This window comes from Marmota monax, unplaced genomic scaffold (genome assembly GCF_021218885.2).
Source record: "Marmota monax isolate L192 unplaced genomic scaffold, Marmota_monax_Labrador192_F-V1.1 WCK01_AAM20220418_F8-fsc00029, whole genome shotgun sequence".
Classification (NCBI taxonomy): domain Eukaryota; kingdom Metazoa; phylum Chordata; class Mammalia; order Rodentia; family Sciuridae; genus Marmota; species Marmota monax.
Genome location: NW_026693024.1, coordinates 8629738 through 8912165, shown reverse-complemented (window position 1 = coordinate 8912165; position 282428 = coordinate 8629738). Strand labels below are relative to the sequence as shown.

Here is a 282428-nt window from a genome sequence, read left to right as displayed (position 1 = left end):
TTATAACATCTGTAACTCATGGAATGAGAGTCAGAAGGCCCAGTAGACGGCATGGGCAATGCATCTGAACGGAACCATGGAAGACAGCATCCACATGGACCTTGGGCACATGAGATGGTACCCAGTCTCATAACCATAGGCAATGAGGCTAAAACCATGATGCGTTACTGTCACATATACACATGTGCACCCCCACACCAGGAGGGCTTCAATCAAACAGACTGATCAGGTCTTGATATCTGAAGCTACCAAGAAAAAGTTTAGCATTATCTACTAAAGCTGAGCATTGGTCTGCCTAAAGACCTAGCACGTCTCCCAACAGAAATGTGTGCCCACATGTGTCACAGGAGACATAAAGGACTATTCAGAGGAGCACAACATGTAAGAACCCCAGATTGGAAAGAGCCCAAATACCCATCAGCAATAGAACAGATCAATAAATTGTGGCATGTTCTTCCCGTGGAGTCCCATTCAGCTCCCCTAAGGAATTAACTCTGCTCCCTACAATGACATGGTGATTCTCATGAAAATAATAATGAACAAAAGAAGTTGAAAATAAAATTAAATATTCTATATGCTTCCATTTATATAATGTTCAAAACAGTAAACCGAATATCTGGTGATAATAAAAGGGAAAATAGTGTCTACCTTTGAGGAGGTAGAAGGGCTCCAGACGGGGTGTCTGGGATGCTGGTCATTTTTAAATTCTTGACCCAGGTGATAGCTGGGTTTATTCTCTCCAGGTAACTCATTTCATTGGGTATCACACTTTTTCAAAAAGATTTAAAAACATTATTCAAACTATGATTTAACATGTATTGAACTCTGGCAGTAAATGCTAGACTTGAAAAGGTAAGTCAGAGATGGTGTCTGGCTTCCAGGAATCCAGATTCTGGCTATCAACCAGGATTTAGAGGGGAAACAGCTTTGGTTTAATGCTAAATGTCCTTTGAGGATCGATATGCAGAATAAGAGTCCCCATAGGAAGAGGATTGGTTTCTCTTGAGGTGTTGACATATGAACTGGGTCTTAAAGCACAGTTGCCCTTTTCACAAATGAAGAACATGGAGAGAGATGTTTTAGGTCAAATGCACACAAATGTGAGCAAAGTTTAACAGAGCAGGCTTGTCCACTTAGCCGCTAAATAGATAATGAGAAAGCTCAGTACTTAATAAATTTTGCATTAGTGCTAAGGACTGCTAACAGGACTGCTGAGAGAATGGTCTGCTTCTAGTAGATATGAGTAAAAAATGAATCAAGGAAATGCTGCTTGCTGATGTTAAACTCCATACCAGGTGCTTTGGACTAAATGTCTGTGTTCCCCAAATTCATATGCTGAACTCCTAATCTCTGTGCTTGTGGTATTATGGGAGTTGGGAACTCTGAGAGGTCAGTAGGTCATAAGGGTGGAGCCTCATGAGCAGGATTAGTGCCCTTATAAGAGAAGCCCCAGAAGGCTCCTTCCACCGTGTGAGAACACAACAAGAAGTTTCCATCTACAAAACAGGAAACAAGCCTTCTCCAGACATTGAATCTGCCGGCCTTGATCTTGGACTTCCAGCCTCCAAAACTATGAATGATGATTTTCTGTTGTTTATATAAGCCTCCAAGTTGTGGTATTTTGTTATAGCAACCCAAATTGACTAAAACACCTGGATCTTAACTTCTTTAGCCTGGATCTGTTCAATATGTTTGGTAGTGTCCAAGTACTAATAGAAACAAATGTTATATTTTTAAAAGTGTGTATACCCTTAGGGAGAAAAGTGTTTCCATGTCCTTGCACTGGGCCCTCCAGATGTTGATCATGCTCCCCAAAGCACACAAGAAGCGTGTCTACCACAAGGTTTTGTGGATTTCCATTGGCTCAGACTACCAGTGCCAACATGACACCCCAACTGGGACCTCCCCTGGCAATTCTCCACACGAATGAGCAACTCTTCACCACCCTGCAATTGAGAGGAGGCTCTGAGGTCCTATCTTGTGCATGCTCTGCTGTCTCTGTCACACAGGGAAGTGGTCATCTATTGAGGTATCTGTCTCTGACTAGTCTGAGGCCTGTGGTGACCATCATCATGTTCTTATTGTCCCCTTTGCTGAGCACAGTGGCACTAACAAGTGTTCGTTGAAACCAGATTCAATAAAAGCCCAGATGGGCAGCAGCCCTCGAGGTGTACCTGTGGTATAGGGAAAGCGCATCTTCATCTCCATCAGGTGTGGACTGATAAGTGGGTCATTGGTCACCCAGATGAAGACGCTTGAGCATGAAAGAGGGTGTCAGTAACACACATGTCAGGACAAAACCTGAATTTTCTGGAGGAAACTGAAAGATTCCATCAAAATCAATGATCCTGTTGCCGCAGGATTATTATAGGATATCCCTGAGTCACCTTAGAAAGTCCCATCTCTCCAGTGGTGCCACATTAGGGTGTCTAGCGCATGCAGCATGGCTTTTGGACACCCCTGTTGGTTCTAGGTCCCTGTTTCCCCAAGAAGCCTGAGAGTGACACACTGTATTTTCAAGAGTTGAGCTGTCCCATCTTGTGGGTCCTTTGGCCTGGTGTTCAGCTTACCACGTTGGCCATCTCAGAGACCCCTGCGGGTGCTGAGAGGTAGGCAGAGGTGTGCTTCGCTCTGGGGTGCCCACAGCCAGGGTTGAGTGTCCAGACTCCTACTGTGTTTGCAGGGGATACGTGGTGCAGCCTGCTCCCACTCTGCCTCTGCTTCAGGGACAGAGCCTGCCCCCAGCGGGACTCCCATCCTGCTTCTCTGTCCACCTTAGGAGCAAGCCCGCCCCTTTCACCTCGCTGCAGGTACTTCTGAGGCCACCGTCTGGAGGCCTCTCCCTGATGGCCCCGGGAGCCAAGCAACATCCTGGTAGACTGAGGATTTCCTAGAATATGGAGTCTGACATAAAAGAGAGATGAATGACAGGGAGAAATTTGCAGCGAATGAAAAACCGTATCCCTGGCACCACAAAAAAAAAAAAAAATACTTTCCGTGCTATGTCAGTCAAACACAAACATTACAGCTGATTCACATTTGATAAACTGTTCACTTCCCCATTTCTTTGATAGGAAGGCTGTGGGGCGAGATAAAGCCGGGCTGAGCTCCGGAGGACAAACATCTTGGCATCCAATAAACTTCAAACTGTTTCTTTTTTTGTTTTCAAGACTGGTTGCTATTTCCTCCATGCCTCTTGTTTATTAACACTCTGGCTGCTCTGGTGTCCAGCACCCTGTTTTCCACACCACAACGATGGACAAGCACCTCTGCCAAGCCGAGTCGGCCCGGGAGATAACAGCCATCGACAACAATGGTCTTCCTCAGTCCCTCGGCCAAGAAAACTTTTGGCATGGAGGACTGAGAATAACTTATCATCAGTGTCCTGGAAGGCTCTGAAGTTCTGGAAGCACCGAGCGGTGCTTTGCCAGACAGAGATAACAGGCAGGGTGCCACCAAGAGCCAGACGTGCTCTGGAAGTCAGGCCCCACCTGGCAGACAGAAAAGGAAGAAGAGGGAGCAGCCAATTTTTTTTTTTTTTTTTTTTATGCACTGGGTTTCCTGGTCACCCAGTCCATGCTGTGAATATAGCATATAAGTTATCCAAAAGGGTTTTGTTTATTTCTGGATCCTGTAAAGAATATCGACTCCTTTGTTGTTTTTGTTGTTAATGCAAGAAAGTCATCTGGAAGACAATGTGTGCATTTTCTTGGAATGAGACACAGGATTGTGTGATCAGGTGAAGCTTTGAAGGTCAGACAAGTGATCCTCTCAGTGGTGGACGCACTCTTGATTCTCCAAGGATGGGGGTCAACAACTCAGAGACGAAGCTGTCCACTGCCTGGTGATGGGACTTGCTTCTTGCAAACTGCCAAAGAGCATCTCAAACCAGTATGGGCTGTTCTGCCCGCTAGCTGGAGTTTCAGTGGAGAGACGTCGATGCTGAAGCTCAGAGCTGGAATGTCCCCCAAGGCCCATGTGTGCCAGCCTTGTTCCCCAGAGTGGTCTTTGGGACGCGGAGGGAAGTTTAAGAGGTGGGAGACTTTAGGTCAGTGGGGTGTGGCCCTCCAAGGAGACTGTGGGATCTGGTCTCTTCCTCTTTGTCTCTTTCACTTCCCAACAATGAGATGAAAGTTTTATTAGTGTGTCCCCACCCACCCACCATTGCCATCCTGCACCCTGACCAGAGGCCTAAAAGCAATGGATTTTCCCAGTTAAATTGACTGAAACCTCCAGGACTGGAGCCAACATAAACCTTTTTTCTTATAAGTGGATCATCTCAGTTATCTGTTATAGTGTCAGAACACTTATCATACACACTGTTTTGCAAGCTTCTTCAACCTAGATACCTAGGTAAGCATCATCTTTGACAGTTTCTGTTGTAGACATGTGATAAAAATGCTCCTTATGGTCTCATAGGTCTTTTTAGAATAATAACTAAAACGGTGACAAAGGAATGATTTTAGTCACAAGCTCCACACTGTACTCTAAATCACTTAAACTCTGATGTGCTTCATAAATCCTGCACAGCCACATCAGTGCTACTAATCACTGTTACTTGGAGAACAGTGGAAAGTAAGAAAACAAGCTGTGTTTCGTCATGTTTTCCAAAGTCACAGAGTTTGTTCTTCAACGGTGACTCAAGACAAGTGTCCCAGCCTGCTGAGTGACTGGAATTTTGATACATAATTAGTATTTACATAATGAAAGCACCCATGTCAATGATAAGTAACTTAATCACAGTGTGTATAAATACAGTATGTTCTTTCCCCACATCTGACACCTACTTATTTCAGGCAGGTACTGTAAAATAATCAGCCACCATCTCCACGAGTATGGAACCAGGCGTCTGTCATGGTCTTGTGACAGGTCCTCTAAAGAAAGACAGAACATTCTTCCCTTCAGATTTTATAGCCTTCCTTTTACCTAGGATAGATTTGTCATATGCTGATCACTTAAATCCCCTGAAGAGAGGGACCTCATCAGACATGAGTCCAACCTTCATCAAAGCCAAGTGCACTAGATTTTGTTCATGTTTCAGCAAATTTTTTTTTTTGCAAGTAAAGGTGAGGCTCTGCTGCACTGCTCAGGCCTGGGTGGGGACCACGGTGTTTGGAGGTAGTATTTTTATCACTTCGGTCTAATCAAGATCCGAACTCTTGAGCCAGTTTCTCACACTGAGCAGTTTACTAATTTCATGTAGGAACCTGAAAGAAACTTTAAGAAGGTCAGAGAGACATAAAATCGACTTACTTGTGAGGAGGGGATTTTCATCCACGGAGTCCTAGAAATACAATCGGGGATCTCTGGATGTTGCCTCCTTTGGGTCAGCCATCTGGAGGACAGGTGGAAAGCCATGGAGTCCTCTGGAAGCCCGAGGGCTGCAGGTGGCTGATGGCCAGGGGACCTGCGGTCTGTCCCCTGCTGTGTCAGGAGCAGGGGCAGCAGCTCTCCTCCCACGCACCTGCTGCCTGCCTGGCTCTGTGTTGTTAGTCTACCTTGCCACCAGCTTCTGCCTGAAGGGCTCTCTCTCTGGGTTCTTAGAACCTTAACATTGGTCCCCACTTTCCCCCCTATCTCTGTGTCCATTAAACTGATACCAAATCAACAAGCATCTTGTTTGCATTTTCTCCACATAGTAAAACAGCACCATCAGAGTAAAACCTGCTTGCTTCACTAAGGCCTGCAGTTTAGGTGGACACATCAAATGAAGCCGGTTTCTGTCAGCATGGACAGCACTAAGGTGTGGTTAGTGAAGAATCCTTTCCCAAGATTCAGTTAGTGTGAAAATGGAGTATTCAAAAACATTGTCGAAGCGCTTCTTATGGAATGAAAGAGGCTCTTGTCCTACCTCAGCCACTTTTACCCTCAATCTGGATATTTTATAATAAGGACAGATATGCTTGGAGACAGTCATATTTTTGGAACAGAAAATTTTAAGGAAAAAGTAGTTGTATTCAACATATGTACGGCAAATTGCTTGAAAGTTAAAGAGAAGCAAAGACTATAAAATATAAGATGCCCTTTTCCTTAACATTACCTTTCTAAAATGGGGTAACATGTTATAATGGATCTGTATGTAGTTGGGCCTCCATAACTGCCATTTGCAAGAGGAAAACCAATCATGGATTGAAAATATTTTTTAAAAATTGCATTTGTATTGAACCTGTGCAGACTTTCTTCATGCACAGTTCCCTACACTATGTAGTATAACAACTACTTACATAGCACTGTATTAGGTATTGTAAGTCACATAGAAATTGACTTAAAGCATACAGGAGAGAATTCGGACACCTATAGCACAAGAGTTAAAATCAAGAATCAACAAATGGGACTTACTCAAACTAAAAAGTTTTTTCTCAGCAAGAGAAACAATAAGAGAGGTAAATAGGGAGCCCACATCCTGGTAACAAATTTTTACTCCTCACACTTCAGATAAAGCCCTAATATCCAGAGTATACAAAGAACTCAAAAAAATTAAACAATAAGAAAACAAATAACCCAATCAACAAATGGGCCAAGGACCTGAACAGACACTTCTCAGAGAAGGATATACAATTAATCAACAAATACTCGAAAAAATGCTCACCATCTCTAGCAGTCAGAGAAATGCAAATCGAAACCACCCTAAGATACCATCTCACTCTAGTAAGACTGGCAGCCATTATGAAGTCAAACAACAAGTGCTGGTGAGGATGTGGGGAAAAGGGTACACTTGTACATTGCTGGTGGGACTGCAAATTGGTTCAGCCAATCTGGAAAGCAGTATGGAGGTTCCTTGGAAAGCTAGGAATGGAACCACCATTCAACCCAGCTATTCCCCTTTTCGGACTATTCCCCAAAGACCTAAAAAGAGCATACTATAGGGATACAGCTACATCCATGTTCATAGCAGCACAATTCACAATAGCTAGACTGTGGAACCAACCTAGATGCCCTTCAATAGATGAATGGATAAAAAAAATGTGGCATTTGTACACAATGGAATATTTCTCAGCACTAAAAAATAACAAAATCATGGCATTTGCAGGGAAATGGATGGCATTAGAGCAGATTATGCTAAGTGAAGCTAGCCAATCCCTAAAAAACAAATGCCGAATGTCTTTTTTGATATAAGGAGAGCAACTCAAAACATAGCAGGGAAGAAGAGCATGAGAAGAAGATTACCATTAAACAGGGACGAGAGGTGGGAGGGAATGGGAGAGAGAAGGGGAATTTCATGGAAATGGAAGGAGACCCTCATTGTTATGCAAAATTACATATAAGAGGATGTGAGGGGAAAGGGGGAAAAAACAAGAGAGAGAAATGAATTACAGTAGATGGGGTAGAGAGAGGTGATGGGAGGGGAGGGGAGGGGAGAGGAGGGGAGCAGGGATAGGAAGGACAGCAGAATACAACAGACACTAGTATGGCAGTAGGTATAAACGTGGATGTGTAACCGATGTGATCCTGCAATCTGTACACGTGGGAAAAATGGGAGTTCATAATCCACTTGAGTCAAATGTATGAAATATGATATGTCAAGAGATTTGTAATGTTTTGAACAACCAATTTAAAAAAAAAAGAACTCGGTAGCAGAGCATTCGCCTACCATGCGCGAGGCCCTGGGTTCAAGCCCTAGCACCACAAAAAAAAAAAAAAAAAACAGAAAGATGTACAGGAGGATGTGCATGGCTATAAGCAAATGCTACTCCATTTTCTGTAAGGGACTTGAGCATCCATGGCTGTGGGCATCTATGAGGGTCCTGGAACAAATCCCATATGCACAAGGGACAAGTGTATTTCTGATTACAGTTGTATTATAAAGGAGATCGTGTGGGGCCAGCCAAATGGGAGAGACACAAAGGGTGAGGAGGTCTGGGAGGGTTCTGGATGCAGAGCTTCTGAGCCCTCTTTCCGTAGAGCCTGGTCCTTCACCTTTCTAGTGTATCAATGTGTTCACCAACCAGGAAGCTCCAGAGCGTTTTCTTTCTTCTTTTTTTTTCAAACTGGGGTTTCATTATATAGATATGGCTGATTAAATCATTGCTTCATGCCCTCTTTCCTCTGGAGATGTTACTGGCCCCAAATTCCAACTCTCTGATCCTGTGGTGGTCTTTTCTGGTGCCCAGTCCCCATCCTGAAGCTACTGAGAGACCCACCAGGGCCACCTCATTGGTATAACAGGACACCCTGCTCACTTAAGAAGTCCAAGTGGTTTTTGAAATTCTGTGCCAGGAACAAGGTCTGAATATAATCTCTATTATATAGAGCGGGGCAGGGGGAGTGTATCATCCAGATTTGCAGAGGTTCTCTTCCATGTCTCCAACTCTTTCCTTTCCACTGACTGACTAACAGAACACTGCAGTCTCTGCAGGGTGGCATTCTGTAATCTGAAGCTCAGCAAGGTCAAAATTCTACTTAGCTTTATCCCCCAAATCAGCTTGTCCTAAATTCTCCAAAGTGGTTAATATCCACTGTGCTCCCGGCCATTAAGCTCCAAATTCCAGATTGATCCTTGTCTCTGTCCCATTATTAAGGTTTCTTGTAAATATTATCCGATCACATTATTTAGAACACTTTCCAGCTTTTTAAAACATAACCCTCCTCCCCAACAGTATTAAAATCATTAGAGGCAGCCCATCTTAAATTCCATACACTTCTTCACTCATCCTTCCTCCCAGAGATTCCAGCATGTCCCCCCTAGACAAGAATTTCTTGGCTAGATTATAAAGAGGCCCCACAATTTGTGGTGGAATTACATCCCAATAGACCCATCATAAGTCGAAAGTATTTTAAGTTGAAAATGCGTTTAATCCAGCTGACCTCCTTACCCACGGCGCTCTGTGGGGTGTGGGTTGCTTCACCTCCTGCTCATGGGACTGGGTGGAGCTGGACCTCTCGGATGCAGCCCAGCATCTTCAGAGAAGATCCATGGCAATACTCGTAGCTAGACTGGGGAAGGATCCCTGTGTTCATCAGCGTTGCCTTGCTGTGACCAAAATACCCGACCAGAGCAACTTAGAAGGGAAAGTTTATTTAGGCTCATGGTTTCTGAGGTTCATTCCATGGTGGGCCAAGACCACCGGCTGGGCCCAAGGTGTGGCAGCACATCATGGCAGAAGTGCAAGGTGGAGGACTGCTACCAGCTCATGGCAGCCAGAAAGCAGAGGGATAGAGAGAAAGAGAGAGAAGGGACCTCAGGGAAGATGAACCTCTCCTGTGACCCACCTCCTCCAGCCACGTCCTCCCCTTGCCTACAGTTATCACCCAGTCAGTCCATTCAAACTAGGATGGGCTCATTGGATCCAGCTCTCATGATCTAATAATTTCACCCATGAACATTCCAACATTAACAGGAGTTTGGGGACAGGGAAGACCCCATCTCCAACCCATAACAATCCCAACTCAAAATATGGTTTCTATTGATGGCTTATCACTTTTGCACCATCAATAAAGTGAAGTAATAAAAATAAAGTAAAATCATAAGTCACACCCTGGTAAGTTGGGCACCCTCTGTAGTTGAATCACAAATGTGACTTTAGTCATCCCGAATTGAAGTTCATCAGTAAGGTTTTGAGGGAACCAGCCCCCTGTGTCCTGCAATGAACTACCACTAGGTAGCTTGCAAGGCAGGTTAGGGGATTTAAATCTGTGAGGTGGCTTGTGGTGTGGGCATGGCCAGGAGACCTGGCAGACCTCAGGTGACTGCAGAGCGCAAAGGAGCTGATCTCCTCTTTCCTTTGCCCTCAGAACAAAACTTCCTGACCCACATCTTCAGTGCATGCTTTCTTCTATGTGATCGCTGAAATGATCCTTTATTTATTCATTCATCCAGTATGTCTTCTGGGCCAGGCACCTGTGGCGTACCAGGATAGAGCAGAGTTTAACAAAGCAGAGGTCCTGCCCTTGGGGAATCCCCAGACCAGGCGCTTACAGAAGAGGTCAGCAAGCAGATACACACCCGGGGAACTTCCCACTGTGAGCGCTGCTAAGAACCCAGTAGTAAAATGGGTTAACATGCCGGGTGCGGTGGCGCACGCCTGTAATCCCAGTGGCTCAGGAGGCTGAGGCAGGAGGATCACGAGTTCAAGGTCAGCCTCAGCAATGGTAGGTGCTAAGCAACTCAGTGAGAGCCTGTCCCTAAACAAAATACAAAATAGGGCTGGGGATGTGGCTTAGTGGTAGAGTGTCCCTGAGTTCAATCACCAGAACAACAACAACAAAATAAATGGTTAATGTGACAGTCATGGGGTGGCCTGGGACTTAGGTTGGGTGTTCGGACAAGGCCTCTCTGAACACGCAGCATTTGAACCCAAACCTCAATGATTTGCATCCATTCCCCAGAGTCTTCACTTCACCTCTCTGTAAAGGGAGAAGAGAGAATTTTAGGATCACAGGGCAAGGAAGCCGGGGTATGTAGTATTGGAAAACATGGGTTTTAGAGATAGACAGGCCGGCCCAGGGACCACTAAAGACTACCCGATCCTAACCTCAAGTTCTGAAATCAGAGACACTGGGCCAAAATTTGTTGAGTTTGGTTTTGTATCAGTTCACATCAGGGAAGCCCCTCTCTCTGAGAAAGCCCTGACGTCCTTTCCTGGAGGTTGAGTGTAACAAAACCACATGATCAGTCACCCCATCCTCCTGCTTCACTCCCCTGAGTATCCCCCTAAAGAACCTGGGGTGGCCGGGGGAGGTGGGGCTCATGCTGATTTCCTGCTCAAGTGCCTGCTCAGGACTGGGGCTCTGATTCTGCTCCTTGATGTGCTGAGATTCAATCTCTGGCTCCCTTTTCCTCCCCACTTCTCCTCCCCTCCCTTCCCCTCACTCTTCCTCTCTCCTAAATAGAGTTTATTTGGGGCGGCCAGTGAGTCCATCTTTGTGGCACACAAGGTCACGGTCGGCCAGGGGCCCTCCATGAGACACGCTGCTTTCAGGCATCTTGGTGGGAAGCACACCTCTGGGGACTGACGGGAACCAGCATGTCACAATGAGACCTGAAGACTGTTCGGGGGTAAGCACTCTGACTTCACATGGTCAGGCAGCCCCCAGGTGACTGAGCGCCTTATCATGAAGTCATGAAGGAGGAGGAAGGTCACTTTTGGACTGAGACCGAATGTGGAATCATTCAGTACCGAAGGCAAGTTTCTCAGAAATTCTATTTCACAAGGAACCATTTTTAAAGACTCAAGTCAATATAATTGCCTGGCTTAAAGATACACTTCTATGATAATCCTTAATTGCAATTCCTCTGAAATACACCAATTCCCACTCCTCTGCTTTGAGGCATCCAGATGAAATGTCTAATCCAAATTAAGTTCATAGAGTATGAAATACTTTTACAGAAACCCTTGTGTCTCAGCAGGTCTGAAGGTTCATTCTGGCTTCCTTTCCTTTCTCTCCACCCACCTGGGGCTTGCTCTCTTTCCATCTCTGTCTTCTTTTCCTGCCTCATTCTTTACTCTGAGAAATGGAAGTGGAAAGAAACAGAAATCAGCAGAGCAGAGCACTGGTGTTTCCCAAGGAGAGCTGGGATTCTCTACAGGTGTTTCTCCAGGTTCGTGCTAAATTGATGACCATGTCCATGATGAATCTGCAGAGGACATTAAAAAGTCAGCACAGGATTTGACTCTGCAGAGTAAGTCCCTCACGATTCTGTGCTCACTTTGTAAAGACTTCATTAAAAACTTTCCAGGTGTTCTCAGGGATAATAAAAAGTTACCCACAGAGAGAGAGAGAGCATTACCCCCAAGACAAGTAGTATCAATGCTAGAAATAGAATCAAGTGCACCAGCAAAATTTCAAAGACCTCTCTACGGACAGGGTGCAAAGCCTCCAAGTTAGAATCCAAGGTCTCCGGGTTCTTTAGCTCTGGTTCAACATTGGACAGCTCTGACTATCATCTTTCATTTACTGAGCTGGAAATCACTTCATGTCCAGTGGTGGGCATACCAAATCAGCCCATTATTTCTTTTGGTTAAAAATAACTGTTGAATAAATTTGCAGAAGGCTGTGTGTTTGGACTGGCCGCCTAGGCGGTACCCAACCCACCAAACCAATATAGGGTTGAATCCCAGTGACAGAGCTTTGATTGGTTGCAGAATGCCCTGTGGCCAACCCTTTAAAGTGTGACCAATTGGCTGGTTGGTTGACTATGCTGTGCTCAGTTCTTCTCTATGTCTCACTTCCATTTTCTCATAAATCCTATCTGATCACGATGTTGGTAGGAATTCTTAGAACCAGCTTTGGTTCTGGGAGCTTCCTGGTTTGTGAGTTGTTTTTAAAATTTTTTTCTGCTCAGATAAATCTTACTAGATTTAATTGGTCTAAGGAACTTCCCTTTTAACACAGCTTATTTGGTCTTGGTGGTGGTGGTGTTTTTGCGGTGCTGGGACAGAACCCAGGGCCTCGCACATGCTGGGCAGGCACCCTCCATCACTGAGCAATAGCCTAGCCCCTCCATTCAGTATCCCCACGTTAAACACACCGAGTTAGCTGGGTGTGTGGCTCAGTGGTAGAGCGCTTGCCTAGCACACATGAGGCACTGGGTTCGATCCCCAGCACCACATTAAAACAACATAAATAACAGAATAAAGGTTGTAAACACACCGGTGTAGGGGAATGATTTTCATATCAAGTGTTCTCAAGTTCCCTCACCCACCTGCCTTTTCTCCTTCTGGATCCTTTCGAAGGTTTCTCTAAATCATTCTTGTATTAGTATAGGCTAGACCTCTTCTTTGCTGTCCTTTCACTTTATTCCAATCTTTCTGTCCCTTTCATCATGAACCTTTCTGGCCTCTTTTCCTCTGAAGAGACACAGGGATAGAATCAACTGGGCGCTCTCCCTAACTGTGACGTTTGAATCTCCGGCTCTACTTTTTTATAAAAACAACACTTGTATTCATAAAGACATTGATGATGATATTTTTAGCATGGTCGGTAATTCATAGGTATTTCTCCCAGTATTTAGAAGCCCAGGAAGGGCCAGCCGTCCACAGGACTGTGGGGCCCCAGGACAATAAACTTCCAATAGTCACAGCCTTACACATTAATTTTGAGTTTTTTTTTTTTTCAATAGCAGACGCTGTTCTAAAAGCTTCACATGGATTTCCCACTTAATTTAACACTCACAGACTAACAAGGTAGAAAGGAAGCCCGGGCTAGGCATATAGAAGTTACATGGCTTTCCCAATGCTCTGCAGCCAATATGGCAGCATCAGAATTAGAACCAATTTTTAGAACCACTGTGAAATTCTGCAGCCATTACTTTGGTTTGTATTATGGTGTTGTCTTGGGCAGTGCCGTGGTTAGAATGTTTATCCCTTCCCAAACTCAAGTTGAAATGTAATTGCCACTGTAACAGTATTAAGAGATAGGTCCTTTCAGAGGTGACTAAGCCATGAGGCTTCACCTCCCGGGTGGGGTGGGACCAGTGCTGTTATAAAAGGTAAGTTAGGTCCTCTCTCGCTCTCTCTCTCTCTCTCTCTCTCCCCCATGTGATAATGCAGCAAGAAGACCCTCACAAATGCTGAAAACTTGATCTTGGACTCTCAGCCTCCAGAAGTGTGAGAAATAAATTTCTGTTGGTTATAGATCACCCAGTCTGATATTCCCTGATGATAGTGTAAAATGGACTGACAGTCAGTTTAGGCTACCATGACCACACACCAAGACTGGGTGGCTTTTAAACAGCAGAAATTTATTTCTCACACTTCTGGAGGCTGAGAGTCCAAGATCCAACCTCCGGCAGATTCAGTGTCTGGTGAAGGCTGCTTTCTTGTTCTTGGATGGTGCTCCTCCTGTGTCCGCACATGGTGGATGGGGTGAATGAACTCCCCTGACACCTTTTGATGAGGTCATTGATCCTAATTATGAGGACTCTGTCCTCGTGACCTAATTACCTCCCCAGAGGCCCCACTTCTTAGTACTATCACATTGGGGATTAGGTTTCAAACTACAAATCTGGGGAGAAGGCACATCCACTCAGACCACACAGCAGGTGTCTAGTACAAGTTATTTACCAGTTCACTAATAATAAGAATCAAAACCTAACCTGTCTTCTAACTTTGCCCATTTTGAGTATTCACCTCATTAATTTTATGCAAACTCTCAAGAAATTTTAAAAGGCAATTCATTGGATAAAAATCCAAGGATTTTGCCACGTAAGCACATATGCTTATTTTCTTCTTAGCAGGGTTGTATTTTAGTTTTCATAAATACATCAACACTGCATGAATGTCTGTTCTACTGTAAGAACCATAACAGAGTGGATGCTTTTGTGGTTTTTTTAAAAAATAAAATTTATCATAGTACAATAAAATGTGTACACTTAACAGTTGGATAAATAAGCACATAAATCCATGGAGCATCACCTCAGTGAATATTTCCATTAATCCAGAAATTTACCATAAGGCAAAATCATGCACACCTGGGTAGAATCTGTCATATATGACTTCTTTCTCTCAGCCTGTTTTTTTTAATATTTGTTTATGTTCTGCCTATCTTTAGTTCACTCCTTATTGTTGAGTAGCATTTTATTGTACGAACACACTGCATTTTCTTATTTATTCACTCACTAAAGAGTTTCCACCTTTTGGCTATTTTAAATAAAGCTGCTATGAATATTCATGAGCCAGTCTTTTACGGCTCTGTGTTTTCATTTCTCCTTTTTAAAAACCCAAGAGCAGATTTGATAAGTCTGGTTTTCCAACAAATAATCTTCTGTGCATGCTTCACTTTTTAAGAAATGGCAAACTTGACAAGGTGGTTGTACCACCTTGGACTCCCACAGCAGTTCATGAGTTTTCAGTTGCTCATCGCTGACACTTGGAGTTGAGGGTCTTTTACTTTTTTCTTTTCTTTTCTTTTTTTTTTTTGCAGAGTATAAAGTATGCAATGAAAGATGGATCAATATTGATAGAGAAAAAATGGAATCTGATCACTGTAATCGTAGTAATATAATGATTGTACATTATGGGAAAATTTGAAGTCTTGGAAGAAAATTTCAGGTGATAGAGCAATAGCACTAACAGCCTTTTAAAAAGTGCATTTAAATATGTACCAATGTATGCTTTGCCTGGGGGAGTGTCATGACCCAACAAATAATCTAAATACACACATAGGAAAAAAGTGTATGATTTTCCCCAGCCTTTCCAATTTGCCTCCCCTCAACAGAGGGTACTGACTTCAATCATTTAATTTCTTCCTCTCAGTTACTCACAATGGGCTCCTCCATTTCTTGGCCAGATATTTGGACTTTTTTGAAGTTCAGGCAGTAGGAAAAAGCTGTTGATTTGAGGGGTCAAAGTGGCACTGGAGAGTAGAGCATGATAGAATTGATTCTGAGTCTATTTTAGAAGGAGGAAGTTGTATGTAGGTAAAAGCAGATGGCAGAAAAACTATTGCGGCAGATTCTGTACCTGACCTTCCCATCATCTAAACAAAAAATACTCATTTTTTAAAACATTATCTTTCTGTGGTGAATGTGACATATTTTTAACCAGGCATTGCTTTAACAACAAAGGAAGGCTGTGTCCTATCTTCAAAAGGAAATCTATATGTGCACATATTTGTGTTTGTGTACTCTTCCTGAGTCAACTGTTTATCATCCTGTAATCCCAGTGACTCGAGAAGCTGAGGCAGGAGGATCACAAGTTCAAAGCCATCTTGGGCAACTTAGTGAGACTGTCTCAAAATAAAATATAAAAAGAACTAGTTAAGTGTCCAATCCCTGGTACAAAAAAAATTGTTTTTCATCTATCTTCATATTCATACTCTTGTACATATCTATATTCTATACCCCTAACCTTGTTTCAGCTTTAGTAAGTTAAAATTAACAAGTTATATATATATATATATATTTAAATTGAATATGAGTTATGCATATCCAGTGCCTCATGTATTTACTCTGTGTGTGTGTGTGTGTTTGTGTGTAATGAGAATACTTAAGATCTATTCTTTTAGCAAATTTCAAGTATACAGTACATTACTATTAAGTATACTCCATGGTGTGCATTAGATCCCCAGAACTGATTCATCTTACAAGTGTAAGTTTGTACCCTTTAACCTACATCTCCCCATTTCCCCCACTCCCCAACCCTGGGTAACCACCTTTCTACTCTCTGTTTCTATGAGTGGACCTTTTTTAGATTCCAAAAAGGTTACTGGTAGTCTTTTTTTTAAAGCTCTTCGAGGTTGTGGGTCACGGGATCTCTTCGTGGTTCTCAGTTGCATTTCTTGATGACTAAAGATATCGATCATCTTTTTCATGTTATTTTTGGTCATTTGTGCATCCTTTTAAAGAAATGCCTATTATGCTGTGGTGTTTGTCTCATTATGGCGTAGTAAGAAATAGAAGTGCTTTATTAGATTCATTTATTACCAATAATAAATGGGTTGGCGGTTTATTTTCTCCATAATGCATCTTAGTTCAAATTTTATTTAGTTGCCCCAGTACCTTTATTTCCAATTCTCCATCACACCCTCATTGACATATACATGAGTTTTGACATATGGATGCTGTTGAAACCCTCACCATAAATCAAGATGCTGAGCATGTCCACCTGTGCCCCAAAGAGCAGTTCCTTTGGAAGCACAGAAGTTTTTAAATTTGACCAAATCCTATTTATCAGATTTTTCTTTTATGGTGATTTTTATGTTCATTTTAGAAAATCTTTGTTTAAGAGAGCCAAATTTGTCTCCTATGCTTTCTTCTACAAATTTTATATTTTTGGACTGCCAGAGAACCATCATAAATTAACTCTTGTGATAGAGAGGTAGGATTTAAGGCTCATTTTCTCCCCCACATGAATATCCAGTTCTTCAAACACTATGTTGAAAATGCTATCCCCTACCATTACACTTCCTTTGTGATTTTATAAAAATCATGTGTGTATGAAATTATTTCTGATTTTACATGTTTAGCCTTATATCAGTACCACATTGTGTTAGTTGCTACAGCTTCATAGTAAATATTAAAATTAAAAAATATAACACCTTCAACTTTTCTTTTCCAGAATTATTACATTTTTTGTAGGAAATTATAGAATTTAGGTCTGAGGTGTGGTTCAGTGGTAGACCACCTACCTAGCATGTGTGAGGCCCCAATTCCATTCCCAACACTGCAAAAACAAACAAAAAAATCTTAGAGTTAGACTCAATAATTAAAGAAAAAACCATCTGCTGGAATTTTGTTTGGACTTGGGTTGATTATGTAGATCAATTTGGAAAGAACTGATATCTTAATATTCCACAAATGTGGTATATTTCTTTTATTCAAGCTTTCCAATTTACTTATATAAATATTTTATTCTCTTAATAATTTTTTGTGAATAGATATTGTATATGTCATTAAATTTATTCTTATTGTATGGTTTTGATTCTATTTTAAATGTATTTTCTTAAAGTCACCATTTGTTGCTTGTTTTACTTATCTTTGGCTTCACTATGACCAAAATACCCAATAAGAATAACTTAGAAGATGAAAAGTTTATTTTGGGCTCATAGTTTGAAAGAACTGAGTCCATATACAGCCAGTATCATTGCTCTGGACCCAAGATGGGGCAGCCTGTCATGGTCCAGCTCAAGGTGGAGTCAGGAGAGAGAGAGAGAGAGAGAGAGAGAGAGAGAGAGAGAGAGAGAGAGAGAGAGACCGACAGACAGACACTGAGACTCACAGGGAAGATGCACCCTTCCACGGCTGGTCTACAATAACCCACCTCCTCCAGTCATACCCCTCCTGCCTATAGTTACTATCCAGTCAATCCATTTAAACTAAGATGGACTGATGAGGTAACAACTCTCACAATCTATTCTTTTTACCTCTGAATATCCTTGCATCAATAGGAGCTTTTGGGAAACCCCTCATATCCAAACCACAACATTCTGTTCCTGGTCCCCAAAAGCTCAGGTCCATCTCACAATGCGAAATGCATTTAGTTCGTCTCCAAAAGTTCCATAGTCTTAACAGTTTTAGCATCACCCCAAAGTCCAAGTCCAAAGTCTCATCTGTGCAAACTTTTTGCTGTAAGCCCTTGTAAAAATCAACAGCAAGTTACATGTATCCGATGCACCATAGCCACAGAGTAAACATTCCCATTGCAAAAGGAAGGCATAGAAAGAAGGGGTGCGCCAAAGGAAGAGCGAAACCCAGCTGGACAAACAGGTTCCCCACTCCACCTGAAGCGCCCAGAACATAAAGGCTGCGGGAGGTTATTTCCGAGGGCTCTGGCAGTCCCGCCCCCTGCCCTTGCTGGTTGGAGGGCAGCTGGACTCTCAGCCTGGCTCTCTCTATAGCCAGCAGCTTTCCTTGGCAGACAGTTCCCATTGCTGGCATCTCTTAATTCCTGGGACCTCCATCCCAGCTTTGGCTTCACCTTTGTGACTTCTCCCATCACCCTTTCAGGGGCATCCTGTGGGCTTCCCGGGACTTTCTTTGAAATCTTGGCAGAAGCCTCCACGACCCCCTAACTCCAGGAACCTGCTTTCCTGGAAAACCAACCCCACATGAATGATGCCATGGTCTGCGGCCAGCTCATGTAATACCTGGTGCCCTTGGAATTATGACTCAATATCTGGGTGCCTGAGTACCCTAAAACAACTTCTGGTCACCCCGGCACCATGCAAGCAGGGTGCCCCCATGTTCTCTAAGAATTTTTTACTTTTACATCCTTGAGCCTATAATGGGTGTGGTCTTGCCAATTCCTGAGCTGCCCTTAAGCCATCTTTCCTATGGTCTCTGTGTGAAATATTTAGCAGCGATTTAGTGGCTCTCATCTCTTCAACCACCACTCCTTTCTTGGCCGCACTTTTACATGCACTTATCTCACCAAACTGCAAATTTTTAAAACCCATTGGCACCATTTTCTGCTCCCAGTTCTCACAGCAATCCTGGCTAAAAGTTGTCCAGAATCTCCATGTCACTGTCTGAATGCTGTGCTGCCTTGAAATTTCCTCTGCCAGATTAGCCCATCACCTTTAAATCTAGCCTCACACAAAGTCTCAGGACATCAAAATGTAGCCAAGTTCTTTGCCAGAATATAACAGGAGTGACCTGGAGTCCAAGTCCCAAGAGAGCCCTCATTTCCCTCTGAAACCTCAAGGGCACAGTCTGCATTTCTATCAGCATTCTGTTTTTTTTTTTTTGAGCTTCAATCTAAACTGCCCGTTAAACTGCATGTACAACATTCTTTGCCAGCTTGCATCTCTAAACTTTTCAAAATTCCTCCCACCTACAAGCTCCAAAGGCTTCTGAACCACATGGTTAGATTAATTACAGCAATAGCCACACTTAGACGACCGCTTTCTGTTTTAGTTGCCTTTTGCATTGCTGTGAACAAAACACCCAACCAGAACAACTTAGAGAATGAAGTCTACTGGGGACTCATGGTTTCAGAGGTCTCAGTCCTTAGACAGCCAACTCCATTGCTCTGGGACCAAGGGGAGACAGCACGTTATGGGGGAAGGGTCCAGTGGAGGAAGATGCTCAGCTCATGGTCAGGTCAGCAAGCAGAGAAAGAGACAAGAGACCACAGGGAAGATGCACCTTTGTAGGGCAGGCCCGGTGACCCACGCCTCCTCCAGCCACACTCCACCTACCTGCATTACCATCCAGTCAGCCCATTCAAACTAGGATGGACTCAATAGGTTACAGCTCTCATAATCATCTTACGGCTGAATATTCCTACCTTAATGAGAGCTTTTGGAAGGCACCTCATATCCAAACCATAACATTGTTAGGATATGGAAAGATAACTGACTTTTATATATTGAAGTTGTATCCTGTGCCCTTGATAAATTTACTTATTAATTTTACCAAATTTTTTTTTCAGATTTCTTAGAAATTTTTCAATGAAGACGATCACATCATATGTAAATGCAGAGAGTTTTACTTCTTCATTTCCAATGCCTATGCTTTTTATTTCCACTTTTTGCGTTTTTTTACTGGGGAACCCCCTATACAATATTGAAAAGAAGTGGTGAAGGTAGACATTTGTGCTTAATGACTCTTTGGGGAAAATTATGCAATATTTTACCCTTATGAGTCACACTCATTACAGGGTTTTCACTGATGCCCTTTATAAATGAGTTCCCTCAACTCCATATTTGCTTAGAGACTTTTTAAAAATAAGTAGTGGATGTTTATCTTTGTAAATGCCTTTTTGCATTCCTTAAAAACATGTTTTTTCTCCCTTGCTTCCTAATATATTAAATTGTTTTGATTGATTTTTTAAATATGAAACAAATCCTTTCATATTTGAGAAAATACTCATAGAGTCATGGTGCATTACTGTTTTTCTATTGCTGGATTTGATTTATTAGTGTTTTGCTAAGGATTTTTGCATCTATGTTTTATCTATCTATGTTTTATTGTGTTCTGTAATCCTTTTGTAATCTCTTATCAGATCTTGGTGTCAGAGTTATGCTGGTTTCATTATATGAATAAGAAGACTTCTTTTATCTGGAAGAGTTTGCTTAGGAGTGTTATTATTTCTCTCCTGCATGTTTGATAGATTCCACCAGTGAAACATCTGGGCCTGGAGTTGTCTTTTTGAGAAGATTATTATTATTATTAGATTGCATTAGTAGACACAGGACTATTTCAGTTTTCTATTTCTCCATGAGTGAGTTTTGGAAAGTGTGTTTTTCAACCCCATGGCAGCTCCTGTCTGGAAATTCTTGTGTAGTCTGACTCTGTACGTACAGTCCTACCCTCAGCAAAGGACCTGCAGGAAACTCTCACACTGATATTAACACCCTTCCCCAACAAACACTCAGACCCTCAGTATCCTCCTCTTCTTTTGTGCCCTACTACCATAGATTCCAACCACTTTACCAACACTAAATTCTTGATCTCCTGTTCCATAGCTCAGGGGTCTGCCATGCTCCATGGGGGCATCAGCTTCCTATACTACAATCAGGAAATTGTCCCTGGGAAATAGCCAAAGCAATCAAAAGTGAACCCCATTAATTTCTCTTCTTTCAGGAATCACAGCCTTGAAACTACCTTTTGTCCAAGGCCAGAAAACATTTGCTTTGTATATTTTGTCCTGCTTTGTAACTGTTTGCAAAGAGAAGATTACTCTGATTACTCTGGGTTCTCTATAATGGTCAGAAGCCTAAATTACCTCTTGTGTTTTTTTTAAATAACAAGTATTAGCAAAGATACTTAGAATGAATGGCCTCTCATGGCCTGGTTGATCTGCCCTGTCTGCTCCAATCTTATCTACTACCATGATACCAGCACTTTATGCTTGAACAATCTGTTCTACTTAGTTTAATTCTTTATGCTGCATGTACCCATGTAAGCTGTTGTGCTTGCTCCTAAGAACTCTTGACTCTTAAACAAATATTGTCTTTTTTGGCCTCAGATGTCCCCTTGCCCTTCTCCTAGCTGACTCATGCTCTTTCTTCACAGTTAAAGGACCCTCTCGAGGTCCCTACAGACCTTCACAGTGCATCATTTTCTCTCTAGGCTTATTCTCATCACTGAATGAGCACAGCACATTAGAACTGTGGTCCACTCTTTCCCACCTCCACTTGGGGGAAGTAACTATTTCTTATTTGTCACTAGATGAAAAAATATCCACAAGCTATATGCCACCTAGAGAGTCCTTAATAAGTCCTTGCAGAATGACTAATGCACTAACACCACTAACGCACACTTTAACTTAAGGCCTATTTTAAAGTGTTTTCTTGTTTGAGATAATAAGCATTATTAACCCTTTTGTGCTAGACTGTGGAAATAGCGCTTCTTCACGCCCAGCTCCTGCCCTTCAACCCCAGTGAGCCACATCTTTAAGAAGCAGGCATGTGGGGGAAGGGTGCTATCCCATAGGTCATACGTCAGAGCAGCCTGGAGAGAGGTTTTATGACTTGCCACTTTAATATGCTTCATTCATTTGATCTCTTGATTCATGATCTCAGGGATTTTTTTTTCTCTGACAGATCACCCAAGAATCAGGCCACATGATGCTTCTGCTGGCTCTGGTGCCTTGGGTTCTAGGTCGGCCACACACTGCATCCTCCACTGCTCTAAGCCCTACCCAACGGCAGGATTCCCCAGCTGGAGAATAGATGTCAGAGAGCAGAACACCAGGCTTCCGTTTTCTCAGGACACCATCTGTTTTTATTCTATTTTAGTGTGCCTTATTTTTCCTATAATCTTTATCCGAGAGGATGTGATTTCTTTCATGAGTGAACTACTTTCTCCTTTATATAAGCATTTTTTACAAAGGACTGGAATATCTTCTCTCAGAACTACTATAAATATGACATTCTGAGAAGCAGATTCTGACACTGAGACTAAAACCTTGTTAGGATTGTCACTCAGCCTGTGGAGACAGCTTGACTCTCTGGAACCTCAAAGTTGGGTCCTTACTCCACAGGAGAAACTTTTTAAGACACTGTGTCAAGATATGCATGACACAGGGGCTGGAGTTGTGTCTCAGTGGTAGAGCACACGTCTAGTCCGTGTGAGGCACTGGGTTTGATTCTCAGCACCGCATATAAATAAATGAATAAAATAAAGGTCCATCAATGTTATAAAAAATATGCATAACATAGAATCTGTATTCTTAACCACTTTTAAGCATACAGTTAAATGACATTAAGTGCATTCAACAATCAACAGAACTCTTTCATTTCGTTTTTGGTAATTAAAACGCTGTACCCATTCATCAATAACTCTCCATTCCCCTTCACCCCGGGTACTTGGCATCCACCATTCCAATTTGTACTTCTGTGAATTTCACTCTAGTACATCATATATAAGTGAAATCGTATTTGGCCTTGTGTAACTGGATTCATCCAAGTTTCAGCATGTGTCAGAATTCCTTCCTTTTCAAGGCTGAATAATATTCATGATGTGTATGGCAGATTTTGATTGTCCATTCAGCAGTCAATAGACACTTGTGGTACTTCTACTTTTTATGTCTACTACAAATAATGTTGCTATGAGCGTAGGTTCTCTAGGTATCTTTTCAAGTCCTTGTTTCCAGTTTATACTTAGAAGTGAGATTGAGAGAATACATTCTACTTTTAATTTTTTGAGTAGTTCTCCAGTGTTTTCCACAGCAAGAATTCTCACCAACAGTGGATAAGTTTTTCCATATCATTTACTTGTTATTTTCTAGTTTTTTTATAGCAGCCATCCTGATGAATATGATTTATTACCAACTTTAACCTGCTGATACTTTTCTATTTTAATTGCACCTGCAAGCTACTGAACACAGCCCTCTGAGAAAGAAACTGTAGCAAACTAATCCTTGGAACTAAACTTCGTGGAAATAAAAATTAATTTCATTTACAAAATGAAGTTCAATGATTTTTACCATATATTTTTCAAAAATAGCCATGATTTTGTTATTAGTGTTATGCTTGCTTTACAGCCATGAACAAGTAGCTCTGTATGTTTTTCTATATTCTGGAAGAGTTGACCCACTGTAGAATATTTTTTCCCCTATGAGTTGGATAAAATTCACCTGTAGAAATAGTAGAACCTGTTGAGAGAATTGTTCTTAAAATTATCTAAATTTTTTTTCTTGACACTTGGGGTATTCATAATTTCTTTGACTTTAATACCCTTTTCCCCAGAATTGTTTTCTGTTTCAGTGAGTTTGTTGCAAGGAGTGGGCGAGGGGGGGGAGGTACTGGGGACTGAATTGGAACAAGATGTATTCCATGCCTTTATAATTATGTTAAAATGGATCCTAAAAGAACCATTAAAAAAAAAAGAATCAACAATTATTTTTCGAAATTGACAGAATAGAAGGAGATGATTTTTAAGTTTGTTTTGATATATGATTTGACTCTGGAAACCCAGAAATCTCTAAATCTGGCCTTGGCCTAGGCAGCTCCCTTTCCTGAAAAGACCCCAAAGGAATTCGAAGACCAAAGTGCAACAGACGTGACTCTCACTCAGAGCCGCAGCGTTGAACGACAGACAGGCTGAGAAGAGGCGCCGGCACCACATGCCCCTGGTCACTCCAAGACGTCATAACCAGAGCGAGTGAGAGTGTCACCTTCCACCCGGAGGATCCAGACACCCACTTCCAGCAGAAAAGCAGCTAGACCCCAGAAAGCATTGGCCCAGCGGCCAGCGTTGAGCTCGCCCGGGCTGTCTGCCCCAGGACTGGGAAGGACTGGCTTCCGGCCCAATTGCTACATTAGAGGAAAGACAAAGAGGGGGGCAAAGAGATGAACAGTGTCCCCAGACACAGAAAACAGGGTCGGGTGCATTGTGAGCAGGTTGTTGAAGGGATGTAGGCATAATAAGGGGGACATAAGAATCCTCTATGCCCCGAATTGTGCATTGTGTTTTGATATTTCCTATCAGCACAGCTTTGGTATTACACACTCTAGTTTGTCACATTGTTTTGGAAACATTAGAGGTAGCAGTTCCGTGGCTTCTCAGCCTTGCTCTATGTCACTACAATGCATACTTGAAATAAAAGTGGACTCACTCCTTAAATGAGGCCAGCAAAGGAGTGGAGACTTGGAAGGGGGACATTCTGCCACCCCCACATTTCCTTCTTCATTTTTTATATTGCATCTGGTTCATATATGATCTATTGTGGATGGTAGTGGACCTGAGTCAGGGGTCTCTTTTCTTAGAATTGTGAAGTAGAACCCAGCCAGGTGGTGCACACCTGCAATCCCAGCAACTCGGGAGGCTGAGGCAAGAGCATCTAAGTTTTGAGGCCAGCCTCAGCAACATAGCAAGGCCCTGTCACAAAATAAGGAATAAAAAGAACTGGGGCTGTAGCTTGGTGGCAGAGCATCCCTGGGTTCAAACACTTGTCAAAAACAAAAACAACAACAATAAAAAATCCTGAGGTAGAAAATTGGACATTTTGCCTTTAGTTCGTCTCCTTAAGACACGAGAATTGCTAAATAAGACTTTCCCTTGGTTTCTGGCCTGAGTTAAGTCAGCTTTCCATAGCTGTGTCAATTCTTGAGTAAAGGGACTTACCGGAATACAGAGTGGGAGGGCTGGCCAAGCAGATCTGCTCACCTCACAACACCAGGCAGCAGGTAGAGGGCTTTGTCAGAGTCCCTCCCCAAACCCACTAAGCTGTGGATCCATCCATGGATTGATCCATTCACAAGGTCTTCATGATCCAGTCCCATCCCAACCGCCCCTCCTCTGAACACCACTGCCCAGGACGAACCAGCCTTCAACACCTGAGCTTCAGGGAGACCTTGAAGACCCAAACCATGAAAGAGACCAGGTGGAATTTTTTAAAGAACCTATACTTTGTTTAATATTATAAATATTCGTATAAAAATCACTTCTACGAAGAACAGTTATTATCCCTACTTTTTGCTTTGTATTATTAGAGAAAACCTTATAAAATGGGTCTGCTAAAAATGGATTGATATTTTTCCTATAGAAACCTACTTGATAGAGTCTCATATAATTGTGCCAATTGTCACTCTTATTCTCTATTTACATAACTTTAAATTTTCTGTTGTACATAAATATAGTTTTCACAAACAGCATTAGTTGGAGCATTTTACTATGATGTAGCAAATATATTTATGATTTGACTGACAAGACATTTAACCTATGAGGCATATAAAAAGTTTTCATCTGAGTTTTATTAAGTGAATATCAGACATTAAGGTTAAATTGGACTGGCATGCCTTATTGTGAACTAATGTCATTCTAATTAGAAATTTTGGGGGCTGGGGATGTGGCTCTAGCGGTAGTGCACTAGCCTGGCATGCGTGCGGCCCCGGTTCAATCCTCAGCACCACATACAAACAAAGATGTTGTGTCCGCCGAGAACTAAAAAAAAATAAATATTAAAACTCTCTCTCTCTCTAAAAAAAAAAGAAGAAGAAATTTTGGTCACATGGTCACTGGTTACTAAGTTACAGAAGATGAAAAATGAAATATAAATCAGTTATTTGGCTTTCTAAATGATGAAGATGAACATGATTAACAGATTTTGGCCAGTTTGAAGTCTGCTGCCAAGATTTGGTGATTCTCAATGTTTTCTCACATTTTGCCTTACTTTTTTTCTAAATTGTAATTATGATATTTGTTTCTCTTTAGCCACTTCTTAGTTGGGAGGTAATTTTTTTAAAGTTTAAGTTGTTCTTTTGACCAACATTTCTTACTAAGGTTTTGACTTTTTATATTAAGATTGAATAATTTGTTTATTAATTGATTGACTGATTGATTGTACTAGGAAATTGAACCCAGAGGTGCTTTACCACTGAGCTACTTTCCCAGCCTTTTTTATTTTTTATTTTGAGAAAGGTCTCACTATGTGGCTGAGGCCAACTTTGAAGTCGCAGTCCTCATACCTCACCCTCCTGAGCAGGATTATAGGTGTGCAGCACCATGCCCAGCTGATTTCATTTTTACATTTTATGTATTTCTTTTTTTAAAAAATTCTAATTTGTTACATATGACAACAGAATGCATTACAGTTTATATTATATATATACAGCACAATTTTTCATGTCTCTGGTTGTACACAAAGTAGAGTCACACCATTCGTGTCTTCATACATGTACTTAGGATAATGATATCCATCTCATTCCACCGTCTATCCTGACCCCCATAACCCCCTATTTTATGTATTTTTTACATACTAATTTATATTTTTGTGAATTGAGCCATAAAGGCTAATATAGGTAGGTTAATGTGTCTTACAGTGACTTTTGCTAAATTTTCTTTGCATCTTTTAACTAAATGTTTCTATGTATGTTTTTGATTCTTTATTATTCATGAATAAAATATTTATTCTACCTTTGTTACCATGCAAGTTGCTTGTGACCATGGCTTTTATTCTCTGAGCTTCACTTGCCTCTTTAATGTTCTATTACATTCACTTTTACAGTTCCTCCCACCCACCCCCAAGGAAAGGATACAGACTAACATCAACCCAGGAAAGAGACACATAGGACAGAGTCTGGGGAAGTAGCAAACAGAGCTTCCATTGTCCCCCGTCTCTTCAGTGTCAGGATATGTGTGTGTGTGTGTGTGTGTGTGTGTGTGTGTATGGAATATTGACAACCAGAAAAAGTGACAAGCCCCAATGGTCAGAATTATTATTGGGATCCCACTTTGTAAGCCTGGTTGATTTCCATATCGTGTATCTTGGCTCCAACTCCACTGTTGGTCTTTCTGGTAAAGCCAGACCTCACCTACTCTAAATCATATTATTACATCTGGCTATTCCAAAGCCCCCAAAAGACTTTAAGGAAAACTTCCCAGAAGCTGAGAGCACAGATCTTCTATGTTAAGTCAGCTTTTCATCACCGTGACAAAGTACCTCAGAAAAGCAACTTAAAAGAGGAAAGATTAATTTAACCTACTCCTGTTTCTGCCACCTCCCACTAATATTATCCAATTATTAATCCATCAATGGAGATCAAAACCTTCATGATTCAGTCACTTCCCAAAAGCCCTAAACATTGCTGCATTGGGGACCAAGCCTTCAACACATGAGCCTTTGGAGGACATTCCAGATCCAAACCATAAGGATATTAAGTTTGGGGGGTTAGTTTGTTACATAGAAAGAAATAAATGTATACTGTCCTTTATGTAGATATTCTGTCCTATAATTATCTTTTGATACTTTCTCTACCTTTCATCAAGTGTACGCCTATGTGCTTCATAATTTTGATCATTCCATTTTTGTGTGTGTGGTAAAATCACTGAGCAAGAGATTTTCCCTCTTAAGGTGTTTCCAGGGCACACGTGGTCTTATTACCAATAGCACAATGGTGTACAGCAGATCTCCAAAACCCAATCATCTCATAAAACTGACACTTTATCCCCTTGAAAGGCATGTGGTTCCTTCTTTTATGACCCAGGGTAGAATGATTTCTGTTTCATGTATTGGAAGGATTAAATGAAATTATTTGAGTGAAGTGAAAGAACATGATTGGTAGTAGTCATGACTTCCTCTTTGCATGGTGCATATTGTATCAATGGCACTTTTTATTCTACTTAATGCCTTTTGAATTCTTCCTGGGGGAAAATTAATATTTTTCTCTCTTTCTTTCTTTTGATTTCAGTTAAGTTGAAACATCATTGCCCATTATTTATTTTTATTGTGGTAAGATACATATAGATATGTGTACATATACATAAAATTTATCATTTTAACCATGTTTAAGTATAAAATTTCTTATCACTAAGTACCTTCACAATGTTATACAACCAGCCCCACTTTAATTCCAGAACATTCCCTCACCTCAGGAAAGCTCCATACCTGTTAATCTACTTTCTGAGTAACTGCCCATCTACTTTTTATTCTATAGATCTGCCTATTTTGGACATACTGTATCAGTAGAATCATTAAATATGTGATCTTTCCTGACTTATTTTCCTTAATGTAATATTTTCAAGGTTTATCCATCTTGCATGTATCAGTGCTTTAATTATTTTTATGACTGAATAATATTCCATTGTATGGATAAGTCACAATTGATTTATCAATTCATTAATTGAGTTATGTTTGAATTTTTCTATTTAATTATTACAAATAATGTTTTTTTTATTTTTAATTTTTTATTGTGGGTTGTTCAAAACATTACAAATTTCTTGACATATCATATTCCACACTTTGATTCAAGTGGGTTATGAACTCCCACCTTCACCCCATACACAGATTGCAGAATCACATCAGTTACACATCCATTGATTTACATATTGCCATACTAGTGTCTGTTGTGCTCCGCTGCCTTTCCCATCCTCCACCCTCCCCCCTCCCCACCTCTCCCCTCCCCTCCCCTCCTCTCTCTCTACCCCCTCCACTGTATAACCCTGAGGGTCTCCTTCCGTTACCATGCAATTTCCCTTCTCTCTCCCTTTCCCTCCCACCTCTCATCCCTGTTAAATGTTAATCTTCCTCTCCTGCTTTTCGTCCCTACTCTGTTCTTAGTTACTCTCCTTATAGCAAAGAAGACATTTGGCATTTGTTTTTTAGGGATTGGCTAGCTTCACTTAGCATAATCTGCTCTAATGCCATCCATTTCCCTGTAAATTCTATGATTTTGTCATTTTTTAATGCAGAGTAATACTCCATTGTGTATAAATGCCACATTTTTTTTATCCATTCGTCTATTGAAGGGCATCTAGGTTGGTTCCACAGTCTTCCTATTGTGAACTGTGCTGCTATGAACATCGATGTAGCAGTGTCCCTGTAGCATGCTCTTTTTAGGTCTTTAGGGAATAGACCAAGAAGGGGAATAGCTGGGTCAAATGGTGGCTCCATTCCCAGCTTTCCAAGAAATCTCCATACTGCTTTCCAAATTGGCTGCACCAATCTGCAGTCCCACCAGCAATGTACAAGTGTACCCTTTTCCCCACATCCTCGCCAGCACTTGTTGTTGTTTGACTTCCTAATGGCTGCCAATCTTACTGGAGTGAGATGGTATCTTAGGGTGGTTTTGATTTGCATTTCTCTGACAGCTAGAGATGTTGAGCATTTTTTCATGTACTTGTTGATTGACTGTATGTCCTCCTCTGAGAATTGTCTGTTCAGGTCCTTGGCCCATTTGTTGATTGGGTTGTTTGTTCTCTTATTGTCTAATTTTTTGAGTTCTTTGTATACTCTGGATATTAGGGCTCTATCTGAAGTGTGAGGAGTAAAGATTTGTTCCCAGGGTGTAGGCTCCCTATTTACCTCTCTTATTGTTTCTTTTGCTGAGAAAAAACTTTTTAGTTTGAGTAAGTCCCATTTGTTGATTCTAGTTATTAACTTTTGTGCTATGGGTGTCCTATTGAGGAATTTGGAGCCCGACCCCACCGACTGTAGATCGTAGCCAACTTTTTCTTCTATCAGACGGCGCGTCTCTGATTTGATATCAAGCTCCTTGATCCATTTTGAATTCACTTTTGTGCATGGCAAGAGAAAGGGATTCAGTTTCATTTTGTTGCATATGGATTTCCAGTTTTCCCAGCACCATTTGTTGAAGATGCTATCCTTCCTCCATTGCATGCTTTTAGCCCCTTTATCAAATATAAGATAGTTGTAGTTTTGTGGATTGGTTTCTGTGTCCTCTATTCTGTACGATTGGTCCACCCGCCTGTTTTGGTACCAGTACCATGCTGTTTTTGTTACTATTGCTCTGTAGTATAGTTTGAAGTCTGGTATCGCTATACCGCCTGATTCACACTTCCTGCTTAGCATTGTTTTTGCTATTCTGGGTCTTTTATTTTTCCATATGAATTTCATGATTGCTTTCTCTATTTCTACAAGAAATGCCGTTGGGATTTTGATTGGCATTGCATTAAACCTATAGAGAACTTTTGGTAATATGGCCATTTTGATGATGTTAGTTCTGCCTATCCATGAACAGGGTATATTTTTCCATCTTCTAAGATCTTCTTCTATTTCTCTCTTTAGGGTTCTGTAGTTTTCATTGTATAAGTCTTTCACCTCTTTTGTTAGGTTGATTCCCAAGTATTTTATTTTTTTTGGAGATATTTTGAATGGAGTAGTTGTCCTCATTTCCATTTCAGAGGATTTGTCGCTGATATACAGGAATGCCTTTGATTTATGCGTGTTGATTTTATATCCTGCCACTTTGCTGAATTCATTTATTAGCTCTAATAGTTTCTTTGTAGAGCCTTTTGGGTCTGCTAGGTTTAGAATCATATCATCTGCAAATAGTGATAATTTAAGTTCTTCTTTTCCTATTTTTATGCCTTTAATTTCTTTCGTCTGTCTAATTGCTCTGGCCAGTGTTTCGAGAACTATGTTGAACAGAAGTGGAGAGAGAGGGCATCCCTGTCTTGTTCCAGATTTTAGAGGGAATGCTTTCAGTTTTTCTCCATTCAGAATGATGCTAGCCTGAGGCTTAGCATAGATTGCTTTTACAATATTGAGGTATGTTCCTGTTATCCCTAGTTTTTCTAGAGTTTTGAACATAAAGGGATGCTGTACTTTGTCCAATGCTTTTTCCGCATCTATCGAGATGATCATATGGTTCTTATTTTTAAGTCTATTGATGTGGTGAATAACATTTATTGATTTCTGTATATTGAACCAGCCTTGCATCCCAGGGATGAATCCTACTTGATCATGGTGTACAATTTTTTTGATATGTTTTTGTATCCGATTCGCCAGAATTTTATTGAGGATTTTTGCATCTAGGCTCATTAGAGATATTGGTCTGTAGTTTTCTTTCTTTGAAGTGTCTTTGTCTCGTTTAGGTATCAGGGTGATGTTGGCCTCATAGAATGAATTTGGAAGTTCTCCCTCCTTTTCTATTTCCTGAAGTAGCTTGAAAAGTATTGGTATTAGTTCTTCTTTAAAGGTTTTGTAAAATTCTGCTGTATACCCATCCGGTCCTGGGCTTTTCTTAGTTGGTAGTCTTTTTATGGTTTCTTCTATTTCCTTAATTGATATTGGTCTGTTTAGGTTTTCTATATCCTCCTGACTCAATCTGGGCAGATCATATGACTTAAGAAATTTGTCTATGCCTTCACTATCTTCTAATTTATTGGAGTATAAGGATTCAAAATAGTTTTTGATTATCTTCTGTATTTCTGAAGTGTCTGTTGTGATATTGCCTTTTTCATCCCGTATGCTAGTAATTTGAGTTCTCTCTCTTCTTCTCTTCGCTAGCATCGCTAAGGGTCTGTTGATTTTGTTTATTTTTTCAAAGAACCAACTTTTAGTTTTGTCAATTTTTTCAATTGTTTCTTTTGTTTCGATTTCATTAATTTCAGCTCTGATTTTAATTATTTCTTGCCTTCTACTTCTTTTGCTGTTGTTTTGCTCTTCTTTTTCTAGGATTTTGAGATGAAGTATGAGATCATTTATTTGTTGGTTTTTTCTTTTTTTAAGGAATGAACTCCAAGCAATGAATTTTCCTCTTAGAACTGCTTTCAATGTGTCCCATAGATTCCGATATGTTGTGTCTGTGTTTTCATTTATCTCTAGGAATTTTTTAATTTCCTCCTTGATGTCTTCTATAACCCATTGATCATTCAGTAACCTATTGTTCATTCTCCAAGTGATGTATGCTTTTTCCTTCCTTCTTTTATCATTGATTTTCAGTTTCATTCCATTATGATCAGATAAGATGCATGGTATTATCTCTACTCCTTTATATTGTCTAAGAGTTGCCCTGTGACATAATATATGATCTATTTTTGAGAAGGATCCATGTGCTGCTGAGAAAAAAGTGTAACTGCTTGATGTTGGGTGGTATACTCTATATATGTCAATTAGGTCTAGGTTATTAATAGTGTTATTGAGTTCTATAGTTTCCTTATTCAACTTTTGTTTGGAAGATCTGTCCAGTGGCGAGAGAGGTGTGTTGAAGTCTCCCATGATTATGGTATGGTGGTCTATTAGACTCTTGAACTTGAGAAGAGTTTGTTTGACGAACATAGCTGCACCATTGTTTGGGGCATAAATATTTATGATTGTTATGTCTTGTTGGTGTATGTTTCCCTTAAACAGTATGTAGTGTCCCTCTTTATCCCTTTTGATTAACTTTGGCTTGAAATCTATTTTATTTGATATGAGTATGGACACTCCTGCTTGTTTCCGAATTCCATATGAGTGATATGATTTTTCCCAACCTTTCACCTTCAGCCTATGTATGTCTTTTCCTATCAAATGCGTCTCCTGTAGGCAGCATATTGTTGGGTCTTGTTTTGTGATCCATTCTACTAGCCTGTGTCTCTTAATTGGTGAGTTTAAGCCATTAACATTTAGGGTTATTATTGAGATATGGGTTGTTCTTCCAGCCATATTTGTTTATTTCTGTTACTAAACATGGTTTGTTTTCCTCTTTGATTATTTCCCCCCCCCCTTTACTGTCCTACCTCCCACTGTTGGTTTTCATTGTTATTTTCCATTTCCTCTTCCTGTAATGCTTTGGCGAGGATGTTTTGAAGAGATGGTTTTCTAGCTGCGAATTCTTTAAACTTTTGTTTATCGTGGAAGGTTTTAATTTCATCTTCCATCCTGAAGCTTAATTTCGCTGGATGCACAATTCTTGGTTGGAACCCATTTTCTTTCAGTGTTTGAAATATGTTATTCCAGGATCTTCTAGCTTTCAGAGTCTGTGTTGAAAGATCAGCTGTTACCCTGATTGGCTTACCCCTAAATGTAATCTGCTTCCTTTCTCTTGTAGCTTTTAAAATTCTCTCCTTATTCTGTATGTTGGGCATCTTCATTATAATGTGTCTAGGTGTGGATCTCTTATGATTTTGCACATTCGGCGTCCTGTAGGCTTCTAGGATTTGGGGTTCTGTCTCATTCTTCAAGTCTGGGAAGTTTTCTCCTATTATTTCATTGAATAGACTGCTCATTCCTTTGGTTTGGAGCTCTGTACCTTCCTGTATCCCAATGACTCTTAAGTTTGGTCTCTTAATGTTATCCCATATTTCTTGGATGTTCTGCTCATGGTTTCTTAACAGTCTTGCTAAGCTGTCTATGTTCTTTTCCAGTTGAAATACTTTGTCTTCATTGTCTGATGTTCTATCTTCTAAGTGTTCTACTCTGCTGGTAGTATTCTCCATTGAGTTTTTAAATTGGTTTATTGCTTCCTGCATTTCTAGGATTTCTGTTTGTTTGTTTTTTATAACCTCTATCTCCCTGTATAGTTGATCCTTTGCTTCTTGGATTTGTTTGCATAATTCATTGTCGAAGTGATCTTTCATTGTCTGATTTTGCTGTTTAATGTATTCCTTGATACTCCAGATCATCTGAAGCATGTATATCCTGAATTCTTTATCTGACATTCCATCTGCTGCAGCTGTTACCTCTTCTAAAGTTGCGTTGACCTGCATTGCTTGTGGTCCTTTCTTTCCTTGTCTTTTCATACTGCTTGCGTATCTTTCCTGCAGGTGCGGGCGGCGGCTCTGCTCTCTCCTTATTCCAATTGGGGTGTCGTGGCTACCACGCCGGCAGGTCACTGGGCCTGTTCTGGGCGCTGGCGGCAGCTCTGTTCTGCCCCTACTCCAATTGGGGTGACGAGTGTACCACGCCGGCAGGCCACCGGGCCTGATCCGCCGGTCGGTTGCAGGTTTGCCTACCCTGCAGGCACGGGCGGCGGCTCTACTCTGCCCCTACTCCAAATGGGGTGACGTGTCTGTCGTACCGGCAGGCCACTGGGCCTGTCCCGCTGGTCGGTTGCAGATCTGCCCACCTTTCGGGCACGGGTGGAGGCTCTGCTCTGCCCCTACTCCAATTGGGGTGTCGTGACTACCCCGCCTGCAGGACGCTGGGCCTGTTCCTGGCACGGACGGCGACTCTGCTCTGCCCCTACTCCAATTAGGGTGGTGTGTGTACCACGCCGGCAGGCTCCTGGGCCTGATCCACCGGTCTGTTGCAGGTCTGCCTACCTTGGAGGCGCGGGCGGCGGATCTGCCCTGCCTCTCCTACCACGCCTGCGGACCCCTGGGCCTGATCCGCAGGTTGGTCACAGGTCTGCTCACCCTGTGGGCACGGGTGGCGGTTCCGCTCGGCCCCCACTCCAATTGGGGTCACGTGACCACCACACCGGCAGGGCCTGATCCGGGCATGGGAGAAGGATCTGCTCTGCCCCTACTCCAGTTGGGGTGACGTGTGTACCACACTGGCAGGCCACTGGGCCTGACCCGCCAGGCTGTCACAGGTCTGTTTACCTTGCAAGCGCGAACGGCGGCTCTGCCCTGCCCCTCCTACCACGCCCATGTACCACTGTGTCGCGGGTCTGCCCACCTTGCGGGTGCGAGTGGCGGCTCCGCTCCGCCCCCTCTCCAATTGGGGTCACGCAGTCACCACGCTGGCGAGCCGCTGGGCCTGCTCCAGGCGCTGGCGGCGGCCCGGCTCCTCCCCTCCGGCTCGACGACAAATTGAGGAGACTCGGGTGACTGTGCCTCACCCCCCCTACCAGGAGACCAACTGTTTATGTCACCGCTGGTATTGATGAAGTTCTCTCCTCCGCCGCTTTCTGATGACATCAGATCTCTGCCATGTTGGTATCCTATGCGAATGGCAGCATTTCGTTCCCCTTGCCGGGCAACCAAAGCAATGGGTGAGTCCTGACCGGCCCTCAGCAGGACCCGGACCGAGAAGCAGTTTTCGCGGGCTCCTAGCCCCGGGCCAGGGAAGTTCTGGGAGCCGGAACTCGGCCGCTCTGTGCTCGGTGTAAGCTCCTATAAGTGTAGGCTCCAAGAAGCAGTCCCCGCGGACTCAGTTCCGGGAGCCGGAATTCGGCCGCTTAGTGCTTGGTGTATGCTCTGATAGGAGCAGGGTCCAAGAAGCAGCCTCCGCAGGCTCCGCAGCCCTGGGCCAGGGCGGTTCCGGGATGGTTCCGGGAGCCGGAACTCGGCCGCCCCGCGCTCGGTGTTCGCTCCGATAAGATCAGGTTCTAAGAAGCACCCAGGCACTGAACCCTAGCAATCTGTCTGCAAGCCGCAGGCGAATTGCAGCCTGAAATTACCTGTTCTATGGCTGAATGAGCTGCGGTCAGTCGAAAACAGGGATGGTGACGTCAGCTTTCCAACATGGTGGCTGCTGGCCTCCTCTGTGGTCTGACCGGTGTGGAGAACCGAGATGGACCGCTTCCTTCCCCCGTCTCGAACCCAGAATTCAGCCCTGAGTACGGTGCTTGCACGGCTGGCAGAAACTGCCACAAATAATGTTTTATAAACATTTATTTGCAAGTTTTTGTTTGGATGCCTGCCTGCCCTCACTTCTCTTGAGTAAATGCTTAGGACTGCAATTGCTACATCACCCAGTGACTCTTTCTTTAGTATTTTGAGAAATTGTCAAACTATTTCCAAATGGTTTCATTATTTTACATTCCCACCTGCTGGTAATGAGGATTTCAATTTCTTGACATCCTTTCTAACACTCGCTATTATTTGCCTTTTTGATTGTAGCCATCCCAGTTGGTGTGAAGTGGTATCTCATTGTAATTTGGATTTATATTTCCCTAGTAGGTTATGATGTTGAACATTGTTATCTTTCCATGTGCATGTTAACCATCTGCATCTTTAGAGAACTGTTTTATTAGCTATATTGCCAGTTTTATAATTGGGTTGTTTTTTGGTTGAGTTGTGTTCTTTATTTATTTGGGATACTAATCTCTTATCAGATATGTCACAGATATTTTCTCCTATTCTTTGTGTCAACTTTTCATTTTTACTATGATGTCTTTTGAAACAATTTATCCCAATAAAGTCCAATTTGTCAGTTTTTGAAATCTTGTTGCTTTACCTTCTTGGTATCATATCTAAGAAACCATTACCTAATTGAAAGTCATGAAGTTTTATGCCTATGCTTTCTTCTAAGAGCTTTATAATTTTAACTCTTACATCTTTGTTCCATTTTGAGTTATTTTACATGGTATAAGGGAAGTGTTCACCTTCATTTTCTTGCATAAGAAAATCTAACTTTCCCAGGACTGTTTGTTGAAAAGGCTATTCTTTTCCAATTAAATTGTCTTGGAGCCCTTGTGAAAAATTAACTGACCATAAATACAAGGAATTACTTTTGTGCTCTTTTTTTTTTCTGTTCCATAGATCTGTATGTATAACCTTATTCCAGTACCACATTGTCTTAATGTCTATAGCTTTGAAATAATTTTTGAAATCAGAATATGTATGACTTATGACATTGTTCTTTTTCAATATTGTTCTAGCCATTGAGTGTTCCTTGCAATCTGTATGAATTTTGGGATCAGCTCGTCTATTTCTTTTCTAAAAATCTCAATACATTCATACCTACAGACAGCATAATTTGGTTTAACTCATTCCTCCATACATCCCACTTTCCTCCCCTTCTCCCTCCTCCTAATCCCCATCCTCTACTGGTATCCCTTCTATTTTCATGAGATCCCTCCTCCCCTTTTCTCTCTAGCTTCCATATAAAGAGAAAACATATGACCTTTGACTTTCTGAGTCTGGCTTATTTTCATGAGCACAACGTTCTCCATGTTCATAGCAGCACAATTCACAATAACCAAGCTATGAAACCAGCATAGGTACCTGTTAATGGAAGAATGGGTAAAGAAAATGTGGTGTATCTACACAATAGAGTTCAACTCAGTCATTAAGGAGAATGGAACTACAGAAAAATCAGGTGCAATTTAGATAGGGATGGAATTCAATCCAGAGGTAATAATGAAAGTTCGTTCATCTTAACAAGATTGAGTCTTTCAATCCATGAATGTGGATATCTTCCATGGATTTAGGTCTTTAAGATTCTTTCAGCCCGGGCTGGGGTTGTGGTTCAACGGTAGAGCACTCCCCTAGCATATTTGAGGCCCTGGGTTCAATCCTTAGCGCCACAGAAAAATAAATAAATAAAATAAAGGTATTGTGTCCCACTACAACTAAAAAGTAAATCTTAAAGATTCTTTTAGCAATATTTTGTAGTTTTCAGTGTACAAGTCTTATACTTCCTTTGTTAGATTTATTTGTAAGCATTTTATTCTTTTGATTCTACTTTAAATAGAATCCTTTCTTAATTTTATTTCCATATTGTTCATTGATAGATTATAAAATTACAACTGATGTTTGTATATTGATCATTCAGTGCCATGTTGAATTTACTTAACTTGTGTAGTTTTAGATTCTTTTAGGATTTTCAACATATAAAATCATGTCTTCTACAAATAGAGTTGGTTTTACATTTTCATTTCTCATGTGGGTGCCATTTATTTGTTTTTCTTACCCAATTGCCTTCTAGTTCAATGTCAGAAGAACAGAATCCTTATCTTGCTCATGATATTAGAAGGAAGCTTTTAATATTTCATTAATATAATATTTGATGTGGGTTTTTTGTGGATTCTCATTAGCATATTTCAGAAGTTCCCACCAATTCCTAGTTTGTTGAGTATCATCTTGCAAAAGTGTTGGAATTTGCCAAATGCTTTTTCTGGATCTTTTGAGATAATCATGTGGCTTTATTGTCCCTTTTTTTCTATTTATATGATATATTAATTTTTCATGTGATTTTCACTACTGGCTTGAGTCTCACTTCATCATGGTGTATGATCCTATTTATATGTTGCTGGATTGGGTGTGTAATATTTTGTTGAAACTTTCCTTACCCATATTTCTGAGAGATATTCCTGCATTGTTTTCTTTCCTTCTGATGCATTTATCAAGTTTTTGTTTGAGTGTAATTCTGGCCTTATACAGTAACCTGGGAAGTGTTATCACATCGTCTGTATTTTGGAAATGTTTGTGAGAGATTGGTGCTAATTCTTCTTCAGACGTTTGGCAGAGTTCACTAATGAAGGTATTTCATTATGGCCTTTTCTTTGTGTGGATAGTCATTTGATTCCAATGGTCTACTTACCTGTTACAGGTGTGCTCAGATTTAATATTACTTCTCAAGTCAGTCTTAGTCATTTGTCTCTTTCTAGGAATTTGCCCATTTTTATCTAGGCACATAGTTATAATCCATAGCATTTTCTTGTAATCCTTTTTATTTCTGTGAGATAAGTAGCCATGCATCCTCTTCCACATCTAAACTAGTCATCTGAACCTTCTCTCCGTGTTTTTCACTTTTCTTGATCTTAAGTTCTAAGAACCACTTTTTGGGTTTGCCCATTTTCTCTATTGTTTTTCTATTTTCCATTTTATTAATTTCTGCTCTTGCTATTTCCTTCCTTCTGCTTGTGATGCATTAGTTTTATCTCCCCCCCCCAGTCTCTTAAGGTTATTAATTTATTTCTTTTTTTAAGTCAGATGTTTAAAACTATAAATTTTACTCTACGTATAGATTTCTCTTTCAGATTTCATTCTAAGATGCATCCCATAATTTTAATGTTTTCATTTTCATTTATCTCTAGGAATTTCCTGATTTTTCTGGCTTCTTCTTTAACTCAAGGATAATGTTGTTTAATTTTCACATATTTATAAATTTTCCAGATTTCCTTTCTTTATTGATTTTTCTAGTTTCATTGCATTGCAGTCAAAGAACTTGCTTTGTTGATTTCAATACTTCTAGCTTTTTAAAACTTGTTTTATGGCATAATATATTATTTATCTGGATATTTCATGTGCAATTGATAAGAGTGTGTATTCTGTTATTGGGTGGAGTGTTCTATTGATATATGTTCACTCTAAGATTATTCAAGTCTCACTAACCTTCTGTCCATTTTTTAATTCATTGCTTAAACTGTGCTAGGGCCACGGGTGTTACTCAGAGATAGAGTACTTCCCCAGCATGCATCAGGATCTGGGTTTGATCTCCAGCACCACCCAAAATAAGTAAATAAAATCAATAAAGTAGGCTATTGAAAGTCTCTACCTATTATCATTGGAATTCAGTTCCAGTTTTTGCTCCATATGTTTTGGGTCTCTGCTGTTATATCTTTTTGATAACATGATCCTTTATTTTTTGTTAAATATCTTTCTTTGTCTCTCATAACATTTTTGTCTTAAAATCGATTTTGTCTAAAAATAGTGTGGACACTCACTCCATCTCTATTTTTTTTTTCATCAATTACATGGAATATTTCCCCATCCTTTCACTTTGAACCCATTCATGTCTTTGAATCTAAAAGATATCTTTTAGAAATAGTATGTAGTTGGGCCTTTTTTTTGTTTTTATACATTCTGCCAACCTTTGCATTTTTAGTATTTTGTACTTTTATATTTAATGTAATTTCTGATAAGATTTAAATGTTCGTTTTCTCTTTCTTTTCTACATGTATTATGTAGAAATATGCCTTGTGTCTTCTTTGTTCCTCTATCCCTCTATTAATGTCTTCTTTTGTGTTAGACAGTTTCCAGTGGGCCATTTTTATCTTTTGTTAGTATCTACAGGTGTTTTAGTTATTTCCTAGGTTTAGTTATTTCCTATTGCCTTGGGGATTGCAATCCACATCTTAATTTATAATGCTCTTGTGCGAATTCATTCCAGTTGAATTTTAGTAGAGAATAAAACTTTGCTTTTACATAAATTGCTCCTCTTCCTCTGTGCAATTATTTTCACATACATCTTTACCTGTCCTAAGCACCTCAACACAGATATGTAATTGTTGCATTTTTATGCAGTTATCTTTTAAATCATATGTGAAGAAAAGGGTTATGGAAAAACATTTATAGTATCTTGCATATTAACCTGTGTTGTTACCTTTATTGAAACTCTTTTTTTTTTGGTATTGAATTTGAGCTATCTGCTCTCCTTTCATTTCAACCTACAGGACTCCCAATTTCCAAAGTATTTCTTAGAATAGGTCTCCCAGTGACAATTCTCTCATATTGTAAGGCATGTCTTAATCTGTACTTAACTTTTAAATGACAGCTTTGTTGGATGTAGAATTCTCATTTTTCTCTTAGCACTTTGAATATCATGTCCTACTGCCTTCTGATCTCTGTGGTTCCTGATGACCGACCAACACTGAAGATTATTGAAGATCACCTGTACATGGTGAGTCACGTATTTCTTTGTACTTTTAAGTTTCTCTCTTTAACTTTGACTTCCATCAATTTGACTGTGATATGTCTGGATGTGAATCTCCTTGAATTTATTTCACATTGTGTTTGTTGCATTTCTTAGATATGTATGTTTATGTTGTTCATCAAGTTTGAAAGTTTCCAGCCATAGTTTTTTCACTTATTCTTTCTTCCCCTTTCTTTCCTTTATATATATATATATTATATTATATACAAAATAATAAATTATATTATATATAATATATAGGAAACATACAGTATACTATATATTATATAAAATGTATTATATAAAAATTCTTATGCATTATATATTATGTATAAGAATATATAAATTGCATACTATATTGTATATGATTATATAACTATATATCACTAATATATAATGTGTAGTATATATGATATGCATGTTATAGTGCATATGGTATGCATATATAATATATGTATGCATGTTATATATAACATATATTTTATATAATATATAATAAATGTATATATATACTATAGTATTACATATTAATAAAAATTAATTTAGATTATATCATTATATATCAATTGATTTATATATTAATTATATAATTAATTAATTATACTATATTATTTATTCATTATAATACATATTATATGCTATGGTATACAGTATTATATACTATAGTATTATATATATTATAGTATTATATAATATATAGTATTATATATATTATATAGTATTATATACTACAGTATATAATATATAATAATTCACACACACACACACACACCATTTCACTCTTATTGACATCCTAAGGGTCTCTCAGGCTCTGATCATTTTTCTTTTTTTTCTTTTGTTCCTCTGACTGGGATTTCAACTGACCTGTTTTTATTTTTTATTTATTTTTTTTTCAAATTTTCTTGTTTTTAATTTTTATTATTTTTCTACCTCCTCAAACCTGCTGTGGACCTCCTTTAAAGATTTTTAAAGAATTCTTGCTACTTCAGAGAATTTAAGTAACTTTTCACTGCCACATACATGGTAGCAGAGCTGAGATTCAAATGTAAGTCTGTTGGCTTTATGGGACCCGCAAAGATGGTGGAAAGTACAGGTAGAATGAGAAAGGGTGGAGGAGTGGGTAGAAGGGATACTGGGGTTATGCAAGCAACAAAACCAAAGGTGACTGTGCTAATGAGGGTGTTGCAGTGGTCCCAAAGGATGATGACAGGACTTTATTAGGACTGCCCGATTTGTTGGTGCTTTAGGATTTGTGTATGCATTTGCATATCCTGCCACAGTGAAAAGTCACATTCACAGGACCCTGAGGTCCCACGTGTGAACAGGGTGAATGCTCTGAGCATTATTGTTCAAACAAAAAGACTTACATTGATTTGAAAATGAATCTTATCTGCTTCCTCATGGTAAATCTTTCTCCAAAAGATAATCATTTTTTTAACATTTTTATATATGTATATAGGTTTTAAAAATTAATTTTTGAATTTGTCATACATATACTTTGTCCTTTGTTAACATAAATTTAAATTGTAAGCAACATTTTCATCTGTATTTTTCATTTGGTGGCATATCTACCATGGGCAACATCCCCCATCAGAGTGGTACTTTTGTTACAATCAATGAATCTACATTGACACCCCAAGTCCATAACTAGTCTTGGGGTTCTGTTTTGGTGCTGTGCATTTTATAGGCCTGAACAAATGTACAATGACATGTATTCATCAATAAAGCATCATACCATTTTCAAGAAAAAAAAAAGAATTCTTGCTGATGTGCTTTTCAATTTTAGGATGTCTGTTTTCTTCTATTTTATAATTTCTATCTCATTGGCAGTCTCCATTTGGTGAGACCTCATTCTCGTGTTTTTATTTAGTTCTTTGGTGAAAACATAGGGCCTTCTCAGGTTTCTTCTGAGCATGTGCCCAGCTTTTCAGAGTCCCAGAATTTTGTCCAAGATTTAAAAAATCTCCACAGACATCTCATTTCTCAGCTTCTCTTTCTTCAGTTTTGTGGCCGACCTGCTATTTACTCTAGTTAACTATTAGCCGTGGATTGTTTTTCACAAATACTCCCAGAGCTCAGAGAAAAGACTGTTCATTTCTGTGAGCTCTGATACAAGTCAGATAGAGACAAATTCTCAGAGTTAGCTTTTCCAGGGAATTGCCTCCAGGTCAAAGGGTGGCTATGTTGTAGGAGTAGAGTCTTTCAGATCCCCAGTCTTGTGTGCCCCCTTAGTGGTGCCTGGCTGCTGGACCCTGGCCACTGGTTTTCACTGGAATTGTGGGACTGTCGGTTTTCAAGATGACTGTGGAGGAGACAGAGGAGAACGGGCATGCAGCAAATTAAAACATCTCAAAGTTTTGCTGTTTTAAATGAAATTCAGGCATTTTTCTTGAGACAATGCTCTCCAGATTGTTGTAAACCCTTGGTTAACTTCTGGAATTTTGACTTGTACACATTTTGCCAGTATTTGCTTTTATGGAGGATAGGACTTTCAGTGTGTGTGTGTGTGTGTGTATGAGAGAGAGAGAGAGAGAGAGAGAGAGAGAGAGAGAGAGAGAGAGAGAGACAGACCCTGGGGATTGAACCTAGGGCCTTGCATATGCTAGGCAAGTACTCTACTACTGATCTCCATCCCCAGTCCTCTCTCTTAAATTTTGTTTTGAGACAAGCTCTTTCAAAGTCATTGAAGCTGGCCTCAAACTTGTGATCCTCCTGCCTCAGCCTCCTGGGTCTCTGGAATTGTAGGCATGTACCACCCTTCCCACCCACATCACTCCTTCTAAAACCTCTAGACAGAATATATCAAAAACCTCTTGAGGGGGCTTCTCTTTACAGTTAAAATCCTAGTCCTTCACCAAGGTCACTTAGTTCCTACATAATTTTACTCCTGTTGTCCCTCTCATCTGGTCACCCACTGTTCTTGTGCCCCTCCCTATGCAGCCACCCTGTCCTTTCGTTCCTTAAGTACACAAGGGCTGGTTCCATCTGGTCCTTCGTATCTCAGCTTACTTTCACCTCCTCAGGGAGGGAACGCCCTCCCACCTCTCCCTCATCCCTTTAGCACTTCTCCCTACTTTGTGATTCTGTCCTTGGTGTTCTTTCTTATTTGGTCTGGGGTCTCTCTCTGGAGAGTGGCCATAGAATAAGTGGGGGACAGGAGTGAGGAGTCAGGCCTGGGGGTGTCAATCAGGTGGGACACGAGCACATGAAACAGAAATACCTGAGACAGAGGAAGTGTATTGCTCACAGGTCCCCGAGAGCTTCAGGGTGCCCAAAAGGACGTCCCTGGGAAGTTCAAAGGCAGCAGCTGAAAAGCGAGAGGCGGGCATCTGTAGGACTGCACCTTCGTGGAGATCCATGAGCATCACCCCTGGGCTTCCTGTGGGCGTGTGGATCCGTGTGCACAGGGGGACTTACTTAACCAACTCTGATGGTGACCCTTCGGCTTTATCATGGCCAATACACCAATATGTAGGGTGTGTTGGGTTTGGGGGGCTGTGGGATGATGGATAAGTGAGCTACAGATCACAACTGACCCCACAGCGAGAGAGAAATTCAACCTGACCAAAAATGATGAGTTATAACTGAGTTTCCAATAACTTATGCATGCCCCGAGGTGGGTGTCAAGACAGCAACCATTCTAGACAAATTTGTGACAGCCTGGCTGATTTTGTTTACAACAATTGTCACTGTCTGATGAGGCTTTGTACCTCCTTATTGTGTATTAACAGTCTCCCTCGCTGGACTGCAAACCCCAAGAACAAAGGCGTGGTCTCTTTGCTGCTTGCCATGTCTGTCTAGGGCATCCTGGGCACTCAGCAGGTACTCACTGTTGAATGAATCAAAAGCTAAGTTCATACTCTCTACAACTAAAATGACCCACTACAGTTCTTAAATAAATTTAAAATTGACGATTTCTTGCTTTAAATTTCTCAAATCTATATTCTGTTAAAATTAAGTCAATAAAATCTCTCTTTAAGGACAATTTTCCTGTTGTTTTGTAAAACTAAGGGTAGTCTGTCTTAATCATGCCCAATGTAAATCCTAAACTCTTTTCATGCCTGACCTCTTCAGACTTCTATTGATTTCAGAATTCAACTGTATATATTATCCAATTCCAAAGATCATTTTCCTTCCCTTAACACTAGAAAAAAAAAATAATCACAGGAAATTTTGAAGAATTTCCCTCAAGTGGGAAACCCATAAGACCTGAAAGGAAAATGAGCTATTAAAAAAACATAGAAAGTGAGAACCTGTGGAAGCTTTGGTTGTAAATGAGGCTCTTCAACATACACATCTATTCTTTATGCTATCATTTAATAGACTTAGGGCTGAATCGCTTTCAGAGTAACCAAACCAAAACTGAATTTAATAAGAAAATTTTCCCCTGAAATTCTCATTTAAGCACCATTATTTCATCTCATGGCACTGCTTAGTGAATGGAAATCTGTGAGATTTCTCTGCACCCTTTGTTAGTATCCCAGAGGGGAGCCTGCGAGGTGTGGCCTAATAACTCATCTGTGTAACTAACTCTGCTCTCTCCAGGAACTGAGCCGGATCTGTGTGTGTCTAAGAGCTCCAACACCAGATGTCAAAAAGTTAATGTTTATTTAGGAGAGGGAATATGTCATTGAATGATTAACTTCTAGAAGGAATAGCCAAACTTCCGAATCATCTGCATTTATTTGAAATTACCACTATTCTTCTTTCATTTGGAGTGGGGATGACCTATGAGACGCTGGGATCTTCAATGAGAAAGCAACCTGGACACTGCCCACATCCGGAGTTTCCTTTTGATGGTTAGTGTGTCAAGTTTATCTGAGAAATTCGGCACCCAAGAACTTCCGGCTCTGGGAGGAGCTTCTGAGCCTCACCAGGATTGCACCTGTGTGGATTCTGCTCGGGCACGTGCTCCTAGAGGAGGGACCACCCTGGATGAACAAAAGCATGCAGGAGAACAGAAGCCAGGATGTCCTGTTGGCTCAGCACACACTCGTCACAAGGTGCTGGCATGTTGCTCAGTTGGTTCAGCTGGTTACAGCACAATGCTAGTGGAACCCAGTTTGCTCAGAATCCCAATGGCCACAAGCATGACCCTTGGCCAGTTCACCTAAACCTAAAACACTTAACATTCTGTTACCCATTCTGTTATATCCTTGGTGCTATAGAAGGAGACAATGGTAAACAGCCCATAGAAGTCACTTTCCAAATACGATCTTTCCCCCTAGATTTATTGAGATATGATTAACAGATAAAACTTGTATATATTTCAGGCACACAACATGGTATTGGGGTCTAAGTTCTTTGTTAATGATTCCCACGAGCAAGTTAATGCACACATGCCTAGCCTGACATAGTTAGAGTGTGAGGAGAACCCTCAAGATCTACTCTTGTAGCAAATTTTAAATGCACAAAGCACAATTATTAACCACAGCCACCCTGTTGAACGTGCACGCCCAGAACTTCTTCATCTTTCAACTGGAAGTTTGTACCCTTTGGTTAATATCTCCCTATTTATCCACACCCCAAACCCTTGGCACCCACCATTGTACTGTTGCTTTAAGTTGAATTCTTTTTTAGAGTTTATATAAAAGTGATAGCATCATAGTGCCCTCCAAGTTCATCCATCTGTCACAAATGGCAGCATTTTTTTTTTTTGAGGTTGAATACTGTTTCACTGTGAATACTATCCTCTTGGTTTGACTGACTTTCAAGCTTATTTCTAAACAACAGGATTTTTTATTTCAGTGCTGGGGATCAAACCCAGGGCCTTGCACTACTGTGCTCTACCACTGAGCCCTCAAGCTCATCTCTAGAGAGAAATGTCTCTCAGTGTAGCTGAAGGTGTTTCAAGGGCTACACAGTGGGGCATCCTGAGGATTGCAGAAAATATATTTAAGTATTTGTTAGGCTATTCACTTCACCATATAGAGTAGTTGTTTGGGACCAGTTTCTAAGAATATAAAGACCAAAAAAGAAAAATCATTCCTGTCTTCCCAAAACTCACAATATAAATTAATATGCAGTTTGAGTTGTTCAGAAGATAGAGTCTCTTTGAGGAGGAAAATGATAATCTAAATTCATATAAAATTCAATTATTCTCACCAAAAACTGGGAAATAAATATTAAAAAATTCTCTCTCTCTCTTCTCTCTCTCTCTCTGTCTCTCTCTCTAAAAAAAATTCAATTACACAGTTCTGCAAGTAAGCTTTTTATTTTTTCCTTTTTTGGAAATATCAAAATCCTTTCTCCAGTTTTTGTAAAATAAACAGTGAATATCTATTCTGAAACTTTTTTCTGATAAACATTATGCACAGAGAGACATAATTTTATATATAAATTAATCCCAGGTACTTTTTAAAAAGGCATCTATTGTTGTTCCATATAAGTATGTAGTTCTGGGGAATAGTGATTTTTTATTAGTGTTTCATTCTTGTGTGTTCATTGTAGAAAATTTAGAATATACAAACCAAAAAGAAAAAAAAAAACCAAAATTTTTCAGAATCCTATAACTAAATGATAATCACTATTATATTTTGGTATATATCTTCTAGCATTTTATATATATATACATATATATATATATGTATATATATATATAATTTTATTTTATATATGTATATATATATAAAATTTTATTTTATATATATGTATATATATATAAAATAAAGATTTAGTGTATTGTTATATAAACAATAACTCACATCCAGCATGTGGATAAGGCCATCACATAAACTATCTTATTTAATTAATGGGCTCAGATTCTGCATGTGTTTCCTGGCAGTTTTTAAAGTAATAAATAGTATGACATTTTTCTTTTCACTAACTATCCCACTAAGATATCATTTTAAGTGGCTGAGTAGGATTTTATTTGATTTAATTTTTTTTTAGTTGTAGATGGTCACAATATCTTTATTTTATTTATTTGTATGTGGTGCTGAGGATCGAACCTAGTGCCTCACACATGACAGGCGAGCGAGCGCTCTACCACTGAGCCATAACCTCCGCCCTTGACTGATTTTTAAAGAGATGTATCTAACCAAATTATTCATTTTGAAATTCTTTTGCTAATGGTAAGAAATGCTAGTGATGAGCATGTGTTATTTTTCAAAGCACACAAAACAAAACTCAACAAGCGAGAAAAGGTTCTATCTCCAAGATTATTTCCTAAGGATAAATCCTTAGAAGAAGTTCTGAATTCAAAGGCTTGGACAAATTTTTAAGGGCTTTTAATAGATATTGCCAAAGGAGTATTCCTTTTGCAACCAATGTTTATATTTGTAGAACAAAATGGACTTTTTGATTATTGGATATTTTCCCGTGACGTGAACAGTTAACACAGGACTCAGAGTGAACAGTGTGACTCCTTGCTACCATTTTGATCTGGCCTGTTCCCCCAAAGTCTTGTGCGTTTAAGGCTTGGTCACCAGGGTGGTGCACCTGGGAGATGGAGGAACCTTTAAGAGGGTGGACCTAGTGGAGGGCCCTTATGCCACTGGGGGACATGACTTGAAGGGAGATGTGGGACCCCAGACTCTTCCTCTTTCTCTTTTTTATGTCTGGACCATGAAATGAAAAGTTTGCTTTACCCCATGTGCTGCTTCCCTAGAGGCACTAAAGCAAGGGGTCAATCCACTGTGAACTGAAACCTCTAAAACTGTGATAATAGAGAGGATTATCTCAGTGATAGAGAGCTGACTCACCCACCCTCTCAGCCAGTCCGTCAGCAACTTCAGAGTTTGAGAAGTTGGAAGCTTGTCTGGCAAACTCGTGGGACGCTTTATTGGGCTCAGGATGCCTCCTTAGAACCCTGGGGAAGAGGATGCTTTTGTCTTTCTTTCAGTTTAAAGAAATGGATTCTCATCAGTTTGGGGAGCCTAAACACTTGATGAAGGTTTGTACAGGTAAAAACCCACATTGAAAGGATTTTTCCCCTCCCATAGCTCCTTCCTAGTACCATAACATCCACATTTTGAGACTTGTGGCTGAGGAATTATAAAGAAAGGATATAGGGAGAGGTACACCTAGCCTAGCAATGTGGGGATGTTTGAACACATCTTGGAATTTTATTCTTTTGGGTGTCTTGAAACACACAATATCCACTATCAGTTCTACAAAAGCCCCAGAATGTTCTGGTTGCTCTCAACATTGGCATCAAAGAGATCACTTATGTATTCTTGCCAGTGTCTTACAATTGTTAAAATAGTACCAAGATCACAAGACAATAGTGAGGATATTAATATACCCTTGCTTAGCCTGTCTTACATTGCTATAACAGAATTCCATGAACTGGGTACATTATTAACAATAGAAGTTTATTCAGCTCACGATTCTGGAGGTTGGGAAGTCCAGAGCAAAGTGCTGGCATCTAGCAAGGGTTTCCTTGCTGCATCACAACATGACAGAAGGTACCACACCGTGACTTCCTCTTCTCATAAAGCCCTCATGACCTCCTCTAATCCCAATGACCTCCCAAATGCACCTTCAGACGCCACCCACATATGAATTTGACAATGACATTTCCAACACATGAACTTTTGGGGAACACATTCAAACCACAACAACCCATGACATGAAGGGACATTCTATACATATTTTAAGACCAAGGAAAATGCCAGTCTTGAATACATATTGCAGAACTATAAAATTTCCATCTAGGAAGACAAAAAGAAAAAGTTTGGTCATGCACATTTGACCCCAGACTCCCCCCATTCATCATTCCTAGCTCCCTCGTGGTTTGAATTTTATTCTGAAAATTTTATACTAACTGGTATCATTTAGTATCACATTCATGTCTTGGCTTCCTCCCTTTAGGATAAAAAAATGTAGCATAATTAGAAACTTAAATTTTTTTCTCACAAAAAATATCATGCACGTAGGTATTTAAAAAGAAACAACTAATGATTTGAGAATCTTTTTTCTATCTCTTAAACAATTAGACCCACTATGGATTCTTCAAAAGAGAAATTAACTGGTAGATGATGGCTAATATGGGTCCTTCCTCTTTGCAGAACCAAGCTGTGATAAAATAGTTAACTACCACCAGCACATTAGTGGGCTTATCAGTACTTTGAAACACTCAGTTCTACTCCCTGTGTTAGTTTACAAGGTGGGGAAGAAACCACATATTTACTTTGTTCTGCTGTGGGTGTTATCAAAGTCCTATTTTGTTCCACATTGTGTTCCTCTCAAGTCATCTATCATGGGATTCCTGAATTCATTTCTACCTACATATTTTTTAAAAAGTTACACAGAGTCGCTTAGAAATATGTTCTTAGGTAATATTTTTAAGGCGAAAAAAAAAATCTTGCGCTATCAACGTATGGGATGCTATAAAAGTCCTTTGATACATTTGTGGTTTAAAGATAAGTTTTTGCCTTGAGATAGAAATAAATTCATGAATTTAATTTAAAGTAGGACACATTTCCAGCTTCTGTAGAGACAGTAAGGCTCAAGGGAATAGAATCCCTGGTATAATGTTTTGTTTCGACATCAGACATTGAGTTATAAATATTGATGCGGCTTTTCAAACAGGATTTCCATTAAAAAGTGTGACTTTTTCAAATCTGTCTCCTCCTTCACTATGATTTTTTTTGTTGCCCTAATCATATCAAAAGTGGGGATGTACCTATAAATTTATAAGGAAAGTTAATGATGATAAATTGAGCACAGACTTATTTTCTCGCCAATTCTTATAGAAAACCACCATCCCCTTGGGTCAGACATGAATCAGCAGGTGTGAACTTTCAAAATGTGATGTAAATAAAGTGATTATATTTAATATTTAGCAGTGGTTATTAGTCTTCAACTTTTTACTCTTACCAATGCCATATTTGTCTTTTGCAATTGAAAACAATATTTTAAAAAGAAAACATGATTGGCATACATTCAATAAGAATATTTATCAACCTTGTGTCAAATACTACCCTATGCCAAGTCCTTAAGAATATCCTACTCTGGTGGGAATAAGAGTAACTGTCGAAAAATCCTCATTTGGCCCTTTTCAATGGCGATTAAGCATTCAGCTTTAAAATGACACTTAAAACTGCTTTGGTTATTTGCAGGTGCTTCTGTTTCTGAAGGCAGCTTTGCTAACAGTTTTCAGGATACATGGAAATGCTTCATGCAGGTTTTCCCAGTTCTTAACACTGCCCTCTTAACATTTTTTGAACTAGTAAGTCGACTGTGTGCGTGCACGCGTGTGCGCTCGGTCTTTCCGTTAGCTTCAGTTCCCCTTGGTTGCTCGTGTGTGCCAGGGCTGTGAGCCGTGCCATGCCTCTGGATGTGACGGTGGGGTTGCAAGCACCTCTTCATGAGAGTTCTTCGTTCTCTGATGAATTTTCTTCCAAATTCTCTCCTTTAAAGATACCTGCACTTGACTAAATAAAACTAGGTGCTGTGGTTTGGATGTTGAATGTCCCCCAAAGGCCTATGTGATAAAGCCTTGGTCCCTGCAGTGTGTACTAGAGGTAGAACCTTTTAGAGACGGGGCCTAATGGGAGGTCTTTAGGTCACTGAGGCCAGACTTTTGAAGGGAATTGTGGATCTGACCCCTTTCACTTCCCCCTTTGCTCTCTTGATAGTGATTTAAGTGGTTTTGCTGCACCACGTGTTCCAGCCATGATGGGCTGCTTCACCACAGGCCCCAAACAATAAGCCAACAGATCACGGCCAACCTCCAGAAGCCTGAGCCCAAGTAAACCTTTTTTTCTTTAGAAGTTGATTATCTCAGGCTTTTGTTATAGCAATCCAAGGCTCACTAACACGCTAGGACTTGCAAGAACCATGAAGGTAATTGAAAGAATCTAGAATTTTAGCTGGGTGTGGTGGTGCTTGCCTGTCATTCCAACAACTTGGGAGGCTGAGGCTGGAGGATCGCAAGTTTGAGGCTAGCCTCAGCAATTCAGTGAGATCCTGTCTCAAATACAAATAAAAAGGTCTGGGAATGTAGCTCAGTGGCAGAGTGCCCCTGAGTTCAGTGCTCAGTACTGCAAATAAATAAATAGAGAATTTAAAAATGGAGGTGTGCATGTTTTTAGGCTCTGCCTTCTTTCTTGAGTACATCTCTCTTCTGTCACTTTCATGTGAAAACCGCTCATTCTCCATTGTGAGGGGAGGAGGGTGGGAGGCCTCCTTTGTCTTGGCTGCTGTTTCCAACAAGGAAAAGGACAAGGAGTGAACTAGAAGCAAACTTTGTACCCGCAAGCAAAAGCCTTGTCTTCCTTTGAGATGGGAGCAATGTCACCTTTGTCATTAATTAACACACTGTGTTTTGTGGGGTTTTTTTCCCCCTTAATTCACATATCTTTATCGAGGATGCCAGACGGTGTTAGGTCTCAGGGAAACGAAAGTGAAGAAAACAAGATGGATTCTCTAGACAGCCACAGGGGAGAGCGAGGGAGCGGAGAAGCGTCTGGAAATCGGGTCCAGTCCTGGAGGGTGTGCTCACCTGAGCCTCACCAATGGAACTGGCCAAAGAAGAAGGGAGTGCTGTGGACAGCAGCCTCCATGAAGAGCTGGAAGTGAGAGAGGGCCCTCTGCCTCAGGTCGGGGAGCTGGGGGTACCCCTGGGAAATGGGGTGAGGCTGGAGGTGAAGAAGGCAGAGGCTGGGGATTGGGGGTCCAGATTTTATTCTGGGACAGTGGGAAGGCTTGACCAGTGTTTGGCAAGGCTCTGGTGGATACTGTTTGACCGTCAAGGATGGCAGGGGGCAAGGCCAATGGTGGGAGATTGGCTGGAGGAGGTGAGCACCAGCACTTGGGTAAGGGAGGCCCAAGGTTCCAGCCAAGGTAGTGGGCCAAGGGGGTAGCCCAGGAGGCATCTGGGAATCCGTGAGGAGGCTGGGTGAATAGGCTAGGAGCCCACATTGTGCTCTGATCTGCAAACCAGAGAGCCCACGCTCAGCCCAAAGTTTAGGCTTTCCAGATGACTTGCCCTTCGACTCTTCCATCTTGCTAATCTACATCTTTCGCTGGCTTTCCGTCTCCCGAGTTATTCTTCTTGGTGCTGGGGATGGAACCCAGAGTCTCATACACACTAAGCACGCGCTGTCCCACTGAGCAACCTCCTCGGCCTCCCAAGGTATTCTCTCAGAGTGGCCTCCAACCTGAAAACCTCAGGACCCTGCTCAAAGCCTCCCTCTGCCTCCACTCCACCTCCTCCTAGTCACCAAATTTTATTCACGATACCTGAGAGCTTCCCAAATCAGAATCTTCTCTCAAGACGCTGCTGTTTTGACCCAGGTCTTGATTCACCTGTGCTTACATCCCTTCTTCCTGCCATCTTTAAATGCTTGTTGGCACCAAGTGTGGTGGTGCATGCCTGCAATCCCAGTGGCTCAGGAGGCTGAGGCAGGAGGATTGTGAGTTCAAGGCCAGCCTCAGCAACTTAGTGAAAAGTGTCTCAAGATAAAAAAAATAATAAGAAATTTAAAAAGGTGCCAGGGATGTGGCTCAGTGGTAAAGCGCCCCTGGGTTCAATCCCTGGTATCAAAACAAACAAAGAGGGGCTGGGGTTTGCTTCAGCAGTAGAGCACTTGCCTAGCACATGCGAGGCCCAGGATTCGATCCTCAGTACCACATAAATAAATAAATAAATAAAATAAAGGTATTGTGTCCAACTCCAGCTAAAAAATAAATATTAAAAAACCAAATAAACAAATAAATAAATCCTTGTCTGCCCTGATCAATGCTAAGAATAAATAGCTTGGAGACACTAAAACTTATTCCACTTAACTATTTTCAATTCTTTGAAGATGTCACTTAAACAAAATATCAATGATGTTTAGAGTTGATTCATTCCCTTTCATTCTTTTTTAAAATATATTTTAGTTATAGACGGATGCAATATCTCTATTTTGTTTATCCATTTTTATGTGGTGTTGAGGATCGAACCCAGTGCCTCACACATGCGAGACAAGCGCTCTGCCACTGAGCCACAACCCCAACCCCTCCCTTTCATTCTTTCTTTCTTTGGTGCTGAGGATTGAACCAAGGCCCTTACACATGCTAGGCAAGCACTCTACCATTGAGCTATACCTCCAGCCCTAGGAGATTATTATGATTATTATTACCATTATTACTTATGGTACTGGGGATTGAACCCATGAGAGTTCTACCCCTCAGCTACATCCTCACACTTTTTTTTTACATTTTATTTTGAGACAGAAACTCTCTAGGTTGCTCAGGCTGGCCTTGAACTTGGAATCCTCCTGCCTCAGCCTCCCTAGTCATTGGGATTACAGCCACGTGCCACCGCTCGAACAAGATTATTTTTTAATAAACAACTTAATTTACCATTTTTGAGTTTAGTAAAAATTGGTTTAGTCACAGAACTGTTAACAACATTGTCTAGAACACAGTGAGTTATATTAACAGTAGTTCCTCCTCTAAGATATCCAATATAGAAGCTACCTGTCCTTCCGTGCCTGCCCACTCCTCCCTCAAAGAAAAAGCTAAAATATTTCAATGAAGAAAAAAAGACTTGTATAAAAAAGTCATCCTGATTTTATAAGAGAGTTTTTATACATTCTGTATTAAGATAAAATGGTTGTAAGGGATTGCTCTTAAATAAGGCGACTAATTCAAATATACTACACCATTCATTTATTCTAAATATAGATTATTAAAATGAGGAGTAGCTTCCTAAGGACAGTATGACTAATACTACTCTTCAATTGTTCTGTGGAGGTGGGATGAGTTCCTTAAGAGCTCTTGACAAAGAGTGTGTCCTATATAGGACAGCCACTCATACCAGATTCAGTTAATATGTACTAATCTCCTTTTAAACAGATGGCATTTGATACCAGATTAATAAAACAGGCTCTCACCTCTCATGATGACTCTTTGTTCCTAAGCACCTGTTTTTACCTGCCTCAAAGTTGTAATGCTTGAAAACTCTTTTACTTCAGAATATATAATTTCCCCCTCGTTATCCATGGGGTGATTGGACTCCTCATGGATGACCCAACTCAAGATGCTCAAATCCCTTATATAATTGGCATAGTATCATGTAGATATACAACATATACACAGTTTCCTGCATGCTTAAAATCATCTCTAGGTCACGTATGCTACCTAATACAATGTCAATGCTATGGGGAAAGTGGTTACACTGTTGTTTAGGAAATAGTGACAAGACAAAGTCTGTACCTGCCTGTTCAGAGCAGAGGCAATTTTTCCCCCTGGCATTTTGGACTTGGAGTTGATGGCAGGGTGCAGAGCCCATGGTAGGGAAGGACTGACTTTATTTAGAAAACTTTATTCTTGTGCAGGAAAGGCCTTCTATATTGCTGACCAGATGTATCTCCGGAATGGGAAGACACAGATTGTGCACCAGGATGTTTACACAGAGGAAGAACAAGAATACCTACTCCTTCCTCTTCGAGACCCAAAATGGGTGCATTGCATGCCCTTAGGAGAATAAAATGAGAATTTTAGAGTATGTGAAATGCCTAGGGGAGAGGCGACTGTGGAGATAGCATCTGATGTTATTAAAGTGTCTGAGACCTCCTAGGAATTTGTGAAGCTCCCAGTGAGCTACATCCCTGGCCCTATTTTGTATTTTATTTAGAGACAGAATCTCACTGAGTCGCTTAGTGCCTTGCTTTTCCTGAGGCTGGCTTTGAACTCGCGGTCCTCCTGCCTCAGCCTCCTAAGCCACTGGGATTACAGGCGTGTGCCACCACCACACCCAGCAGGAGGCTGCTTTTTAAGTGAAAACTCACCTATGCTTCAATGGCCCCTTTTGTCCCCCCCCCAGACCTAGACATGGTATTAGGAATTTGCTTCATGGTAGATTTGGGGTTGTAATGGGAGAAACGTTAAGAACCTTGAGAGTCAGAACTTTTAGGTTCTTTTCTTCTTTTCCACTCATAAGTTCCATCACATTCAGCAAGAATCTTGATGTTCTTAACTCTGATTTTCCTCACTTCTAAACCCTGGGAATAGTACGTTTTTCCTTCTGTGCCTCCAAAGGTGTAATAAGGAAGGGCAAAGGGAGAAGATGGAGCAGGGTAACTCCTAACCATTCTTGTCAAAGGCAGGGGGTTGCTCTGTGGTTTGCTGTGTGCAGGGAGCTTCCAGGTGGCTGAGAGAGTGAGAGGAGAACTCAGGTCAGAGGGGGATCACCCAGGACCTCTGCTCTATCTTATTTACTTGGAATTTTAAGTACGAGCAAGTCTTCATAAGTCACTTGTAAATTTTTTGAAGTGAAAAAGTACAGACATGAAACTATGTAATTTTTAAGAGGAATTTATAGGAATCTGATGTAAGAGAAGTAACTCATTTGTTTTTACTTTGGAATATTTCTCCACTATCCCTTATTATTCTGAAATCCCAAAAGCTTTGAAAGCAGACTTTTAAAATTTGGTTTTCTGCGAGTTTATTTCATGATAAAACATACCTTAAACCAGTGTGAAGCTAATTATTTACTTCTTCACTTATCCTTTTCGTAAATATACATACTGATAAATGCTACATAATCCGTTACACTAGAATAATATTATTTTTGAAAATTTGAGTGATTATTGAGTGATTATGTCATTTCTTAACCCCACAGGTTTCATATAAGGAATTTCATATAAGGAATGCCATACCTGGATATGCATATGAAATGTATGTATAAATCCAGTATTCTGGTGTCTCTTTCTAGAAATTTAGTCAAGATAAATCTAAGAATCTCAAATTCAGTTACTATTTTGAACATAGAACCAACAGTTACTGATTAGGTTTTTTGTAGGGGGACATAAAGCCATGATTAATGTCCCCCAAGGATTTCATTCTATAGTGGTAAATATATTTCCATTTAAATTTAATGCAAATTATGTTAAGCTCAGTGCTGTAACAGGACTATAATTAGAGAGCAAGAAGAGGGAGAGAAAATTTGTTTAAAGACCTGATATTTTAATTCTTTTTTTTCTTTCTAAGCAATATAGTGTGTTGTTGACATCCTTTCTGAGTGCTAAGGGGCCCTGTGAAATTAGCATTCCCAAAATGTTCCCTGGCTGATGAGACACTGATAGCTAAAGCCCTGAGACCTGGCAATCCAGTCATTTCTAATGATGGTGGGCAGCAGTCAGGAGTCTTCCTCACCAGAGGTGGCGCTGTGGCAGAGGGGACTTATTGCCCAGATCAGGGGTTCCCAAATGTTAGTTGTCCCCACTTTTTTGGTGGTTGATGTTGAAACACATTTTGGTTGTAAAGCCAAGAGAATAGAAGAAAGAAACTGATGATTGACATGTAATTAAAACCAGTTTTTCCATGACCCCGTCTCTAGGCTAGACCAAGTCCTGAGAATGAGTTAAGGAGAACACACAGGGATTTTTTTTTTTTCTTCCCACACCTTATTTGTGTCCAGAGTACCTTATGGCTTGGGTGCTGCTGTTGCTTTTGTAATTTTTTTTTTAAATTTTCACTTTTATCTCTATATTTAGAGATAGATATAATAGCATATGCAGAATGACAGTGACTTAGTCCCTTTTCTGCTACTACAACAGAATACCTGAGGCTGGGTAATTTATTACAAACAGAAGTTTATTTGGCTTATAGTTCTAGAGCATGGCACTGGCCTATGGTGAGGGCCTTTGTGAACTGAGTCATGAAGAAGGCAGAAGGTCAGGGGAACATTGCAAGAGACAGCAGAGGGGCCCCAGTTGACTTTTATAGCAAGTCCACTCTTGTGATCAGTAACCAGTCCCATGGCAAGGACATTATTCACCTCTCACTAGGCCCCATTTGCCAAAAAAAGTTGCATTGGGGCTGAAGTTAAACATAAGAGCTTTGGAGGACACATTCAAACCAGAGTGGGTGGTGACTCTAGAGTTGCTGATAGAAGCAGCCCCAGGTCATGTAAAGAAGGTGTGTGTCCTTTAGTGGAAGAGGATTTGAGCCTGGAAGAATATGTCCAGCATTCCACCAAACACACCAGGACAGGTGTAGAAGGAGCAGGCAGGGACTCTCTCTTTATGACCCAGGACGACTTCAGTCTATATGTGGTGTGGACAAGCTCCAGGGGCCTCAGCCCTGCTGACTAGCAGGAGAACAGGGAAAATTGCATAACAGCACAAATGCACACGCCCTTCCAATCCCCCCCATCCAGAGCCCATGCTGAGAGGGGCTAATAGGAAATGGCCACAGATCCCCCATCATTCCATGCAAAGGGACCTGTCAATCATGACTCCACAGGAAGTTGTTCCTTGTCATGGGGGTTATTTTATGGTACTAGTGGTTGCCAAACCGAAAGAGAAAATGGAGAAGAGAATAGCTTTTGATGAAAAGATTTCCAAACTTGTCAACTTAGCTGGAGTTGCGTTCCTTCCAGCATATGCCATCCTCTGGGCTGCCGAGCCTGTGTAACATTTGTGGGTGGCAGGTGATGTCATCTGTAGTCAGCAGCTTGGAGTAATTTCCATTCCCGGCTCTGATCAGAAGTTGAGATGATTGCTGCAACTAGGATCTGAGCTTGCAGATGAAACTCCCACTTTTCTTTTCCATTGAGATCACAATACTCTTCTCTTCAGCGGGATGACAATTGTGCTGTCACCAACATTACATCATGCTGTCTCCCTTGAAATGGCATCATGGAAGCGGAGGAGCACAGCTGTGAAAACAAGACCTATTTTGCTGGAAGCATGGTAAATCCTCCAGGCACATACTAATTGGTTTGCTCTTTTAAGAGTAATAACAAAAATGTACTTGGAAGGCTGAGCAGAAGGATCACAAATTCAAAGTCAGACTGGGCAACTTAGTAGGAGCCTGTCTCAAAATAATAAAAATAAAGAAAAAAAAAAAGACCGGGGCTGTGGCTCAGGGATAAAGCAAGCCTGGGTTCAGTCCCCAGTCCTCCCCTCTCCACCAAAAGTAATAATAATGTAACAGGTTTCTGCCACCAGTGAACCAGGAGAAGGCTCAGGAGCTCAGGAGGTACCAAGAGATCAGGCCTGGGCTCCCGTCCTGTTTCCCACTCCTGTGTGGATCCCCACTGCAAGGCCAGGTAGACAGGGACAGCCCAGGAGAAAATTCCAATCCTCCTTCCTAATCTACATTTCATCCACATGATCAGGGCTGGTGCTGGGGCGGGGGCACTATGTCACCAGCTGTTAAGCAAGAGAGTTATCGAGTGTTAATTTCAGTCTACAGACAATATTTACCATAACTACTGTCAAGGTCTGAAAATTTGAGTCCCTTTAACAACTAGTGACCCAAATGTAAGGAAACTTCACAACAGATAAATAAAACCAAATGCACAACATTTTCCCCTAAGAGGGGCAAAAAATAAGTAAATAAATAAATAAGCTCCTGGTATTGTCAATAAGCTCCAGGTAATGCTACACAGGTGGATAGGGAAGGATCGGAAATGACTTGATGTGAATTGAAATATGGAGCAAAATAAGGTTTACTTCCTTTCTTCTTTTTATTTTATTTTATTTTTATTTGTTGTCTTTAGATACACATGACAACAGGGTGTATTTTGACATATTATATCTACATGGAGTGCAACCTATTACAACTTTAAAAATTTTTTTCCTAATTAGTTATACATGATGGCCCAGTACAATTTTGATCCCATTCTTGTGTTTGAAGGTGATGTGGAGTTAAACTGATCGTGTATTCATATGTGAGCATAGGAAAGTTACCTCCGATGCATTCAATTGTTTTTTCCTATTCCCATCCCCCCATCTGTTCCCTTCATTCTCCTCTATTACAATGAACTTCTATAATTCCCTTCTCTACCCCCCCTTGTAATGGGTTAGCATCCACATTTTAGTGAACACATTTGGCCTTTGGTTTGGAGAGAACTGGCTTATTTCACTTAGCATGATAGTCTCCAGTTCCAACCATATGTTCCAAATGCCATAATTTCATTCTTATTTATGGCTGGGTAATGTTCCATTGGGTATATAAACACATTTTCTTTATCCATGCATCTGTACACATGCCAAAACTTGTCTAATTTACAGAAAATGCACATTTGGTGGTTACCAAAAGTGACTTCACCCATAATTTTTGTACAAAGTGTGTCTCCTGAGAACCCTGGGACACTCACCTGTAGAGTGTCAAGGGTCCTAAGCAGTGGAGGCCTCAGGTCTCTCCTTTCACAGACAGACAGGAGAGTGGCTGAAGCCACTATCTTAGCCACGTCCATAGGTCTCATTGTCTTTTGTTGTGTTCAGAAGGCTCAGAGAATAAAATAAGAAAAAGTTCACTCTGATAACAGACCTCCTTCAAAGAGCTACGTATGCACAGGCAGAAGCCATCAGCCAACCTCAGTGAACATCCGTGCCTGGATCCCATGGCTCCTTCCAAAATGGAAGGTGATCTGAGGCCCAGTGTCACCAAGTGAGGGAGGACTTGGCCGGTGGGTTACCTTGGTAGGGCTGTCCTAACAAAGCACCACAGACTGGGTAAACACCAGACTTTCTTTTCTTACCCTTCTGGAGGGTGGAAGTCCAAGTTCAAAGTATGGGCAGGGTTGGTTTCTCCTGAGGCTTCTCTCCTTGATTCCCAGATGGCCACCTTTTCCCTGTGGCCTCTCATGGTCTTCCCTCTGCGTGAGTCCCACTGTCAGCCCAAGCAGGCAGGATGGCAGTGATGTGACTAGAATAGACCCCCAGGAATCCCAAGGATGCTTCCATGAAGACATATTTGCAGAGCTCTACTGTAGAATTCAGCCAACAGTCTTCTTTGCATTCAAGAAACTGTTCTTATTATGTTACACAAGAGGCAAAGTTTGAATTGCTATAGAAAGTTCCACCCACCCCCAGGGCAAGAGTGGATTTCTTCCTTCCCTTCTGCCAACATAAGTTTCCAGGGCATAAGGCATTTCTTAAAATCCATATGAGGTCCTCATTATTGTGTCTATTTTGCAGACAAAAAAGAAAAAAAAAAACAACAACTCTGCCAGCAAATCTTTGGCAGAGACAACCCTGTAACTCAGAAATTTCTGCCTCTTTGAGCCTTGGTGACATAGATACGAGCAGCTATCTCTGCTGTCACATAGCTATCTCTGGTGGGATCCCAGCGCTGTCCAGGTGCATCCAGCAACCCAACACCTCAAAATACCTTTAGTACCACCTTTGATACTAAAGGGAGGATGCAGTAGGTCTCAGGACTGGGCTGGACCTGCAGCAACCACGCCACTGGGTTTATGAAAAACGCAGGGATATTTTAACTGAGCAGAAAGATTTTTGTTACAACACTGAGGTTTGCCACCATTAAATACATTCAGCATGTTTTATGTCATGTCCCACCTATGTGTAAAGCTGTGGATGCTTCTATGTTTAAACACTGAGCAAGAATTTATAACTAGGCATTCAGGGCTTATGATATTGGCCAAAAAGTGCATGATTCCACAATTCTCCCATTATTGGTAAGTCTTATGGCCTTAAATTGATTTCATTATCTTAATGCAATCACTTCTTAAAGTGGCTTAATCTTTGGTCTTCACACATATGGATTAAAAAGAAAAACCAAGAAAAAGACATAAACAGAAGGGATCAAATATGGACTAAAATTTTTCATAAGATTTTAATTTCCACGGAGACACAGATGTACTAAAAAAATCTAAAGAGAAGAGAATATGTACTTGTGTACGTTTTTTATTTTTACTTAATAATTTTTAAATTTTTCCCTATGGGGTCCTATTTCTAAACAAATTTAATTTCATTGCCTTAGGTACCAGAAATTTGAACTCCAACAAGGGACGTTTGGATGAGCTCACTAAATGAAGTAGATTCAAGAGGAATAAATGGATGTTTCCTTACACATTTGAATGCATATTACTGAGAAGTTTTAGTTTGTAGAGATAGCTGCTGATTTACTCTGAATCAGTACAATAAGCAACACAGTCTTTCTAAATCATCTACTTATAAAATAAAGAAAAAACAAGGGTTTGAACGTCTCAGTTTAAGGTGAACAAACTCTCAAATAGATTCTCTTTCACTGTGTAGGCAATGTCTAGTTGATAATCCATCTAGTCTGTAGTTCAGAAAGAGAATGAAAGTTCTAATAGTTTAAGGGTAGAACATGTTACTCGGAAGGGCCGCGTTGGTTAAGAACAAAGCGAGGAAAGAAGCTGCTATAGTTACTACACCTGGGCAGTGTGCTCTCCTTTGAAAAAAATGTTCTGTGGCATAAGTTATATCAAAACCCTCATTCTCCACCAATCCTAAATAAGTAATCTAAGAAATCTAAAATTAGGAAAAGCATCCATTTACATGGAAAGCTAAGGAAATAATTCATCAGAACGACAGAAATAAACCCTTCCCAAAGCTTGCTAAGGCCTCCCTGGAAATAAATGAGTAAAGTTCTGGCCTCCAAGGGGTCTGGACACGGACAGCTGAGTTCTGGAGGGAAGGGTGGGTGTGAAGAAAACCTGGTGGTGTGGATCTCATGCTTGGGTACCTCTGGAGTGCAGATGTGGAAACCTCATCACCATGAGCTGGTATTAGGTGGTGGGACTTTGGGATATGATTAGTTCATTAGGGTGGAGCACTAATCATTGGCATGAGTGCCCTTTGAAGGGACCCCAGTGATCTGCCTCACTGCTTTTGCCATGTGAGGACATTGGGCAAAGGTGCAGTCCATGAACCAGAAAGTGGGCCTCACCAGATATTGAATCTCATGGCTCCTTCATCCTGGACTTCTCAGCCTCTAGAACATGAGCAAGAAATTTCTGTTGTGTACTAGCTACCGCCTATGGCATTTTGTTATAGCAGCCTGCATATACTAGGACACCTAGGAAGTGCCACGTGCAGCCTGTCTAGTTGTGTGGCCTGCTAGGGTCCTATGGTCAGTGCAGCATCCAGAGGTCCAGGTGGCTACAACCAGTGAAGAACTGCGGTTCTGCAGTCCAGAAAAGAAGTTTCCCATGGTGTAAGGTGCCCATGACTGTGGTGATGAACAGTGGGGTATAGCTGGGCTGGAGAGGGGGAGCAGGGCCACTACAAGAGGGGGCTGAGGGTGGTGGGAACAGCGTCCCTGGGTGGGGGCCTAGGGAAAGGGCCTGTCTTTGTGGACACAGTAACAGCTATGTAGAAAAAATGGACTGAAGAGCAGGTTTGGTGGCAAAGAGCTTGGGACCAGAGAGAGCAGCTTCACTGTCAGCAGAGGGGAAATCGCAGAGGGACAGAGGCCCACAGTCAGCATGGCCTGTGGCTCAGATGCTCTCTGCCATTGGATTACTGGGCTGATAACCATCCGTGAGCAAGAAGATACAAACACAACATGTTTATCACAAGTGCTCTTTATCACAAAACCATGGTAAGATTCAGAGAAATAATTTGCTTTGGAGAACTTTTTTAGAAAAAAACAACAACAATGAATTTCATGCTGCAACTGGTTTTTATTCTCAAGAACATTCAAGAAATAGCGTCTCCATAAAATAAGATGAACTTCAGGATGGCAACAGGGATTGAGAGGAAGAGTGACCTGAACCATAAAGAGAAATCAACAAGGTCTCAAAGACATGTTTTAGAACTAAGCAGATAGCATCCGATTTTCAAAATACATTAGAATAGCAGCCAGGATCAATTATGACAAAATTAATTCAGTAATACAGGAGATAGCCTAGAAATCATATGTGATATATATGCAATAATGTGTGTGTATATACATATATGTGTATATATACACATATGTGTGTGTGTATATATATATAAAATCATAGTACATCAAAAAAAGCAAAAAACAATGTGGGTGATTTCATGGTCATACAACAGATAGCCCACACTTGGATAATTAATATTTTTTAAGAAGACTCCAGAACAAATGGAAGAAAAACAAAGCAAAACTTAAAGACATAAAATTCCCTAAAAACCTAAATCTTTCAATTAAAATAGTCCACTGAGCAGTAGACAAAACGAGGAGATTCAGATAGCAAAATGTAAGTGTAAATAAAATTCCGAAATTTATGTATAAATGAAGAACTCTATCAATACCCTAAAAGAAGTTTATATGCAAAAAAAAAAAAATCAGGGTGGGGGAGCAAAGGAAATGCAGACTGATCTCAGAATTATAACATAGAGGCCCTATTTTTTTTTTAAATAATACCTTTAGCGTTTTGAGAGAGAACACTTGTGACCCAAAATTTGTTATATGGCCAAGCTGTCTTTCACCTGTCAAGAGCAGAGAAATATTTCAGAGATTCACAGACTCGTGAATACACCATCCACGTGTCTTCATGGAGGGAAGGGCCGGCAGAGGACCAGTCTCTTGCTCCTCAATGTGTGTTCCACCATCCCATGGAATCACGTCTCCTGGGAGCTTGTTGGTAATTCAGCATCTCCACCACCTCAGACAGACGGAGTCAGAATCTGCATCTAACAAGATCTCCTTGTGATTTCCATCCACATTGAAGTTGGGAAAGGACTGCTTTAGTAAATCAAGCAATCGATCAAAACGTGAAACTCATCAGAGGCCACAGTTGGGGATTGTAGTGAACCTCCAATCAAGTCACCATAGAATCCAATCTTAGCTTGAAGGTCTACAGATAACTTTATATGACTGCAGGACATCCTGCAGGTGGCCTTGGCCTAACCTAGTTTCTACCCTTTCTAGCTTGTAGCTCTCAAGAGTAACTGTAGAATGTTCTAGAATATCTCTGAGTTAGGGAAGAAATGCCTGAAATAACCTGGGCCTTGTTCCTTACCCCTTCCCCAGTTGTAGAAGATCAGTATTCACATTGCATATGATCTTGGACTCAGAACTCTTTTCTGCCCTTCCTCCAGGGGAAGGTAGTTTTCATTTCCCCTTGCCTCCACTTCTCCTGATCTCTAGCAACCTAAAGTTAGTCTTGATAGGGGAGGGGAATCCCATCCGGACTTTGTGTCTTTCCTATGTCAGCCGCCCTGTTTGCACCATCAAAGCAGGTTTTCTTGGTCTCCTACCCTGTGCCCCTACCTTGAGCAGCCAGTGGAGGCTCATGCAGAAGATCCTGTGTGTGAGTGCAGACACCCTTCGTTTGAACGGCTTTCGGGGATCCTGTACTCTCAGGCCACTCACACTTGCCTTTTGCCATTTTATTAGAAAATTTAGCTGAGGTCTTCCTACCTCCTACCTCATGTGCTCCAAGCATCTCTTCTTTTGGTGTTCTGCCACGGGGGAACCAGAGCTTGGACCCCATCTTTCCCTTGGGGGTCCCTAAATTTCCTTGAATTTTAAGATAGTTGGTTGCCCTCTGGTCTCAGCTCACTGGTAAATTCATGAGAAATTATGTTTTTCTCTGTTGTTGTTATTTCTGTTGTAGTTTATCCCTGACATTGCTATTGTTAAAGGGGGAATATTTTTTTTCCTGCTTTCCATATCTTGGAGGGAACTAAGCATGGTTTTAAATGCCTCATATGTAATAATCTGTCTCTTTCTTAAAATAAATCTCTGAGGTCTCTGTTTAACAGATGCAGAAACTTAAATACAGAGACTTTTAACTACTCAAAAGCTAAAGCTGAAATTCAAACCTAGGTAGTCTGATGGTCATGGCTTCCCATGAACCCCTGAAATATACTATCATGCACATTAAACCTGGTCTAGGTATGCCATATTTATTGACTCAGTCCTCTCCTAGAGGATATTAGTTTGCTTCCAATGACTTGCTATTATACACAATGCTGAAATGAAATTGTGAAGTTATCTTCCAAATATAAGCTTCTGGACCTCTCCTTGGATCCAACAGTATACTTATTTAAATTTAAAATACCCACAACCAAATAGCAGCTGGGGACTATCCTTTAAAATTAAATTTAAAATCTCTCAAGTAAAAAATTACAAAAGTGCTATGAAGACATGCTTGTCACAAAAAATGAAATGCAAATGTTAGTTGTGTGTTGTTTGTGCATGCATAAATATTTGTGTGTGTCCTTAGCCATGGTCTACTCCCATCCAACTCCTCTCTCTGTACCAACTGCTGTTGCTGTTTCACATGCATGGTAGGTAGAATTTTGAAAGGCAGAGAAGAGAGGACTTTCAAGTAGAAAGCATTGCATGAGCTCAGGCAGAGATGAAGATAACACAACATCTGTCAGGGGCAATAAAGAAATAAGTCTGTCCAGGGCAGCAGAATTACATCAAGTAAGAGACAAGTCTGCCAGAACAGAGGGAGCTATGAATGTCAAACTGAGGATCTGTGATAGGACATATAATTAGAAATACAGAGAGATTCTGTATTGGGGGAGAGCAGAGACATGATAAACCTATTGTCTCAAGATGACCCTGGTCAAAGTAAGTGCCCCTTGTTCAAATGGGAGAACATGGAACCAGGAGTCATTGCCAAGACACGGGAGATAATGCAGGTCGGATGTGGAGAAGCCCCGAGATACACCGTGGTGTTGGAACTAGATCGGAGGGCGCTCTTAAGGGTCCCCCAGTGTTTCCCGTGTTAAAGGTCTGGTCCCTAGTCTGTGGCCCTGTGGAGAGGTAGTGGAAATTTTAAGAGATGGGGCCTCGTGGGAGGTTTGTAGGTCACCGCGGTACTCCCTCAAAGGGGACAGTGGGACCCAAGCCCCTTCACCTCCTAGTCATGCAGTGAGTGGTTTTTCTTCACCACGTGTTCCTGCCATGATGTGTGCCAAGGGATGAGGCTGATGAATCTCAGACTGAAACCTCTGAACTGTGATCCAGAATAAACTGTCTTTTTATAAGTAACTAATCCCAGGCATTTGCAGTAATGGAAAGCTGAATAATATACATGGAATATGACTTCTCAGTAAACTAACTGAAAAGCGGCCCATTGGAAATTATTAACAGATCAAAGAGGCGATGAACTTGTGAATGGCAGGTATACATAGCTGTGTATTACAATTCCTTAAGATATTGTTTTATTATTTAAAATTTCATCGGGAAATATTATCATTTCCCCCCTCCTACATATCCTCCCTGTCTTTGTACCTCTCTTGGTCAAATCACAAGCCTGGCAAAATCTGACTCCTTGCTTGCTCTGTGGCTGAACCACACAGGAGAACATACCATGTAGCCCCCATTGACTTCAGGCCACCAGGCAGTGGTACTAAACTGACTGAGTCCCTTCACTATCCTACTGTTTTCTAGACCTCGATTGTCTGTGCTCTCCCCAAACCTCCAATACTGACCCCTTCTTCATTTTCAGTTCATGATACTGTAACGCCAGATTCGTGGGACCCCAATAGACCTCCAGGAGCCGAATCCGAAGCAATCACACAAGAGTCTTTATTGCAAGCTCGAGCCTGGACTCAACCGTTCCCGATGCAGCGGTCCCAGGGAGTGAGACCCGGTCCTTTGTTCATTGAGATTTTATAGGTTTTGGGGGGATACTCCTTGGGTCACGACATCACACAGTAAATCATTCCACACCGCGGGAAAGTCAAACAACAACTCTTAACATTGATTAGCACATTCACTGGTGGGAACAAGTTGGGTAAGGGTGATTGGCTAGTACAAGAGGGGGATTCCTTTGAACTGATTGGTTTAGGCCATGAGGAGTGTATGTGCTAAATTCCATGGTTTCCCAACATGTTATCAACCACCATAAACTACTGGGGGGTCATCTGGCATCCCAAGTATTTTCCCTGTCCCATGTTGATTGGTGGTTGCTAGGGGTTGCTATGGGTCACCTAGCCTGACTGAGTCAGGGACACCTGGTGCCACAGATCTCTCCTGTTACTTGCAGACAATCAACTCAGCAGGGTGGTTATCTGCCTAGAAAGGCTCTGTGGGTTTTTCCTAGGACAGGGGTCACGCCCCCTTCCTTAGGACAGGCCTTGAGGTAGAAGCTGTTGTTATTTATTTTCAAAAATGGAGTCACATCAGTTTCTCAATACTGCCTTCCATTACAGTGATAAAAATGGAAGCCACCCAGAGGACCCTTGCCATCTCCCACCCCCCACACTATCCACCCACCTCTCTGGATCTGTATTCTCCCCTAGTGCCTGCGTTCATCACAGACAACTGTCCCTCCTCCTTTGAAGGCTAACCTGGCTTCCTACTCACCTGGTGACATCCCTAACACGCGGGCACATCACTCCAAGAATTCTCCCTCTTCCTCTTGTAGCCCCAATGTGTTGACTTTTCTTAGTTAGTTGGCTACAGGGCTAGTTAGCTGCAAACAGCCAAAACTGTGACTGTAAGTAAACTCCACATTGGTTTGGCCTATTGGGCCAGTACAAGTGCCTAGTCTCAAACTATGGCTTCCTGTAAATCATATTCAATCAACCCAACTCTGTGGGGTACCCTGGAATTATCCAGGGAAAAGCAAGATTTATCAGCAGATTTGAAACAGCTGTTCATTTCTTACTCTTGGAAACTTTTCTGTGCTCTCTCTTTAGGACAATAGTCACCGGTTTCCTCTGACCTACCTGGCTTCTCCCTGTCAGTCACTTTCTCCTGTTCCTCCACATCTTCTGGTCTTCAAAACAGTGAGATGCCCTGGGGCTCAGCCTCAACCTCTTCTGTACACTCTCCCAGTGATCTCATTCTGTCTCATGGCTTTAACTACCACCAACATGCTACTGACTCTCCGATGTCTATCTAGCCCACGTCTCTCCCCTGGACTCGAATACCCAAGAGCCTGTCCTGTGTATCTGTGGACGATTCCAATGTACTCTGTCCAGTGCTGGGCAGTCAACTATCTCCTCCACGCTGCTTCTTTCCCATGTCCGTGAATGACAACTCAGTCTTCCCAGTTTTCTGACTAAAAGCCTCCAAGTCATCCTTAACTCCTCTCTGTCTCACAACCCTCAGGCCTCATCTGCTCGATCAGCAAATCCTGTTGGCATTTACATCAACGCAGATGCAGAATCTGACTGCTTGTCACCACCCTGTACCTCCACCCTGTGTGAGTCACGGCATCTCTGGCTGGGATGACTGTGATTGCTCCCTTACTGGTTACCTGACATCTGTCCTCACTACAGCTCTGAGTGACGCTGCTGACATGGAAGCCAGATCATGTCATGACTCTGCTGACAACCTCCAGTGACAACCCCTCTCATGCATGAAAGCCAAGGTTCTTGCTACTAACTGCCTCCTTCTCTGCCCTTGACCTCTCACCGCCTCTCCTACTGCCCTCCCTTTCATTCATTTGGCTAAGTCCTTTGCCCTTGCTATTCCCTGGGCTGGACCACCCTTCCTCCAATATTCACATGTGGTACCCCCCCACACTTTCTTCTCGTTTTTACTCCTGGTCCAATGAGCCCTTCCAAACCCTGACCTCCCATCAGAACCCTGATGCTCTCCTGCCTGTTTTCTTCTTAGCATTGGCCACTGACAGAGTATCTCCTTTATCTTCTTTATTGACTATTTCCCCACCTAGTTCTGAAGTTCCACTAGGGCCAGGGTTGTTTATTTAGTTGCTGTTGAATCCCCAGCACCCCAAACAGTGCCCAACGCAAACTACATCCAATAAATATTTTTTCGAGTGAATTACTTTGCAATTAAATGTGTAAGAGGGAGATGTTGAGCTACATAGCAAGCAAGGGAGAACAGGCATTTAGATTTTCATGGAAAATAAGACTCAACCTACACATAGCAATTCACACAATGTTCTTCAGAGCATCTACAACACACGAGCCATCATGAAGAAAAAAGAATCCATGACTAAGTAAGTTTGGATATTTTGGGGTGACTCAGAGGATGCGTTAACATATAAAATGCTGAGGAACACTTCAATGAATACACTTGTATCTTCATTTTTTTCTACGCCCACTCCCCCTTCAACTGGTCAACGGCTAAGCATTCTTCAAGATCCCTTGTATCAACATTTGACATTCCTGCTGCTACTGAGCCTCTCTGCACATCTTCCCTGTGTTTGTGGAACTTCCAATCTAACCTTCCTGAGTTGGAATATAGCCCAGACCACTCTGCCCTAAGGCAGAGAGACTTCCAAGGGAAGCTAGTTTTGTGTAGAAGCAAGCTCAGGCAAACCCTATTCCTGCAAGGGTGGTGGCAGGCCGGAAGTCCTGGTAGTTGTGTCCAGTGTCCTATACCAGAAGTGGGACAGATTTTGCACCCAGAAGTAGCAGCAGTGTGGCTCCATCTGAGCAGAATTGTGGTATAATTTGGGGACTATTCCTGGCTGTTCTATTTAACTCAATGTTCACCAAACACAAATCAGAACTCTTTTCTTAGGAAAACACCTATTAACTTCTAACAAAACCCAGAATTCCTTGGCTGTCAACTCCAGGTTTATACTCTTGGATCAAGCTGTGGCCTTCTCCAGGAACACAAGGGACAGAGATCCTGGCTATGCATCATCTACTGCCAGAGCTTATAAGCACTGGGATTCGGGCAAGGGCATCTACACAGTTTTCAAGACCCAAACGATTCCCATAGGCAGCCAGAGTTGAGAACTGCCTGGTTAGTTAGACCATTTTATTGCATTCTGCATTTGGAACAGTGTTCTGGGATTCAGGCAGCCAATAAGACCCATGGCCAAGGCCATCAATGCATGGCCAAGAGAAGAGTGGAACTGCTGAGGGAGCAGCCTTCATCCTCCGTAGGAAGTCGACTCTCAGGTGCTTTTCAGGGTGAGCTTCTGCATCAAGCTGTTGGCCCTGCACTACGGACTCTGTGGGAGAAGGACAGAAGAGCTCCCATAACCGCATCCAGCTGACAGAGCTGGGAGAATGGTGGGGGAGAAGGAGAAGAGCCAGCCCTGCCTGAGCTGGTGAGGGATTAGAGCCAGCTAGCTGTGGACTTTGAGAAACAATACAAATCTTTCAGCTTTTTGGCCACAATCCACTCAGTGGAGGAACTCAAATCTTTATCTCCCCATCTGCTGTCCTGCATAGATCCCACATGGATTCTGAAAGCTTTTATCTCCCAAGCACCTGAATCTATTATGTGATAATGTGTTTTTGTGTGCCTATTACTTATTTAGTAGGCTGTGTTGTCCAAGAGCTTATGTGGTTAGTGAGTAAATATCAAGTTTCCATTAGCCATTTAAAACTGATATTGGCTCTACTCCCCTGGCTGCCTGGGTGACTCCAGGCTGAGAAATGGCTTTGGTCTTTTTCTTTAGATTTTTTTTTTATTTTTCCTGATGAGAGCAATTTTACTCCATTTGCTCCTTCTCAACAATCACATCTGAACAGTCACAGAAGTCACAGAAGTCTTTAGAGGCACCTTCCAGAATGTTCTGACAAAGTTAGAACAACAGGATGTATTTACTTTCAGCATCTGCCTAAAATTAGCATTTTTTAGCCCAATAATAACAACTCAGGATGCACCTGTTAGTGTGGTTCCAAAGATGGCATTTCTGTTTCTGAATTTTCTGTGGGGTCCCCTTTCCAGAGTGATGACATCTCAGGGCTCAGAGTTATTCTCAGGAGATGGAAAATGAAAGCAGCCTTTCTTCCCAGTCAGTAGCAGTTCCTCCTGCCTCGGCTCTCATGATGCTCCCGGGGATGCGGACAGCTTTAGAAACAAAGGTCTTCTTCGATCTCCTCTAGGGCTGCTGTGAGAGGGGGTGCAGCTCCTTGAAGTCTCTGGATGTGCCGCTGGGCAGTGAGGTGACACTGGGTGGTAAATGACCACACTGACCCCGACACCGGTTGCATTATCTGTTTGGAACAGGGCTGTGATTTTGAAGGGGTCTTTCTCAAGGAAGCTACCCTCTGTGGGCAGACATGTGACTTCTGATTCATTCCTTCATGCACTCACACAACAAGCACGTACTAAATACCTGTGGTGTGCCAGACTTCATGTCCACACCCTCCTCACATGGAGCTCACAGGCCAGAGGAAGCTGACGCTTCAAAACAACAACAAACTGTTCTACTAAGAGGAATGGAGAGAACGGATATGATATTATGAAGGCAGGGAGGCCTAACCCCTGCTGAGGTCAGAGAAGTCTTTGCTGAGAAAGTTGTATTTACTCCATTGCTTATAAAAATTCAGTTGTTTCTCTATTTTTAGGGCTTTTTTTTTTTTTTAAGCTGGAAACTAGGCTGCTCAGAGGCGGGTATCTAAGCAGGGCCACTTGTAGCAGCCACCATGTGCATATCAGCCTCTTGTGAGGGCTGAGAGTCCAGAGGAAGAGTAGGGTCCACTGAGATGATGCTGGGCAGTGTTGGGAAGAGGGAGTTGGAGGGTCCTGCAGGAACAAAGCACGCTGATTGGTCTGGAGAAGGTAAAGGCTGTGTCAGGTAACAGCCCCAAGTATGTTTGGGAAAGAGATATGATTAGAATGAGGAAGTCCTACATCCAGTGCTTGTTGAGCATCCATTATGTGCCAGACATTTGGGTTCTAGGGAAAGAATGGGAGCATGACAGACACCCTCTGGCCTTCATGGAGCTTCCTGATGGGGAAGAGGACCAACTCACTACCCAAACACATACATCTGCAACAACATGGCATCAGAGTATGAAACGGGCCAGGCAGAAACTCGATAGTGCAGGGGTAGAGAGCTCAGTGGGCAGAGGGAGGCTGCTGCAGAGAGGTGGCACCCGAGGTGATGTGGGGGCCAGAGGCCTGGAGGTGCAATAGGGCCAGCCACAGAAGATAAGGGAGGGGAACAAACAGCACAGCAAGTGCAAAGGGCCTGGGGAGGGAAATGCTTGCAGGGATTTCAAATCATCCGACATAACTAGCACGTAGGGGAGCATGGGTCGAGGTGGCACTTTCCCTCGAGGACTTTGAAATCGAAGAGTTGGAATTCTACTCTATGTGAAAAGGAAGCCACAAATGAAAATTGAGAGAAGAAGTGTGATGATCAATTCCAGTGTCGTATGAGGGAAGGATTTGAGTGATTCAAGGGTAAGACATAACAACTGGGTGACTACCATAGTGGACAAGATGAGAAGTAAGCAGGTGGCAGGAGAAAGGAGTAAGCCATTTGGAAGTGACTGGGCTTGCTGATGCGGGTATTGGATCTGGGAGCATCAAGGCACTGCACAGGAAATAAGGGGGGTGGAGGAAATAAGAAAAAGGGGAATAGAGTTTGCATCCAGCTTTCTGGCCTGAACAAACAGTAAGAAAGCAACTTACCTAGGCACAGAAACCGCAGGATGAGCAGATCGCCCTGGGGCACCAAGCTTGGTTTTGGCCCAGCCTGTATGGCAGAGGAGAGAAGAGATCGAGTAGACAGAGCTTGGAGAGAGGCCTCAGCAGATAATTCAAATTGCGGTGTCGTCAACATGTAGATAATGTTCAAAGCGTGGCTATGTGTGGGGTCACCCAGGAAATACGCGCCTTTGGACTTTGTAGAAGGAGAAAAGTGAGTTGGAGGTTAATCCTGGACAAACAAGATTGACAGGTTGTGTCAAGGAGCCTGGGGAGTGATGATCAGGTAGCAAGCCAATCAGAGAAGCTGAGAGGAGGGTGAGTTTGAGCGAGGCCAGCGCTGATTGGTCCAACACTGCGGAGGGGCCCGGTAGGATAGCGGAGCAGAGCGTTTACCCAATCTGCAAACGTGGACATCCCTGGTGACTTTTGGAAGAGCAGACTTGGTGCATGGTGCGTCTGGAATCCAAGTGGCATGTGTTAAAGGATAAATGGAAAATAAAATGCAGTTAATTATTGAAAGAAATTTTGCTGGGAAGGAAAACGAATGAATTGGGATAGTAAAGGGGGGGGGGTGAGGTCAAGGGACTTTAAAAAGTTTGGGAATTGGGATACACTCAAGAATATTTGTGCATTGCTCAAAATGATCCCACAGGAGAGTGTAATGGATAATTCATGCAGGGAAGAAAGGGTATTTGAAGGAGCCAAGTGTTTGGGCCAAACACATACGTCTGCAACAAAATGGCATCATTGGGATGGTGGATTAATGTCCTGTCACTTCTATAACAAATACCTACAGACTTGGTGGCTTAAAACAACCTGCATTTATTCTCTTACGGTTCTTGAGGTCAGAAGTCCAAAAATCAGTTTCACGGAATTAAAGTCAAATTGTCAGCTGCACTGAAGGTCCCTCTGGGTGTTCTAGGGAAGAATCTGCTTCCTTGTCTTTTCCAGCACTTTCCGAGAACAGTGCTCCTGTTTACTGCACAATTCCTCCTTTCCCCAATCCAGCAGTGTAGCATATTCAAATCTCTCTGCTTTTGTTAACCTTGCTTCTTCCTCTGTAGTCAGATTTCCCAGCCTCTCTCTTACAATGACACTGTGATCATATTTCAGGGCCACCCAGATAACCTTGAGTGTTTGCCCCATCTCAAGATCCTTAATCACATCTGCAAAGTCTCCACTGTCATCTAAAGTTAATAGCCCGATGTTCTAGGAATCAGGATCTGGATACCTGAGGGAGGCATGATTCTGGGGATCTGGTCTTTGCTGGGCAGGGAACACTTACTCCTCTGGGAAGAGAGGCAAGGTAGCCATTGACGTGTGTAAACTTGCTGAGAAAAGTATGAAGCAAACACTGATGGCTGAGAGGGTATGGGGATGGGAGTAGAGGGGAAGTGGAAGCATCCAAAAAACAGTCCGTTGAACTGTCCAGGGAAAGGGGGTCCATTTCAGGGCAGGGATTAGTAGTGACCCAAGGCTTATTTTATGAAGACTGTGATATTTCTGTAGCTGAATTTGGCCACATAGTTAAAACCAGAGTTCACCCGTGTTTCTGGGAAGAACATGGCAAGGCTGTAAGCAAAGGATGAGAACCGTGGGGTCTAGTTTGTCGACAGGCAAGGGAAGATGTGGCAGCCTGAGGGACTGTGGGCAAGTGGCTGCATCAGCAGCTCAGGTGTCAAGGGAAGGGGATGTGCTGCAGGTAAGGTTTCTAGAGCGAGTGAACTGTAAGCCTAGGAGGCCTGGGCAGGCTGGGATGCCTTCTGTCACTTGAGGTAATCAACTCAAAAAAAGAAAAGGTTTATTTTGGAGGTTCCAGTCCATGATCAGCTGGTCTCATTCCTTTTAGGCTTCCAGTGAGGCAGTACCTCATGGAGGGTGTGGAGGGAAGAACAAAGCCAGGAAGCAAAGAAGAGAGAGTAGGGCTTGGGGTTCTGCAATCCCTTTCAGGGGCATGCCCCCAATGGCCTAAAGACCTCCCAGTAGGCCCCACCTCTTAAAGATTTCAATAGTGTCATCCTGGGGAGCAAGGCTTTAACACATGGGCACTTGGAAGACATTCAAGATCCAAATCATAACACTTTCACTTCAGGTTTTGGAGACAGTGTATATTCTGTTGATGACAAATTCTAGGGTTTCTCTTTATTTTTTATTTTATTTTATTTTAAAGAGAGAGAAAAGGAGAGAGAGAGAATTTCAATATTTATTTTTCAGTTTTCGGTGGACACGACATCTTTGTTTGTATGTGGTGCTAAGGATCGAACCCGGGCTGCACGCATTCCTGGCGAGCGAGCTACCGCTTGAGCCACATCCCCAGCCCCTAGGGTTTCTCTTTAAGAAGAAGTTACTGAGGGACAGATGGGCCATCCCCTTAGATGCTGATAATTTCAGGAATAAAAACAAGAAAAGCATGGCAAGGAATTTTGAGAGCCAGGAACCACAGTCTTCAGTGAATGAGGGGAAGTGACCTGGAGCAATGACCAAACTGGAAGGGCAGAGGGTACCAAACTTTATAACATCAGTTTATCAGGAGCTGAGGGTTTGTAGGAAGAAATGGTTTGGAAAGAACGATGGGGAACAAGGACAGCGACTGACTTCCTTCCTGCCCTGAGGAACTCAAGGTGTGAAAGAACAAGCAGCCAACACTTGAGAGGGTTCCTAGAGCTATGTTTTGTTAAGATGAAAAATAACATTGGTGCTATAAGAAGACCATGTGGTGATCCTTTGTTGGAATTTCCCAGTAGCACATTGGAAGGGTATGGAGGTGTGAGGTTTAGAGAACATAGGATTCAAGTCTGGCAATTGCAGAGTACTGGAGAAAATCCTAGGATTTCTAGCAAAGGTAAGTTTCACAGGGACCCCAGACATGATGGAACCACATCAAATAAGATCTTGATTGGCAGTCTAAGGAATTTGCACTTTACCCCCTATGCCAAGACCACAGAGGCAGTGGTGTGTTAGCCCAATTTTGAGCATCAAATTCTCATTGTCAAAGGCAGACTGTAGGAAAATTAACTTTTGAGCCATGTGAAAGAAGGAGACTCTTAGAAAGCGATTGCAATAGGTCAGGCTTTGAGTTTGTTTAGCATATGAACACTGAGACTGGTGAAAAGAAATGAGGGTTGCCAGAAATGTGATTTCTTTGGATTTAGGGATATGGGGAAATGAAGGAGCAAGTTGGAGATGTCTCACATATTTCAAACTTCAGCAGTTTGAAGAATAGGTTTGGAGGGAAAATGATGGGTTTGTTGTTTGGCAAACCATGGTTAAATGTTCACTTGCAGAGGAAGAATAAAGTCAATGGGTGTTTCCCTTGTAGCTAACCCAGTGTAACAGCCTGGGTTTTCTTGGGTTCAGGATAAGCAAGAACCTAGCAGGATCCCAGGAAGTAGCTGGTGATTTTCTCTCTAATTTAGCTTCAGATCCTCAGGGCAGGGCTGGAATCTTTGATTACCATCAGTCCTAAAGTGCAGTGAGCCCACTGTAGCACTGTACATGTGGGCGTAGTAAGATACCACAGTAAGATACTGCCCAGAAGATACCGCTCAGCCATCCACAAAGCCAGTCCACCTAGAACACGGCTGTTGTCATTCATTTTTGTAACCAGGGTGATTTAGGGCACACTAGGACAACAACCAATGCTCCCAGGAGGAATTGTTCTTGACCAGAGGCCTCTTTGGCCTCTTCTCCATTTCACCCTAGAGTTAAGGCAGTACAGGGATAACAGGCCAGGGGCTCACTTGGGATGTGGTTTCATCACACTTCTGTCTGAGCCCAGGTCCAAAATCACAGTTCAGGTCTGGCCAAGAATCTGACTCATACAGGTGCAAACCCCACCCACTTTTGCCCAATTCCCTACGTTCTGCTGACAGCAGCTCTTTTCTTCCTTTGGCCTGAAATCCCCGGGGTCTTTGTGTGCCTAACACCGTGGAGGCTGACTCTGCCCTCCAGGGCTCCCCTGCCCGGCCTCCTCCTTCCATCATCGGAGTTGATCTTCGCTGTGGGTAGAGCGGGAAGGCTCGTGAGGGGCCCGGGTTTGGGGAGGGGCAGGAGCCTCGCGGGATGGACCGGAACTTTCCGAGGAAGTGCGGGAGGCCGCGCTCGGAAGGCTCTCCCGGCCCCAGCGCCCCAGTCTCGGCTCCCAGCCTCGCGCTCCCCGCGCGCCTACCCAGACCTGGGCCGGGCAGCGGCGCGCGCGGGCGGGACGGGGCGGGGCGAGGAGGGGGCGCGGCGTGTCCGGGGCGTGTCCGGGGCGTGTCCGGGGCGGGGCGGGCGGCTGGAGGCGGGCGCGGGTGAGGGGACAGGCCGCCGCGGCGAGAGCGCGCCCAGCCCCGCCGCGATGCCCCCGCGCCCAGGACGCCTCCTCCCGCCGCTGGCCCGGCTGCCCGGCCTCGCCGCGCTGCTGCTGCTGCTGCTCGGCCATGGCGGCGGCGGGCGCTGGGGCGCCCGGGCCCAGGAGCCGGCGGCGGACAGGCCCCCCGCGGCCGACGGCGGGGACGGGCAGGACCCGCACGCCAAGCACCTGTACACGGCCGACATGTTCACGCACGGGATCCAGAGCGCCGCGCACTTCGTCATGTTCTTCGCGCCCTGGTAACTGACCGCGTCGCCCTCCTCCGGGCTCCAGCCCCGCACTCCGCGCGCCGGGAGCGGCTCCAAGGGCCGGGCAGGAGGCGTGGAGCGCGTAGGCGCCGCGGGCTCCGAGCTGGGGTGCGGGGACCCCGGCTGGGGTCGGGGCCGGGATGTGGGTAGCTGGGGTTCGCAGCCCCGGGGTGGGCACTACGGGCTCGGGGCAGGAGGCGTGGGGCGCCTGCGAGGGGCCCTGGGCCAGGGGGCGTGGGCGCCACGACTCGGACGCTCGCAGCTGACGTGGCGCTCGGCAGCAGGGGCGGTGCCGAAGGAGGAGGCGGCTCCCGACCCGGGGAGCCTGGAAGAGGCCGCCCCTCTCCAGCCCCTTGCTCTCGAACCTTCCCCCTCCCGTCCCCGGACTGAAGAGCAAGATTGGGGTCCCTTTGGTCAGGGTTGCCGGAGCCCAGACATCACCCTGCCGGTCCCCTGCCCAGCGCCCCAAACTTCCTGTGTCTGCCGGACGCAGCGGGCTGCGGGTTGGCTGGCACACGGGGGACACGTGCACTCGCCGGGAGGAGCCTGTCTGCGGGCCAAGCTGGCCAAGTAGACGTCTGGCTAATCACCTTCGTGAGAGTTTAACTGGAAAATAAAAACTCATCATACGTTTTGTGGGTACGAAGGGGTAGACGGGGACGGCAGACGGGGACTTCTGTACCACGCTAGTAAGGGACAGTCTTGCAAATTCTGAGTGTCCCGCTGCAGCTTGGAGTGGATGTGAGCCCTGCTCTTGCTGGCCCACAAACCCAAGGCTGTCACTTCCTCCTCTCCCTGTTTTGGGGGCCAGGTCATTTGGAAAGTGTGAGGTGGGAAAGTTGCTGGTTGAAGTTACACCTCCTGCTTGACCCTTACCCCGGGAATTATTTTGCACACAAGCACACCCAGTGCTCTCCTTGGGGGCCTGGCTGGAGATTACCCCAGGAAGGAAGTTCCCATGGGCCAGGGCGGAAAGCCCCCAATCTTGGTGCACAAGGCAGTTTGAGATGTGCTCCGGCTGTGTGCAGAATTTACATTGTTTCCCAGAGCTCAGAGAGGCTTATTAGGAAAAGGGATGTAGGATGAGTAAGATGCCTAAAAATGGCTTATTCAGAAATGAGGCCTTTTTGAAGTTGGAAAAAACTTTTTTCTTTTAACTTCACAGTAGTGCTATGGTTATATTTCAGCTCCTTTGGTGTTAAATCAACTGTTTTGGTTTAGTCTGGCTCATAAGCACTATTAACAATGTATATATGAGATACATTGTATTTCAATGTATTGAAAAACTCTTTAATTTTTACAACTATTAATGGTATGGAAAATACATTATAGCATGAAACCTCAGTTGATGTTCATAGTTACTTTGTGCAGTAGTAGTCTCCCAGTAACAATTCCAATTAAATACTCTACTGTGCTTAGTTGGAGCCGATTTCAGTGGAATAAATCTGGTTTTTTCTATTTATTTTATTTTTAAATACTTTTAGTTGTAGATGGACACAATACCTTTAGTTTGTTTATTTAGTTTTACATTGTGCTCGAGATTGAACGCAGGGCCTCACACATGCTAGGCAAGCACTCTACCACTGAGCTACAACCCCAGCCCTTCTTTATTTACTTTTAAAGAAAAATTGACACATAGACATAGTTGAGTCTCCTGTAGTGCTAATGTAGTTTTAATTTTCAAATCTCTGCAATGAGCACCAGCTAGTCCTGGGCTGAGAAGGAAGCCTGTACAGTCTGGGTAATAGCTAATTCAGTTTTCATTGTGTGTAGGTTTTGGACATCTAGATGGATGTTCTTGGAAGAAGGAACAATGTACATTTTTATTTGTTCATCTTACTAGTCTGTTACAACTGTTTATAGAGGAATGTGTGGGTTTCTGTGATAGCCTTCAAAAGTTAGGCTTTTAGGAGTAACTTGGAGCTCAAATAGAATACACTGTTCCCCACCCCCCACACATTTATTTCCCATTTCAGAGGCTGGGAAATGTTGGAAGCTTATGTGTGATTTTGGGGCAAGGATACGATGTAAAAAAACATGGATCTGTATTCTTTTGCCCTGTACTTGGCAGCTATAGGGTTGGTCAACTGCTGTAGATTTTGTGCCAATATCAGGTCACAGCTTCTCTATGGCCAGTGTGTGGGTCACAGTGAACCTGATGACATTGAGTTCAAGATTAGGATCAGGTGGCTTTGCTCTATTACTTGACCACAGGCTACCCTCTGAATGCAGCTGGCTGTTTCAGAGGTGGGGCATATAGCCACAGGGCCTCAAACCAGAAGTTCCGGCTAGATGGTTCCTGTGGCTTAATCAGTAGCTGGAGTGGGAGGAGCATGCCCGGCTAGCCTGGTGGTGGCTCAGGATGGTCTGTTTTGATTTAGTGCCCAGTGAACTTATTCTCCTGTTGTGAACCCAGGGATTTGTGTGTGCGAGGCAAGTGCTCTATAATTAAGCTACATTCCTAGACATTTTTAAAAATTTTTATTTTGAGACAGGATCTTGCCAAGTTGCCAGGGCTGTCTCCAACTTGCAATCCTCCTGCCTTAGCCTCCCCAGTTGCTGGGATTACAGTTATATGCCACTGTGCCTGGCCCAGTGAACTTACTCTTTAAACTTGTTCTTAATGTTTGTGTTTAATGTCTTGTGTTTTTTCACAAGAAAACTTGTCAAGGATGCATGTCTGACCAAATTATCCTGGAGTCGGAACTGCCATTGAAAACCCTTTAGGGGTGCCTTGCTGGAGACCACCCCACAGTCCCTCACTAAGTCCTCACAGCCAGTTTTTCTTCATGGCTTTTTAGATTAAGTACCAAATGAACTGGATGTCAGATCTGTGTCTTCAGACAGCATCACGCTCGGTGTGATAAGATGCTCTTGCCATAAAAAGGAACATGCGAAACCCTCATTGGATCCCCAGAAACTGAATCCCAAGTACAGTTCCACTGTGTTTCTTTCCATTCCTTTTATTATTCATTTAGCTAAGAAACTGTCAGGTGCTTTGTGGTGTGTTCTGGGAATGCTATCAGTGCTTGCTTTCTCGGAACTTGGGCCACAGATACTTAAACACAAGGTTTTCCCGCACAAAGGTCTTCTTGGAAGGAAGGAATGATGCCATATTTGAAGCTCTTATGAAGCAGGGATTCTCTTAGCTGGCCAAGAAAGGGCTGCTCAGGGAAGACACCTTTTCTTCATTTGTCCCTTTAAATGCTTATTGTTGGGGTCATCTGTCAGAACAGACCAAGAGGCTTAACAGAGTTTACTGAGAAATTATTTTGAGGAAGAACTCACAATTGAAAGGGCTGGGTGTTCTCATGAGCAATTTTTGTTGTGTTTTTAAGATCACTTTAAAAAGCAATATAGTGAGTGGTTACATTGTAGACAGGAACACGGTACTTACTGGATAAATTAAAAAATACCCACGTGCCATAATGCTGTGTGATTGTACTTGAAGCTTGGGATAAAGTTTCCAGTGTGGTCTCATTCAGAATTCAAGTGTGACTCTGCAGGCAGCTGAGAATACAAGATGACCATCAGCTGTGTGACTCCGAGCGGATCTAGTGACCGGAAGATACGGATGCTGTCATGGAATGTGAAGAGTGGCGGGAAGCCATAATCCCAGCTAACAGATTATTTTAAATGATAGGCAATTTTAAAATATTTGTATATAACTAAATTCACACAATGAGTATTACAAATAGATGTTTGATTTTATCCATGCTAGAAAATGGAGTGGTCACAAGCTCCTTTAAAAAAAATATATATATATATTTACTAGCTTTTCATTAGAGGAAAATGCAGAATTGATTTGATTTTGAGGTAGCCTTGATTTGTGCATATTTGGCTGTGTAATAGGGAGACCTGACTAATAAAGGAGCAATTCTAAGAAGAAGTGCTAAGCTGCTGCTGTACTGGGAGAGAGGAGATTTCCAGGAGACCACAGAATGGATAGCGAGCAGCCTGGGAGGCAGGGTAGGCTTCTTGGAGAAAGTGACTGTCAAGCTAAACCTGAAGAGCAAATAGGAGTTGGCCAGGTGGAGGTGAGGGAGGAAGCATCAGGGAGGGAGAGACTGTACCAGGCCCCAGGGGCAAGCCACGCTGTGACCCTTTTGAAAAACGGCAAGTGCTTCGACTGCAAGGGAAGAAGGTGGGTTGGTTCTGCCATGGAGGTCAGATAGGGAGATCTGGGCACGTGCCTTGCTCAGTTTTGATTTAGGGCCTGGAATGATGTGACACTGTCCTGAGGGGAGTTGGGTCCTGGAGTAGTTGTGAGCTGTCCGTCTGTTGCAGGTACAGAAAGGACAGAGGGCCCATTGCCCAGTGGAAAGGGCTGAGGTGGTGGGCCCGACACCCCTGACCTGGCGCTCTGTCCGACTCCTCCTCTCACCCTGTTCCAGGTGTGGACACTGCCAGCGGCTGCAGCCGACTTGGAATGACCTGGGGGACAAGTACAACAGCATGGAGGACGCCAAGGTGTACGTGGCGAAGGTGGACTGCACGGCCGACTCGGAGGTGTGCTCTGCCCAGGGTGTGCGAGGATACCCCACGTGAGTAGGGAGGAAGGGCACGTACCCCACGGTGCTGGGCTCTCCCAGACTCCGTGCCGTCTCCCTCCAGCCAAGGCAAGGCCAAGTTGAACTTTTGGTCATTTCCTTTGTAGATCGGAGGAGGGAGGAGAGGCTGAAGTTAAGCAGGCCGACCTGTGGCTAGGGAAAGATGATATTTGACACTGTGTCTGTTTTAGAGGTTTTTTCTGTACTTTGGAGAAGGCCTTTAATCAGCATCGGGGTCTTCTGCTTATGAGGGGATGTGTTCAGGGGACAGTAGCGGGGTTCTGCCTGAGATCCTGCTGCCTGCGGTGTTCCCCAGGACAGCGTCCACACTGTCACCAACTTGGGTTTGAATAGTTGGTGACGCTGTAATTCTAAAACACCTTTCCTAGAGTGACATCCCACTGCACAAAGACTGTGTCTGCTGGGAAGAAGGGTGACAAACCAGAGGACAGTGGTCTGACCTTGACACTGCCCTCGAGGGAGTTGCTACTTTATTCCCTTACGGCAGTGTTTTTGGTTTTATTAAACCAATTGTAATTGGCTGTCAGGGTTGGGATAAATGCCCACCAAAGCTCCCTGTTTTAAAGGCTTGGTCATCAGTGTGTGGCACCTTTGGGGTAGTGGGAACTTCTACGAGGTAGGGCCTAGGGGGAAGTTAGGTTGTTGGGGTGTGCCCTTGAGGGGGATTTTGGGGCCCGCGCTCCTCCTTTCTCTCTGTGTGTGTCTCGCTTCCCATGAGCAGCCCCCCCCCCCCACTGCTGTCCCCGTGGTGTGCTGCCTCGCCGTGGGCCAAAGGCAGTGGGTCCCAGGGACCCTTGGACTGAAACCATGAGTCAAGTGAACTTTTTCCAGTGAATCCCACTATTATGCATGGTTACAATGAACCAATTAAAATAAATACATAAGTAAACCTTTTTAATAAGCTCATTATCTCAGGTATCCATTACAGTAATAAGCCAACACAGTGGTTTATTAAACAAAAGATGGTGTCTCAGTCTGTATCCTGTTGCTATAACCAAATACCATAGACTGGTACTTTATATGAAAAATAAAGGTTTATTCAGCTCATAGCACTGAGGTCCAAGGCTCGTGGGCTGTATCTGGTGAGGCCTTCTTGCTGGTGGGGATGATGCAGAATCCCAGGGTGGCCCAGGGCAATCCGTGCTGAGACAGAGCTTGCTTGTTCACTTGGGTCTCTCTTATCAAGCCACTAATGCAGTGCTGGGGGCCACACTGTCACAAACTCATCTAATCTTAATTACTTCTTAAGGGTCTTACCTGGTTTTGCCTCTTAATACGTGTAATGGAAACTTAAATTTCAACATGAGTTTGGGTGGGGGCTTTCAAATCATGGTAGAGAGGGTGAATTAAAAGGCTGGGGGGCGGGCAGGGGGGGGGCTGTGACACTCAGCCTCAGGGACTTGGGTTGTTTCTGCTGTGCCTCCCTTTAAGTGAGTGAACTTTCTAGCTCAGCATCTCTCTGTTCTGTGGAAAGACTTGAGCTGTGACTGATGGCCATGCTTGAATGGAGCGTCTGGTCCAGGAATGGTCATCGTGGTGGGGGAGGCAGGCTCTTGAGAAGAAGACAGCCCCATTCAGACCACACTTGGAAGGTTGGAGGGAAAAGCAGTTCACTAGGAGGGAAGATGCTGTTTCCACAGGAGGTGGAAGGGTTGGCCCCTGCAGATCCCTGCGTACTTGCCGCAGTCGAGGAATGAAGTCAGTCCTATGTAGTTCTTTACTTAATTGAGTAATGTGGGGTGCCGTAGAGGCAGGATGAAATCAGAGCTGATCTTCAAACCTGAGAGGCAGCGTGGAAAAGGGTTCCCTCGACCCCTGGGCTGGAAGACAGAAGCCACGCTGGAATCCTAGCTCCACCCCTCACACATGTCATTTAGCCTCGGTGGGATGGTGACGCTCATCGCACCCTCCTTTCAGTGTGGGAGTTCAGCAGAATAATGTGCCTGTAAACACTGGTCTGAGCGTGCTTGCTCAATGAGAGAGGAGTTCCTACACGTGGAAATTTCGGCATTTCCATAGAGGACTCTGGAACTCTTGGTCTTTGGTGCTTGGTAAAAACCCATTACTTCCAAAAGGCAGGGGCAGCAGAGATGGACCAGCGTGTCCAGTCTGACCGAGGGGGGATGGCGTAGGCCACCCACCATGCTACAGGGAGGCTGAACCAGAACTCTGTCCAGGCTGAGAGAGACGCATCACCAGGCTTCAGAGAGGGAAGGAAAGGCTTCCCCCTGGACTGGCTGGAAACACTATCCATTGCACTCCAGTGGCTCTGTAGATGCTGTTCACAGACTTAACAAGACCCGTTTTGGATCGTATGTCCTGAGTTTGATTTAGAAGATCCAGACTCCCCAGGTTAACCAGGAACTGGTTTTATGTTGTAAAAAAGAATGAAAAGGAGCTCACCCCATGGTGAGTGTGGGCTGGGAGGGAGCCTCCATGATGGTCACGGGCCTGCAGAAGTGCCTGAGAAGAGGCTTTATTTTTTTTCTTTCTTAACAGTGTGCAGGAAGCACAGCGTTGTGTACGGTGTGTGGTTGCATTGAGGCATTTGTAGATTTACCTGTGTGAGCATTTACTTTCTCTAAACATGACTCTCATAGAGGCATTCCGAGCCTGAACCAGATGATGAATGTAGATGCCTGATCCCAGGGTGTGTGTCAACATAAGCTTTTACGTCATTCTTTCCCTGATATATTTAACTGGAGTAAAAGATCGGAGTGGGAGGGAGTTTGGGCTCTCGGAGCCTCTAGGGATGGCTGACTATGCTCAGGAAAATGTTTTCAGGGCTTCTTCTCGAGCCAGGAAAGAATCATTATGTCTGGGAAACCCTGAGCAGGGGCTGGACTGAAGGGGAGTCACATCATCTGCAGAAGTCTCCTGTGGCTGCGGAAACAAAGAATTACACACCTGGGTAGCTGAAAACAACACAGACATATTGTCTCACAGTCCTGGAGGCTGGAAATCCAAAATTAAGGAGTCTTCTAGGCCACTCTGAAGCCTGTAAGAGGCTTCCTTGCCTCTTCCTGGCCTCTGATGGTTACTGGTATATTAGGTTTGTGTTACTGTCACAAAATACCTGAGATAATCAACCTAAAAAGAGGAAAGGTTTACTTTAGCTCACATTTTTGAAGGTTTCAGCCCACAGTCTGTTGCTTTGGGGATGAGGATGAGGCAGCGTATCTTAGCAGAAGTGTGGTGGAGCAGACCTCTTACCTCGTGGTGGTCAAAAAGCCAAGAATAAGAGAAGAGATAGGGTCAGGGTCTCACAGTCCCCTTAAAGGTCACAATCCTTGATGACCCAAGATCTTTCATTAAACCCTCTTCTTTAAAGTTCTAGTACCTCCTGATAGCAGCACACTGGGAAATGACCCCTTAACATGAGGGATATTCCAGGTCCAAGCCAAAGCAGCTGGCAATCTTGCATTCCTTAGCTTGAATGTGGACCACTCTGACCCCCTGTTTTCACATGGCCTCCCTGTGTGCATGTGTCCAGGTAGGAATTCCCCCTTCTAACAAGAACACCTGTTAGGCCAGATTAGGGTCCACCCTAATGACCTCGTTTGAACTTCACCACCTGCATAAAGATCCTGTTTCTATTTATTTACTTACTTTTGGTACCAGGGATTGAACCCAGGGGCGCTTAACCTCTGAACCACATCCCCAGCCTGTTTTTATTTTTATTTAGAGACAGGGTCTCCCTGAGTTGCTGAAGCTGGCTCTGAACTTGTGATCCTCTGCCTCAGTCTCCAGAATCACTGGGACTACAGGCACGCACCACCATTATAATATTGAGGTGCATTGTTCATCACTGGAGGCACATCTACAAATCTAGTTCTATTTTGGCTTTTTTCCTCTTTTTGTCTAAAAGTGCAGATGGTCCCTGACAGTTGCATTTGAACTTGGGACATTTTGACTTTCTGATGGGGGTGAAAGCATCCACATACAACCGTTCTGCCTGCCACGCTCAGTAAGTAGGTGAGACATCCAAGCCACGAGGTGGTCTGTTCTTGATCCTACACTTGGCTGTGTGTCAGGTGATTATGTTTTCTGTAAACTATCGTAAGTATTCTGAGCATGTTTAAGGTGGGCTGGGCTAAGCTATGGGTTTGATCACTTAGATGTACTAAGTATGTTTTTGACATAGGATATTTTCAATTTATGATGGGTTGATTAGGGTATAACTTCATTGTAAGCTGAGGGGCATCTGTATGAGCTACTGCGACCAGGCATCTTTTTTTATGGGTGACACATTGGGGACCTCACCTCAGGCCCTTCACGTGATCTCAGGTTCATGGTAAGGCCAGTGCACACTTCCTCCTTCCATGCCTTAATGTAACCAAAAGGTACTGGTTTTCTTGTGCAGCTATGAGACTTTGGGACTTCCCCTTAAGGCCCTCTTGTCAAGAGAAGTTAGCTGTTCGTTATGGACGGAGTGTTTGTGTCCGCTAAGATGCATATGTTGAAATCCTAACCCCAGTGTGGTGGCATTAGGAGTGGGACCTTGGGAGGACCTTGGGAGGTCATTAGGACAGAGTCATCATCAGTGGAATTTTTGCCTTGATTAACCAGGCCCCAGAAAACTCTTGTCTCACCTGCCATGTGAGGACACCGGGAGAAGGTGCCATCAATAAACCAGAAAGCATCCCCAGGCACTGAGTCTCCTGGCCCGTTGATCTTGCTCTCCCAATCTCTGAAACCGAGAAACAGACTTCTGTTGCTGATGAGCCATGCAGTGAATGGTGTTCTGTTGCAGCAGCCCAACAGACCTATGTGTCTAATATTATCATCCATTGACTTTTTAAAAAAATTTTTATGTGTTTTAATTAATCATACATGACGGTAGAATACATTTATGCACTTTGACTTATCATACGTAGCTGGGATATAATTTCTCATTTTTCTGAGTGTCCGTGTTGTAGAATCACGTGGGTCAGGCAGTCACATATATACATAAATGTCTGTGTGGTTCCACTGTCCCTGCTGTCCCCACCTCCCGTCCCCTCCCCCCCTTCACTTTCCTCCACCTAATCTAGGGTCACGCTATTCTTCTCCAGTGCCCACCGCATTGACCTATTAACCTGATTCTAACCTTGGCCACTGACACACAAAACCCACATACGTGCCGTGGGGATGTCAGGGCTGTCCTGGGCGAGCAGGCCTCCCAGCGGATGCCGGTCTGTACTTCTTTTCTCTCTGACAGTAGCCACGTGTCCCTGTCCCTCTGGGCCTTTTCTGTGCAGTTTCCCCTTTGCAGGGAGGGATCCGGACCAGGAACTGCCAGTGTCACATCTGGGAGTGTCTTTAGCTCACCATGAAAGGGACAGCTCCCAACTCCCCTGAAGATCCCTTCAGAGACCAACATATGTAGGGGGTCGGGAGGGGGAAGTGAGGGAATGGGACTGTATCAGCCAATGTCAGGGGTGTCCTTAGAGGTGGAAACTGGAATTTTCACAATAACTGGATGCTCGTTTATTTGCGGGAGCCAAATACCCGATAAGGTAGCTTTGAAATGCATGTATTGCAAAACAGTGCCTTGTCAACCGTCGTCCTAGTTTAGACATACATAACCATAGCCACCAAGGATACAGATGCCCGGCCTGGGAAGAGTGACAGCTATCCAACAGGGAGGAGCCTGGGAGTTCTGCCCAGGAGCACCGGATCTTGCAGTGTGGGCTTCGGTTCACAGCGTACGGCCGGAAGTTTTCACCTTCATTTTGTTTTCCTTGAGAACATCAGAAACTTCTGCAAGTTTAGGATTATGTGAATACATTATCTCCTCGAATGTTATTGTTGTTTCTCTTTCACATTTTATTGAAGAGTGGCTGAGAGGTGCCTGGCTGCAGCCCCTGGGCAGCTCATCTGCTCCCTGATAAGACGAGGTGCTCCACTAGAGCAGTGGAAAGGCTTTCCGCGTCTGCTCTGCCTGATCCTTCCTTCTTCTTTCAGCCTCAAGTTTTTTAAGCCTGGCCAAGAAGCCGTGAAGTACCAGGGTCCTCGGGACTTCCAGACCCTGGAGAACTGGATGCTGCAGACGTTGAACGAGGAGCCGGCTGTGAGTGCTCCCTCCCTCCCTCCCTCCCTCCCTTCCTTCTTACAGTTTTGGGGTCCTGTATAAGTGGGCAGAGGCCAGATGAGGTGACTAATTAATCCTGCCACTTTAAAGCAACTTTTTGTTATAATTCTTTGTTATTGTAAGTAAAGATTGAAACGGTTTTTGATGGAAATATTCAGATATGCACAAAAGTAGAGAGAAACATCTAACCAGCGGACTCCCACCTTCAGCGGTTATCACCGTTTTACCCACCTCTCTCTCTTTCTCTCCTGTCCCCTGTCCCTTGTTGGCTGCATTAGTCCTCGGAGAGTGTCATTGGTGAATATTTCAGCATACCATGTCACAGACAGGCCCTTCCCACCCTTCAGCATAGCCACTCTGCCACTCACACGTGGAATACAAGGAGTAACAATACTTTGGCATCAGAGATGGACTCTTGACCACCTGGGGCCCAGGCTGGCTTGCCACCGCCTCCCCTTCTCCCCAGGACCTTTGACCTTCACTGTCCACAGCCCCTGACTCAGTCCCGCCCCTGCCAACCATACCCATAGCATGGGTCTGTCCTTATCATCTCCATCCTCAGCCCCCACTTAATACCAGTAAGTACCCTTCGTGTCTCTCTGGACCTCCCTATATGAGGGAATGACGGGTACTCTAAGAAGGTTACTAAGGAAATGTGTCCTCCTCCCCTGGTCTGCCTGAGGTCGCAGTCTTCCTTTGGTGGTAGGTCACAGTGGTCATCAGCTGTTCCTTCGTGTGTGGTGCTTTCTGACCAATGCCGAGGGCCCAGGCCCACAGAGGCTGGGTTAGACTTTGTTGGTTGGTGCCGTGATGTCAGTAGGATGGGACAGTGGCCAGCAGCCCCTGGCTGTGTGTCTCTGGGGGAATATCAGGAGCATCTAAAGTCATTGAATGTGACTTCAGTGTCACCAGTTAACTTCAGCCTGCCTGTGTGTCAGGAGGTGTCCAGCGACTTGAAGGTGGTCTGTGGCCACCTGCACCCAGCAGTCGAGCTCTGCTGCTTCTCGATGGTCTTTTCCAGGGTGTGCATGCGGCTCTTAACTCTGTCCTGTCACAGCTACTCAGAAACTCTGCTGTTCCCTCCACCCTCCCGTAGCTCGGATTTCAAACTGTAACCTCGTGGGGAGGAGTGCTGTAGCATCAGGGTCCACTAGAGACTCATCTAATTATAGGAAACGGGAAGACCATAGACCTCTCGGACAGTTAATTTGCATCTTTGTCACGGTGAGAAAGCCGGTGGAGCAGGTGCCACTTTCACACAGATTAAATGTCACATTGTTGCTGTGTGAAAATGTTCTTTGGGGAGGAGGTGGGTATGGGGGGTGGGAGGAGAATAACTTTAAAGAGCACTTAGTAGCCTCAAAAAAAAAAAAAAAAAAAAAAAAAAACAGACTTTTTAAGATAAACTTTGCACCAAAAAGCCTGTTTTCTGCAATGGCTTTATTTAACAGCCAGTGTGAGGATGTGCGGACAATTTTATCTTGGAAAGGTGTCCTGCCAGGGGCCGGCTTCCCCTTTGCAGACGTGGCCAGGGAGGAGGTACAGTGAGCAGGGCTTGGCCTACACGCTCTGAGGGTTGGTTTGGAGATGGTGGCTGCATGGAATTTACCCCTGTCACCCTGAAGCCACTTACCTAACCTCCATGTTTTAGTGTCTCCAAGCAATGAGGTTTTCAGATCATTGCCACAAACAATGACAGTGACAATATGTGTTATCATGCAAAAGTTAAAGTATGGAAACTTTGTCTAGGTTGAGTACCCCTCACCTAAAATGCTTGGGGCCAGAACTATTTCACATTCTTCTCAAATTTTGGAATATTTGCATACACATAATGAGATATCAAGTCTAAACCTGAGATTGATTTATGCTTCATTTTTTTATTATTGTTGTTGTTACATATACCTTATATACACAGCCCAAAGGTAATTTTCTTTCTTTCTTTTTTTTTGGTACCAGGGATTGAACTCAGGGGCACTCGACCACTGAGCCACATCCCCAGCCCTATTTTGTATTTTATTTAGAGACAGGGTCTCACTGAGTTGTTTAGTGCCTCGCCATTGCTGAGGCTGGCTTTGAACTTGTGATCCTCCTGCCTCAGCCTCCCGAGCTGCTGGGATTATAGGTGTGCACCACCGCTCCTAGCCCAAAGGTAATTTTTAATACAATGTTTTTAGTGTGCCGGCTTCCTTTCTTATTTTTAAAAATATTTATTCTTAAGTTTTAGTTGGAGACAATATCTTTATTTTACATTTATGTGGTGCTGAGGATCAAACCCAGTGCCTCATGCATGCTAGGCGAGTACTCTACCACTGAGCCACAACCCCAGCCCTAAGTGTGCCGGCTTTCTGGCTTCAACCTGTCACGGGAGGTCAGTGGTGGAATTTTCCACTTGTGTTCTCATGCTGGTGCTCAAAAGACTTTGGATTTTGGAGCATTTTGGATTTGGGGTTTTTGGAGTAAGGGTGCTCAATCTGTACTGAAAATCAGAAAGTCTTTCCAATTTTGACTTAGCTTTTTAAAATGAAAAGATGTTTTTTTAAAGTTCTTCATCTGTACTTATGCCCTAAATAGTTTAATATATACATTTTTATGTTTTTGCAAAACAAACTGGGATTTTTTCTCCCCTTCATTTTGTGATAATATTTCAAAGGAAATTATGCCATTTTTTATGTCATACCCTGCTTTTTATATTTCTGTGTTTACTTCTCTGCTTTTTTAAAACACAGTTGTAATCATGTAAATGTTTCACCCTTTCTATAATGAATATTTTATATTACTGTATCGTGTGGACTTGGCATAGTTTAATGCTTCTGCTATTAGTGGATGTTTAGATTGTTTATGATTGTTTTCTCATCAGAAATGACATAAAGGACATGTTAATCTTTTGAAGAGCTTTCTTTCCTCCTCTTTTAAAAAATTTTTTTTATTTGTTTTTTTTAGTTATATGTGGCAGTAGAATGTATTTGGACATATCATATGTTCATGGAGTCTAACTTCCCAATCTTGTGGTTGTACATGATGTGGAGTTTCAGTGGCGGTGTATTCACATGTGAACACAGGAAAGTTATGTCCGGTTCATTCTATTGTCTTGTCCATTCCCATCCTCTCACCCTTACCCCCACTCCACCCTGTCCTATCTGGTGAACCTCTGCTTATTGTGAGTCAGCATCCACATATCAGAGAGAACATTCGGCCTTTGGTTTTTTGGGATTGGCTTATTTCACATAGCATGATAGCCTCCAGTGTCATCCATTTACTGGTGACTACCATAACCATACTTCATTCTTCTTCATGGCTGAGTAATATTCTGTTGTGTATATATATCACATTTTCTTTCTTCATGTGCTGAAGGGCACCTAAGTTGGTTCCATAGTTTAGCTATTGCGAATTGAGCTCTTCTAAATATTGATGTGGCTGTGTCACTGTAGTGTGCTGGTTTTAAGTCCTTTGAGTATAGACCAAGGAGTGGTATAGCTGGGTCAAATGGTGGTTCCATTCCAAGTTTTCTGTCTTTCCTCCTCTTTTTCCGTGATATATTAAGAATATATTTCCAGACATAAAATTGAAAAGCCAGAAGTTAAAGAATATTTAAAAACATAAGTATTTTTAAAAATAAATGTCAAAAGTTAATTTTAAAATATTTAAAATATTTTTTTAAACAAATAAATACACTTAAAAAAAATCATGGCTCTTAATGAATATTGACGACTGCTTCCCTCAGAGTCCCGTCAGTTTCTACCGTCACCAGCAGGGAGAGGCGGTACCTGTGTCTGTCATAGGTGGTGGTGTTTCCGGGATGGTGGGGACTGCTCTGGTGTCCCCGGGGGGCACAGAAGTGAGGCTCACAGGAACGTGTTATTTCTGAAAGCCGTTTGGACATCTCGGGAAGGATGACGAACAGCACTGGGTGTCATTCAAGCTTATAGACTGTCCACTCGCCATCCTTTGCTTGTGGTCTTTCTTGGCATTTTTGAGAGATGGGAAGGGCCCTTTGCGGTGCTCTCTGGCTGCAACTCTGCCCACTCTGGCCGTCACCATGGGGCTCTACACGACTTACCCTGGATGTTCTCTTCCACACAGAGGTCAGCGGCCAGGTAAGACTGCAGCAGTGGGCGCCGTGCGTCTCCACTCAGGCATCCAGTGGTCTCTCCCCTTCTGGTCACTTGGGCTGGAAGCCAGAGCTGTACCTGGCCTCGAAAACAGGAATTGAAATTGTGTAGGACTGTGGTGATTTGGTGGCTCCTGGGGACCAGAAGCCCCCGCCCCCAGCCCACCTTACCCTTCGGTAAGGCTCCTGCTTTCTGTGGCTTCAGTTACCCGCAGTCCAAAAATATTAAATGGGAGATTCTAGAAAGAAGCAGTTCATTAGTTCTGAGTAACTTGCTACAGCATATGGTTGTAATTGTTCTATCTTGTTATTAGTTGCTGTTGTTAGTTTCCTGCTGGGCCTAGTTTATAAGTTGAACGTTAGGATGGATACGTATGGATGGGAAAAACGAGAGTTGTGTCAGGTTAAGTGCTACCTGCGGTTTCAGGCACCCAGTGGGGGCCTTGGCACACACCCGTGCAGATAAGCAGGGGACTGCCGGGCTGACAGGAGCGTCTTTTACAAAGCCCTTCTGCCCCCTCTTTGTGTGTTCCCATCCCAAACCAAGTCATGTGAGTAACCATCACAGCCTGTGAACCCGACCGTGGGTTCCTCCTTTCCTTCCATTCCCCAGGTATTTTCTTCTCGTCACCCTCTTGTCTCTGATTTGTCGTTGACCTTCGGCCTTCCTTCCGGTGTGAGTGAAGGGGAGCAGGCCCCGGCTCCCTGGCATCCTTTATTCTCAGTTCCGTGCATCCCCCTGCCTCTGTGTATTGAGGTGCTGCCCCCCGCACAAGAAGCCCATCGGGAGTTTTATTTTGTACCCTGTGTGAAACTTCAGGACTCATGTCAGAGAAGAGAGCAGAGTTTGGGGCGGGACCGTCCTTCAGCCTGTCAGCCTTGTTGGATGGGTTCTTTGGTGGGGGCCAGCTGTCACCGGCTGCCTGGGAGCCTCGGTCCTGTAGGGTGAGGCTGGCGAGGGGCTTGCAGCTGACACACCCAGAGCATGGACGGGGCAGTTCCCAGCCTGGCCTGGCCCAACCCAGCGGCACCGACAGAGGTGCAGGGAGTTGGGAGCCAGGGCGTCTGCAGAGGCCCTAGACAGAGACACGTCCCCTCGTCAGCTCCCCTGTGTATGCACGAACAAGCCCAGTGACCCCTGTTTTGATTTTTCCTATCAGACACCAGAGCCAGCAGCAGAACCCCCCAGAGCCCCGGAGCTGAAGCAGGGCCTCTACGAGCTCTCGGCCAGCAACTTCGAGCTGCATGTGGCGCAGGGTAAGGTGGGCAGGGCCCGGCCGCCCGAGGTGGGGATGCCGGCTTCCTGGAACACTGACCCCGTCACGTGACCCGCTGGCTTCTTTCTGACCAGGAGTCTGTCTCTGGGACCCAGCACGATCGCTCTTGGACATTCTTTTTCCTTCCATGTTTGCCCCTGTAGACCTGTCAGGCTTCACGCAAAGCTAAAGTCCTGGGTGCTGAAAGTTGGGGTCACGCATAGGCGTACTCGGGAGGTGCCCCAGCTGCTGGTGCGCCCTGGATAAGTGTTTTATATTAATGCTGACCACATGCTTATTGTCCGTAGGCAGCAACAGCCTCCCCTACCTGTTAAAGCAGGATTGGGTGGGACCATAATAACCTACGAATCGAATCAGGTGTCTCCACACTAAAATATCTTTCTGTAGCATATCTCACATTTTGGAAATCGTCCCCCAAAGATCACAGTGATTACCTGCAGCCTCCCGTGTGAACGACCACACAAGGCCACCATTCAGGAAAGCCGGCTCCCTCTGGGTGATGGGAATGGAAACGTGGACTTCCTTGCTGGCCGCCGGGTCAGGTGCTGCCAGGGAGAGAGGTCCCGGGGAAGAGGGTGGGAAACCTCGCGAGAGAGGCTCGGAGTTGATCTGACCTCGTGGCCACTGCGCTCTGTCTAAAACAACTTAAGGCGACACCTTCGACCTTCTCCTGTTACTAAAGGTGCACCAGCGCCCCAGGAGTGGGACCTCAGCGGGCCTCCTCCTGCGGGAGATAAACCATGGGTTCAGACTGACTTGGGCTCCCTGCAGAAGGGGCTATCCAAATCACCTTGTCCTAGATGGTCCCTCGGGAGCCCTGCCCAGACTGGCCCTGGACAAGTCCCTGATGCAGGGCGGCATTCTGTAGGCCCCACGCCATGCTGCTCGACAAGGATCCCTCCCCCGAGACAGCTGCATCTTCTTGCCCTCCTTGGTTTCCCACCAGGATCCTGATTGGTTCCTGGAGACCCTGCTCCACCCTGCCGCCCGAGGTTAGGGATCCACCTGTCCACAGGCATGGCTCCCGCCTTGCAGAGGAGGTGCTCATTTTTTAACTGTGTGTCGCACCATTTCCTTATAAACGCACCATTGCTGTGGTGACGAGGCCGCAGCGTGAGCACGGATGTGGGGGAGTCCCGTGGGGAGGCCTGGCCCCTGCCACGGCGTTGGCTAGATCTTCCCCAGCCCCAGCCTGCTTTGGGGTTGGCATCAGCCCTACATCAAAGAACCGCCCAGATAAAACCCTTCAGTGTCTACAGAATGATGTTGTCAGGGGTTTTCTTTTCCTTAGCCAAAAGGGTGGTACTGTTTTTTAAAACTTCTGTTTTGTGGCAAAATAGAACAGAGATTATAGGAAGCAAACGTGGAGCCTGGGAAACGGTCATCCTGCCACCCCCGCCCAGGCCCAGCGGCCCAGCTGCCAGCCTCTCGCGTCCCCTCTAAACCCCAGCCCTTATCTTCTGCCCTCTTTTTCCTGAGGAGGCCCTTTCCCGACTTCTGTGGGAACCGTTCCTTTTCCTTATGGTTTTGGAGATGGAGGGTGCATTCCCAGGCACTGCAGTTCAGCTCGGTCTTTTTAAACTTTTCCTTTAGTGCCACTGGGGACGGAACCCAGGGCCTTGTGCATCCTCGGCAAACGCTCCACCACTGAGCTACAGCCCGGCCCTAGTTGGGTATTTTTTTTTTTTTATTTTACAGATGGCCCCTGGTTTACAATGGCTCAATTTAATGACTTTTCTATCAAGTGTCCTTTTTGACAGGTTCATCAGGACGGAGCCCCATTGTAAGCTGAGGAGCACCAGCGCTTCTCTCTTTCAAGGCTCCTCTGATCTGCACGTCCCCCGGCATCTCTCTTTCTTGTGTTCTCTTTGCTGAGGGGACATTTTGTTGACCAGTACAGTTAGTTCCCTGCAGTCTGGACTTTGCTGATTAAATCCCCGTCGTAGGTGTACCCACCGCCCTGGTTTCTCTGTTGCCTGTAAATTGATGGTCGGATCTATGTTGATAGTCCCATTTTGTTTTTCAGGGGTACAGGAAGACCCTTGGTGGTTGCCCCCAATGTCTGGTAGTCTCCGTTCATGGAGGGAGTGTCCCCGACGGTCACTGCCTGGACTCACACACTCATGGTCATCTGCTGACTCTTAACTCAGGCATCCCGTCTTCCTTTGTCGATTTATGTATTTATTTTTGTGAGCAAGAGAGACTCACTCTCGTTATTTACTTGCCTCGTCCGTGTTAATAGTTTTATTATAAAAGAGGCAGGCTGGATACATGCCCAATTATTTTCCTTTATTGACGGTTTTCTGGACTGCAGGAGTTGGTGCCCTGTTATCCTTCAAACAGAGCAGATTTAGTTTTGTCACCGGTATTGCTATGAACTCATGGGGAGAAACACGTGGGAGAGTCACTCTAACACTCCAAGGGTTCCGTCCCAACTGGGATTTGCCAGACAAGAGGACAGAGATCTGATTCTCTGGGTCTCCGGTCGGGCCTGACGTGAACGACGGTGCCCCTCTCCTCCACTGCAGGCGACCACTTTATCAAGTTCTTCGCTCCGTGGTGCGGCCACTGCAAAGCTCTGGCTCCGACCTGGGAGCAGCTGGCTCTGGGCCTTGAGCATTCCGAAACTGTCAAGATTGGCAAGGTAAGTGAAGGCCCTTATTAAACTGGAAATAGACCGTTCTGGGGGCTGGATTAATTAGCGGAGGAGCCCATTATTCATTCTGTGTGCAAAGTCACAGGCCTGATTTATTAATTCCATTGAGTGTGCCACTTGATAATTCATTTCACCTTCACAGATGGCAGCCCGGTTTCGAGTTTGCTGGCTTTTCCACAGCCCAGAGATAAATTACGGCCTTGGCTGCTTTGTTTATTTCGAAGAGACGGCCAATTTTTGAATTGGCAGCCCCAGAGCCCGTTCTGCAAAGATATGGGGTAGAGCCTTGTAGAATGTTCCCTGGACGTCCTTGGAGCTCACCCAAGAGCTCTTTCCTAGAGGGCCCTCGACTCTGTGCTCACTTGGGCTCGCAAAAGACCCTTCTTCACAGTGAGCTCCAGTTTGCGCCGCTGCCTGGGATCCCTTCCAGCTCTTCCCACTTTGTATAGAGGAGCCAGAAGTGATATCTAGCAACTTCTGTATAACCGGATTTTCTGGAACTATCCAAAGCAGCTCCTGGGCCATCAAGTCCTTTTAATCTCATCCGTCCTCTGGCACCCCCAGACATCCTGCATGGAGTCATTATGTAAAAATCTCATTTTTCTACTTTGCCACGGGTTCATTTGTATACCAAAGTAGTGCTACAGGTCTGGGAGCGATAGTTAATAGAACGACCCGCTCAGGACAGTGGGATCATCAAAAGCATGGATTTGAGGGGTTGAGTAGACCTTGGTGGCTGACCTCAGGTGAGACTTCACCGTTCCTTCGTCTCCCGTTTGCAAAACTGAGATAGGGTCCGCCGTGTCTGGTCGTGAAGATGAAAATACACGGCTTGGTATGATGTGTGGGTGCAGCACATGCTCAGAGAATTGTAACCATTATTATTAAATGGATCTTCACCTCTGCCTGTTAACTACTTTCAATAATTTGTTGGGATTCCAAGTTATGATCATGATTTTATGTTATTGAACATTTTATGGAAGTGATTATAAAATAATCTTCTTCTACTTTAGCCCATTTCTTATATCCTTATTTTAGATTATTTCATGAACTCTTATGGGAGATAATTTTTTTTAGTGTATCTTAGTAGAAGCTCCTAGAAGGACCAGACAGGTGAAGACATCAGCCCAGGGAGCAGGGCGGGGTCCCCATCTCTGAGTGCACACGGCTGGGCTAGACTGGACCCTTGGACAATCTCCTCCCCTCCTCAGACCTTGGCTTAAGGCTCCTTTGCTTCAGCATGACCCATTCACTGCTGTCTCACTACAGTCTTGTGGCTTAAGATAATATTTTCACCCTACTTTGTTGACATAGTGAAAAACGACTTAGTCCTGCTGCTTGCTGATTTTTTTCCCCCACCAGTGCTGGGGATCGAATCCAGGGTCTACCCCTGAGCTACATCCCCAGACCTTTTTCTTATTTTGAAACAGGGTCTTGATAAGTTGCCCATTGTTGGCCCCAAACATGCGATCCTCCTACTTCACCCTCCACTGTAGCTAGGACTACAGGCATGTGCCACTGTGCCTGGCTGCTTAGCCAACTTTAATGCAAATAGGAAATAAAAAAGAAGGGATTCAGAGCAAAATGTTTCATGAAAGTATTTAAAAGATTTAAATTAAAAAACTTGAAGAGCTGAGATCACTGGTAAATTAAGTTTATAGAATTAAGGACAGATTGTAATCTTAGTTGGACATCTTAACAGTGCTACCTCTCTTATGTGCCAGGTACTCCTAGTGAAAACCGACTGTCGACTCCCTTGCTTTTGTGTGCATGTGTGCTGGGGATGGAGCCCAGGGCCTTGTGCCTGCTGAGGACACCCTCTTATCACGGAGCTGCGTCCCGAGGCCTCCCTGCTTGATTAGAAAACTGCATTAGTGGGAACAGGAGAGCAGGTTTACAAACGGACACTGAATTGTCCAGGTCCTGCTCGCGGCAGCCTGGCTCACGCCCCCTTCCCAGATGTCAGGCGGGGCCCTGACTCCAGCCGCCAGCTCTTCCAGTTAGAAGGCCGCTTCCTAAACGTTGGCATTTTTCAACTGGGTTAAAGTGAATCCTGTCTCTAAAATAAATCTTGTCACTCTGCTCCATTAGCTCAGGTGTATTTTGGGGTGGCTTCTAGGAAAAGTCTTTCTAAAAACTGCAGCTTGCTGGCGTAGATGCTACAGAACCTGAACTTTAAAAAACAGTCTTTTTTTTTTTTTTTTTAAGTACAAAGTGTCTAACATTCCCTTTAGCAAAAAGGACATGAGGACACTGACCAGGAGCATGATTGTGCTTTGTTTCCAGGTGGATTGCACGCAGCACTACGGACTCTGCTCAGAAAACCAGGTGCGCGGCTATCCTACTCTTCTCTGGTTCCGAGACGGTAAGAAGGTAGGTCTTGGGTTCCTGGTGAGGAGACAGAGTTCCTCCTGAAAGCAGAGGGTGGAGTTGCTGAGGGGGTTGACAGGTGCAGGGAACGGGCACAGTCAGCTGGTTGGACCTTGGCCTCCAGGAACATGTCCCATGGAACCAATGTCTTTCTCTTAATGAGATCTGGAGAGTTAAGAGAAACCCTTCTACTATTTTGAAGTGTTTTAGTGGCTTAGGTTGTCATTAGAACAGCTCAGATGCACAGGCTAAATGTGTTGTGGCCACAGACACAGGCCAGGCCTCAGAGCAGGGACAGTGCTGGCTCTCGGTAGGGTTCTACTCCCTCCATGCCTGGCACGTGGTCATCCTCTTATGGTTCCCCAGGCAGCATGAGGGCTCACTGGAGCTATAAAGTCTGTCACCAAAGCCAAGCTTCAAATCTCTCCTTTCCCATCAAAGTGGGAGCAGGCAAAGCTTGCTCAGGGTGCACAGCTGAGACACCTGGGGGGGGTCCCCATGGGGCGAGCGGGGGCGGGGAGGTCAGTGGTACAGAGTGCTGACATGTGCTGATCAGGGTGTCTCCACACGGCCCGCGTGGCCCTGGTCTCCGACAGGTCGATCAGTACAAGGGAAAGCGGGATTTGGAGTCACTGAGAGACTATGTGGAGTCGCAGCTGCAGGGTCCAGAGACGGGAACCCCAGAGACCGTGGAGCCCTCAGAGGCACCAGCGATGGCTGCGGAGCCCACAGGCGACAAGGTGGGTGTCTGCACTCTCTCAGGAGGGATGGAGAGGGTCCTCTGCCACCTGCCCGACAGGGAGGGCACCGTGGAGTTGGCTGAGATGCCTCTTGGCAGGAAACGTTTTCTTTGTCTCCTCTTACGTGCTTGAAGGGGTGAAAGTGAACAAAAGCTTCCCATTTAAAGGGAGGTGAGCCAGGTGAGTTGGAGAGGAGGGAGAGGCAGCTCTGTCTGCAGGAGGGACAGGGCTCCCAGGGCTGCCAGGGGAGGCGCCGGGAGCAGAGGTGCGGCTGTCAATCACCCAGTGTGTCAATCAGCCGGGGTGTTCAGGGCGGGGCCTGAGGGTGCCGGGAGGAGTGAGATGGAAACAGGCCATGGGTGCCTGGAGCATGCAGAACAGTGTTTTAAAGAAGTGACTGATGCTGTATTTCTGCCCTGCTGTAGCTGAAGTGATGTGTTTCAACTGTGGTTTTGTCTTTCCTGGAAGGTCGCTGTGTTGGCACTCACTGAAAAGAACTTTGACGACAGCATTGCAGAAGGAATAACCTTCATCAAGTTTTATGCTCCGTGGTGAGTGGCTGCTTAATTAGCACATCCTTCCTCCTGGTGTGCTCAAGTCACAGCGGGTCTGCCCCCTCATTAGCAAACCCCCCAGACTTGACAATGGGCAGATACCACATTCGCACAAAGGTCGTGTGGGAAATAAGGAGATGTTCTCACCGTGCCCCTCGATTCAAATACGCTGAAGTTCAGTGGCACTCAAAATTGTTCATAGGGAAAGAGGTTAATTTAGTTACAGCTCAGTCTACAAAAATAGAGGTGATTTACGATGGCCCCCCCAAAACATGGTCTGGCATCTGGGTGCTTTCCAGACTGATTGCTTTGGAGTTGGACAATGACCATCACCAGGTCGCCCTGCTCCTCTTTTTCTTTCAAATGATGGGATAGAGAAACCCAGTGGAGCTCGGCTTTCTGTTAGAGCCATTCAGTGTGTGACCCAGTTACCCGAACGTTCCTGTCACACGGTCCTTGAGGACCAGAGTTGAATGGAGAGCATATCATCTGAGGCCAAGACAGCCTGACAGTGTGGGGGGGGAGATGACAGGAGACCAACCCTAACCCACTGTAACTTTGCATGTCCTTTGACTCCGCGGAACCTGTTTCCTCAGTCGTCAGCCAGGAGCAGTGCTTGGTCTTCACAAGTCAAACACTCCATCAGGCCAGGCAGTGTTAAGGAGGGTGGCAGACTCCACCTGGACCTGCACAGGGAATGGCGCCCATGTCACTTGGCCCAGAGCTTGTTCACTTCAGGTCCTTGGGAGGAACCACAGTGTCAGGGACAGAAAGTGAGCCCAGAACTCCTTTGACCCATGTGATTTTTAAAGACTAGACAGGCTCGTCCATATTGCCCTCAAGAATGCTTTCTGTTTTTAAAAACCCTAAAGCGATACAGATCATGCTTGAGGCAAGAACATCACTTTTCATTGAGCCGCCCAAGTCTTAGGAGAGGGTCAAGAAGAAGAGGGAGTCGACCAAGGGGGACAAGGGAGGGTTCCCACTAAACTATGCAGTGGCCTTTTACAAATTGCTGAAGTGTCAAGAAAGCCTTGAAGTTCTGGAATTTTAAGACTGTTAGCAGTCGCATCTAAAATGTTCTCAGAATTCAAGTGATTTTTAAGATTCTGCTTCACTTCCTGCCCGAACCCTTGTGCTCACAGGTTCATCAAACCAGCTAGCCCCAACTTCACCTTAGCATGGAAATGGTCTCCAAATCTACACTTTTCAAACCGCCTCACTTCTCTCCGGTTATCTGAATTCCTTGTTCAGCATGGGGGGCAGGAGGTGAGGGAGGGAAGAGTTAGTGTCACCCAACGGGAGAATTTGACATTTTGGAAGTTTCTAGGCAACTGTTGACCGTCTCGTGCAGAAGCAGCAAACCCTGGCAGTGAGTGACCTTGACCCAGGGCCTCACCACAGCTCTCACGCTCTGTTCCTAGGTGTGGTCACTGTAAGAATCTGGCTCCCACGTGGGAGGAACTCGCTCAGAAGGAATTCCCAGGTCTGGCCAATATCAAGATCGCTGAGGTCGACTGCACCGTGGAGCGGAACGTTTGCAGCAAGTACTCGGTGGGTTTGCTGCATGAAACCGCACCTGGGGTGGGTGGGCCTGGGTGAAACCATGCCTGGGACCTCCAGAAGTTGGGAGCCACTCCCCAGTGGTCACACTTTGGTGTTGTGGGCTCAGGAGATGGTGCCCTCTGCCCTCATCCCCCACAAAGCATTGCTAGGGCCCTTTTGAGATGTTTTGCTGTGAGGGGCAGAAGCTACTCTCAGAGGCGAGGGGTCTCTGCCTGGTTTTTGTGCTGAGAACACCAGCGCCACTGCTGGTGCTGACGGACCCCTGCTGGCCCCCAGCCCTCATCATAAATCCCGAGGGGCTCCGTCTCCACACATCTCCAGCACCCTGAAGGACGTGGCTGAGCTGAAGAAGTACTTGAGCCAGCCATGTGCTTGGGGGAACCGTTACCTTCATTTCCAGCTGGTCACATAATCTAATGACCCAGGGGATTTGTGATTTACATTTCAGGTTTGGGGATTGAACCCCGGGGTGTGTGCTAGGCAAGTGCTCTACACTGAGCCCCAGCCTCCGACTCTTCTTCTTATTATTTAATCATTTTTGGTACTGGGGATTGATTGAACTCAGGGGCACTGGACCACTGAGCCACATCCCCAGCCCAATTTTGTATTTTATTTAGAGACAGGGTCTCACTGAGTGGCTTAGCGCCTCCCTGTTGCTGGGGCTGGCTTGGAACCCGTGATCTTCCTTAAAACTCATTTGGAGTCTCGGAGGTTTGTGACCTCATTAGGAGGAGGTAGATGTAACATAGACATAGTTTACTTGTCATTAACAGATGCTAGTTACTTGTTGGGCCTGGAAATTTTTAAGAGAAAAGGGGTGAGCCGCAGCTGGAAAGTGCATGGCTGGGTGCTGCGCAGAGGAGCACGGCTTCCCCCTACACGTTAGGAATGTAGACGCCAGGCCCAGCCCCAGAGGCCCCGCAGCAACCAGATGCACGTTAAGATTCAGAGTCTCCTCTTCAGGGTAAAACCATTCCTCTGACACTAGCCCTTAATGTAATTTGGACTAAATAGTAAGCATGGAGCCCTCCAGGCAGTGCTTTCTTCCACACTGTCTGGTCCTTTCGTGGTCTGTCCAGTTGCAAATTTCGGCCATGGAATTTCCCAGGCACTCTGGTTTTAAGATGCAGTTTGTGTGTGACTCAGCTCGATGGTTTTCAATCTCCCCCCCCCCCTTTTAAAGGTACGAGGCTACCCCACATTGTTGCTTTTCCGGGGAGGCAAAAAAGTCGGTGAGCACAGCGGCAGTCGAGACCTCGAGTCCTTACACCAGTTTGTCCTGCGCCAGGCAAAAGACGAACTATAAAACCCGCTGGGGAGTCTCCTGTCCTGCCGGGCCGCCCGACACCCGGTGGACAGGAGCTGCGTCGTTCGGACATCCAGGGTTCGAGGGATGGTTATCCAGAAAGCTGAATGTATGAAACTTGTGGTGTCTTCTTCACGTGTCTTTTAAGCCAACACGCTCTACGGATTCTTGATTAAGTCCAAATCAAGCAAATGTGTAACTCATGGTCACTGTGCAAGTGAAATGTTCTCGGTGGCAATCCACCCCCCACCCCCCACCCTTTTCTTGACAAAATTAAAGGGGTTTCCTTTGAGACTAAAATAGTCAAGGAAAATGAAGTTACTGGACTATTTTGGGCTCCCAAGTGATTTTTGATAAAAGCATCATCCAAAAAAACATAGTTCTTTGCACTGCCCCTGAGTTCTGGAGAGGTGGCCTTGTGGCAGAATTGATATTTTCTCTGACCAGAAAGTCACAACTGACTTGTTAATCATGTGGCTGGTTTGTACCTTGGAGCAGATTTCAAAACAAAAACCTGTCCCCTTGGGGCCACGGCTGAGTCTTGTTCTGTGGGTACTTACTTCTCTTGTGGGCGGAAGTCCCCCGTAATACTGCAGTGGCACCGTGGGCTGCGCCCCAGCAGTTGTGCCGAGCCCGTTATCGATGGCCCCCTGAGCAGTTCTCCTCACAGGGGACTCCTGTTTGCTTCACACGGGCACCAGGTTTCATCCGCTCGTGTGAACACAAAGCCAGAGTCCCTGTGAACATTAGGGTTCCATGCCTTCCGTACAAAGTGCGGGGGAGGAAAGTCCCCCGGGTCTGGTCCTAACTGCCCTGTCAACCAGTGGCAGATGCTGGCTGTGTCTACCACCTGGGGCGACAGGACCAGAGGGGCTTTCTCAGGCCTGCAGCTCCACTCTGGAGCCCCATGAGAAATGGCTTCTGATTCTGTTCCTCAGTCATCCTCCTATGAACCTGCCATATGCTGTCTGCCTTCAAGGAGGTCGACTTTCTAATATGTGAACAGAGGGACCTCAAGACCAAAAACTGACGTCGGCAGATTGCGCTGGCCCCCACGTGCCCAGATGTCAGTGTCAGCACCCTCCTAACTCAGGCCACGCTGGCAACTGGACGTCCTTCCTAGCACCCTTGGACATAAGCACCCGTGGGATGGAGCTCCCTTAAGCCACGGCTCATGATGACCACCTGGCGTCCAGCCCCCTCCCCCACCCCAAGCACAGGGCGTCATCCCCAGGTAGCGCAGAGCAGCTGGCGTTGGGACTCTCAGAAGCAAGACCACGTCTACTGTCTGAGGCAGACGGTAACAAAGCAGCATCTCCGCCAGCCTCTGCCTCAAAGGAAATCTTTATTCATCAAGTGTGGTTCACAGATATCCTTCAAAAAAAAACAAAAAAAAAAAAACCGAACAGCTTTCTAGAAAAGCCCAGCCACCAGGAGTGGCTTTAGCTTTGCATCATGAGTCTTGTATTAAGGGAAAATCAAAGTGGTACAATTTGTTTACACTATACTTTCTAAATAAACTTTTTTTTTTTAAGTCTGGTCTTTTCTTAAATGTTACAGCAGAATGGATATAAAATAGGCAATAAATTATAGTTTCTATTTACAAAAAAAAAGCTGTAGGTGCAAACAGTTAAAGATTATAAATGTATTATTTAATCAGTTTAGTATGAAATTGTTTTCCCAGTACATGATTGTGAAAAAGACATTTAAAAAATATTCTAAGATTTTAATCTGAGTCTTACTTTCTACAAAAGGAAACTGTGATCTTGGTTCATAAACAGCATATGCCCGTCTCCAAAACCCATTCTTAACCTCAGGCGCTCCTTCCTCCTCGGGTTCCCCTTCCTCCTCGGGTTCCCCATTCCGGGTGCTAACCCAGTAACATGGTGTCCGTATAGTGAAAGGCAAAGATCCTCGCTCAGGAAGGAGATGGGATGGGAGAGCCAACATTCCCGAAGTTAGCGAGCTTTTCAAAGACCGGTCTGATAAAGAAGTTGTGGGGACTCCTTTCAGATGTGACGGAGTGAAAACCAAGGCTGCTGCAAGTACCTCCCCCCACTTGCAGCCTCGCCTCAAAGGCTGAGCCATCTCCTTTTGGTTCTAGCGGGGAGCTGGGTGGAGATGGTGTGGTTTCTTTTGACTGAAATAAGTACATCTTCACTCCAGCCAAGCTCTGGCACAAACATGAAGAGTAACAATGGAGTTAAAAAGGCACCTTCCTGGAGCCCTGGATCCCATCCTGGCTGCTGATCCCATATAAAAATGGGATTGAGATCTATGAATACAGGTCTCCCCCTCCATTCCTATTACCTCTGTGCAATCTACCTTTGACACCTAATATCCCACCAGCTAATACTTCAGCTGAGAATACGCCACTCCTTCAAAAAAATTTCCCCCCTATTTATTCACGGACACCACAAACAATCTAAAGCAAAGCTAATATTGGTGGGTTCTTTGTCTTGGGGGGGAGGTGCCTTTCAGGGTTAGGTTCCTGCACTTGTCAGACCTCATGCTGCAAATACAGACTCGGCTTCCTACAGACCAACAACTACCCACGGCATTGACGAAGTGAGCGGATTATTAATGTCCTTTTAAAAATCCTCCTAGAGCAGTAAGGCACCAGCATGAGAAGGTGTCACGGTCTCGGCTTCCCACTCCCGCTGCTTGTCTTTTTAAGGCAGATGTAATCCCGGGGTCCACGGTAGGATTTGTGCACACAGCAGCTGGTTTGGGTTAATGGCATCCACAAGCTCTTACGACCATGTTCCTGTATTTTTTCAAGATGACATTGGAGTTGTCATCAAAGTAAAGAACTGAGATGGCATTCAGTTTAGTTGGTGCACAGCACGGTTTGGGGACATACTCGGGATTCATAAGGTGAACCTGTTCCAAAACGGAAAGGGGGGGCGGGGAAGGGTCCTGTTAGAAATGACCACTGGTCTGGGTTCCATCCCAGTTCCCCAGGGAAGGGTCTGAGAACTCACCAAGGTCTGTACGATGGCGTGGTTGGTGGCGTTCATGTGTGCATTGAGCGGGAAGGAGCATTCTCCGTCACAGTAGTTGGCGGCATAACCCTTGGGTGCGATGATCCAGTCCTTGATTGTAAAGCAAAAGGAAACAACAGAAGGTGAACACCCCGCAGCACCTGTGCTCTCAGCAACCCCTGGAGGAGGCAGTGCGGGTGCTGCAGGGCTTAGCAGACTGAGGCAGGGAGGCTCAGGTATCAGTCCACGTTCACATTCAGGTGTGAACCTGGTCAGTCTGACTCCGGAGCCCTTGCTCCTTCCACAGGCCCACAGGACCTCAGCTGCTACCCGCCCCTTAAGTCTGGGATTGCATATGCAGCCAGCTTTAGGTACAGATCTCCAATTAATGATAGGGTTGCATCCCCAACAGCCACTGTAAGTTGAAAATAGAAGTTGAAATGCACTCAACACCCCCAACCTGCAGAGCACCCTGGCTGAGCAAGAATGCCACCCTCATATAAAAACCACCTTCTGTCATTCATCACCTATAACTAAATTGGCTTCCTACAAACTAGTGGTGGTTCTTGGGCATGGAGCCAAACATTGGTGCTCTTCTGGCTAGTTGGGGTGAATCTATTTATAGCCATTGGAGAAGTTAACTATTAGATAAATTTTTCCAACCCCTTTTCAAAACAGCTAAACTTTGTTTAAATACTAAAATAAATATATACCCTGTAGGGTTTGAAAGGAGGAGGTTGGAGAATATGGGCATTGAAACCGAGGGATCCCAAAGCTTGGGAACCCAGAAAGGTATCAGTGGGCGCTTGGCCCACCAGCAGGCCAGGCCTTCCTCTGTCTCATTCCAGAAGCATGAAAATTTGCGAGGGCTCCTGGGACTTCTACAGAAGGAGTCCTCTCACCCATGAAGCTCCGGGACTATGGTGATGGCTGCTGGACCTTTGCCCTCCCTGTTGTCCAGAGGACTCACCTGCCATCCCAGGTCTTGGAAGCTCACATACAGCTCATGCTTCTTGCAGGCTGTTTTTAACTCACTGCTGTTGTAATCTGTTGGAGGAGATCAGAAGATGCGCCCATTAACTCATTCATTCCTTCACTTGAAAACTGACACAGAGAGCCTGCGACAGGCCAGGCACTGCACCAGGCTTAGAATGGTGTTGCACAAGGCCACTGTAGACACACAGGGTCACTCAATGACTCCCTTGGGTTCCCACTTGTTGGCTTGAATGCTTTCTGGACTGCTCTCTTTTGTCCATTCTGGGGTCAGTCCTGGGCATACTCTTGGCTCAAATGGACACTTTAAGGCAACCTATGTATGTGGTGCACCTGCTGTATGCAGAGCCTCTAGAGAGATGTGACAAGATGCCCACTGGACTTGGAAGGCATCGTATTTTCACTAGCAGTTGACGGCCAGGCAGGATTCACTGGTTTCAAGCATGTACCATCCTGAAGCTGTATGAGTCTTTGATGAGAGCTGCTGGGCCAGGAGGGTATCCTGAAGGAAGTCTTAGGGAGTGGAGCCCAACAAGGAGGCCCAGGAATGGGGGAGGGGACAGGGAGACATGGTGCAGGGGGCACACTCTCTTGTTTTGTATTCCATTTGCACTGCCAGGATGGAGCTGGGTTCAGCTCCTACACTGCACTAACAGCATGACTCCAAAGCCAGTGCTTCCTGGTGAGAATCTGCCGAAGCTCATGTAGCTGCCCCACGCAATTCAGGAACCTCCAGCCTGGATTGGCCAGCTAGAGGTCTGAGCATCTTAACTCATCTAGGCCCATAGGAGCAGCCCTTCAGTGACATGCCTGCTGCCTGGCACCATAGGAAGTAGGGAGATAAATCCGACATGACTTCCATCCTCTGAGAACTTAGAGAATCAAAGGGACGGCGTGAGACACGTATACCAGTCCTTCAGATATGACTCAGAACATAAAAGTCATGGATAAGGTCAATGTCAACAGGTAAATACCACTGGGGTTAGAGAGGAACCGTTCAGGGTGGAAGGAACAGGAAAAGTGTAGCTCTGTTGGAATGGATTTGAGGATCTGCAAAGGGGAGTCCGGGGAGGAAAAATTGGAGACATGAACGAGCCAGATTAAAACACAATGATTTGGATGATGATGATGATGATGATGATTTACCAAGGCACAGCTAGAGAATATTTAGAAGTGTAATTCTAAAGGCTCCATCAACCTGGTAGCTGTGTGTGACAGTTCTAGAGAGGGCAGAGATGCAAGGTAAGGGAAAGACATTGGAGAAAGTTTCTTCCTCTGATATGATTTCAGTGGCTACAGAGCCCACGTCACGGACACGCCACCTCTGCCCTTGTCAACCACATGAGCCAATAAATTACCTAACTTTCAAATGCCTGTTTGAACTGGATTCTTACACGCATACTGCCAGAATTCCTGGCCCTGAATCAGGAGAGAGCATGCAGATTTCAAGATTTGTAAGGAAAAGAAACAGGAGCAACTCAGGCCAGTCACCTATATAGAGAAGAGACTTGGGCCAACACTTTGAGGTGGTTTGTTATTTCTAAATTTATTCAGTCTTCCCACTGCCTTCCACCCTAACTTCAATGCCAAGCACCTAGGAGATGAAAAAGCAAAACCACCCTAGAAGGAAATTTTCACAGTGCAGGGCACCAGGAATTCTCAGTATAAACCCCCACTGTAGGACAAGACAAAGACCTCCTAATAAAAATAACCCCTCATTTTGTTGCATATGGATTTCCAGTTTTCCTAGCATCATTTGTTCAAGAAGCTATCTTTCCTCCAATGTATGTTTTTGGCACCTTTGTCTAATATAAGATAACTATAATTATGTGGGTTAGTCTCTGTGTCCTCTATTCTGTACCATTGGTCTAGCGGCCTGTTTTGGTACCAATACCATGCTGTTTTTATTACTATTTGCTCTGTAGTATAGTGTAAGGTCTAGTATAGTGATGCCACCTGCTTCACTCTTCCTGCTAAGGATTGCTTTAGCTATTCTGGGTCTCTTATTTTTCCAGATGAATTTCATGATTGCTTTTTCTATTTCAGCAGTATGGAGATTCCTTGGAAAACTGGGAATGGAACTACTACTTGACCCAGCTATCCCATTCCTCGGTGTATACTCAAAGTACTTAAAAACAGCATGCTACAGGGACACAATCACATCAATGTTTATTGCAGCACAATTCACAATAGCTAAACTGTGGAACCAACCTAGATGCCCTTCAGTAGATGAATGGATAAAGAAAATGTGGCATATATACACAATGGAATATTACTGAGCAATAAAAGAGAATAAAATCATGGCATTTGCAGATAAATGGATGGAGTTGGAGAACATAATGCTAAGTGAAGTTAGCCAATCCCCAAAACCAAATGCCGAATGTTTTCTCTGATATAAGGAGGCTGATTCATAGTGGGATTGGGAGGGGGAGCATGAGATGATTAGATGAACTCTAGATAGGGCAGAGAGGTGGGAGGGGAAGGGAGGGGACATGGGCATAAAGACGATGGTGGAATGAGATGGACATCACTACCCTAAGTACATGTATGAAGACACGAATGGTGGGGGATATATTTTGTATACAACCCGAGATATGAAAAATTGTGCTTTATATGTATAATATGCAGAGCAACGCATTCTGCTGTCATATGTAACAAATTAGAATAAAGAAAATAAAGAAAAAATAAAAATAACCCCTCAACAAAAAGAGAATCAGCACACACACACAAAACACACAAAAAATAGACCTAAGAGAAGGAAGTTGGAGTGTAAGAGACAGGAGACACAGGGACTGCAGGAGTCTGCCTCTGGACAAAGTTAAAAAGAAAGAAGATCTAAAATAACAGAGGGGACAATCAAAGGGGTAGAAAAAGAACAAGGCAGGTATGCAAAAAGAAAAGGCAGATGTGAAAAAGGAGCAAATAGGACTTCCTAAAAACCATAACCACTGAAAATAAAAATTAAATGAATTCAACATCAAATTAAGTATAACTGGAGAGAGAATGAAGGAACTGGTCAACGCATTTGATATTCAAATTCAGCACAGAGTCAACTGGCAGAAAACGTGACTATCTGTAAAGAGATGATAAGAAAGGATGAAAAGTCCAACATATTTTTAACAGGAATTTCTGGAAAAAATAACAAGGTAGAAGTAGTATTTGACACCATAATGGCTGGGGATTTTCTAGAACCGAAGAAAGGACAACATCTTTGAATGAAAAGGCACAGTGCATTCTGGGAAGAACAAATAAATTCCCGTTCAGCCACGTTTGGTGAAGTTGTTATCAAACACAGAGAAGGTCTGAAAAGTAACCCAGAGATCAAAAGAAAATTACCTACAGAGGAATAGAGAGTGACAGCAACACGTATAAAAACACACGTTTAAAATAATACCATAAAAATTTTGCCATCAATAGAATTTCATGTTCAGCTATGGGTGGTCATGGTGGGCATTGCTTATTTTCATCGTCCAGTTTTCAGGAACACTTCTCATTTGGAGGAATTCCTATGTAGGTGGGAATCAGAGCACCCTTTTTCATCACAGATAGCTCTCCTCCTTGTCTCCCAGCAGATGGAACACAGGCTCATGACTGCATCAAAGCCAACCAAATGCCTCTACTCTGGAGTATATAACTTGAGGAAGTGATTTGAAGGCGAAATCCTGAATGGGTGGCATGGCAGCCAGGGTCCATGGTGATGGCCTCAGTGCTGGTATCCAACGCATGTTGTCCCTGTAACTCTACCTGAGATGGACTTTGATTTCCAGTTGGTCTTTCCAGCTCTTTTGTTGATTGGGTGAATTCCCAGGTATCTGTAAGTTGGAGTCAATGACTATTACATGCAATCAAGAGCATGTTTAATTTTAGGTCATCTTGACTGGGTTAGGGGATGCAATTGTCTGTGAGGATGTTTCTGGAAAAAAATTAGCATCTGAATGTACGGACTGGGTAAAGAAGACCCACCCTCACCAATGGAGGTGAGCATCAGCCAATCCACCAACAGCCCAAACAGAAGGAAAAAGTTGGAGGAAAGACAGATTCTCTTCCCTTTTGAGATGAGTCATCTGTATTCTGCTTGAAGACATCAGAGCTCCTGGTTCTCAGGCCTTTGGACTCCAGGACTTATACCTACAGCCCTGTTTCATTGGTGTGTATTTGGCCTTGGACTGGGACTCACCATCAGCTGACCTGATTCTTAGGCCTGTGGACTTAAAATGAATGACCCCATAGTTTTCCTGATTTTCTAGCTTGCAGACCACAGGTAGTAGGATTTCTTGGCTTCCATAATTACATGAACCTATTCCTACAATAATCCATCCATCTATCCATCCATCCATCCACCATCTTGGTCCATTTCTCTGGGAACTCTAGCACAAGCCCCAACTAGCTAAGTTATTATTTAGTAACTAGAGGAGGAGCACAGGTCAAGAGTGGGCTCACCATCTCATGCAGGCTGACCACTTGGCTTTCTGTTAAGGCATCTTCTACGCAGAGTCCTGAAGGAACCTCGGGAGCGAGGTGAGCATGGTCCATACAGTGGGAATGCGAGGTAAAGGCCCTGCGCAACAAGCGTGCTTGGCACATCCCAGGAAGGGTCTGGTAGAGGCTGCCTAAGTGTGCACTGAAAATCCACCTCCTCTACGCACCTCCTGGGCAAAGAGCCAGGTGACATTTCCCACTGCAGTTAGGGGTGGCCAGGTGCCTGGATTCTGCCCCCAAACATGGGGGAGAAGGGAAGCATGCCTCTTCCAGGCCTGCTCCTGAGAAGCCCCTCCAGCCCTCCACCCTCTCACTCCCTCTCTTCCCTGCTCGGTGCAGGGGCCAATCTGCTGAGGACTTAGAGGTCCTGGTTCCCTTCTACTTTTGAAGGTGTCCTGGATTAGATAATAAATTATATGATCCCCTATTTACAGTCTCATCTGGAATATCCTTGTCCAAACTCATTGTGTTCCCCTAAGATGAGCTTCTTCCAAAATACTCTCTATTCTGGGGACCAAAATCTCCCTGAAGTCAACCTTACAACTATGAGCCACATATAAAGCAGGGATTTCTATAAAGACTTTCAATCTGAGATCAGGCAGACACAGGCAGTGTCAAAACATAAAGAATATGTCTGGCCTTTGTCCCCAGTGGCTGGCACAGAGCTTTGAAAATTTGTGGCATTTCCTGAGCCATAGAAGGGACTTTTTTTTATGCCAGTGAAGCCCCTAGACACGTGCCCATGGTCGGTCCCTAGGTAGCTTCAGGACAGGGGCAATGATTAGAGGGTTAAGGTTAGAACTTGGGCCAGCCTTGCCTCTGAGGAGAAGACAGGAAGGGACTGGAGATTGGATCCAATCATGTGGCCAATGACTTAATCATTTGCACCCAGTGATGAAACCCCAATGCAATGGTTTGGATATAGTTTGTGCTCCCAAGTTTCATGGGCTGAAACTTGGTCCCCAACTTAACAGTACTGAGAGATGGGGCCTGTTAGGAGGTCATTAAGTGATTAATGTCCCTCTTGCACGAGAGGATTAGGGCTCTCAGGACTGGATTATTTACCTTGTGAATGAGTTACTCTGAAGCAAGTCCACCCCAGCTGTTTGGTCTCTGCTGTATGCACCACTTGCTATTCTTGGATGTGTTTCCACCACATAAAGACATCCACCATGTTATGCCACAGCGTGAGGCCCTCATTTGACGTGGCCAACTGTACTTGGACTTTTGGACCTCCAAAATGGTAAGCTAAAATAACCCTATTTTTTCTTGTGAAGTATCCAGTCCACCCATGGATGGATGGATGATATTTTGTTATAGCAACATGAAATGGACTAAGACACCTTATATGAAGATCTGGACAGCAAGGCTCGGTGGTGTTTCCAGGTTGGTGAACATTTTGATGTTCGGAGAGAGTGGTGTTCATGGAGAGTGTGGAAGTTCTGAGTCCTCATCCCCACCACCTGGTTGATAAGGTCTGTTCACTTGGCTGTTTCTAATGAACAGTTTTATGATAACACTGTAATCCCAAGTACAGAGCTTTTCTGAGCTCTATACATTGTTCTAGCAAATTCTGAAACATGAAGGAAGGAGGTCATGGAAACCCCCTAATTTGTAGGAAAGTCAGACATAAGTGTGGGTGGCCTGAGGACCCCTCCCGTGGACAGCCTGCTGGGGACCTTGCTCTTTAACCTGTGGGTCTACACCAACTCCAGGTAGCCTGTGTCAGAATCGGACTGAGCTGTAAGGACACCCAGGTGATGGTGGAGAATCCTCCTCAGGACACAGACGAGGACAGACTCTTTGTGTCTGGATCTCTAGCGACTCTCTGGTGGATGGAGCCAAGATGACAGAGTCGAAGGACTTTGCTTCCAATTTCCCTGCAGATCTGGCTGTGTGCACCTGCTGCCGAGCTGACACCCCCAAGGAGGTGAGTGTTCTCAGGGAGCACAGCTCTTTCTGTTAGAACTGTCCTGGGCATTTTTGTTATGAAGCAAGGACTGGGTCAGAGAGAGGAAAGAGAGGAATTCAACTCTCCCTTTTTCTTCCTACAGATACTCTCAGGCCATGCTTAAGTTCCTTATAACTCCATGGTAAGATCTGGCCAAGAATGTAAATATCCATCAAGGCTGATGATCCTCGGAAGACTTGCTCCAGGGGTCAAGGGTGGGTACCCCGGGCTGTCACACAGGGCCACGTTGGGTTTGGTTTTGTTTTTATAGTTTCAGAGATGGCCAATAAACCTCCCCCTCACCTCCACCTCCCTTGATATTTGCTTAGATGGGGAGTCTATGTGCACACAAAATTTAATAAGCACACATCCCCTTCAGGGGGAGAAAGGAAGTTAACAGAGCTCTGTCCCAGTGGGTGCGCCACTTGAGGGCCAGGCAGAGCGGAAGCTGGAGAACTGGAGAGAAGCAAAAAACCAAAAAATAATTGAAAACTCAGAGCAACACCAGCCCCAGCACCAGTGACACAATCCCGAGGGCAGTGGTTCTCGGGTCTGACTTGTGGATGGTCTGGGGCCAAATGGTTGGGATCTCCAGAGTGTCATTCTAAACTACCGTCCAGAGCCCCAAGTCGCAGCCACCAAGTCAGGCCGCCGGCTGTCCAGGGGGGTCTGTGGACATCAGAATGGGAGCTGCGGCCTTTGAGACGCTCACTTGCAAGTGACACCACTACCTCACTCAGATCCAAAGTCTGTCCTTGGACCCTAGGGCTCCCCAGGCATCCCTGGGACACAGCTGCATGAAGTCCCCATGTTGATCTTAAAACAGACTTTCACGGGATCTGGCTTCTTCCATGTTGAACGCAGAAAGAGAAATCTGGCCCTCTGATCATTTCACACAATTGTCTTACAAGAGTGGAGCGCAGGGTGGGTGTCCAGCAGCCCAGTTGGAATTCTGGACAGATTTAGGAGCAAACAAATGGGGTGCCGGAGCCCATATGACAGTGGGGGATGCCCCAGTCACAGCAAACAGAAGACGGCAAAGAGAGACCCTGTCTCCCAGTATGTGTGTGCCGGGGGCGGGCTCCTGACCCCGCAGGGCACAGCTGGCAAGAGCAGCGTCTCCCTACAGAATCCACACCCCCGAGGGCAGCCACGTAACTGCACATTGTCTGTACCCCGGATTCATGAGGACTGTGTCCCGCAGCCCTAGGGGGCTGTCTGGGTGAAATTCCTCCAGCCTCCTTTGTGTCGGATCCTCCTGAAGATCCCCACACACAGTGACGAGCAAAGGAGCCGCGTGATGGAGAGCTCAGACTGTTGGTTTATCTCCAAAGCCAGATCCTTAGCTGCAGTGAAAGGCTCCCGATGCTGTCTTTCCTGTCACCCAAGGACAGGAAGTCCTCAGGGGCATGAGCCCTGTATAAGCAGAGAAGGGCACAGCAACCACCCTGACTCTTAAAGCAGGCGACAGGTAGGGAAGCTACACTGCGTGCCCCAGGGCCACCAGGCCTGCTGCGTCACGGGGTTGGGGGGAGCTCCAGGAAAGCAGACACACTGAGTCCCAGCAGCCAAAGGCCCAGTCCGGGTCCCAGGCCCCTGGGCAGCCCACCTGCTGTTCTTTCAAAGCAGAGGGGCTACGTGGTCCACCGTGGGCTGACCCTTCAGATTCTACCAGCTCAGCAGGTCACACATAGCCAGCAAAACCACCCGCTGTAACGAGATCTCGGGACAAAGTGACATGCTCCACCTGCCTTTCTCAGCTTTTCTGAGCTCAGACAAGAAATTCTCCCCAAAGGAAGCTTGTTTTTTAAAGGGAACAATTGACTGCTTTTATTTCTCTCCTCTCCCAGAATAACAAGGGCGAGGACAAAATAGTGGCTGTGAAACTGGCACCTCTGTCTCCACTGGTCTGGCTGCTCTTTCCACATCTCTGGGCCTTATCAGCCCCATCTGAACCGAAACAAGCCTCTGGCTCCCACTGACCTTGCACAATCAATGCGGCCATTGAGGAACACGCAGGAGGTGCCAGCTCCTTGTGTCACCCACACTAGGGGAGGCCAGGGGATCACATGGGGGGTTTGATTTCTGGTGTCAATAATCTCATAAAAGGTTGTGGGCACAGCTTGATTTTTAGAGTCTAGATTTTGTTTTATGACCTGGAAGGTTAGCACTGGAGGCAACAGGATTTCAGAGGCTCTGATTAGTCATAGTGGGACTCTGGTGTCTCCTGAACTTCTGTTGTGGTCATAAAATTCTATGGAACTAATCCCCTTAAGGACGGCCAAAGGCTTCTTATGAAGAGCAGGAGCCCTAACCCCTGTATGTTCTAAGCACCTTCTGTTTGCTGTCACTTCCTAGATGAGTTATTACCTAGCCCCCGGATTCTCTTAGGTGCTGGTCATAGTTGGTGAATTATTTAGGCATCTTACAACAGCCATTTATGTCTCTTTAAGGCTAAGTCTCCCTTTTCCAGGGTTTAGAACCAGAAGAGTTTCAGATTTGGGAGTCTTCCAAGTTTGGGAACATTTGTATAGTCTTTATCAAGTTGTGTATCCCTAATCCAAAAATCCAGTCTGAAACTTTCTGAGTGCTGGCATGATGCTCAAAAAGTTTTGGATTTGGGGGCTGGGGTTGTGGCTCAACGGTAGAGCACTCGCCTAGCATGTGCGAGGCCCTGGGTTCAATCCTCAGCACCACATAAAAATAAATAAATAAAATAAAGATTTTTTCTTTTACAGTTTTGGATTTTGGAGCAATTTTGGATTTTGGATTTTCAGGTTAAGGATGCTCCTTCAACATTGTTGGTCATTTTCATAATTTCAAAGGATACACCTAGGAAGGAATTACAAAGGAACTTTCTAGTCTGTTTTACTCCTTGATAATCATTATTCTAAAGAGGCTTAATGGTGAAGGAGAGTTTAGTATAATAAATGTGGAGTTTGAAATTATTTTGTCTTTGGAATTGCCAACTCCACATCTGTCCTTTACATCCGTGGAGAACTAACGTTGATTTCATTTAGAACGATATGAACAAGACTCTATTTCTTAACCAGGACTCTGGGAGGCCAAGCTTCAGGCTCAAAATTTTTAATTTAAGATCAAAATGACAAAGTAAAATTTCCAACTCCTCTGAAGAACTAAAGGGTATAATTTGCAGTCCCAAACCATGTCTATTCTTCCCAAGCCCTGGATGTCCATGGTGGGCTGACCCACTCAGCTTTGGCACCCTTAACCCATGGGAGCCAATGACCAAGTACTAGGGACACTCTAAGACTGAGTTCCTCTCTGTGGACTACAAGTCCTTGAAATCTATAGCAAAAGATTGCATAATCATAATCAAGTTCATGAAGAGTTCTTCAAGAGATGACTTCCGGCTCTTTCTCACATTGGAAGCATACTGAACAGTCCCAACTGGGAATATTAAGGAATAGGAGATGAACTATCAATTAGAAGGTCAACGGCATTCCCAACTGTACCAAAGCCACATTTCTCCCTGGAAACCTTAAAGATACAAGTTTCAGTGGGTAGGAAAGAAATAGGAGAACTTAAGATGCTAAGAAAGAAATGTCCCCACATAGCATCAGAGCAATGACAGACAAGCCAAAGGACACATAGGATTTATTTATTTTGTACCAGGACTTGAACTTGAGGGTGCTTAACCACCAAGCCACATTCCCAGCACAATCCCCTCCCCTTTCTTTTGAGACAAGTTCTTGCTAAGTTGCTCAGGGCTTCACTAAGTTGCTGAGGCTGGCCTTGAACTTGTGATCCTCCTGCCTCAGCCTCGTGAGCTGCCGGGATTATAGGCGTGCACCACTGTGCCTAGCCACATAGAGCCTTTATGGGCTGCTGGTTCAGACAGTTGGCAGAGTTGGGCAGTAACAATATAAACATCAAGAACAAAAGAGATGATTCCAGTTTAACACACTGTTAAAAAAAAAAAAGTGACAGATAACATCTTCAACTACCATCTGACCAGACAATGACATATTCCAAGTCACAGTGTCAGCAGCCACTTGATTGACATGGCAGAAAACCTCAGCCTCACAAGCTGATTTGAAAAAGCATTAACTACCTCCTCCTTCTCAGAGAAGCCTTGGAAAGATCCTGAAAAGTAGCTTAGATATGAACCTAGAACCACCAAACAGAATCATCCTTCAAGGCCATTTGTCATGGTCCTCGGGATGGATTGGCCGAGTAGTATCACGCAGTCACCCAGGAGACAAAATGCTGAACCCTGAGAGAGACCATGGAAGAGGGAGAACAGCAGCAAGTAGAGTAAGAACCAAGCCCAGAGTTCAAGAACCCAAAGGTGGGGTGTCACAGCACAGAAGGCTGCTAAGGACTGGAGGCTGGGAAAGAATTGCCAGGGTCCTTAGCGTCTCCACTGGGCGGAAAGGGGCAGCTGGGTCCGGCACTAGAAATGCATAAGGACAGTAAATGGTACTGTCCAGAAGCTCTCCAGGCCCTCTGGAGGAGCGCAACCGGGCCAGCATCCATCAGTCATGGGGAGCAGACGGCTGCAGGAGGCAAGGACACATGAAAACCACACAGGGAGACGTCCCTAACTCCCTGTCCAGTGCATGCGCCTGCAAAGCCCAGCTTGAAAGCCAGGAACAAATGTTAGAGTAGTTTGATGGGTGGCGGGAGGCAGCAGATGGGCTCTTGGCTACTCCCTTGTTGCAGACCCATCTGGCCACCCTAAGCCTACACAACTCGCTTCCTAAAATAGCCACTGATCTCCTTGCCATGTTTCACCCTGAGGACAGGCAATTTGAGGAACGATGTTCACTTCTTTATCCAGACATGAGACAATCCCTGGTGGGCTTCTGCAAGTGGTTGCTTTGGTGGAGAAGTACCAATTCTCTGAGAGCACACTGTGGAAGAAGGGGGGCAGCAGAGGCCAAGGAATCTCCTCTTTCAACCTTCCAGAAGATTTACAAGGAGAAAGCCTATGGGAGTCAGCAACTTTTCCATCTCAGCAACTTGTTTACAAAGGTTCAGCAACCCCTGCCCCCCTCCTTACCCCCGGGGAGCCTGGAGGGAGAGCGCAAGATCAGACGCCCATTTCCCCACGTGCAAGGCCACCTTTCTGGAAAACCCTTCTTGCAGTGCAATCTCTTCCTCTGCACGTCCACTTCAATAATAGAATAAAGAGCCGAACATATAAAATTGCACTTCAGGGGACCAAACGTGAGCGGTTCCTTGGATCACTCAAGAGGGTCTTAGGAGAGAGGAGTTTTTATTGCAGCAATGTTTTCTTGGGGCTTTTACACATGTGACTAAAGGACCCGACCAGCACAACCGTAGAGGAGGAAAAGTTTACTTGAGGGCTCACGGTTTTGGAGGTCTTGATCCATAGAAGGCCAGCTCCATTCCTCAGGACTGGAGATGAGGCCGGACATCATGGTGGAAGAATGGCAGAGGGATGTGGCTCACATGGCAATCAGGAAGCAGACAGAGAGGCTCCAATCACCAGATACAAATGTATACCTCAAAGCCACGCCCCAATCCCCACCTCCTCCAGCCACAGCCCACCACTTCAGTTACCACTCAGTCAATCCCAATCAGGGGACTAGTTAAAACTCTCACAATCCAATCATTTCTCCTCTGAACCTTCTTGCATTGTCTTACACGTGAGCTTTGGGGGGACACCTCACATCCAAACCACACCAGTGAGGTCTAAACTGTCTTGCCCTGGACTTCTGAAAGTAGCAGAGCAAATTTGGAAGGACTGGGTTGGGGGGGTTGGGAGTGAGGAGACCAAGGGAAAAAAACTGAGACACTTGCAACTTATTATAAATTAGATCAACTTTAATATCCATGTTTAATTTCAATGCATCAAATCGGGGGGAAAAAACATTGAAAGGGACTTGAAAAATAATAATTGGGTGACATTGCAAAAACCCAATCAGGGACAACATGTTTTCTTAATTTAAAAAAATTGGTGTGTGTATTAGGGGGTTGCATTGAATCAATCAAATGAAATTTTCATTTTAAAGAGTAATCAGCATTTCAAAAGATGCCTCCATGTCTGAGGTCCCGGGTACCAAAGTGACCACAGTTCATGAATGACTTGAAGCCTGCCATGGCAGACTCCGTCACCATGCCCTGAAGCAAAAGGGACTATTAACTCCATCCAGCAGGCCGCCTCTGAAGTGCACAGAGGAAAGTGGGAAGCCAGCAGTTCTTTTTCTTCTTTTTGCAAAACCCCAACCCTGACTGTTTCCAGTGGTAAACACAGGAACACCCATGCTGTGAGATGCTTCCAAGAAACACCAGGATGACAAGAAACAAAATGTCACACCACACTGGGTGGTGGATCTTCAAGTTCCACATCCAAGCAACTGGGAAAAGAGCCGGCTTATTAGGTCACAGCCTAAAATTTAGGGGACACTTCTTTCCAAAGAAAAATTGGGTACTTTAGGAAAGTGCATTAACTCTTTCTGGGCACTTAAAGTGACATTTGTAAACAGCCACCTGGAAAATATATATCTATCTTCCAGCAGTATTTTGCTTCCTTTCCAGAGATCCCAGCATATGCTCAAAGTACCTATTTCCTTCAAACAGATATAGCTAATCTTTGAGTGCTAGGATAAACCAGACCTAACATGTTTCATTTAATCCTAACAAATCTACAAGGTATTCTTCATTTCCATTTCACAGATGAGCAAACTGAAGCACAGGCAGTTAGGTTAGTCCCAAGTCACAGGGTAGCAATGAGGGAAGTTCAGTTCTCTGGTTGCAAATCCAAATCCCTCTGCAAATTTTCAACTTCATGCTTGATTCCGGGGCTATTTAAACTTTCAAAGAAAACCCAGTACTTACAAAACCTGGCTCTCGAGCAAGAAGTGTCTGGGTTGGGATTTGACACTACTTAAAGCCAGGTGACTGGCTGTCGGGAGGGAAGTTCTGCTCCCCCTTTCCTCCGAGTCTCCACAAGTGGAGCTCCATGGCACACCAAACGGGGCAAAGCCTCAGAAGCAACATTTCTTAAGGACCACAGAACTGACACCCAGGCAGTGGGGCTGTTCCCTCTCTTGCCCTTTGGACTTCACGTGTTCTGTGCAGAACGAGGTTGACTATACCCTAGCTCCAGCAGGAGGGGCACATGACTTTTTGCAAAAACTACCACAAGAGAGGGACTCGGTGTCTGAGACAGAGGTTGCTAAGGGGGATAAAATCCAGGAAGTGTGTGTCACCTTCCTGGCCAATGTATATAGTGTTTCTGAAAATGTCACCAGCAAAGGAAAATAGAAAACAAGATAGACTGATTGAGAGATTGATTGATTGCCAAGATCATTTGAGCCCCATAGAACCAGCCATGCCTTAAACTAGATCCCCTGCACTCCCGGGTGGAGTGAGCTAATAAAATCTACTGTAAGAAGGCTCTTGAAGCAGACTTCCCATCACGTCCAGCCAAGAGCAAGTCCATAGGACACAAGTGAACAACAACAAAAGAAGTTTCTTTGTAAAAGCTGAGCATCCCTAATCTGAAAAGCTCCCAAACTTGAAACCTTTTGAGCACCAACATGACGACACAAGTGGAAAATTCCACCTCTGACCTCTTGTGACAAGTTGCAGTCAAAACATGCACGATCCTAAAAAAATATTGTATGAAATTACCTTCAGGCTACTTGATAAAGTATACATGAAACAAAACTGAATTCTGTATGTAGACTTGGGTCCCCTCCACTTGGATATCTCATTATGTATGCACAAATATTCCAAAATTTGAAAAAAAAAAAAAATCTGAACCACTTCTGGTCCCAAGCATTTTGGATAAGGGATACTCAACCTGTCCCTTGCAGCTCCCAGGTATGATGCAACTTGAAATAAAAATGGAGATGCTTCCATGATTTTGATGGGAATCAAAAACAGGGCTGGAGAAGTCTAACCAAACCACAAGAGGCTTTCCTGGATAATCAGGCACCATGCCTGTACCTGAGTCTCTGGGTAACAAGTGATCTGCTCTGAGTGCCCGGAACCCACTTAGATATTTCAATTTACCCTCATCCATGGGTCACCCACAGGTCACTCTATCTTCCAAGTAGAAGCTGTTCAACATCTGAGCAGGTGTCACGGCCACTGTTGTCATGAAGGCCAAAGCCCATCCCCCGGTCACACCTACCTGAAGCGCTGGAGACCCGGGACACGTCCTGGGACGGGGTGGAACGATTCCGGCTCTGCTGTCGGCGCCGCCCGGAGGCTGACCTGATGGTGCGCACGTGGACCTCGCTCACTTTGAAGAAGGCCACCATGAAGGGCTGCTTGTCGTAAGGGCCATCCCTGCCCACCAGGCCGGCAGCACGGGGATTGATGTGGAGACCTTTAATGCAAACCAAAGCATGCCACTCTTCATGTCCTGGAACCTTAGCCTTGCAGCTACATAACCAAGGGACCCTTCCTGGTCTCCTGCATGCTAAGAATAAAGAATGTGCATTCTCCAACCTCAGAGGGCTCACTGTGGCTGGGCAGAATCAAAATGCTCCTTCAAAAAAGATGACAATCAAACACAGAGTGGAGTGGATGCCCAGCTCTCTTGTTTCTGTTCGTCATTCAAGGAGCTCACTCTTTCTTTCTGATCTTATTTCTTTTCCAATTAGTGAGGCTACTACACAGGCTGGATCAGCAGCAGGGAACCTAATCTTTGCTGCAGCAGGAGGAGAGGGTACCCACAGGGTCCCCCAAGCCCACTCAACAGCTAGCATTTCAATGGCAGGTCCTGCCTTTCTATGTCTCAATGTCCCCCCATGTGCCTCTCCCTGTGAAAGCTGATCCCATCCTGTATCTTGAACCCTGGGGAACATGGCCTAAGCCCATCTCCAAGTCCTTACTACATGGCAGGGGAAGCTTTGGGTATTTCATAGCAGCCAGGAGGGAACAAGTTAATGAGGATGCTGGAGCCAAGAACTGGACTAGAAACCAGGGTTCCACCATATCTGCTGGACAAGAGAGGAATGAAGACCGTGGGCCAGATTTGGGGAGTAGGACAATCACAGCTCACCATCTCGAGTCACCACGCTCAGCTGAAGCCCCATATTATGCTGTGGTGTCACCAGCCACAGATTGCTGGTGGCTGTGATGTCAAATTCCAGCCAGCCTTCTTCGGAGGCCCACACGACACGGGTGTCCAGCAAAAATAGGTCAGAGTCTCTGAAAGAAAGACAAAATGGCACCGTGACTCAAGAGCTGTCCTGTGTAGCTCACTCTGTCCTGTCATAGTGTTGGAATAAAAAAAAAAAAGTGCCAAAGTCATTGGTGTGACACCATGTAGGATATGGCCATGGTACAATTATGAGAAGCATGAACATGGGATAAGGCTCTGCGGGGACATCAGGAGTCATCTGAACAGAGGAGGCCACTCAACTTCACCAACTTCCGACTGCCGTCATGTCAAAATTTTTCTAGAATTATGTAAATTATAAATTGATATCATTTCATTTGTTTCAATATTCATTTAGTCTATTATTGCATTGTTTCATCTATTGATGAAGCTATTTATTAGTTAATAGCTTCCTTTATGTCGAATATACTCTACAGAGAGAAAGTAGGTAGCTGGGAGCAACTGGATTAAGATGAGGTTAAAATCAGGATCCATGTGAGCATTTACAAAGTTGTGACTTGCTTACATATATTTTTTTAAATTATGATCTGAAAATCATCATGTGATTGCTATTGCCTGTAAAATCCCCTTTCTGGGTGGTCATCTGTCCTTCTCTTTTAGTTAAGCCCCTAAAATGTTGCAGGGTGAGCACTGAGTCTTTCTGCAGATGGACAGTGTGACTTGGGTATATGTTCAGTGACATTTAAACTCATGCTAGCACAACTCACAGCTGGGTTTCTTTGAGTCCTTTCCTTCCAATGGGTGCCAAAGGGAATTTTAATCTTTATTATTATTATTTTTGTTTTTTAAAGGAGACAGTTGCCCGAGCTGGCCCTGAACTCCTGGCTTAAGTGATCCTCCCATCTCAGTCTTCTGATAGCCCAGACTACAGATGTGCACCTCCTGCAGAATAGTGTTATATTTTTCAGTTTTCAACTAACATAACTCCAGGGGCTTTATGAAGATGATATGCAGTTTCTTTCTTCCCCCTATTTGTCCTGGGAGGTCAGATTTGGGAGCAGTCATCTTTTGAGTGTTTCAGGGAAAACCTCAATTTGAGTTCACCTCCCGGGGTCTCTGGAATGAAGTGACCTGGGACTCCCACCACAGGGAGGGATATTTGGTCCATGGAATGATTCAAATCTTCTGGTGCTTGAAACAGTTTACTGAAATATCTTACTATAATTGAGAACAGGTTGAAACATCCCTAACCTCAAAATTACAAACTCCAAGATGCTCCAATATCTGAGACTTTTCGATCCATTACATGCGCCACATTTGGAAAATTCCACACCTGACCCCAGGTGCCATCAAAACACAGGTGCATCAAAAATTCTGTATAAAATTTAGGCATTGTTGTATTGTTGAAGGCCTGCAAATACCTTCAGGCTATGAGTATAAGGTTTTTATGAAATAAAAATACATTTTGTGTTTCAACTTGGGAACCATCCCCAAGAAATCTCATTGCGTAGGTGAAAGTATCCCTAAATCCAAAATACTGGCCCCAAGCATTTTGGATGAGAGATGCTCACCCTATGCAAAGATGGGCATCACAGTACTAACAGTGTACATTTAAATAAGTACAAAGTACTTTCGTTTACTTGTTTTTAATCAGTCCTCCTAAGAATCCTAAAAGCTAGATAGAGCAGTATCATTATCTGATTTTACAGCTGGGGAAATCAAGACTCTGGAGTCTCAGTTACAATCATGTGACCAGGTCACACACTGACAGTGAGAGAACCCGGTACAAGAACAAGGCGAGAGACTTAGTTTTGACTGAAAAAATTTTCCATAATGACACACTGCCTTTTGAGATTACCAAAGACAACCCCGTGACAAAGGAATGAAATTCGTTTCTAGTTTAGCAAACATTTTTGGTAAAAATCTTAGATTTCTAAAATGGGAAACAGACCGTCTTTCCTGCTTCCCTGGCTGCTTAGAGTTAGAAGGAAACTCTATTGTCATCTTTCCCAAGTATAAACAGTAGGTACAGCTACAGGGAGTTTACTCAGCTGCTTAGCAGCATTGGTGGGGGTCACCCTCAGGCCTGTCCTCTTTAAAGCTGTCTCTGACATGGATGAGTCACACCCCCTGTGGACAAATTACCCCCCATGACTGGGGCAACAACTGTGAGCAGGAGATGTGGGGTATTCATGGAAAACAGCAAGAGGGGATCACAAGTCCAAAGCTTTGAAGTTCAGATGTAGAGGCACATAAATTCCATTCTGGAAGGTCATTGAAGACCCGCATCCAGAAATAACACAGACATACGAACAGCACTGTGGGAAAAGTAGCCCCAGTCCCAAAGGAAGCACAGGACAGATTCATGTCAGAGGGGCAGAATTTGGCCAGCACTCTCAGGAATCAAGACCCAGAGAGACTTTTCTGATGTAAGGTGCCCCCGAGAGCCAGGAATATGCCTGCAAGGAGCTCCTGCTGAGGATCAGTTTTTATTTACAGAGCTTCAAACATGCAATGGCTTCCTCATTTTTAAGGAATTGTAATAAGGATGCAGAGAAATGCAATCCAAATGATGAGGGTGGCCCTGCTAATAAGGAGTGGAATGAACTTTTATTTTTAAAGAGTGGGGTTTAGGATAAAGGAAATGGGAGCCTATTATAGGAGAAAGTAAGGGATGAAAATGAAATCACCATCCAAAAAGGAGAAAAGCAGAGAAAAGAGAAGAGGGCATAGATGTAAGAGGGAGAACGTGAATCAAAAGTGAAACTTGGGGCAAAGGCAGAACTGAGAAAGATTTATGATGATATGGAAAAAATTAAATCTACAAGGTTTATGGTGACCAGTGGACACGGGGAGCCGAGTTTCCTTCCCAACTCTGCTACGGAGTCATGGGGGGGGGGCCCCCAGGAAATCATGTTGTATCCATGGCACACTTTTCTGACTGTACCCTGAGATCATGCCAGAGTTCTCATTGCTTAAGAGACCTGTTAAATGCATGCAGTCGAACAGCTGGGCCTTGAAAGATTTAAACTCTCTGGTTCAATGGCAGCAAGGTGGTCTGAATTCAGATGTCTCAACCCAGGATGCTCAGTTCTTTGGGGAGGAAGTGGTGCATGAAGTAAGTGGGACAGAGGGACAACAAAGATTTACAGAGTGCTTTCAATCCATGGGGCACAGTGCCAATGGTGTTCTTTACTCCTCAGGACAAGTAGAGAGGGTCTCAAGGTTACACAGGTGTGCAAACTTGAAATAAGCAACAGAGATACCATGACTCTCGGAGCTAAGGGTTTATTTGGGAATCGTAGGGGACTGCAATCTGAGACATGCACACTGTGGTAGACCCAGGGTGCATCCGAAGAAGATGGGAAGAGAGGAAGGATTTAAAAGAAATGGAGTAGTTCATTTAAGCTGTTTTGAACCAAAGACCATTGGTTATGGGGACTTTATTGCTGGAGCTGGTGTTAGCTCGTGGTCAGAGGCAGCCGTTGTCAGGCAAGTATCCTTGTGCAAGAGGTTTTTCTGGAATACTGCAGTTTACAGGGATTCCTTGTGATACTTCTTGCCATAGGAATATGTGCATTCGGGCTCCTTCTTCCTGGCTTCCTGGCTCTACTATGTCAGGGTTTTACCTAAGTGATCCCATTTTGTTGTGGACAACTTTCATGGGTGTTAAGTGAAGCAATCAGAAATTAATCAGAGCCCAGCTCTTAGCCATCACCTACATAAATGGTAGAGTTAAGAGGTCTATAGAGTACAGGATGACAATATGGAGCAAGGGCTCAGATAAAGTAAGAGATCAAAACCCACTGCATACAAATGCCAAAGTCAGGTGGACACAGAAATTACATTAAGATCCTCAGGGCAGGTGAAGGGTTAGAAATCACACTAGCTGTGGGAGTCCCTGGGTTCTATCCCAGCACTGCGAAAAAGGAGAAAAAATAATCAGACTGCAAAGATGATGCATCTGATTGCTCTAAATCACACTTTGGAAGAGGTGAGATGAGATGTTCTCATCTAAGATATATTTCACTAAAATCCCAGTCTGGACAAATCACCACTACAACTGGATTATTAAGTTAGTATACCATAAAAAAATAATTGAACAAAAGATATATATAATTATTTATTTATTTTTGGTACTAGGGATTGAACCCAGGGGCACTCTACCACTGAGCTACATCCCCAGACCTTTTTATATTTTATTTTGTGACAGGATCATCGAAAGTCTGGCTAAATTGCTGAGGCTGACCTCAAACCTGTGATCCTCCTACCTTAGCCTCCTACACTGCTGGGATTACAGGAGAGTACCCTCAGCCCGGCAAAAGAGATACAATGCGGAATGAATTTGTTGGTTATTTTGCTCTCAGCTAACTCAAGACCCCGTGTCACATGATGAACAAGGTATCTATCTCCAAATGCAGGGCAGTGTCTTTCAGAGAATGCTCAATGTTATCCCAAATATAGGGCATGATTTTTCTCATATTGTTATCATCCTAGCAAATTAAATTCTTAATAAGCCTAACTGGATAAGATTTATAGAAAAAATTTTAAATTTTACCCGACAGCTGAAGTCTACTGACCAGCATGCCACCCACCAAGACTTGCAGAGTTGAGGTTGGTAGGTGTGATTATCCCAGTGTGCTCCCTCCTGTCACACAGTCCAAGGCACCTGCCCACATCAGGACACTCCAACAGGCTGAGAGCACCATGGGCCAAACTCAGTGTGTCTTTGTCTTCTTTGTCCTTTGAGAAGGGCACAGGCACCTGAGCTCTGGTGGCTGGGTTTAATCCTTTGTGATAAAGTGCAACCGTTAAGATCATACCACCCTGGGGCTGGGGATATAGCTCAGTTGGTAGGCTGCTTGTCTTGCATGCACAAAGCCCTCGGTTTAATCCCCAGCATCACAAAAAAGATCACACCACCTGGTCAAAATACAACTGTTTCCCGCCTACCATTTTACTAGGAAGATTTATAAGTTTGAAATTTATGTGAGATATAAATCTCACAAGATTTATATGTTTGAAATTTTAAGAAATGTTGGATAAGGTGACTATCTCCTGTTCATTTCTTCAAAACGCATTCCTTTGCCATGTATGTGTCTGGACTCAGTGGTAAATTAAGGTATCAGACAACATTTATATATTGATGAATAGATTTCCATATGCAGTAAGGAAAACTGAGTTTTAAAACTGAAAGTAAAAAATAATTCAAGGAAATGAAATAAATCAAGCTCTTGCTTTTTAAAATTTCCCTTATGTAAGGTATTATAGATTGAATTTAAACTTTTACAACTAGAAAGATACAAAATGAACAGGATGATATTAATTTTTTTATTGGTACATATAACTTATACAGAATAGTGGCTTTCATTGTGGCAAATCTATATACACATATACTTGACCGATTTCACTCCTAACACCTGCCCAACCCCCTCTTCCAACCTCGCCCTGATTCCCTTCCTCTACCCTAATGGTCTCCCTTCTAATTTCTTTTATTTTTTAATTGACTTTAAAAAAATAAATGATAGCAGAATGCATTACAATTCTTATTATTCTTATACATCACAATTTTTCATATCTCTGGTTATATATAAATTATGTTGACTCCAACTTGTGTCTTCATACACGTACTTTGGATAATGATGTCCGTCACATTCCATCATCCTTGCTAATCCCCTGCCCCCTCCTTTTCCCTCCCACCCCTCTGCCCTATCTAGAATTCATCCCCACCCCACCCCACTATGAGTCAGCCTCCTCATATTATAAAAAACATTCAGCATTTGTTTTGGGGGGATTGGCTAACTTTACTTAGCATTATCTTCTCCAATGCCATCCATTTACCTGCAAATGCCATGATCTTATTCTCTTTTATTGCTGAGTAATATTCCATTGTGTAGGTATGCCACATTCATCCACTGAAAGGGCATCTAGGTTGGCTCCCCAGTTTAGCTAGTGTGAATTGTGCTGCTATAAACATTGATGGAGCTGTGTCTCTTCTACTTTCATGGACTCTCTTTTTCTTCCTGACTTTTTTCTCTCTAGCTTCCACATAGGAGAGACCGCAAACATCCGAGTCTGACTGACTTTACTCAAAATTATGGCCTCCAGTTCCATCCATGTTCCTACAAATGGCAATTTCATTCTTCTTTTTGGCCAAATAAAACTATTGTGCATACATGCCACATTTTTCTTTATCCATTCATCTACTGATGGACACTCAGGCTGATTCCATACTAGGCTGTCATGAGTAGTGCTGTGATAAACATAGGTATGTATTACCACAGTAAGCTGAGTTTAATTCTTCTGGATAAACACCAAGGGGTAGAATGGCTGGATCATAGGGTAGTTCTATTTCTAGCTTTTTAATGAACCTCCATACTGATTTCCACCGTGGCTGTACCAATTTACGGTCCCAACAAAAACGTATAGGAGTTCCTTCCCAGCGTCCATACCAGCATTTATTGTTATTTGATTCTTGATGATTGTCGTTCTAACCAGAGTGAGATGGAATTTCAGGGTAGTTTTGATTTGTGTTCCTCTTGGAGCTAAAGATGTGAGCAAATGCTGGCCATTTGGACTTCTTTTGAGAAGTGTGTGTTCATTTGTCCACTTATTGATTGGGTTATTTGGTTTTTAGTGTTGACTTTTTTGAGTTCTTTATAAATTTTGAATATTAATCCTCTGTTGGATGAGTACTTGGCAAAGATTTTCTCCCCGTCTGTATATTGTCTCTTCACTCTGTTAATTGTTTCCTTTGCTGTGCAGATGCTTTTTAATTGACACCATACCATTTATTTAAATTTTTTTTTCTCTCATTTCTTGAGATGTAAAGCTCCTTCCTATTCAGGAAGTCTTTGCCTATGAAGCATTTCACCCATTCTTACTTCAAACAGTTGCAAAGTTTCTGGTCTTATGCTTAGGCCTTTGATCCATTTTACACTGAGTTTTGTACAGGGTGAGGCATAGGGATCTAGTTTCCTTCTTTTACATATGGAGAATCCTTTTTCCAGCACCATTTGTGAAAGAGACTTCCTTCTCTTCAATGCATGCTTTTGACACCTTTGTCAAGAATCAGGTAACTGTAGCAGTCTGGGTTTGTCTGTGTGTCTTCTATTATGTTCCATTGGTCTCCAAGTCTGTTTTTATGCCAACATCAAGTTGTTTTGTTACTGTAGTTCTATGATCTAATTTAAAGTCCGCTATCACGATGCCTCTACCTTTGCTCTTTTTGCTCAGGACTGCTTTTGCTATTCTGGGTCTTTTGTTCTTCCTTGTGCATTTTAGGGTTGCTTTTTTTCTAGTTCTGTGAAGAATTTCATCGTTACTTTAATGGGGACTGCATGAAATCTGTAGTTGCATTTAATGATATGACTATTTTAACAATATTAACCTTACTATCCATGAACATGGGAAGTCTTTCGATCTTTTAGTATCATCTTCAATTACTTTCTTCAGTGATCTATAATTTTCACTGTCGAGGTTTTCACCTCCTAGATTAGGTTTATTCCTAGGCATTTTATGTTTTTTTTTAATATTTATTTTTTAGTTGTAGTTGGACACAATACCTTTGTTTTATTTTTTTATTTTTATTTATTTTTTTTAGAGAGGAGAGAGAGAGAGAGAGAGAGAATTTCAATATTTATTTTTTGGTTTTCGGCGGACACAACATCTTTGTTTGTATGTGGTGCTGAGGTTTGAACCCAGGCCGCACGCATGCCAGGCGAGCGCGCTATCACTTGAGCCACATCCCCAGCCCAATACCTTTGTTTTATTTATTTATTTTTATGTGGTGCTGAGGATCGAACCCAGGGACTCACACTTGCTAGGCGAGTGCTCTACCACTGAGCCACAACCTCAGCCTCATTTTACGTTTTTGAAGCTACTCTGAATGGAATTGTTTTCCTGATTTCTTTCTCAGCAGATTTGTTATTGGTATAGAGAAAAGCTATTGATTTCTGTATGTTGATTCTGCATCCTCCCACTTTGCTGAATTTATCAGCTCTTGAAATCTTCTGGTAGAACCTTAAAGGTATCCTAAATTTATGATATCATCGGTGAATAGGGATAATTTGACTTCTTCCTTCCTATTAATATCCTCGCCCCCATTCCTCTCCCCTTGCCTAAATGCTTTGGCTAAAATTTCAAGTACTATATAGAATAGGAGGTGAAGATGCCTTGTCTTAGTCCTGATTTTAGGAGAAATGCTTTCCATTTTCCCAGTTTGATTTTGGCTTTTATTTTGCCATACAGAGCTTTCTGATGTAAGTAATTTCCTTCTAGCCTTTGTTTCTTCAGGGTTTTTATTTTATTTTATTTTTTTTATCATTAAGGGGTGTGGAATTTTGTTGAAGGCTTTTTCTGTTGAGATGATCCCATGGTTTCTGTTCATGGTTCTATCTATGTAGAGTATTACAGTTATTGACTTGCATATATTGAATCATTCTGGAATCCCAGGGATGAAACCTACTTTATGGTGTATGATTTTTTTTAATGTGTTCTTAAATTCACCAAATGTTTGCTAATATCTTAATGAGGATATTTTGCATCTTTGTTCATTAATGATGCTGATCTGAAGCTTTCTTTCCTTGACATACTTTTATCCAGTTTTGACATCAGGGTGATACAGGATTTGTAGGATGAGTTTGGGAGCATTCTTTCCCTTTTAATTTCATGGAATAATGTGAGGAATACTGCATTAGTTCTACTTTAAAAATCTGGTAAAATGCAGCTGTGAATCTATCTGGCTCTTGGATTCTCTTTTTCTTTTTTCTTTTAAAGCTCTTAAAATTTAGGCAAGGTTTTTATCAGTTATTAAAATGATAATATTACATGCTTTATCTTACCAATTCTTCTTCTGTTTTTCACGTTTCTTCCCACTCCATTTTTTTCTTTTTTATTTATTTTTACATTTTTAAAATTAACTTTTTAATAAAAATGACAGTGGAATGCATTACAATTCTTATTACACATATACAGCACAAGTTTTCATATCTCTGGTTGTATATAAAGTATGTTCACACCAATTCGTGTCTTCATACATGTACTTTGGATAATGATGTCTATCCATTCCACCATCCTTGCTAACCCCCTGCCCCCTCCCTTCCTCCCCCTCCCATCTGCCCTATCTAGAGTTCGTCTATTCCTCCCATGCTCCCCCTCCCTACCCCACTACGAGTCAGCCTCTTCATGTTTTATTATTATTGATTTGTTTAGGTTTTCTATATTCTCTTTGTTTAGTTTCACTAGATCATATATCTAAAAACTCACCCATTTCATCTACATTTTTCAACTTGTTGGAATTTAAGTTTTCAGAATAGTCCCTAATGATCCTCTAGATTTCAGTTGTATCTGTTTTAATAACCCCATTTCATCTTTAATTTTTTTTTTAATTTGGATCTTCTTTCTTTTGGTTAGTTTGGCTAGGGGCTTATCAATCTTGTTTATTTTTGCAAAGAACCAACTCTGGTTCATTGATCTTTTGTATTATTCTTTTAGTTCCTATTTCACTAATTTTAGCTCTAATCTTCATTATTCTTTTCCTTCTCTTTTAGGATTGGCTTGTTCTTGTTTTTCTAAAATCCTAAGATATATCATTGTTTATTTGAGATCTTTTTAATGTAGGCACTCAAAGCTATAAAATTCCCTCTTCTCAGATAGTACCTCTGCTATATCCCAGAGATTCTGGTATATTGTGTCTCTATTTTTTTTATTCTAAGAACTTTTAAATTTCTTCAATGACCCACTTCATCAAAAGTATATTGTTCAATCTCTATGGACATGTATAGTTTCTGTTTCCTCTTGAGCTACCTACTCCTTAAAAAGAGTAATGGCTAGAGGTTACTAATCCCTTCCTCTTTTTGTATTACTCACCAGGCTGCCATGTGCAGTGACCTGGGATCAAAGCTGGTTCAAATGGCTCTCGGCAAGTACAAGGCAGGATGGAATGGAAAGTACCATTGACTGCAGTTTACTCTGGACAGATAGATGGCTGCATTCCCAGGGCAGGGTGGACATGGAGTTGTAAATGGGATGTTCTGGTGGCTGCCATTTAGTTCTGACTGGAACTTAGTTGGGTGATATCTGTTCCAGAGAGATTAGATCAACACATCCTGGGATGGGCCAATGTGCTCTCTGCTGTGTACCTGGTTCTCCAGCACATCCCAAGAACTCTAGTCACAGGGCAGGGCCACCAAGGAGGAACATGGCACACAGATTTGGCCCCAATGTACTCTTTCTTGCCCTCTCTTCAACACACCAGAATTTCTAGGTCTTTCTGACTCTCTGACTGTCCAGTACTGAATTTCAGTAAATCCTCTCAGTTATCCACCTCCCGTCACTGAGAAGCAGTCTTCCCACTGCTTTGATTCTGAGCCACAGAGAAACTGGAAAATGCAGCTTTCCTCCACCCCACCATCTTGGCTTCTCTACCAACAGGACATTCGAAAATAAAGTACTATGCACCCTGGTAAACTGCTACACATACATTCACGGATATGGGGAGCAAGGGTGAACAAACATTACTGTATAATTGGTTAAGTCTTAACTGATTTCATGCCATTGGACACTACTCCATTTTCACCCCAATGCTCGCATGGTAAAAAGATGCTTTAAATATCACCTCGTTACCTAGATTCTAAAGGCTATTTCATTTTTAACAAGCCAGTGTAAATCACTTTGTGTTAGGATATGAATGTAGTCAACACTAATGTAGTGTTTACTTGGTGACTATTCCAAGTGCTCTTACATATGTCAACACCTCATAAATACCATATGAGATCAATACTATTAATACCAGCACAGGTTTACAGGTGAGGAAACTGAGGCACCAAGAGGGTAAGTAGCCTGCTCACTGTCACATAGCTAGTAAAATGCAGAGCTGGGATTTGAGCCCAGGCCATTTGGCCCAAGTGTTATGCATGCTCTTAACCATCATCCCAGTGGTCCTCCAGGATAGCCTGGTCAGACTCCCCTGAGTGACTTGTTAATACAGAGTTCTGTCCCTCATCTTGGAGCTTCTGGTTCAAGGGGCCTGGGCTGGGGCCTGAGAACTTGCATGTCTAGCAGGTTCTACATTGATGCCAATTCTGCTGATCTGGAAAGCACTCTTTATGAGCTGGGGATTCAAAGCACACCACCTCTTCATTAGATATGATAGTACCAACTCTCTCTGTGTTTTAGACTTACGGCTGAAAGCCATCTGCTCTCAAGATGTCTTGCTTCTCTCCCTAAAACAGTGCAAACCAGCTGGAAGCTGCTCCACAGGGACATGTGTGACATGTGTGACTGGCTTAACCCTCGGGGAGTTATCAGGTTAGGCTAATAAGCAGAATCGCAGGAAAGAGAAATCCAAAGTAGCAGTGTTTCTGAAGACATAATTCTATGTGTCCAAGATGGAAAGAGGGGCAAAGTGGATAGTTGCTTTACACATATTCATGGCAACTACCCTAGTGACCAGCTCAGGCTGGGGGAAGATTGCCACCCGATTTTCAACATGTTACATCCAAATCTTACCTCTGTCATTTCTCCAATCCCATATTTCCACATCCTCGACCAATGAAACAAAAACACTGCTAATTTGTAATTTTTAAGACAGAGAGAAAGAGAGGTCTCACAAAATAATCTTAACCACGAACATGGGCTGCCTCCCACCAAGCTAGAAAGTCTTGCACAGAGGTGCGTGCAGTCAAAGCAAGCTGTTTTCTAGGAATGAATAACACATGGGGCACAGTTTCCAAAAACCAAAACTTGCTTTTCTGTCATCATAGTTTACCAAGTGGATAAGCGGTTCCCAAAGAATCCTGTCCTCAGTGACTGGCCCACCGGATTCCCCTCCACCATAAAATATTTTAGCATTCTTCTGAGTAGTTACATTTTTGGATAACTGGACCTTAGAAATAACAGAACACTGATAAGTGGAAGAACAAAGTTTGGAAGCCTCTTAAGATTTTGTCGGTTCTTTCATTTGCAGGCACATCATTCTGGATAAAGAATATGAAACAAGTTACAAAACCTGAGCTGTGGCTCAGTTGTATCATCCCCTTTTGGGTGGCAAAGGGACAAATCCTGAAATGTTCATTGCTTGCATGAGCCCCACACTGAAGGAGCCAAAGACTATCATTCCAGCAGTTAGATTTCAGGAGTCCAGGAGGATCATAACTGTGAAAGCCAGGCACAAGAGAAACAAGTGTGGCTGGGCACAGTGATAAAAGCTTTGGTTTTCCTCTCACACCCTGGCTTTCTCAAATTTGCCCTTCCCTTGAAAAAGGAAACCCGTCTGAGCCGTCTAAAAAGGTTAAATTTTTATCTCCTCTCCAACAGATAGCACTGAAAATCCAACTGAATTCAAAGAACAGTCTGTGAATGCTTTTCTAAAGAAACTACTCTCCTAGATCCTGGAACTGGATCAACTACTGGGTCCAGGTCTTACAGAACTACAACATTTGGCTAATGATGCAAACACCAATATTCATAGGAATTTGTTTAAAAAGATTCGTACATGAAAAAAAAATCACACACACACAAAAAAAATTTACTATCTTTCAGAGACTTATGCTTCTGCCCTGATGCAGCAAACTAACACTCTCACCAAGAACAACTAAAAATAATGGTTCAGCTGAAAAACAACAACAAAATAAAAACCTGATTGAAGTCGTCTTTAGAGTAACTGGTAAGGCGACACTTCATGGGTCAAGACCAAGACCTCTGAGACAAGGGGATTTACTGAGGTGAGCCCTGCATTTGTGGTTGTCTTTTCACTCCAGAGCATTTGCTAATTCCCAGCCTGAGGCATGCACCAAAGAGAAAGAAGCAGGGGCCTGGAGTCTGGAGCAGTATCACTGGCTAGGGATAAAAATTAGAGTTCAAGGCAGGTAGGACATGAAAGGCGAAGGTCCCAGAGGAAGGAGGCTCCACAGAAGGGGATGTGTGAAGGTGACCTCATACGAGTTGGACTCACGCCTTGTATGTATCCAAGTTGGGCGGTCCTTTTTCTGCTTCGAGATCTGGTGGCCTTGAACCCCAATATTTTCATTTGAGATATTTGCCAAAGATTAGCTATGTATACATGGGATGAGAAGTCGAGAAAACAAGCAGAAAGAAAATGTTGAGAGGCTTAATAGCAGAGTTTTGGGCAGTCCCATGAATCTGTGGAGTGAAAAAGTAGAGTTCAGAGCCCACCAAGGAAGAGGGCCTCCGGTAAGTGTCCTAGACTTTCAGCTGAAAACCCTGAAGGGCTAGACTGGGGGAGAAATGGAAGACCAGAAACAGATGAGCCATAGCAGATCCCGAAACCTCCACTGGAACAAAAAGAACTGGGTGACTTGCCGGCCGTGTATCTGACTTCCAGAAGAAGCATAAATCCAGTCTAGAGAGAGGTAACGATATCTAGAAATGTTTTATTAAATAATGTCCAAGGTGTAATAAGCACAAAATTATCAGGCATGCCAAGGAATAAGATCAAGGGGACAAAAAGATAATGGAAATAGACCTATAGGGGACCCAAGGAGGAGGGTTATCAGACACAGTCTTTGAATGAGTCTTATATAAAACTAATACTAAATCACAAATTGAATTTCTCTCAGGTTGTGAAATTGGCTCAGCACTTGATAGTTTTTTAATATGGTAGCCATATTAACACTATAAAGGAAAAAAAAATCAAATGATTCATCCCAAAAGGTTCAGAATAAACATTTGATTAACTTTTCACCTCAGGGCTAGGGCACAGCTCAGGGGCAGAGCACTTGCCTAGCAAGCGCAAGGACCTGGGTTCAATGCCTAATACCACCAACATTTTTTCCACATTATTTCCTAATTTAAATTAAAACTATTGTAAAACTAGGAATAGAGAATAATTTCCTTAATCTAAAAATGTGTCTATAAAAACATTTACAACAATTCATCATCCTTCATAATAATAATAAATCTACACCCCCCCATTAGAAATCTGACAGATACTAGACAGATACACTGTACTAGACATCCTAGCCAGGACAATAAAAGAAGAAAGAGAAACAAAATAAAAAATCGGAATTGAAAAGGAAAAAATAAAACTGATATTTATAGAAATTTTAGAAATTCCAAAAGACTTTACAGGAAAAAAATTAGAATTAACATGTAATTATTCAAGGTTACTGGATATAAGATCAATATATAAAAATCAGTTGTATTTATATATATTAGGGGAAAAAACTCTGAAATTTTTAAAAATATAATTTACAATAAAATTATAAAACTTTACTACCTAAATTAATCTAATAAGAAGATTTGACACACACAAAACAACTAGACATTATTGAAAGTTATTAGAGAAAGCCTAATAAATGCTATATGCTTGAATGGAACACTCAATATTGGTGAGACGTAAATTATTCCCAAGTTGAACCCTACATTTAATGAAATTCCAATCAGAATCCCAGCAAGTTTTTTTTTTTTGCTTTTTTTCACTTTGTATGGAAATTGACAAACTAATTTTAAAGTTTATGTGGCAATATAAATGGCCATTAGTATCCAAAAGAGTCTCAAGAACAAATTTGGAAAACTTACACACCAGATATCAATCCTCATTGTCAATCTAAAAGAATTAAGACAGTGTAGTACTGGTGCAAGAGGAAAGAAAAATAACCAGTGGAACAAAATAAAGATCCCAGAAATAGAGCCACACCTGGGCAATCACCTAATATAAAATAATGTGCCCCTGAGGTACATGGGAAAAGGCCAGTATTTCCAATAAATGTACTGAGTCGATCAAGTTTTCAATTCTTATACAGCTGGCCTATCTAATAATCTACTTCATTATCTCACTTGTGGTCTCAAAACCCTACCGTAGCTTTGCTCATTCTGCTGAGATCAAAGTGTCTACATCTTGCTGCCTCTTGGGTGTCCCTACCATGACTCAAATATATCCAAACCTGAACTCATCTTTATCCCCCTTTCTTAACTTATTCCTCATTCCTTATTGTGAATGGCTCAGAATTTCAAACTAAAAATTCTGTAAAAATAAAAATGTGTCTTTGCCCTTCCATGGTTATTTTCTCTGCTAGGAAAACTATGTTCTATCCATAAAATAAGTCTAAATTTGAAATTTTGTCAAAAAATTAAGGCAATAAGTAAGTCTAGGATTAATCCTTGGGGATTCAGCAGTCCAGAATTGGCTTGGTTGATCTAAGAAAACCTTTCTACAAGTTTTGAAAATCAACTCTAAAGCAATACTGCCTAACATGTTGATTCTAACATGTGTTTGTTCAGATCCTGAGGATTCTGAAGTTAGGATGAAACATATGAAACTTAAAAAAAAAAATGAACACCAGTCTTTCTAGCCATCCATCCATCCATCCATCCATCCATCTTTGTTTCTTTTCAAACAGAGGAGTTTGTTTTGATATTGCTTATTCCAGGATGATATACATTTTAAATCTGTAACTAGTTCTCACTTTTAATGTCTTTCAAAAAACTGTACCTAGAACATGGAAAAGTTTTCACAGACACAGAAGACACCAGAAGACCATCACTGCAAAACAACACAACTGCCAAAACACAAAACAGAATGTCAAAACTAACAGAGGCGAGTATGGCCGATTCATGAACCAAAGAGGACCATGATTCAGAAACTAAACATGCTCTCTGTTAAAACTTCTGGTTGACTTCCAAGAGATTCTCTTTGACTTCTAAGTATACAAAGTTCAGTTAAGAACATTAAAGATGTGCCTTTAAGCAAACAAGAAATGTAGATGAAAATGATATTCTTTCTAGGCCTCAGGATTGCACCATTCATCTAAAGAAAGAAAGGTCATAAGAACATATGAAGAGCCACATGGCGCCATCATGCTACTTCACAGGAGGATGAAAAGTCAAAAGGTATTCGGAGCAGTCTGTCCTCTAACTGTGAAGACAGCATAGTGTGGGAGCCACACAGAAAACTATAGGAAAGAAGTAAATGGACAGTAGTGTCAGAATCAGGACAAGAACTCAGACTTTGGGGAAAATTTACTCTTTCTTTCTGTCCACACCCCTCCTCTAGAAAAGTTGTTACTAGATCAATGGTTGACCAAGGGGAAAAAGAATTGCAAAGGTTCCCTGCAGGAAGGCCTCAACTGTCAAAGTCCCAGGACCTGAATTCTCACAAACACATTTTAGCTGCCAATGGAATGTTCTCTTGGCCCTTCAGACAGAGACCACATCAGAGACGGAGTGGGAGGACCTGACATAGGGAGACCGCTCACCTCTCTGAACCTCACCTTTATCTTGAGACGGTCCCCATGTCACAGTAAAATCCTAATTTGAGAATTTCAGAGAAGGCTTTCCCCGAACTGTTAGTTATATATAAATGCAAATCTTTATCAGCATCATCATAAGGGCATAATGATTTATAATTATCGAAATTGACATCAAACGTTTTTTTGGTGGGGGTGTGGGTTCTGGAGATCAAATCCAGGCCTCATGTATGCCAGGCAAATGCTCTACCACTGAGCCACATCCCTAGCCCACCAAACTCACCTTAAAATGTAAATATCACCCAATACTATGGAGTTAAATTTTTTAAAAAATAAATAAATAAAATGCAAAGGGCAACTTGGACTTGAAATTAGTGCCGACCGTTGAGTTGATGATCTCACTCTAATCTATGGGTCGTTTCAGATCTTTCCATGATTTAAGACTCTATCTAAGAGCTGATTCTCAAATTTTGGGTAAAATATCAAGTGCTTCCCTGATATTTCCAAAAGCACCATCTATTCAAAGTACTCACTTTAAAAAAAAAAAAAAAAAAACTTACCTGGTCCAATTGTCTCTTATCAGTTAAAACACACGTTTCTGCACAGCGCAAAGTGGAGACCTGCCTTCCAAGAATCTTCCCCAACCCTCCCTGGGCCAGGTTTTCTGACTGCCTCCTGTGTCAGAAATCCCAGGTCGTCCCTTCTTCTGCCCTCAGTTGAATGTAGGACTCAGCATTGAAAAACCTGACTCCCCGACCCCCCTTTTCAAGGATGCCAACTATTTCGCAACACAAACACTTCTTACATGAAGTGAACCCATCAAGGGTTACAAATGTCACTTAAACACAGATTTGGACACACAAGTTTCCTTACAAGCCTGGAAAGGGATTTTGAGCCAAGACACCCCAAGACAGTACAGATGGGGAGATCAAACCAGCCCCCACAAGGAGTCCTGCGGTCAGACCTGGAGGCCTCTGGAAGAACATTAGAGGCAGCGGGAGGCCTGGGCTCCCGGCCCACAGATAAGGAAATCTGGCCAACCTGGAACCCTTCAAAAGCATGAGCTTCTCCAATTCTCCCAATATCCCCCCTCTCCTATGCTCCAAAATCAAACAATCCAAATGCCAAATGCTCCCATCCTAGAAGACCAAGAAATGACAGCTCTCTGCTTTGATAGGGAGCCATCCAAGGTTGGGACCCTCGGACTTTGTTTTCCAAACTCACTGTTGGCCTCAAGAAGTACGTCGCCGCCATTTGAAGCCCAAGGCAGCTGTTGTTTTTTGGCTCAAGTTCAGTGTAAACCTTACAAAGTTTCTGTTAGCTCCTTTAAAAACAATAATAATAATATTTATTATAATAATAATATATTATATAATAATAATAATAATTATTATTATTTTGAAAAATTCCATAGTCACTAAACTTCCAGCTTAATGCTTTTCCCCCAGGACAGAGAAAACCATGTTTCCCAAACAAACTTCTGAACCAAAAAAATGTACCAGTACAAAAAGTTATTCCCACCAGAGAAATGTAATGGAATAATTAGATTGAAAAATCTATATGTAAAGCCATTCCAGAGAACTGCTGAGTGCCAGTTCTCTCCAAATTATCAAAAGATGAATATCTAGCGATGAATAATTTGCTTCCCAAAAGAACCCCCCCCCCCAATAGCAAAGCCATCGCATATGCTTTTATTTAGGAGTGACAATCAGGCTTTGGAAACCTTCCCTTTCATTCTGACTTTTGATCCATCATAAAGATACCAAAATGGCTGTATTTAGTCATTATTTAGCTGTCCCAGCTTGGAACTCATCTACAACCCTCAGTGGATACTCCACACCATGACGAATTCCCAGCACCTGCCATCACTCTGTCTTCCTCCATTCACCCCATTAGAGACTTGAACATGTACAAGGGTTCAATGCGGGTGATGCTTTCAAAACAAAAGTGAACCCTTCATAGGTTAAGTTCATGATTCCAAGGATTTCAGCATGCATATTTGTGACAGACCCACACACAGATCAATAAGTTCAGAAGAAACCAAAGTCATTCCTAAACCTTTGGAAATTCTTGGGAAGTCAATAGTCTTCCAAGACCAAAAGCAAGAATCTGGATGCATTTTATAAAACCAAAGGTGACAAATTCTTTAGAATGCTTGTAAGTGCAGGGTTCCTGCCCTCCAATACACTGTTTTTCTTTCTTACCTTTTTATCTACCATATAATTGCCAGAATATTATGTCACTGGCTTAATTTCGACCTTGTGCACACTGAGAACTACACAGCGATGCTAACCTAGGCATTATGTGCTTGATTCTCCCTGGACTGACCCCTTAAGTACCAAGCAAAATCCAAAGTCATTGGCTGCTTTTCTGTGCACTACAGATTTGAACTACCTGCTGCGACACTTTATCCTTCTGCCCAGTTTTTCAACCATCACTCCATGGAAGCTTTTATTATTATTATTATTATTATTATTATTATTATTATTAGGCAGCTCCATGAACATATGTCATTGCAGCTTTTTTAAAAAATGGTCTAGACTCATTTTAGGAAACAAGAATAAAATAGCCACATTGGAAAAAAAACTATCATTCCCTTATATCCATATGGTAAAAAATACATTAAACCCACTTACTCAAAGGTGAAATCATATGTGTTTATTAAATGCACAAATAACCTTGTTGTCATCTGAATTAGTATCATTTATAAGCAACATTATATAAATTTAATGTGTGCATTTATTTTAGCCACCCCTGCCTGTCATTCAAAGTGGAGACCAAACAATAATGGAAAACATTTTATCCCCAATACAGTTGTCTGGTCACAAAAGGTGCTTAGTAAGTCCTCCTAGCTGGCTTGCTCAGGAAAAAATAAGTATTTGGGAAATCAGCTTATTGGGAAAAAAAAAAAGTCTTTTCGGCTGAACAGCACCCTGGAGAACACCCACCTCCTCATGTTCACGGGCTGTCCCTCCACCGCTAAGCACCTTCCACAGACACACTTGGGGTCATGTGACGACGGAGGGTGAGAAATGGGGCCGGGCCCACCTTGGGGGCTTCCTTGAGCCTTCATACCTGTGCTGATGCTCCTGTAAGACTTGATAAATGCTGATAAGAAAAGTTTGGTTTTTAAAACTGCCCACAACACAGTCCTTGTAGATGCGGAATTCTGCAGCCGTCACAGCCTCACCCTCAGGAATCTGGGATAAGTTGAACTTGAACTCTTTGTGGTGTCGCTGGCGAGGGGAGAACTCCTTGTCGTACTCCACTATAGGATTAAACAAGAGAGAGTGACAGCTATTGTTATTGACTAAGGGCCACAGGCTCGCCTCCTGACAGGGGTCGGGGGGAGGACGCTGGCTACAGGGTCAGACAGCCCAGTTCACCATCACCGCAGCCCCTCAGGACGACATGAACTTCTTAGGCCGTTTGCAGTTTAAACGCTTTGGTTTGAGTATTGGGTACAATAAATTGCATGACATCTAGTTCTTTAGACCCTTGGCTTCAGGGTCTAAATAACTAACTGTCATGCAATGACTCTCCACGAAAATAGGGAGAGTCTGACTTTGTGGGGAAAGGTGGAGAATGAATGAAATCCCATCCTGACCATGACGCCCTCCCAGCCCCCGTCCCTCCCAGGGGTTTTCTCTCCTCAGTTCTGTTCACATGTCACCATCTGCCGCTGGCATGACCAAGGTGGCCCTGCATTGAACTTGAGTGGGGTGGCGTGAGAGCACTGGGTGGGGGGAGAGGGCAGCATATTTTCCCCTGGGCCTGAAGTTCAAAGGAGACTCAAATGTTACCTGCTATTCAGTGGAGACTCTTACTGAGGGTAGAGCTTTGTAGAATATGGCTCCCTGCTGTCCACCTGCTGGGGGAAGCTGAGGGTTGAATGATGGTGTGGGGGACCCTGTGCCCAGGTAAACTGCTGGAACCCCATTTAATCTGTGAGTAGATCCCAAGCAGAACTAGTATGTGTGAGGAAATCACCAATGGTATTGTTCACTATTTTCTAGTGGTTTACACTGAAAGAAACCTTTGGAAAAGGATTAGGACAAAAGTAATTCAAATTATGTGAAATGATGCCAGTTTTCCATCCGTGGATGAATGGATATGTGGTGTAGGCACAATGGAATACTACCGAGCCATTAAAAAGGTGCTGTCTGTGACAATGTGAAGGACATTATGCAGAGAGAAATGAGCCAGGCTCGGAAAGACAAACCCCACAGGCTCTCACTGATGCATGGAATCGAGGAAAGTCAAGCTCAAAGAAAGAAGCAGAGGTGGAAGGGTGGTTGCCAGGGGTTAGGGCATAAGGGGAGGGAGGGGACTGGGGAAAAGTGGGTTGGTCCAAGGGTCCAAAGGTCAGTTTCGAAGTAACACAGATCTATTTTATAGCATGGTGACTAATAATACCATAATGCATACTTCAAATTTATTAAAATAGTACGTTTTCAATGTTCTCATCTCACACACAAAAAAATGAAAACATCTTATCTCTGTGAGGGGATGGAGACCTTACTTAGCTTGACTGTGGTGATCATGTTACAATGTAAGTGTGTATCAAAACACATACATTTAAATCCCTTAAATACATAAATTCTTGTCGATTATACTTTGATAAAACTAGAAAAATAAGTTTTTTAAATAAAATCTTTTTCCTGCAGGAAAAAACCAATACAGAAAATTGCAATTACTGATTATCATTTTTTGAAGTCAGTCTCAGCTCTCAAATGTCTACATAAAGTCCCGTGTGAGAGAGACGACATGAAACCTCAGGGTTTAATTCGGAGTCATTATGAAGGGAAAAAACAGAGGGTTCTGCTGCCACTAGTCCTGACTCTGTCCCCAGAGTCGAGAAATGCTCCTGCCCCGAAGTGCCTGTTAGTTTTTTCTCAGTGACAACCGGGAAGAAACCTCATGAGCAAATCCACCCTGGATGGCAGAGCCTTCCTGGGGTTCATGGGCAGAAAACAAAACTAAAATCATTTGCCACCTTGAACTTTTGACTTCCTCCCCACGTGTTGTTTCTTATCATGATCAAAGAAGAGTTGTGAAGATTCAGAATATTTTTTTAAAAAAATCAAAACACCTGAGAGCTCTCAAGAGGACCCAATGTTCTTGATGGCATTTGCAGAAGATAAGGAGAGAGGAGCCATCTATGGGGACAAGATTTTAAACAGAGAACTTCCAGAATGGACCTGTAATTATGCAACGATTCCTTAATGCTGGGATTTCCTTTTTTCTTTCTTTTTTTTTTAATTTTGGGGGTTAAAAAGGAACAAGCTTTGGCTTCTGCAAGCACTTGAATGTAAAGTAAAAAGAGGTCCAACCAGAAAGTACACACCCCAGTTCAGCCCCAACAGGACAGCAGGTTTTCTAATTAGTGGCCGAGCATGAAAAGCAATATTGTTAAAGAGTTCACCCAAGGACGCGCACACGGGACACTGTATCACTTTCCCCAAAACTGATCTGCCTTTTAAGTCTGATATGTTATCACTGTTGGTTAAAAAAAAATTGAATCAAATCTGATTTCCCAAAGAGTCTTTCTTAAACAAAAAAAACCCCAAACCCAGAGCTTTTCTATAGGGTCTTTTGGATGCTTAATTTCAACATTGCTACATGAAAATACAGAAAGCATGTATAAGAAGTCTTTCAATCTCTCTTACTATGAACAAGAGTTTGAGAAAAAAAATACAGATGTGAAGTGAGATAGAGAATAGTAACTAAGACTTTTCAGTTACAAAGATTCAAGATACAAAAATTTCAATATATGAGGAATGTGGCCGCTAGTTTTTGACAGGTGCACCTCCAAGAATAAATCACCCTTCCCTGTATTCATACACTTGAGTGATCCTGTAATCTGCTCTGTAATCTGCTTTGGACTATGGAATGCAGCAACAGTGGAACTCAGCTATTTTCTAGGTCAGGTTGTAAGCACTGAACTTCCTTCCACACTTGTGTGAGAAAAGATGGCGGCCATGTAAGAAGCTGGACTACCCAGAGACCTCCATATTGTGAGGAAGCCCAAGCTAGCCATGTAGAGAAGTGCATGGAAGGAGAGGTAGAAGAGTTAAAGGAAGAGAAGAGAATAGAGAGAGAGAGAGAGAGACAGAGAGAATATGAACATACCACAAACTGTCTAGCCACTGGCCAAACACCTCAGCAGAGGCATCAGATGTGTTATGAAAGGTCATCTTGGCCATCAAGTCCAGTGGCCATCTGGTTCCCACCATCTGATTGCAACTACAGGAGCAACCTTACTCAAGAATGGCCCAGGTAAACCCATCATCTCAGAGGACTGTGAGAGATGACGATGCATGGCTGGTTTTAGCCACTTTGTTTTGGGGGGATTTGTTTTGCAGTCACAACAGGATAACACAAAAAGAGAAGAGATGACAGGAGAGGCTAAGAGACGGAGCAGGAGAGCACCGGTGCATCCGACCATGCTAGGAAGGGGAAGAGTGTGTACAATTCTTGAGGATAAGGATTATGCAATGCTGGAAGGCAGTGCGTATGACTAAGGAGGAATCCTGGCAAATTCTCACAGATGCAAAGAGATAAAGATCCTAAAAATGTGAAAAAGAGAAGCCCAGTTCAAAGCATTAATTTTATCACAATGCGAACTAGAACCCGCTGCCTTTTAAGGGCATTTTCCCATTTCTCCTCTACCAAGACAGTCTCAAGGCATTCTGCACATTCTTTTCTTGGATCCTTCTTGGGGGACACTTATGACCTCTGTTGCCCCTCATGTCTGATTTCAACCTACCCCTTATTCTGGGTCTTCTGAATGCCCCGTTGGTGTCTCTCAGCTCTCAGCTAAAGGCCTTCCCCACTCTGCCAGACAACTCAGCCACCATCCCTGAAGTCTCTCTGGAACTTCTCCTTTCTCCCCTACTCTTTTGCCTGTGGTAGGATTTGCACAATGCATTTGCGAATATCTCACGGGGATTAACACAGTGTGGTTAATGGAAATAAACACAATGTGGTTACCACTTCCATATGCATCTGAAGGCCACAATGGTAGAATGGTAACATTTCCAGTGAACTTAGCAATTCAAGTTATAGGACTGTGGATTCCTTAAATATCAAATAGTTCAGTAAGTAGGAAAACAAGGGAAAGGACTAGGGCTAAGTTTTGAATTCAGTCTTAGTACCTAGCTGTAATCCTAGTATTCGTCTTATCAATGGTGGTACCAATGTGGTATTCAATGAAGTAGGGACCAAGATGGTGAGGAAGTGACAAATTGTGACACTTGTTTGGAATTCCAGCTCCTCCCCCACTTATGTATGTGATATTAGTCAAAAGTTTCAGGGTTAGTTAAGTGGGAAGAATTCTGAAGAATAAGTGAAACATTCTACATCAATAGCACACATCGAGCCAATTAACACTTTCCCTAAACTGGCTTTGGAACAATGCATTCTGCAAAACGCGCAGTGAAATTTCGGCATCCTTGGTGTTTAGCTAGTGAACCGTGCTGCGTTCTCTTAGGCAAGAGTTCCTAGAATTTAATTTCGAGGACAAGTTAAGACACTTTTAAAGAATGGTGATGACCTCATACAAGGTCACTGACATCTTCTGTCTGCTCTTTGTAAGGACAATAAAACAACAAATGGCATTCCTTTAACTATGATTTCATTTCTAGAAATCCTTTTAATACCAAATAAAACAGAAGAGACCTAATTGAAGAATACACTACCACCCTCTAAATTGAAAACCGCTTGGCTTTATAAATCTTCCTCTTTTTGGCTTTGACCCTCCCTTCCAGTTGAAGTTTTAGGTCAGTCCTAGATCTCTGGCCAATATGTAGGAACTATAGGCCCAAGGAATCAAAGCTATTGGTTTAAGATGGAAAAGGTAAATGATGTAATATTATACATACAAAAGTCTCGCCCGGGTCCCACGCAAGTGGTGGAAATGGGTTCCTCCTGGTGGAACGGGCTGGCTGAGAAATAAAAACTAAGAAAAATAGAACAACGAAAAAAAACCACATGACACAGAAAGTAGTTTCAAAAGTGGGGGCAGGACGGGCAAGTCTATCAGACAGATGGAGCTTCTAGACTCTGGCAAAATGGAGCCCAGGCCTGCTTTATTTATATTGGGAAATATCAAAGGCCTTCCATAGAATGTTCTTCACGAAAAAGGTTAAAGGTGAGCTGTTCAGTTCCCAACAGGTTGAACCCATCTCCAGATCAGTATCTTCCTAGCAGAGTAGAGATATAGGTCACGTGCATTGGGCAATCTATTGGACAGTTCATAATGCCAAACCTAAATCTCCCTGGTTACCATACCAAGAGAAGACCCTCATGTAATTCACAGATGGCTTCCCACACAAAAGCTACTGAGGATTAATAACTAATCTATACAGAGTAGTGGGCTTTGCTGCGGAATGTTCACAGGTACATAAAAACATAATTTGATCAATTTTACTCCCAAATACTGCAGATGACGATAGTAACCGGCACTGAGCTTCAACACCAGAACATGACCTTCCTTCTCCACCCCCTCCCACCTCTGCCCCAAAGCTACCTTGTGTCAAACACTGTTTATCATTACCTTGCTTTAAAAAATGAACAGTTCTACTACACGCGTGTGAATCACTAAATTACACAATGCATAGTTTTTCTGTTTTCCTTAAAGCCTCTCCTGTGCAGGCGCGATGGGAATTGTTCAGGCCCATGTAGAAACATAGGCGTGGTCACAGAGCGAAGAGGGAGCCCTCAAGGACACCCAGGCTGCCCATCAGGCTCAAGTTCCATGGTGAGCGTGGCTGCTCTGCAAATGGGGGTGACCTCTCAGTCCTCGCCCATCTTGAATATTAAAAATATGGGCGTTTCCTCCCAAGCGTTAATGAGGAGGTGGAGAAACTGGAACACGTGTGCATTACCGGTGGGTTTGTAAGATGGTGCAGCCACTGCGGAAAACAGTAAGGAAGCTCTCAAAATACTAAGCATGGAATTACCTTATCTTTCTCAATGTATTTGCAAAAGAACTGAAAGCAGGTCTTTGAACAATCTCTATACCCACATTCATAGCAATATTTATAAAAGCCAAAAGCTGAAAGCAACTCAACTGTCCACCAATAAAAGAAAGGATAAGCACAATGTAATATATATATATATATATATATATATATATATATATATCATATTTACAACAATGGAATATTATTTGGCCTTTAAAAGGAAGCAAATGATGACATGCTGCATTACAGATGGACCCTGATGACATCATGCTCAGTGAAATGAGCCAGTTACAAATGGACCAGTATGGAATAATTAAATGAGGCACCTACAGTAATCAAGATCACATAGACAGAAAACAGAATGGGGTTGCAGAGACTGGAGAGAGGAAACAGGGAGTTATTGAATGGGTACAGAGTTTCAAAGTGTGAAGATCAAGTTCTAGAGATAGATGGTGGTGCTGCTGCAGAGCAGTATGGATGGATTTAATACCGCTGAACTGCTCACTTAAGGTTGTTAAAATGTTAAGTTTTATGTTATGCATATGGGCCATAATTTAAGAACCTATTAAAAACGAGCAGTTTTTTAATATGATTGTATCTAAGTTAAAAACAATTCTTCACCATCCCCTAATATCCAATCCATCCTCAATTTTCCTGAAATATCTCAAATATAATCTTTCTACGTTTGGTTTAGTGGGATCAGGATCCTAATAGGGTTGACCCATTATATTTGGTTGTTTTGTCTTTTAAGTTCATTTTTATTAGTGCTGGTTGTTTATACAGAACAGTGGGTTTTGTTGTGGCAAATTCATAGGTACCTAACAATATAACTTGATCGATCTCTTCCAAATACTTCTGTCCTCCCTTCCTGTGACCCTTCCCTCATCCCTAACCATCACCCTTATACTTTCATGGTCCCTTTTTTCCTTCATTTCCTCTCTAGCTTCAACATATGAGAGAAAACACATGATACTCTTCTGAGTCTGACTTATTTCCTTCAAAATTATGTCTCTAGCCAGGCACGGTGGTGCGTGTCTGTAATTTCAGCAACTCGGGAGGCTGAGGCAGGAGGACGCAAGTTCTCAGCCAGCCTCAGCAACCTAGTGAGGCTGTAAGCAACTCGGTGAGACCCTATTTCAAAATAAAATATAAAAAGGGTTGAGAATGTGGCTCAGAGGTAAAGCACCCCTAGGTTTAATCCCCAATACCCACCCACCCCAAATTATATCTCTAGTTCTATCCATTTTCCCTGAAGTCTCTTTAAACCTACCCAATCAGAATTTTTTTTAAAAAGAGCTCCATTAGCTCCAAAATAATAAAGAACCGTACAACTAACAACATTTTTAATGATGACCCACTCAAACCACTTCAAACTGCCTTTAAAACCTGGAGACTAGTTCAGTACTCCAAGAATGAGGGGACAGGGAGGGGCAGGTTCCACAGCTGTGGGCCCAGGAAGGAAGCTCAGTGACGGCTCCCTTGACTGACGGTGCCCTTGCCTGTTCTGCTACCTTTCATCTGTATGTACTCTTGGGACTTACTGTGCTCGTGTTCACAGCGAGACCAGGGACACAAACCCCATGAGGTGTCGTGAGGCTTCGAGTTAGACTTGCTTCAGGAATCTGTTGGGGACTGTCCTCTCAAATGCTTTTTTTAAATAATTAAATGCAATAGTGGGATCTGTTGTTGCAACCCCTCTCTTTTCAAGAAGTGATCTCCATCTTCAAAGTCTGGCCACTTATCTGTTGAATTATCTGATTCTGGTGTTTTGGGGAAGATTTTTAACGATTCATTTATTTTCCTTTTTTTAATTTTTTTTTTGTTTTAATTAGTTACACAAGACAGTACAATGATCTTGACCTATCATACATTTAAATCAAATGGGGTATAATTTCTGAGTGTACAGGTTGCAGAATCACATTGGTCATGCAGTCACGTATATACATACACTAATACTAGTGTCTATTTTACAGAAATAGTCAAGCTATTTTTTTTAACTCAGTGTGCATTATCTAAAGGTTTCTCAATATTGGTTTAATTTTTCAAATTTGTTGCTATGAATTTTTTCCATAGTATTATGCAATCTCTGCTCTGTCAATGGCTATTTCTATTTTCCATTCCTAATAGTATTTACTTGCATATTTCCTTTTTCCTGACTGATCTTCTTGGGGGGTCGCTTTTTTCCTCACTATTGATTGACTGTAATAAAGGTATTATAATAGTGGTATTTTACTAATAGCATTCCACTAAATCTGAATTATTTCAATTAAAGTTGTCTAGAGGAAAATAAAGACACCAACTATTTAAATTGCAAACACAAAAGAGAAAATAAAAAAGGAAATGAGAAAGGAGAAAAAGAAGCCAAAAATCTACTTAAAACATTTATTTTATTTATTCCTCATTTGCTAGACGTACACTCTGGGTAACTTGGTCTAATTAGCTAAGGCAATTATATTAATTCCCAGTAAATTCTACATGTTACAAATATTTTGTTTCTCTGATGGTTACACAACAAACTCAAAACTCTTTTTTTAAAGTTCACTCCATTGACCAGTGTGAGCAGTTTTTCACATGATGGCACAATTCATTTAATTTTAGGAAACAGGACAATTCAGGTCATTCTTCCAAGGGTTGTAACAACAGCTGCCTTTGGACTTTTAAACTGTACATGCACACGACCTTGAATAGCAAGACAGACACTAAGTGGAACTCTCCAACTCACTTTTCAACCACAGTGAGATAAGACTTCACTTTCTGGGGTTCACCAAGTGCTTATAAATGTTCATATTTTTTGAGAATCAAAGATGTCAAGAATCTATTTCCCTGGATGATGTACTCCAAATGACTTTTTTAATGCTTTACTTACTACTTCTTAAAAAATTTTTAAATTTTTTATTTGTTCTTCTTAGATATACATGGCAGAAGAGTGTATTTTAACATATTGTGTACACATAGAGTATAACTTTCCATTCGTGTAGTATGCTTTATGTTTTATTTTATGTAATTATAGACCCTCAAGTAGGTGCAAAAAGAGTCAAGCGATGCCTTCAGGCCAGCTTCCCCTGATGGTGACATCTTACGTAACTGAAGTGCAACATCAGTATCAGGGAGAGAACATTGGCACGACAGCTTCACCAGGCTACACGTGCTCTGATTTCACCAGGTTTCCCGTGTGCTTGCCCTGGTCTGTGTGTATTCTATGACATCACATGACCGGTTCATATGACCACCACCAAAATCCAGATCCAGGACCCTTCTGTCACCACAAAGGAATCTTTTGGGCTCTACTTTTATTCCAATGAATTCTTCAGACTAGATGCAGTGCATATATGATAAAGAGTCTCAGGACTGACCTTAAGCATTTGCATATCATCATTAGTAGTGGGAGTAAACCAAGTCATTTATTGTTTAAAAAAATTTTTTTTAAATCATTTTCATACCCAAATATAGTTACTAACACTAACGTCATTTCATGTTGGAAGATGCTCAGGAGCTAAAACTATACGTGTCCTACTGGGGAAGTGAGTAGTGGATCTCAGTTATCATCAAAGAAGGCATTCCACACTTAATCAATAAACATACGTCAGGAAGAAAGGCTTACTAATCACAGTCATGACAGAATGCAATCAATGTCCATAACCACATTTTTTGCCCATTTACTTACAAAGACTGAGATAAAGAAGCAATCGGACCACGTCCGATAAAAATCAATATAGTTAACGTGAATTTTTTTTTCATAACTGAGAAAAAGTTATGAAACATCTTTGGTCAAAACACAGATGGGACAGCCCAAAAGCAAAGCACAGACTCCCTCCCCACAACTCCCATTTCCACAGCAGACCATAATGGGCAGAACGTCCTCCCTGTGAGGGAGAGAAGAAACTAAACCCTGCTCACGACTTGAGACTGGCATTTCTTTCATACAAAATATCCGGATTCTTCGAGTGATCTGATAAGGTGGCTGTCCTCGATATGCTGCAGCGTGACAACAACACACCCCGTTGTGTTTCTTTTCATTCCACTTGAATTATGCTATAGTTTTGTTTGTGGATTCCTACCTTCTATCAATTCTGGAAAATTCTATCAGCTCAGTCACTATGGCCTCTTCCCCCATTCTCTTTAATGCCTCCTTTAAACATGACAGTGACATGCGTATTAGACTTTCTAACGTCCACATCTCTTCACGGCTCGTTGGCATCATTTATCTCCTGGTCACGGGGTTGGAAAATTTCTTCAGGTGTGTTTACAAGTTCACTAATTCTCTCTTTGACTGTGTTTCATGTGTAGTTCAAGCATCTATGAGTTGTTGTTGTTGTTTTAATTTTAAAGATTTAAATTCTTTTTTAATAGTTCTACTTCTTATTGTTAGGTCTTCTTGATAATTTTTAATCCCGTACTATTTGTTATGCTATGATCCCTTTCTGTATTTGTACATAATTGTCTCACTTTTTCGATCTAACTTGGTGTCTGTTCTCGAATAGGTGAAATTCTTGGGGTGGTTCAGCCGTGTGGCTTTACTGTCCCTCTGATGATGCTCATTTGGGTGGTGTGTTTTCTTGAGTGTTTGGGGATTTTTTTTTGTTTTTAGGTAATTTTTGATTGAAATCCACCCTTAATATTTAAATCAGTGTTTCTTTGGTTAAAAAAAAAAAAGAGGAGGAGGAGGAGGGTGGGGGGAGGAGGAGGGTGGGGGGAGGAGGAGGAGGAGGAGGAGGAGGAGGAGGAGGAAAAAAAGAGAAAGAAGTAAGGATGAGGAAGAGGAAGGGAACAGGAAGAGGAAAAAGGAGGAGGTGAAGGAGGAGAGGAGAAGAAAGAGGACTTTTACCTTTGCGAGGAACACTGCCAACTTGGAATCTCTTGATCCTCTTGCAGAGTCTCAGCTTAATGCATGAGCCCCGGGGTAGTTCCCCCACTCATCCTGAGCTAGACTCGGGATCCACAGTGTTGGTCTCTGCATCCAGAAACACAGCCTTTGTGTTTGTTTGCTCCTGGGAACCCACTCAGGGGTGTCTCAGAGACTCTGGTGCCCGAGGCCTGTTGATCCTGGATCTTGCTGTATTCTAGCAGGAGGCCTCCTAGATTATGTGCTCTGCAGTGCTTCCAGAATTCAGTTTTTATCTCTTATGTTTGGAAAACAACATTTGGGACACATTCCTCTCAACTCCTAAAGATACTGGAAAACTGGCTTAATGTCTGAAGAGTTTACAAAGCAGTTTCACACACGTTATTATCTCATCTGTTTCTCAGAATAGTCCAGAAGGTGGGCAGGGCAAGTAGCACCACATCAAGTCAACGGGAACCTGGCCAGCGGCAGTGGTGTGGCTTCCCCACGCCACTTACCTTTACGATTCCAACCCTCTCTTTATGCTGATACCTCCCCAACACCCCGCTCCAGCCCACTGCTCTTTCTGAAGATACCCTTCCTCCTCCAGGACCCCTGCATTTGAGGACAAAATCCACAAAATTAAACGTTCTTTCTCCCCATCAGCCTGTCCCTGTAACTCTATCTCTGTCCACCTGGCTACTCCAAATTGTCCAACTCTTCACCAATTCCTGTTGACTTTACCTTCTAGAACCTCACTCTCCAATACAGTAGCCAGAGCCACATGCCATTACTTAAATTGAAAACTCAGTTCCTCACAATAGCCACACTTAACTTTTTTTTGTTTTCAGATGTCCTAAAAACTGAACACAATTGTGTCATAAGTATTATGAGAAATCAATGTGAACAGTCAAGTTTTATTATGCAAATTCCTTTGCATTTCTTTTTATTTTTATCTAGTTATTCTTTTATTCATTTATTGGTGCTGAGGATCGAACCCAGGGGTGCTTCATCACTGAGCTGCATTCCCAGCCCTTTTTATATATCTTATTTTGAGACAAGGTCTCACTAAGTTGCTTAGGGCCTTGTTGAGTTGCTGAGGCTGGACTCAGACTTGTAATCCTCCTACCTCAGCATCCCAAGTCACTGGGATTACAGGCATGCACCACTGCACCTGGCTTAATTTTATGTTTTGGAGAAGTTTTAGGTTTCTAGAAAAACTACTCTGAAAGCACAAAGAGTTCCCATATCTCCCTTCCTGATTCCCTGTTATTAACACTTTGCATTCATGCAGGAGTACATATTTTTACAATTGAGGAGTCCACACTGATACATTTATTAACTAAAGTTAATAGTTTACATGAGGGTTCCCCTTTAGTGCGCATGCCATGAATTTGGACAAATGTGTGACAAGTATCCAGGATGATGGCATCATACGGGGTACACTGGTCACATCTGAAGTGCTCGATAGCCCTACTTGGCTGGTGGACACATTTCTGAAGAGCAAGTTCTACTGGATGGCGCTCCTCTAGAAGGGTCTCAAGCTCACCTGTTGGGCTCTCTCCACTACCACTGTCCTTGTGCAGAGCTTGGTCCCACTGCCTTCAGAGAAGCCCTCGGGGTCCACGCTCCACACCTCGCCAGCACCACAACCACACACCTGACTTGAACTGTGGCGACGGAGCCCTTTAGTCTGTCCTCTGAGCATCTCCAGCCTCATCGCATCTTCCCTGTCTTAAACTCTATTTTGGGGGGACATTAAACTGCTCTATTTTTCTGGCCATACTCCCCAGGACCTCATGCCTCTGTATTTCTTAAACAATCCAATCTACTTGCCCTTTAGATGATGATGATTTTTTTTTTTTTTTGTGTGTGTGTGTGTGTGGTGGGAATTGAATCAGGAATCTACACATGCTAAACAGGAGCTCCTGTATAGAGCTACACCTCTCAGCCTCACGGTCGGTCTCTTCTGAAAGGCACTAACTTTTGGCCAGGTGTGGTGGCACACACCTGTAATCCCAGTGTGTGGGAGGCTGAGGCAGTTCAAAGCCAGCCTCAGCAAAAGTGAGAGGCTAAGCAACTTGGTGAGGCCCTGTCTCTAAATAAAATACAAAATAGGGCTGGGGATGTGGCTCAGTGATCAAGTGCCCCTGAGTCCAATCCCTGGTATCTAAATAAATAAATAAATGGCACTAACCCTCTTCATCAGGGTTCTGCTCTGATGGCCGGATAACCTTCTAACACCACCACACTGGGGATCGGGTTTTGACATGTGAATTTGGGTGTGAGGACACCAACATTCAGTCTGTTTCCGTAATACAGTGATATTTTAAATATTCCCTTAAAACTGAATTTCAGGAAGTCTTCTGCTATAATTTGAATCCTAAGTGTCTCACAAAGGCCCATGTGTTGAAGGCTTGGTCCTCAGTGTGGTGCCACTGGGAGGTGGTGGGCACTTTAAGAGGTGGGGCCTAATGAGAGGTCTTTAGGTCACTGAGGCTGTGGCCTTGAAGGGGATTGTGGGACTCCAGCCCCTTGGCCTCTTTCACTTCCCAGCCCTGAGGTGAGGGATTGTATCCTGCCATGGCCTACTGCCCCACCACAGGCCCTTTCTACCATGTGGCTCTTGTGAATAGTGTTTTTATGGACACGCATTTACATGTAATTCAGTTCTTTGGGGCACAGATCTCTTTCTTTCTCTCCTGCTCTTCTACGTCTCTCCTCGGCTACTCAATCCCCAGTGTCAACCTAAAGTAGCTGATGGCTACCTCACAGTCTATGCATGGTCTCCACTAAACACAAGGGCGATGAGCTGCACCCTCTTCCCAGGGGAACTGCCAAGACACCTGAGAGGATGAGGCTGGGAGTTGATGTCACCCAGGAACAGGCCGAGCATCGAGCCCCGTGGCCCACACACAGTAGGCTCCTAGTGAGAGTCACCCGAACCTGCATGGAAATGAGGTTAATCCAGGGGAGTCACAGAGGAGACTCAGAGAAGGAGAAACGGGTGTTGCCGACTGATAGTGGAGAGGAGAAAAGGATACCCCAGATCAACACCGTGAGAAGGCTGACAAGGGAGACCAGAGATAAGCAGGGACAAGAGAGGGCACGTCCTGCCAAAAGAAATCCTGGCACAGGTGAAACGCAAGGAACTCTAATCAAATAGCTACTGTCTTTTTCTTTTTTCAGGAGCCTAGCATGCAGGAAAGACTCAGGACCAGCAGGCTGAAGATGGAGATCAAGAGGCAGCACTAACTCTTCTTAGCCATGTGCAGTGACATTTTCAGTCTCTTCAGGTGGCTACAGAATGGCCATGAAATCTGGGAATGAAGTTAGTAACAGTTTATCATGTTTTGGGATATGGCACCCACAACCCACTGATCTGTGTTTACTGATGCCATATCTTCACCTGAGTCAAGAATATCCACCCGCAAGGTATCAGAAGCAAGAAGATCCATGCTTCCTTTTAATGAGAGCCTTACTGTGGCCGGGGGTGGTGGTGCACACCCATAATCCCAGTGGCGTGGGAGGCTGAAGCAGGAAGATCACAAGTTCAAGGCCAGCCTCAGAAACTTAGAGAGACCGTAAGCAACTTAGTGAGACCCTGTCTCAAAACAAAAAATAAAAAGGGCTGAGGATGTGGTTCAGGAGTTGAGCACCCTGAGTTCAATCCCTGGCATCAAAAAGGGGGGGGGGGGCTTACTTATCAGGTTACCTGTCATTGAGGTTTTTCTTCATATACCCTCTAACCTGGCTGATAAATTTCACTGCTCTCATGAAAACTCTGGGGGCAGAGGAAGAAGGGAAAAAAATCCCTGAGACAGAAAATCATCCCTTGAATAATTGAGAGTTGAACTATGTTGGGCAACAGTTTTTCTCATTGGGTGGCAGCTTAAATAAACACTAAATCCTGCCTTTCTTCACAGTGGACTTCTGACCATGACAATGGAACTATTTGGTTTAACGAAACATTCAAGTTTTGAAAGTTAAAAAAAAGGAACCGAGAGGCCAATTCCTTGCTTTGGTTCCCTGGGTTACCAGGGGTTCATATTCCTATCAAATTACACCGCATCAGATGACCTATTATTATTATTCGTGGCACAGCACCGTGTGTGCCAAACACCGGGATGTGGGGAGAGCCGATTCTCATGATCCCTTCCAACCTCTCCGGGTGATGGTTGGAGGCCGGACGGAGCTCCAGGGAGCAGGCCAGCACGACACCCCCCCAATCAGAGGCATCTGTACGTGCCCCCCCCCCCCCGCAACCTCACCTCCACACACTCGCACGAGTGCCTAGTGACAAACAAAACCCAGTCATGCTCCCACTGGGGGCTGGAGCTCCCCTCCAAGACCTGAATCCACAAGAGCAGGGAATCTTGTTTCATGCCCTCATGTAGCCCAAGGGCCCCCCACAGGACCTGGCACAGAGCAGGTGGCTAGCGTGCATTTGTTGAATGAAGGGACAGCAACCCCTGGAGCCACACAGCTGCACTTATCAAGTACTAGCCTGCGTGGCAGCAGCAGGGGACAGACACTGGAACCTTTCCTGGTCAAACCAAGACCCACATTTCTAATCCAAGATAGGACCAGGGATGTGGAGGGCTGCGCATGTGTGTTCATGCCCCGGGGTGCTAAACAAGAGGCTGGAAAAACACCAGGCGGGGGGGGGGGGGGGGGGGGCGTGCAGATGTCTCCCCAGGAAAGCCGTGGGATCTGAACACACAAGCAGAACAGGCCCATTCCTTTCCTTTAATAGGAAAAACTTGGATCCCCCAGATCCTTGCAAAAACACAACAAAATGCTTCTCCCAGCACAGTTCTCAGAGCACATCCGGCCTTCTCCGGGGCAATAAGGCCTCCTGGTCCCTCTGAGCAAGAGCTGTGCTAGTGCTAGTTGAGCCTTATTTGATTCTAAGTGTTTATCTGAATGGTGATGCTTCCTAAATTACAAAAACCAAGCCAAGAAACTCACCAGGCCTGAGCGCTTGAATGTACGATGTGAAACAAAACAAAATACAAAACACCTACAAAGAGCTTAAAAGGAGTGGGGGAAATCATGCCCATTGCTTCCATCTTTCTGTTCTTCAAAAGAAAAAAAAAATCATGACTACTGAGTTAACCAGATCATCCTTACCTGAACCAGGTCATTTCTTAAACAGTCTTAATTTATATGGCCCCAAATGACTTTGCTCTATAGGGTGCTTTATGGTGTTTGAACTCATCGATGGCAACACGGACGGATCGCATAATGCCAGAAAGACAGAAACGAGCTGGGAAACTTTCAAGTGTGACAGATTTGTGGTATGCACTTATTTATATTTTTCATTTGGTTTTGATTTACTAATTAACAAGTGGGGCAAGAAAAACATATTTGGGTTGAGTTGGAGGCGTATGCTCTCAGAGGTTCCTCGTCTCCATTTCCTGGGGCCTTCGGTGAAATAATAGTCTTGGATTTGCTGCTCGGCAATAATTTCCATGTCTAACGTGGCCTTGTCATTTCAACTGCAGGATTGAGTTTAGGAAAAAACAGGCTGCAGCAGAAAAGCCTTATCCAAGCATATATCTTAGGAAAGGGGTGGGGGCGGCGGCCAAAGCAATAACAACCAAGTGACCGGCGAAGGCTTCCCAGTTGTCCTCTCTCCCTCCTCTAATTCAAAACACGATGCAGTCTTCTTGGTGCAGCACCAAACAGCACATTCCTTGCTCTGGCGATTCACTTGGTTTTCCTGAGAACCCAATGGTAGGGTTATAACATAATATCTCCGTGTGAAGGGACTGATCTGCCTTCAGATGAAGACCAGGCTACACTGCCCGCTGAACGTTCCCTTGTCCCCCATCCCCACCACCCTCTGCAGCTTGCCAGGTCCACAGAGGGCTCCGGGGGTTCCACTTGGTGGGTGGCTCTCCAAGTCACAAGATATTGCATCTTTCAGGCTCTCAGATCCCAGCTGGGTGACATCAGCAAGCAGGCGTTTCCGCAGGTTGGGGAAAGGAGGGGAGAGAGGCTGAAGACTGGGGGAAGGCATTGGCAGCATCTGCCTCTGTTTTTCAGGTTGTGATGAATCAGGGTCTAGGTTCCAGCCTTACAAGAGCACCAAGTGTTAAAAAGTCATGACTCTGAGGGCAAAAATAAAATAGGCAACGGAATCAAAGGGAGATCAAAGGGAAAGGGGGCTGCCCAGGATTCCAAGGAGCATCCAGGTAGGTCAGAAGCATGGTATTAAGAAAGACATCCACCACGCAGCTGTGCACAGACCAGCAGGCAGAGGCTGGAGCCTACTCCCCACTTAATGAGTAACTGCTGTAACTTCACAGGTGACAGGGTGGCCTGTGTATGGTTGGTACTGCATCTTTGCCCGCAGTCTTGGTCCTGCCTTTCTCTTCCCGTCTTGTATAAGCAATGAGCCGTCAAGACAGTAGGAATGAGAATCAGTTACAGATCACCCTTCAAACTACCTCTGGCCATTAGTCTCACCCACAGGATTTTCCAGCAAAGCAATTGGTAATCAGTGCAACTGACAGTCTGAGTTTTGATTTTTCTCTTTTCAAATGGCCAGAAGTTGGCAGGAATGAGCCCTAAGCAAAATAAACCATGAACAGCAGAACTAGCCCTCAGGTCATTCAGAGGCCAACAGAAAGGGTTTTCAAGCCCTCCCACCCGCAGGTGTGTGATCAGACTGCCCCTCTGCTCAGCTGCATCCTGACAAGGAGAAAGGCCCCTGGGAGACCCACTCAGCAAAGGGGTAGACACACGGAGCAGTCGGAACAAGAAAAAGGGACGATGAGACCCGAGGAAAGGACTGGACTTGGCTAGAAGTGACCTGGTGGAAAAGAGAAATCTGATTCTGACAGCCTTTCTGAATCAAGGAAGAAGCCCCCCAACCTAGGCTTGGACACTGTGACAGGTGACAGAGCATCATCACCACCACCAGCCAACCCAGGGGTAGCTGCAGGTTACAGGAGGACTGTGGTCCCAAAGTCTAGGATAAGTGGGGTCCACTTCATCCCTACAGATCATGCCCAATCCTGCTTTTGGCTAGACACCTTATGTGAGTGACCAGGCTAGGCCCAGGATACATGGACCAGAGGAATTACCTTAAGAGAGTCTGGAGTTACTTTGCCTTTGTGTGTGTGTGTGTGCGCGCGCACGCGCGTGTGTTTGTGTTTGTGTGTGTGTGTGTGTGTGTGTGTGTGTGTGTGGTCTCAAACAAAATGCTGACAGGGCAAAATGAGCAGCCTGGGGAATATTCTCTCAGATGGGCTGCCATTTGATCACAGTAGAGCCTCTGATCCGTGGGTGGAAGAAACAGCATGTCCTTCAAATAACAACTTGGAAAACACTTGGTCTCTTTAGACCACTACAGTTTTTGTAAGTTACCAGAGAGAGCCAGATTTTATCCTGCCATAATACTGTCACCATAGGCCAGCCAAAGAGAAACCTAGAAGGAGAGTGTGGATTAAAGTCTGCCCACTGACAGTTCTGCAGGCTCTGAATCCAGACAGTGAACGCCTGTCACCCCGTCAGAGGACCTTCCTGTGTGATGGGCCCAAATGGCTTGGTGAGGGGTCTCCCTTCTTCACGTTTTCAGAAAAATACTGCAAACTAATTCCACCTGGAAGCGAGGTGTGACCCTAATCACAATATAAGAAGGAGAATTGAAAATGCCAAGGAGAGGATCCAAGATGGTGGGCTAGAGGGAGGCTACATTCCTTGTCGCTCTGTGACCTAGGATTCAAGCACAGGGAATACAGATTCTCTGAGAGTTATTAGAGGACCCCTGACAGCTGCTTCTGCACAAGACACCCAACTGCCGCTCCTGTATGGACCCAATCTACCAACATGGGGCTCTCCCCCTAGTGACCTCCATCTTGGGACACTTCAACTGCTGCCATAGTCCCCTCCACGTGGTAGCCTGCACCTGGGGACACCTGACAGGGTTTGGAGATAGCTGCCCGCCACAGCACTGCACACCACTGAGCTGCATCTCCAAGCATGCCACACAACGCCACCGCCTGGCCCGCCCCGATGCCCCATCTCTGAAAGTAGCCACCTCTATCTTGGGACACCTTTGTCCCCATCTTGGGTTATCCTCTACCACCATTGCCATTTTTAGTTGGTGCAACTCCCAGCTTGGGATACCGGCTGGGGCCTAGAAGCAATATCAAGGTACCTATAGTCCCCCAACTCTCCCATCTCCCTCACAGCCACTAACCCAGCACAGTGCTTGAAGCTACATGCCAGTCCATAGCTCACAAAGCCTGGTCCTGAACTGCCGGATGCAAAACAGCTCTCTGTGACAGGTACACAGGACACAGAGTGCAGCCCACAAGACCTTCAGAGAGAGAGGTCCCTGACTGGGAAGTAGAAAGGGGGTGAGTGAGATACAGTTTAGAGACCAGAATTGTGAGGTCTACAGGTGATAAACAGAGATAAGGCCAGGTGTCCACATCACAATCTTCCACCAGAGACCGGCAAGTGCTATACCCCACCTCTAGGAGTTCCACCTCCAAGACCAACCCTCCTACCCTATAACCTTCACCATCCTGAGGGTGACAGACAACCCCACCTACTGGATGAGAAGGGAAGCAGGAAAGATGCTAAACTCCAACAGAAACAATCTTTTAATTTTCCTTTGAGATTTTTTTAAATTTTCTTTTTCTCTCCCCCACTCTGCCCACCCTTACATACTCAACATTTGTAAAACCAAGTAACTTTTCATGCATTAGGCTACTGAGAACTGAGATGTCTGAATAGTATACAACAGTTGTGTTGTATATTCTTTTTTATTTTAAAATTTTTTCTTTTTCTTAATTTTTGTGTTTGTTTTTTGTACTCTATTGTTTTCCCATTTACTGGTCTCCCCAAAATCTCCTTCTCTATTTTCTCCTGATACTAGCCAACTTCTTTTGATTTCTCTTTAATGCTTCCTAAGATCTAATAAATCTATATCCGCACCTCCTACCTTCTTAACATCTCATCCTACAACCCACCCCAACCCATTCTCTCTTTTGCCACTATTAGAAACTGTAGACCTTTTTGCAAACCTACTATGTATATTGTAGATAAAAACTGAACTCTCTGTTTCTGTCTATTGTGACAAAACTGTGAACAACTTAATAGGAGCTATCTGGTTTAAGGCTGCATACTGTTTGTATTGGGATCTGTTAATATTGATCTCCCTCTTAAAGGAGAGGTATTGGAACCCAGCACTGTAAGTCTACAGGGTAAAAACTGTAACACCTCGGATCCTCAGTGTTAGAAAGGAAGACACACGAACAACATGATAAAACAAGGGAAGAAAGTGCCCCAAACAAACCAAAACACTGCATTATTAGAATCCATGGCCAGCATAGCAGAAGAAATTTCAGAGAAGGAGTTCAGGATGTACCTAATTAAAATGCTCTGTGAATTAAAGGATGATATAAGAGAGCAAACACAGGCAGCAAAAGATTATTTTGATAAAGAGCTACATAAGCAAACAATGATAGGAAGTAAAAGTTTACTTCAATAAGGAAATGGAGATTCTGAAAAAAAAAATCAAACAGAAATCCTTGAAATAAAGGAAACAATAAACCAAATTAAAAACTCAGTAGAAAGCATCATCAAGAGATTAGATCACTTAGAAGATAGAACCTCAGAAAATGAAGACAAAATATGTAATCTTGAAAATACCGTTGACCACTCAGTGAAGATGATAAAAACACAAGAGCAGAACATCCAAGAATTATGGAATAACATGAAAAGACCAAATTTAAGAATTATTGGGATAGAGGAAGGCATACAATTATGAACCAAAGGAATGAACAATCTATTCAATGAAATAATATCAGAAAATTTTCCAAACCTGAAGAATGAATTGGAAAATCAAATACAAGAGGCCTACAGGACACCAAATGTACAAAATCACAACAGATCTACACCAAGGCACATTATAATAAAAATGCCTAGCATACAGAATAAGGAGAAAAATTTAAAAGCCACAAGAGAAAGAAATCAGATTACATATAGGGGAAACCAATTAGGATCTCTGCAGATTTCTCAACCCAGACCCTCAAAGCTAGAAGAAACTGGAATAATATATACCAAGTTCTGAAAGAAAATGGATGCTAACCAAGAATCATATGCAACAAAATTAAGCTTTCAATTTGATGATGAAATAAAAATGTTCCACGATAAACAAAAGTTAAAAGAATTTACAACTAGAAAGCCTGCACTACAGAACATCCTCGGCAAAATATTCCATGAGGTGGAAATGAAAAATGACAGTGAAAATCAGCAAAGGGAAGTATTACACAAAAGGAAAAGCCAATCAAAGAAGAAACCAAGTCAAGTTAAAAACCAAAAATAAACAAAAATGACTGGGAATACAAACCATGTCTCAATAATAACCCTGTTAATGGACTAAACTCATCAATCAAAAGACATAGACTGGCAGACTGGATTTTAAAAAAAGATGCAATAATATGCTGCCTTCAAGAGACTCATCTCATAGGAAAAGATGTCCCCAGAGTAAAGATGAAAGGTTGGGAAAAAACCTACCACTCACATAGACTGCGTAAGCAAGCAGGGGTTTCCATCCTCATATCAAATAAAGTTGACTGCAAGCCAAAGTTAACCAAGAGGGATAAAGAAGGTCATTTCATACTGCTTAAGAGAAATATACATCAATAAGACACAACAATTATAAATATATATACCCCAAACAATGGAGAATCTATGGTCATCAAACAAGCTCTTCTCAATTTCAAGAGTCAAATAGACCACAATATAATAATACTGGATAATTTTAACACACCTCTTTAAACACTGGACAGATCTTCCAAACAAAATCTAAAAACAAAACTATAGAACTCAATAATACAATAAATAATTTAGACTTAACAGACACATACAGAATATTTCATCCATCAACAAGTGAATACACTTTCTTCTCAGCAGCACATGGATCCTTCTCCAAAATAGACCATATATTATGCTACAAAGCAACTCTTAGTAAATACAAAAAGAGCAGAGATACTACCCTATATTCTATTAGATCATAATGGAATGAAATTAGAAAACAATGATAAAATAAAATATAGAAGCTACTCCAAAACCTGGAGACTAAATAATATGCTATTGAATAAACAATGGATTGCAGAAGACCTCAGAGAGGAGATCAAAAAATTCTTAAAGGTGAATGAGAACACTGATACAACATATCAAAACCTCTAGGAACCTTCAAAGGCAGTACTAAGAGGAAAGTTCATTGCATGGAGTTCATTTCTTAAAAGAAGAAAAAGTCAACAAATAAATTTACCTAACATTACATCTCAAAGCCCTAGAAAAAGAAGAACAAATCAACACCAAAAGTAGTAGAAGACAGGAAATAATTAAAATCAGAGCTGAAATCAATGAAACTGAAACAATTAAAAAAAATTGACACGACAAAAGGTTGGTTCTTTGAAATAAATAAAATTGATAAACCCTCAGCCACAATAATGAAGAGAAGGAGAAATAAAACTCAAATTAGTAATATCCAGGATAAAAAGGGAAATATCACAACAGAAACTACAGAAAAACAGAAGATAATTAGAAACTATTTTGAAAATTTGTACCCCAATAAAATAGAAAATCTGATGACATCAACAAATGTCTAGAGACATATGACTCACTCAAACTGAAACAGGATGATATGCACAAGTTAAACAGATCAATTTCAAGCAACGAAATAGAAGACGCCATCAAAGTCTACCCACCAACAAAAGCCGAGGACCAAAGGGATTCACAGCTGAGTTCTACAAGACCTACAAAAAACTAATACCAACACTCCCCAAATCATTCTATGAAATAGAAAAAGAGGCAACACTTCCAAAATTATTCTATGAGGTCAATATCACCCTGAATCCAAAACCAGACAAACACACATCAAGGAAAGAAAACTTCAGAACAATATCTCTAATAAACATAGATGTAAAAATTCTCAATAAAATTCTGGCAAATTGAATACAAAAATATATTTAAAAGATAGTGCACCACGATCAAGTGAGACTCATCCCAGGGATGCAAGGTTGGTTCAACATACGGAAATTAATAAATGTAATTCAACACATCAATAGACTTAAAGATAAGAATCATATGATTGATCATCTCAATAAATTCAGAAAGAGCATTCAACAAAATACAGCATCCCTTCCTATTCAAAACGTTTAAAAAACTAGGGATAATAAGAATATATCTCACCATTGTAAAAGCTATCTATGCTAAGCCCAAGGTCAATATCATTCTAAATGGAGAAAAATTGAAAGCATTCCCTCTAAAAACTGGAACAAGACAGGGATGCCCTCTTTTATCACTTCTATTTAATAGAGTCCTTGAAACTCTAGCCAGAGCAATCAGAAAGATGAAAGAAATTAAAGGGATACGAATAGGAAAAGAAGAACTCACACTATCATTATTTGCCAACAACATGATTCTATACTTAGAGGATATGAAAAATTCCACCAGAAAAATATCTAGAACTAATAAATGAATTCAGCAAAGTATAAAATCAGTATCCATAAATCAAATGCATTTCTGTACGTCAGTGATGAATCCTCTGAAAGAGAAATTAGAAAAAATTACCACATTCATAATAGTCTCAAAAAAAATACTAGGGAATCAACTAAAAAGGGGAAATACCTCTACAATGAAAACTATAGAATGCTAAAGAAAGAAATTAAAGAAGACCTTAGAAGGTGGAAGGATTTCCCCTGTTCTTGGATAGGCAGAATTAATATTGTTAAAATGACCATACTACCAAAATTCAGATTTAATGCAATTTCAATCAAAATCCCAATAACATTCCTCATAGAAATAGAAAATGCAATTATGAAATTCATTTGGAAAAATAAGAGACCCAGAATAGCCAAAGCAATCCTTTGCAAGAAGAGTGAAGCAGGTGGTGGCATCACAATACCAGATCTTAAACTTTACTACAGCAATAATAACAATAGTAACAAAACAGCATGGTATTGACCCCAAAATAGACTTGCAGACCAATGGTACAGAATAGAGGGCACAGAGATTAACCCACAAAACTCATATTAAACAAAGGTGCCAAAAACATACATTAGAGAAAAGACAGCCTCTTTAACAAATGGTGCTAGAAGAACTGGAAATCTATATGTAGCAAAATAAAATTAATCCCCTATCTCGCCATGAAAAAAACTCAAAGTGGATCAAGGACCTAGGAATTAAACCAGAGTCCCTGTGCCTAATAGAAGAAAAAGTAGGTCCAAATCTTCATCATGTCGGATGAAGCCCCTCCTTCCTTAATAAGACTCCTAAAACACAAGAAATAGACAAATAGGTAAAGAGACAGCTTACAGAAAGGGAGCAAATTTTTACCACATGCACATCAGATACAGCACTAATCTCCAGGTTTTATAAAGAACTCAAAAAGTTAATACCAAAACACAAATAACCCAATCAATAAATGGGCTAAAAACCTGAATGGACACTTCTCAGAAAAAGATATACAACAGATCAACAAATATATGAAAAAATGTTTGACATCTCTATCAACTAGAGAAATGCAAATCAAAACTACTCTAAGATTTCATCTCATGCCAGTCAGAATGGCAGTTACTAAGACTACAAGCAACAATAAGTATTAGCAAGGATGTGGGAGGAAGAGGCACACTCATACATTGCTGGTAGGACTGATTGCTGGTGTAATCAATCTAGAAAGCAGTTTGGAGATACCTTAGAAAACTTGGAATGGAACTACCATTTGACCCAGCTATCCCACTCCTTGGTTTATACCGAAAGGACTTTAAAAAGGCATACTGTAGTGACACAGCCACATCAATGTTTATAGCAGCACAATTCACAATAGGTAAACTGTGAAACCAACCTAGAGGCCCTTCAGTAGATGAACAGATAAAGAAACTATGGTATATATATACACAACGAAATATTACTCAGCATTAAAAGAGAATAAAATCATGGCATTTGCAGGTAAATGGAAGGAACTGGAGAATATCATGCCAAGTGAAGTAAGCCAATGCCCCCCAAAAAACAAATGTTTTCTCTGATAAGTGGATGCTGATCCATAATGGGGGTGGTGGGGAGAGCGTGGAGGAATGAAGGAACTTTGGACAGGGCAAAGGGGAGGGAGGGAAAGGGAGGGAGCTTGGGGGTAGGAAAGGCGGTGGAATGAGACAGACATCATTACCCTAAGTACATGTATGAAGACACAAATGGTTGTGACTCTACTTTGTGTACAACCAGAGACATGAAAATTTGTGCTCCATTTGTGTACTACGAATCAAAATGTATTCTGCTGTCATGTATAACAAACCAGAACTAATTAATTAATTATTTAAAAAGAAAGAAAATGCCAACCCTCAGTATTCAACCCCAAATCACCAAATTTGACAAATTTTACTGAATATCCTTCTCTACCTACAAAGTATACTAGCCAGCTTTTAGGATTACCATATCAACCTCCATATGATGCACATTTGCACATGAAATAATTTTAGAGGCCCCTGGTGGACCCTTAAAGACATCCCAAATAGAATGGAATCAGGCTATTTGGATATTCTAAGGCTTCCCCCAGGTCCTTGAAATAAAGTAAACAATAAAACAATAACTTACCAACTGCCTCCCAGTATTGTCTACCAGTCAGAAAGGATCAATAAATGTCTGTGGTCAAAAGGGGACATGAGCCGTATGGGGTGACACACCCGTGTAATCCCAGTGACTCAGAAGGCTGAGGCAGGAGGATCACAAGTTCAAGGCCAACCTGGGCAATTTAGTGAGATCCTGTCTCAAAATAAAATTTAAAAAAAAATGTATTTTTAGTTGTGGATGGACAGAATGCCTTTATTTTATTTATGTTTTTTATGTGGTGCTGAGAATCAAATCCAGTATCTCACATTGGCTAATAAGCAAGTGCTCTACCCCTGAGCCACAAACCCAGCCCAAAATAAAAAATAAAATTTTAAGGGCTGAGGATATAGCTCAGAGGTAGAAAATTACTGGGGTTCAACCCCTAGCACCACAAAAGAAAAAAGACTGGGTTAGATAGAGGGACAACAGGAGACACTCAGTTGTAGACTCACCATGGCCACAGGGAGGAGCCGTGAAGCCAGGTGAAGACCCTGCTCCTCACTCACCCTTGCTCAAAGTGTTCTGGAAAGGTCTCTAGGGGACCTAGGTCAACTGGAAGGTCCAGCCAACTAAAACATGATTCTATTACTTCTTAAATCCTTCTGAGCTTAGAGTCTTCCTGGATTCCTCTCTCCTCTCGCAGATGCCTCTGTGACACCCGCAAATCCTGTTTGCTGTATCACCCAACCTGTAGACTCCATTTGCCCACCACCTCCTCTGCACACTGTGCACGAAACCATTGCCATCTGTTGTCTGACCTGTTGCAATAGCTGCCTAAGTTATGTTATTGAGTCTGCCCCATAGCCTATTCTCCACACAGCAGCCAGAATGAGTCTTCTAATATAGAAATTAGATGATATTCTTAGTAAGCAACCTTCAAATACCCTCCCTTCTCAAAGCAAAACAACATCAACGACAAAACCCTTTTCAGAGTATACTTTACAATCCTTAGGATGGCATACAAAGCCCAATGGGATAGGCCCCAGCTTGCCCTCTGACCTCACTTCCTATTCCCGAAGCACCTATTGAGTGGGGCAATTCTGTGAAGACCCCACACAGGCTCTTATCAGGGGACCTTTGCACCTACCTGCTCCTTCCTCGGCAGAGATGCTCTTAACACAGACAGATAGCTAACTCTCTGACTTCTCACAACTCTCTACTCAAATGTTATCTCTGTAGACTGTCCCTGAAAGCTGAATGCGTTAGATCTGATCACACACCATCCCTTAAAATGCCTGCTTTTCTGATCTTCCTATCATCTGTCACCATCTGGAACCATAGTGGCTTATTAACTTTCTCCTCCACTAGACTATGTGCTTCACTAATGCTAACAATCTGTTTGATGCATCTTTATATCCCATGTGCCTAGAATTGTGCATGGCACAATGGTTTATGGGTTATATTGTTCTTTTGAAATAACAAGAAACCTCAATTTTATTTTCTTCATTGGCAAAAGGGTTGTAATAATAAATCATGGGCTGCAGAGCCACTTAATGTTTAAATGAGATAAAATATGTGGAAGCTGGGCCTGGGGGTATAGCTCAGTTGGGAGAGTGCTTGTCTCCAATGCACAAGGCCCTGGGTTCAAACCCCAGCACAATCAATCAATCAATCAATCAATCAAATAAAATAAAATATGTGGAAGCTTTCAGAAAGTATAAAGTACAATATGATAAAAGTGAAAAGCAGGATTCATCCCCTTTCCCCCACTGCCTGGGATCAAAGCAGAGTTCACAGTTGCCATCAGCCTCACCCTGTACAAGATCCCTGCACGGTTGTTCAGGAAAACACCGGTTGAGCTGCATCATGGTGGTAGCTGTGGTCCCTAACTGAGAACATTTTCCACGGGCAAAGAAAATCAGGGATGTGGGAGAATCTAGGATGAAACGGGCTGTTATGGAGAATGTGAGCAGCCTGCTGCAGTATGTAATTCCATAGTCAGAAATTGCCGAGTGGATCCACACCACAAACAAGGGGGAGGTGGAGTCCCTGGAACCAACACGCACAGAACCCATCCCGCTGCAGTGCTGAGGTGCCCTTGTGGCTTCCAGAACCCGATGGCCTGGAGGAACTAGTTGCTATGGCTTAAGATTCCATCAACTCAACAGCGTTCTGAAGGTGGGCCCAAGGACTCCTGGAACTCGGGCTTTTGAAAGTCACACCACTCCTGGGGTAATTTGTACCATTTTTGCTTCCCTTTGTACTTCTGTTCCCAGGGGAGTGGGAACAATGAGGAGGGGGAGTCTAGGAGGTGGTGGGAAAAAGAGGCGCGGGGGGTTGTATGACACAGTAAGAAGGGGGGATCTTAGCATCGGGTGGGCCAGGAGGGAAGGGAGGAGGGGTTTCCATGCAGCCCCCCCGGGGGGTGGGGTGGAAATAAAGCCCCTGGAAATCAGTCAGCAGAGCAGCATTGAGGCAGGCCGGGAGGAGGCAGGCAGGTCCCAGGATCCCAGGTGGGAGGGGACGGGGACACAGAGGAGAGCTTCAGGGACCTGTCCCAGCACGTACCCAGAACTGCACAAAGATGACAGAGAAAAAGAAATGTCACCCAAAAGTTTCCACAGTCTGGGACAACACGAAGTCAGTTCCCAGCTTCTCAAGGTGGATGGAGCATGGATCGCGGAAAGGCATGACCTCACATCTTATTTCAAGTTCAATCTCATTCCCAGCAACTTCCCTCCCCAAATTCCAAACAGCCAAGGTCCCTTCACATACCCCTTCCTAATGTACACGATGTTGAACATTCTTCGGGAGCAGAGAACGTCTTGCTTCGGGTGCACTGAGTGTAAGAGCGTGGCAGAGTCTGCAAAGTGACATGCACGTCTTTCCATCACAATCGCAGGTTGTAGGGACTACTGCTGTGCCCACTGCCCAGTCGGGGAAACTGACCCTTAAGGAGGGAAGAACTTGCTCAAGGTCTTGTGATTGATGGGAGCAGAACCAAGACCCAATCCTCAGACCTATACAGTGATTATTACACACAGTGTCCCCAGGAGGTCACAGGAATCATGCCCAGAGCACCCAGGACAGAAGATGGCTCCTGGCTCAGCATTCTTGATGTGCACAGCTCGAGAGCCCTAGAAGAAAACTTCAGGTCTCCTCCTCAGACCAAGAGAAGCCATCCCTCAGGTGGGAACAGGAAAGAAAGCACAGGGTCCCACCTCCCAGTTCTTGGCTCAAATGTGAAAGCTGGGTGGAAATGGAGGGCAGAGAGCTCCCCAGGGCATGCGTCTTGCTCCGCTGAAGGAGGCTGAAGTGACACGGGAACACAGGAAGGAACGGGTGCAGATATGGCCCACAGACAGGTCAGGTCGCGTTCAACGGGGCAGATGCACCCGAGGAAACACAAAAGACAAGATGGAGCAACTCCGAGACCAGGGGAGTGAGCTCAGCCTTCTCAGGACGGTTTCCCTGCCTGAGCAAATGGACGGATGGCAGATGCAGGGATGCTCAGGGTTCCCAGGTTAAAGCTACCAGAGAGCTATAAAAGCTCCAGCTACGGTCCTCTTGGTGCAGAGAGGAGGCCACGTGAAGGAAAAAGAGAGGGTGTGTGGTCATCAGCAAGTCCCAAGACCCAGAAAAACACTCTTCTGAAAGCTTTTGACTTGTGTTTTAATCACAGCACGTCCAACCGCTTCCCAACTCGCTACACACCCACCTGGGATGGAATCTACCACCTCTAGGCAAAAGGCTGCATTGGACCCTCTGCCACACCCAGAGCCTCCTACATCACAGAAAAGCAACAGCCTTTAAAGGCTGTCTACAGCTGTCCCTTGGTATCACAGTGGATTGTTGAGGATGTCCTCTTAGATGCCAAAATCTACACATACTCAAGTCCCTTATGTAAAATGGCTAGAATTTGCACACCCTCTCATGCTCTTTCAATCACCTCTAGATGACTTTAACACCTAATGCGATATTAAGTGCTGCCAGTAGTTGTCAGACCATGTCGTTTGGAGAATAATGACAAGAGAAAGAAAATCTGCACGTGGAGAACACAGACTCAATTTTTTCCCCAATATTTTTGACCTACAATTGAATTCCTGGGTGCAGAAGCCACAGATATTGGGGGTGGGGCAACTGTATTCACAAAATTGTGTTTAGGGCAATACTATTTATATGCACGTGGGATTATTTAAAAAGTACATATAGTTATGTTCTTAAAACCTGAAAGGATATACAACAAAAAAGATCTGGTTTGTTGGGATGATAGAAGGATGACGGATAATTTTTCTATCATACTATGTTTTGTAATCTCTACAAATCACCCACAATGCGCTGTTTATAATAAAACAACAACAAAAAAACATTTACATTGTTTAAAATGAAAAAAAAAATTTAAAAAGCATATTACTAATGGCCCCAACCCCACCAACTCAACTTTGCTTCTCAAAGGAGTTGTTAAATACTCTCAGATGACCAGGAGCATAGTTGGAATGCCTCTTTCCATCTGATTAAAAGATTACTCACTGTAGCCCAATTTATGGTAACTTTGCTACAAACAACAAAAGCTGAGGCTTCTGTTTGTGCCTGCAAATCACAGTATTACCTCAACTCCAGCTGGAAGGCAGAAAAACAGCACTGGGGATCGAGAGACCGTCTTCATTTACATTCTGAGTTTGGGAAGCATATCCTTATTGGGGGGAGAAAATTAAATACCACGGACAAGGTCGTCCAGATCACCTTCTTGGTGCCCATGGCTGAGCTCATGCTGGCCTGGTACCATTGCGGGGACCTTCCTGATAGGGCCCAGGGGACTTCCCCAGCCCTTCCCTGTCTCCCCGTCTCTCCCCTTCACGTCTCCTTTTCATTTCTCTCTTTCTCCCTGTGTTTGTTTATTTCAGCTTGCCAAATTCAAATTTAAACAACTTTTTTTTTTCTTTCTGGATCTGATAGTCCAAAGTACCGTTGCCAGGCACGCAATCCCTAAAACATTAGCACATAAACCGACCTGGATGGCCTCCAGCCGCTCACTGTGAGTAATGAGACAATGACATACACATGTAATTATACCCTGTACACTCAGGTTTGAATTTCCCCTGGATCCCGTGCTCCAGCTGGATCTTAAGCATGACCCTAAATAAGATGCAGGGTGGCCAGTCATCCTGTTTTGCCCAGGACTGAGGGGGTCTCCCAGGAGGCTGGCCCCTCAGTACTAAAACCAGGGTAGTCCTGGGAAAACCAGGACAACTTGGTCACCCTACTGCCTGAGACCAAGACAGTTAGAAGCACCTTCCTTTAGTTTGTGATTAAACTACTAGAACGAAAATCTTTAAAAGTACCAGACCACAAAAAAGAACTTGTTCCAGTTGTGTGTTGGATAATGTGGGACTTTAGGCAGAAAGTCCCACATTGTCAAATACATAACTGGAGGTCTTTGGGATAATCTAATGCCAGTCATGGCCTACAGTTGCTTGCAAGGGGTGAGGGTGATGTGGGACAGGGGTGAGGGGGGCAGAGAAACTCTTCAAATCAGAATTAGAAGTGCTGAAATATTCCACGAGTTGCTGCAGTGCATTAAATAACATGATTCTCCTGTGAGTGTTAAAGACTTCAAAATCTTTTCGATTTTCTCCCCAAGTCCACTTTAGCAGAGTGAGACAGAACATGTCCCCGGACTGTGAACCAAACACGTGTTGCCACCTGTTTTACAAGAAAGGGAGAGATGTTTAGGAATGCTTCTAGAGCGGCGAGATTGGGAAATCTGGAGAGCTTTCCTGCCCTAATTTGTATGTCTCTGCTTATTTTTTGATCCGCTGCAATTCTCTGTATTTTGTAAATTCTGAGAAAAATCAGCAGAACCAAGCAGTCTAAGCCATGGATCTGGTCTATTTTATGCTTTTGAAACAGTTTCAAGGAAATGATCCAATTATAAATGTGTTTAAAAAAACCAAAAAAACGATGTGTGCACCCGGAGATGGCCGTCCACCTGCTGGACCCACAACAGGATCACCCAGACCAGGTGGGACTGGCTGGCTGCGCCACGCTGAGCAAATGGCTCGCCATTACTATCCAGGCCTCAGTTCCTTCCATGTGTGATGTGAGGTGGTTGTGAAAGAAGATCCCCAAAGCCCATCCCCACACTGCGTTTCTAGAATCACAAGAGGTCTTTGGGATAATCTGATATTCTGGCTAGATGAAGGTTAAATTAAAAAATATAATGCACCTGCAATAGTGCTCTTAGTTCAGCTTTAAAACATGACACAACTTTCTGTCTCCATATTTGTATCATCACATCACTCTTCACTGGTTGAGTATCCCATGGAACTCCAACGTCAGCACCTATTGACAAAGGAGTTGAGAGGTGATCAAGGGTGATCACTAGAGACCTGGGAATGAGCCCCCTCACAAAAACTGAAAAAAATCAAATAAGCTCACTGACACATGTCAGAACACTTTGCACACTGTGAATTTTGAAGATAAGGCTTTATTCCTGAACTAGAATAAATGCTTGCCTCAAGGATCTACCTAAAAGTTGGTTTCTCCAAAGTGAATATGGTGATAAAGAGATAGGCCTGGGTCTTTGTTTGCCTTTGTTTCTGAGCTAATTTATCTCCTTCTTCTCAAAACTGAGTAAGTGAACTATTAGTTCAATTAGTGATTGAACTATGACCCTAATAAAAAAGATCAATAAGCTAAAACACATATTAGAAGCAGTAGAATATATAGTTTTTGCTTACATAGCACTCTATAGTTCTTTCCCCTAGTGTCATCATAGTTTTTTTTTTTTAACCTGTGAGTCAGCTTTCCGTTACTACAACAAAATACCTGGGAGAATCAATTTATGAAGAGAAAAGTTTGACTTTGCTTCATGATTCGGAGGTTTCCCTCCATGATCAGTTGGGGGCTCTGCTATTTTGGGGGTCTGTGGTAAGGCAGCAAATCATGGTAGGAGCACATGGTGGAGCCAAACTATACCTCTAATGGCCAAGAAGTAAAGGAGAAAGAGAGTGGGGTCTCAATATCCCCTTAAGGGCACACTCTCAATTACCTACAGTCTTCCTAGGCCTCACCCTCTTAAAGGTACTACCACCTCATACTAGTGCCACCCTGAGGACCAAGCCTTTAATAAATGTATCTCTGGGGAACACTCAATACCCAGAGTACACCATGAACTGAGAGGTACTGGAGGCTTGGTAGCCAACTGGTGGTGCCATTAAGAGGTGTGGAGCATTAATGGTTGGGCCTATGGGGAGCAAGTTAGGTCACTGAGGAGGACAATGGGACTCCAGTCCCTTCTCTGTTTTCCTCCCAGATGCCAGGAGATAAATAGCTCTGCTCTACCACCTGCTTCCCACCATGATGTTCTGGCCCAGAGCCATGGGGCCAACTGACCATGGACTGACACCATGAACCGAAATAAAACTTTCTCCCTTATAAGTTGATTTCCTCAGGTGTTTGGTCACAGTGACAGAAAGCTGACTAACACAGAAATAAAGGCCAGCCCAGGCAGTAACCCATTACGGATGGGTGTTGAACTGAGAGGCTTTCCACTGGGAGAGGATCTCTAGAAGTTTTTTTCAATTCATCTGCCCCACCAGTGTCCCTGGCTGAAGTATGGACACTTCTCTAATTATGATTTGCTTTCGATCAGAATTCAAAGTCATCTCGGTGGAAAATGCATGGGGCTTTGTGATCATACAGACCAGGGTTTAGATTCCAGCTCCACCACTTATCAATCAGTATGACCTTTTAGAGTTATTTGTTTCTGAGCTGTTAAAATACAGACGGGCTTCTGTTCTGTGGACTGCTGAGGGGGTTCAACGCCAAAGAACCCCCGTGCTGCACACACGTGAAGGCCTCCTCTTCACCCATTTGGAATTATTTCTCTCCTTTTCCCACTACTTACCCCTCTTCCAATCCATTTGTTGGGAACGGCATTCTTAATGCTGCATGGTGGTGTAGATGGGCACACAGCCTCTCTAGCCATTTTTCCTCCTGTGAATTGATGGCTTTGCAAACCAGAGGGCAGGACTTCCTCAAGTCCTTGCCCGTGTGAAATATTCGAACAGAAGCACAATCACAGGGTCAGATCTTAACACTTTTGTCCGCGACACCGCTTAGGCCCTATCGATACGCACGTGATCAGCAAAAACGCCCCCAACAACTCCTTGATTTCTCGCCAGAAATACTAACTGCAGTGCTCACCCACTCTGTTTCCTCTTGCTCTATTTTTGGATGAATGGGTTGAGTTAGGAAGTCCAGCAACTGGACACAGGAAAATGTTACCACTAAGTCCAGCTTTACTGTTCGGCCCTCATTGTTAATTATGAGAGGAAAGAATGAAGCCGTTTTCTTCCCTCCCTAGAAGGCCTCTCATGGTTAAAAAGTCAGTATGATGATTCCACTGTATGATCCTCTTCTGATCGTCTGAACCTCTGAGATTTTCTCATTTATAAAGTGATTTCAGCCCTGGCTAAGACTTTGCCATGAATCCTAGTGGCAAAAGCAACAGTAGCTGCTATTAATTAAACACTCACCCAATGCCAAACACAGTGATGATCTCTGTGCAAACATCTGATTCCTTTCTCACGACTCCCACTATTATCCTAATTTCCTGATGACAAACTTGCCCCAATTCCTGAAGTTTATCAATGGCACAGCCAGGATTTGAGCCAGTTTTCTTTTCTTTTCTTCTTCTTCTTCTTCTTTTTTTTTTACCATAAAGTTCATGCTAATGACCACCTTGATATCCTGCAATCAGAGTAGTTGCCACACATTTAAAAAAAAAAATACTTGGAGAGCAGGGCTGGGGTTGGGGCTCAGCGGTAGAGCGCTCACCTTGCACATGCGAGGCACTGGGTTCGATCCTCAGCACCACAAAAAAAATAAATAAATAAATAAAATCAAGGTATTGTGTCTACCTACAACTAAAATAATAATAATAATAATAATAATAATAATAATAATAATAATAATAACAACAACAACAACAACACTTGGAGAAGTTCATCAGTTTACCAGAACTTCCGTTCTGCAGCACCCGGGGAGGTCTGCTGTTCATAGACTGCTGGAGGCATTCTGAGTAAAGGTTCACAGTTTGGTACAACAGACCAAAACTGATCCCTCGAGTCACCTTGCAAAGACGTAGCAGCTTGGCATGACATTATCTCAGTGTTTTAAAAGTCATTTAAATCAATTCGTTTCATAGTCCAAACAGGTTAACCAGGAGGCACGTTAGTTAGTACCAGAAGAGGAAACCAGGGGGCCAAGAGATGGAGCTACAGACTCACTTTAGGGGCAGAACTGGAGCTGGTGTGTGGGTCTCCAGACTCTTGGACCATCATGCATCCTCCCACCACCCAGGGGCCTGAAGAACAGGAGATACAGTGACGGGGAAAGAGGAAGGGAGAGAGAGAGAGAGCTTTATGGTCACTAGTGAAGAGTTCAGAGATGGCGGAAAAGGGTAACAGAGGATCTGAGCTCTTTCATGTGAAAGACAAAAGTCAATCCTGAACTAAAACTAAGAACCCGCAGAAGCTAGTGACCAAATATAAAGACCAAAATGGAGAACACAATAAATACAACCGTTAGAGTCTGTGAACAAGTCAGGATGGCGCCTGGTATTTTGCCAGGGGGAGTGGTTTGTGAGGTGGCACCAGCGAGCCATTAAGCATGGAGATTCCTTATTGGTCGACTGCTGTATCGAGTTTATGTTAATTAAGATAAGCTGTGTGGAATGTATAAATACCTCTGTTGTCCTACAATAAACGGCTTCCACTCCTGCTGTATCAATGTATACAAGTTCTTCGTCACCCCCCGGTTATTTTGCTGCAGCCGGACTGCGGCATACAACCTTAACAAAGAAGAAACACTAAGAGTTATCAGCCCTCAACGATGAAGGCAAATTTCCCAAATGGATATCGAAGAGTTCTTACCCAAAGCACTGTATAACACCCTGATTATGTCATATTACATAGCAAAAGTGATTTGTTTCTAACCAGTTGACTTTGAGTTAATCAAAGGGGGATCATCCATGTGGACCTAATCAATTCCCAGGGGGCTTTTAAGAGCCCAGCGTTTTTGCCAACTGTGCCACAGTTTGAATTTTAAATGTCCCCCAAAGAACCATGTGTTAAAGGCTTGGTCCCCAGCCTGTGGCACTACTGGGAGGTGGCAGGACCTTCAGAGGTATAGGCCTAGTGGAAGGAAGTGAAGTCCTTGGAAGTCTTGGAAGTGTGCCCCAGAAGGGCGGGACTCCAGCCCTTTCTCTTCCCCTCCTGGGTGCCTGAGGTGAACTGTTTCCTCTGCCATGTACTCCTCACCACAGGCCCAAGGCAATGGAACCCACCAACCATGGACTGAAGCCTCCAAAACTGTGAACCAAAATAAACCTTTCTTCCTGATAAGTTTTTTATCTCAGGTATTTTGTCACAATGACTGAAAGCTGACCAACAAACTAGTCCCAAAAGAATGTGACAGAGACATTGCAAGGATGATGAACTACTTATTGGCTCTGAAGAAAGAGGGGGACACTTGATAAGGAATATGTGTAGCTCTAGAATCTGAGAGCAACCCTGGCTGACAGCTAGCAAGAAAGTGGAACAGTCCTACAACCACAAGGAACTGAATGATTCCAACCTAAACAGAATTGGGCTAGCTGCATCCCCCCAAACTCACCACCAGGGGGTGGCACTGAGTTTTCATTCTGAATCTGTGGGTAAAGTAGAAGAAAAGGAGTCAAGGAAGGGGTATGGGGTATGAGGATCCGTCTAGGGCTACATGTACATGTGGCTGTTTTCCATTCAGGTGTTCAGAATCAAGGGCATTCCCAAGATAAACTGAAGACAGGCACTAGGGCACACCTGTAGAGGGTTTCAGACACAGACATGCAGACTTACCCTTGACTTCATGACAGTACAAAGGCCATACACCTTCAGTAGAAACTGTGAATTTTGAATCTCGATCTTTTCCTGGGCCAGCTGATTCCCTGCTGGTCTCTTGATGCTGGACAGCAGCAGTGTTCTGCAGGTCATAGTCAGCCCAGAGACCCTGATCCCCAGGGGCAGCCACAGAGGCTCAGCCCTGTGCTATGTGCTGCCAGGTGAGGTCAGTGGATTCAGTAGGCTGGGTGGGTCCCCTGCCACCTAGACTCACGGTTTCAACTTCTGAAGAGTCCAATGGTCAGCACTCCACTGTGGGTGGGGGGAGAGCGTTTCTGTATGATTTATATAGTGATTCACTTCAACCCCTTCCAGAGAGACTGGAGGTGTTTTCCAAAGTCAAATCGGGCATCCTGGTAGAAATTAGTGAGGAAACTGGAGAAGAGGAAAGAAAATGAACCAGGAGGCACAAACCCTGTGTCATTAAGACCCTTTACCCACGCCCAGGATGGTTTTCAACCTTCCCAGCAATCCCTGAAAACAAGGGTCTGTGGCCAGTCACCCAGTTCACAGAAGGTGCCCGCCAGGAAAAAAGCCTAGACTTGGGAGAAAGTCCTTGTTGGGGTCCTTACAAAAGGGACACCATGCTTTTGTGAATGAGGTCTTTCAACAGTGATGATCCTAATAATGAAATTCATGAAGTACGGAAAAGGTACCAGACATTTATTTTTCTTCTCAATTTTTTTTTATGTGTTTTGCCTAGTTTTAAAAATTCAATCTTCATATGTTTCTTCTCAACTTACATAGGCTCTGGACATAAGAATATTTTTTGCCATGTTTATTGTCTATCACATTTTTATCTATTGTGTGTGTTGCTGGGGAACCTAGGGCCTCTTGCATGTTAGGTAAGTGCTTCACCACTGAGCCATACCCAGTCCTACTGTCTGCCATAATTCAATAAATACACCAAAGGGTTAATGTCACCAATGTATTTAGTGTGACTTTTTTTTTTTGCAGAGACAGGAATTGAACCCAGGACTTCCTACTTGCTAGCAAGCATTCTACCAGCCTAATTTTGTTCATATTTTGACATGATTAGATTTTAATTGTTCATCCAATCTAACTTATGTGTATTCCTGACACGACATAATACAGTCTATGACTTTACACCCAAAATGTATTTTTCCATCTGGAGGACAGTTAAATAATCACCTTTATTTTCTTCCAGTTTGTAATGGTTTAATTTTGTAAATCTCTCAGTTGCATTAACTACAAAATGCATCTGAGGCTCAAGACAACATTCATAAAAATCAAAATGGAGTTTTCTTTTGTTTTGTTTGTACCAGGAATTGAACCCAGGGGCATGAAAACACTGATCCACATCCCCAGCCTGTTTTTTATTTTTTATTTTGAGACAGGGTCTCATCAAGTTGCTCAGGGTCCTCTCTAAGTCTCTGAGGCCGGCTTTGAAATTTCGATCCTCCTGCCTCAGCCTCCTGAGCTGCAGGAATGACAGGCGTGTTGCCACCACACCCAGCAAATGGAGTGCTCTGTACGCAAACAAAAGGAATCTTCTTCTAAGATTGAAATTTTAAAGAATTATATGAAATGAATTCTCCCTCAGTCTGGAGAACAAACAGACAAATTCCTTTATGACGCCCTCTCTCCAAAGTCCTTCTGGTTTCTCAATCCAATTATAACACAACTCTATCAAAGTACATAAAATGTCCAAGCCTTGATTTAACTCAACCCTAAACGAAAACAACTACCTCAATGTTGAATTTGGAAATTCGGTGCTGGGATTGCCACGCCTCCTGTCATCTCCATTTCAACACCTGCCTATGTTGACACCAAGTGCTGAACGGAGGCCCTACCCTGTCCTCTCACCACCATTCGCAGAGCAGTCATTTTTACACGTACACTTTCCATTGTGTTCAGAATACCGGTTTAAAAACCATATATATTTTCATCACGGGGGGCTCTGACTGCCCCAAAAGAAAATAAAGTGCTTCCACCACAAAAGTGATCCCACCCTCGCCTCTCCAAGAGTTTAACTGGAAAAGTTGAACCCAGGGAAAAAGGGAACCCACGTGCGTTTAATAAAGATGGGCTGAAGATGTGTGCGACCGACAGGGACGAAGCCAGGAGTCCGTTAGGGCAAATGAATCCCTGGGGTGCATTGCAGAACCCCTCCTGTCGCAGTCAGAGGGAAGAGCAGAGGAGAAAACCGCCCTGCGCTCACACCCCCCTTCAGAATGCAGCTTCATAACCTCCACACCTCCCAGGCCAAGTCCGTGCAGGGAGAGGGTAGGTCGGGAGCTCTCCGCTGCCAGCTCCTCCCTCTGCGGAACATACATTTGCCCTAACAGGGGTTTACTCCCATGGCAACTAGAGGAAAGTCACTCGTTACCATGGCAACGCTTATCCCTCCAAATCAGACCTTCCTCCCAAATATTCTGCCCCATTTCCTCTTCCACCACAGGAGTCTTCCTCTGGCCATTTTGTCCCCTGAGCGTGCATTTCTGTCTTCGTGATCTGATGCTCTGGTGGATCTTTCCCCCAAGGGTCTCCATTTTCAGCTGACTTTTGCTCCTGGAACCCAATCCTTGGGACCCCCAACTTCACACTCCTGATAGGAACCCGGGATGCCCCCGCAGGGTGTCCTGGGTTCCTGGAGCCAGGAGTTACTGGGCATGGAGAGCACATCTCAGGCATCGTTGCTACAGTGACCGAGGACATGTCACAGTCGTGTTGACCAACTGAGCTTTGGCACATTTGGCAGGAGCTTCCTAATTTACCAAACGGGATTATTATTAAGGCCCATAATGTGAGCTGTCCTGAAGTCAGCACATACATATAAGGTCTTCCATGTGGCATCTTTTCCAAAAAGGGGAAGAGAGTTCAAAGGGGGGCTCCGTTTCAGTCCCAGAGTTTCCAAGTATGGCCATGGCAGGGTCTGAATGACAGCCCCAGCAGTCTGACTCCAAACTGCTTTCCCATAGGAATGTGTGGTTTAAGGATGTTTCTTTTCACACATCCTATCACCAGGAATCAGCACTTGCCAAGATAGCAAAACGCGAGAGAGTGGAGCCTCTCATTCTCTGATATTTCCCTTCTCTCTAGAATAAGTGCATTTTAATGCTTTATAAACCCTGAGTAAGATACAATGAATGCAATCATTAAGAATGAATCCCCCAGAAAACAATCTGAAGGATTCTAACAGATCCTCTGCTTAACTTTCACGCGTCAGAAGCTCCCAGTTTGTAACACAAGAGAGAGAAAGAGCTAAGACACACAAATATGAAGAGCTACTCAAGAAGCTGGGCACAGTAGTGCACATCTGTAATCCCAGCAGCTCGGGAGGCTGAGGCACGAGGACCGCAAGTTCAAAGCCAGCCTCAGCAGCTTAGTGAGGCTCTAAGCAACTTGGTGAGACCCTGTCTCTAAATAAAATATAAAAAAGGTCTGCAGATGTGGCTCCATGGTTCAGCACCCCTGGATTCAATCCCTGGTACAAAATAAAAAAGAGCTACTCAAAGACGTGGATTCTCTTTTTTATTTATTTTTAGTCCTCAAATGCTAAGTGCTTGGAACCCAGTGAGTTGCCATAAGAATTTGGTGCATGCAGAGTGTTCTTTGGGAAGGATGGAGACCAGAAAAAAAAGGACCTACACTCCCCTCATTTTGACTGTGCCACCAGCTGCCTCTGTGACCTTGTGAAGGTCACTTAGGCTAAGCTTCCGGGACCTTGGAACGCTCTGTAAGTCTGAAATACCGAAATGGATATTCTCTAATGTCCCTGGAGCTTGAAGAATTCTGTGATTTTCATGTAGCTGTTTTCTTAAACTTTGGGGATCATACAATTTGTGGGGCAGCACTTTGCTATTTATGGCCCGGAGAAAATGTTCAATTCTTACTCTTCAGAGAATCAAATAGAGTTGAATATATAACATTTACAAAAAAAAAAAAATCCCCATCAATATATACAACAAACTAAGAAAGTAAAATTCAACTACAGGAGTTTGTAAGAGTATGGACACACATTTCTTTATTTTTAAAAGTGGCTTCAAAACTTTGGGCTAATCATCTCTCACTTTGCATACAGAAAGTAGCCCAATGTTTGTTCCGTGAACAAACGCATGCATAAGAGGCTCTCGGTGGAAGAGATTTTAGTCCATTTTTATGACCAAATCCAGTTTCCCTTAAATCTGCTCTTTGATAATGTTTTATTCTGCTAGGAGATTTCCTAAGCCTTCAAACCTCAGAGGGGCTCTGGACATAGCAAGTCTTTTTCTCAAGCACAGATTCAAACACAGTCACACAGTGTTCACCCACGGGATGCCAACCCTAAAAAACTGACAAATAGTATTTGCAGTAATAACCATGTCTGTCTGTTTCACAGAGTCAGAAGATTTCTACTGAATGGTGGTGGGTGGAATGCGGTCAATGGTCAGGAGTATCCCCTGGATTAAATGTTTTCTGGCATTCCTCAGAGGAGGAGAGCAGTTAGTCTGCATTTAATTTTTAAACCGCATTTCATCTTTTTCCGTCTCTACACAGCCACACACAGGGGGGAAAATCCTGTTGCTCATGCTACGCATTCTTTTTCCAATTCTTCTGGGCTGTTCTTCCATTTCTGTTTAGAACAGCTAATCTTCCACAAACCTGGACTGAGAGCAAGAGGCACATTTTGCACATCCCTAATCACCATTAACCCTTGCATGACAGCTCTTCCCTGGCCATGGGTCCAAGGAAGGAGCTCAGGAGACAAATGATATCTATTTCCCACTCATTCCAGTGAGTTGACTACAGGTTGCAGGAAGCTACCAGAAAGTTCCCTGCAAATCAACGCAGGCCAAAACTTCTTAAAGGACAAATGTTTAAGCCACTGCTTCTAAATTTCTACCAATCTAGACAGTATATCTGTACCACATGCCCACTGGAAGAAATGGGGCCCTTGCCCATTATGTTTAAAAAATTAACCCTAAAGTTTCCTGACGTCACAAGTTCTCAGGAATCTCTAGGCACCAAAGTGCCAATGGGAAGTGGATGCCTCATCTCAGAGTGTTGGAGCATTTGTTTCTGTTGTTGTTGTTATTTCTTTCAGGTCAATAAAATCTGACAAATCTGGTGTCTGTTGGAAAGGAAGAAGGAAGAGGGTTACAGAGACCATCCAAATCTACTTTAGGCCAGGTGCAGTGGCACACGCCTGTAATCCCAGCAGCTCAGGAGGCTGAGGCAGGAGGATTGTGAGTTCAAAGCCAGCCTCAGCAAGAGCAAGGCACTAAGCAACTCAGTGAGACCCTGTCTCTAAATAAGATACAAAACAGGGCTGGGGATGTGGCTCAGTGGTCAAGTACCCCTGAGTTCAATCTAACGGTACAAAAATACAAAACAGTATGCTAAATCTACTTTAGACCTTCCTAACAATAAATGCAAATTTTAAAATTCTCTACTCGGCTTGCGGTTTTGATAAGTCACCCGCAGCACAGCAACTCCAGGCAATTGATTTGGTAAGTGTGCAGTGGTTTTCCCAGTAGCCTTTGAGCAGATTCTGGTAAATGAAACATGAATGTTGGTTAACAGGTAGATCTCAGATGTCCTTCCCTATTTTTCGGTAAGTATTCAATATTCTGAAAGATCTTCTACCAGCCAAAAGCACAAGCAAAGTGTAATCCCTTTATATGCACGTCTACTTTCTTCTCTTTCAGTTTTTAAAGACTTTTGGTTAGTAATCCAGAAAGAACTGGGATCACTCACAGGCGCGCGGTGTAGGACAGCTACATTCCACAGCCATCTTCCCAGTGCATTTGAAGTGCATGAGGAGGGAGAAGCCGGGTGGTTTGATGTGCTCTCTCTTCTTGGTAACTGATCTCCTCAACTTCGGATACAGAAAGGGTTCTCAGACTCAGCATACATCAGAATCCCCCGGAGAGCTGGTAAAAACACATATTGTTGGGCCCCATCTCCAGAGCTTCTGATTCAGTGGATCTGGGGTAGGACCCCAAACTCACACATTTACCAAGTTCCCAGGAGATGCAGATGCTGCTGCATTGTGAATGGCACTTTGAGAACTGCTGCCCTATGTGTATCAAAAGGATGGAGACGGGAGTATGAGGTTATGAGATTCTCCCCCAGTGACAATCCTAAGTAGAGTATTATGTAGAACAATGCCCACTGCTTAATATTTCTAAGATTCATGGAAGAATCGACAAACCAAAGCAAGAGATGTTCAGATGTTTGTAGAGTTGTTCAGCATTGACTTGGGTGGTAGGGTCAGCAAAACCCTCATTCGGGAAGTTATTAAAATAAGGAAACTTTTAATTCAATGGTGTGACTTAAACTGGACAGGGAATGTTAACCAGTTCACTTATACCCTATGAGAGCTGATTTTTTTTTCCATTCCTACCTACCTATTAGATTTTTCCATTCCTACTAGATTAATTGGCCTCTTGATAAAGCATGGAACTTCAATCCTCAATGACATTTTCTTTTAAAAATTACTTAATAATCCCATGCCAGCTCGAGAAAGTGAACTATTTTAAATTTGAGTAGAAAATATGAATTTCACAAGGATGCAAAAAATTCAAAGTCACCTAAGAAAAGAAAAAAGATAACAAGAAAATGTAGACTAATTTGATGGGCTCAATTTATTCAAATTACTTTGTTAGCCAGGCATGGTGACACATGTCTATAGTCCCAGTGAGTCCAGAGGCTAAGGCAGTAGGATCACAAGTTCAAGGCCAACCTCAGCAATTTAGTGAGGTCCTAAGCAACTTAGCAAGAACCTGTCTCAAATTAAAATCTAAAAGGGGCAGGGGATGTGGCTCAGTAATAAAGCACTCCTGGTTTCGATCCCCAGCATCAAAAATAAATTGTTTTCTCATTGTCTGACCAACAGAGGTATGGGTTCCTCAGAAGCAGAGAAAATACCAAGAGCCCAAAGAATATATTCTTACAACCATAAAAGCCATTATATTTGCTTGTAAAATTCTTTCCTACGAGAAAGAAGTCACAATTTACACATAGAGCTACATAAACCTTCATGAGCATAATGTAAGGGATTGTAAAGTTGCCTTTATATAGGATAATACCCTGGTTATCAAACCTAGAAATAGGACACAGGGAATTTAATTTAGAGGTTGTCCATTTGCTATGGGAAGTGATCAGTAGCAACAGAAATCAATTTCACCAAGTTGCATTGGGTGACAATGTAGTGTTCCCTTCATTTGAAGACCTGGCTCTCTCCCTCATGTGTGAGGCCCATGGGAAAGTCCTTGGGGTGCTGGGAATCCCAAGAGCAGTGCTTGCCACATGTGCCCTGGGATGCTGGCACCAAGTGGTTCACTGGATGTGCTGAGCAGGTTTTGTGGAAACAAGTTCCATGCTAATCTTCCAGGAAGCATCCACCCACACCACCCACCCCACATCTCAGAAGGCAGCCATGCTCACGAGGGAGAGAACAACACCTTCTTCCCAAGTGGACGTTTCACGCTCCAGCAGCATAACTGGATGTGACTAGGGTCACATGTTATTCCAACTGGACAGATTCAAACGCGCTCTCCACCATGATCTAAGATTTTAATGGTGTTCTGACTTCTGTGCTAGAATATTTTATGATCTCTACTGACCCTCGATGTGCTCTTTGTGGAGTTTTATTTCAACTTACATGGTCCCATAAGGGCTCTTTGAAAACTGCAAAGCTCTTGAACCCAATATTGACAGTGTTTGCTTTCCCCAGTCATGGTGAAATATGTGCTCCCTGATTTCCATTCATTCCTGTCACCTGAAACCTCTGCAAAACTCTAATGGGGCCAGATCTGGTTTCCTTCCTGAGTAGCTGATACATCTACACAATTAAAATTCCATCCATCCCCAACCATTAAAACAGATAGCAGGACAGACTTGGATCTTTAATCAAACACAACAGAAGGCCACAAATTGTATGAGCATCTCAGCAACTCAAAACAATACAAGTTCATTCTGCTTTTTAAAATGACTGCAACCAAGAACCTAACCCTGCGTGCGTGTGTGCGTGCGTGCGTGTGTGTGTGTGTGTGTGTGGTATAGATACAGATCACTTCATATACCTGTATGTCAGTGTGTAGCTTCATCACCCAGAATACAGCATGTATGAATGCCACATTGCTCAAGGAATTGACAGTGAGCTTCATGACTATCTTTGGCTCTGGGAGAATGACAGATGGGAGGCCAACAAAGTTGGTCCTTTCATCTGGGAAAGGCCCTCAACGGGATTCATAATTCTTTCTGATGCTATTTGTCTACTAGACAGACTAATGGAATCTTTATATTTGGGGCAAAAAAAAATGAAATGGGCAAATAAAATTACGTCAGCTTGACAATAATATTATATAAACAAGATTGAACTTCAAACAATACAAGTGCTTAGAATATAATAGTATTCTTTCTTTGAAAGATTTTATCACTCTGGCATGACCTGGGAGTAAGTTTCTAAGCATGAGGTTGAGGGGAAGGGGCAGGCAGTATTTCTGGGTAATGGCATGGTTTGTGTTTGTGTACCCACATTTAAAACACACACACACATAGATATACACATATATGTATGAAAGTGGCTACATATACAAAAATCATAGAGAAGGAAAATAGCTTTTGGATCATCCAGTTTAGCCAAAGAAATCACATAATTTAAATCCATCTGGTCCAGAAGGTGGTCTACATGTTTAACAGCAGTCCTAGGTTAGCTTTTCCTCTCCCTGACTCTGCATATACACCCATGAACTCCTGTTGTAGAGAACAGGAATTAATGGAAGGGAGGGAGCATGTCTTTGTGGATTCCCTGAACCACCACAGCAACCAACGCACGGAAAGCACTAGATGCTTGTTGAGTGAAGATTCTCCAACCGTAGGGAAAAGGAAGTTTCCCGAATCACCCGTGTGTCTTGGCTTATTGTGAAATTTGTCCCAGAATTTTGGAAACGGTTCCCAGTGGTCACAGAGCTGTCACAAAATGGATCTGACAGTCACCATGAATAAACCCAGGGCCTCTGCAGAATAATAAGGAACAAAAGCCAAGAGGAATGGAGTACTGAAGCCAGTTTACACGAAAAGACAGCTAGTGGGGAAAAGGAGGTAAGTTTTTACACAATCTGTTTAAAGTGGAGGGAACCAAGGAGAAAATTATCTAGAGTGAGCACAAAAAATAAAAGAAAGCTACATGAAGCTCTGCTGTCATTTCCTACCTTGGTGGCTTTGCCTCTAATTTGTAGGCCAGGATAATCCCTAAGAGGAGATCAGCATTCCTCAGCTGGGCATTTGGGTCACCCACCCGACTCTGGACATTTCCATCTCTTCTAAAGCTCCAATTGAGTCCCTCGGGTCCGGCTGGAGAAAAGTCCTCCTTGTCTCCTGCACCATTTTTCTCCCCTCTATCACTTTAGATGCATTGTGTCAGCAAGTGTGCTGATCTTGGGATCCAGAAAAGAGGACCAAGCGGTCCCTGAGCTCAGCGTTCTCATTTTAGGAGAGAAAAATGCAATTGTACTGATCACCACATAGTGCCTAGTGGAAATTGATAATACTGGACAATAGGAAAATGTGTGTAATAAAAAGTAAACCTCTCAGTGGAGGTCAGACTCGGGTCTCCTCTCCAGAGTAATCCCTCTTATCTATGTGTCTTGTATATCCTTTCCGGGCCATCCTATGCATTGATCAGTTTAAATTATATATATATAAATTTTTAAAAGTAGCATTCTAAAAAACCATGCATCTTGAAATCAATGAAATAGAAAGCTATTTGTTAGTTACCAAGGGGTGGTAGAGAAGTAGGCCACTGAGAGAGACCACAGAAGAAAGAGAAACTTAAAGAAAACTATGGAAGAAAGGCCTGGGGAAGGGTTGCCATGGGAACGGAGCCTGGAGGGGTGGGGAGCGTCCTATAACAGGTGGACAGAATGCTATACACTTGAGGAGACCAAGTTTGAGGAGTAGAAGTTGACTTTAGACTGGAGCTTCATCTGCATGATGGGGAAAAAAATGAAAGATAAGACAAGTTGGGGGGTCCTCAAGATTTTCACGTACTATCATAACCCACAGAGACCGTTAACCTGGTGACGGTGTCTAGGGTTATGTCACTGTTCAAACCCTTCATTGCATTCAAGTGGCATCAAATCCAAACTCTTTTCCAACAAAGGCAAAGCCTGTGAGGGTCAGGCTGGCCCCTCCCTCTCAGCCTATTCCACCTCTTCTCCTGCACGACCTCAGACATCCAGCTGCACCTGAGCTGGCCCAGGTCCCTCTCGCCTCCGAGCATGCGTGTGTGCTGCTCTCTCTTGTATTCTCCTCAATATTCACACAGCAGGCCCTTCCACCCTGCATAGACCTGGGAAGCTCCTCAGAAGGAGGGACCTGCCCTGGCCACCACCACCACCAAAGCCCGTTGTTCTCCTTTTCAGCCCTTGATCTACTTCTTTTCAAGCACCCTTCATGGCTCTGAGTGATGTTTTCAATTTGTCTTCCTCCTTTGAAGAAAGTCCTTCCCATATCAACCACATCTCTTGCAGCTTCTGGTGTGTCCCAGCCCCTTGAAGCATCTGGCACAAAGCAGGCGCTCAGTGAGCATTTGTCAAGTGTCCCCACTCTTCCCCTCCAGCAGATGCTGTCTATGTCAGTGTGCCAGGCAGACTCGGTGTCACCCTCTGGAAGGAACACACGGCCTAAGAATGTCCCTCTGGGTTGAAGAAAGCATGAGGACTCTTGGTCATCAGGGGACAATCCAAGAAGTCCTATCAGTTCATCTGAGGACACGGCTGCCTCCCTCTCCTTTCAGCAACCTTGCTCAGGAGGACCAGGTGGCAGTGGTGGCCGGGGCAAGTGCCAGTCAAGTGAATTCCTTGTCCTTCCCTGTCCCTGATGGAGTCTAATGGGAGATGATCAAAAGTCTTCTCCTACCTCAGCCCGGCACGTGATGTGGTGTCACAATGAATCCTGTCTGCCTTATGAAAAATCCCTTGTGACTGTCACAACATTTGAACACCAGAGTCCAGAAGAAAAAAAAATGACCCTTGAGGCTATCCTCAGCCTCTGCATGAGGCTACGTCAAAAGATGCCACAGGCTGAGAGAGGACAAGGACACACCTGTTCAATTCAGCATGGGATAACCTGTGCTGAGAACACAGAAATATTCAATTAATACTGACTGATGGGTTGAATGCAAACTTTGAATAAGGTACTTTCCCCCTTAGGCTCAGTAATAGGATCAATCACAGCTTCCTTTTAAATCTAATCTAAAACATTGTCGAACAATGGAGCTGATTCTTTAATATCTGATACAAAGAGATGATGGACTGAATTACAATAGTGAATTAACTGGCTTACCCCAGGTTCTTCTCCAAACTGCAAATCTCTTGAGCATTTCACCTCCTAAATGGCTTCTTGGCAAGTCCTCTGTGTCTGGAAAGCTGATTTAGAATTTATCCTCTGGATCTCCATCCAGCAAAGGGCACTCTATATCATCTTGAAAGGGCCTTCTATAGATCTGGGTGCAGGAAATGTCTCCCTGACCTAGATCAAACCATCTTGATTCACCAGCTTCGATAGAGAACCATTTGTACCCCACACTGCTCAATACCAGGCAGGCAGGCCATTGGCCATTGCTATTGCTGTCAGCAAGGACCTGCTTAGGAGCCCACTGAATCATGATAGGCACCTCCATGTTCAAGGTCTCCACAGACCCCACTGAGAGAGAGAGAAAGTTCTCTGAGCGCTATGCATTCTGCAGGCCACCCAGGCTTCTCACCTACTCTGGTTTGCTACGCGCTTTCCAAGTTGGGAGGGGAAGCTTTACTCTGACACTATGCTATTACCTGGACAGACCCCTTCAGTCCCTGAGCTGTCCTGAAACCTCCTGAGGTCACAGAAGGTGGCAAGGCTGTGGGGAATACATGACGTGGCCACACATAACTGTCCTGGGCCTTGGCATTTGATCACTGTAGATCTCAGAGCCCCGTGTTAAGCAGAAGGAAATGATTGCCTGTTCACCTGGGTTTGTTCTTAAGGACTGATTCAGATCCAGGCTGGCAGAGCCCACCCAGGGCCTCGCTCTCTGCAGGTGCTTCTCTATCACATTTCTCAGTGCGTCACTGCTCAGTGATGAAGAGCTGGGTTGAAGTCCAATGCTATCAGGCAATGCCAAAAATAAGAGGACTGGTCTTCAAGAAAACAATCAACAGAGCAGTTTGGAAATTTTGCAAGAAAGTTTTCAAATGCTCTAGTGAGAGGTTGATGCTAAGCAACCCAAATGAAGGAACACTGTTTGTGTGTGCAGGAGAGGTTGTCAATTTAGAGATATTTTGCTTCATCATCTTTGCCTTGATTACTGCATTCCAGAACTGTGAAACATTTCTTCTTCCAAATGAAGTGGCCAGATGAGAACTGTCTCCATTCTGAAAAGCTGACATACAGCTCCCTCCAACCCGAGGCAAGCGCTTCTTTTCCATGAAACTGAAGGAAATACAGTCGAGGTTGACTAACCCAACGGACCGTGGCCAAGGTGACTTGTAGTCACCTCTGCTTTGCTTTGTTTTACAGCCATGACTAGAATACCTAACCCTGACCAGTTTGGCGAGAAGAGTCACTGACACCAGAAAATGCGAGTAGAATATGTTGAATGAAGTTTTGTCAAATCAATTTGATCAACTGGTTTGTTAAACAAAGTCAATACAATAAGAGCCTCTATATGCCTGGGTAATGGGAATAAAAAAATCCCATAATAAGTAAAAGTATGTGTTTGTGTGTGTGTGTGTGCACACATATATAAGTATTATGTATACATAATAACTAAAAGTACACACACACATACACACACACATATACACGAGGAAAAAAATATTTCCTTAGGACATGGGGGCAAGCTACCATCAACCCTCTGGAGCTTAATAAGAACAGAATGAAGAGATCCTGCCACACAGACATGGTTTAGACCTGGCTTCCCAGACTCTGCAGGCAAGGCAAAGGGCAGGAAAGAGCTTGTTCAGAGCATGAATGTTACAGATTTTATGGGACATTTGGGATATGGATACACAGGTCAACATGGGAGAGAAATGTGAGATCAAATGTAACATTTTACAAACATAACTGATCATCTACAAAGTCTTCCACTGGAATTATTGGACTCTACACTTTTTTAAATCTGTATTTTTTTTTTGTTCTCTCTTTAAGATTTCAAAGAATGTTAATATTTATTATCTCATTTTTCTCCACCACTTACTGCAAAGTAGGACAGATAAAGATTATCCTATTTTATAGTCTAGGCATCTAAGATAAATAATTGCAGTAAACCTGACATGTTTGGAGGAGATTATGTGGGGATAAGAGGAGATTAGTAACCACATCCCTCAGTGAGACTTTTAGGTAAAACAATATCTACTCACACCACCCCCCTCCCTTTATTGTAATAACATTCATCTCTTGGTAAGACATAGAGAGAAGATCAAAACAGAGTAACTGAAAAACCATCATGTACCATCAGTCATTTCCATCATTACAACAAAATACCTGAGAGAATTAACTTATAAAGAGAAAGGTTTATTTTCACTCCCAATTTTGTTGGTATCAGTCCAAGATTTGGTGGATCCATTACTTTTGGCCTCTAGTGGGCCCTCTGGTTGCAACGGCAGGGAGTAGGTGACGGAGCAGACTAGTACCTCAAGATCAGGAAGCAAAAGGCAGGAAGAGGCCAAGTCCCACAGTGACCTAAGGACCTCCCAGTAGGACCCACCTCCCAGGAGCACCAGCCTAGGGGGGCAAGACTGTAACACATGGTCTCTGGGGGAAGTTCAGCATCCAAACTGTAGCCTGCAAAGGACCTTGACAATTCAGGACTTCATGAATTCGAAATGGGTATTTAGTAACATCTGACCCTTCAGAATTTGTACTGACTGAAAAGCAATCAGTTCCTTAAATAAGTGGAGATGAAACCAACATACAAGAACTAACTTAACCCTTAGTAAGGGTGGAGACTAAAACCAAAAATCTTCCAAGTGTTAAAGATTCTACAATTGCAGGCTTTCAAGCACTGTGGACTTAGAAAAAAAAAATAGTGTAACTATATAGAAGTCAGAATACACTTGGGTTGGTGGTTTTGTGAACCATAAACCATGACTATTTATTAAACCAAGCTGACTGGTGGAGATTACTTGACTTGCTCATTACAAGTTGCCCTTGGTATTTTCAAATAATAGTTCTGTGCTATTAGACAAGACCTTGAATTTCACTGTAGTCTATCCTCCTTATTTACAGGGAAAAGCTGAGGCCTAGAAGATACAGGTAACCGTATAATAACAATGAACTAGAATCAAACAGCTCTTCTTCGGGAGAAAAAAAAATCTTTAATGTCCTCAATAATTTTAACAGGACTTGTCTGAAGTAATCCAAGCCACTAGTGTTTTTGTGAGTCCTGCTTTATATACAGTTACTGATTTAGCATCTGACCTTGTTCCCTGCTTTGATTGGCTGGGACATGGTGACTATTGAAAAATCCACAACATAAATAATCCTTGAAATGGATAATTGAGAACTAAGTGTGGTAATTTTAACAAATTAGCTTGGCACTCGGGCCTCCAAATGAGGTTATTCTGTTGAAAAAGCTGCCCTCTCCTCCCTGCCTACTTTGGAGTCCTGGCCAGATTTTGCCATCCAAAAACCTTGGAATCCGCAGTAGCCCAAGTTTTTATGCTCTATGTTGGAAAGTTCGAGTAAGCTTGTTACTCTTCGGCTACTGACCAATTAAAAACAGTACATGCTGTGGTGAGAGAAAGTGAGTGAATGAGGTCAAGAGGTAATAATTAAAAGTGATGTAATGAGATGATCCAATCTCCCCAGGCCTGCCAGCAGGCCCAACGGTGACCACGTTCCGAGCTTCCCTGTATCACTCTGGCGTCTCCCATGGAATCTACGAAATAAAAATCACTTCTAACCCTGGCGGGGATTTCCTTGGTTTCTGAGCTGGTTATTACAAAGTCTGAATCCAAGGGAACTTGTTTATAGATCATCTCCTTAATGCCACATGCAGTATGGAGGCCAAGGGCTATTTTGAAGTATTGCTGATGAACAGGGTGACTATCTGTCCTTGTCCCATGACCCTTACCAAACTATGTGGCCCACAACGGTGCTCAGGGCAGAGGTGTGGGATATCCGAGTATCAACCACCCTTGTTATGAGTGGGGCTGACGAAATGCCAGTGGCCTTGGGAGTGGGGAAATATTGACAGTTGGGAACATATAAAACTTGAACCCTTAGTTGGGGCGTGTTTGCTTGTTCACAATGATGGAGGATGTTTGCTGAGAGCTCTGGCACATGGTACCAGGAGGATTTCCAGGCTGGAGAGGTGGTCAGTCAGCACCAACTTTAAGAGGCCTGGTGACACTCAGGGACCTCAACTTTGGGCCTTAGTTTATTTTCTTTAGGGTGAGGGGAGTGCCCCGGATCAGCCCTGAGGTTCCTGCAGGGCTCCCAGGCTCACCCTCTGGTCTTGCATCTGGTCCAATCAACCCCATGACTCATAAGAAGGACTGAGCCAACTTAGCCTAAGGGCCAAGTAGTACCTGGGCTATAGGCCATGTAGCCAATGGCCTTCACATAGAAGATGGATGGACTCTACAGTGACATACACTTAGGTAAAAGGTAGAGTGAGGGCTGAGGTTGTGGCTCAGTGGTAGAGCACTTGCCTAGCATGTGAGAGGCACTGGGTTCGATTCTCAGCACCACACAGAAGTAAATAAATGAAACAAAGGTCCATCAACAACTAAAAAATATATTTGAAAAAAAAAAGTAGGGTGAATTTTGTCATTAAATTCAAGACTTCAATTTTTTTGGAACTTCATGCAATGAAACAAATCAACTAGTTAACATACCAAAATTAGACTGTCAGAGAGTTCCAGAAGCATATTAGCTGAAGGGAAAGAATAAATGAGAAGCACAAGATCCACAGTACAATAGCAAGCCAAAGTCACCCTTTCCCAGGAGAAAGATGGACCAATGGATACATCGGATCTTTTCAACTGCCAGTCTCTGTGTTTCTCAACCTATCATGGTGGAACAAGTGATCATAGAGAAGATGATTTAGTACAAAAGAAATATATATATTTAAAAAGTAGAATCTAAAATACATTTTTTTCATGTTGAGGTTCTCTAACACTGAGGTTCATCCACTTGTTGTTGTTGTATTTAATAGTCAAAGTCTAAGAGATGAACCAAGCCATCTCCTGCCCATGGAACCTAGTACTCATGCAATTTTCACTCCAAGAAAGAGATTTACAAAGCCAGGGAGAAAAATAAATCAAAGGTGCACTTGTGAATAATGTCCAATGAGAACATTGATGTGATGAAATGTCACCATTTGCAGTTTGATGGTTTATTAATCCCTCTCAACACCCACTCTCGTTTCTTACCTAAAACACGATTTTTATATTGATATAATTTATAAGCATCAGTTTGCCAAGGTCAATGGCTAACCTTAACTTTTCACTCGATGAATTCTTAGGTGCTTATTAAGATTAAAATACATCACCTGTTAGAAGACTAGCTTCTTAGCTTCAAAAACCAGAAGAAAGTTGAAATGACTATACACTTCATTGCTTGGGATTTGTAACAGACCATGTTTTTTATATGGTGGATGGAAGAGGGGGTTGCTGCCCTCGCTAGATTTATTTTGGAGACTGAGAACTTAGGGACACATTAAATAGAGCATACATTTAAAAATAAGCACCACCTGAAATTTCCAGCGTGTCATCTCCACAAAGAGCCGGATGATGTATATTTGTTGTAGTTACTGCAGTTTCCTGTTGCTTTACCAAATACTCTGTGTTTTTGGATTGGTTGGTCTACATTGAAACATGTTGTGAGTAGTCAGCACTTAAAGTATTCTTTAAAGAAGACACATAGATCCAGGATATAAATTTGTATTGACAAATAATAAAAATAATCCCCAACCCACGACAAAAAAAAAATACACTTGGAGTACTGTTTATGAGCCTCAGACTGTGCTGAGAGACTTGTAAAACAGAACCAATTATCCAAAAAAAAAAGACTTGGATAGTCAAGAATGATTATTCTCTGCATTATATCACATGTGTATCAATGTAAAGCTTTCATTCCATTGTGAATCCAGCAACCTTCTTTTGTTTAAAAGAAAAAAAGAAAGTCTGCTTCAATTTGCTTGCAGAATAAATACTGGCTGAAATGCAATGAAAATTCCATTATGTAGTGATGATACTAAAGCAGTAGAGAGATTGAGTCTACGAAAACAACAAGAGAAGAAAATGTTATTTGGAAACCACTATTTTTTCTGGCAAAATAAAATCTTCTTCACTATGAATTCTAGGCCCTGTAAAAATTAAGACATTCAAGACACACAGATGATGGTTTTCTCTAAATAGACTCTGTTCACTGTATGCTAAATAACAATTTGGCGGGGGGGGGGGGGGAATTAGTCAAGAAACCCTACATCAAGACAAAAGCCATAACTAATATCCCCACGTATGAGAAAGAGGAAAACACTGCTCAGCCTGCCTTAGTGCCACACTGTGGGGACAGGACGGAAGAAGTATCGTCTCCACCAAGCACAGATGGGACTTCCCTACAAAAGATCGAACCTTCTTGGCCATGAGGGCTGCATTCTGGCTTTATCGTCACTAAATCTGCCCAATGGAACCTCCCTTGGGCCAGCAAGGAACTCTGACAGTCAAGACAGCATTGTCTTTTTCTTGCAAGACTCTTCTGCAGAATGGGGTACTATTGAGCCCACTGACCTTCATTGCTTTGGGATCCTGCACGTTTCTGATGACAATCCACCTCCTTCCCAAGATCCCTTCCATCCCTTGCTTCTTAGTCTATCCCAGAAACTGTTATATTGTTCAGCCCAGATACCACCCCCATACACACCCCAAGAAACCTCTCCCACTTTTATGGTCTGGACCACCCCTCAGGCTGCAGATTCCAAATCCTACACTCCAGTCTTGACCTTTCTTACCAATGACAGACCTCATTCTACTTGCCTACTCGATATTTCCCAAGGGTAGTCAAAGTTGACTATGTCAAACAGATCACATCATCTCACCCCAAACCCAACTGCTCCTCCTCATTCTCTAATTCATTCGGAGGCACTGCCATCCACCCCGACACTGAAGACAGGTGCCTGGGAGTCTTCTCTATTACCTCACTCGCTACCATCACCATCCTCTTCCACTGCTAAGTGGGCTTCCCTGGCACTTTTAAACCATCTCTAGCTCTCCACCTGCACCGTCATTATCTTATGCCATGTCCTTGTCTCTCTGCAGGGCAACAGGATGGCTTCCCAGCCCCAAGTACTCTCCCATCCGCTCTCCTCTCTGTCACCCAGTAGTGTACCACAGAACATAGTCTGATTGAATTCCTTCAGCGGCTTGTCACCATTGGATCCAAATGGCCTCATAACTAACCAGTCCCTACACGTACCTTGCCTCCGGGACCAGACACATCCCTGTATTGAAGATCTGTGAATGCCAGGGCTGCCGTACCTCTCCATAGCCTTGTTCCTCCAGCCTGGAGCATGCTCGACCACATCCTAGGTCATCTGCCCGGGCTAGCTCCTCTCTCCTTAGGACTTGACTCTGACCTTGAGAATCCAGATCAACCATCTCAGATCAAGTCAGGGGCCTTTCTTGGGCTTCTGCTGGCTCTGTGCATGCCTCTTTCCAAATGTCAGATTGTGTATATATTAAAGTCACATGCCCCTCTGCTTGTCCCCATGAAAGTTTTCAGACACAGGGACGATGCCTCATTCCCACTGTGTCCTCAAAACTTAGCCCACAGAACATGCTTCATCTTCAGCCCTTGACAAAGAGATTAAAAGTGTTCTGTTCCCCTTTAATATAGTAGCTATTATGATATTTTTCAGTTAAATGAACACTGAAAAAAAATGTTTCCTGAACAGTACTCTTCTGCCTCCCAGGACAATATTGGGAACCTCAGGTCTAGAAATTTTCCTCTATAGAGTAGGGAGGGCCCTTCCAGAGGTAAGAAATACTACAAAAGGTTCTCTTCACATTGTGTCAGGTGGCCCTTGGAAAATGGTTTCTTTTTATGACATAGTGATGTCAGACCAACCTGTATCCAAATCCCTGACCTTGTGCTTGTGACCTTGGCCATGTGTGATGTCTACTGAGACTCCGCATCTCATTTCCTCATCTTCCACCTGGAGGTGAGAGTACCATCTCCTCGGGTTGTAAGAGTGGCAGTTTCACTGTGAGGTCTCAGCTGCGCTATTACTTTCCCATGCCCCTTCACATCATTCTCTTTACCCTCTGACTCTCTTCCATTTGGGCTACAAGACACAAAGAAGCCCCTGATTCCAAAGGGAAATCATTAACAGCACAACAAGAGAACCCAACAGCCCAACGAGGGCCTTTCAGTCTCCAAAGTCAGGACCCTTCCATAATTAATAGCTTTGATTAAGCACACGCAGAACCAGGTGCACCTTCCTCTACTCTTTTTCAGACATCTGAAAGGAAATGACTCTCTGTGTCAAGGGACCACACAGAACAAGAAAGAGCAATGCTCACACGGGGCTCCGAGGACGAGTCTCACCCTCAGTCTGAGCTTGGGAATGAAAGTAACAGAACATCAAGATAGGTCTGTGGATCCTGTCCTCCGAGCCCTGGGAGATGTCAACACCCACACAGTTGCCACAACACTAAGGGTCAGAGGAGCAGAAGAGAAATGGCTCTCTGAGCAACTGGGAAAGTCACAGAGAATGGTATTTTCCCCCATATAGTCAAGAATGAAGTTAGCTGATAAGGCAGCAGATTCTGGCCTGGACTAGTGGCTAGGGTCAGGCAGAAATGCAGGCTGCTATGGTCTGAGTGTGGTTTGTCCCCCAAAGGATCATGTGTGAGAATCTTGATCTTCAGTGTGGCAATGTTGAAAGGTGATGAGACCTGTAAGCAGCAGGGCCCTGTGGAGGTGACTGGGGTGCTGTCCTCAGGAAGACGTTCTCATGGGACCGCTGAGTTAGGAGCATACATTGTTAAAAAAAAAAAAAGAGTGGGATTGAATTTTCCTCTTGCTCTGGCTTTTTTGACCATGTAATCATGCTCCCAGGGACTCCAACCATTATGATGCTCTTTGTCATGATGTTACACAGCCAAGGGGGCACTCACCAGAGTCGGAATTGATGGAGCCACCTGATCTTAGACTTTTAGCTTCTCAAAACTAAATAAACCTTTTTAATAAATCACCAGTCTCAGTATTTTGTTATAATAGCAAAAACTGGATGAATATGAAGAAATATTTAGCACATCAAGGAGGGGGATGACAGAGCCTGGGACCAGATGGGAAAGGCAACATCCAGATCTCCCACAAAGATGGCGGCCAAGCACAGACAAATCCTGCACCTGACCTCTCTGAAGTCATGTGAACTTGCCATAAATGAGATGCAACCCCGTGGAACGTGACTAACTTTTTTTTAAACTAGACTTGATTTGTTAAAGCACTTTCAGACTCATAGTAATATGAAAAGAAGGTACAGAGCTTTCTCATTACTCCCTTCCCCATTCATGTTCAGTCTTCCCCATTAGTGACAGCCCCCACCAGAGTGGCCCATTTGCTGCAGTTGATGAACCTGTATCAATGCATCATTGTCACATGTATTCCTGTTTCATGTGGGCATAGGGTGGATAAGACACAGTCCATTGGGTACACAACCCATTTCAACACTGGAACACATCAGTACTATAGGAACATCCAAACAGAAGAATCCCAATGGTCAGTTTGATGTGTCAACTCAGGCCAGCTATTTTCTAAGAAGGTATTCTGCAGATAAAGTTAACATCTATAGTCAGTGGACTCTACAATCAAGGAAATTGCTCTTGATGATGTGAGTGGGGCCTATCAAGTTGACAGTCTTAAGAGTAAAAACAGAAGTTTCCCAGGGGAAAAAATTCTACCTCAAGATGATAGCATCAGCTCCTGCATTTGTACCCGGCTAGCTACCCTACAGATTTGGAACTGTCAGCCCCAATCACATGAGGCAATTCCTAAAACTCAATCACTGTGCATCTACCCATCTATTTGGTTCTACTTCTCTGACTGATTCAAGAACTGAACCTGCTACAAGGCCAAGGTGGTATTCCAGGTTGTTGACATTTAAGTAGGAGGTGAAAAGGTGAGAGAGGATAAAAATAAGTGTGTAGATGCGAAATATACAAAAGAGACAGAGTTGATATGATTGGTGATTGAAATGGATAGGGAAGGAGAAGAGAAAGGAAGGAATCCAAGATGGTGCCATTTTGATTGGCTTGGAGATCTGAGGATTCAGCTTCACTGGACAGAGAATTGAATTTGAGGGGCTCTTACGATGTCCAAGCCCTGATGTTCAGAAGGCAGTTAAAGAGGAGGGTCTGGAGAGAGAGAGTGAGTCTGTGATAAGAGACACCAGCTCAATGACTAATTAAAGTCCTGGAAGGTGGTGAGGCTACCACAAAGATTGAGCACCAAAAGCCACAGCCCAGAGAATATCAATGCTTAAAGGTCCAGAAGCATGGCTGTGAGAGGTGATGTGGTCAGGGCAGGGAGCAAGAGAGGGCAGAGGAAATGCAAGAGTTGGGAGGCACAGAAACCCAGGAGGGTGATGCTCCCACACAGAGCAAATGTCCTCATGGGAGCTATCACTGAAGTGGTGGGGCAAACACAGAGGTGATGGATATGTCTACTGGAAATGCTCTAGAACTGTCTATGGCAGACAAAATCAGTGAAGAATATTGTGGAACAAGGCATAACTCCCTTCTGGGATGAGGTAAAAGCTGCAAATTTTTAACAAAAGGAGAAGAGAAAGCTTTGTACCCCATTCCTCATGCAAATAACCACTGCCCTCCACTCTCTGATGAGGATAGTCAGATGGCAGTGGCAGCTGAGGAAAAGGCGGGAAGAGTGACTGTAGAAGAAGTGTGAATTTTGCTTAAGGGGAAGAGTGAGGCAGAGGACATGCTAAGGGTGGGGAGGGTCAAGGGAGGTATCCGCGAAAGGCAGAAGTGAGCATGTTCCAGTGCTCACGGGAAGGGGTCTGCAGAATAGGTGTTTGAACACATACGGAGAAAAGAGATCAGTACATTTACAAGTCCGGAGGAGGCAGGAGCAGGAATTGGCTCACAGAAGGAGTGTCAGCTCCTCCACTGACCAGGACAAAGGAGGAAAGACGCTCCTGTAGGGAAGCTTGGGAATGTGGTGGAGGGCAGCACCAGCCGCTGCAGGCACATGGCATGAGGGTGACAGAAGTTAGTAGTTGGTGCTGGATTCTGATTAAGGCCTCAGGACCATGACAGCTGCCAGGCCATCAACACTAATGACACGCACTCTCGCCAGATGCCAGCAAAATCACCAAGTGGAAGAGGCAGGTGGAGGACCCCTGAAAGCAAACCTGAACATACACACACACACACACATACACATACACACACACATACACACACACACCCCACTTTATCAAGCAAGTGGCCTGGTTTTCAGAACCAACTAAAGTAATGGGCAAAATACAATCAGCTCCTGGGAGGGGCACCAGGCACAGGGCAGGATGTCACTCAGAATGCTGGACACGAGGGACAGCCCGAGCAACAGCTTAACAGACACTGAACCAACCACCCCAACCAGGATCGGTAGCCCTGAGAAAGGGTGACCCAGGGAGGACTTCAGGGCTGGCCCTGCTTCTGGGCAGGTGGAGGGTGTGGAAGGCAGCTAGCCCTCTGAGCTCCAGGGCTCCCTGTGGGCTGGCCAGGGTCATCAGAGCCAAGAACATTCATCTTGAAAAGATAGGAGGGCCATTTTTATTTTTTGTACCAACGATTGAACTCAGGGGCACTCAGCCACTGAGCCATATCCCTAACCCTACTTTATATACTATTTAGAGACAGGGTCTCACAAAGTTGCCTAGCACCTCACTAAATTGCTGAGTCTGATTTTTGAACTCATAATCCTCCTGCCTCAGCCTCCCCAGCCACTGGGATTACAGGAGTGTGCCACCACACCAGGCAGGAGGGCCATTTTTTACTAGGCCAATCAAAGGAATATCTTTAAGAATGACCAGAAGCTGGGCAATGATCAGCATCCAGGTGTACTTCCAGAGGGAGGCTGACAAGACATTCTGGAACTGGGTGTTTAGGAGCAAGTGACCCCCCTTCCCCAAGAGACTCGAGGAGCATCTGCCACCCTGTGAGACTATCTCTCCACATCACCTGGACATCTCCAACTCAACAGTCCGTGTGAACCATGGTCTCATGGGTCTCTTTCTTTCCATTTTTCACTTCCCATCGATACCTTTCATTTCGTAACTCATCAAAAAAATTTCCCATTGTCTTTGGAGATGCTCTTCCTTGACATTCCCCTCCCCGACGTGTGTCTGGTAAGAGGCGTATGATCCAAATCAGTCATCTCTGACCTGGCACACGCAAACACCGAGGGGTGTTTGGAGTGGATATTACCATGGCTGGTGTTTAAAAGTAGATTTTTCTGGAAACTCAGTGTTGTATGAACCCTTTCCTGTGTTGGAGCCCAGAAAACAAAGACCCCCCCCCCAAAGTGAAGATCTCAGAAGCAAATTTTCTCTCTGACCTTCTCCTGCCTTCCTGGCTTTGGCCCCACATTCTTCCCCAAGTAAAGCATAGAAACCAAAATTTCTTTTCCCCAATGTGGGTCAAAGAAACCAGTCTTCCCAGAAGCCAGCCAAAAAGCCTAAAAATATTCCTCTAACTTTCCCCTTGCCTTTCCGTATAACAACTGGCCGTATGGAAATTCTCTATCTCCGTGGTTCTACGCCAGGTCATAAGGGCCCCATTCCAGGCAGGGACCTGCCCCACAAAGAGGAGGAAAAAAATGCTACCACTGAAGGACAAAAAGTAACCGGAGAGGACAGGCTTGATCTCCCTTCTCAGGTCATTAATGTCAGCTCACACCCTTCTGTCCAGGTGAACTTCTACACAGCCGTCCAGGCTTCATGGGATCCAACCATAAAAATGCATAGTTGGCCCTGGGTCTTTGCATCCTCAGTCTGAAGGTTCCTGTGTGTGTAGAATTTTAACTCATTAAATCCCAAGTTTTCGGTCTGTAAAATGAAATTGACAGAAGTATGCCAGTCATGGTGGCACACCCCTGTCATCCCAGCTACTTAGGAGGCTGAGGCAGCAGAATCTCAAGTCTAAGTCCAGCCTGGGAAACTTAGCAAGACCCTGTCTCAAAATAAAAAATAAACATGGGCTGGGGATGTAGCTCAGTGGTAGAACACTTACCTAGCATGTGCGGCTCCTGGGTTCAATCCCCAGTACCAGGAAGGAAGGAAGGAAGGAAGGAAGGAAATTAATTGACACAGGTGCAATATAAGAACTTGGAAATCAGAATCTAGAGCTTATCATATAATTTATTACCATTAATAATATTAATAAATATTATCACTAGTCATTTACCCATTTTCTTAAAAGAACTCTAAAACCACTAAAAGCATTCTTATTTCAAAGTAATGATAGGTGGCGTTTTTATTGCTCAATTTCAGTATTTTTGGATGTCTCATGAATGGGACAATGAGGCATAATGGGTTAAAAAGGTTGTTGTGCTTTTCTCTTATTATCTTGCCTTCTGTTACAGAGGTGTCAGCCATGACCCTTTTGATGGGAGAGATGTCACCCCTTTTCTCTCCTCCTCCTGATACAGATGAGCCTGAGATAGTGGGTTCTGCTTTCCTACCTCCCCTTAGTCCCCTCTCTCGAGTGATTGACCAGCATGGAAAAATCTTGGGAGATGTGGAGCAGGAGTGTGAAGTCTCAGCCATGCAGATGAAAACATTCTGGAGAATATACAGCATGGTGACAAAAGTTAATAATATTGTATTCCATACTCAAAATTGGCTAAGAAGCTAGATCTCAAGTGTCTCATCACATACACCACCCCCCGCCAAGGGTGACTTGCTGAGAGCCACGGCCGAGTCTGTATGGCCCCTGGCATTTTGCCAACAGTATTGATTGACAGGCAAGGCATTACTATCCGCCTCTGCCGCAACTTTTGAGTTCTCGCACTATTTTGGAGTTCTCATGGGGATTTCCGGGGATTCCCCGAGAGTTCCCATTGGTTGGGGAAGTGCAGGAGGAGGGATTTCCGGGAGAGATATTTCCAGCTGGGGGTTCCTGGACAAGCCTCGTGGCGTTCGGGAGGATTCCCCGGGAGCTGTGTGAAGTGTTTTCCTGCAGTTTAAAAATAAAGTTTGTTCCTGCTTCAGTGGCTCGTGATTTGTGCCCAGCCAGACTGCGGCAGTGACTGTGAAGTGATGGACAGGTGGCTCAGCCTGACCACAGTAAATACTGCCCAATGCATATACCTACGTCAAATCAATTGAACACTTAAAACCAATCCAATTAATTGCCAGCTGTACCTCAATAAAGCTGGGGGGGAGAATCCTCTTGGTGCCAAACACAAGAAGTAATTGGAGAGCACATTCCTGAGGAAGGCCCCGGAGAGCAAAGCTCAGAACATTTCTTCTCAAAACAAATAGAGATGTGCTATCACCAGGGGTGGGGAGGAATCCTCTCTGCCAGGTGACAAATCCACGGCAGGGCCTTTGCTTTTTCTCTCTATTTTAAAATTTAAATACAGAAGTGAGATGGTGGTTGGGGGATATGTGTTAACAAGTTTATTTAAATTAGAAAAAAAAAAGTAACAACTTCTGGTTTGCCTGATGTGCTTCCTGAGAACTGGCTTTGCCACCAATTGATGTATGTTTTCCCCAATAGGAAGGAGAAAAACCCATAACTTCAACGTTTGGATGAAACTACCCTTAAGGCATATCCACGGTGTTACAGTCTAAGGATATCCTGCACACTCTCTAAAACTATCCAAGTTTATTTTAAAAGACCTTTAGTTCTTGACTTAAAAACACTGATGGGTCCACACTGAGCACATACATAGAGATAATATCTGGAGACTCATTTTCCCCATTCTGTACCAACATAAAATAGCATATGGCCGTGTTTCTTCTTTGAGGTTGAAATTGCTCATGGTATTTGTAGAGTATGACTGGGAAAACTGATATTTGACCCTCCTATAGTTTCTATCTTAAGTGTCTCTCAAAGGCCCTGGTGTTAAAGGCCTGGCCTCTAGCCCATGGCACTAACAGGGGAGGGTGGAGTCTTTAAGAGGTGGGTTCTAGCGGGAGGCTTTGTGGTCACTGGAGGTATGCCCTTGAAGGAACTGTCAGAGACTGGTCTGTCCTCCCCACCCCGACCCACTGACTGACCAGGAGCTTGCTCCTTCATGGACTCCCTGCATGATGTGCTGCCTCAACACAGGCCCAAAACAATAGGGCCAACCAACCCTGGACTGAAGCCTCCAAACTGTAAGCCAAAATGAACCTTTTCTCTTTATAAGTTAATTCATTTCTGGTATTTGTTATAGTGGCAGAAAGCTGACTAACACAGACTCCCATTTCTTTCCCTTTGAGGTACCTAGGAGGACTCTTCTTTGGTTTGAGCTATACTCCTAATTTGAGGTCTATCACTAATGCCCTCAACTGATTATAACCAATACTTTGCCCAAGAATACTAGGGGGATCTAAATTTATTTAATTAAGCCCCTGGCAAGATATGATTAAGGACCACATCTTATTCCAGTGATTCAGGAAGTAAATTCCAGAATTGTGCAGACTGCTCATACATGGGGGACTGAACCATTCTGGTAACTAGATGTAATTATCAGTTTATAGTATCTCCAAGAAGTCACATTTATCACCTGTGAAGCCATAGGTAAAGCGATATCAGATTAGAATGCTTATTACACCAAATGATTTGCTTTAAAAAAAAAAAGCCTACACAGTCAGCAATTTAGAAGGAGGATATATTATGCAAAAAAAAAATTGTGAACCCACCCATCAGCAAAAAGGAAGGGCAATTCTAGAAGGCAAATGCCAAGATCAAGTGGCTTTGTAGGATTCTAAATAAGAAACCTTGCTATTAGTATAAAAAAGTGATAAACATTCCATAGGAGTTAAGAAATAGGCATTCCAGAAAAGTTATACCAGTGTCTAATATCTACTCCATTGAGAGTCCATTCCAACCTAGCACAAAAATATGCTAGTGCTAAGTGTGACCTTGACCCTTTGGGATGAGGCAAGCCATGGCTGAGAAGTGGCCAAGTGCACACCACACAAAGTGAATGGCACCTGGATGTGCTGACGGCAAGGCTGCAAGCAGATAGACCCCCGCTCAGAGTGAGGAGTTTAACAGATTCCTCCTCGAGCTTTTTTGCAGCCTGCAACAATTCATCTGTCAAAAAAGTGCATGAATGGGAAAAATCCAGCATCGGAGCCAAAGACTGTGTTGCAACTGTCTAAGATTTTTGAGCGCTGGCCAAACACGCCTTTATGGATTGTTTTCACTCTTAGGGCTTCGCAGCACCTCATCCCTAAATATTTGATAGCTGTATTAGAGGTGTGACTCCATCACAGACGCTGACATGCTGAGGCCCTTCCAGAGAGATTCACACATTTTCCAGCCCAGATGGTGCATTTGCATTGGCAAAAAATGGGGGGGGGGCACATAAACACAGTTTCTTCGACTAAGAGTTGATCAACACTTAGTTATTCAAGGAATGACTTCCCAAACCTTCTCAACCCTCCCGGACGCTGCTCTCTTTGATGGGACTTTTACTTCCCTCCGATATTTTTGTCAAGAGGATTAGTGCAACAGGACTAAAAGGAGACTCAATTCCAACTAGTCAATGTAGGTCCCTATAGCAGGTCTGGGGGAAAGAATCACGGGACAAGGGTGTGGCAATCATCTCCAAGATTTGAGAGTTACTCATGGATCTTAATTCCTCCGCTCCCTGCCTCTCCAAGTTCAAGGTTATCGACATCTGGCTGCTGGTGAAGGCTGAAGGGAAACAGATGGCCAACCCAGGGTACTGTCAGGCACATCCTCCCCAGAGCACCTAAGTCACCTGCATAAAACTTTCCTATCTGATGCCCCAAGTGAGCATCTTCTCCTACTGTCTGCATTGTCTCATGAAACACTAGGTAGGGCTCACTGGTCACTGGGGTTGTTTCTTGGGGGCCCCTGGAATCTACAAGTTTTGATACCCACACACAAAATTCTCAGAACAGCAACCTGCGAAATCGATGGCCTGCCCCCTTAGTAACAGGTGCTCATCAGGAGCATGTCATAGCTGGAAGTGTTGCCAAGGATGTGAGTTGAAAGGGTTCCGGAGGGATTTTATTGAAAAAAAAAAAGAAAAAGAAAAAACAGACGAAAGAAGGGAAAAACAGCTGTTTGGAAATAAACTGTAAAACATCTGTAGCACACGACCAGAATTCTCTAAGCGTGACCATGAAATTTTACAGGGACCTCATTTTTCAGAAAGAGCACTCCAAGCAGACACTGTGAGTGATAACCCCCTCTCAGGTGTTCCCAGTTAGGTACAAAAGAGGTATGCCCAGAGGTGTCATCATGGGGGACTGTCCAGAGCTCCTGGAAGCCACTGAGCACAACTATCCTCTGTCACCATGGAGAAGGGAAGAAAGTCAGAGAAGCTAGCTACCAGGTGTCCTTTTCTTACTGTGGATGGAGTTTAGAGAACCCGGACCACGTGGACCTGTTCCCCATCTTCTGGGCTTCTGCCTGAAGCACTTGAGACTCTTTGGGGGTACATTTGTTAAAGAAAAAAAAAGAGTGAAGGAACATTCTGCATAGTTTCTTTGGCTTCCTTTGCATCACTGTAATAGAATTCAGAGATTTTTTTTTTTAAATCAAGGTTCAAGGGTCTAAGTAGCTCAATTTATTTTTCAAGTAACTAAGTTACCAGAAACTTGTAGCGTGGCTGTATTTATTTTCTGAAGGAGGCTCCAAGTTGGCAGAAGGGTCCTCGGAAGGACATATTTCTTCACGTTCTCTTGATCTCAGTGTGTGGAGATTCGCTTACCAGCTGTTTTATGTACAAGTGTTTTCTCAGCCACGTCCTCCCCCCTCCACCAACAGACTTTTTTTTTTTAAGGCAAAAAAAGTCGGCAGGACGCCACAAAATATTAAACTGCTCCCCAGCAGACATGGTAACACTTGCAGGACCTACATGTATGGCTTTACTAGTTTGAGGAGAAACTGGAGTTGAAACTCAAAACAAGGTCCTTCTCCCACGACATCAGGCCTTCCCTCGACTATCATGGCTCAAAATGACAGCGGTGACATCAAATCATGTGGCACGTGGCAAGTCACTTCTTCCAAGTATGGACAGTCCTGAATTTCACACAGCAAGGAACTCTCTTCTGACTTAACACAAAGGAGCTGACTTGGAGCATTCAAAGTTGTCACACCAGGAAAGAAATGAAGAAAACAAGCAAATTAACCATCCCTCTCTCAGCTCTATGGATTTATCCAATTTGGCAGTAATTCCCATGCACTTTTAACATTCCTTTTTGAAGAATACCTGACTCAGTAGACCTGTTATCTTCTTTCCCTGCAAAAGGTGTGTTTGTGGGTACAAGATACATACTAGTCACCATTTTTACTAAATACCAAAAGAAGATCCCCACGAAGAGCTTTCCAGGGTGACTTTGTGGTTCTAAACATCAAGAGTCCCCCTGTAGCTACCTGGGACAAGTGTTTAGGTTGGGTAGAGGAAAGGGTTTTCTCCAGAATAAGCCCATGCTTTCTTGTCTCCTTGACGGCTGGCTCTTCTTGGTTTGCAAGTACAGGCCGAGCATTCCTAATCTAAAAATATGAACTCCAACATACTCCAAAATCTACACCTTTATGAATGTGGGCCACAAGTGGAAAATTCCACACCATGAAACTGTTTTCATGCACAAAATTATTTTTAAAAATGTTGCTTAAAATCACCTTTAGGCTATTTGTAACATGTGTTTACAAAACATAAATTAGAATTTGGTCTTGGGTCCTATCCCCAGGATATATCACAGTATCAATGCAAATATTACAAAATCCGGGGAGAAAAAATTCAAAATTTGAAACACTCTGGTCCCAAGCATTTCAGATAAGGGATACTCCATTTTATGGTACTTGCTAAGTAGGGGAAGTTCTAGGGGGCTTTCCCTTCCTGAAAAAGTGTACCTCAGCCTTAATGAGACCCTATCTTGAAATTAAAAAATAAAAAAGACTGGAGATATTGCTCCTGGATTCAATCCCCAGAACAAAAGAAAAACACCCCAGAATGTAAAAAATACAAAGCCCTCCTTCTCTTTTGCACCATGCTCAGGAGCCCAGATAAGAAGAGAGTCCTCATGTAATCCCAAGCTAGGAGGTGGCCAGATCAAGGGGGACAACTGGTTCCCCATTTCTTGGGCTCCTATAAGTCCTGGGTTAGCATTCAACTGAGACAATGACTTCCAAGTACTTGGTCCAAGGTCAATTTACTGCCCCTTCCTTTTCTTCCTGCTTCATCTTCTCTGTGCTCATAAAAAAAACAAAAAACAAACAAACAAAAACACTATTATTGAAAGTCCAAAGGATTTTGAAAAAAAATGAATTTCTTCAAATGTGTTAATTTTTTTTAAAAAGCTGAATTTTAACATAAATTTTAAAACTTTATCCCAGCACAAAAAGAATAAAATAAAACTCTGTTTTGTACTAACACCTGTGAAAACAATGCGAACACTTTACTGTCACATGATGGGAACACACAGACTATTCATAGAGACCCATTGAACTCTACTGAAGGACAGCCAATTCATTTTAAAAGAAACTAACTCTAGCCAGGCACAGTTATGCACGCCTGTAATTCCAGCAGGTTGGGAGGCTGAGGCAGGAGGATTCAAGTTCAAGGCTCGCCTCAGCAACTTAGTGAGGCCTTAAGCAACTTAGGAAGATCCTGTTTCAAAATAAAAATTAAAAAGGACTGAGGATGTATCCCTGGATTCAATCCCTAGTACCAAAAAGACAAAAAAGAAAGAAAGAAAGAAAAACTGGCACTAAAAATTCCCTTCATAAGCCTTAGATAAATAGAGAATATGGATTTAGATAATAAGCAAGATATATGAGAAGATAAATCATAAACAATGATGCAATAAAAAAAAAGTCAATAATCACACACACAGATGGGGAAGACAAAAAGAACACTTTAGGTTTCCATGTGACCTCTAGAATAAGCAGGCTAGAAATACAGCACCTTCTGTTTCCATAGAATATACAAGAGGATATAACCAAATCCCTGAAGAATATTTATACCCACTTAGGCAATAAAAAAAAATATTGAACTTTTTAAAATTCAGAATGTTATAAGAAGTCACTTTTCTATGTAAGAATAAAAAAAAATAGTTAAGCTTTTCAAACCAGTAAGATGGAACTTGGGAAGGGATCCAGGAAAAACATCCATTGTCACAGAAGACAGGAATACCAGCTGTTCTGGGCACTTGATGTGTTATCTCAGTTCTTCTTCTCAATCATCTCATGAGGATGATATTTCCAGTTTTAGGCTCTCAGGCTTCTAGTGGATCTGCTACAGTCAACCCCTCCCTCTCAACTGGATCTCTCCCAGGAACAATCTCAACATGCTAGACACCTCCCTTCCCCTCTAACCAAACTCCCCCTCGCCCTTCCATCCTCGGCAGTACTGACCTTTTCCTCTCCTCACCTTCCAGCCAGATTTTGTGAAAGTTACCTCCACTCTGTCTGCATATCCTCACCTCTCGTTCTTACACCAACCCTTGGCAATTGACCTTTGCCTGGCCCTCTCCACCAGGGCATCCCAATTACTTATAATCTCATTGTTGCAAAACGTGATAACCAATTTCAAGTCCTTATGCTGAAGGTTCATGTCTGAATTGAGCATTCCTAATCTAAAACTCTAAAATGCTCCCAAATGAGCAACTCTCTGAACACTGCCAAACACCCCCAAGTGGAAAATTCCACATCTGATCCCACATGATCAGTCACAGTCAAAACGCACTTCAATGTACAGAAACATTGTTCAATGCACTAAATTATTTAAAATATTAAATAAATTTATCTTTTCAGTTATAAGTACAAGGTGTACATGCAACAAATGAATTTCATGTTTAGACTTGGATCCCATTCGAATGATATCTCATTATATATATGCAAATATTCCAAAAATATTCCAAATATTCCAAAAATATTCCAAAATCCAAAAAACCACCCCTCCTTCTTCTCAGTGCTCCTTTTTTTTTTTCCTGCTACCTCCTCAGTTTCTTTGGCAGACTCAGTCCTGGGCCTTCTCTCTCCTCTACGTCTGTTGCTTTAGTTACTTCGTACGTACCAAGCCCTTTCCCTGCCCACTCCTCTCCTTCAGCCTGTGGAACTCCATCAACCAATGCTTACTTGACAGCTCCAACTCAACCTGAGCATGATTAAAATTATTATCTCCCCATGAACCTGGGGTGGAGCTTCCAGAGTTCTCCATCTCAGTGAAGAACACTCTCTTCCCTGTGTGCAAACCAGAAAGCCAGGCATCAGGCTGTGCACATGCTCTTGCATCTGATCTGCTCTCACATCCTGCTAAATCTCTCAGATTCATCCACTTTCCTCTTTTCCCACCATCACTGAAGAAACCACTATTCCCTGCCCCTATCCCCCACCAGCTATTAAAGCAGCTTCTTAAAGGGGAGCCCTGTCCTCCTCTCCATCCCCTCCATTCTGTGCTCTTCACTCCAAACCACAGTGGTCTTTTTCCAAATGCATTTTGGGTCAAGTCAGGCCCACCACCACTCCTCCTCCCTCACCCCACCCCCTTGCATAGTTTCGTGACTTCCAGTTACATTTTGCACATGAAAATCCCACACAGAACCTATAAGACTTCCCATTTACTGCACTGCCTTCCAGTTCTCCAAAAGCAACACACTCCTGGCTGATACAGGGATTCTGTGGGAGCACCACACATTCCAGACACCGTCCTGGGCTCCCAGTCTTAGCCAATAGCTTTTCCTCCTTTAAATGCAGTTTTTCATTATATTCAGAACTATAACTATTTGGTTGACACCTGTGTCTGTTTTATATTTAATTGCACCCCTATACCCAGTTCCTGATACTTGACAGGCACTCGATAAATAGCTGTTAGTTGAATAAATGAAAGAATGAGAGACTTGGTTAAGTAATGTGCTAGGCCAATAGGTAACAGGAGTATAATTCGGGGCCAGACCTAACAAATGCAGAAGGCCCTGCTCCTTCCTCTGCACATACTGCCCCCAAAGCAAGTACTCCCTGGGTGCTTACTGAAGTCGACTCTGTAAGACATTGAAAACAGACTAGCTCACTTTGTGTTGGACCACATCGCCAAAGAGCATCCTTGAAGCTGACAGAGAGTAGTATGGAAACATATGAGGGGGTATGGGTTCCATCACTTATTGGCTATGTAAACTTCAGCACTCGATCTTTCTGTACCTCCGTTTCCTCATCTGTAAAGTGGCAAAGTAACAAGAGTACCATTTGAGTATCCCTTACCTGAAAAAACTGGAACTAGAAATGTTTCAGTTTTTTTTTTTCTAGATTTTGGGATATTTGCATAGACTCTACTGGTTGAGCACCACTAATCTGAAAATTTTAAATGCTCCAAAACCTGGAAACCTTAAGCTTTGTGTCAGCACTCAAAACATTTTGGATTTTGGAGCATTTGGGATCCTCAATCTGTACCTATAGAAATTTGGTAAGGATTATGTAGAATGCACATAGTTTCTTGGTTATTGAATTCCAAGCATTTGATGAAAGGAAGCTAGAAGTAACTGCAGAAATAGCTTTAATGATGGCATCAGGACTAGTAAAAGATGGTAACATGAAGCATTGTACTATCTGGGGATTAGAAAGTTCCCAAAAGTTACAGATCAAAAAACAGAATCGTCTTGCTCACCGTTAACAAAGAGCCATCGATCCCTTACTAAGTTAGAAGCATAAAGAAGAACTTGGATTAATTCAAAGATTAAGGAAAGCACAGAGTTTGAAGAATCTGCCTTACTTTTTAAAAAGACTTAGAAGTGTCATCATGGCAAGGAAACAGTCTGGAACCAGCAACACCCACCAGCAGGTAAAGAATTAGATTGGTCTCAGAAATACAAGTATGAGAACATCATGGTTCCCCAGAAAAAGCCAGGACCAATTAGCACCCCAGGTGAGTGGAAGGAGACAGAAATAAACAGCTGGGTGTGCACTATCTAGATTCTCCTTAATGCAAACACACGCTCAACCACACGTGGCCCATGAAGTAAGGTAGAATGAGGTGAACCAAAGCCACAAATCCGTTCTAAACAGTGGCCTGTGGTTGAGGGAGAAAGACCATAAGCACCCAAGCACTCACCAGACACCACAAAGACACAGCCGGCCACGAGAGGGGCCAGTAAAAGGTTGCTTCTTACTAATCCCTTCTCGACCTCAGATGGCATCTCTTTGCTATTTCAGTACCTTCTCTTTCCCTACTTTGGTTTTCTCATCTCTAAAATGAGGCTAATGGCCTCAGGAGAGCATAGAGCAGAGGATCTGAAGAGTGTACCTGAGGACACTTGGGAACCTATAAAACTCTATGAAAGAGTATAGCTTTTTTTTATATCACTCTTAATGAGTCCACCCTTTGGAAATTACAATCTCATTAGAGATTAAATCCACCCAGGTGTGATGGTGATAATGTGAGCATCCAGAGGGTACCAGGTCACCTGACATTGGGGACACCACATTTCAGGTTTCTGAGGCCCCTACTCCAATACCTACTGGGCTAGCACCTAGCCAAAGGGCAAGCACCAGTCTTCTTACTTAGTTCCTTAGGGAGACCTGAAGGGATCTAAAGCTAGAGCTAGGGGTGTAACTCATTGGTAGAGCACTTACCCAGCAGGTACAAGGCCTGAGGCTCCATCCCCAACACCACAAAATAAAAACAAAGCAAACCAACTCAAACCAAAGACCTTGCCAGGATGATCCATCCAGTAGTCCTAGAGCCAGACAACAGGACTTTCCCAAGCTACCCAGTTGTATGACCTGCCTATGGCAACACTAAAATCACAAATTCAAGGTGGCCTTCCATAGCTGAAGCCTCCCCACCCAGAGTCAACCACAGAATAGGTGGAAGTTATTGGGAAAAAAACTGCATTTGTACTGAACATGTTTTTTTTCTTCCTTTTCATTATTCCCTAAAGAACACGAAATAACAATTATCAACGTGGTGTTTACATTATTATTAGGTATTATAAGTAATCTAGAAATGACTTAAAGTATACAGGAAGATGTCCACAAGTTAAATGCAGATTTTATATAAATGCCATTTTATATAAGGATTTGGGCATCTATGGATTTGGAGAAAATATTCAGGAAGGCCAGAAGGTGACTGATACCAAATAGCTAATGGAGGTAATAGGAAGGATAGGTAATGCCCCCTCAAATGGATGAGATAAAGGCCAGATGGCATCAGTGGGAGTCGCGGTGCCACACCTAATTCAAGTTCTGCCTCCAACTCAGTGACTTGGGAAAGTCACTTTGTAGAACAGTGCCAGGGTAAGACAAGATCATCTCAAACTCTTTTCTAGGTCTGAAATCCTAAGGTGATAGCATCTGTTCCCATTTCCCCACTTCTTTCAAGTCTATCTGGAGAAACAAATCTTAAAATCTGACAAGTTTACAGCCACAGAAACAACGTCCCTGTGAAGAGCTCCATGTTTGCTTATTTAAAGAGACGCAAATTCCTCCTGAGGCCAGAGATGGGATCAGGGTCCCAAAACACCTGGACTGTCCACGGCTGGCTGTGTGACCTTCAGCAAGGCACCGCCAGACTTCTTTAAAACCTCAGAGCCTCAGTTTCCTGATCTCTAAAATGGAAATAATTGCACCGATAAAAAGGATTGAGGAAATCAAACTGAAAACACACTTTAAGAATGGAGTATATCCCTGAGTGCACAGCAGGGACTCAGTACAGGCTAGCTATTATGAATGTTTATGTTTTGATCTATATACTGGATGAGCATCCAAAAATACAAATTCCAAAGTGCTCCAAAATCCAAAACATTTTTTTTTTCTTTTGCAGTACCAGGGATTGAACCCAGGTGTGCTCTACCACTGAGCTGCATCCCCAGCGCTTTTACATTTTTGAAAAAAACTTGAAGACAAGATCTCACTGAGTTGCCAAGGCTGGCCTTGAACTTACCATGCTCCCTTCTCAGCTTCCTGAGTCTTGAGATCAAAATCCAAAACTTTCTGATGCTCAAAAAGTTTCAGATTAAGGACTGAGGGTATATAGTTCAGTGGTAGAGTGCTTGCAAGCCCATGCGAAGTCCTGGGTTCTATCCCCAACACTGAAAAAAACAAAAAAACAAAAAAAAAGAAAGAAAGAAAAACAGATTTTGGAGCAACCTGTGCCTGTGAAATCTAGGCAAATATTCCAAAATCTAAAAGAGTACTGGCCCCAAGCATTTTGGATGAGGGCTACTCCATCAGCTACTGTGCTTTTTATCTGGTGGATTGCCACTGCTTTGAGATGAGGATACTAAAAGACACAACAAGACTTCTATGATACATCTCCTCCCACAAAGGTTCATATTGGGCTCTAATAACCAGTCAGTAAACAGTCATTTAAAATAATTTCCAAATGTCACGCGTGCACTCCCTAAGGAGATGCACCTCTGACGAGGAGGATGTAACCAGACTTCTGAACTAACAGGTAATGTCCCTTATATAGAACTTGCTAGTACTCATTTAGGGACAAGAAAAAAAAAAATTTTTAAAATAACACCAGAAGGGCAATGTTGTCACTACTTACCAGTCCTTACGCCAAAGAAAATACCAACTAACTAATGTATGCGGCTGCGTCTCGGGCAGGGCCCTGAAAAGTGTTTGGAAGAGTCACCCCTGCCCCTTAAGCAAGCAATCTCTGGGAAAGGTCTCTCCCAAAAATGGTTCCAGCTCCAAATAGAAAGGTTTGTTTGCACAGAGGACTAATTTGGTAGTTCTGATGTGTTTACCAGGGTTTTATTTATGCTTTATGCTTTACTTTCAGCTTTTTCTTCCTTGTTTATTTATTTTTTTAAAAACCAGAATGATGCTAGAAAAGATAGAGGTCTTCATTCAGTTTGTGTTTGTTTTAATGTTCACCTAAGTTCCTTCCCCAGCTCCATTCCCCCGGCCCCCCCCTTCTGCCTCCCTCCCCAAAGCTGCAAATGCCAGATGTCTTCTAAGAAACAGGGCACTTCCTTCGTACCCAAGGAGCCTTAGGAGACTTTGATTTCCTCTGCATCACTCCTTTTCCCGGTAGGTGCATGCACTGAAGCTAAAGAGGGGAAACTTCTTCTTTGGCACATAGTTTCTCTGGAGGAGCTTTAGACTTGCCTGAGGAAGATGCTCTTTGTAAAGCAAGCGTTCACGTAGCACTTACATCATTTTTAAAGCCACAGTGAGTGGAACTGTGCCTGCCCCCTCCCTCGTGCCTCCATGGCTGCCTGTTTGGGGTATGTACATGTGTGCATGTGCGACTTATGCACACGTGAAGTGTTAATGGTCTTGACGGCTGAGGTGCAAATGAGAGCCACCTGCGGGCACCCAGGGCTGACCTGGCCCTCTCAGCCAGCTCTTCTGATTTCCTTCACCTCACACGTCCAGGGACCCAGAAGTCACCTCCAATTCCTTGGGGGAAACCTTCCCTAATGGAAGACTTCCTTCTTTGATCATGGCATATGAACTTCACTTCCCTGGTGGAACCCCTGGGGGAGGCTGTAGGATCCACACTATGAATAAATCCTCCAAATACACCCCCTCGCTGTGTCAATGTGGATGCCTGATCTTCAATGAGAAAGTTTGAAACTAAATATTCTAGTGGCAGCCAGACTGTATTCCTAAGGACTCAGTTCTCACCCTACCTTATTTTGGTGTAGCTTGCATAACCACCCATAGTAATAAAAGGTTAATATACAGCATCTAAAAAATAGTGCACTTTAAAAAAAAAATTTTAGATTTTTTTTAAAATGTCCAAAGTGTTAACTCTTTTGATAGCCACCTATAGTAAAGTTGGGGAATGAGACATCAGAATAAGTTTTGGGGAACAGGCAACTGAGGAAACAAGCCTTGTGACTAGATAGTTGACCAACACCATGAACTTCTTCATCCTGGAAGACAGGCCGCGGGAAGGAGGCTTGCTGTATATGTAAGATGGACAGGTTCCTTAGTGGCCACCCTTTTCCTGGGCCCCAAGAAAGAAGTTCTACCAGCCTACCAAGCCTCGGGTTACTCTTCTGTTAATTCATCTTTTATTACAGGTTGAGTAGCCCTTATTTGAAGAACTTGGGACCAGCTGTGTTTGGGATTTTTTTTTTTTTTGAGGGGGTGGATATTTGCATACACTCACTGGATCCCTTTCTAATCTGAAAGTCCAAAATATGAAACAGTCCAAACTCCAAAACCATTTTGAGTGTCATGTTGGCACACAAGACGTTTCAGATTTGGGAGCATTCTGGACTTCAGGATTTCAGATGAGAGGGGCTCCATCTGTACGTCAAACTTGCTACACAATCTCCTGAGATGTTCCAGTCCAGCCTCAACTGGTTAACGCTCATAAACCAAACCAGGGGAAGGAAGGCAATGTGAGAATTCTCAGTGCCTTCATGTATAACTTAGGTAATTATCTCAACCACTGAGTTCTTTAGGTATGGTGTTGAATTTTGCTTAATGACCTTGGGTGATCACCCCTAAGACGTAAAACCATCTCCAAGCATCATAAAAATTTACCTTTCATTTCCTTCCCAGGTCATATAACAAATTAAGGTCATGATCTAGAGTTGTTTTCAAAGTGTAGAAAGCATTACATCTTAAGTGCTCTCTCATCCTAACACAAACAAACTAACTTTACCAGAAGTAAATACAATTTCTCTTAAAAGACGACAGAAGGATGCCTTCTTTGCTGCCTCAGATGTTTGATTTTGGAATCAGAGATTATAAATACTGAACTAACTTTTTGGGAACTGAAGCAGAGCTGACCTTGCCAGACTCCTGCAACCCAGGACATGAACTAGTCCCTTAACTACCACCAGCAGGGGGGCAGTCTCACAGGCTAATGAGCACATACATCTTCCTGGAGATCTATGTTTGCTCATTAAGACATAACTAAAAATGTTAGTTTTATATTAAAATAAACAGACTACTGCTGACAAAAGCAATATCTGCACAATGCTTTGAGGAATGTAAGGATGGAGGCGGTGGTGGGCGGGGGGGGGGGGGGGGGCGGTGGCAGTGGCAGAATCCTGGTGGCAGCTGTGGGTACTCGGGGGCCTTTCCAAAACACAAACTTTGTCTCCAGAGCCACAGGGGCTGCTTGCCCAGTGATCCTCAAATTTCCCCACCAAGGTCATCTTTGGAGCAAGTGTTGAGGATTTAGAGGTCACCAGCTGAGTCAAAAGTCCCCAGTTTCTTTAACATATCATGCTTATCTAAAATATTCAAGTGAACTTCCATTTTTCCCCCCAGGATATATCCATGTTTGTTTTAATCAAGGAACAATGCCTTGAGATCTTTATCACTGAGAAAAATTGAGGGTCCAGGGAGATGTGCTGTGTTGACCCCTTATTAACTGCTATGTTTCCAATGTCTCCACAGAACTCATGTTGAATTCACTCCCATTGTAAGGTATGAATAGAGTACCTTACAATTATGGAATCTGGAGGTGGGACCTTCTGGAGGTAACTAAAGGTTAACACTCCATAAGGGCGGTGCCATAATCCATCAGGTTAGGAGAAAAGGAAGAGAGACCTGAACTAAGATCATGTGATGCCCCACACCCCCCCAAGACAGTACAGAATCCCTACCAGCAAGAAGGAGCTCACCAGATGTGGCCACCAGATCTGAACTTCCAGACTTTCAGAGCCATGAGCCAAGTAAACCTTTATTCTTTTTAAATTACTCAGTCTGTGGTAGTTAGTTATAGCAACAGAAAATGGAGTGAGACAGGAGCCCTCCAGGGATATGTTGCCCTGTTTTGGCAGGAGAAGCTACCGTTGACTGGAAGGGGGAGCCTTGGGTTCTATTCCCACCACTGGCCAGCTGTGGACCCACTGCCTTTTTGGACTAGATGAACTCAAAATCCCCACCACCTCCAAAGCCTTCTGATTGGAATCACACCTCCACCCTTCGAACTGCCCCACTAGGAGCCTTCTCTGATTCCACGAGCAATTAGCATTGACTGACTGGACCTATTTTGTTCCTTCCTTCTTCTGGTTTTTATAACCCTAGAGCTAGCCTTATGGATTTCACATGCCACTTAATGTGAAAAGACTTTAAGTCTCGCAGTCAATAAATCTTTTCAACTGTTTGGAATCCTGTTTTGAAAAAAAAAAAAAAGAAAAGTATAATCTCTATTAATACAGCCGCTGTAGCTTTTTTTCAGCACACAGTTTAGAAAGTGGCAAGTGGGGAGACCTTTCCAGGACCCCTGCGTCGGCCCTGCCCTCCGCACCGCTGTCACCGGGGCACCAGGGACAAGTTGTGATCTCCCAGGTGGCCGCCCAGAGGGAAGCAGGGCTGAGACGAGGGATGTGAAAGGCTCATCCTGCGATGACCCGTCTCTCGCTCTTGTCAAGGCAAACAACAATGGTGGAATTATTCCGCCTCCTCCGGTGCCCGCCAAATGCCCCTGGTTTCAGTGACACTCACTTCAGCTGGAGGAGCCAGGATGCTTTTCCTGGACATGCACCCTGTTTGGATGTGCCCTAAGAAGTACCAGTTGGCATTTTCCTTTTACCTTGTCCTCTAACCCCAGGGACCCAGAGCTTTACCTCTCCTGCCTCCCTTAGCATAGTGCCCAGCACATAAAACACGCCCAATAATTACCTGCAGGATAGATAAGGAATGAATGAACGAAAGCGCAAAGCAGCACTTGAAACATGGGCACTTCCACGCTTTGTCCTTAATTCAGACTTATCCTCCCAGCAATTACGATAAAGATCCATTACAGAGGTATTGCTCTCCCGGGATCCCAGACTCTTGGTTCAGGAAAGAAACAAGGAATCAATTTCCCCCTAGGATCAGGAGAAAGCACAAAGGTGGCCCTGCACATTATTCCTTGGGGGCCATACAGTGGATTTAGGCCAACTTCAACCTTTCCAACAGACAGCCTGAACTCAAACTCAGTGGGGACTCTTCCGTCATCAGCGTGTGACAGGGGGTAGCATCAGAAAAACGCGAATTCAACAGGCACAGGGAGACTTCCTACCAAAGGTTCTACCCAACAGCCCACCCAAGAATAAATCAGTCAACCCACACGATTAGAGAGTGGCAGCCACCAGGGTCAGTCATAAATACAGACGGAGACATTAAAAGCCAGAAAGGAATCCAGAATGATCCACTCAACCCCCATCATTCAACAAATGAGAGCGCCAAGGCCAAGAGTTATTAAACAGCACACTGAAGGTTTAGGGTTTCAGAGCTAAGACTTAAGTGGAGCCCGTCTGTGTCCAAGTCTGATGTGTTTCCTAATACAGCAGTCTGCTCGGGCTTTGCTTAAATTGTCAACCTGCCGCTAACACTCTCCTACAAATGTTGTGAAAGAGTTTGAAGCCATTCTTGGAAGCACGCACTCGCTTTCTTTCAAGTTGTCAGAGAACAGCAGCAGAGCTCCGCAAGACCTCCCCACCGCATCGCACAGGTACCCGCTGTTCACATCCTGTTTTGCCGTGACTCATCGCCATGTCCACACCTACTTCATTCCTGCCTTCGTGCAAAATTATTACCAACAAAAAATCAAAACAAAAAATCAGATGAGCAGTTTCACTGATGTGACTTGAAGGGAGACACCATAGCAAGAAACGCCCTCTGAGGCTCCTTCTTCATGCACATCACAGGGCACCGACACAAGCTTGGGTCTTTGCGTAGATTCTAGTTCTTTTCCCCAGTACTTTGCAAAGGCCTTTCTTGTGATGGAAAGATGGGAAGGCAGATGGCGCTTTCAGGGTGGGCTGTTGCAAAACACGTACAACTGCTTTAAGTTCTTCAACCCAATGAGTTCAAACCATTTAAGAGACTTCATAGCTTTGTTAAAGTCTGAACTTATCTCAGTTTTTAAAACTTTATGTGTGGGTTATGTGTATTTGTGTAATATAAAGAAGAAGGTAGGAAGAAAGCTGGGGAGAAGAGGAGAGAAGGTGGGAACAGTACCATGAGCCCCCACGCTCTGCTTGTCTTGCAATCCAAGCCGGGAGACTATTGGGGTACCACCATGTACTGACTAATCTGTATCGTTCAGAGTTTGCAGATAACAAAACCTTAGTGGGCTGCGGGTGTGGCTCAGTGGTCAAGCCCTTGCCTCGCACACTTGAAGGGGTTTGATCCCTAGCACCACAAAACCCGGAACTTGAAATAGAAAGGATCTTTTATATAAACCAAATGCATAAATTAAAAAAAGTTGTGCTGTGTATTTGTTCTTTGCAACTTCTCAAATTCTTTGAGGCAAGGATATAAACTTATCCATCCATCCCAGACACACACAATCGAGGTTTGGGGGATTCTCTCATCTATGCCCATCATATAATGCAAACATTGCAAAAGGATGCAAAAGCAGGAACTTATCAGTCAACTGAACATCGTTCCTGAAAGAATGAGTCTTGATTTCTTTTCTTACTCTGATGAGCTGTTGACTATACAGAAAATTTCAGCCCCCCGTATCTCAGGTTCTTAAAGTACCACAGCAAGTCCAAAGCAGCCAGGCCCCTATTCCCACTTCTCTGGTCCCCAATTGGTACTCTGCAGTAGCCCAGAAGCTTCAAGAAACCTGGAGACCAGGTTCTAGTGATCTCCCTACTCCAGTCTAGAAAGAATCTTAATTTAGGCAACTGGATTCTTACCAAGTCCTAGGAAGTACTGGAGACACACACGTGAGGCTGGTCCTCCAATAATAGTGCCCAGTACAACACTCCAGGAGTGACCTCCTCAAGGAACAATTCCCTGAACAGTGTGGAAACCACTGCCCTGGCACAGACCCCAGGACCCCATGCCATCATGGGCACAATCCAGGAAACAGGAAGCTGATGCTGGGTTTGCAAGATCAGCACCACCAGCACATGGGTGCCCGGAGCACCTGCCTTTCCCCCACTCTCCAAGGTGATTCCAACTTCAGCTCTTCCATAGGCACCTCTGATTGGAGAAATGTGGAATCATACCAAGAACTAGAACTGGCTGGAGGATCAGGAGGTGGCACCAGGAGGGTAGAGCAATGATGAAGAAGCCAGCTCCTGTAAATGCTGCATCCAGAGACCAGAGAGAGCATTCCAACCACAAGGCAATCCTTCAGCAGGCAGGGAGCAGGAAGTCCAATCTTACCCTGAATCATCCCCACTCTAGGGGATCCAGTGTGAGTCCAAGCCATCTTCTGGTTCCCCAAATCTCCACAAAATAACCACTCTACCAGCTGTCTTGCAGCAGTAAGCTGAAATCAAATCTGGAATGCCCATCACTCCAACCATACCACTCTGCTCAGGAAAAATCTCATGACAATGCTAGCAACTGTCATCAAATATACGTTCTGTCCTTCCCCACTTCCTCTCAATACTGACACTTTCTTAATCTTGCTTTTGAGATAGATCCTGCTCTACTCTCCTGTGTTAGTCAGCTTTCCATCACGGTAACAAAATGCCTGAGAAAGATCAACCTAAAAAGAGGAAAGGTCGATTTTGGCTCACAGTTTCAGAGTTTTCAGTCCATGGTCACTTGGTCTGGTTGCTCTTTAGAGTACACGGAGGCAGAACATCACAGGGGAAGCATGTAGCAGAGCCAAGTTGCTCACCACATGGCAACCAGGAAGCAAAGAGAGATTTGATCACAAAACCCCTCCCCTAAAACCCATTAGGCTATGAACCCATAATTGATTAACCCATTCATGAGGTCAGAACCCTATGATTCAATCACCTCCCAAAGGCCCCAGTTATAAACACTGCTGCCCTGGGGACTAAGTCTTCCATGCATAAATATTGGAGGGACATTTAGGATCCAAACCATAACATCTCCCTGTTCAGAATTCCTAGGAATCCCCCTTCATCCTTGAAATGAATTCCTTCACCAAGTGAGCTGGCAGCTCTTGGTTAATTTCAGTTGAAAGAAACGGTGTAAATCCTGGCTCTGCCACTGACAGCTAAGGGAAGTCAAAAGAGGATCTTCACCCCGCGGGGCTTTAGTTTTCCAATATGCATGAGGGTGATTCCAGGATCGCTCAGGCAGGGGCGGAGATGAAGTACACTCAAGTGCCCGGGGGCCAGGTTCATGGCAAGAACGCAAATGGTCCTGCATTCTCTGACTGGGTTTGGCTCAGAGCCTTCTGCTGGCTCCCAGTCTTTCTTGCCATCATGTGCTTATCCACTGCCCACCTCTCCAGACCTCTCGCGCTGCCTGCAACTGAGCAATGAGTGGCCTAGGTCACAGCCCCTTCTGGGGACCTCCTTCAAGCCAGCTCTTTTTTAACCACAGGAGGCATAATCAGATGTAATAAAATATTTCTGTTTACCAACAATTTACATTTTTAAGATAAATTAGGATTTGAAGCTGCCCCTATATTAGCACCAGTCTCACCCACCTACTTACATTTTGATATGATTACCCTGGTGGAAGGGAAGAGCTGGAAAGAGAGGTAGCAAGTTGAAGGTGATCTCCATCACAGACCTGAAGGAGCTGGGAGTAGACTGCACACCATGTGTGCCTCTTTACCAAAAAACAAACAAACAACAACAACAAAAAAAAAAAAACACAGTGTCTTGGGGAAACTTATGCTCGTCTGCAAGAGCCATTTCAGGTTCCACCACTAACCCCCCGTCCACTCCCGACTCTGGCTCAGGACTAGCTCTCCCTGGGGCTGAAATGATGTAGAGCCCTCTGGAAATAACAGAGGTGATGGTAAAGAGCATTCAGAGCTCCTGGCCACTTTGTACATTCCTAGGAAACCATTACCTCCTGGTAAATATGCTAGAACCCCAAAGCTCTAAAGAGCCCCAAGAAAAGGCTCTCTCCCAAGGAGAGAAACAAAGGGAGAGAACCTGTCCCTTAAACTCCAGCCTAAATATGAAGAGATAGGAAACGAGGCGCAATTCCGACCTATCTACCCAGCTGTTTTGACAAGGTCACGTGCACACAGATAAGCTAAACTAGAAGGCTCCCCTTGGAATTATCTAGTATTTAAATTTTTAAGTCCTATGCTTAAGTTTAGCCAAGAATCAGATTTCCCTTTATCACCATTCATTATAAAACCTTTGGCTTTCGGGTGCTTTTCTGCAAGTCTCCAAATACACGTAAGTACATGTGGATGGAAATAATCCAGTAGACACCTTCTGAAGTAGTTCTCAATAATTTGCATATTCATTCTGAGTATGCTGATGCAGGGTGTAGTGAGGGTTCCCTACCTTGCCCTGTTCCTGATCTTGTCTGATGGATACACTACATGGTGACCCCCATTTCCCCCCTAACTTCCTAGATCCTTGTCCAGCCACCTTCTATAGGAAAATGCATTGGAGTGAGTGAATCCTACTAATTCCAGATGTTGCCTGTTCTTCTGTTCCTTCCCTGATTCCCTTTGGAATTTGGGAACACCTCTGGTTTTGCCTAAAACACCATGATCAATAGTAATACTGTTTTTTTGCTGGGCTGAATCCATGTGGGTGCAGAGGCAAAGGGCAGAGGGAGGATCACACTGGGGTTTTCCATGCCCTACTCAGGAGCTCTCATAGCGGAAACTACAGAAATGGCATTTGTTGGGCAAAATCCCATGAAAACAGGATCCGTTAGGTTCTACTATGTATTTTTCTCTGTCATTTTCCTGAATGTTAACAGCACACGGAAGCTCTGGTGAGGAATCCCCCTCCAAGAAACTAGAAGTAAAATTGCCTTTAGAAAATTAAAATTTTCTTCTTTGATATAAGGAGAACAACTAAGAACAGAGCAGGGAGGAAGAGCATGAGAAGAAGATTAACATTAAACAGGGACGAGAGGTGGGAGGGAAAGGGAGAGAGAAGGGAAATTGCATGGAAATGGAAGGTGACCCTCATTGTTATACAAAATTACATACAAGAGGAAGTGTGGGGAAAGGGGAAAAAATCAAGGGAGAGAAATGAATTACAGTAGATGGGGTAGAGAGAGAAGATGGGAGGGGAGGGGAGGGGAGGGGGGATAGTAGAGGATAGGAAAGGCAGCAGAATACAACAGACACTAGTATGGTAATATGTAAAAACGTGGATGTGTAACCGATGTGATTCTGCAATCTGTATACGGGGTAAAAATAGGAGTTCATAACCCACTTGAATCAAATGTATGAAATATGATATGTCAAGAGCTTTGTAATGTTTTGAACAACCAATAATAAAAATTTAAAAAAAAGAAAAGAAAATTAAATTTTAAAAATCAACGCATAATGAACCCAATTAAGACAAGCTAAGCCAACATAAAGAGATAGATTAGTACCCAGGCCTGCAAAGCATGAGAGTAAGCAGATCAAGTGTTCCACAAAATATCGAAAGAAGGAATGTGCTAATCAGCTAGAGAAGGGAGTACCGGTCACCTGTTGGTCACTGGACCTTAGGAAGAGGGTCCAGATACTAATAGGAACCAGTTCTACCCAAGCACTGACTAAAGTTAAGGAGAATTAACCTCAGGAATTCTGAGCAGAAATACCTGTTCTGTGTGTCTGTCTAATCTTTTCTTGCATTCTAATCCTACTTTTGCCTAACCACCTCCCAGTTAGGGAGCTGGCGATTAGCTGACATCTGGATTTTACCAGCAGTAATCAACATTTACTGAATATTTACTATGCGTTACATACACATTTGTTTTTCTGCAAAGGTTTAACTTGGTTAACCAATGTGTTGAAGCAGAATTAAATCCGGGACAAGGAAGCGAAAATTAAAAATCAGAGTAGATTAAAGGTCTCGGTGTCTTTCCTTAGTATGCAAAGCACAATCCACTTGGTTTTAACCAGTCTTGACTCTCCAATGAGCACAGGAATCAAAGAGTATCTCAAAGACTATCGCCCAGACCTTGTATACAGCCAGAGAGCTGAGAAATTGTGCTCTATATGTGGAATAAGAATTGTAATGCATTCCGCTGTCACATATAAATAAAAAATAATAGTTTAAAAAAAAAAAGACTATCACTCAGTTCTCAGGAATTCTGAAAAGCAGTGGCTCTCAATAAGGGCAGAACATTTAAAAAATTCTGATGCCCAGCACCCATTCCCAGAGATGGATTCACGTCATGTGGGGCAGGGCTGGACAGCCGAACTTTTAAGACTCCCCCAGTGATTCTTTTCAAGGCTGGGAACCCCAGCTATCGTGGACTTTAAGATATTTTCACAAAGGACTTTGTTCCCAAGCTCCTCTAATAATCGGGGTCACCTGGGGTCACTGCTGAACATCAGAGCTGCAGCCCCCTTTCCTAGAATTTCTGAGTCTGGAATGGGGCCCAGAATCTGTAGGTTTACAAGCACCCCGGGTGATGTGTAGAATCAAAAATTTCCAAAAACAAGGAGCATATTTAGGGAAGTATATGGGTGATATCATAATCCATTGGAAAGTAATGTTGAGAAGATGACTCAAGTACACATATTTACATTCATTGATCTAGAATATCTCCCTTTGGGTTTTGTTCCAGTTCTATCCTAGGACCAGGACTTAGATGACAGGCAAAACAGGAGGAAAAAAAAAAAAAGACAAAAAACAAATGTGTGTGTACATGAACACACACACACACACACAGACACACACAGAGACACACACAAATAACCGAGGTTTGAGAATACCCAGTCCATACTCAGTGGGCCATAATGCCCGGGGAAAGGGGAACCAATTGTTACATATGGTTTCCATCCTTCTTTGCTGGTCACTTTTTTTTTCACCATTATTTGAACCAAACCACCAGGACCTAGTATTTAACAATGATGTAAGCTACGTTCGCATCACTGAATAAGCACTTAGCTATCAATTCACTTGAAAGTATGTTCAACCACTTAAAAACAGGATGTGGCTCATTTTTTTTTCCTATTTTAAGTAAGTTTTATACTGTGTTATTTAAACAGTTCCATGGCATTTTAAAATAAAGAAGGGCAGAAAGCTTCCAAGATCATTCTTTTAGTGGACTCTGTAAGGGGCACTAAAATGCCACAATTGGACAAGCATAGGAAAAAAAATAAAGCAACCTCATTTGACTATATCCAAAGATGCTAAATATTATTTATTAAAATAATTATATATGATGACTAGGGGTTTATTCCAGGATGCAACAATGATTCAACATTAGAAAATCTGTTTACATAAATCACTACTTTCAAGGATGCCCATGGTCACTATTATTATATATTTAACAGAGGTCCTAGACAATGAAAGACCAGTTATGCATGTTGGAAAGAAAAAATGCCTGTATTTGTAGAAGATGGCAGACCATAAAAATCCAGGGAAATCTACCTCTTTGCATTATTACATGTTGCAATCATTTTTCCCCACATATTTTCCTCTGAAATTGCAAAACTCTGGTGGCAACAACTATAAGTATTTTCCCATATGAGATATCTGTGTGATCCTACCAGTTGGGTCTTTATTTTTCCATATTGGTGCATTATAGTTGTACATAATGGTGGTATTTGTTGCTACACATTGGTCCATGCACACAATATAACAATAGAATCTGGTCAGTATCTTTCAGATAAAAGGCAGAAAATGAAGAACAAAAACCTTGCAGAGGTTGTGTGAAGAACATCAGACTCAAATACACCTGTGCTGAACTTGACCCTAACTCAGTACACCTGAACGCAAAAGCCAGCGGTTCTCAAACTGCTGTAGAGGAGAATCACCAGGGAAATCTTTAAAGGTTCTGACATTCAGTTAGCCCCCTGACATGGCACCCCCCACCCCAGGCATCACAACTGAATTAGGATGGGGGTCAACATGCATGGGACTTTTTAAAGCTCCCCAAGTGATTCTAATGTCAAACAAAGTTTGGGAACCACATCCTACAGCCATTCCCAGTTCCTCGGCACTTTGGGAGTCTAGTCTATGAAGAGCTAGCTGGTCGGCCGAGCTCCTCTTCAATCTCCCCGCAGTCAGCTCATTCCCTTTACATATTACACACTGACTGATATTTGGAGTGTGGGGAGGTGGTATCCACCTGATCTAGTTTTATCTAGCTGTATAATAAAGCTGCTATACGATATTTATTGACTGCCATGTGTTATTTCAGGCACGAGGCATCCCAGCCACGAGGACAGCCCTATCTCTGGCTTCCTGGTTTTATACTTTATGGTAGGAAAGGATGGCAATAACTATAAAATGACATAACATAATGAGGTGTGATGAGCACAGGGAGAGCACAAATAAAATGTAAGGGGAGCTCAAGGGAGGGAGAAATGTTTCTTGGACCCTCGAAATGCTGATTGATGCAGGGTGGAGTAGCCACTCTCGGTGAGCTGCTGAAATAACAGAAACCCCTCAGGTCCCATTGCAGCCTGGACAGATGTCACAAGGTGATACCAGACTGGTTGGGGTGATGACTTTTTAAAGGAGCCACTACAGTCCACAAGAACAGGGGCAGCAGTGGGCACATACACAGAGGGATCTGAGGTCAAGCCGAGGCTGAAGCCCTCAGCTCAGAGCAGGTGGCAAACACCAGAGGACAACCTAGAGGAGCAGGTGCAAAAGCAACAGAACCCAGTGGACCTGCTGGGTTCTGGAAAAACCCAGGAGACCCCGCCCCGACTAAGGCAAGCACCCAATGCAAACGCAAGTGACACAGTAATTTGCATTCTGGCTTCCAGTCCAGCAGGTGAAGCCCCGGCAGGCACTCTGCCTTAACAAGCGAAGAGCTGAGCAAACTAAAACTAAAAGAGATCAACATTCTGCTTAGATTCGCCAGGGAAAGAGGACACAAAGCAAACTTCTGCCCCAGGCAGTGGGGACACAGGTGGATGCAGAGAATCATAACTTACCAGAGCAGAAACCACCCAGCAGGAAACACCACGGGCAGCAGTGCCAGGCCAGGAAAGCCAGAGCAGTAATGGAGGGACCCCTGGAGGCTCCTGTGCACAAGTCCAAGGGTTAGAACTGCAGGGGGCCCAGTCCTGGTGAAGGCTTCTGTAAGCTTCCCCTCCAGGAGCTTGACCAGGTCCTCACAGGAGGGGGGGGTGGGGGAGTAACAGAAAAATCCCCTCATGCTCGCACTGATGGGGGCTGGGGGGAGGACCCATTTTGGAAAACCTCTTCTTAATGAGGCAGGACCTCAGGAGAAACTGATGAGCCCAAGCCCATCCACCCCAAGAGGAAGGAAGTGCCCGACTCCAGCCAGCTGCAACTTCTACCCTGGAAAGAGCAATAGCTAGCTCCAGCCCACTCTGGCTGTCCTGTCCCACAAAGAGAGAAGAAAATAACTAAGATACATTTAGGAAGCTCACAGTCCAAGGTACAGCCTCACTAAAAATGACTGAACCCCAATTATCAGACCACAGAATGACTCCCCCGTAATGCTTGCCTTCATGTGATTTCATGCCCGGCACAAACACATTGTGCTTTCAACAAAAAACTACAAGGCAAACTAAAAGGCAAAAACACAGCCTAAAGAGAGAACAGGCATCAGAACCTGACTTCTGATAAAGCCAAGATGATCAGATCATAAAACTGAAATCACTGTAACTAACCATGTCACGTGATAGAAAAGACTTGCCAACTGGTTCCTAAATAAGATTTGTTTCTGGCTTGAATGAGTTAACAGTATTAAGTTTTCATCTAAGATAACAAATGCAAAAAAAAAAAAAATTACAGCTTTGTATCTGGGAGAAGAAAAAAAAAAATCTAAGAACTGAGTTTCCTAAATGTCCCATCCTCACACATATTGAATCCAGATCTCCAGGGGGACTCAGGATATCTACACAAGCCAAGTACTACAGGTTCTCTGGTGACCAGGCAGTTTGGGAAAGATCTTTGGGCCAAAAGAAGTTCAAAAACCAACCCAGAAACACACTAACTTCCCAAACAGAAATGAATGACCTAATTGGAAATTTTGTTATCTTCAATAAGAAGCATAGAGACAGCTTCAAAATACAGTGCTGGGGCTGGGGTTGTGGCTCAGTGGCAGAGGGCTTGCCTCGCACATGGGAGGCACTGGGTTTGATCCTCAGCCCACATAAACATCAATAAACAAAATAAAGATTAAAAAAATGCAATGCTATTCCATACCCATTGGTCTATATGTTGCTGAAGCATTTGTAATTAGCTGAAGGTACCTGCTATGGTGTGAAGGTCCCCTCAAAACTCATTTTGAAATTTAATTGTCATTGTAACAGTATAAAGAGGTAAGACCCCCTAAGAGGTAATGAGGTCACGAGGGCTGGATTAATGCCCTTATCAAAGGAATGGGGAAGTTATGGCTGGAATGGGTTTGTTTGGCCCCTCTCTGGGTCTCTCACATGCTTTCTCACCCTCTGCCATGTCGTGTCAAATCTAGAAGGTGCTCGCCAGATGCTGGCACCTTGTTCTTGGACTTCCCAGAACCATGAGCCAAATACAGTTCTACCAGTTTAAATTTACCCAGTCTATGGTATTCTTCTATAGTAGCAGCAAAGAGGTTAACAGAGTATTTCATTATTCTTGTTTTTCACTTGACTTTTTTCAGTCTTCAAAATGGAATAGCAAACTCACAATAGGATGGGGGAAGGTGTCTTAAATGTCTTCATGTGGCCACAAAGACATAGAGGATACGCCTTCAAAGTACATCCTGCTGTTATTTCAAGAGCAATTCTTAGAATCAACAAGTCTACATTAGGAACGAGGAAACAGTCTAGGACCTTGGAAGTCATGGTGTCTAATAACCCACTTCATTTAATCCATCAGAGGTAGACTGCGAAGTCACTCCGAAGATGTGCAGACAAAATGCCGTCCTCAGAATTCTCCACAGGATCTTGAGTCTATCTGCTTCAAACACCAACCGGAAACACACACCAAATGCACAAAGAACCTCCCACTGAGAAACTACAGGTCACCATAAAGACCTCAAGAATAGTGCCACCGGCGCTTATCTCTAACCCCACAAAGATGTCCTCTCCCAAACCCTGGGACCTGTGAATATGTTACCTGAGTGACAGAAGGGACCTTAGGCAGGCAGAGTTAAGTGGTGGTGTTTGAGATAGGGACATCCTCCTGGACTCTCCAGCTGGACTGAGTGCAATACAAGAGCTCTTATCAGAGAGACAAGGGAGGGGGAGAAGTGAGGGGGGAAGAGGAGGTGATAGCCAGGGAGAGACGGAGATGCCACACTGCTGGATTTGAACATGAAGAAAGGGGCCGCCAGGCAAGAGATGCAGGTGACCTCTAGAAGATGGAAAGGCAGGGATGTGGGTTCTTCCCCAGAGGTCCCGCCCTGTGGGCACCTGGACCTTCACCCAGTGAGATGCGTGTCAAACCTCTGCTCTACAGAACTGTCATCCATTTGGGTTCTCTTATGGCAAGCAGTCTGTGGTCATCCGTTGCAACAGCCATCAGTAACATGATTGGCATCGACCAGCACGTGCTAAAATGCAGTGGCTGGTGTGCTCATGAAGGGACAGCAATCAGGGATGTCCTTGGGAGGTGATACTGTGGCACAGTAACAAGTATACATTGGCCAGTGTGGACTTTCGATGCACTTACACATTCACATCAGTGGTAGGTATGGGAGTAGAGACAGTCAACCTAACTGGACCAAGCAAAGAGCAGCCAAGTTCAAGAGCAAGGTCAGTCTTTTTTTTCTTAACTTGGAATGGTGATATCGATGCCATCACATGATGACTCTGTCCTTCCTACCATGCAGAGGCAAGCTGGGCTTAGTGGTGCACGTCCACAGTCCCCACACCTCAGGAGTCTGGGCAACACAGCAAGACCCTGTCTCAGAGAAAGAAGGGTGGGGACTGGGGGTGTAGCTCAAGAGTAGGGCGTGTGCCCAGCATGTACCACACCCTGGATTCCATTCCCATTTCATCAATGTGATACGGCCACAAAAAGGAAATAAAAGAAAAGAAAAAAGAGAATATAATCTGGAGACAGCAAGTAATAAGTGTGGTCAAGTGAGTTGGGGCTCCCCATCCCTAGGAAATTTGAACTTTCTAGGGAATGAATCCACAACCCCGGTTCATGAGCACCCCTGTGCCAGCCAACCACCCTAAGCAATCAGAGAGACAGATGTACATTAATCATTGAGAGGCTCAAGGCCTGCAGATCTTAAGAATGGACCATACCAGGTCAGGGATCCTTTTTTATTTTTTAATTGATGCCTAATAGTTGTATCTATTTATGGAGTACAGTGTGGTAACCTGATACACGTACACAATGTGAAATAACCAAATCAGGGTAATTAGCACTTCCAGCTCCTTATCATTTCTTTCAGTTTGGGACCTTCAAAAGAAGGGTTTCCTTGAAAATGACATTGAAAGGAGGGAATAGAGAGGATGATCATTGGGAATGAAACAAACTCAAAATCTATCGCAAAACTCACACTACTGAGAAAAGACCTGGCCATGAAAGGCACTGAATACCTGTATGCAGTAAGTACTTAAAAAATGCCTACTAATATTGAAGACATGAATAGATTCCTTGAGTCATCAATTGCCAAGGTAACAACATTTTCATGCACAAAGCCAATTCCTTCTTGCCTCCCCCCCCACCCTTGGGCCTCCTGCTGCTGCAGTGGTTGCTGAGGAACCTGCCATCCCAGCAACCAGAAGCCTGAAGCCCACCACAATGCAAAAGTCTCACCTTCCACATAACATCATCAGTACAAACAAACGACATGTACATGATGGACCCACGGTGCCAACACGCTCTGGGCCTATTCTCAATATCGGAAACCTGTTTCTGCAGCACTAAGAATGAAACAGGCGCGTGGCTCGAGACGAATTCTTAGCAAGAAACGATCCACATAAAAGCCACTGGGTCGATGAATTCCTCAGGTTCTTTATTTGAAGTTGCAGATTGTTTTAAAATAATTGGTGAAAGAAAAGTTCCCTTCCGTCACCTTCTGAAGAAGGCAGCCGAGGTCTGATATGAGACCCAAAGGTTTAATTAGAGGAGAGCAGATGGCTTTTCAGACTTCTTCCCCCTCACAGCCTTTCCACCCTGAACTCCGCATCTGCCTCGGCTGGAAACACAGACTCAGCTCTCCTCACCCCAGCTTATCCTGGAAGACAGAGAGAGGACCAGGAACCCAGCCTGGGCGCCCCGCCCTCCCCCAGAACAAGCCCCCCTGCTGTGGTCCCCTGGCAGGGCAGCCTGTGTTTTCACCATGGCTGAAGACGGGTCCCTCACTCAACAGCTGTGTTTGTTTACAGGCCCAGAAATGAACACAAGACACATTCGCTGGAGCCAGCAGAGCTTTCTTTTGGCATCTCCCCCTCCAGACTACACAATATATTAGTCCTTGTAGCCCAGTTAGAGCTTGCCGCCACTGGGAGCCAAGAGCTGGATAGAGAGAAGGTGGCCGAGGAAGGGAGTCTTGGATTATTTACTCCAAATTCTATAGACGGACAGATATATATATATATTTTTTTTCTTTTTGGCAGGGCCAGTGGCCACACCTGCATTCACCATCTGCACCTGCATTTGCTTACAAGGAGGGGCGGTGTCCCCACATCGCAGACACAAGGGGGAAGCCCCACAAGGAGTCCTGTGGAGTCCATCGGAGGTTCTGCCCGGACATGACACAGTCGACTTGGATGTCAACAACCACAAACCACGCTTTTGTGTCTAGCACATTCTCCTTCTCTGCAGCAATTTTTTTTTTTGCACGAAATCCATCTATCCGCCTCTTTCCTCTTCCTTTTAAATCGGTGTTTAAAAAAGACAAGGGTCAAGGTCAGTGCACAAAAGAAAATAGGGATGTTTCCTGGGAGGGTTTTTATTTTTTTCCTGTTTAGAAAAACACTTTTTCTTCTTGCTTTGTTTTTCGTGTCTTTTTATTCTCATAAGATTGCCTCCTGCCTAATTTTTATAAATAAGAGTAATAAGAGGATTAATACTGTTACAAACAAAGAGAGAGAAAAAAATTAGCATTCTTTAAAAATGAATAGGAACAGCGCTCTTGTTTCAAAGTGCAGGCTGTCTGGAGTTTTCTTTTCTGTGAGATCTCTTTTGTGTTACTCCTCCCCCAGGGTTGGCCACAAACAGCCAAGGCTAAAAATACTGGAGAACTTTCTCCAAGCTCTAAGCTTCACTTCTGAGAGGCATGCTTTGTACTTTAAGACACAGGTTTCTGAGAGCGAACCTGTGAGTTCCAGGCTTGCAGAAACCTCAGGAGCACCAGCCGAGAGTCAGGAGGCGCACAGGCACAGACAGACGTTCAGCAGTCAGGTGGAAACCCTGGGCCTCAACTGCACAGTCCGGTTTCATGATCTGCGGCTACATTGCTTAGCTGGCAAAAGGCCCCTCCCCAGACTCCCAGAATGCTGTAGCTGCAGAAATGGAACTCACTTGGCTGCACAACTGTGTCTCCAGGCAGCTGCCACACCAAGCCAACCATCAGGGCCCAGTTGCCATCATATTGCTAACTTCCGTGAAGGAGAAATGCAAGAATCAGGTGCATCATCAGTGTGTTGCTAGGACATATTTCAGTTTTGAGTATCCTTCATCCAAAATGCTTGGGACCAGAAATGTTTGGATTTTCCCCCATTTTGCAATGTTTGCAAAATATTGGAGACATCCTGGGGAGGGGACCCAAGTCTAAATATAAAACCCATATATGTCTCATAGGCACTGCATCTATGTAGCTGAGAGGTAATATTTTCAATGTACCTGTATTTTGACCGTGCCCCGTCACGTGAGGTCAGGTGTGGAATTTTCCACTGGGGTCACCACACTGATGCTCAGAAAGCTTTGGATTTGGAAACAATTTGCATTTCTGATTTTTCAGATGAGGGATGCTCAACTTGTGAGGCCGGCCACCGGAAAAACACTTAAGAAATGTGGGTACACACATTTGGGACATGCACACTGAGCTGCATCTACTGATTAAATCCGAATCTGAGCATTGTCACAGATGAAAGCAGCTGCAGAACAGGAAAGTTAGTTCAGCTATGGACTAAGTTTACATTTCTATAGAAAGCGCTCAGTATTTTACTCTGTGAACATTTACAGCATACTTATGTCATGTCTTGATTCCAAGAGGGCAAGGATTACCACCACAAAAAAAAAGTTTGAATTACCCCACACTGTGCCTTAGCAATAGCAGGTGCCCCATACTACGGTGGAAGATGATTTGTGACTAAAGCGAACCTTCCAGGATCCACCCTGTAAGTCATCAGCTGGGCCTGGCTGTGTCCTTGGAAAAATAACACTGACACACAGCTACTCTCATCTCCATCAAGGTACAACGTTTTTCCTTATAACATATCCAAGGTGAGTAAAAACACAGTTCCTGTCCTCATGGAGGTTACAAACAAGTGGGGAGCCATGAGACATTAAATGACAACCGTGCCATCAGAGAGTACAAATAAAATGCTCCCAAAACTTGAAGGAAGGGAGCCTGGGCCTACTTTGAAGATGTCAAGAGGAGACGTCCAGGAGAGGTTTGCCTTGAATGAGGTTGCCCTGGAATTTGGCCAAGAGCCAATAAAAGAGAATCTGTGTCAGTGTGACCCTAAGATGGAGGGGCAGTCACAGGCAGGCAGGGCTCTTGGCTCACCGTTTCAGAGGCTCCGTCACTGTCTTCTGCCCCGGCCAGCCCATTCCTCCACCCGTGTTGGCTGCACAAAACAGCAACCACGGCGAGGCTTGGTTATCCCCCATTCTATGCCATTAATAGATCACACTGAGTCTATTACAGAATATCGCATGTCCTTCTCAATCTTACAAAAAAGAGAGAGAGAGAGAGAAAGAAAAGCCCTTGGAATTCTATGCTAAAATAATAAACTGTGCTCTTTCTGTCTAGTGCCCAATTATATTCCGTTGGAACACTCAACTGGAAAACTTACTATCATGACCAGCCAAGTGCTGAAGGGCATAATGTTTTGATTGTCAAACAGGTTGTACATGATGCAAATATATGACTTAAGAAGTGATTTCACAAACATTTTGGTAACAGTAATCTGACTCATAAACTCCAACATAGTCTCATAAAACAGCTGTGTGTGTAAGTAATCCAAAGATCGTCTTTGAGAAATGTTACATAGAAAAGCATTAAATAGGAGGAGAAAGTTTGAACCTTGGAAGAGGATATTGTTTCACACTGAGACTCGAGGGTTCAATATAAGACAAGGGCCAAATCAGTTTTTTTCAAACAAGGTGTGCCCTGCTGTCCAGATCTGCCGGAGCTGTGAATCCAGGGAGAAGGAACCATGAAGGGAGAGGCTCAGTTTACAAATCAGAAGGACACTTTCAGCCCACGAAGGACGGCCCTGGGAAAGGAAGCTCACTTGGGATGCCCCTTAAGATAGCAACACTTTTTTTCTACAGAGAACTCTTTGATGCACCTGAGACTTTGACTTTTTTATTGTATGTATCAGGCACCCATTTTTCCGTGTGAAAAGACGATGGTCTAAGAGAACTAAGTGGCTCACTTGAAACCAAAGAGCAGCCAAGTGAAGGCGAGAAGCCTTGCTCCTCCCTGGACCCCCACCCCCTCCCTACACCCCAGGCAAACAGACAGGGACGTCCAGGACAGGGGCCTATGCATGATACTTCATGTTGCCATTTCTCAAGTCTATCACACCAGCTGTCAAAAAAATAAATAAATTGAAATTCTGGCTTCTTAAACATATAACCAAGAAAAGAATCAGTAAGTCTTTTAAATGTATTTCTTTAAAAAAAAAATTTTTTTAACTTCACATAAGCTGTTTAAATTGGATATGAGCCAGGTGCAGGGGCACATGCCTGTAGTCCCAGCTACTTGGGAAACCTGAGATGGGAGGATTCCTTGATCCCAGAAGTTTTGGGGCCAGCATACACAACATTGGGGGAACCATCTCTAAAATAAATAAAATTAAAGAAATAAATAAATCTGATTTGTGTAGTCCCATAAGGTGTCTGTTATTTAAAACTCAAAATGGGCCGGGTGTGGTGGTACATGGCTCAGGAGGCTGAGGCACAAGAACGGCAAGTTCAAAGCCAACCTCGGCAACTTAGGGAGACCCTGTCTCAAAATAAAATATTAAAATAAAGGACTGGGTTCAATCCCTGGTACCAAAACAAACAAACAAAACAAAACCCTCCAAACAGGTTCCTGGCAAGAGTTTAAAGCTAGAAGGGTCTTAATGAGCATGTCTTTTACTGGTGAGGGGACTAGACTCCAGTGAGGTTAAGTGACTCTAAGGTCACCACGTTGTCAGTGGCAAAACCAGGACTAGATCCGGTGTGCACTGGATTTCTGCAAACGCGGTGGTGCCTGAGGACCCTGTGGGGGAAAGGCCTGAGTTCCAACGGCCACAGTATCACTTGCTTTTTCTTTTTCCCCACTCCATGTCTTCATGGGTCCCCTCTGCCTGGAGCTACCCACAGATCCAGGTGGCAGAATTCACACCTCATGGAATTATTCTGTGGCAATGTCTGAGCTTCCTAGGGCTGGTGGAAAGCACAGAGAAGAGCTCACGGTAGTCTACGCGGGCAAGTCTATTCCACCTGTGCCACTCAGCTGCTCCTCAAACCACAAGTGTGGACAAGACAAGCACCCAGAGAAGGGGACACTGGCTCCACCTCATAAGCACGTGAGCACATGGAGAGGGGTACAGGGGTGTGTTCAGGGCAAAGAAGACAGGATGGCAAAATGGCAAGGCACCGCTTGACCCAAGGGCCGCACACTTTTCTCATGTGCCAAGTGTGGCCAGCAGCCTCCTGTGACAGGCCCGTCTCAGGCATCTTAGAGCTGCACCCGTTAGCTACCACCACCACAGCTATTCAAAAGAAGGCGAAATGAATACGCAAAATTCCTGTAGGGAAGAGAGGGGCTCTGTGGGCCTGGTTTTAAATAGGCTTGGTTGCAAACCCTAGTTGTCAGTCTGGTTCTTTTCCCAAACATGGATCTAATGAGGTTCTGCAAAGACTGAACAGAAACCCAGACGGATTTCTTTGGTCTTTAAAAAAGTGCCTGGTAGTGAGTATTGAGTCAGGATTTACTGAACCTATTCCCGAGGCTGCCGGTTCTCTCCAACCTTGAATGAGAATCTGTTTCTTCATGCAGCTCTCTGCAAGTGTGGCGGCTACTCCACCTGCATTCACCTTCTCAATAGGAGCTCACGAAGATACTGGAAGCTGTGTGGATTGTCACCTTTCCACAAAGAAGCTGAGCTATAACTCTGTAAGGGAATACAGGAAGTGTTTGGAACATGGCATCCATTGGATCTCATCTGTATTCTCCCAACGTGGGGGCTTCCTTCTCTATCAGCAAGAGCAGTTTCTCCTGATTCTGTTCCTTGTCTGCTGAGCTTTGATGTAGAATAGGCGTCATTGCTAGGGAGTGCATCACAAAGGAAATTTGTGAAGATAATCTGAGGCAGGATTCTAAAATATGTGAGCCCTTGTAGAGCGTCCCCATTAGCAGGGTTAAGGAGTGGAGGAGACGGCTGTCATCATGACTAAGAGAATGGAGGAGAGTGGGACAGCCCCCTGCTTTGAGGTCCAGGGGTCTCCAGGGCCTACCAGGAAACAGACATTCCTTATTTATGAAGATAAAGCCTTGGGTGCATTGTGCAACTGTAAAAGAACACTGAGGGATTGCTGGGTGGGGTGTGACGAGGGGAAAGAGCTGGAAATGAGGCAGGCAGCATATCAGGAACGAGTCTTGTTTCTGCCTAAAGAATTTCCTTATCAAAGGATCAAAGGAACATTGGGACTCATAGTTGCCAACATGTCCTGGGTCGAAGAGTGTCCTCCAAAAATTCCTGGCCTTCCCAGAATCTCAGAATGTGATATTGGGAAATAGAGTCTTTGTAGGTATAATTAATAAAGATGAGGTCATTAAGAAGGATGGGCCCTTAATCCAACGAGACTAATGTCCTTAAAAAAGGAGAGAAAGAGACACAGAACAGACATATGAAAAATGCCTTGTGATGATGGAAGGAGATATTGAGTGATGCTCCCACAAGCCAAGGAATGCCAAGGGCTGCCAGCAACATCGGGATCTAAGAGAAAAGTGTGGAACATATTCTCTTCTAGATGCTTCAGAAATGGCACAGCCCTGCCAACACCTTGGTTTCAGGCTTCCAGCCTCCAGAACTGTAAGAGACCTTCTAAAGCCACCCAGTCTGCAGTACTTTGTTACAGAGGCCCTAGGAAACTAAGAGACCATAGTACACACTTTGTAAATAAAACAAGACTCACACACAGTACAGTGGTCAATTTGACTTCCTTATCCCACACAGTGGGACCTCCCCTTCTGTCCAGGAAGGACTAATCGTTGTGGAACTGCTTTCCTGCCATAAACAGTTAGAAAACTGTTCAAGCTCATAAAATAAGTGACTTGAGCCCTGTGGTCGCTCCAGACGGGACGGCAGTCTGTTCAGGCAGTGGCCCAGGAGGTGGCTCCCAAACAGAGACCAATCATTTCACCGAGGTGGGAAGCTAGAGTTAAGAGGGGGCCAGGGCAGCTACACCTCAGAGTTGAACCCTGAAAAGGGGGAGCTACACAGAGAGCCCCAAAGATCTGCAGAGGACTCTTCTCTAGTCCTTAGCTGAGTTTGGAACTGCTCATATTCTAGAAAAACTTCCAAGGCAAGGAAAGAACTATAGGAAATCCACTGGCAAAAAAGAAAAAAAATAAAAACAGTTTCCACAGGCTTGGGGAAAGTTTGGGTGCCTAAAAATAGTGAGTAGATACCTCATACTATATGGAATATTGGGTAGAGTCCTTGAAAAAATATGCCATCATGGTGAAATGAGGTAATCCTAGAAGAAGGACTGATCTGGATCCATCATAACGAAGCTTACAAGTAAACCTCTAAAACATCAAACTGATCTGCAAGTTCCTTAACTACCCACCAGGATGAAATCCAACTTTCTTTAGAGAAATATAAGAAAATCCAGCTAGAGCATCCCACCAAAAACTAACAGGAAGACAAAGATATGGGACAATATAATCCACCAACCAAAGACAAGTCAATTGACAGAGACAGGCTCAATAGAAATGAAAGAGGTAACAGAATTAGTAGACAAGGACTTGAAATAACTACTATGAATTTTTAAAAATGTGTTCAAGGATGCAAAGAAAACCACAAATGTGAGGAGGAACTATATAGAAGACATTGAAAGTATGCGAATGAAAGATCTAGAAATCAAATACACTGGGTAAAATTAGTAGCAATTTATATACTGAGGAAGAAAATAGGAGTGAATTCAACATTGTAGAACTTACTCCAAATGAGAGTACTGGGAGGAAAAAAGATGCTGAAGATGAATGAACAGAGTTCAATAAACTGTGGGATATAATGCAATCCAACATTCCCAGCCGGGGAAGAAAAGAAGACCGAAAGTGATTTGAAGAAGTAATGGCTAGATTTTTTTTTCTGAATTTGGAAAAAAAAAAGCCATTAAACTCAAAAATGCTAGAAAGAAATCAGGTGTAGCTGCCCCGGCCTCTCCTAATTCTAAAGAGCACCAAAACCAAGGTATGTGATAATCAAATAGTTGAAAACTAGTGATAAAGTCTTAAAAATCAGCAGACAAAAGAAGACCCATTATGTACAGAGGAATAAAGATTCAAACTTCTTATCAGGAGGTTCCGGGCAGATGTCAAGGGACAATATCTTCAAAGGATTAAGAGATTCTAGCTTAGAACCAGGTAAAACCTTTCCAAAATGGAGATAAAGACTTCTCCGGATAAAATGTGCAGTCCTGAGCCCAGAGGACTTAGCACCCAGCAAACGGGTATTCCATGAAAGAAGGAAAATGGTTCTGGATGGAAATTTAGATGCACATAGAAGGATGAAAAGCAAAAAGAACAGTTAGTAAGTAAATAAATACAAGAGAATTTTCCTCAGGTTGGGGAAGAGTGCTTGCCCAGAAAACAAACAGCAAGATTTATACCCAGCCATATCAACACAGTCACATGAAATGTAAAGGTTTTAAACATTCCAATCAAAAGTCAAAAATTACTAAATTGTTAAAAAAAAAAAAAACCCTAAATATATGATATACACAAGAAACCCATTGCACGCACACATACACACATCAATCAAAAGAAAGCTGGGGTCTATTAATTTCAAGCAAGGATGGCTTCAGAACAAAGCGTGGGACATTTCATAATGTTTTCCTAAGTTCAGTTTGTCAAGAGATGCATCTATCCTAATGTGTCTTCCTTATTAATGGAGCTTCAAAACACACACAGGAAAAAAGTGATACAACTGAAAACAGAAGCATGTTTATAGTCAGAGACTTCAATATTCAGTAACACAAAGAGCAAGGAAAAAGAAAACCAGTACTGAAGCCTGAGTCCAGGTGCACTTCACCATTCAGCTGCCTCCCTACCGGCTCTTGCTTAAAAGTCGTGAGACGCATTTTGTTAAGCTTCCCACACTAGCCTCGAACTCTCAGTCCCTGCTCAGCCCGGAGTAGCTGGATAACAGGTGTGCACCACCACACCCAGCATATAATTTTTAAGTGCTCGAGAAACAGTCACAAAGATAGACCAGGGTATGGCCCCAAAACAAGATATTTAAAAGACTGAGATCATATAAAATGTTCTCCAATTACAGTGGAATTAAACTGGAAATCAGTAAATCCCCAGAGATTTCAAAATTAAGCAGCCTACTTCTGAATAATCCAAAGGTCAAAGAAGAAATTACAAGAGAACTTTTTCCTTTTATTTGTTCTAATTAGTTATACATGATAGCCAAATGCATTTTAATTCATTGTACACAAATGGAGCACAACTTTTTGTTTGCCTGGTTGTACACAAAGTAGAGTTACACCATTTGTGTCTTCATACACGTGCCTAGGGTAATGAGGTCCATCTCATTCCACCATCTTTCCTACCCCGTGCTCCCTCCCCTCCCCTCCCTCCCCTTTGCCCAATCAAAGTTCCTCCATTTTTTCCATGCTCCCCGCCCCCAATTACGGGTCAGCATCCACTTATCAGAGAGAACATTTGGCCTTTAGCTTTTTGGGGATTGGCTTACTTTGCTTAGCATGATATTCTCCAACTCCATCCATTTACCGGCAAATGCCATAATTTTATTCTCTTGTAATGCTGAGTGATATTCCTGTGTATATAAACTACAGTTTCTTTATCCATTCATCTCTTGAAGGGCATCTAGGTTGCTTCCACGGTTTAGCTATTGTGAATTGTGCTGCTATAAACATTAATGTGGCTGCGTCACTCTAGGGTGCTGTTTTTAAGTCCTTTGGGTAGAGACCGAGGAGAGGGATAGCTGGGTCAAATGGTGGTCACAAGTGAGTTTTTTAAAAAATATCTCGAACCTGAATGCAAAATGGAAAGTACCACATGTCAAAAAAAAAAAAAAAATATGCTGGTGGTTTGAGGAAAATCGATACCATCTGATAACGATTTAGAAAAGAAAAGCACACAAAGAAGAGCAGTGAGAGGGAGTACTGATCATTTTGGCCTCAGAAAGATTCCATTTTGTAGATCTCTGAGATGCCACGGCCAGCCTGGCTTCTCTCCCCAAGTAACTCTCTATAATAAGTTATGATCCTTGAAAGAAGAGCAGTCCGCTCATTCCTTTAGAAAATAAAAGAGAAACACTCTTTGTAATAGCAGCATTTCTGAAAGGAAGGTAGCCCTGCGTCACCTCAGCGAAAAAGGAAGTATGAGCCACTTAGGGGTCTGGTAAAAATATAGATTCAGAATCAGAAGGCACAAGCTGCCTTTCTAACACGCTCCCTTGGGAGGCAGACGTTGCTGGGGCACAGGCCACACGTAGGCAACCGGCTACCTGAGCCTTGTTCTAACTAGGAACAGCTTCTCCCACCAAACCCAATCTTCCACTTCCTTTTGTGTCCTTTCCTGTCTCTGGAGAAAACATTGAGCCAGGACCAGTGGGCGGCTGGGGTGCACTGACTTAGTACAGAGACAGACACAGGGCTTCCCAGCAACCGTTCAATCAATTAAATAGCAGGTGCTGGGTGGAGGTCAGGGCTAGCTTTAGCAACTTACTTAAAATGTTCTGAGACTATATTTTTTAACATCTAAAATGACTTTGGACTCACTCCAGTAATTTTTTTTTAAAAAATATCTCGGCAGTACCCTTACCATATATGATGTGAAATCTTAAAAATGGGGTTGGTTCTGTGCTTAATATTACCTGTTCCTGAAATGTGTAGATGCTGACTCCTGGCTGACCCGGTTTCTTGATCCCCTGAGCTAGATGTATGTGTTTATTCCGCCCACTGGAGAACAGTCTGGCTCTGATATTGGACCCAGAGAAGAAGCCAGTCAGGAAAGAAGAAATACACACACACCACGCTCCGTGTGGCCATTCTATGTATGCATCCAAAATCATAATCCACAGTTCTGAAAGGATGCATGTATTCAGAACCACAGATACAGTTTGCACTTGGGGGAACGCATCTCCAAATTGCCAACTCCCAACCAAGAATACCCAAAAATGTAACTTCCAGAGAAGTTACAGTTTCCTGGCATGAAAACTTATACAGCATAAAAATAACCCCTTTTAAAAAAATGAGATTGCATTCCATAATAATAACATGCACATTTAGAACATCAGATAATTCCAGTTGCAAACTCACTCCTATGTAGGACTTGCTCTGGTTTGAATGTGGTGAGACCCACCAACACTCATGCTGAGGCTTAATTGCAGTGGTATCGAAGTAGCAGGGGTCTTTTGGGGTCATGTGGGATCCTTCATGAATGGATCAATGTTCTTCTCTAGAGATTGGGTTAGTTCTTTTAAGACTGGGTTAGGTGTCTGGGGACTGGCTTAGTTACCGAAAAAGCAGATTTTATAAGCAAATTCGGTCTTCTCAGCTTGCTATCTTGTTTTCACTTTCTCATACATGTGCTCATTCCCCATATACATGCTGATCCTTTATGTTGTCACACAGCTAGTGCCCCCACCCTGTCAGATGCTTGGGGCCATATGTTTGAACTTTCTAACAATCGAAATCACAAGCTTTTCTTTATAAAGTACTCAGCTTCAGGTATTTTGTTATAATAGCAAAACAGACTGATAAGGACATATCCCAGACACTCAGGAGGCTAAGGGAGAAGGATCTCAAATTTGAGGCGAGCCTCAGCAACTCAGCAAGACCTGGACTCAAAATAAAAAATAAAAATGGCTGGGGGTGTAGCTCAGTGGGAGAGCACTGAGTTCAATCCCCAGTACCACCAAAAAAAAAAAAAACAGGGGGGGGGGACATAAAAATTTTATAAGATTAATAGAAGGGCATTAGGTGGCAGTATCCAAGCCGCTCTTAGATGACTGATCCTCGCAGGCCTGGGATAAAGGGGATGCGTGCACCACTCAAAGGGGTCTTTCCATCACTTTCTGAGATTCTGCATCATTTCATTCTGTCAGTTTGCTCCGAGGTCCAGATTAGACTTCTTGTAAAATAGTTTCACTTGTCTAACCAAGAAAAACATCTTACATTATTGCTAAAAAGAAGTCTAAAAGCAAACACGCATATTCAAAAGGAGAACCCTGCATATCTTCTGGTGGCCAGTTCTATAATTGGCCCACAGGAGTGACTCTCCTGGACAGAAGCCATGTCTAATTCTGTGGCCATTATAGTTCTTAACATGCCACGATTGTTCCTCAGGGATCTGTAAACCTAATTTAATGATGTCTCTGTGTAATCCAGATTGCTAAATCTTTCCCCAATCTCATAGAGAAGGCAGAAACACAGAATATGTCCTCAACCCAATTATATACTGAAATAACCTGCTGTCCTGTTAGAATCTTTTAAAACAGCGGTATTGTTTTAAATAAATAATGAAGAAATGAAGTAAGGTGTAAGCTGTAAAAGATCTGTCATTGTTTTTCATTTCTTATCCAAATTGCTTTTATAATATAACAAACTAAGGGTTTTTTGTTTTTTGTTTTTTTTTTGAAGTTTCTCATTGAAACGTTTCACGTGTCTATTGCATTTTAGTTAGGGAGCCCCAAGAGATTGATCTGAGCTCCATTTCTTGGCCAAGGGAATGCAGTTTGCGATTCTGGAGCCAATCCTTCCTTTGACCGATTTGGCTGAGTTTGCAGGTAGCACAGCGAGCCCTCTCAGTAAGATGTTCACTTTTATGGGGTTGGCTTCCACCTAAACATCAGCAAGAGGCACTGACATTTGGTCAAGTCTGCCTGAGCTACATCAAAGGCCCCCGGAGCTCAACGTGGCTGAGAAGAGAGTCATCCAACAGCATCCGCAGCGCTGGGTTGCAGCAGACACTAGGAGGTTGAGAAGCTCAGCTCTTGCTCTGGATTAGAGCCCCTTAATTAGCATCCCGAGCCAGATCCATCTACCTGCCTTCACAGCTGACACTGGTGAGGATGCAAGGTGCAGAGGATGGGAACCCAGACATTTGGCTCCAAAATGGACCCAAATGGAGTGGAGCCAACATGTTACCTGATATTGAACCTTAGCAGTATTCTATGACCATGGAAACCAGACTTCAAAAGAAAAAGTACCCAATTTATTAAAAAATCATGCCATTTTTAATCTTTCAAATAAAGAATGTTCACTTTGCTTTCAAAGAAATGGCAGGATGAAAAGTCAAAGGCTTTTGACTTAAAATTAAAAAAAAAAAAAAATTCTTTTTTTCAAGTTCCAGACCAGATGGAAAAAAATCTCAAGATACATCTAGTCAAGACTGATATATTATATAGTTCATTTAATATTAAAAGGGGGACTGGTAAAACAGAAAACTTTCCCCCCAAATAAAATGTTACTGCTATTGCAAAAGTCACTGTGGGAATCTCACGCTAGACCACGGCCTTGTTCAACTCCAGAAGCTCAGAAGAACAAAAGTCTCTGCTCAACTTTCAGTTTTGCAACAACTCTTTGTCCTGGCTTCCCTGGCTGTCCCTGTCATTTCCTAATTGATGTGTCCCCAGATATATTTCTGTCCTGGTACCTGCTATAGGGCACAAGTCCAGAGCATCTTCATAGTAACCTCATCCTTCTAAACAACACTCTCCCAGAAGAATGTGGCCCATATATTTTAGTACCTAAGCTGGTTGCTATGGTTTGATAAAAGGCCCCAAAGGCCCATATGCTAAAGGCTTGTTTGCCAGCCTGTGGCACTAGTGGGAGGGGATAGAGCCTTTAAGAGGTGAGCCCTAGTAGGAGGAAGTTACATCACTGGAGGTATGACCTTGAAGAGGCTATTGGGACCTCAGCCTCTTCCTGTCTCCCTCTTTCACTCTCCTGACTGTCATGAAGGGAACAGATTGCTCCACCACATGCTCCCCACCACAGGCCCAAAGCAACAGAACCAAATGACCATGGCCTGGAACTTCAGAAACTGTGAGTTTCTAACAGGAAACTTGTCCTCTTTCTTAAGTTGATTATGTCAGGTATGTTGTTACAGTAATGGAAAGCTGACTGACATTTGGTACACTGAAATGTTTTCAGTTTAATGCTTCAGTGTTTAAGTAGGTATGCAAACGGCATTGACAGTGAGTAAAAGTGCTTTCCACATGCATGGTATCCACCCTTAAGCCTGTGTGTGTCACCCATTTTGCCCTTTACCATAATCTGAGCCTTTGCTTCTACTAGTAATATCATCTAGAGCATGTAACTTCTGCCTCTTTAAGTCCCACCCAATATTTACCACAGTACTTCTCAAAATCCTGTCCACAAACCACTTGATTAAAAACCATCTAAGAAGTTTCTTAAAATGCAGATTCCTCCATCCCACATTAGATACACAGAATCAAAACCTTTGGGAGCAAAGCCCAAAGAATTTTTGAGAATTTTTAACAAACTCCTTGATTGATTCCGATGTTCATTAACCATGGTCCACACTTTAAGAATGTTTAATGTCAAATCAAAACCTGGTAATGATACCTTCACAGTGAACCAACCAGGTGACGTCAATTGTCCCATCAGCACTCTGGCCTGTGTATGCACGTAACACTAGCAAAAGACCCCAGCCTTACACTCGTGGTACAATAATACAGGGTACAGGCTCATCCTTAGACAGAGGTCCCAAATGCATGTCCTTAGAGGCAGACACAGGACCCTTTGCTCCTCTGACAGCAGACAGTGGCTTCTTTGACAACTCATTATTGATCTTGAGCAGTAATTTGTGTCTCCCCTGCCTCCTTCTGAAATAACCTGAGATAACTTATAAAAATAGGGTTTTACAGAATAAACGTCAAGTAGGTGTAGAAATAGGAATAGTCCCTGATTGCCTTTTGTAGATGAAACATGCAATAGATCATGAATATCTATAAGAAAGTTTTAGACTCTTTTACTGAAGGGTGGACTATCTCTCAACGTGGGAGAATAAATGGTGGTGCAGACTGAGCATTCCCAATCTGAAAATCCCAAATGCAAAACATTTTAAATGCCTGTAGAAAATTCCATACCATGAAAGTTGGCTTCTCACACAAACTTATTTCAAATATTTTATAAAACCACCTTCAGCCTATGTGTTTAAGATGTATATGAAACATAAATTAATAATATCCCCCAAGATATCTCATTATATTTATGGAAATAGTCGAAAAATGTTTAAAAATCTGAAATCCAAATATCTTCTGTTTCCAAGCATTTTAGATAAGGATGCTCAATCAGTACTAGAGATTTTGTTTCCTCCTTTACTAGGACACCTAATTTGACTGAAGAGCGTATGGATTTTGAGATATTTTGTTTTACAAATCCTTCCTGTATTGATCCCAGGATGAGGATATATTATCATAACAGCCCACTTGCAATCACAGAGTTGAGGGTCATTGTGAGAGGCAAGAATATCACAGGGCTGTGGAAATCTTGGGAGTATGGAAATCCAGAATTACGGGACTGTGGAATTTTATAAAATTATATATTTATAATTTTATAAAATCATAACACCATCTCAGCACATGATAGTTACTTGGACATCAACAATGAATCTTCATCATTCAGCTCAGGAGAACTTAATAATGACCCAGCCAGAAGCTGTGTGTACGAACTGAGCTAAATCCCACGGTGTCTGTGGTCCCAACCTTGGGTTCCAACCACCCCACTTTATTTCACCTTACACTGATACAGTGCTTTAGCTTTATAAGTTTCCCTCATTACCTACTCAAGTTCCAGAAGTACTTTCCAGAAGAACTTAAGAATAAACAGTTACTGCCTGAAGTTTCCCAATTTCTTTTTTTGATGGTTTCCCACCCTCAGCCTAAAAAGACGGTGTGTTAAATAGTCTCAGGCAAGAAACATGCAGATATTTTGAAACGGCCCCTTACTGCAAACAAATCTAATAAGAGCTTATAAGTCTTGAGTACTTAAGAGGTGCCATGCGTTGGAGTAGGCTCTTCACCAATACTATCTCAATCAATCCTGGCAACCCCCCTGAGAACTAAGTGCAATTATTATTTCCATTTTCTGGGTGATAAACTGGAGCACAGCGAGGACAATTTTCCTAAAGCCACACAACTTAGAAGAGATGAAGCCCACATTTTTCTCCCTCTTCTTATTGTTGTTCAATTCTTGTTTCATAATCATAAACTTAACTGCAATCTGGTGAGATTTGGAAAGAAGTAAAGAATCCAAAGAACTGCAGCATCAGCACAAAAATCATGGGCGATGGGAAGCAGGTGGGGCGGAGGGGTGCTCTCCTGAGCTGTGGAAGGAATGTCTGGTGGATAAGATGGGACAGAGGTCACACGTATTAGAGTTGTCCACTGTCGCCAGCGGTCATCTCACTGGCCTGCCATTTGGGGACCCCCAGGGCTCCATGGCGTCTGTGATCTTCATGTCTTTTTTTCACCTTTCCAAAGACTTCATATGCTTGCCTTCCAAGTGCCCAGATCTGGCAGTGCCCATGAAGAACTAGGAACCATTGTGTCCAGTCCAGCATTCTCGACAAACAAAAAACACCAGGATCTGTCTACTCCAGGGTGAAGTTCTAATTAGCACATTTCTCCCAGTCAGTGGACTGGCCACCAGCGCCATTAGGGCATGAGAAGTCACCACGCCAGCACACAAATCCCGGAATAACTATAGAAGCAGGAGCCCTCGAAACCAGGTCCTTTCTCTCCAGTGATCACAGCGCCAAGGTTTTCTGCTGCCTTTGGAACTCTGTCTGCAAACAGCTCAAAGGAGATGCGGCCCCAGGGCTTGTAGTCCATGAGAACAGAGTGGGGCTGACCAAGACTGATGGCGGGCAGCCCCAGGTGACAAAGGTGTCTGCAAAGCCAAGCCCATATTCTAACACAGGCAGACTGATTCGGCACGTGCGGGTTTAACCTCTCCAGAGCGCCACCAGCCTCAGATCTCCCTCACGGTGGGGATCCAAAGAGAACAGACCCTGAATAAATAACAACACTGAATTCATTTTTTTTAATTGCTGCCTTCATAAGCTTGCAATTTAAAACAACACAAATTTATTCTCTCAAAGTTCTGTAGGTCCGAAGCAGCCCAACAGGGGTCTCACTGGGCTGAAATCAAGGTATCAAGGGAGGATGACCTTCTTTCTAAGGCCCCCAAGGAGAATCCATTTCCTTGTTCACTCAGATTGTTGAGAGAATTCAGTTCCTTGAGGCTGCAGAGCAGGGTTCCCATGTCTTTCTTTGCTGGCTGTCAGCTCAGGACTATTCCCAGCTTCTAGAGACCACTGGGTTCCTTGGTCTGAGCCCCTTCCTCCATCTTCAAAGACTGAATCTTAGGATCTCTCTTGCCTTTTTCTTCCACCTGCGCCATTTGACTTCTTGGCTTTCCTCTCTTTTTAAGGGACTATAAGATGATGACTAATCCAGGATGATCTCCCTACTTCAAGATCAACTGTTGAGCAATCATAATTCCCCTTTATAATATAAATTAACTATTCACAGACATAATACCAAGGAGCAAAGATGCAGGGGCTGGAATCCTGCCTCCTGCAAATACCACCCCTGAGGTCAAGCATTTTTGACCTTGGCTACCATAATACTTCACGAATGTCTGAACTTCTCTCTGTCATCTCTCATATACACGGCTGTCCTTGCTTTGTAGCTAGAGGCAACCAAGTTTTGAGAATCGTACTCTGTAAATAAATATTCCATACGCGTAAGTCATTGCATGATTAATTTGAAAGGTAGAAAGGAGGCAAGCATGTCACCTGCTTTAGTTGCCACTGGCTAAATCCAGCTCCTGGAGATGAAACCCACCTTTTATACTACCTGGGATCAGTGTGGGTTTGCCAACCGAGCAGAGACAAACCAGGTGGAGAAGGAGGGTGACCTTCAGTTGGGTCATTTTGGTTGGCTGAGCAGACTATGAACGAGACTCAGATCCCGAATGAAGTCTCTCCATGGACCAATTATCTTCACAGCCAGGAACATTCTCTGCACCTTGACCAAGGTTGCAACACACTGCTAATTCTAAGCAACCAGCTCCCAAATGGGTGTTTTTAATTGTAAGGAGAAATGAGAGAAAGAGTTCCCGGAAGACAAGTCTATTTAAATGTCTATTTAAGTCAGAACTTTTCAGATTTTAGTTACTGGAACTAAAGGTTTTTCCACAAGTTATAATCTCTTGGGTGCTATTCACAAATTCATCACCTAATTTCTCCTCTTGATTAAACCTTCTAAATTTAATTGCAGGAAAGGAAAAATGCAAACTATTTTTAAATTTCAAAAAAGACCCTCAACTGCTGCAAATATAAGTTAAATGGAGGTGGTATCTACGTAATGAGGTAGCTTTCCTCATGCTGCTACCAGAAACATCTTCCCCCAACACACATCAATCATTCCAAAGTCTTACTAAAGAATCATAAACAGTTCCTCACCATCTACAAAATAAAGTCCAAAGCCAGACATAACGGCACACACTTGTAATCCCATCAGTTCCGGAGGCTGAGGCGGGAGGATTGCAAGTTCAAAGCCAGCCTCAGAAACTTAGCAAAGCCCTAAGCCACTTAATGAGACCCTGATTCAAAATTTTAAAAATTGGAGGGGGGCTGGGGATGTGGCTCAGTATTTAAGCACCCCTGGGTTCAATCCCTAGCACCAAAAAAAATAAAATTCAGAGTTCCTGGGCGGGATTCTGCATCCCTCCCTGGCTGGTCTTAGCCTGCCTTTCCAATCTCTTCCCTACCTGAGTTCTATGCGACTGTCAGCAACAGCTCACCCTGGGAACCACACACCTGAGAGCGTGTCATTCCCCAAGACACGTGGCCATGGCCCCTGGTGCATTCCTCAGGCAGAAATATCTTTCCTGTCCCCATGTACCAGCGGAAATTCAACTTCTCTTTCCACACTCAGTCTGAAGGTCATGTCCCCCAACAAAGCAATCTCACCCTCCTGAGTGCTCCTATAAAATTCTGGTTTTATCTGTATTATAGACGCCAGCGTGTTCTGTGGTCAAGGTCTGGTCCATGCGTTTGCCCCCTCTCAAGCCAGCAACCACATCTCCCTGTATTTTGTACCCTCATCTTGCTCCCTTCTAGCTACAGCCAGGGTCTACCCTCGTGCCTTGAAAGGGCTCAATAAACTCTGGACAACTAAATTAAATCCATCATGTCTAATATGGAGAACACTGCCTGAACTGAAGAAACATCATTTTCAGGGTGTGTTAACTAGTGCCTCTGATTCCATTTGATTAGAGACAGGCTGTTACTTTACCTTCTGGAATGTGCACTTATGCAATAACAGAACCTCTATACTGTTTTCTGCATATGTTATGTGAAATCATTTCATAAATAAAGTGCTGCTCAATTTATGATGGAATCATGTCCTGATAAACCCATTGTGAGTCGAAAATATCCTAAGTCAAATATGCATGGAATACACCTAACTTACCACAGATACTAGCTTAGCAGCACAGCATACTGTAGAGCGTTGGCTGTGTCCCCTCATGATCATGGGGCTGACTGAGAGCTGCAGTCACTGCTGCTGCCCATCAAGCATCAGCAGATACATATCTCTAGCCCCAGAGAAAATCCAAATTCAAAATTCCAAGTATGGTCTCTACTGAATGCAAATTGCTTTTGCACCATTGTAATGTTGAAAACCTCATGACATCAAACCCTTCCAAATAGGGGACCATGTGTAGATCTCTTGTGCCTTCTACACACAAAAATCATTAAGACATTTAACGGGACTTCATTTTTGATAATGGGTGACAAGATCCTACTGGCCTGAACCTCACACAAACCAAAAAATATGAACTCTGGTAAAAGCAATAAACACACGCACACATGAATGCTCCAGAGATTGACCAAGAACAGGCAGATTCATAGTGCTGACACTTAGAAAAAGGAAACAGCATGGGATGGGTCTCCCCATTCCACGACTTAGAGTGTAAAGTGTGCCCGGTTGACACTGTGAGGCCCAGCTAGATCACCAAAGGAGTCCCACTGTCTTTCTGCCTGGAATAACCACAAGTCGAGGGAGGGAGTTGTCCCAGAAGGGAAGGGGACCTCATAAGGTCCATGCGTTTGCCCCCTCTCAAGCCAGCAACCACAGAGAGGTGAAATCTGAATTCTGTGTGATCCCTGAACCACCCATACCCAGGGCAGACGGCATGCAGTCTCAGGGAACTCTCTGGGTGTTAGTAATGGTCTGTATCTTGATAGGAGTTTGGGTTACATGGGTATATGCATTTGTCAAAACTCATCAAATGGAACATGAAGAAATGTGCACTCCATTCTATAGAAATTTTTCCTAAAAAAAAAAAAAAGCATATATTGAATTTAATCATCCGAGCAGAAGTACTAAGAAGACAGTATACTGGTGCCTAAACTTACTTCAAAATGCATCTTGAAAAGAAAAAAAAAAAAAAAGATGGATTGACCAACCAGTAAAGAGGTGGATAAAGAAAATATATCTGTGATAAAGCAGATAAAATAAACCATTAATGTAGAATCTAAGTTGCCAAGTCAACAGATATTGGTTGTAAAATTTTTCATTTTTTAATAGAGCTGATAGAAATCTACATACAAGTTTTCACAATAGTATGGAAAAAAGTTAAAAACACATTGCAACTTGAAATTTTCTCCTCAAAGAGGCATGAAAGTAAATCACAATATTTGCAAGAATTGGGCTAGGGATATTGCTCAGTGATAGAGTGCTTGCCTAGCATGCACGAGGCCCTGGGTTCCATCCCCAGTGCCATGAAAAAAAAAAAAAAAAGTTATTCACAAGAATCAACACAAAGGAAGCCAGGAATTCCTTGTGGAATTGTAAACAAAAAGCACTTAGGTAAGAGTTTGTTAAAACACATTTGCTGCCCAATAGGAAAAAGCATGTACCAGAGTTGACCTTAGAGAATCAAGGAAATATGTTCCTCATCTCCGTGAAATGTTCTGGTGACATATTTTATTTTTGTAGTGTTACAGGGCTACCCTGGTAGTCTTGTGGTTAGTGATGTTAGAGGGCATCTCAGAAGTTTCGATTCTGAGTTCAGCTGCATAGGAGCAGGCCCCAAGGACCAGACGGGCCATGAAGATAAAACACTGGACCAGAGAGGGCAGCACTCACAGGCCAGAGGAGGAGCGAGGGTTGAAACTGGCCTGAAGGGGCTGCGTGCAGCTCAGTGGTTAGAGCACGGGTTTAAGCATGGGTGAGGCCCTGGGTTCAGTCCCCAGGCCCTCAAAACAAAAGGAGCAAGAAAAACTGGCCCGAAAACAAAGACCTCTGGATCAACAAGAAGTCAAAGGGATGCTCAATCCATTTGTTCCTGAAAACAAGCGTCTCATATGTCACCTCCTACAGACACAGGATAAATGACCCCAACAAGAGCCAGCCAGCTAGAGAACAGGGCCACACATATTCCAACAACAAGACACATTAACCTTGTAAATACTGAACAATGCACACTACACACTGTTACTTGTTGCTAAATACAGCCAAAAAATAAGAAATCAAACAACGGTAAATCCTATTTGGGGTAGGAAAAGGTAAAGGAAACACACCTTGCACAATGCCCCTTCCTCTACATGTACATCTATTTTAAAAGTATAAAATACACAAAATAGGCTGGGGGTGCAGCACAGGGACAGCCCACGGGCGTGGCATGTGCCTCATGTGTATTCCATCCCCAGCACAGAAAAGTAAGGCAAAATAAAATAAGCAAGATTATCGCTTGATAGGACTTACAAATATGAGTCTGAAATTATTTCCATATTCCCCTTCAATTTGATTTCCATATTCCATTTCCATCAAATAAAATGTGAAAGACATCTGGACTTGTTACTCCTGTGACCTGTGTCAACTCCATCCCTCTCTCTCCTTCTCTCCGTCTCCCCCAACGCACCTCTCCCCCTCCCCTCTCTCATTTTTCTCTCCATCCCAAGGCTAATACATATGCTGGAAATGAAAATGTTTATATCTTAGATTCTCTAGTAAGGAAAGCAAAATTTAAGTGGGATTAAATAGGGGGAAAAAAATCTCCATTCCAGGACCTACCTGTCGCGTTAGACATAATTTAAGTACTGAAAAGTTGTTTGATTTTAAACAACTTTTATAACAGTCTATAAAAAGAGAAACATCACATCTTGTATGCGCTGACTCTAATTTGACATTTTTTCCAACCTATTTGGACGCACTCTCGCTCCCTGAAGCAGCCTCTCTGGATTGGCTTCTCGGAGTTTAACTCTGCGTGATTCATTTCACCAAAGGTCTGGAAACACAGTGGAGCAATAATGCACTTTTTGTTTTTGGGCAAGCAACCAAGGGACCACCTCCCCCTGAGGAGGGGTATCTCAGCCCAGCCCACACAGCTTTGATCTGTTTTCAGTTTTTAAATGCTCCCTGATGCCTGGTGGGATGCTAAGTGGCTTTGCTTCAATAGACATTATGTCACCCCCTGACCCTTATGTAAACATACTGTCTAACACCTCCACAATGTGAGTCAAGTGAGCCAGCCCCAAGCAGAGGCTGACAAGATAAGTATTTTGCATGTGCACCTGCAGGAGGAGTCCGTGCCTGCCCGCATGCATGCACGCCTTCTGCCTGGCACAAGCAGGAAATTTAAATTTAGATTCAGCAGCAACCACTGACTCCTATTAATTCTTACTAAAGTCATCATGACATCAGATAGAAGGAAAATAATATTTCTTCTTCCTGGAGATTTTTTTTTCCAACCATCATGAAAGTCACAGACCATAAGCCCCAAAAGGGGAAGGTAACTTCAGTTTTTTAATAACTATCAGTGCACACAGAGTCCAAAAAGCATCTCTCAAACCTTCCCAAGGTGTTTCACAGTTCATAATTCTTTCATTCAAATGTTTGATGTTACTTGTGACAAGAGATAAGACTAAGACAGCATATACCAATTTAATTGAGTACTTATTGTGTATGAGTACCTTTTGTAATGAGTACTTACTGTGTATCAACTAAGGTACAATGCTGGGTACTTTGGAGGGGAAAATGTACCACAGATGGATAAAACATTAGAGGATAGGAATCAGAAAAGTCAGCACTGAAGGGCTGGCCCAGTGCACACAGTGGTGGGTAGCAGAGCCAACCAACAGAACTCAAGGCTCCAAGCTCCTTCCTCTAAGCCACACAGAGGTCATCTGCACACAGGTATCTGAAGTTAGAATGCTGCTCTGTGACTTTCTGCATAGGGAAAAGTCCCTTGACATCTGGACCCAGATGTTCTTGCAAAGACTCATGCATGCAGATGAGCAAATGTCAGAAAGGCTTCCTCCAGCGCTGGGGGTGCAGCTCAGTGCACACTCACCCAGTGGGTGCAAGGCCCTGGGTTTGAACCCCAGCACCACAAAAAAAAGAAAGAAAAAGAAGGGTTTCCCTGATGAGATGGCACTTGAGCTAGGGGTTAAAGAATCGAGTGGAATTGAGAGCGTTGAAATGGAGGGTTTCACAAGATATACGGACGAAATCACAGAACAGAGTCAGCTGAGAGAATAGGAAGTGTTAAAGACGAGCGGAGGAGAAGAAACTGAAGGATGGAAGTGAGAGGCCCTTTGGCTTCATTCAGTAGACCATACGGATCCAATGAAGGTGATGGAGGGGGATAACAGATCACATCTGCACCACAGAGAGACAGAGCTGGCAGAGATGCAGGGTGGATTAGCAACAGGGAGGCCGGTGCAGAAGTCAAGGCCAAGCATCATAAGGAGCTCATCTGGGGAACTTGTGGAATGATGGAGGAGGAGGAGGATGGGAACATGGGAGTGGGAAATCCTGGAAACGGTAAGTGTGGCAATCGACTGGATGTAGGAACAAGGGCAGAGATTAAGTTTAAACCTAAGGAACCAACACTGGGTTCTCAAACGTCAATCACCCCTCTCATCAGCAAGACAGCTTGTTAAAACACAGATTCCCACACCCCAAGCCCCCACCCAAGTCAGGGGCAGATCCACGTTAACAGATCCGGGCTGATTCATAAACTCTACATACATAGGAAATGGAAAGTGTTTTGATGGTTTTGATGACAATTTCACTAACAAATGTATACAAGTGGCAGCTAAGGTTAAGGTTTGATTTTGTGTGTGTTTGGCATTTTGTATGTCACTTTTCTCATAATCCATTTTTTTGTCAATTTTTCAAAAGTACAAGTCTATAGAAATTTAAATTTTTTTAAAACACAGCAGTTTTTGCAATGAGACAATTGCAAGCACTGCACCGCATGGTTCTGGTGCCGGACCACCCTTGGGCAATAGTCAGAAGAGGCAGGTCAGTATAAGAAAAGGGAATCGAATGTGTGAGCCGATGTTCCGGCTCTTTCCAAACATGCTGACCGCTAGTTCCATATAACTGCACTGACAGTCCCACCAGCCACCAGCCTCCATGCTGGGTCACCTAGGAGCCTGTAACTGCCCACCATCCTGCCTAATGACCACATCTCTTCACTCCTGTACCTAAGAGTGACCACCCCCTGCCCAGGTCCTCTCTGGCCCCCGTATGTAGGTTTCCTGCCACCTGCCCACACTTCTGAACCTCTCGCTGTGTCTCAGAAACTGTCCCCCCAAATAACAGGCTGGCCAGCAGGGGGAAAGGAACATCAGTGTGATGGAGGCTTGTGGAGAGGAGGATAAGGACTTGGGACAGTCATGAGTTGCCTTTAATAGAGCCACTTCAGCAAAGTGAGGGGGACAGGAGTCAGGTGGTAAGAGACATGGAAAGGATGTAGGTACATCCCTGAATGACAGACAGGTGGGAGATGGTCACATGATTTTGAAACCTACTCTGCCACTGGGTGCTATCTGGAATATTCATTTCAAGGTACCTCAAATATTTGTTCTCTTCTAAGACTTCCAAATTCTCCCCTAACTTCCTAGCACTCACTGTATATTTGCAGCAAGAAAAGTGTTTGCTTTTCTGAGATAACAGGATGAGTGACATCCATCATTCTCTAAGGCAAAAGGTCATAAAGAAATACAATACTGATGTTGTCTTAGGGAGGAAGCAATATCTACTTAAGCTCACAGAATATTTGGAGAATGGGGAGCATAGGGGAAAACTTGGGAATAGGTTGGGATTTATTTCCTTAAAGTTCTTGGACTGGTGCCCTACCAAAATTGCCCAGATTTAAAACAGAAACCTGTGAAAGCATCTTTGTGCTCTTCTCCAACAGAATCCAAGCTTCTCAACTTGAACATTTAGAAACAAGATGCCAACGGGGTCGTTTGGTTCAAAAAATAAACGTGCAGAGTGAGATACAGAGTCAGGGTCAATCACAATTGCAAAGAGCAGGCTTGACCCCATGAATACTTGACCTTATGGTTCTCTGATCCAAGAAAACCATTCACAAACATCTACAGCACATTCCATGCTCAAGACAGCCAGAGCCCTTAAAGATCAAAGCAAGAGAGCGATGACTCGACGAAAGCTGGGACTCCGTACAGCTCTTCTCTGTGTTTGGATGGAAGGTCTCATGCCCTCACACGCACAATTGCTTAGAATAGCTCAGGAGACGTTCACTCTCTTGATCGCTGAAATGGTTGCATTGATGCCTACCTGTGCAAAGTTCATAGAACTGTACGCTTTCAATAAGTAGCTTATTGTATGTTGATCATACCTCAATAGAGCTGTTAAAAAAGAAATAAAGAAACAAACAAACAAACATTCAGAGAAACACAGAAAGGAACAACCCTAGAATTGAGTTCTGAGCATTATCTTGTCTGGGTTTCTCACCTGTGTTCCAGGTAATTAGGAGGCTAGAGTCTCAGAGTCTGCTATAGTTTATATCTAGAATATCCCCCCAAAGGCCCATGTGTGGAAGGCTTGGTCTCAGCTTGGCACTATTGGGAGGTGTGTCTAGTCGGAGGTTTTCAGGTTATTGAGAGTGTGCCCTTAAAGGGGATAGGCAGACCCCATCCCTTTTCTCTTCTTCTATTTTGTTTTTTAGCCATGAGCTGAGTGGCTTTGCTCTACCATGTGCTCCCTACCATGATACACTGCCTTGCCACAGGCCAAAAGCAAGAGGGTCAATCAGTCACGGATTGGGACCGCCAAAACTGTGAGCCAAAATAAGCCTTTTCTCTTTAATAAGTGTGTTATCTCAGACATTTGTTAGAGTTATGGAAAAATGACTACCACAAGGTCCAAACAGGGGAAAGAAACCCCTGCAAGTGTTTCCAACACAGGGTATTTAACGCAGGGAGCTGGTGCCACAGTAGTGGGAGAAGCAGATCATGGAGTGGTAACCCATGAATTAGCAATAATCAGGAAGCCATGCTCCCCCTTAGGAAGGGGGGCAGAGGTCCCAGGGTTCACCAATGGAAGGTGAAACAGGTGACCCATCCAGAAAGAGCTGGAGCCACAGAAAGCAGTGGCATCTGGAAACGCAGACTGTCATACTCTGTAAGAATAACCAGAGTCAGAATGGGGGCAGAGAGGCCAGGTCTGACCCAAGAAGCTTCCAGCAATCAGGGGTTGTAAAGCTAAAGTAAGTTCAAAGAAAACTATTACAACAAGTTAGCAATTTCTCTCCTGCCAGTCTTTTCACAGCTCTAATATGTTGATAGACATGTAAATCTCAAAGACAAGAATAGAATATTAAGTGCTTCCGTGATCTTTTTATGCAGAACATTTTGGAAAAACACTGTTCATGAGACATTTTCTGGAAAACGCAGATCTATTGCACATATTCAAATTGTATAGATAAAGCAAGAGAACTAGAAACTTGGTTGAGTGTTTTGAACTAGATATTATAAAAAGGATGTTACAACCACTAGAGGTTCAATTTAAGCTTCCTGAATTGTAATCAAGTGCTCTTTCCTCCACTCTGTACTTAAGCACTTTCTAGAATCATCAAGAAATCTAACTACTTAACCATAATAGTGGAGGATGACTCATTCCTGTGGTATAGAACTCAATGAGAATGTGTATAATCTGCTCTGCTGGTGACAGAGACACCAAAACTATGGGTAAAGAACATATGAAAAAGGAAATGAATGTGTTGAGGTTGCTAAATTTGTTAAACAGAGAGGAAAAAAAGAGAGAAGGCAATGAAAGCCAAAGAAATAGAGCAACTCACATCCACTGGGTACCACCTACATCCCTGTCACCATGTTGGACTCCACATCTTATAACAATGACACACATGTGTATAACAGTAGAATCAAACAACTTTGATTAAGCAAATGAAGTAACTAAGGGGCCATATGTGCTGGAGGTGTTCCCAAAGTTGGTGCTAGAGGGCTCTGCCCTAAATAGTCCTCCTAGAAATGCAAACTTGTTCCATGGCCCTCTGGGAGAAGTACAGGTAACCAAATATCTTCACCTCAAGGCCCCTATGACCATCTTACGATTCCTCCCATAAGCCCTTGCCCTGTCCTTAGGTATCATTTTTTTTTTTTTTTGCTTGATTAAACTTCCAACACTCAGATGTATTAAACCACAGCATATTCCAAGTCAGATGTAGGGGACAAGGTTGAATTTCTCAAGCTCACTAATACTGCCCTGGCCCCAAGCTACTCCATAAGAGATGGGCAAGTGAGAAAAGATCTCTCTATGATGGGTAATTAACAGAGAGGGGGAGAATTCACAAAATGTCTCACCTGTATGACATTCATCCAGGAACGCTCCCAAATCACCAACATATCTCACAGGAACCGACAGCTATGTGCTCAATAGCACTTTTTAGAGTTACCGTGTTTCTTGTTTATGCTCTTGTATTTTCTTTTTTGGTTTACCATTAATCCTTGTCACCCTTTGACTTGGGAAACAGTTCAAAGGAAAATAAACCTATTTTATATATTCTTTTACAAAGACCTCTGAATTTATGGAATCTCAATTAATTCAGTTTTACTCAGTTCTCGATAATCTCTCCAAGGAAGTATTTGAAAGTTCCCTGATCCTGCCTCTAGGATCAGTAAGATTTTTTATTTTTCTTTTTTGATAAGTTTCTCCATCCTAAAGGCACACCATTTCGATATGAGTTTTCCCAAAGGAAGGAAATATATTTAACTCTTCCCCTAACACCCACCCCTCTCAATTTCAATAATTTACAAGCACAAAATTCCAATAATTCTTGTTCCTTCTTCAGGCTTCTCTATTTTACTCCCTCCAATCCTGCCGAGCATGGATCAAACGGGCACAAGCCAGGGAGAAATTTAATCACTCATGTCTCTGCCTGAGGGATTGTCTAGGTACTATGGTGACAGACACCTCACTGGAAGTATGTAGGGGGAAAAAAAAAGATTTTTAACTCCTAGACTTTAAAAAAAGAAAGAAAGAAGGATTTCTGATGAATTTGTTGTCAACACATAGAAGCACTATAAAATAAGACCCTACATTTTCACAGGCGATCGAAATTACTTCTTTATATACCACTGGGGTAAAATTCCAGAAACAAAGTATGATTCAACAAAGGAATTTTATTATTCTTTCCCCCAAACTCTGCATATTTTCATGGATTTGGTTTTCCCTGTTAAATGGACAGCTTCTCCACAGTGGGTTTTTAGGGCAGTGAAACTACTCTGTTTGACACTATGAGGGCGGGTGCATTTGTCCAAACCCACGGAATGAACATCCAGAGTGAAACCTAATGTAAAGGAGAGACTCCCAGTGATCACAATGTATCAATGTAGGTTCACTGATTTTAACCGATGGGCCACTCTGGTGGCAGAGGTTGATAAGAGGAAAGGCTAAGCATATGTAAGGGTGGGGGAAATGAAAGGGGACCTCGGGATAGCAGAATGAATCGGACATGACTATCCTATGTGCATATACGATTGCACGACCAATGTAATTCTACATCATATACAACCAGAAGAATGAGAAGTTACACTCCATACATGTATGTCACATTTTATTGTCATGTGTAACTATGTAGAACAAAAAAAGAAACCTCTGTAAACTTCAGCCCAGTTTTGCTGTGAACCTAAAACTGCTCTCAAAAATAAACCTAATTTTTAAAAGCATACAGCTTCTCTGTTAACTCATTCTGCTATGCGAGTAGGCAAATAAAATCTGTTTTAAAAAGAATCAAGTAAAAAATTTTAGTCCTTCGTTTCATGATTTATAAAAGTCAGACTTTGGACTATCTAAATATAACTCATGGATTTAAAAGAAGGGAGGGAAAATAACTTGTCTCAGAGAATTAGCGAAGTCAATTATTATTATTACTATTATTTTTAAATCTCCTGTTCGCGTGGACACGTGAGAGCTCACACCCACAGATGACATGGTCAGCTCATCCTCTGACTAGACACAAATTGGAATTTTTTTTCCCAGCCCATGTTCATGTACAGGAAACCCACAAGCCCGTAAACACAGGAACAACAATCAACAGACACAGATGTTGCAGGCTGGAAGTCACTTTCAGGACAAGGTGAAAGGGTAAGTGGTAACAGAGTGATAATAAGGAACTTGGAGGATGACAAAGGTCAGCTTGGAGGGGCCCCTCCCCCCTCCCCCCAGATCACTGTCCCCGCCTGCTGTCAATCTACACTCCTCCCCCTCCAGGGCAGAACTCTCCCGTGATGAGAAAAACAATCTGAACACAAAACCTACACTGGGGAGCAAGGACATTTCTTAGGGCCCAGGACAATCCCAGCCTCTCCAGCAGGATCAGCAATCAAGGGCGTATGCCCATGAACTTGAAAGTCAGGAAGCCTCTCTCACTCGGAACCAGGAACCAGAGCCTCATTCTGCAAAAATGTTTGAAGAGATTCTTGGACTCAGTCATCTGGGACTGCGTTTGAGATAACAAGACCATGGGGAGCCATCAAGGAATTACCTGATGCAATTTAGATACCATCTCTATTATGGGCCCAATCTCTTAAATAATGGAGATGGGAAGGGCAGGAAGAGAATCAGTGCCTGTGGATATCAGTGGAACAATTGCCACTACAGAGCACAGTGGTTTGCAATTCAGTTTCCAAGCAGAAAACAATTCACTGGGGTCAACAGCACTTCAGCCTGCTGAACAAGAGGATGTTTATAGATATACATAGCATTTTCTTTTCTCAAAGCCACTGTGCTAGGAGAGAATGCTATCCACTAACAAAAACAACAAAATTTCAGAAGATTTAGATCTCCTCACCTCTTTTCCAGGACTATGCTCTTACTGTAATTACTCCTTAAGTATTCACTCCTGCCTGACTAAAGGCCCTACTGTCTTGATGCACGAGGACCTCTTGGCAGGTCTGTGAATGGTCCTTCAAGGGGAAAGTGACCTGAATAAATCTAACAAATTCAACTGAAAACACAAAAGATTAGATGATATGCAAAAACTTTTGAAGCTCAAAGTTCTATGTACAATATAAATTCACCAATAATCCCAAACTAGGTCAACCACTAAACCCAGAATGAGTTATCTGTTGCTGGACATGTTTCTCCAGAAAAAAAAAAAAAAACTACCTTGTGAATGTTAGCTGTTTTCCCAACCAGGCCCTGGAGTCTAACTTTATCCATAGGGTGCTGAATACTAATATTTATGCTGAAAAAAGAAACTATAGAAAACAATACCTTCAAGATCCTGGTAGCTGAACCAAAAAAATTCCAGTAAGTTTCAGTGATTAGCAATCAATGGGTAGATTTCTAGTGCTTGTGATAAGCAGAGGGAACTCAGATTCTGAGAATTCCTGGTGCTCTCAAAACTTGATAGCCCTGGTTCTTTAATAACTCTAAATTCTATTAACGTGATGATGGTTTTTCTTCTCCTCAATACAACTTTATCTTCACTTTCATATATTCCAAGGGAGACTGGGACCATTTTTTGGCTCACAAATTTCCAAAGGGCCAGAGATCAACAGAGATGGGTGTTGAACTGGAGGTTAAGGAGATGATGAAAAGAGATGTGTTTAAATAAAACTAACTCTGCTCTCATGACAAAAACCAAGAAAGAGGACAACAGAATGCACTGCTTCTGTGTAAGGAACACAAAAAAAGAGGGTGCTTGAAGTTCCCCATCCCAGCCCCTGGGTGACAGTCTGAGGCCCAGGCAAAGGGCTTCCTCGCAGGCACAGGGTCCTTAGACTGCAGCCTCTGAGGGTGGGACAGAAGAGTTAATATGTAACACCTATTTACAAGCATGAAGGCTGTAAATTGACTGCTCATATCTGTAGGAGGTTCTGTATTGATTTCTACTCCTTTTAACCAGATACACATGGAAGTTTCTAATAAAAAACACAATTATCTGATTTAAAAATATCTCCTCCTTTTCTTTCTACTGCTAGAAGCACCAATGATGGTGAATTGACTAAAATTCAGGAAGAAAAAAGAAAGAAAGAAAAGCAAGGTGGGGAATCAGGCTCAATGTGGAAAAATTAAACCAAAATGACTTTATTCTAAGTATAAAAGTCAGCATTCTCGTGAAAAAGTTACAAAGAGCTGATTCATTATCCAAGAAACTGCATCCTCTTCGTTTTCCTTTTCTAACTCAGCTTCTTAGAGACAAAGAGTTTGGAGCAGTTATCTTAGAGTCTGCTAAATTACCTGCAGCAGGTATTCACCTCTCCCACCCATATCCATGTAAAATACTGATTTGGGGCTGCAGGTGTAGCTCAGGGGTAGAGCTTGGGCTTCGTGTGCATGCGCTCTAGCACCAAAAAAATGAAATCTAACATATAAACAGAAAAACTCTGAAGACACAGAGATGTGACTTAGTTATCATATGCTAAATAAAGTGCTGAACTTTGTTTTCTCCACTTAGATTCTCTTATCCCTGGGGAGCCCTCCTCCAAGCTAATCAGAGATGAGCTCTTAAATAGAGGAACTAACCATGATTCAGCACATTTAAAAAAGGACTTGTACCCATTCTTAGAAGGACAACCAAAGGAAACACCATCTAAGGTCTAAACAATGGTATCTACTTGCCCTTTCATCTTAGTTTAAGAACACATTGTACGACTTTTTTTGTTGGAATAAAACTGAATTTCACATTTAAATTTCTTCAGCAGGATTTCTACTGCTTCTTTGAGCCGGGCTCTTGCAAATTCTCCAAACTCTTTTTTTGCTGTGAGTAGCTTGCAGGCATGGATTTATTTTCTGCTAATAAAAATCTTCATTTGAGGACAGGCAGCTCAAATGAAAAATAGTACCTACTGATCCTATGTTGATGAGGGAAAGACAGTACTGTGGATCTGGCTAGAAATATGAGTAGGGAGTATTCAATTTTTCTTCTAATTTATGTTTCCCAGGAGTAATTTTGTCAAGAAGATTGCCAGTATTTTTAGTACAATAAGTCTCTTGTTACTTGTACTAACACATACTGATTCCCTTTTCTGAGTATGATTGGAGGTTTTATTATTATTATTATTATTATTATTATCATTTCATTTAATCCTAGCATCTGGAGATCAACACCTCATTAATTCAAAGTAAGTAAGTGAAGTCTAAAATACAGAGGTTTAAAGAAGCACTATTACATCTCTCTCATGTAATGCATAAAACAAATTAATACACACTTGGATATCTAATGAAAAAAGAGGCAAGTTAATAGAACATTATGATATTCATCAAATGCCATGAACCTCAATGTTCTAAATGTCTGAACTTCAGACTTTTTACTCAATAAAAATCAGACATGGCATTTCTAAAGAATCAGATCTTCTGTATTAAAAATATGGGGTATTGCCTACATTTTCATTAATTCAATCTTTTTAAGCACCTGCCACGTGGTCCGCATTATATTATGTGCGCAGGCTATAGTGGTGGATTGGTGAGACTTCAGCCTTTGAAGGATGACAACCTAGAGGTGACACAAACAAATGAGTAAGCAAATTCCAAAAGAAAAAAGAAAAACTCCTTGTGATCAGCAAAAGGAAGGAAATAAACAGGGTGCTGGGGTGGTAAAGTCCAGGATGGAGCAACCCTAGTTTATGTAGAGGGGCAGAAAAAGGTCTCTCTAAGAAGGTGAATTTTAAGCTAGGACCTCAAGGATATTTCAGGACACCTCTCCAAGGTCACCACATTGGCAGGCTTGCTTATTAGACTGCCAAGACATTTTTAGCAGAAAACAAACAGAAATGGCATCTGTGGCCCTGATTACATGCAAGTTCACGAGCTCACCCGGGCACTCTGTAGACCAGTCTCAGTGGCAGACGGACTGTACCTCACATCCCAGGCTATTCTCCCAGATGGAGTTTTAAGCAGGCAATATAAACAACAATGAACTGGTCAAATGACCAGCATTTGGACTAGGAGAGATTCATCCTGTTGATTCATACTTCCTGATAGTTCTGCTGATGACAAAGCTCAGGGTGTTTTAAACGTATTTCATGAGTAAATTATTCCTCCAGTCTCAGAGAAGAGGAATGTTTACAACTATGTAACACTTTCCCTTATACCTCCAGGGTTCAACTTTCTCAGCCCAGCAGATAAGAGTATTTCCAAATACAGTACTGTAGCGTTTGTCTTTCTGCAGGTTCTTTAATAGATGAGCCCTGTAATATAACAGTTAACATGACATTGACACCAATCAGGAAATCTGTGGAATTCTCCCCACATCCTTATTCAGAGAATCCAGGCTACTAAGCAATTACTTTCTTCAAGTGAACTGTCCTTCTTTTGCTCAGAGTCATGGTATCAGATATTTTCACATTTTGTGAAATGTGATAATCTCCCCTTCTCACTACTAAATGGATTAAGATGAAATAGAACTGTTTGATTGGCAGGTGGCATGGCTTTTAGCTTGGATTCTACTTACTTAAAACAGGGTTTCTTCTTTAATTACCCACATGGGAGTCCAGGACTAGACCTATATTAGGTATTACTTATAGTCACACAGCCCAATGATGGGATATAAGGGACTCAGGTCAGAGTTCCATGACAGCCTGTCCCCTGGATCTGAAATTGCACTATTGGTGAGTTCTCCTGGAACTTACATATCTTTAAAAATCTTTTATGAAAAATGGAACTATCCTTAAGGAGATACTACGTTAAACCACCCCATTGGCAAGACTAGTTGTCAACCAGCTTCAAACAGTGTGACTCAGAAGGAGTGTGTACCCATAGACCACAAAAGGTCAGAAAAGCAAGGAACCAGAGGAATTTGGAAGTCACTAAGCACAATAAACATGACTGTACTTTACAAACTTGCCTCAAGTCCATTCTTGAAATTTCAAATACCACCCAAGGCAATGGTTCCTGAATCCTGGAAAGATTCGGGCTTTTACCCTCACACATTCTGAGTGAATTGAGATGGAATAAAACCTGGGCATTAGGATTTTTTAAAGCTCTCAGGTAAGTCTACAGTAGAGGTTTGGAAGTTTTGCTCTTCATCTCTGGGAATGATACATAGATTTTCCTCAGACATCAAGATCTTCTGTGCCAGAGATTCTTGATCCTGGTAGCACATTAGAAAAATCTATGGCACTTAGGGGAGAAAAAAGAAGGAGGAGGAGTAGGAAGAGGAGGAGGATGCCTGAACCCCACCCTCAAAGATTCTGAAGTAATCTAGGAAGCAGCCCCAGAACCCCAGAGTTCCTCAAGTGCCCTGGGGCAATGCTAATGGGTACACAAGGCTGAAAACCAGGGTCCCAGGTCAGGAACTGTTTTCTCGGAGACTGTAACATGATTCTCCGTGAAGGAACCAGTCTTCCTCCACTTTTATCCAGGTTAGGACTCCCGCAAAAGGCAATAAAACATTTCCCCCAAAGTTGTCAGGAAACATGGGGGCGTGGGTGGGTGGGAGGGTGAGAGAATAGGGGGTGGAATTTATTAGGTAAGAAGAAGCAGAAAAGTTAGAATAAGGAACAGCCCTAATCCTCAGCGGTCCCTCCCCATTCCATCCCAACCCCCATCACCACATTTTATTGACTGGCATGAGAGAGAGTTTCCTTAGACTGCTTCCCGGAGGTGGCTCAACCTTGGATTTGCTTCCAATAAATTGTGAAAATTTTTGTCCAATCAGATCTCCTGGCAGTGCAAGTAGCCAGATTGGCAGGCCCTGCGCTTCCACTCCCTGTGAGATTCTGTTTCATGAATTTCCCAGGAGGATTTTTGCACCACTTGGATGCCAATCTTCCAGCCTCTTCACCCTCCCCCTCCTCCTTCGCTCCCACCCCTCACTTTTTATCGCTCCACCCCCACCCACCAAAGCTCAGCGGAATTGAGAATCATAGATATGCTTGCAAAGAAATCGCCCAGATATTTTACACAGGAATCATTCAAGTAAATAAATGCAGTTAAACAGCGGACGTCTCAGACAGGGCTTGGAAACCTGTGTGCCACTTTACCAAGTGTCTGCTAACCCACTGTGGGGCCTTGGGCATCGCCACGCATCTCATGCGGGACAGGATGCTCATGCAGAACAGGATGCTCGTGGAGACTCACCCCACAAAGCTACTGCACCCACTTGGGGTGTGGTTGCTGCCTCCTCAGTTCTCCCTGAGAAGGATGCATCCCCTATGTCCCTCTGCCCACACTAAACTCAGTTTTTGAATGAATAGCAAAAATTAGAAGCATTGATTGCAAAAGCGTCTTCCTCACAACCTTCACATTTACAGATGAGAAAACTTAAGGGGGAAACAAGGCGATATGACTCTGTCCGGGTTGCCACAGAACATTTGTGGCACAGCCCGATTTAGCCGCCCTTGAATTTCCATTCCGTTGCCTGGCAACGGGCTCAGACCAGCTAAGCGCCCAACCCCGACCCTACCCCCGCACCCTTTCTCGCCCGTGTAGATTTGGCAGCCTTGATTAAAGCTTTAGCCTTTGGGGGCAGGTGAGCAAGGGTACCAACTGGATGACCCCAGTTGGACTGGGATTCCGGATCGCCCTCCGCGGTCTTGCAGAACCTTCCTCTGGAACCAAAGCGCTACCTTCCCAAGTCTGTGGATTCCTCTTAAAACACTCATGTCAAGTTTTCAAAGTTCTCAACTCCTCTCGGATTCCCTAAAAGTCGCGGTGGGAAAACTGACACTCCAAGAGTCAAGGGGCCTAAGGCAGACAGTTCGCAGGGGAAAGTGCGCTAAACAAGAGCCTTCAGCTTCCCACGGAGGCCAGAGTCGGGTTAAAGTGGTCCCAGCCAGGCAGCAGTGAGAAAAGCGCAGAAGGTGCCCGGGCCCTGGTGAAGACGAGCTATCCAGGGGTAACACTCCCGGAGCCCGGCACCGTGCGAGCCTAGTCCCGCCCCCAGTCTCCCACGGCTGCAGATCGCAGCCTGACCCAGGACCAGCGCGGAGCGCACGTGCCTCCTACCGCCGCGCAGGTGGCAGGAGCGCAGCCCTCTTGTCCCCGCATCCCCTCAGTGCCAGGCGGGATCTGCATGCTCCTCCACCCCTTCGCACCCACCACCACCCTGGGCCTGGGAAACTGGAAAGGAGGGAGATGTTCTCGTCGTTACGTTACCCCAAATTCTTACCCAGGTTCACAAAGCTCATGACCATGTCCGCGTCGTTGAGGAAGGCGCTGTCCTGCGGGCTTGTCAGTGGGGACGCGCCGCCGCCTCCAGGTCCAGGGGCCAAGAGGCTCTTGTGGTTGAGAGTGTGTGCGGCGCTGGCAGATGGCTGCTGGAGCTCGGACAAGCTGGCCCCTCCGTGGGGCCCAGGGTGCCGCCTGTGCCCCTCAGACGCCCCGTCCTCATCGTCGTCTGCAGAAAGGGCGTTGTACAGATCCAGCATGAAGAGGGGCGCGGACTTTAGCCGTCCTGGAGGTGGCTCCCCGCGAGGCGTCTGCTGCTGTGGGAACGCTGGGGGCTGTGGCTGCTGAAGGCCATGCAGCGGCCTGGGGCGGTGTGGGAGCCCCAGCACCGACAGGATCTCCTTCTGCATCTCACGTTTCTCGTGCGTCTTGAGCCGCCGGTAGAGGAAGCCGGAGGAGGAGGACTGCGGTGGTGGCGGCTGCTGCTCTGCACGGATAGGGCTCCCGCTGTCCCCGGGCAGTTGACCCCCAGCAGCGGCCGCCGCGGCTGCGGACAAGGGCGACCGCAGTGGCGGGGGCCCGCAGCAGCTGCACAGCAGCCCCCACCACCAGCACAGCCACTGCGCCCTCCGTCCCAGCCCCGGCATCCCCGCCCGGCCGGGCTGCCTCCGCGGGCCCCGCGAGGCGTCGAGCGGCTGTGCGAGGCTGGAGAGCGGCCGCTGTGGCCCTTGGCGAGAACAGCCCCCGCCACCTCTCAGCGGACTCGCTTCCCCTTCCTGGCCTTCAGTCCTTATCTCTCATGGTCGTCCGGGGAGCCCCCTGTAACCCAGGCTGGAGGGAAGGCGAAGGGGCGATCACTAGAGCCCCGCACTCAGCGCGGGTCTCTGGAGACGCAAGTCTAAGCCAGGTGTGCCCAAGTCAGTATTGCACTGCAACCGGCGCCCCAGCCCCTGGGCGGGTCACGGCGCGGTCACTCCAGGGCCTCGCTGCCCGCACACGTGCGCTGCCCCGCGCCCTCCGGAGCTGCTGGCTGAATAGGACCCCGGGCGGCGGGGAAGCGGGGCCTCTCACGAGCTGCAGGCGACGTCCCGCATCATCCCCCGCGCACGCCCCTCTCCTGTTCGCAGGGCCACGATGAAGTTTCCCCCGTCGCAGGGCCCAGGCTGTGACGACAAGGCGTCCCGAAACGCCAGTCTTCTCCGCGAGGCTTAACTTCCTTCTTGTTCACAAACTCCGCGCCCCTCCGCCTGGGCACTGTCTCTCCCCCTCAAAATCGCGCCCCTCTCGCCTCCCCAAGCGGAGGCGGCGAGGATCTTGCTTTCCGTTCCGTGCTCTCCCAGCTGCCCAGAAAACCCCGCTGGCCGAGGGGACGGGAGGGAAGGGGACCCGTGCTGGGAGCGGCTGCTGCGACGTCGGCGCCCGAGATTCGCAGTCTCCCGCCTCTCGGAGCTGCGCTCCCCGCAGCGGCCAACGTGGGCTTTCTGCTGCGCGTCTAGCTCAGGTACCGCACTCCAGCCCCCGGGACTCCCCGCCCTCCTGGGTAACCGACAAGCTGGCAGCCAATGAAGAGACAAGTCTCTCGGGCTATTTAAATAGGCCCGCCCCTTCTTTCACCCTCCCCTCCCGAGAGGCGTCGCCTCCGCGGCGGGTAGGTTTCAAGTACAGAGAATTCTTGGAGGCGCCCGAGGAGCTGCGAGGTACCAAAGGCAAAGAGGTCATCGTTAGTAAGAGTGCTTTAACGAGCTCCCCAATCCGAACCTGTCTCTTTTACTGTCATGTCAAAGACCTAAGTTGTATTAAATACAAGTAAACACAGCTATTAAATCAATTATTCCTGAAATAATTGAGGAAGAAAAGAAAAATGATCGTTTTCTCATTCCCTCCTTAGTTTCTCTTATTATTGATGTAATGTAGGCGTTTAGCGGACACGTGGCTTTCAAAGGCAGCTGCTGCAAGTTGGGACACACCCTCCAACGGAGCTGCTCACAGACTGGCCGCAGAGAGGGCCAAATATAAGCCAGACCAGTGTCCTGAGGGTTTGGGGTCGAATATTTTGACTTATCTCTTCATTTGGGCTTTGGAAGAGGGTGTGATCTGCTAATACAATGGAAAAGCCACCCCTAACTTCTTGGAAATGTCTCTGTGCTTCTTCAGTTTGTCTGCTAATGTTGCATTTTAATTTATTGAAATACAACACAGTTTACATAGTGCAAAATAAAACTTGAGGAGTGGTGAATGAAGAGGAGCCCAGTAAAGAAAAGGGCTTGGCATGCATCCTGTAGGGGGGAGTGGTAGAAGGTCCTGAAGCACAGGGTGCTATGAACTTGACAAGACAACATCAACACTTACCAAAAAGTCTGCAAATTCACTTGCCTGCCCACTGTCCAAGAATACCCAGTCATCTGTGGATGCTAGAGGTAAATTCCCTTTAAATGATGTTCTTTTACCTGGTAAAAAGTGTGTGGATTAGAAACAAAAACTGCAATTTGCTGATTTGGCAGCCTCGCTCACATGATCCAAGGTATTTGGGAGTGAGACCAAATATAGACTATGAGATTCATGGACTTATGAGGTCATGGGGTTTCTGCTGGTCCAAATCTTACAAACATTCCTATCTTATTTCAAAGAATCTGTTTTGAGTGAGCAAGGGTCTTAACCTCTAACAATCCACTGGATTCGTCTTTCTAGTTTTATGTTGGCACAGGCATAGTGGTCATTTAGGACAGTCTATAATTTTACAAATGTCCAACAGTTGTTGATATGAGGCCACACAACTTCAGCAATGCTGAAAGTCAGTCTTTAAACATCTACAAGAATTCTTTTCATCCTGAAAGAGAAAACATCACTGCCTGGTCTGGATGCCAGGACTCTTAGAATTCAAGAGACTGCATCATTGCTTTCTTCTATCCAGGACATATTACAAACATAAAATCATAGCCATGCTAGCCACAGCAGACACAAACTCCATCCAAAAGATCTGAGATCCCAACAGGTATATATAGGAAGAGGAATCCCCTCTAGGGCAGCCTCCTTTTACAAAACTTAGTTGCACTCTTTTCATAAGACTTCTGGTGATTTCCAAGCAAGTAAAAAAAGCTCCAAGCTATAAATGCAGTGAGGGAAGCTATGAAAAATTTAAAAATTCTTGAGCATAAATGGGGACACTTTAGTAGGGCTATGCCATTAGAAACACAAAATCAAGTTGTGACCCTCCTGTTACATATGCATCTATGGAGATAAATCTAGTGCAGAATACATACAGATACACACCCCTTTATTTAGACACTTAATTATAAGGAGATGGACCAAGGTGACATGTACCTATGATGCCATTTAGTGATACATTATCAATTAAGCTCTGATGAGAAGCTCTGATTCAGGTCTGGTATGGGCTGCCACCCTCACCAAGGTGGACTTTCAGTTCTTGTTGAACAGAGCTAGAGTAAAGAGGAGTGTTACAATAAGGCGGGGGGGGGGGTGGCTTTAAATGATGAACACAAGAGCCCACATCCCCCTTAAGAACCCTAAAGACTGAAAAGTAGGTTAATTGGGACAGGACAATGATCATGAGGACAGTGACATGCAACTAAGAGATGTCTTCTGATATCCTCACTATGTGCTCCAAACCTGTACACATCACGTTTGTCAGCAAACATCCAGGCAAACCTTTGTAGGCATCGGGGACCAAGGGGATGAGTAAAGAGGTACAGTTCTAAGATTATAATAAGTTCAAAATTGGACCACTGCTTCTCCAAATCAACTGGAACATGGGGTGGGAAAGGAACCCCTAATCCCCCTTCTCACTCACTCCCTATTGACATCCCAGTGCTCCCCAGAGTTTTTAGAAGAGGGAACTAGAGAAAAGATACATATGATTGGGCAGGATGGGATGTGACAGATTTGAAGGGAGAGGAGAGATCTGGCTTTGGAGTTAGCTAGAATGTGTGAACCACCTTAAGAAAATCAGAGGTAACTTCGCCCCCTGCAGGACACCAAAATATTACCGCCCCTTCCTCTGTGAGCTCTGGACAAGCTTCATTAAGTTCTCTGTATGTGTCTCTAAAACATCTGGGGGGGAAAAGAAGAGGAATTTGTTCAAGGAGCCAGATGTGGGAGCCAACCCATAGCAAACATCTGGTTGCTTGGCTGACATTTCATGCAGATGGCCTCCAGTTTCTGGAAATAGGTCGTCTGTCCCACCCCTGCCCTACCTCTTGAAGAAGTAAGGAATCCTCATGTAGAGGCACAGGCCACCCCAGGCCTACAGTGGTGCTGGGATCAGGGTGGGAATCCTGTACCCATATGTTATTAAGGCCCAGTAGAATTCACATATCAAATTCTTTAGAATACAGTTGTCCTTGCTCCTTATATCTTATGGAGGTTTACGTTATACATTTATAGCACACTTGACCAAATAATTTCTATTTTGAAAAGATAACTACTTATTAGCTTGATATGATAAATACGCTATACCCTATACTTTCCTGTGAATTATATCATTAGCAGTAAGCTACAACTGCAGTTTGACTTGATATTAAGTTACACATTGGTCTCATTCAACTGACTTTCCTAAAGCTATTAAGTTGCTGCTTTTAGAATTAATTTAACATTAAAATGTATGAACTATGTGGCCATAAAAAGTCTGGGGTTGGGGCAGGGGACGGTCTGGCCTCCTTGAATCCTCAGGAAGCTCCATTCGAAAATGAAATTTTCAGTATCACAATTAGCATAAGGAGTGGAATATATTGAACATTAATTTCAAAATATAAAAATTGGCTCAACTTTGAAAAATATCAGTTCAGAGTTAAGTGAAAAGGAAATATGTTAAGTAAATGTTTGCAGAGTTTGAGAAATAAAAATTTGGAAGTTAAATAAATAGTGCTTCTGAAAGCTACACCTATAAGGCAGTCTCCAAAATATGTGTCTTATTCAAAAGTCTGAGGTACATTTACATTCACTACCACTCTCCCTTCACTCTCTATTCAAAAATGCTGGGCATTCACACTTCAAAATAGCCAAGCCATCATATTTTCCTACTCATGAAGGACATCTGGTGGCAGAGTGAAAAAGTAATACATAAATCTGTTTCCAGAGATTTTTTTTTTTCCACACTGTAACCCAAATAGCAAATCTGTTACTTGTATAGGTTTCAAACTCTTCACACAAGCTCAGATCTCATGGATTTAGGCTGTCTACATAATATTAAGCAGTAAAGTATTTCAAGATCCAAATGACTAGATCATTTTTGAAACTTTCATTGGATAATTAACATATGCAATCTGTCTTCAATCTTTTTTTCCTTTTCTTTTTCTTTCTTCCTTACTTTTTTAACTGAGCAAAACAATACTTAACACATTCCCATGTCTAGTTTTACTATCCCTAAAGACCTTTGTTCCAAGAAAGCATTGGACACTTGGTTGGGCTGGGTAAGACATGAGGCTGCCTGGGCTTTGCTGGCCTCTGAGTTTTACTCCATTCTGTGACCAGCCCTGCACCCATGTCCCAGATATGTCTTTATGTCAACCAGGAGGTCACATAAAAATATGACATATTGTGCTACCAATCCCTTTAACTAGCAGATCCATAAACAGTGGCACGTGGGGCCAGGGAAACCCACACTGAATAAGAGCCAGTTAGGATGAAAGTCATGGGCTTTCAACTTCCAAAGAAGAAAAAGACTAATTGCTCAGTCTGTGTGCATGCATGCATCCATCCATCCATCCAACAAGGAATCTGAATGCCTACCATGTAGTGTTCTGAGTTCTGGAGACTTGAACAGTCAGAGACCTTGCCCTCCTAGATTCTAGACAGGGTAATGGACAACACGCAAAATAAGCAAATACATTGTGGTGTTAGAGTCTGTAAACAAGTCTGGATGGCGCCTGGCATTTTGCCAGAGGGAGTGGTTTGTGAAGTAAGGCCAGCGAGCCATTAAGTGTGGAGGTTCCTTATTGGTTGACTGCTGTATGGAGTTTATGTTAATTAAGATAAGCTGTGTGGAATGTATAAATACTGCTCCTGTCCTACAATAAACGGCTCCTACTCCTGCTGTATCAATGTACACAAGTTGCTCATCACTCCCCGGTTATTTTGCTGCAGCCGGACTGCGGCATTGTGGTAGGCAGGATATTGGCCCCCATGATTTTTGCCCCAGGGGGTTTCACCTATGAAACTGGGATCTTGTGTTACAAAGGGGACTTTACAAATGGAATTAAAATCGCTTAACAGGTGATCTCAAAATAGGAAGATTATCCCAATTATCCAAGAGAACCCAACATAACCACAAGTAAAGTAAAGAGGAAGTCAGGAGAAATGCTTAGCCCAAGAGAGACTTGATTCAACTTGCTGGCTTTGAAGATGAAGAGGCCACAAGCCAGGGAATGCAGGTGGCCCTAAAAGCTGAGAACAAACCCCCAATGACAACATCAAAAGAACACCAATCTTGGTCATCCTTGCAAATTCTGGCAACAACCAGAATGAGTCTGGAAGGGGATTCTTACCCAGAGCCTCTGGAGGAGAGTCCAAGGCAACAGACCCTCAGACTTTGGCCTGCCAGAGACAGAGAAAGGAGCCTCTTCTACCAGACTTCCCACCCTCAGAACCATGAGAAGAGCAGTTTGTGTCATTTTATGACTCTAAATTTACATTTTGTTTCAGCGGCAAGATGAAACTAATACATATTTAGTGCAATGGCAAGTACATGGAGAAATTTCAAACAGGAAAGGGATTATGGAGCTTCTGGATGGTCAGAAAAGTCTTCATGAAGAAGGAAGAATTTGAGCAAAGACCCAGCAGAATAAATAGGACCAGCCATGAGGATATCTGGGGAAAGAGCTTTTAGGCAGGGGAAATGGTCAGTGCAAAGGCCCTGCATCAGTGGTTGCCTGTTTAATATGAGAAAGGGCAAGAAGGCCAATGAGATCAGAGTTAGGAAACGGGAGGAAATAACAGTAGGAAATTCTATTGGAATACTAACAGGGCCAGGATTTAGTGCCCTGTAGGAAAATCACAGAAACATAGCCTTGGGTAAAAGAAGCCAGACGAGAAAATATATACCCATAATTCCATTTATATAAAATTCAAAAATAGTCCAAATGAATCTAAAGGTCAGGTTAGTGGTTCCTTTTGGAGAGAAGAGTGGGGATAACACCAAATGAAACTAAGTGGGGGCTTCCTGAGAGTTGGTCTGCTTCCTTGTCATGGGGCTGGAAATACGAGTGAGGACAGTTTTGACAATTCAGTGAGTGGTGTTCATGGGGTCCACATGCTTTTCTGTATTCTGTACTGCGATTGACATGTCGATTGAAAAGCAATTAAACAAAGGAAAAAACAGTAGCCGCAAAGAACTAGGAAATGGGAGGATTACTGGACGGTTTTGAGCAGAGGATGGTCAGGGTGGGAATGGACTTCAATTTTAACAGCATCTCTCAGGCCACTGGGTGGAGAGTAGATGATAGAGCTGCCAGGGCTGAATCCGGAAGACCAGTTAGGAAAGTCTTGTTCACGGTCAGACAGGAGATGATGATGGTTCAGAGTGAAGCAGAGGAGGCAGAGAAAAGTGGTTGAATTCTGGACACATTTTGGAGGCACAGCCCCATGCCCAGAGAATGTGCTAACTGCATGTAAGAACAAGCCGGGCTAACAACCTCTCCCCCCCAAAAAAAAGGACCAGCAAAGCATGTCTCCCCCCATTGCACGGAGTCCTGAGTGGTAGTATGAATCTACTAAAGGCTGAGGAAGGAGTGTTCATGACCTGATGATTATGGGCAAATACACTGATCATGCCAAGGAACAGCGGAGGGCCTTTAGCTGTAATCTCTATCAGGGCCCAGATCTCAAAAGCTACTCAAAGTAAACAATCAGAGGTTAGCTATGCAAGAATAGCTTCACGATGAATTCCTCAAGGCATTAAGAGAAATGCAAATCAAAATTACCCGGAGACTTCATCTCACTCCAGTCAGAATGGCAGTCATCAAGAATACAAATAATAATAAATGCCGGAAAGGGTGTGGAAGAAAGAGGACCATTTTCACACTGTGAGTGGGATTGCAAATTAGTACAGCCACTATGGAGATCACCGTGGAGGTTCCTAAAAAGACTAGGCGTGGAACCACCCTATGACCCAGCTACACCACTTTTTGGTATTTAGGCTGAAGAATTAAACATCATCATACTACAGTGACACACGCATACCTATGTTTATGGCCCCACAATTCATAATAGCCAAACTGTGAAATCAACCTAGGTGTCCATCAATGGATGAATGGATAAAGAAAACGTGGTATATATACACAGCAGAGCTTTATTCAGTCATAAAGAAAATGGGTAGAACTTGAGACCATTATTTTAAACAAAATAGGCCAAGCTCAGAAGGGCAAGGGTCATATGTGTTCTCTTTAATGTGAAAGGTAGAGAGGAAAAAGAAAAAGAAGGTGAGGGGTTGGATCTCATGATAATTGAAGGGACATCAGTAAGTAGAGGAAGAGGAGCAGGGTTAGAGAGGAGGAAAAGCAAAGGGGCTAAATTATATTGTTGTATTGTGTGCACATACAAATATTGAACAGCAAATGCCACCATTATGTACAACTATTATACACGGATTAAAAATAATGGATAGAAGGTATGTTTCTTAATAGCCTATGTGTGTGTGTATGTGTGGGTGAGTGTATGTGAGTGTGTATGTGTGTGTGAGTGAGTGTGTGGGTGTGTGTGTGTCTGAGCTGGGAATTGAACCTAGGTCCTCATGCATGCTGCATAAATGCCCTCCCACTGGCTAAATCTCCAGTCCCTTTAAGAGCCTTCCCACAAGATTCCCTAGGTGGTAATATCTTAGTTCTGTTTCTGAATATATAATCTCCTCCATGAAGTTTGGCCATTAAGAATTAGTTTTAAGAGGACTCTTATAAGCCGGCTCCCTGGTGCTCACCTGTAGTTCCAGTACTCAGCAGGCTGCAACAGGGGCATCACTGGACTCCATGAACTGGAGGCCACCCTGGTGAGATTCCATGTCAAAAAAATAAAACCAAATAAGACTCCTATAAATGTGGTATCCTAGAGGGGATATTGGAGCAGGCAAGGGTGGGGGGGGGGAGAATATTAAGGAAAAGGATATTGTATTCATGGAATTTAAATTGAGTTCAGTTTTAAAATAATGTATTAATATTGTTTCACTGATTGTGACAGAAGTACCATAATAATGTAAGGCAGTATAATTATAGGAGACACAGGCTTTAGATATCTAGAACTCTCTGCACTATCTTCACAACTTTTATGTAAGCCTCATATAGTTTTGTTATTGTTGTTGTTTTAGTATCAGGGATTGAACTCAGGGGCACTTGACCCTGAGCCACATCCCCAGCCTTTATTTTGTATTTTATTTAGAGACAGAGTCTCACTGAATTGCTTAGCACCTCGCATTTGCAAGGCTGGCTTTGAACTCGCAATCCTCTTGCCTCAGCCTCCAGAGCTGCTGGGATTACACTGCGCCCAGCTGTTTTGTTGTTGTTGTTGTTGTTGTTTGTTTGTTTGTTTTTAAAGAAAAAGCATACCGTGGGCTGTGTGGCGGCACTGAGATCCATTCCAATCCAGGCAGTGACCCAGGTTCCCGCCTCTGGCCCCCTGAGAAGAGGGAACATCAGGCCTCCCTCAGAGCTGTTAGGACTGTGGCTCCAAAATCTCATTCTACAGGCAGCAGGTGGACATGCCACCCAGAAACCTGTTCAGCCCAAGCAGGACCAAGACCCACTCCCTTCCATGACGCCTCCCAAAGACTACCAGCCCATCCCAGAAACTGAGAAGGCTGATGACTCTGTGAAAGGAGTCCGGCCTTTGAAAGTGACCTCCCCCCCCCCCCCCCCCGAGAGAGGAGCTGAAAATCAAGCAAAAAATTTTTTATTAACAAACTTGTGGCAAACACCCAGAACACCAGATCCCAGGAAGCTCCAATGGTGATCTTGACCATCCAAGATCCACAGTTATGAAGAACACATGCAGAATAGAGGATAGAGACCACTGATGCTGTGTGCGGATGAGCATTGACCAGAAGGAAAAGATGCTCACCAACCTGCTCAGGGCAGCTATGATGGCTTTGAGAAGATGGGTGGGGAGCTAGGGACCACCTACACCTTTACTGCTCTGAATTACCTGGCTGCTCTGCTGCTTTGTGACCACAAGGTCTCTGTGCACAAGGTTTTTCCAGGAGTTGCAAAAGCTGGGCAAGCCACAACAGCCCAAAGCAAGGCTTGGGAGAACCCAGAGAGCCCTCCCGAGGCCTGACCAGAGGCCCTCAAAGAAAATCAATAGAATCTGTTTAAAATGTTACAAAGAAAAAGCACTCCCTTGGCTTTAATCTTAGGATGTAACAATTAAAATTCCGCCTTTGCACAGAAAGTAATATATGCCTTTATTCTGATTAGATTAATAATGGCTAAATTGTATCACTAAGCTTTTATTCAGTGTTTCATTTACTTACTTGTATTTAATTATTTGTTATTAACCCAAAGCCAAGCTTCTTGACTCTCCAATCTACTGTTCCTAACCCAAGTTTCAGGTCAGTCTCTGTTCAGAGTTCTTACAGAACTCATTTCTAATTCTACATTATGGGATTTCCTGGGAATGTCGAGTTTAGCATCCACTTTTCCTGCCTTCCTGTGTGCTTCATGAACTTCTTTAGGATTCCATTGTGATCAATTTGTTCGTGACATCTTTGAGCAATCTTTTTGTATAGTATTCAAGGCAGTTGCTCTGGTGACTGACAAACATGTGACTTATCAGTTCATTAGCATCATCATTTTTCCACTTTAAGTGAGGTGTGAAGACCTTGCTCCTATTCGGTCCCCTCTGCTTTCCAAGTTTTCTCTTTATTTCTTTGTCCTGACTTTTCATTCCCATAATCCAATATAATTTCTAGAACTCATAAGGAGAAGGACAACTTTCGGCTCCTATTGTTATTCTTTCTTCCTTCCTGATGCTACATGATCTTTTATCATTTCCTTTCTGTTTGAAGAACTTCCTCTGGCCATTCTTTAAGGGTAGGTCTGCTAACAACAACTTCTTTTAGTTTTTCTTTGAGAATTAGTCATCCCTCCCTATCTACAGTTTCTGCATGCTCACATTCAACCAACCAGTGATCAAAAATAATTTTGAAAACGCATGTCTGTAGTGAACATGCAGAGATGTTTTTCTTGTCATTATTCCCTAAACAATACAGTGCAACAACTAGTAATGAAGCACTGACGTTGTATCAGGTATTGTAAGTACACTAGAGACAATTTAAAGTATACAGTAGGATGTGTATAGTTTTTGCGCAAATATTACTCCATTTTGAACCAGAGACTCAAACATCCAAGGATTCAAGTGTGCGGGGGCTGGAATTAACAACTAATCCCTCTCAGATGCTAAGAGATAGTGTGTTTTTATTTTCCCTTTATTCCTAAAGGATAGTTTCAGTGGATGTAGAATTTGCAACTGGCAATTTTTTTCTTTCGGTCACTTGTGTGACTTCCCGCTGGCCTCTTGGTTTCAGATGAGAACCTGCTGTCATTCAACTAGTTTCCCCCTGTAGGCAACAGGCTGCTTCTCGCTAACTGCATTCCAATTTTCTCTTTTTGTTCACTTTTAGGTGTTTAATTATGATGAAACTTCAAGTGGATTTCTTTCGGTTGACTTCATCTGGGATTTGCTTGGTTTCTGAAATAGGAAGGTGTGGGTCTTCCAAGCCATATGGAGAGTTTTTTACCCATTACTTATTCATAATCATCTTTCAGTCTGACTCTTGCCTCTCTCTTTCTGGGACTCTGATGATACAATGTTACATCTTTCATACATTGCTGAGGTTCTATTGATTTATTTTTCACCCAGTCTATTTTCTCTGTTTTTCAGATCAATGCTATTGGCGTGTCCTGAAGTTCATTGACGTTATCCTTGTTGAGCATATGTAGCAAGATTTTTTATGTCTGTGATTGAATTTTTTTCAGTTTTAAAATTTCCATTTGGGGTGTGTTGTGTACTTATTTAAAAAATATTTATTCTTAAGTTTAGGTGGACACAATATCTTTATTTTACATTCACGTGGTGCTGAGGATCGAACCCTGTTCCTCGTGCATGCTAGGTGAGCACTCTACCACTGAGCCACAACTCCACTGTGTGTGTGCTTATATCTTCTATTCTTTGCAAAGATTTTCTACTTTTTAATTTGTGTTTGGAGAATGTGTAATTGACAGTGGAAGCGATAGCTGCTTTAAAATCCTTGATGATTTGGATAATGTGGGATGATTCCCACATCTGATTGATCTCTGTGTTGGTGTTAGTTGATTATCCTTTTTATAACTTTGTTTTAAGGAAGTTTTAGATTTCTATTAAAATTAGAAGAAAGGTATGGAAATTTCCCATATACCCTCCACATATGCATACCCTTCCCCAACCAGAACAGTACTTTTGTTACTACCCTGATACATCAGGACCACCCAAAGAACATAGTTTGCCTTACGGTTCCATCTTTCATATATATATATATTTCATTATAAATACGTGTGCCAGGCAAGCGCTCTACCACTGAGCTACAACCCCAGCCCAGGGTTCACTCTTGGTGTTATGTATCCTGTGGGTCTGGAACAATGTATAATGACACACATTCACCATTGCATTATCATGCAGAGTGGTTTCTCTGCCTCCAAAATCCCCTGTAATCCACCTTCTCATTCCTCACTCTCTCACCCCACCAATTCCAAAAAACCTCATATCTTTTTGCTTTTTTTAAAAAAATAGTTTTTCCTTTTCCGCATGGCATGTAGTTGGAATCGGGTATTTTTGTGGGCTTTGTAGACTGGCTTCTTTTATTTAGTAATAGGCACTTAAATTTGCTCCACGACTTTCCATGGTTTGATAGCTCATTTCTTTCTGGCACTGAATAATATTTCACTGTTTGGGTGAAGCATTCAGCTCCTGAAGGTGGGTTGCATCCAGGGTTAGGCAGTTATGAACAGAGCCACTGTAAACACCGGTGTGCAGATTTTTGGGAGAATATATTTTCAACTCTTTGGGGTAAGTCATTCTCAGACACAGGGAAGGAAACTAAGAGAGGTTTTTACGAATGGCCTACCCTTAAAGAATAGCTAAAGGAAATTTCTCCAACAGAGAGGAAATGGTAAGAGAAAGGATCTTGGAGCATCAGAGGAGTGGGAATATCAGCACATGCCTCAGCCTGTCCTTTTCATTATGAGTTTTAGGAATTGTTTTTAATGATTGAAACCAAAATTGCAGCAGCATCTTATATGCAGGACAATGAGATGATGATATTGCAAAGCGGGAAGGTAGAGGAGACTAAGTGGAAGTGAGTTTTTCACCCCTCAGTGGAAGAGGCATGGAGTCAGACCCTCAGGGGTGAAGAGGCTTCCCTGGAGCCTACATGTAGATACCCGGATGTTTGACTCTCCAGAGTGAAATGTAGACGTCATGATGATGATCTACTGTAAATTTTAGCTTCAGGACGAACACAGCCACATGATGAGAGTGATTGTCCTTTCTCCCCCTCGATGAGTACAAGCTAATTTTGTTTTACTTTCGATTTAATAAAATATATTAAATAGGCCTGATCTCCTCCAATAAGATCCGTAAGGTATATTCCAGAAGTAAATAGAAACTGCTGTTTGGCTTTTATGTGGCATTATTGTCCCAATTTTATTTTATGGAAGCTCGTAAAATTGACTCTATAAACAAGTGAGCTGGGGCAGAACAAGTGTCAAGCAGCTAGTCTGCTCCGCGCAGGTGAGCACCCACCCACCCCACTCCCACCTAGCCAAAAACCCAGACTGCAGGCATTGTTGTATCCCCGCTCTCAGCACAAGGCCTGGCACACAGAAAGGTGCTGAATAAATATTTGTTTAATGATGGAGTTTTCTTGGAGGGCCTGCGGGTGGGGAAAGAGAATGTGTGGGGGACCTTCTCGGTCACATACTTTCTCTATCAGAAGAAGCCAAAACATCGAAAAGCATGCACCTTTACAAGAGTTAAACTAAATCATAGCCAGTGATAATAAATACTAAGCTATTCATTAAACATAACAAAACATCAGGATTTCTAAATTATATTATCCTCTTCCTATACAGACATTAGCATAGGCCAACAGAAACTAATTTTAGCAGTCACCTCTGTTACCAAAATGTGTATAAATCACACTTCTAAAAATGAGACTTTCATACAGAAATAAAACTAAAATTTGCCAATACACCTCAGAGTAAAATGTTATTTAAGGATTAGTAAAACATTTATTTTCCTAGCATGTGAATAAGACACTTGTTCTCATAATTTTCCTTCACGTCCCTCACCAGAACTGAATCTTCTGGCATGTAGAACAGATTCGTTCAAATGCACACACATACACCTGTCTCAAATTCAGGCTCCCCAGCACCAGCCTTCCAGAGGACACCAGCAGGTTGGGGCTGCTGTCCCCAGACACACTCTACTAAGGAAGGAATGAAATCTGTCCATGTCATTGGATGTTAACTGAAGGGAAAGAAAAAGCCACTTGACTTAAACTACTCAAATGGCAGTGTTGTCACTTAAAAGTTCAGGGACCTGTGTGCCCCATGCTAAGCGTTTTTGGCACAATTACCTTTGCCCCATGTCAATTTCTCTTCCCTTTTAGGAAGGGAACTTGTTTTTAGGACTGCTGTGTTCTTTCTTCCTGCAAGTATGTTTCCCAAAGCAAAATCCCAGGGCCTCAAAGGGCACTTCCCAGAGAGGTTCCCACTTGGCTTCAGATTGCTGCTTCAAGTTCCAGGAAGAGGCACCCAGCAGAAGAGTCAGGGGACTGGGTTTTGTTCCTGAGCCAGAAAAAAAAAGAGCTTCTTTCTTCCCACCTGAGGGCCAGGGAGGGCTGCGAACACAGACCTTCTCTCTCACATCATTAGGCAAGCACACGTCGAGCAGAGACTGTGTCCACTGGGCACTTTATAGCAGGCTTGGGGTTTCAGGGATGAGGAGGCAAAGTCCCTGCCCTCAATGGGTATATGGCTATTGTGGAGATGGGAGTGCAAAGATTTTTCAAATCATCAAGGTAAGTGTACAGGGTAAGTGTGCAACATTTACAAATTATGTATAGAAGGAGTCCCTAGGTCGTTAAGGCTTCTGGGCTGGAAAGGTTATTAAGGAAGCAGATTCGAGTTGAGACTTGGAATGTTGACTCTGAGATTGCTCGTTTACTCAGCTATGAAGTGCTTGGTGCTTGGGTGTACAACTGTGAACAAAGCAGGCTTGGTCTCTGTCTTCATGGGCCTACTGTATAATGAGGTAGGCAATAAGTAAACAAAATGAATAAACCTGTAATTAGTAGTTTGGATAAATGCAGGAAGTAGCTAGGGAGGAGGGGGAAATGAAGGAATAGCTTGTGAAAATCCAGGCAGACTTGCCTTTCAGAACTTGGTTCACTTAAGAAATGTTGAAAGCTAATACAGCTGATGCACAATAAGTGCAGGGTGAGTGGAATGACCATGATGTTGTAAAGGACAAGACATATCACACATGGCTGAGAAATTCCGATTTTCAAAGGATAATGGGAGGACACCAGAAAGTTTCAACAAAGGGAAATTAGCTCAATACCTTGTTTAAAACC

General features: G+C 43.5%; 2 protein-coding genes across 4 annotated transcripts; one reads left to right on the top strand and one right to left on the bottom strand.

The window, feature by feature from the left end:
• The first annotated feature begins 76302 nt into the window (after positions 1–76302).
• On the top strand, positions 76303–108421 carry Txndc5 (thioredoxin domain containing 5). Of its 3 annotated transcripts, none has more exons than XM_046453609.2 (10): positions 76303–76320; positions 81317–81466; positions 87440–87545; positions 92835–92931; positions 95480–95595; positions 97894–97980; positions 98574–98717; positions 99186–99268; positions 100696–100825; positions 102021–103677. In XM_046453609.2, exons 2-10 carry the CDS (start codon positions 81378–81380, stop codon positions 102141–102143), a joined length of 975 nt encoding a protein of 324 aa, XP_046309565.1. In that variant the 5' UTR covers positions 76303–76320; positions 81317–81377; the 3' UTR covers positions 102144–103677. The 3 variants fall into 3 exon arrangements, with proteins under 3 accessions (XP_046309565.1, XP_058438371.1, XP_046309564.1); XM_058582388.1 differs by lacking the exons at positions 76303–76320; positions 102021–103677 and adding exons at positions 76625–76913; positions 108170–108421; XM_046453608.2 differs by lacking the exon at positions 76303–76320 and adding an exon at positions 76625–76913.
• On the bottom strand, positions 103774–268320 carry Bmp6 (bone morphogenetic protein 6). Its single transcript, XM_046453607.2, has 7 exons — positions 266820–268320; positions 140901–141093; positions 121558–121706; positions 120682–120879; positions 106098–106174; positions 105128–105238; positions 103774–105026 (listed from the first exon to the last, which is right to left on the bottom strand). The coding sequence occupies exons 1-7, from the start codon at positions 267463–267465 to the stop codon at positions 104877–104879; spliced, it is 1524 nt and encodes a 507-aa protein (XP_046309563.1). The 5' UTR covers positions 267466–268320; the 3' UTR covers positions 103774–104876.
• Between the last annotated feature and the right edge of the window lie 14108 nt (positions 268321–282428).

What these genes read in the sequence shown, in the direction of transcription:
- Txndc5 (XM_046453608.2), top strand. Translation starts at nt 76,660, where the DNA reads ATGCCCCCGCGCCCAGGACGCCTCCTCCCGCCGCTGGCCCGGCTGCCC. An exon ending in CGAGCTGCATGTGGCGCAGG is followed by an intron (nt 92,932 to 95,479) that starts GTAAGGTGGGCA and finishes CCTCCACTGCAG; the next exon opens with GCGACCACTTTATCAAGTTC. An exon ending in CGGAGCCCACAGGCGACAAG is followed by an intron (nt 98,718 to 99,185) that starts GTGGGTGTCTGC and finishes CTTTCCTGGAAG; the next exon opens with GTCGCTGTGTTGGCACTCAC.
- Bmp6 (XM_046453607.2), bottom strand. Translation starts at nt 267,465, where the DNA reads ATGCCGGGGCTGGGACGGAGGGCGCAGTGGCTGTGCTGGTGGTGGGGG. An exon ending in CATGAGCTTTGTGAACCTGG is followed by an intron (nt 141,094 to 266,819) that starts GTAAGAATTTGG and finishes TTAATCCTATAG; the next exon opens with TGGAGTACGACAAGGAGTTC. An exon ending in TTACAGGAGCATCAGCACAG is followed by an intron (nt 121,707 to 140,900) that starts GTATGAAGGCTC and finishes TCTTTCTTTCAG; the next exon opens with AGACTCTGACCTATTTTTGC.